Source organism: Moschus berezovskii, chromosome 6 (genome assembly GCF_049115385.1).
Source record: "Moschus berezovskii isolate FMDL1 chromosome 6, NW_MosBer_1.0, whole genome shotgun sequence".
NCBI lineage: Eukaryota > Metazoa > Chordata > Mammalia > Artiodactyla > Moschidae > Moschus > Moschus berezovskii.
In genome coordinates, this window is record NC_142465.1 from 27,173,321 (window position 1) to 27,461,678 (window position 288,358).

Below are 288,358 nucleotides of genomic sequence, written 5' to 3' on the forward strand. Positions count from 1 at the left end.
CAGATAGATACACACTCTAATGCAGAACATTATTGCACAGTAGCTATGATCTTTGTAATAATGACTGTGTTCTCAAAAAATTAAAAATAAAATTGTGATCCAGCAATTTCATTTCTGGGTATGTATTTAAAGTAATTGAAAGCAGGGACTAGGACAGATATTTCTACATTCATGTTTATAGTAGCATTATTCATGATAAACAGTAGAAGAAATCCAAGTGCTTACCCACTGATGAATGTACAAGCATGTGTGTGATGAAAAATGTATTTCATACTGTGTGGGTCATGATCAAAAATATTCAAAACCCTTGTGTTAAATTGTATGTTCATTTACAGAGATTCTAAAAAATAGAATAATTAATTAATTTGTATTAATGTATGTCTAATAGTAATCAGCAAAGCAAGAAAACATGTGGCATGCAAGTCTTAGAGTTCCTACTTTATTATGGGCCTTTTCAGAGCATATTTCTTTCCAAATTCACTTCAATACCTCCACAGTCTACTTTCACTTTTCACTTTCACACATTGGAGAAGGAAATGGCAACCCACTCCAGTGTTCTTGCCAGGAGAATCCCAGGGACGGGGGAGCCTGGTGGGCTTCCGTCTATGGGGTCACACAGAGTCGGACACGACTGAAGTGACTTAGCAGCAGCAGCAGCAGATATACACTAGACCTAAGTATCCTTGAAATCTAAGTAGGAAAGGATATGTTCAGTCAACAAATAGTAGATTTCTTTACTATTTTAATCTACTTAAGTAAGCAAAGATTTTTCTTGTCTCTCTAGCACTTTATCTCTTTTAATTAATTTATTTTAATTGCAGGCTAGTTACTTTACAATATTGTGGTGGTTTTTGCCATACATTGACATGAATCAGCCACGGGTGTACATGTGTTCCCCATCCTGAACCCACCTCTCTTGCCATCCCATCCCTCAGGGTCATCCCAGTGCACCTCTCTAGCACTTTAAATGTTCATGCTTAATTGTTGATGTGCCTATGAAAATCTTATCTTCTCAATTTCTTGATCCTTCTCAAGAGTCAAGAAGAGGCCCAGTGGGGATGGTGTTAGAGGTCAGCCCAGGATGAAGTGGACAGCCAATTGACAGCAAATGGAACTATGGACAAACACATCAACAGATCTGATTTTCTAAGAAAAGCTAGACATTTCTATTTTTATGAGAAATCTGTTATTAAATGTTGGCAATTAATTCAAAAGAATTCTAAAACTTTGAAGCAAAAATAAAATGTGTCTGCAAGCAGCCCAGTTTGTGACCTCTTCTTCCAGAAGTGTGCTAGATAAGACAACAATAACTATCCTTCAGAGCTCCCATGACTTCACCCTTTCTAACCTTCACCCCTCATTCACCCCCAAATTAACTGTTCTCTGATCTGAGTTACTAACACAATTTGTGTGTATCTTTGCCATAGTGCTCATTACATCTTATGATAATTTTGTTGCTGTTTTTGTTTGTTTTTCTACATATCCAGCTACCTTGTTAAAGATGATTGTGATTTAATGTTAAATCCTGAACTTGGTGCTTGGTGGAATTTGAGAAACTCAGTTTGAGTCTCAGCTCTGCCATGAGACAACTTTGACTGTTGACCTCTTCAGGCCATTTGACCTCTTTAGGCTCAATTTTCACATCTAAAATATGAGTTGTTAATAATAATGGATAAAATGGTGGCTGCTTTATTGAGGATAGCAATAGAGATACAGTGAGACAACTTCAGTCAAACTTTCCCACAAAGCCTCAGGAAGAAACCTTGAGCGTAGATGGATTTTTAAATTCATAATTATGATAATAAGTGAAATATTGAGTGCTTATATATTCCAAGTACTTCCAAGATGCTTTATATGGGTCCATAAGCTTCATAATAACTCCATGAGGTAAACACCATCATTATTTATATTTTACTGGTAAAGAAAATAGGACTTTGGGTAGTTGGATAGCACTTCTACTAAGCAGCAGAACTGGAACCAAAATGTCCCAGTGCAAAGCCCATGATCTTGAGAAAACCCCTAACTCACAACAGTGAAAAGTCTCAGAATGGAGTCATTCCCTCAAACTATGTGGTTTTGAAGGCAATAAAACGGAAAGGCATACACACACACTGGTGTCCTTTTGTGAAGAAAGATGCTCTTATTCATTTATGAAAAAAATCCACAGGGAGTAGCTGGACTGGGTGGATGATTGACTGTGGGGACGGGGAAATGATTTTAAGCAGATTTCTCTAAGGAGGCAATTTGAGACAAGTTTCAACAAAGCAGATGTGAAACAGGAGCTTGCTCAGGTCTCCTGGCCCCAGTCCCACCCCAGATGTGGACAGCTGACTACCGATGCTGTGCTGCCAGCAGGTGGGAATGGGGGCCAGGGGTGGCAACCACTCCAGGAAAGGTGGAGGCTGCTCAAACTTCAGAGAAGCCCTTTATGGTGGTGATAGTGAATCTTGTCATTCATCATAAAAAGGTAAATACAGGAGCCATCAGCAACAGACAAGCATCAGCTAATGAGGGTTTACATGAGTAATGCACTTCCAATCCTGTTCTCATTCGAAGCTTAATCCCTGGTGTTGCTCATGTACATTTTAACAGGTCTTAGGACTCTGAAGAAAGCTGAGCGCCGAAGAATTGATGCTTTTGAACTGTGGTGCTGGAGAAGACTCTTGAGAGTCCCTTGGACTGCAGGGAGGTCCAACCAGTCCCTCCTAAAGGAGACCAGCCCTGGGTGTTCATTGGAAGGATTGATACTAAAGCTGAAACTCCAATACTGTGGCCACCTCATGCAAAGAGTTGACTCACTGGAAAAGAGTCTGATGCTGGGAGGGATTGGGGACAGGAGGAGAAGGGGACGACAGAGAAGGAGATGGCTAGATGGCATCACCGACTGAATAGACATGAGTTTGGGTGGACTCCAGGAACTGGTGATAGACAGGGAGGCCTGGCGTGCTGTGATTCATGGGGTCGCAAAGAGTAGGACACGACTGAGCAACTGAACTGAACTGAGTGTCATTTCCAAAGGAGAGTGGGGGTAGAATATGGGAGGTGGGGGGAATCATTCTAAACATGGTTTCCTTCTCATTGCCATTTAAGTTCTTACCATTTATTTTTAAATAACTGGGCACAAGAAAAGGAAATGAAATATCCTTAGAGAACTTTGTAAATTCAGATAAACTTGTCTGGAACTTTTGACTGTTTAACTTGGGAAAAGTTGTTTTTACAATCCAGAGTGGTACCCAAATGCAGTGGCATGACTGCAGTAACCTGGGAAGGCTTTGGGCAGATGACCTAGCTGAGGGGGAGCCAGCACTTGTATCCAAGGTTTCTACTTTCTAAATATAAAAATAGTTGGGGTGGAGGAGGGGGTCCTGTAGGGACATTTTGGCCAATGCTAAAGAGATAAAAATGACAAGAGCCTAATTAAACCAAGTTGAACCAGATGAGAATAGAAAGTGGAACTTCAAGGGGTGCCAAGGCCAGGAAGAGAGAATGTCCTCAGTCACAGGGCATGAGGTCAGAGGGACACCCAGGGTGGCTCTCTAGCCAGCTTTCAATGTCCCGTGGAAAAGATGTGGGTTGTTCCAAGCCACTGAGCAGAACTACCTTCCCTAGGGAGTAGTCAGATACTTGCCCAATAGTCCATGAGGTGACCCCACCCCCTTTTTTTTTTTCCATTTCTCTAGCAGGAGTGAGCATAACAGTAGACTGACAACTTGAAACTCAGCCTGGTTGACTGGCATTATGGAGCCCATCAGACTATTCTGTAGAGGACATTCAACTCTTCATTGAGACTTCCTTGCTTCCCACTGGGTCAGTCCAATCTAGTACCCATACCCTGCAATTTCCCATGAGTAAAAAAAAAAAAAATGAAGAAAATGCGGGGGTGAGGGAGGGAAATGGGTTTTGGGACGTAAGCATTCTAACAATTAGGGGAGAGCATGGTGACTTGACTTCTTTTATTATCAAGGCAATCCTATGAGGGATGTACTATTTCGTTTGCCTACAGATTTAAAAAAAAAATTAAGGTACAGATTGGTTAAGTCGTATGCCCCACTATGAAAAAGCTTATGTGTCTCTGTAACTCAAATGTTTAAACATTATACTGTACTGACTCTCAATGAGATGACACAAGGAAAGTACTTTGACAGTAACTTCTCCTTAGAAAGTATTCACTATATTGGCTAATATTATTATTTTCCTTTTATAAACAGACATTCATATTCCAGTTAATAATTATTAATTAACTAAAAATGATTTTGAATAACAGTTTATCAAAGTATTCCCTAGGAACTTCTACTAGAGTTAGATAGTATCCATGGTAGCCATTCTCCAGGATGGCCCCCAGTGAGCCCAGAATCCTGGAGGTCACACTCTCCCAATCAGGGTTCATCTGTGTGATCAATAAACTTTGGAGAGTGATAGAATATCACTCCTGAGGCTAGGTTATAAAAGACATTGTGACTTTTGCCTTTCTCTCTCTTAGATCCCTCAAACTCATGTCCATCGAGTCGGTGATGCCATCCAGCCATCTCATTCTCTGTCGTCCCCTTCTCCTCCTGCCCCCAATCCCTCCCAGCATCAGAGTCTTTTCCAGTGAGTCAGCTCTTCACATGAGGTGGCCAAGGTATTGGAGTTTCAGCTTTAGCATCAGTCCTTCCAATGAACACCCAGGATTGATCTCCTTTAGAATGGACTGGTTGGCTCTCCTTGCAGTCCAAGGGACTCTCAAGAGTCTTCGCCAACACCACAGTTCAAAAGCATCAATTCTTCGGTACTCAGATTTCCTCACAGTCCAACTCTCACATCCATACATGACCACTGGAAAAACCTTCTACTGGCCCCCAGATTTTTGTAACCCTTCAACCATAGCCCTTGCTATATTTTGACTCTCATGTTTCCACCTCAGTGAAATGAGCTCATTTCCAGAAAATGAGCTCAAGAACAAACACTGATTGACTTTTAGATTCCCAGGGTCTAACTAATACTGTAGCTGGTAAGAATTTCAATAAGTGTATTCTATTGGACTACACAGTCTCCACTTAACTATATTATCCTTTTTCTTCAAAGTATAGACCGTATTTACTTTTCATGAATTCAGGTTGTTCTAGCTATCTAAACAACAAGGTCTGCTTTCTTTCAGCTAGTACTTGGTTATTAAAGTTAACATTAAATTTATCCTATCCAATATCTTAAACACATCTTTTTTTTATTTTTACAATGAAAAGTATGTAATATAGCACCATTCCTATGCTTTCTAGCCACTATTCCATTAGCCTGATGTTTTATTCTAGCCAAATAAAACCAGTTCTTAATTTGAATGTAAAATAAAAAAACACATTAAGAAGACTTGATTTTTCTCTGTGTCCATCCTTGATCCTACAGCTGGCTTCTCAGATACAGAGATTCTCAATGCATTTCAGTTCAATATTTTGCCACCTTTGCCTGGAAGCTCATTCTCTGCCTACCTGTAACCCTTCTTGTCTTCAGCTCTTTTCTCTTTTGGAGGAAACACTTTTGTGGCAATATGATCAGCTAACGTGCTTCCCTCCTGGCTGGTACATCATGCAATAAAAAAATTCTTACAGTTCTGAAACAAAACTTATTTCTCCCTTTTTTGCTCTGTGGATCAGTTCAGTAGCTACACTCACACTCTCATCACCCACTGCTTCTCTGAAATGTTTAAGATCTCAGCTTTCCCCTGAATCAAGCTGTTCTCAAGATTCAGTGTCAGTACAAGAAACAGAGAGAAAGAACAATAAATTGATATTTATAGAGGCTGAAAGGAAGTTAAGGAGTCTTTGATGGTTCAGAATGGGAGCCTGAAAGACCTCTGACGCCAGACAAAGGATTACACAGTCCTGAATTTGTGGCTCATAGTTGTACAGCAAGGGTGATCATAGAGAGGGAGTTGTAGAGAAGAGAGGAAGAAGCTAAGCTGGCTCTAAGGTGCCCACTTACAGTCCAGGATCCAAAGCACATTGTGTTTTAAAACCTGTTGTCCTTTTATAAACAAAAATAACTTGAGATTGTTCGGTTTCTGGAGGCTGTTCATCCCAACAGAGCATCAGAAACGTGGACTGTTTTAACTTAACTTTGAAAGCTGAGGGTGGGCACCGCCTGGTGGGAATATGATGCACGTTGACTGCAGTTGCTAGGAGGAGAGCTGCAGAGAGCTCCTCAGATCTCATCCATCTCTGTTCTTGCCTCTGGATAGGTTTGCTAGTTTTTGTGCTTGATTTGGAATTTTGAATTTTATTGACTCAGTACCAAAAGGGGTCCTACATTAAGCATCAGCAAGCCTGGCCTGATTTATCAAAGAGGAGTGTGTGTGGTATTTGAGCATCGATTCAGTGAGAAGCAGGCAGAGCATTCCCTAGCTTGCCATGTCTGACTCTGATGGGATGTCTTGAGGGATAAATGAGAAAACACATGTAATTACCTGACAATTAGCTATTACCATTCAATTCACACAAATGGAGTTTAGCAGGTGCTTGCCCCTGTGCAGATAAGGTCCTATGGAGTCACAGAGGGGCTCTCTTTGGGGAATAGGTCTGATTTGTACCATCACTGGCCCCAGTAAATTAAATAATCTCCTTAAGATACTAAACTTCTGAACTTAACACCCTAATCTTCTCATCTGAAGAAATATACATCTTCTAGGCACTTTATGAGGAGCAAGAGAATAAGGTCACCTAAAATTTTCAAACTGTTATGCAGGGCTAAGAAAAGATAATGTCATCATCCCATGCTCCTGGACTGGAAGAATTAACATGGTTAAAATGGCCATGCCACGTGGAGCAATCTGCAGATTTAAGGCAATTCCTATCAATTCATCCATGACTTTTGCCATAGAATATTACAGAACAAATAATCCTAAAATTTATATGGAACCATAAGAGGCCCAGAATTGACAAAGCAACCCTAAAGAAAAAGAACAAAGCAAGAGGCATAACCCTCCCAGCCTTCAGGAAATACTATAAAGCTACAGTAACCCAAAGTGGGAGGTTCAAGAGGGAGGGGACATATGTATACATATGGCTGATTCATGTTGATGTTTGGCAGAAAACACAATACTGTAAAGCAATAATCAATTAAACATAAGTAAACATATATTAAAAAAACAGCATGGTATTGGCACAAAAACAGATACATGGATCAATGAAACAGAATAGAGAGCTCAGAAATAAACCTACAGAACTATAGTCAATTAATCTTTGACAAAGGAAGCAAGAATATAAAATGGAAAAAAAGTCTCATCAGCAAGTGGTATTAGGAAAACTGGACAGCTGCATGTAAATCAATGAAGGTAAATACACTCTCACACCATTTACAAAAATGAACTTGAAATGGCTTAAAGACATGTCACAAGACATAAACATAAGGCATGACACTATAAAACTCCTAGAAGACAACATAGAGAAAATATTCTCTGAAACAGATCATGCTAATATTTTCTTAGCTCAGTCTCCCAAGGCAATAGAAATAAAAGCAAAAATAAACAAATGGAAAGTAATCAAATTTACAAGCTTTTGTACAGCAAAAGAAATCATAAACTAAATGAAAAAAAAAACCTACAAACTGGGAGAAAATATTTCCAAATGATGTGACTGACAAGGGCTTAATTTCCAAAATATACAAACAGCTTATACAACACAACAAAAGAAAAATAAACAACCCATTTGAAAAATGAGAAGACCTTTACACATTTCTCCAAAGAAGATATACAGTTGGCCAAGAGGCACATGATGATGCTAATTATTAGAAAAATGCTAATTGAAACTACAGTGATGTACCACCTCATACCAGTCAAAATGGCCAGCATTAAAAAGTCTACAAATAAATGCTGGAGAGGGTGTGGAGAAAAGGGAACACTCCTACATTTTGGGTGGGAAAGTAAATTGATGACTGGTGCAGCCACTACGGAAAAGAGTATTGAGGCTCCTCAAAAAGCTAAAAATAGGATTGCCATATGATCCAGCAATTCCATTCCTGGGCGTATATCTAGACAAACCTGTGATTCAACAAATATACATGCATTCCTACGTTCATAGCTGCACTATTCACAATAGCCAAGACATGGAAACAACCTAAATGTCCATCAACAGATGAATGGATAAAGAAGATGGCATACATACATGCTATGGAATATCACTCAGTCATGAGTTTCCCTGGTGGCTCAGCAGTAAAAAAAAAAATCCGCCTACACTGTAGGAGACACAGGAGTCTCAGATTCAATCCCTGAGTCAGGAAGATCCCCTGGAAGAGGGCATGGTAATCCATGCCAGTATTCTTGCTTAGAAAGTCCCAAGGACAGAGGAGCCTGGAGGGCTACAGTCCATGTGATCACAAAGAGTTGGACATGACGTGTGACTGAGCTTGCATGCACTCATTACTCAGTCATAAAAAAGAATGAATATTGCCATTTGCAGCAATGTGGATGGACCTAGAGATTATAAACTAAGTGAAATAAATCAGAAAGACAAATGCCATATGATGTCATTTATATGTAGAATCTAAAATATGACACAAATGAACTTATCCATGAAAAAGAAACAGATTCATAGACACAGAGAGCTGACTTGTGGTTGCCAAGGTAAAGGGGGCGTGGATTGGAAGTTTGGGATTAATAAATGCAAGCTCTTATATGTAGAATGGATAAACAACAAGGCCCCACTGTATAGCATGGGGAACAATATTCAACATCCTGTAATAAACCATTTTGGAAAAGAACATATATGCATATATACATATATATATATATATACATACACAAATCTGAATCACTGTGCTGTGCAGCAGAAAGTAACAGTATTGTAAAGAAAAAAAAATTTTAATGTAGTATCATCATTTGTTATATACGTAGAATAAATACTTTTAAATTTCTGATTCTGATATTAGTTGAACTTTGACTGCTATTGTATAATAGAAAGAACCCTTGAATTAGCAATTAGAAGACCTGAATTTAGATCCTGGTTCTGCAATTCTGTCATTTATTAGGTGAGCAACTTTAGGCTAGTCACTTAATCTCCCTGTTCCTTAGTTTCCTTACCAAAGAACTGGCTAACATTATCTACCTCATGAGTTTTTGCAACAAAAATGTAAGATGTTGGAGAGAAGGGAAGGATATCACATGTTGTGAACTGTAAGCATCATCCAAATATGATGACCATTAATAATGAGAGGTTAGAGACAGCTCCCCAGAATGGGCTCCTTCTGCTTCTTGAGTCCCTGTACCCTGCAGACCAGCTAGAAGCTACAACTTAGTTTCCTCTTGCCATCTTAAGGGAGCTGCCTAAAAGAGTCACGTTTGGTTTGGGTTTGGTTATTACAGAAATAATTTTAGTAAAGCCACCAATTATTGGGCACTTAATGTGTGTCTAAAACTGCACTAAGTACTTTATATGTATTATTGCAAATACTCCTTACAACTTGAAAAGTAAGAATTACTCTTTCTAGTTTGCAGCTAGGCTCAGAGAAGTCATTGCCCAGAAGCCATGCAGCTAATGACTTGAGATTTTGACCAACACCTGAGCCAACACACTTAATCACTGTTATTGTCACTGTTCTTTTCTTTTACATGTTCCTTGGAAGAAGCCTGAAGTCAATTTGGGCTGAAAATACCAAACACTGACTCCTAAACCTTCATATTAAACTGGATGGAAAATGTCTAGCACACAATTTAAATTACAATCTGCTTTCCCACCCTCACACCTCCAAAATAACTGCAGTTATAAAAAACTTGATGTAACTTAATCTCTGTTCCTCAACCTTAAGAGTTATAAAAAGTCTCAATCATAAATGACCTGAAGCCCATTTTGTTTAGTTCTAAGGTTTCTAAAATATTTGACATATAACACACACTCAGGCTTTAAAACTTTTTTCCCCACAAAAACAGCAGAGAAAAATTTTCCCAGGACCTGAGCTCAAGATATTCCTGATACCAGATGCCTCTACAAGCAGGGCTGCTGTCAGTGGGACAGAGAAGCTGCCAAGAAGCCAGACCATTTCCACTTCACATTTCGGCTGAGGCCAAGAGTGTTGTCTTTCAGCTTTTAGAAAGACCTCCCAGGGTTAGGTGGACCCAGCAATGACCATATGTTACCGTCATGGCCTGCAGGATGGAGGAAAAGAAGTAATAGCCTGTGTAAATGACCAAGATCTTATCTGAAAAAGCTGGAAACCTCTTTTTCCAAAGCAAAAACAGAAACAGTCCAACTTAATCTTTGCTTGGGAGTCTGTTCTGTTCTGTTCCTTCGCTCAGTCGTGTCCGACTCTTTGCGACCCCGTGGACTGTAGCCTACCAGGCTTCTCCGTCCATGGGATTCTCCAGGCAAGAATACTGGAGTGGGTTACCGTTTCCTTCTCCAGGGGATCTTCCCAACCCAGGGATCGAACCCGGGTCTCCTGCATTGGAGGCAGACGCTTTAACCTCTGAACCACGTCAGGGAGTCTTAATTCAATGGTCCAAGTCATGCTAATCAGCTTTTGAGGAGGACAGTGTTCTACTGCTGTGGGCCTTGAACAGCAACCTTGGTTCCACAAGTTTGGTCACTGTGTGATTATGCTTATGTTATTCAAAGTGAGTTCCAGGGAATGTTATGATAAACTTGGTAACGGCTCCCCACCAGAGAGGCACACGTATGTGCTTCATTGAAACAGTGTTGATACAGAACATTGAGAAGGGAATATGTCAAGGGAATAGGAAAGAAGAGACTGTTGAACGTTTTTTGTCTGCTCTAACAGATTTTACATTTATAGGTTTCTGTGGAAGGATAAAGAATGGCACGGGGATGAAGGGAGTGGAAAGGGAATGCCTAAAGTCATTGAAGGCCCTTAGTCCATTCATTCAACAATCATTTATGGGCTGCCCACCACACACAAGGTAAGGTGCCATGTGCTGCAGATACAAAGAGCTGATATCACTGCTGCCCTCATGGAACTTGGTATTGAGTCAAGGAGTCAACCAACAATCAAATAACTGCATGAATATATGAAAAATTGAAGTTGTGACAACTGCTAGGAAGGAGCGGTAATGGTGTTTTGAGATCAAGTATCAAAGGTGATCAGATATCAAAGGTGTGGGGCTATGGCTAAACTGACTTATCAGGGTTCTTGATAAAACTAGATTTTACAAGGAATTTCACAGATAAGCCTAGGGGAAGGTTCAGGAGACTGATTAAAGTTTGTTCAAGTAAGCAGTCTTTGTCAATATCCCTTTTGTTCAAAGAAAGAAGAGACATTCTTCTTTCCTCTGAATAATATAAGGCCATTTTCTCTTTCAGTTGCCTTTCGCTCATTAAGGACCAGATGAATCACCTCTTGGTACTTCATAGTAGAAAGTATTTCCTGGATGGTGCTAGCAATCAGACATTTAATAAAAGGAGCTTTGTGAAAAGAAAAGAAAAGAAAAAATTAGCAGCTAAGAAGTTAATTTCTGATGATAGCCAATCAGAAATTTTCAAGATTTTCAGGCTTGAGCTTGAAGCATCTTTATCAGATGTAGTGAAGATGGCAGTGGCCCTCTGATGAATTTTTCTGGTTTGCAGTTTGAATGCCTTGGGTGATGGCATCAAGTGTTTCAGTGAACTTTCTTTTCTTTTCTTTTTTGGCTTTGCGGCATGTGAGATCCTAGTTCACTCACTGAACAGGCATTGAACCCATGGCCCCTGCAGTGGAAGCAGAGTCTTAACCACTGGACTTGGGCCAGGGAAGTCCTTTCTTTTTCTTGAAGTTTATATCAAGTCATCCAGCTTCAGCTCACAGGCTTTCAGGAAAAGGGCAGTTTTAGTTTCAAATCAGAAGGGAGAAAAATTGGAAACATTTGTTTGGAGAATTGTAGCCAGATATTGGAAGAAACTAGAAGAATTCAGGATTTAGTAAGGACTAGCAAATGGAGACCGAGAAGGCAATGGCAAGCCACTCCAGTACTCTTGCCTAGAAAATCCCATGGATGGAGGAGCCTGGTAGGCTGCAGTCCATGGGGTTGCTAAGGGTCGGACACGACTGAGCGACTTCACTTTCACTTTTCACTTTCACACATTGGAGAAGGAAATGGCAACCCACTCCAGTGTTCTTGCCTGGAGAATCCCAGGGATGGGGGAGCCTGGTGGGCTGCCATCTATGGGGTCGCACAGAGTCGGACACAACTGAAGCAACTTGGCAGCAGCAGTAGCATACTGTGCAAGACAGAACCCACAAGGGTGCACTATAGTTTTCCATTGAAACAAAATTTTTCCTATAGTAACTCCCATTTCTATCAAAGATACTCAGAGTAAAACTAATTTATTTGCAAAGTACATCTTGTGTCATTATACTTTACCTGTTTGCACAAGTGCAGCAAAAACTTGCATAGGTCCTTTTTCTGAGTCTGCTTTGCTGAAACTTTTCAAAAGGAATCCCAGATTGGGCTTTCAAAAGTTTCTCAAGGCCCTGGTGGCTTAGTCAGTAAAGAATCCACCTGCAACGCAGGAGACCACCTGCAATGTGGGAGACCGTCTCAATGCAGGAGACCTGGGTTTGATCCCTGGGTCAGGAAGATACCCTGGAGAAGAGAACGGCAATCTACTCCAGCATTCTTGCCTGGGAAATCCCATGAACAGAGGAGTCTGGCAGACTGAAGTCCATGGGGTTGCAAAAGAGTCAGACACAACTTAGCAAATAAACGAAACAGTGACAGCCTGGTAATGACACAAGACTTAAAATGGCCAGGGTTAAAATTCTAATGAGAGTCCATTTGATAAGGAAAACAGTTGCTTCTGTGGCATACATTTTAACATAATAACCGGACACAAGAGTTCTGCAAATTTTTAAGAACTTCACATGACTTCTGGAATATTTATATCAAGTATTGTGTGAGCGTGCATGCTGCCTCTTCAGTTGTGTCCAACTCTATGCAACCCCATGGACTGTAGCCCGCCAGGCTCCTCTGTCCATGGTATTCTCCAGGCAAGAATACGGGAGCCAGTTGCCATGCCTTCCTCCAGCATCAAGTAATATATATACACATATAGCCTAGGAAGATTTATCATCACTTCTCTGATGATGCTTCCCACGTAATTTAAAGCATCAAATAAACCTAATTAGTGTTACATCTTTCTTTTACAAGGTGAGAGACAATCCTTTGAGATTTTCTAGGAATGCTGCCAGGAAATCTCAGTTAGTTTGACGTCAAAAAGACTCTATTTAGAATTTGATTTTGGAAAGTTGTAAAAAATGACAACAGGTTTGGACACTCAACTAAATAGGATCACAGGTCACTGTGAAACAATACTTAGCTATCCATTTAGCCAAAGTGACAATTAAAAGATTTCAAAGGCAAATAGAGAAAGTTACATAGTTATAAAAAAGAAAAAAAAACAATTCTTTTACTCTTGAGAAGATTTGGTTTTCTTGGGTAATTAAAGACCTGATGAAGACATAAAGCACAGGAAATTATTTTAAGATACAAAATCTTGATTTCCTAGGCAGATTACTTTAAATGTAACAAAAAAATTTTTATTTTACAGTTTAGTATTAAGAACAGACCAATAATCTAAGCAAACTTTGTCGTTGCAACAGAGAGAGAGAAAATCAAGTTCTAGTTTTGCATTAATGTACTATTAATATTAAGGCTAAGGTTTATTTTAAAAACCTATGTAAATAAATCCATCCAATCTTGGGCTTCCTTTGTAGCTCAGTTGATAAAGAGTCTTCCTGCAATGCAGGAGACCTGGGTTTGATCCTGGGTCAGGAAGATCCCCTGGAGAAGGAGATGGCAACCGGCTCTAGCATTCTTGCCTGGAGAATCCTATGGACAGAGAAGCCTGGCAGGCTACAGTCCATGGAGTAAGACAAGAGTTGGACATGACCTAGTGACTAAACCACCGCCAGCCTTGGCCAGCTTTGGCCACATGAGATCAAATTCATTTTCTAAGATTCCTTTTCCATAAATATTCTAAAATAAAACTTTAAATATTTATTCAGTTTTTGTCATACTCTTTCTTATTCCTAATTCTGAAAAATCAGCCATTCTACTTTAGGACAGTTACTCCTTTTCTCCCTTAAAAAAAGTGAAGTGGCTTAGTCGTGCCTGACTCTTTGCAATCCCATGGACTGCACCCTATCAGGCTCCTCCGACCATGGGATTTTCCAGGGAGGAATACTGGAGTGGGTTGCCATTTCCTTCTCCAGGGGATATTCCTGACCCAGGGATCGAACCCAAGTCTCCAGCATTGCAGGCAGACGCTTTACTATCTGAGCCACCAGGGAAGAAACACATGCTTCTTACCTCCCCTCATTAAAAACACATCTTACTTTATAGCACATACAATTTTTTTTGCCCTTTTTATTTCTAATAGATTCATTTGTACATATTTGATTACAATTTTTAACCATTAGCAACCCTAATTTTCAGTGAATACTAGGAAGCAGGCAATTGTGAACTGTCTGCCATATATTGTCATTCTGTAGCAAATTTAAGAATCTATAAATTCACAATTTTCTAGAAGGATGTCTTTTCATATCACAATATCTGATTTTCATTAACAGATGCAAGTATATTTAGCTTCTTTATACTGAATAAAAACAAGAAGCTAAAAGTTGATAGATTTAAACTCATGTTTAGCAATTAATGTCTCAATATTTTATCTGATTTGGAAATGATCTAGATATTCAATGAATTCCATCATTTAACTTATTATAGCTTTAAGGTTTCAAGTTATCAAAAAGATTTTTGCAACTATTTTTAGGCTTACATATTGTAAAGCATAATTATTGTTGAAAAGTATATTTATAAATTTTTATGCCATCTGTATTTACTTAATATACTTGTTAAAGCATAATATACTTATGCTTGATTTGATCATGAAAATTTTGTGAGACATCAAACAAAGCTAACCATCATCTTTTTTTCTTGTTAACAATTCAGGAAAGTATAAAAAAAAAATAACAGAAGTGGAAAACCTAAAGTTAAACATGATTCTTTACTTTTTCTTTTCTATTTTATTGTCATGCTTGACTTGCATCAAGTAGTTCCTTTTTATTGCACATTTTGTTCTGAGGTTGGACTTATAGTTTTATAATCTTGAATATCTAGTAGAGATGATATAAACTTGTTTGACTCATAAACCTAGGTAGGAAAAAATTATATAACCCCACTATATTTAATGCTGAAACTTCTGAAGACATACATGTTTTGTTCTTCCAACAATCTTAAGACTATTTTTATTTACCAAACAATATCCCAGATCATCTAAACTTTAAAAAAAAAAAAATTGGACTACTTTCTATATTTCTGAAAATTTTAGGAAAACTTAATTTATATAAAATTGTCTCTAAGTCAATTCAAAGAAATTCATTTTAAATACTTTATAAATTAATTTGGTAATAATATCCAGAAATAACAAATATCACATGTACATATATACAAATATATATGAATATTCAGACAAGCGCTGAGATCTTATAACTTTCATTCTAAATTTTAGTTGAGTCAGTAAAACATAGTATTACAAACTCACTGGTTTATCTCCACTTTATATTTTTGTCTGAATTATATTTCCAGAAAATGGGACAAGTTAAAGTTACGGGTCTACCAGTATCTGTGAAGGAAACTTTTAGATTTTCTTTTGCCCTGATATGTAATCTGTTGGAGACTAAGGATGAAATTTTAGGCCAGTGATCAAGAAGATAACTAGTTGCTATCTGATGTCTCCAATGAACATCTGAGTGGACAAAACATCCAGGTCTGTTTCTAAATGAACTTCTTTTCTCTTTTTAGCCTCAGGTGCTTTGGGAGGTCTCTGAGTCTCCTGAAAGTCCTTGATGGAATATAGGGAGCCTAAAATTCAAGGGAGCTGAGGGGCTGAAGTGGAAAAGGAAAAGTTAGGCAGGGTGGATGGACATAGAGATGGAGGAATCAGGGGTTTGAAAGGACTTATAAAAAGATTCAAGGGAACTGGAGGGAACAATGAATGTAGTAAAAGAAGCAGACACAATGGAAAGGCACAGGTCTTAGAGGAGCCAGTTTGGGGAGATCTCAAGTTTTCCAAAGAAGCCTATGAAGTTCCAAGTTCTCTTCAGCAGAATCATGCCAACAAGCAGACAGAGTTGGTGGAGCATGTGGTCAGCAGAGGTTCAAGAATGGGGTTTCAATTGACTGAGACATTCTCATGGGAGAAGCAGAACCCAATAGAACAGAGGAGTCTCACAGACAGCCAAGAAGAAAGACGTCCAGTCCAGAGTACCAAGGAATACTCCCCACTCTGGAAATAAAGCCAGCCAGAAGAGACTGCCAATTCAACAGGCACCTTCCAAACAGGGAAGTCTGGTGCTCTAACTCAGCTTCTTATAAACAGACACCTCGGACTCCAACCCAGCACTTTTGTATGGCTTCTAATTCAACTTCAGGAGTATCTTCCTAATCTTAAGAATCAAAATCTGTCTTTACCAGCACCAACAGATGTCTGTCTGGAGCATTGGTTTAGGAGTCAGACTCTTTAATGGATCTCTGATCAATCCATCAGGACTGAAGACAAAGCAACAAAGATCCACTCTTATGGTCCTAGATGAGAGGTTTGGGGTCCAATGATGACTCTGTTCCTAACTAAGCCATGGCACCATAACGGTTAAAGGAAAACAATTCAATGATACTTGTGAATGATAAGGCAGACTTGAATCAGGACCATCATAATAGGTATAGGGACCACTGCAATAGGATTTTGCAATGTGCGAGAGAGATTGGGCTCAGCTTTGAACACAGTGGGCAAGTGGGAATTTATAGCCAAGAAGCAGGGTGGGAGGTTTCAAATGGAAAATTATTAAGAGAAAATATTAAGAGTTAAGAGAGGTTCTGGCTAAACCCACCTAACAGGATTCTTGCTGAAGATAGGCCAAGGTGATCAGACCTCACCTGGGGGATGCTGGAGGTGATCAAATATCAAGGGTGATCAGATATTTGAGGGTGTGGTGTTTTGGTTAAACTGACTTCTCAGGATTCTTGCTAAAACTAGATTTTACAAGGAAACACACAGATGGGCTTAGGAGAAGGTTAAGGAGCCTAACCAAAGTTTGGTCAAGCAAAGAATCTTTGTCAGCTGGTTTATTTTAAAGAGGAAAAGGATACAAAAATGGAAGATGGGGAACCTCAAAGATAAAACTTCATATTTTTTTACATTTTCTAAATCTCATATTTGTCTGAACACAACACCATCCCTACCATAGTTCAGTAACAGTCTGATCCCCCAGAAAGTCATGTAACATTTTGCTCTCAGAGATTAATGTGGCCCCAGGATAGTCTCAGCCTTTGAGAGAAGTCCATGAAAGAAAGCAATCCAAAGAAAGGAGAGAAGGACCACATTGTGAGAATGCTGATAAGTCATCCTAACTTAACCTGAGTCCCCCTCCTTAATCACTTCCAGTGATTCAAGTATCCTTCACAGTTTTGTAGCTGACTAAATAAACTGATTTTAGTACTTTTCCCCTAGAATCTCATAACAGAGATTTCTCCCCCATGGCACAAAATCAAGTGAGTAAACTGTGTTATGCGGGCTTTCCCATCAGTTAGGCCTACATTCAAATCCTGACTCTAACTTAGCCTTGTGATCACAGGCTGGTCTTCTAACCACCCTCACTCTGCTTTCTGGACGTAGATTGGTAACCATTACTGTGCTTCTACTGTACAGTAGCTTCTCTGAGGATGAGATAAAATAATAGACTAAAGTGCTTAGTGGATCGCCTGTTATGCTATCACCATTTAATAAATGGGAGAAATCTGAAAAGAAGGGATACGTGAGGAGAGTTGGCAAAGTCTAGAAAGAGTGTCTAGTTCCTCAGAGACAGAAGTGCCCTGGGCTTCAGATGATGAATCGGCCAGGCCAACAGGCACACACTCTAGGTCTCAAAAGAAATTGAGAGGCCTGACAGAAAGTTGGCCTTGCATTTAGAGACAAAATGCAAAGAGCCCTGTCCCTCTCATGTTTCCTCTTCAGATGTGTGAGGTGAGTTCACCAACAAGACAGGAAAAGAATGACAAGGGCCACCCACACTGCCTGAAGAGGCCTGTGGTGCTGACATAGAATTCAAAATTCAGACTTTTGACCAGGGCAGGACATCTGCCTGAGGAACTTCTGGGAAGAGTGATGCTTAGGAAACTAGTAAGAGCTTAAATAAGTGGGAGTAAATTAGAAAACTGGGTAAAAAAGATGAAAAGAGATTTACTGCCTTCCTACAGACTGTGAGCTGAAGCCCACGAAACTGGCCTCATTACAGATGGAATCATTTCTTTTGGGAAAGCTCCTTGGCCTTGTTGAGCTTGGCCTGGTTTTCTCCAGTAAGATTTTTCTCTTTCTGGAAAAAAAAAAGCAATACAGTAAAAAGAGGGAAACTATATAGTAAGAATGCCAAAGAATGTCTGAGTGTATGAATCATGGGACAGAGAATTCCCAAATTTATCTTTTCCCAACGTTATTTTTATCAGGAAGAAAGAGATTCCTCTCTTAAGTGCCTAAATCTACAATTCCTTAAATTCCTTGCTGAAGAAGTTCTCATTTGTGTTTCATTTTCTAATGCAGAGTCACTTTGAATACCTGTTTCTGTCTCAGTCAGCTCTTTGCTCTCACACCTATGCAGCTGTGGGAAGAATTTCGACAGGCCCAGCAAACACACCAGGATATTACGCCCTATGCACTTCTGAGGAATGGAGGTTGTAAATGCAATGCAGGAGAGGGCTCGTGTTCTCCTGCCTGTGTGGCCCACGGGGTTGCAGTGGTGTACCTGAGTGGCCTGGCCTCCCGCCTTCCTGAGTGACCACGCAGGAAATGAGTAGTGGATAACTGACTCTATGCCTCTCCTGAGGGCACTGCCATCCTCAAGCATCCCATAGCACCACTGACAAACATGGCCAAACCTCCCACCAGCATTACAGGAAACAGGACTAGAAGATGGAGGCGGCTGCAAGGTTGCAAGAAAGGGAATCATACACACAAGATCAGGACTACTTGATCCGTGGAATAAAAAAAATCAACTAATAGCAGTGCTTTTCCTGGAACTCTCTTGCTTTCTCCATGATCCAGCGGATGTTGGCAATTTGATCTTTGGTGTCTCTGCCTTTTCTAATACTATGCCAAAGCCTTTGACTGTGTGGATCACAATAAACTGTGGAAAATTCTGAAAGAGATGGGAATCAGGTCAGACCACCTGACCTGCCTCTTGAGAAACCTGTATGCAGGTCAGGAAGCAACAGTTAGAACTGGACATGGAACAACAGACTGGTTCCAAATAGGAAAAGGAGTACGTCAAAGCTGTATATTGTCACCCTGCTTATTTAACTTATACACAGAGTACATCATGAGGAACGGTGGGATGGAAGAAGCACAGGCTGGAATCAAGATTGCCGGGAGAAATATCAATAACCTCAGATATGCAGATGACACCACCCTTATGGCAGAAAGTGAAAAGGAACTCAAAAGCCTCTTGATGAAAGTGAAAGAGGAGAGTGAAAAGGTTGGCTTGAAGCTCAACATTCAGAAAACTAAGATCATGGCATCTGGTCCCATCACTTCATGGGAAATAGATGGGGAAACAGTGGAAATAGTGGCAGACTTTATTTTTGGGGGCTCCAAAATCACTGTGGATGCTGATTGCAGCCATGAAATTAAAAGATGCTTACTCCTTGGAAGGAAAGTTATGACCAACCTAGATAGTCTATTAAAAAGCAGAGACATTACTATGCCAACCAAGGTCCGTCTAGTCAAGGCTATGGTTTTTCCAGTGGTCATGTATGGATGTGAGAGTTGGACTGTGTAGAAAGCTGATCGCCGAAGAATTGATGCTTTTGAACTGTGGTGCTGGAGAAGACTCTTGAGAGTCCCTCGGACTGCAAGGAGATCCAACCAGTCCATTCTAAAGGAGATCAGTCCTGGGTGTTCATTGGAAGGACTGATGCTGAAGCTGAAACTCCAATACTTTGGCCACCTCATGTGACGAGTTGACTCACTGGAAAAGACTCTGATGCTGGGAGGGATTGAGGGCAGGAGGAGAAGGGGACGACAGAGGATGAGATGGCTGGATGGCATCACCGACTTGATGGACATGAGTTTGAGTGAACTCCAGGAGTTGGTGATGGACAGGGAGGCCTGGTGTGCTGTGATTCGCAAAGAGTCAGACACGACTGAGCGACTGAAATGACTAACTGAATCGCAGTATGGGAAAATATTATATATTATATATTTCAGTACTATGCATCATCTACAGCAGGTTAAGAGATCCTACTCCTATTCATTGTACTACAATTGTATAACCTGTATAATTGTATAAGCTGTATAATTGTATAACATTGTATAGTTGTAGATAACTCATAGGTATGTAATTGATAGCCACTCCCCCTCCCCCACCACCAAGCCCCATGGAAAAAAATTTTGTATCTATTTGCAGTTCATCACCATGTTCCTTTAGCTGTTTTGACTTTTCCTTGGAAACAGCTGTTAACCTATTGAATCACATCCTCCTGGTAAACATATGTTGAAGTCCTAACCCCCCATACCTGTGAATGTGACCTTATTTGGAAATAGGGACGGTCTTCACAGATGAAATTGAGCTAAGATGAAATACTTAGGATAGGCTCAACATGTCTGTGTTCTCACAAAAAGAAGAAATTTGAACAAAGAGACAGAGACGCACTTAGAGAGAACACCAAGCAAAGGGGGAGGCAGAGAGCAGGATAATATTGGCTTGGCCAAAAAAGTCGGTTCAGGTTTTTCCATAGCATCTTTTCACGCTAAAGCTGTGAACTCCTCCTCCTCCTGCCCAGACAGCCACCATCAAAAAAGCCCAACTCCCTGGGAGCACCCGGCTTTCCTTGCTGGAGCCCAGCCTGGTTTTGTCTCTACTCACATTTTCCCCCCACCCCACCCACCCCTCCAGGCCCCTGAGACCTTTGATGTTCACGTGGCTGCCTGGCAGATAAAACCCCGCTTGTTCCCTCTCTCAGCAATAAGACCTTTGGCAATTTAGAGGGACACAGAGATAAAAGACTGGATTTTTTTCCCCTTCTTTTCATTTTCTTTTCAACAACAAATGGTGGTTTGTCTTTACGAGCCTCTCCTTCAGAACCACACCAGCATCAAAGAACAAGGAATGAGCAGAAAGCCAAGGCAGGGGAGTCCTATGCCTCTCTGCAGGGAATTCACCTGCCTCCAGGACACACAAAAGGTGGAAGGGGAGGGGAGCTGTGTATCAAGAGCACCCCACAGGGGTGATCTAAGCTCACACCCCTCCCCCCACCTCATTCCCCAAAGTTTGCTTTCTTAACATTTATGCTATGCCACTTTAAGCTTGGCAAACAGACAAGACGGGACAGGGAAGGACATGGAAAACTCAACTTGTCTCATGGATAAATTTGAGTTGACTTGACATGTTCTGGTCCAGAGGGCTTAGCATGCTGACAATGAGTAGCCTCAGTATATGGAGCACTCCATTGGGACTCACAAGTCCAATGTCTGGCCCTGCTCTCAGTTCATGTGACAACCAGCCGAGGGCAAGTGAAGGAGGAATGGGTATAGTCCACCTGCATGACAATGAAAACAATCGTTTTCCAAAACGGATGTGTATCAATATTCAACATGTAGCAACCATAGAGTCGGCGGGTCTACTTTCCCCATTTTACAATAATGGAAGCTGGAGCTTATAGAACTCAAGTCAAGGTCATGCTCTAAGGGGCAAGTCTGCACCATAGTGTGTTCTTAACCAAGAGTAACAAACTGCTTTTCATGGGAATTGTGAGTGTATTTTGAAAAATGTCAAGCCAGATCTGTTCTCCATTGAGTTGTATCTCCAAAAAGGGTATGCTGAAGTTCTAACCCCTAGTACCAATGAGTGTGGTCTTATCCAGAAATGAGGGTCTGCAGAATCAAGTTTAAATGGGATGAAGTTAAAATGTGGACATACTGGATTAGGATGGGCCCTAATCCAACAGCTAGTGTCCTTATAAGAAGAGGGAAACTTGGGGACTTCACTGGTCATCCAATGGCTAAGACTGAGCTCCCAGTGCAGGAGGCCTGGGTCTGATCCCTAGTCAGGGAACTAGATCCCACATGCTGCAACTAAGTCCCAGAGCAACCAAATAAATATTTTAAAAAGAAGAAGAGGGAGAATTTGGATACAGACTCACACAGAGGGAAGACAGCAATGTGAAGATGGAAGATGAAATTAGAGGGATGAGGCCACAAGCTAGGGAACACCAAAAATTGTCAGTAATCACTGGAAGGAAAGGTCCTCCCCTAGGGCCTTCAAGAGAACATGGCCTTGCCAACATCTTGATTTGAGACTTCTGGCCTCCAGAATGTGAGAGAAAAATTCCTATTGCTTCAAACCACCAAGTTTGTGATACTTTGTTACAGCAGCACTGTGCTTAGTTGCTCAGTCATGACCAACTCTTTGTGACCCCATGAACTGTAGCCTGCCAGGCTCCTTTGTCCACAGGGATTCTCCAGGCAAGAATAATGGAGTGGGTAGCAGTTCCCTTCTCCAGGGGATCTCCCCCACCCAGGGATCGAACCCCGGTCTCCCACATTGTGGACAGATTTCTTTACTGTGTGAGCCACCAGAGAAGCCCAAGAATACTGGAGTGGGTAGCCTCTCCCTTCTCCAGGCAATCTTCCCAACCCAGGAATCAAACGGAGGTCTCCTGCATTGCGGGCGGATACTTTACCAGCTGAGCAACCAGTAGCAGTAGGGAACTAATATAGCATCTGTCTTTATAAGTTTAGGGAGAAGAAGAAGCAAAAGAGAGTGTGTGTGTGTGTGTGCACGCATGTGCGTGCAGGGAGGGAGAAGGCAGGACAAATCTCAAACAAACAATATAGAAAGATTATCTCTAGCATATTGGCCTGGGGAATGAGGCAAGGATGTTGGCCACAAAAGAGAGAGACAGAAATTGGTGGTAAAGAAAATGAAACAAGAGAACTGGAACCAAGTCTGATGGGTCAGCTCCTTGAAAGCTGTCAAAGAAGAGTCAAAGAAGGTTCTGACACTCCCTGCCAGCAAGGGACGGGATTGAGAAAGAACAGTATGCTGCCATGGTCCCCTGGGTGAGGATAACCTTGCCCCACACCTCTGCCCAGCCTTCTACACCTAAACAGGGCTCTTACGTCAGACAGCTCTTCAGTTACTGCACTCAGGGAACACGCATTTAGCACTCACAAAGTCACTGGTGCTGAAGGGCGTAGGGGATGAGGGCCAGAGCAGCACTAAGTAGCAGGGGACTGGAAGCCTCTGGGTTTCTGCAGCCTCAATCTCTCTCCGTCTCCACAGCAGCCTAGAAAGTATGTGCCCAGACCTCCAGTCTATGGATACCTGGATGAGGGATTTACCCACCTCACTGAGCCCCTGACACCTTCCACACCCTTATAGCATAATGCTTGGGCTTTATACTGTGCTTCTTTCTTATTTATATCTACATACAGAAAGATAGGGAGAAAGAGAGAGACAGATACATAGATAACTGCATATAGATACAAACAGAGATAGAGATACCCAGAGGGCTTCCCAGGAGGAAAGTGAAAGTCACGCAGTCGCGTTCAACTTTTTGCAACCACATGGACTCTACAGTCCATGGAATTCTCCAGGCAAGAATACTGGAGTGGGTAGCCTTTCCCTTCTCCAGGAGATCTTCCAGACCCAGGGATCGAAGCTGAGTCTCCCGCATTGCAGGCAGATTCTTTACCATCTGAGCCACCAGAATAAAACAGGCAAATGACATTAACACATGATTGACAAAATAAAGGAAAACAAACAACTCCTAATCTCACAGAAAGTTGCCCTTCTTATAAGAAGAGGAATTAAAGCTCAAATTAAATGTCCACTGAGAAAATATTTCATCTCACAGATAGGCAAAAGTATGACAAGATATTATGTTGAGAGGCTGTGGGGACACAAACAGGCTCAGAGCCACTTGCAAGAGTTCAATAGACATAACCTGTAGGTTGGGCAATGTCTAACAAAATTATGAATATGTCTACCTTTGGCCACCTCATGCAACGAGTTGACTCACTGGAAAAGAGTCTGATGCTAGGAGGGATTGGGGTTAGGAGGAGACGGGGACGACAGAGAATGAGATGGCTGGATGGCATCACCGACTCGATGGACATGAGTTTGAGTGAACTCCGGGAGTTGGTGATGGACAGGGAGGCCTGGCGTGCTGTGGTTCATGGGGTCGCAAAGAGTCGGACACGACTAAGCGACTGACCTGAACTGAACCTTTGGTCCAGCATCCCATTACCAGGGGATCTGTAGGTTGTCCCATGGATACACATGCAAAGATAAAATTGGGGTATGTATGAGATGGCTGGATGGCATCACCGACTCGATGGACATGAGTTTGAGTGAACTCTGGGAGTTGGTGATGGACAGGGAGGCCTGGAGTGCTGAGATTCATGGGCTCGTAAAGAGTCAGACACGACTGAGAGATTGAACTGAACAAGCATTGTAATTGCAGTTCAAAAGCTCTTCTTTAGAGAACTGGGAAAAGAAACTGTGATGCCTGAATAAGCAAGGATCAGATAAAGGTGGTCAAAAGGTACAAACTTCTGGTTATAAAACAATTAAGGATGTAATGTATAACATGATTAGTATAACTAACACTGCTTTATGTTTTATATGAAATTTGTTAGAGTAAATTTTAAGTTCTCACAAGGGAGAATTTTTTTTACTATTTATTTTACTTTGTATCTATGTGAAACGATGGTCTCTAAATGTATTGTGGTCATCATTTCATTATGTATGAGGCTAAATCGTTATGCTATACACCTTAAACCTATACAGTGCTGAACATCAATTATATCTCAATAAAACTGGAAGAAAAAGATCTTTAGCTCAATACAAGCCTCACATGTTTATTTAAAAATCTAAACTGAATATCATAGGGGTAGAGTGCCATGCCCAATCCAGGACACATATAATTCATTAACCCCCGTAATAATCTTGTAAGATAAATACCATCACAATCCATCTTATCAGCATCTCACAGATGAGAACAGGACACTCCAGAGGTGGAGTATGTTGTTCAAGGCTGTGTAGTGCAGGAAGGTGAGGCCAGGGTAGAAACCGTAGTAGTCCGACTGCAGAGCCCACCGTCACCAGAGCTGCCTACCTAGACCCCCGCTAAATATTGTGTGGTTTATCAACTTTTTTTCTGCTTTTCATCCCTCTGTTCACACATTCATTTTTGCAGCAATCATCCATGGCCACCTAGTATACACCAGACATTGTGCTGAGTGAAGGGGATACACAGATTAAGCAGAGAGCAGTCCTCAACTTTGAGAATTTATAGTTCAGAAAGAACACACACAGGTAAACAGACAACCCATATCCAAAGAGTTCTCAACATGAGCCTAGGAGAGTGCCACCCAATCCACTTGTATACCTCTTTTGTCTTTTTTCCTCGGCTCAGGAAGTCTTCATTTGGGGCCCTGAATCTGTCACAACTGTAAAATCAACTCCACGAGGATTCTTTCAGATAGTAAAGTTACCCAAACAGACTTCTATACTAACAACTATCAGATTGGTTCTTGGGGTCTGCTCTCCTACAGCTTACAATTTTATAAATGTCCTTTCACAGTGAAACAAGAAAGAGTACTGTGTATTTTTGCTTCCTTCCACAAGAATCCAGGTTGAAATGAAAACAGAAAGGAGACTTAATCTGATAATACTTCTCACATAGAATTCAGAGGACAGAGCAGGAAAGAAGAGCCCAGAAATCTTTATCTTGTGCCCTTAAATGTCCTCTTCCTTATCACAGTCCAAAGGACTCAGGTCCCTAAAGCCATTGTGCTAAGCTAGAAAGAACAACCTACTTACATGCAGTCTTCCCTGTGATCTGTTCAGTCTCCACAGGGCAAGAGTGACTGCCTGTGTTCTGTGCCCCAAACAAAGCACGGAGACCAAAGCAAAGTCACACAGACCACCTGGAACCAGACATCTTGGAATGTGAAGTCAAATGGGTTCAAAGCTAGACTCTGCCATTTACTGAGAGGTCATCAGTATCAGCTTCCTTATCTGGAGAGTGGGATTATAAAGAAGATTCAATAAGATAATATGTGCAAAGGCTCTAGCCCAAAGCATGACCCAAATTCAAAGCCTCCTTGAGACACTCTCACAGAGTTATTCTGTCTGCCAAGTGCACCCCTATCCATCTCAGCTCCTGAGCTAATAGACAATATCCAGAGCTCTGGCCCCCTCGTCCAAGGGAACTGTACTGATTTCTACAGCCATAAACCTGGACTCCAGTGCTGCAGAGGGGCAGGCTGGCCTCTGGGACCCAAGAAGAGAAGAGCTCCAAACAGTTAGGGATTGTCCCAACTGCTGTCATAGAGGCTGGGGTTGGGGTTACACTCCAGACTGGAGACGTAGGGAAAGCCCTGGTGGCTCAGTGGTAAGGAATTCATCTGCCAATGCAGAAGACACAGGAGACGTGAGTTCGATCCCTGAGTCGGGAAGATCCCCTGGAGGAGGAAATGGCAACCCACTCCGGTATTCTTGCCTGGAAAATCCCATGGACAGAGGAGCCTGGTGGGCTCAGTCCACGGGGACACAAAGAGTCAGATACGACTGAGCACACGTGGGGATGTAGTGTGAGTGCAGGGAAACTTGGTCAAAAGGAAATGCTGCAGGTTGGAGGCAGCCTAGTGTCCTCAGAGACAGACCAAGTCCACAGCCTGACATCAACAAAACAGTAACATCCAAAACATTACTTTGGGAAAAATTCACTATTATACAAAAGGCACCCAGGAAATCACCTTGAGGGGGGTAAAACATTCTGAATTTTAGTTATTGGACTGGCCTACACTTTGGTGCAGCTTGAATTTCTTTTTTTTAATTTTTAAACACACAGAGGAAAGGAGAAACTAGGGAATGGAAGATAGGCACCCTATTCTTTCCAATACTAGAACCTCCAAAGCTCCTTATCTGTCCTGGCCCCTGAAATACCAACAAGACTTAATTTTATGTCTCTCTAGATTGGGGGTCAGAAACCCGAGTGCTTTCAGAGGTCAAGCAGATTAAATACATGAGCAACTGTGCCAGCTGCAGAACATGAAACACGAATACCCTGCGGAAGTGGAACAGCTGCTGATCAGCCCCAGTCAACTGTTACCATAGAGAAGCGAGAAGCAGAATCAGTGCTGTTGGATCAATTTTTGAAATATATATATAGAAAGATTTATTTTGAGGAATTGGCTCACACAGTTATGGGGACTGCCCAGTCCAAAATTTACGGGGCAGTACGGAAATTCAGGAAATAGTTGATGTTGCCATCTTGAGTCTGAATTCACCAGGCAGCGGTCACCTGCTTACAGATACCATGTACGTGTAGCACCAAGGTTACTCCGTCACCTCCAGACATACACAATGACAACAAGAGATTTTGTTTTCCTGGAGGCAGAAGTGGATTTACCCTCCTTGTGCATATTTCCAGTATTGCTTATTCACAATATTATATAATTATGTATGCCATTCTTCTCCAATGAACCATAGGATGTTTTTCAAAGGATTGCCCACACATCACAGACAGCAATATTTCCTTTTAGAACTTCAGATTCCTGGTCACCCAATCTACTAAATCAGAAAATTTTGCACTTTAACAAACTTCCTCTTTTTTTTTTTCTCTCTTGTGTCTGCTAACATTTGAAAACCACTGGGCAGAAATTGCTTCTCATTTTTGTTCTTCAGTGACCAACAAATTCTCCAACATCTAGTGGGAGCTTAACAAATGTGGTTGAACAAATTAATAGAGTGCCACTAGTTTATCCTTGGGTTCTCTGTGATATCTATAAAAAATCATAACATTAAACTTGATCTCTTTAGGGGCTGACCACTACTGTATAATCACCCATGTATGTGTCAGCCCCACTAGACTAGAAAATTCCTTGCATTTTTGTCACTTGTTTATTCCCAGAACTTACCAATTACTGGCATAAGTTGGTGCTCCATAAATATTTGTTGAATGAATAGACAGATGCATGAATGGACAGGTAGACAGAGCTACCTGAATACAGAATATCCACTGTGTTTTTAGGTTGTGCAAATTTTTTATTTTCTAGATGTTGAGTTTTTATACGTTTCTTATCCGTCTTTCGGTAATTTATAATTGTTGCATGTATTAAGAGTACATATAGAACTTTCTATTGCTAGATTTGAAGCATAGTTAAGAGTCTGTAACATATAATTTCTATAGCATTAACTATATCTCATTTATCCCTTTCAGAACACACACACATCTCCTTGACCTTGAATCTTCTTCAATGTGTAAGCAAAACTATAAGCGTAGGTGCTTAAACTATTACAACTGTTTTTTAAAAGATAAATTCTTCATGATCCCTTATAAACCATCCAGAAATAACACTGTGTCAAGACACTCAGGTTTAAAACAACTGCTGCAAATCATTTCACCTGAATCAAGTGTAAAGATTTTCATTTCCAGAATGATTAAATTTAGAAAGACTGACACTATCAAGTGTTGGTGAAGATATGGAGAAATTGGAACATTCATATGTGGCTAATGGGAAACTGTGTTTACCCAAGAGAAATGAAAACACTTGTCACCATATAGAGTTATACGAGAATGTTCACAGCAGATCTATTCATAATAGATCCAAATTGGAAGTGGCAGGCCCAAATGTCCTTTCTCTTAAAGGATAATAAAAGCATGATATACAATGGGATAATACTTAGCAAGGCTTCCCAGGTGACTCAGTGGGTGAAGAATCTGCCTGCCAAGCAGGTAACTTGGGTTTGATCCCTGGGTCGGGAAGATTCCCTTGAGGAGGACATGGCAGACCACTCCAGTATTCTTGCCTGGGAAATTCCAGGGACAGAGGAAGGCTGTCCAAAGGGTCACAAAGAGTCGGACACGACTGAAGCAACTGACCACACATGCACGTAATACCGAGCAATAAAAAGGAGCAGATTTCTGATACACAAAACAACATGGACACATCTCAAAATGATCAGCTGAGTGAAAGAAACCAGAAACAGAAAGTACATTCTCTATTATTACATGTATAGAAAGTTCAGAAAAGGCAGAGCTAATCTGTAGTGTTAGAAATCAGAAGAATAGTTGCCTCTGCAAGAGTATGAACCAGAAAGGACACAAAAAAATTTTCTGGTAAGAGAAATGTTCTATATCTTGATTTGGCAATGATATATTCCCAAATGAGCATATTCATTTGCCAAAATTCACAGAATTGTTCATTTAAGATCTGTGCATTTTCCTGTATTTAAAATATATCTCATTTTAATACTTGTACTTCTGTCTTGGCCAGGAATATCAAAGCATGATCTATCTTTTACGCATTGTGTTTTCACTGCTAGGACCACTTTTCAGAAACCAAAGGCTTTAAACAGCCTATGATTCCAGTAAAAGCATAAAAGGGGTGTCACCCACATCTCTGCACAGCACCCTCTTATCATTCTACAAAGGTATTCAGAACAGGCAAATGCTATCCCAACTTGTAATTTATACAAGTGCTTGGCCCCAGTATTCTTGGCTGGAGAATCCCATAGACAGAGGAGCCTGGCAGCCTACAGTCCATAGGATCACACAGAGCCGGACACAACTGAAGAGGCTTAGCACACACGCTGGCACCATTCTGACTTTTTATAGTTTATTTAAATTTCACCCTTTAGAAACGTACAGTGCAAATATTTAACAGATGAGAATCAAGATTCAGATGGGCTAATGAGTGATGTCACTGGGACTCAAACTCAGGTCCCAAGCCCACACTTTCTTCTCCCAGTGAACACACACACACACACACTTGAATCACAATTCATAGATCTTTCCCTTTTATTATGAATCTGTAAAAGCAGTTCTTCCTCTGAGATTTCAAGATAAATAAATGGAAGCTTTTCTAAAGGGCTCTAGAGTCCATGGAAAGTTTTAAATCATTGCCTGATACTTCCAACCTGGCTCTCATTCTCAAACCAATGTTTGCTTTGGAATCTAGGGACTGGAATAATCTACTGAAAGTAAATAAAGGAAGCTGCAAAACATTTGTTGGCTGAGGGCAAAGGGGATGTTTCCTTCACTTTGTTTAGGTGTTAAAATAAAATTCTCCATTATTCTTCACACTGAAGTATTGTTAGCATCTTTAGAAGGGTAGCAGACACCTTGATTGCATTTTCAAATATAAAAAACCAAAAGCAATTAGCAGAGGGAAGAGAGAAATGAGCTTTACCATCTAAAACCACTAACTGTTCTTTCTAGGCACGGGCCTTAGGATAGAATTTCGTATTGAATTTTTCATTCCATTAGTGATTTTTAACAGTGAATTTCTAGATATTCAAGTCTACACCAAAGCCTAGGTTTTTTAATTCTGATTTGTTAGAAATCCCTAAGAACCCACCAAAATATGCCATAAAAATTCAAGTGACCCTCAGGTACACAGAGTAATATTCTATAGAAACGCCTTATTAATGTCAAAATAATTCACTTTTCCTGGTAAAACATAAAACTTCTATGAAAAAGAATGATATTATTCAGGTAACAAGACTGAAACAAGGTGGGTAGCTGCTAATGTTCCTAGATAATCAACTAATTGATGAAGAAAAAAATCATTATTGATAAGCAGGTTTCTATATTTCCAGTGCTACCAGTGCTCTGAAAATCATTTTGCATGATACACAGAAAGCCCTCACATATCTGGTTAACAAAATTGAAAGCTGGTTTTCAATCTGGTTGTCGGTCCTAATCCTATTTTCCATAGGAAATGGTTTGTACTTTAAAGAGCTCAGGACAATAATTCCTTTGGAGGAAATTTAATTCTGTGCCTGGCTTATTATTATAGATACAAACTATCTTAGGTGTTAGCTCTAAGCTGAAGAATCGTATTCCTCTCTTTGGCTTTTGGAGCATGGACATAATTTTAAAAAAGAATCTCTTCTGCTCTTATAAACTTCTGACTTCCAACTAGCAGTGAATATGATTCCCAGGACTGTAAATAGTCTTATGAACCTTGCCTTTCCTAACATATTTAATTTTTCCATTTTCTTGGGTTTTGACAATAAATGTATCGTGTGTAAATATTCTTAAAATTTTGGCAAAGCTGTCATAAGAATTCAAAATACACAGTCCCTACAGGCTCTCAACAGGTGCCTTTTCACATGGTTAAAAGTGGTAGAGCAATTCCCAGGGTGTGCAGAGAGGAAAGACTTCGAACCATAGGAGTAAGGTAAAATCATCAAGAAAGAATGATAGATTTTAAAACATGTGATCTTGTTAGGCAGGCAGTTTCAAATTGAGTAATTCAAGTCAAAGTAGGTTTTTGACTTTGGTTCTCCCTAGGGAATAACACCTGCAAAGGATAACGGATATGGGGGTGGGAACTGGATACAGAAGGTTTCAATTCCAGTTCTTCCTACACTAGAAACTGGGCAACAAAAACGAATTGAAAACAGTCATAGCTAACAGTTATTGAAGCTTCAAGTGAGTCAGATACTAGTCAAAGTGCTTTATGTGTATTAACTCACTTAATTACAAGGGGTGGTCAAGTGTTTAGAAGAAAAGGTTCTGAAACCATACTGCTTGGTTTTAGAAACTCTCTCTCCCATTTGTTAGCTGGGCAAATTCCTCTTCTGTCTGATCACCATACAATAGCGTCTCCCTCATAGGCTGCTTATGAAAATCAATGATCTAATTCTAAGATGAGGCATGTAGAACAATTTTTGGTACAAAGTAGATACTCAACTAATGTTTGCCATTTTTATTCTCATTTTACAAACAGACACAAAAAGTCTGTTTGCTAAAGATGTGGCAGTTCAAGTCAAGTGAATGAATCTGTGATATCTGGTACTTATAAATACTTCATACATGACAGTCACTCCTCCTTTAGTATTCAATAGTATGATTTGCCCAAACTTAACACAGAGCTTCAACTATAGATTTCTAATAGAAAACATTTAAATAACTGTCAATTACTATCTTTCCCTTCCTCTTGCATTCTTGGTCACAAACCCAGGGCACATCAATAATTTACACAGATTGAATGAAGATCTATATTCTACAGTAACAATCAGCTTACCCATCTGTAAAATGGAAAACCCAAACTGCCCCCCAACACACACATAGCAGGACATTTTCATGGTGAATTCTTCACTGTCCAGGTTCTGGCCTACCAGCCAGGCATCTCAAAACTTAACACTGAGCATAGAACACAGCCAGCTCTTAGGGACAGACGCCCCTTAACAAAGCTCGTGGCCAAGATCCTTGTACAAAACCAGAATGTCAAACGATCAAAGAGATAAAGCACACCAAGCAAGCAGTTCAGAGACTAGACTAGCTGACAGTAATGCTCACTTCCTGTGGACCAATCTGCATGGGAAACCAGGTTGTAACTAGAACACTGCTCAGTGAGTATAAAACCAAAAAGAAGGCAGGCCCAGCCATCTCCAGAGGAATCTGAATTGAAGAGTTCGTACTGAGGTCAGGTGGGGCCAGTCCTTACCTCTGCAGATACCCTTTCCCAGACAGGGTTCCCTCTTTGTCTGAGGCTAATTAACCATTTCTGAAGGACTCTTTCAGTTCAGTTCAGTTCAGTCGCTCAGTCGTGTCCGACTCTCCGCGACCCCATGAATCACAGCACGCCAGGCCTCCCTGTCCATCACCAACTCCCGGAGTTCACTCAAACTCATGTTCATTGAGTCGGTGATGCCATCCAGCCATCTCATTCTCTGTCGCTCCCTTCTCCTCCTGCCCCCAATCCTTCCCAGCATCAGTCTTTTCCAGTGAGTCAACTTGTCACATGAGGTGGCCAAAGTATTGGAGTTTCAGCTTTAGCATCATAGCTCTGTGAATAAAAACAATGCTGTTACAAGTTTTAAGGGCCTAGAAGCCATCCCATCCTTTCAGGTAATTTACCTAGATGTGTAATCTGATTCTTTTTATGTTTGTTTCACACTTTAGCTCTCTTAGAAGAAAATCTCCTTTCCAAAATTCGAAGCTCATAGGTAGATACATCCCTATTTTTGCTAAATACCAACAGTAAGATAATCACCCCATCTAACATAAAATAATTCTCCAATAATGTAATCCCCTTTTTGAGGCAACACGTTTGTCTCCCTATAGCAGTAAGAAATGTTCCTGGAGAACACTAAGAGTCAGTTCATTCATTCACTCCTTTAACTTCTATTTACTGGGTGTCTATTATGCGCCAAGCACTGAGCAATGTGCTGTGGGTCAACAGGATGTAAAAGACATGGACTCTGCCCAGCCAGATCTCTGAGTACCGTGAAAGGAAAACTAATCATTTACTGCAGTCCCAGCAGAGAAGGTAAAATTGCAAACAGAGAAACATGCCCTGAAGGGAAAAAGCAAACAATTCTTTGAGAAAACTAATGAGCTGAAAAGGAGGGTTAAAAAGTATTCCCTAAAGAAATGAGATTTGAGTGAAACTTGGGTGGAGACGAGCAGACAACAACTGGCAGAGCAGAGAGTGACCGACAGGACTTGGGGGTCGGGGTAATCAGAAATCTTCCAGCAAACAAAAGCCCAGGTCCACACGGCTTCACAGCTGAATTCTACCAAAAATTCAGAGAAGAGCTAACACCTATTCTACTCAAACTCTTCCAGAAAATTGCTGAGGAAGGAAAACTTTCAAACTCATTCTATGAAGCCACCATCACCCTAATCCCAAAACCTGGCAAAGATCCCACAGAAAAAGAAAACTACAGGCCAATATCACTGATGAACATAGATGCAAAAATCCTTAACAAAATTCTAGCAATCAGAATCCAACAACACATTAAGAAGATCATACATCATGACCAAGTGGGCTTTATCCCAGGAATGCAAGGATTCTTCAATATCCGCAAATCAGTCAACGTAATACACCACATTAACAAACTGAAAAATAAAAACCATATGATTATCTCAATAGATGCAGAGAAAGCCTTCGACAAAATTCAACATCCATTTATGATAAAAACCCTCCAGAAAGTGGGGATAGAAGGAACATTCCTCAACATAATAAAAGCTATATATGACAAACCCACAGCAAACATTATCCTCAATGGTGAAAAAGTGAAAGCATTTCCCCTAAAGTCAGGAACAAGACAAGGGTGCCCACTCTCACCACTACTATTCAACATAGTTCTGGAAGTTTTGGTCATAGCAATCAGAGCAGAAAAAGACATAAAAGGAATCCAAATTGGAAAAGAAGAAGTAAAACTTTCACTGTTCGCCAATGACATGATCCTCTACACAGAAAACCCTAAAGACTCTACCAGAAAACTACTAGACCTAATCAATGAATACAGTAAAGTTGCAGGATATAAAATCAACACACAGAAATCCCTTGCATTCCTATACACTAACAATGAGAAAACAGAAAGAGAAATTAAGGAAACTATTCCATTCACAACTGCAACGAAAAGAATAAAAGGTTTAGGAATATATCTAGCTAAAGAAACAAAAGACCTATATATTGAAAACTATAAAACACTGGTGAAAGAAATCAGAGAGGACACTAATAGATGGAGAAATATACCGTATCCGTGGATTGGAAGAATAAATATAGTGAAAATGAGTATACTACCCAAAATAATTTATACATTCAATGCAATCCCTATCAAGCTACCAATGATATTTTTCACAGAGCTAGAACAAATAATCTCACAATTTGTATGGAAATACAAAAAACCTCAAATAGCCAAAGCAATCTTGAGGAGGAAGAATCGAACTGGGGGAATCAACCTGTCAGACTTCAGGCTCTACTACAAAGCCACAGTCATCAAGACAGTATGGTACTGACATAAAAACAGAAATATAGATCAATGGAACAAAATAGAAAGCCCAGAGATAAATCCATGCACCTATAGACACCTTATCTTTGACAAAGGAGGCAAGAATATAAAATGGAGAAAAGACAGTCTCTGCAACAAGTGGTGCTGGGAAAACTGGTCAGCCACTTGTAAAAGAATGAAACTAGAACACTCCCTAACACCATACAAAAAAATAAACACAAAATGGATTAAAGATCTAAATGTAAGACCAGAAACTATAAAACTCCTAGAGGAGAACATAGGCAAAACACTCTTCGACATAAATCACAGCAGGATCCTCCATGACCCACCTCCCAGAATACTGGAAATAAAAGCAAAAATAAACAAATGGGACCTACTTAAAATTAAAAGCTTCTGCACAGCAAACGAAACTATAAACAAGGTGAAAAGACAGCCTTCAGAATGGGAGAAAATAATCTCCAAAATATACAAGCAGCTCCTTCAGCTCAATTCCAGAAAAATAAACAACCCAATCAAAAAATGGGCCAAAGAACTAAACAGACATTTCTCCAAAGAAGACATACAGATGGCTAACAAACACATGAAAAAATGCTCAACATCCCTCAAAATCAGAGAAATGCAAATCAAAACCACAATGAGGTACCATTTCACACCAGTCAGAATGGCTGCTATCCAAAAGTCTACATGCAATAAATGCTGGAGAGGGTGTGGAGAAAAGGGAACCCTCTTACACTGTTGGTGGGAATGCAAACTAGTACAGCCACTATGGAGAACAGTGTGGAGATTCCTTAAAAAACTGGAAATAGAACTGCCATACAACCCAGCAATTGCACTCCTGGGCATACACACCAAGGAAACCAGAATTGAAAGAGACACATGTACTCCAATGTTCATCGCAGCACTGTTTATAATAGCCAGGACATGGAAGCAACCTAGATGTCCATCTGCAGATGAATGGATAAGAAAGCTTTGGTACATATACACAATGGAGTATTACACAGCCATTAAAAAGAATACATTTGAATCAGTTCTAATGAGGTGGATGAAACTGGAGACTATTATACAGAGTGAAGTAAGCCAGAAAGAAAAACACCAATACAGTATACTAACGCATATATATGGAATTTAGAAAGATGGTAACGATAACCCTGTATCAGTTCAGTTCAGTAGCTCAGTCATGTCCGACTCTTTGCAACCCCATGAATCACAGCACGCCAGGCCTCCCTGTCCATCACCAACTCCCGGAGTTTACTCAAACTCATGTCCATCAAGTTGGTGATGCCATCCAGCCATCTCATTCTCTGTCGTCCCCTTCTCCTCCCGCCCCCAATCCCTCCCAGCATCAGAGTCTTTTCCAGTGAGTCAGCTCTTCGCATGAGGTGGCCAAAGTATTGGAGTTTCAGCTTTAGCATCAGTCCTTCCAACGAACACCCAGGATTGATCTCCTCTAGACTGGTTGGATCTCCTTGCAGTCCAAGGGACTCTCAAGAGTCTTCTCCAGCACCACAGTTCAAAAGCATCAATTCTTCGGTGACCCTGTATATGAGACAGCAAAAGAGACACAGGTGCATAGAACAGTCTTTTGGACTCTGTCGGAGAGGGTGAGGGTGGGATGGTTTGGGAGAATGTCATTGAAACATGTATATTATCATATGTGAAATGAATCGCCAGTCCAGGTTCAACGCATGAGACAGGATGCTTGGTGCTGGTGCACGGGGATGACCCGGAAGGAGGATAAGGAGAGGAGGGAGGTGGGAGGGGGGTTCAAGAAGGGGAACACATGTACACCCAGGGTGGATTCATGTCAATGTATGGCAAAACCAATATAATAATGTAAAGTAATTAGCCTCCAATAAAAAAAAAAAAGAAATGAGATTTGAGTGAAAGTTGGGTGGAGACTAACAGGCAACAACTGGCAGAGCAGAGAGTGACCGAGAGGACTGGGGGGCGGGGGGACATTTCAGATGAGGGAAACTGCATTCCAAAAGCCTTGAGGCTTCCAGACAGTGAGCAGCTCACAAACGGGAGGGATCTAAAGAAGATCAGAGATACTGGAGAACAAGCACTGGCCAAACAGTCATGAGAGACGTAGGACAAGTAGGAGGGAGCTGGGCCACAGCAGACCTTGCCACACAAAATTACAGGTTTTGATCTTTATGCTGGGATGAAGAGTTTTAGGGTAAGTTGATGATTCTTGATCAGAATGGCACCTCTAAAGATCACTCTGTCCACAGACTGAAGAATAAGTTGGAGGTGGGTAAGGAGCAGGCTGGGGGATGAACTTAAGAGGTGATGATAGTCGTCCTGACCAGAGATCCTGGTTCTTTAGGCTATATTGATTAGCAGAGATGAAGAGAAAAGGACAGGACTGAGATACTGTAAAGATAAATGTCCATTAGCAGGCAATGGCTAAGAAAAAACTGTCCCACTGTATGGACGCACTACTCAGCAACGAAAAGGAATGGACAATAATAACAACACAGGAACTTGGGGATGCAGAAAAGGGTAATTTACCAGGAAGAGGCACAAGGGAACTTTGGGGGTTGAAATCTAAATTATGTTTGGTGATTATACAGGCATATAAATTGTTCAAAACTTATCAAAATATACGTTTGAGTGGTTACACTCTATCATATGTAAAATAGATCTCGATAGGGTTGATTTTTTTTTTAAAATCAGTGCAACTTAATTATTAAATGTACAGACTCTGGTACTGTACAGACATGGGTTTGAACTCTAGTTCTACTATTGATGATTGGGGCACACTGCTGCTGCTGCTGCTGCTAAGTCACTTCAGTCGTGTCCGACTCTGTGCGACCCCATAGACGGCAGCCCACCAGGCTCCCCCATCCCTGGGATTCTCCAGGCAAGAACACTGGAGTGGGTTGCCATTTCCTTCTCCAATGCATGAAAATGAAAAGTGAAAGTGAAGTCACTCAGTTGTGTCCAATTCTTAGCAACCCCATGGACTGCAGCCTACCAGGCTCCTCCGTCCATGGGATTTTCCAGGCAAGAGTACTGGAGTGGGGTGCCATTGCCTTCTCCGTGGGGCACTCTAGGAAAGTCAAAAAAATGGGAAGGGAGGGTGGCCATTCTGAGGATCAAATAACCCAGTTTAGCAGATTGCTAAACACAAAGGCAAGAAGGCCTGTCATTCAAATTTTATTCCTTGACCCAATGGGAGCACTAGATCAAGGAATGAACATTTCCTGAGGGTATCCTATGATTAGACATATGCAAGGCCCTTTACGGACATAGTCTCACTGATCCTAAGGAAAACTCTTAAGAGATGTTTATTAGAAATGTAGACATTGTCCAGGAAATAGTACTGGTGAAGGTCCTCCACAGAATGCACAGGGAGCCAAGGTCCTTGCAGTGGTGAGAGAAAGTCGCCTTAGATCCATCTCAGTGATCTGAGAGCAAACTGGAGAGTCCCCACATGGGATTTTCCAAAACGCAGCACTTAAACATAGGTAACCTGAGTGATAATTCTAGATGTCATATGGCTGAACATTAGTTACCATGCTCTGATTGCATTCATTGATAAGGTTACTGTCTTAGTCCTTTCAGGCTGTTATTACAAAATATGATGGACTAGTTAACTTATAAACAACACAAATTTATTTCTAACAACCTTTCTGGAGGCTGGAGTCTGAGATCAAGGTGCCAGCATGGTCAAGTGAGGGCCTTCTTCTGAGTTGCAGGGTTCTCACTGAATCCTCACATGGTGGCAAGGGACACGAGAGCTCTCAGACATTAATCCCAATCATGATAGGGCCACCCTCATGACCTGATCGCCTTCCAAAAGCTGCACCTCATAATACCAACCCATTCGGCTTTAGGATTTCAACCTACGAATTTGTGGGGGGGACACAAACAGTCAGACTCTAGTAGTTACCTTCCACTTATGTTAATGATACTGGTTTTCCATTATAGTGATGAATTATATTTCTTTCAGAAATAAGTTTATTTAAGCTTTTTAAAATGAGTCAAATTAAAACTATGAAGGAATTGATAGCATGAGTACCACTTCAGTTCAGTTCAGTTCAGTCGCGTCCGACTCTTTGCGACCCCATGGACCGCAGCACACCAGGCATCTATGTCCATCACCAACTCCCGGAGTTCACTCAAACTCATGCCATCCAACCATCTCATCCTCTGTTGTCCCCTTCTCCTCCCACCCTCAATCTTTCCCAGCATCAGGGTCTTTTCAAATGAGTCAGGTCTTCGCATCAGGTAGCCAAAGTATTGGAGTTTCAGCTTCACCATCAGTCCTACCAATGAACACCCAGGACTGATCTCCTTTAGGATGGATGGACTGGTTGGATCTCCTTGCAGTCCAAGGGACTCTCAAAAGTCTTCTCCAAGACTACAGTTCAAAAGCATCTATTCTTCTGACTTCAGTTTTCTTTATCAGAGAAGGCAATGGCACCCCACTCCAGTACTCTTGCTTGGAAAATCCCATGGACGGAGGAGCCTGGTAGGCTGCAGTCCATGGTGTCGCAAAGAGTTGGACACAACTGAGAGACTTCACTTTCACTTTTCACTTTCATGCATTGTAGAAGGAAATGGCAACCCACTCCATTGTTCTTGCCTGGAGAATCCCAGGGATGGGGGAGCCTGGTAGGCTGCCATCTATGGGGTCGCACAGAGTCGGACATGACTGAAGCGACTTAGCAGCAGCAGCAGCATCTGCATATCTGAGGTTATTGATATTTCTCCCGGCAATCTTGATTCCAGCTTGTGCTTCTTCCAGCCCAGCGTTCCTCATGATGTACTCTGCATATAAGTTAAATAAGCAGGATGACAATATACAGCCTTGACGTACTCCTTTTCCTATTTGGAACCAGTCTGTTGTTCCATGTCCATTTCTAACTTTTGCTTCCTGACCTGCATACAGGTTTCTCAAGAGGCAGGTCAGGTGGTCTGATATTCCCATCTCTTTCAGAATTTTCCACAGTTTACTGTGATCCACAGTCAAAGGCTTTGGCATAGTCAATAAAGCAGAAATAGATGTTTTTCTGGAACTCTCTTGCTTTCTCCATGATCCAGCAGATGTTGGCAATTTGTTCTCTGGTTCCTCTGCCTTTTCTAAATCCAGCTTGATCATCTGGAAGTTCACAGTTCATGCATTGCTGAAGCCTGTCTTGGAGAATTTTGAGCATTACTTTACTAGAATGAGGTGAGTACAACTGTGCAGTAGTTTGAGCATTCTTTGGCATTGCCCTTCTTTGGGATTGGAATGAAAACTAACCTCTTCCAGTTCTGTGGCCACTGCTGAGTTTTCCAAATTTGGATATATCAAAATTGTGAAGAGGATTTGAAATGACTGAAACTTGATAAAGGCTGGGCCAACCCAAGCAGAGAACTGCTAAGATCCCAAGATGCTAGGAAGGTGGTGTAGGGATCCAGAAGGGATTCAGGCTGGGGCTTTAACAACCTTAGACAGCCTGCTATTGTTCAGTCACTAAGTCATGTCCAACTCTTTGTAACCCATGGACTACAGCATGCCAGGCTTCCTTGTCCTTCGCCATCTCCCAGAGCTTGCTCAAACACATGTCCATTGAGTTGGTGATGCCATCCAACCATCTCAATTTCTGTCGTCCCCTTCTCCTCCTGCCTTCAATCTTTCCCAGCACCAGGGTCTTTTCCAATGAGTTGACTCTTCACATCAGGTGGTCAAAGTTTTGGAGCTTCAGCATCAGTCCTTCCAATGAATATTCAGGACTGATTTCCCTTGGGATTGACTGGTTTAATCTCCTTGCAGTCCAAGGGACTCTCAAGAGTCTTCTCCAACACCACAGTTCGAAAGCATCAATTCTTCGGCACCTCAGCCTTCTTCATGGTCCAACTCTCACATCCATACATGATTAGTAGAAAAACCATAGCTTTGACTATACAGACCTTTGTCAGCAAAGTAATGTCTTTGCTTTTTACTACCTTGTCTAGGTTGGTCATAGCTTTTCTTCCAAGGAGCAAGTGTCTTTTAATTTCATGGCTGCAGTCACCATCTGCAGTGATTTTGGAGCCCAAGAAAATAAAGTCTGTCACTGCTTCCATTATTTCCCCATCTATTGGCCATGAAGTGATGGGACAAGATGCCACAATCTACAGTTTTTGAATGTTGAGTTTTAAGACAGTTTTTTCACTCTCCCCTTTCACCTTCATTAAGAGGCTCTTTAGTTCCTCTTCACTTTCTGCCATAAAAGTGATGTCATCTGCATGTCTGAGATTATTGACATTTCTCCCAGCAATCTTGATTCCAGCCTGTGCTTCTCCAGCCTGGCATTTCGCATGATGTACTCTGCATATTAGTTAAATAAGCAGTGTGACAATATACAGCCTTGACATACTCCTTTCCGAATTTGGAACCAGTCCGTTGTTCTATGTCTGATTCTAACTGTTGCTTCTTGACCTGCATACAGGTTTCACAGGAGGCAGGTATGGTGGTCGGGTATTCCTATCTCTTTAAGAATGTTCCACAGTTTGTTGTGATCCACACAGTCAAAGGCTTTAGCATAGTCAATGTAGCAGACGTAAATGTTTTTCTGCAACTCTCTTGCTTTTTCTATGATCCAATGGATGTTGGCATTTGATTTCTGACTCCTCTACCTTTTCTAAATCCAGGTTGAACATCTGGAAATTCTCAGTTCACGTATTGTTGAAGCCTAGCTTGGAGAACTTTTAGCATTACTTTGCTAGCTTACGAAATGAGTGCAATTATGTGGTAGTTTGAACATTCTTTGGCATTGCCTTTCTTTAGGACTGGAATGAAAACACGTTTTCCAGTCCTATGGCCACTGCTGAGTTTTCCAAATTTGCTGGCATACTGAGTGCGCACTTTAACAGCATCATCTTTTAGGATTTGAAATAATTCAGTTGGAATTCCATCACCTCCACTAGCTTTGTTCATAGTGATGCTTCCTAAGGCCAAGTTGAGTTCACATTTCAAGATATCTGGCTCTCGGAGAGTGATCACACCATCGTGGTTATCTGGGTCATTAAGATCTTTTTTGTATAGTTCTTCTGTGTATTCTTGCCACCTCTTCTTAGCCTGGAAAGAGAGTTTTTATCTTGTGTCCTATTCCCACGAGTGGCTTCAAGACACCTAGGGTCAAAACTCAGGCCCTGGAGAAGGCATCAAGATGGGGAAGAGAGAGGAACACAGGGAGAGGGGAGTGGGAGGAGATAGGGAAGGAGTTGGAGCTAATGATAATCCAGAGTCTCTCAATGCCACTCAGGGCTCCAGTGCTATTATCTTTCCACTTCAGCTAGGACAGCTTTGGGGGAAAAGCCAAAACAGCTCAAAGCTTTTCTTAGAATCTCCTTTTCCTCTATAAACTAGGAAGAATCCAGTTGTAAAATGATCATTTTCAGAAACAATAGAATTAAAATAATGAAACTTCTTGTACTTTCAACTTCACTCTGTCACTGTCACAGGTGGCTTTTGAGGATGAGGCAAGAGACAATAGAGTAATTGTTCCTAGAAAAGATAGTGACGCTCTGCAAATTGAAATTCACTGCCTTTTACATCCAGCATTGTGTTTCCCAAGCAAAATCTTTGCAAAGCAGCTGGATGGCATACATGATATATTCTTCTTATAAGCCAGGACTGGTCTGATTTTTTTCCTAGTCTCATATCCAAACTAATCCTTAGGGGATTTTAAAAATGCTTACGGAATTTATTCTATGCCCTGTTTATTCCTGTTTCTCTCTGTGGTCCCAGCATGCTCCATCTTAAGATTTGGTCAAATTAACTTCTAAATAAAGCCTCTAAATTCTATTCCAATACTCTTACCACCATCACCCCCCAAAACGTACACTGTCCATGCCCAGGTTCTCTAGAGATAGTTCCTATACTCAGCTATGGAGGGAGGGGGAGGGAGAGAGTTAAATGCCTCTTTAGACTTGTAAATCAGCCTGAAGGATGGAAGGGCAGGAGTAGGGATAAGACAATAAGTGGCCAGAATTCAGTGCAATACAAAGATGGGACCCAAGAGAAAAAAGAAACAAACTACATCCTATGGGTGGAATCTTTAGGGGATAAAGAAAAAGATTATAAACTTGGGGCCTATAGGTACTTCTAGAAAAGTCTTGGTTGAAAACAAGACACTGAATGAAGGCTTGCTGATTGGATCAAACATATGAACACTATGTTCATAAACATATGAACTAGCTTAAGGTAGTTCATGAACTACCTTTACAGTGTGCATAAGCTAAGCAGCTTCACGGAAAGAGAAGATAGGGAGCTGACCATCCAGAAACTTATTCTTATCCTTTCCAGTTTCAATCAAATATGGATCAAAGGTTAGAGGTTACATCAGGGATCTTAGCCCCATGCTCCAGACCTGTGATTAGATCAATATCAGACATGGCATCTTTCCTCCTGTCTTTCACAATAAAGACCACGTAAGTTTTAGGGCTTTCTGAGATTAAAGAAGCTAAAACCCACTAACAGAAAAAGAAGTGAGAACATGATATGCAATAGCTTCCATAAGAACTGGTTAAAGTACCCTGGTTATTCATTCATTCATCCATACTGTTGTGGACGACAATCATTGTTTCAGGAAGCATCTGTTGAGAGTCTACTATCCACCTCCCAGTTAATACAGGACAGCTGCGTGGTCCTGAACTGTAGTGTAGCAGACAGGGAGAACTGGGTGAAGAGCTGGGTAGCATGAATCTGAACCCTGGCACTGACATTCAGTAACTCTGGGGAAGGGCATTCCAGGCAGAGAATAATATGTGAGCCATCCCAGAGAGACAAAAAACAGCATATAAGTTCAAGAAACTGTCAGCAGCATGATGTTCAGTAAAAGTATCAGGTAGAGAGGCAAGAGTTTAGGCTAATATGTAGCAAGTACTCAAATATTATTGAATAAATGAATGAGAAATAGGCAGGAACAGATCACACAGGACCTTAAATTCATTCCATGCTAAGGAACTTGGATTTCTTCTGTGCTTGTAGGCAATGGAGACTCACCAATAAGAAAGGACTTTACTCAGACTTAGGTTATAGTTATTAATAGATGCTGTGCTATGTGGAAAATTAATTTAGGGAGACAAGAAATGACACACACACATGAACAGTTAAAGAGTCTATGGTCCTAGGGAGGAGAAGAGAGCAAATGACTTGGAGAAATCAGAGTTTAAACAGACAGCATTTGGCTAGTAATTAGATAAGGAGTCTAAGCAGAAGAAAAACTAAATCATGGACTTTTAGGGTGACAAAGTACTTGACCAATTTATATAGAAAGTGCATGAAGAACAAGTATAGAATGGAAACTGGTAAGTTTGGCTTTGGACACATTGAGTGAAACACCCAGGGGGAAATAAACAATAGGCAACGAGTTGACTCACTGGAAAAGACTCTGATGCTGGGAAAAGTTGGGGGCGGGAGGAGAAGGGGACGACGGAGAATGAGATGGCTGGATGGCATCACCGACTCTGTGGACATGAGTTTGAGTGTACTCCGGGAGTTGGTGATGGACAGGGGGGCCTGGCGTGCTGTGATTCATGGGGTCGTGGAGAGTCGGACACGACTGAGCGACTGAACTGAACTGAACTGAACTGAACTGAACATTTACCGAGATCTTCCTGTGGGCCATGATTATTCTAAGCCCCCTATACACATGTACTCATTTAATCTTCACGACAGCCCCTGTGAGGTCTGTATAATGATTAAGGCCATTTTTTAGAGAACAAAAATAAGGCATAGAGAATTTAAATAAGTTCCCAAAGTTCCCAAACTGGTAAGTGTCAGAGTCATGCTCAAACCCAGACCATCTAGCTCTAAATGCCCCTCTCTCAATCTCTGTGCAAATATATCGACATGTAATTGCCAAACAGTGAAGGATTCCTCCCCCATCTCTTCTCATAGAAACAGAACTCAAAAAATAAATGAAAGTGATGATTTTACACACAAAATGCAAGAATTTCAACCATGAGATCATGAATGTCATTATTATTGGTGATTTAATACAGTAAAATTTCAATCTGCATTTTAATACACATCCAGTCTCCAAAGTGAGCAAGACATAGTGATATTTTTATATTCATTTGTCAAGCCATGGTTTTTTATATTATTTATTGACAGTAAATTAAACAGCATATGTTCATTTGCTAAATAGTGAAAAGTTAAACTGTTCCCTATATATATTATAGTACTATTACAGGACATATTAAGATATATTTCATTTTATATAATATTTAGTAATATACCACTAACATTGATTTAAAAAAAAAACTTCTTTGCTTTCTAGTTACTTTGCAAATATAATACATTTTTTTTTTAATTCCTAAGAGGTTTTGTGAAATTATATATTATTGTGAAATGGGTTTAACTTTAAATAGGTCAGAAACTACTGCTTGGCACCAAGATATTCCTGCCATTTAGAAATGTTTCATAACCAAGAAACCTCCATGAACAACTATAATAAGAAAAAGTCTGAGAATTTTTCCATTCCGGTGTTTGTGGTAGAGCATTCAAATATGACTGGTATACGTTACCGTGTGACTAACCACTTTAGGGACACAGCTCAGGACTTTGTGGATGTGTTCTACTGATGAACTACTGTGTTGGAGCTCAACGCCATTTTCACTTGATTTTAATCCTTCACAGGTCAAAACACAGCAGCTCTCTTTGAAAAGTCAGGTTTAACAGAATGCACATGTGACACATTCTTAGAAATGGAGGAAACACTTTTACTTCCTCTCCTGGTTACCAAAGACTCTAGAACTTACTGTAACTTCAACAGCTGCCAAAAGGAAAGTTTTTTTCTTGACCCTTGGCTGATCCTTTCTTTCACTTCCATGAATTTTCTCCCTCTTTCTGGCTATGGCTTAGGTTTTGTTCTCCTTGCGATTCAACCTTCAACAGAAAACTGAATTCAGGCAGGGTAATAGAGTGATTATAAAGCTCACTCATGACTGTTAAGCACTTGAAGTATGACTACAGTGACTGAGAAACTGTTTTTAATTGCATTTGATCTTAATTTATTTAAATATTAACTTTAATATTTATATAAAAGTTAGTTATTGATGAATTTCTGAGTATGCTTATTTCTGTTTTAATATTTTTTTAATTTATTTGGTGGCATCAAGTCTTAGTTGAGGCATGCAGGATCTTGTTCCCTGACTAAGGATTAAACCAGGCCCCTGTATTGGGAGTATAGAGTCTTAACCACTGGATCACCAGGGAAGTCCCCTGAGTATGTCTGGAACAACTTGGATATATGAATCTACTTTTCCCAACTATAAATTTTCTGAAATCTAAATGTATATCAGATATTTTCAATGTAAATTTGGTCTCCAAACTGATGTCTGTAAGTGCTAGATAGACACTGAATTTTTAAGACAATACAAAAAAAGAAAATAAAATGTCTCATTAATAATCAATTGTATTTTTAAAGGATAATATTTTGGCTATAGTGGGTTGAAATGTATATATTATTAAATATAATTTTACATTTTTCTTTTCACTTTTTCAGTGTAGCTACTAGAGCATCTTAAATTATATGTATGGCTCTCGTTTCTATCAGTGCTGGTCTACAGCAAGAGCAAAGATGTCAGACAGAACGAGCTCCCTCCGTTTGCTGGATGTATGACCTTAAGTACGATACTTGACCTCATTAAGCCTCTATTTACTCATCTGAAAACTGGAAGAAATATTATTATCTTCTGAATAGGCTGGTAGTGGGTTCTATATGAGACAATGAACAAAAAGCTTATCACAGTACCTGGCTTATAGTAAAATATTCTGTGAATGTTCACTTTTATTATTGTTGTCATTGTCATTAGTCTCTACCTATCATTCAAATACTTAGCAAAAGAGTGCTGTGCTGTGCTAAGTTGCTTCAGTTGTATCCAACTCTGTGCAACCCCATGGACTGTAGCCCTCCAGGCTATTCTGTCCATGGGATTCTACAGTCAGTACTGGAGTGGGTTGCCATTTCCTCCTCCAGGGAATCTTCCCAACCCAGGGACTGAACCTGAGTCTCTTATGTCTCCTGCATTGGCAGGCAGGTTCTTTACCACTAGCAAAACGAAAGACTACATCAAAATAAATATTGGTCACCTGTGGCTTAACTATTATCTCATGACAAGATAGTCTCATGTTCAATATACAAATGGGACCTGAAGTCAGATACAGGAGGTTTTCATCGTATTTGAGAATTTATTTTCATAAAAAATCACATCAGCAGTTGATTAAATGCTTTTATTTTAAAACAATGAAATTACTTGAAACCCAGACTTTCCTGGAAAATTCAGGGCATGAGGTTTATGCCTAAAAAATACTGCTGCACGGTGTGTCAAAGAACTCAAAATCATCAATCTTCATTCAGATTCAATTTTGATGGCTATTTATATCCACTTTTGGAGGGACGGGATTAGAAAGACTAAATAGTCTGACTATATGTTAAGGACTTTGGCTTCCAAAAAAGTGGAGAATTACTTTTCCCTATTCCTACTCATAAGTACAACTAAAAACCCTAGGTCTTATAAATAAATCAAACATAAGACTCTGAAAGGTAGAAAGAAGAAGGCAAACTTCTAGGGACGCTAGGACCCAAGATACAACATGATGGTAAATTCTCTGGCTTTCCTTATTATCTTATATATCCCAGACTTAGAGCTGGACACACAATGCCAATGGGTACAAAGAAAACTTCTAAACAACAACAGTAACACAAAAACAAACAAACAAGTCCTGCTGTCTCTAGCCAAAGGACTAGGAAAGGAGAAGTCTAGCAAGAAAGAAAACTTTTAAACAATAACCACTCTGCTCCAGCCAACACTACAGAAAAAGCTTTGAACGTATCCATTCATGGTGGCAAAGATAAAGCAGGGAGTCTGGACTGCCACCTGTGGTAATGGGGTACCTCTTCCCCCTACTAGGATGGTATTGGAGGAGGCCTAGAGGAGATGCAAGACTTTCATCACTGTCAAGCAGTAACAAGGCCACTCCAACCCCTGTGGCATCAGTAGAAATCAAACAGAGAGCTGGAATTCCCACCTACATCCAGCAGTAAGAACCCCTCTTGTCCTAAGTGTCAGTGGAAGGTGAGTGGGAAACCTCTACTTCACCAGGCATTAATAAAGAGATGACCCCCTTCCTCCAGTCAAAGTGGTGTTAGAGTATGTCACCTAAATCAGAAGGTTTAAATAAGATCCAGAATATCATAACATAATACCCCAAATATCTAGGTTTTAGTCAAAAATCATTTATCACAGTAAGATCGAGGAAAATCTCAATTTGAATTTAAAAAGACAATCAACAGATGCTAATACCAAAATGACAGATAATAGACTTAATCTGACAAATATTTTTAAACAGGCATCATTTAAAAAATGCTTCAGTGAGCAATTATGAATGTATTTGAAATAAATGAAAAAAATAGAAAGCTTCATCAAAGAAATATAAATTTTAAGGAAGAATGAAATGGAAATATTAAACTGAAAAATACAATAAGTGAAACTAAAAACTCAGTGAATGGGCTCAACAACAGAATAGAGGGGCCAAAGGCAAGAAACAGTGAACTTAAAAATAGGATAACAGAAACTAGTAAATCAGAAAAACAGAAAGAAAAAAAAAATGAATGGAGCAACAGAGACCTGTGGACTATTTAAAAAAAAAATCTAACATTCATGTCATTGGAGTCTCACAAGAAAATAAAGGGGTGGGACTGAGAAAGAATTAAATAAACAATGGCTGAATTTCTCAAATTTGGCAATAGGCATAAACCTACAGATTCAAGAAACTCAGTGAACCCAACAGGATAAACCCAAAGAAATCTCTGCCGAGATACATCAGAGTCGAACTTCTGAAAGACACACACACAAAAAATCTTGAAAAATAAGAGAAAAAACACCACCTTACCCATAGTGGGTAAAGAATTCTAATGACAGTAGATTTCTTATCAGAAATCATGGAGGTTAAAAGGAAGTAGGAATGTTTTTCAAATACTGAAGGGAATTAACTGTCAAGCCAGAATCCTGTATCCAGTGAAAATATCCTTCAGAAATAAAAAATTTAGCCATTCTCAAACTTTATTTTCTTGGGCTCCAAAATCACTGCAAATGGTGACTGCAGCCATGAAATTAAAAGATACTTGCTCCTTGGGAAAAAAAAGAAAAAACACGACAAACCTAGACAGCATATTAAAAAGCAGAGACATTACTTTGCCAACAAAGGTCTGCACAGTCAAAGCTATGGTTTTTCCAAGATGTGAAAGTTGAACCATACAGAAGGCTAAGCACCAAAGAATTGATACTTTTGAACTGTGTAGTTGGACAAGGCTCTTGAGAGTCCCTTGGACTGCAAGGAGATCAATCCAGTCAATCCTAAAGGAGATCAGTCCTGAATATTCACTGGATGGACTGATGTTGAAGCTGAAGTTCCAATACTTTGGCCACCTGATGTGAAGAGCTGACTCGTTGGAAAAGACCCTGATGCTGGGAAAGATTAAAGGCAGGAGGGAGAAGGGGATGACAGAAGACAAGATGGTTGGATGGCATCACCAACTCAATGGACATTAGTTTGAGCAAGCTCTGGAAGATGGTGAAGGACAGGAAAGCCTGGCATGCTGCAGTCCATGGGGTCTGAAAGAGACAGACACGACTGAATGACTGAACGACAAAACAAAATGAAGGAAAGTTAAGAGAATTTTTCACCATCAGATATACTTTAACAGAACAGTTAAAGGAAGTGCTCACATTATTTTCAATCACCAATGGAACATAAACAAAAATAGACCATGTTCTGGGCCATAAAATCAACCTCAAAATTTTTTAAAGAGATAAAATTATGCAGTGTGGTTTCTAACCAAAATTCAATCAACCTAGAAACCAACAACAGAAAGATAACAGGAATATCTCTAAACACTTGGAAACTAAACAACACATTTCTAAATACTTCAGGGTAATAATAAAGTCTCAAAGGAAAAAGAATTTATTTAAACTGGAGAGACTAACATGCTTACTTTCCAGAGTGAAATATCCAAAGTAATGCAGGTATAGACAGCTATGATGAACAATCATGGTGTGATATCATGACCAAAACCAATAAGCCTCTAGAAATCCTTCAACATCTGTAAAAATCTGCATTTCAAAGTCCTTCTTTTATTTTTTAAAACACTGAAAATCAAGAATCTTTTCTGTAGAAGTCTACATAAATGTATTCTTAAAAAGAATTATTAATATCAATTTCCTTCGTTATTTTTTCTTTTTTTAAATTTTAAATTAATTTATTTTAATTGGCGGCTAGTTACTTTACAATATTGTGGTGGTTTTTGCCATACAGTGACATGAATCAGCCATGGGAGTACATATGTCCCCCCATCCTGAACTCCCCTTCCTCGTCCCTCCCCACCCCATCCCTCTGCATTGTCCCAGAGCACCAACTTTGAGTGCCCTGCTTCATGCATCGAACTTGCACTGGTCACCTATTTTCAGTCCAGTTCAAATCAGTCGCTCAGTCATATATAACTCTTTGTGACCCCATGGACTACAGCACGCCAGGGTTACCTGTCCATCACCAACTCCCAGAGCTTACTTAAACTCATGTCCATCGAGTGGTGATGGCATTCAACCATCTCGTCCTCTGTCATCCCCTTCTCCTCCTGCCTTCAATCTTTCCCAGCATCAGGGCCTTTTCCAATGAGTCAGTCCTTTTCATTAGGTGGCCAAATATTGGAGTTTCAGCTTCAGCATCAGTACTTCCAATGAATATTCAGGACTGATCTCTCTTAGGATGGACTGGTTGGATCTCCTTGCAGTCCAAGAGACTCTCCAGTCTTCTCCAACACCACAGTTCAAAAGTATCAATTCTTTGGCTCTCAGCTTTCTTTATTGTCCAAATCTCACACCCATATGTGACTACTGAAGAAATCATAGCTTTGACTAGATGGACCTTTGTCGGAAAAGTAATGTCTCTGCTTTTTAATATGCTGTCTATGTTGGTCATAGCTTTTCTTCCAAGGAGCAAGTGTCTTTTAATTTCATGGTTTCAGTCATCATCTGCAGTGATTTTTAGAGCAAGAAAATAAAGTCTCTCACTGTTTCCATTGTTTCCCCATCTATTTGCCATGAAGTGATGGGACCAGATGCCATGATCTTAGTTTTCTGAATGTTGAGTTTTAAGCCAAAATTTTACTTTCCTCTTTCACTTTCATCAAGAGGCTCTTTAGTTCTTCTTCACTTTCTGCCATAAGGGTGGTGTCATCTGCATATCTGAGGCTATTGATATTTCTCCTGGCAATCTTGATCCCAGCTTGTGCTTCATCCAGCCCGGCATTTCACATGATGTACTCTGCATATAAGTTAAATAAGCAGGGTGACAATATACAGCCTTGACGTACTCTTTTCCCAATTTGGAACCAGTCTGTTGTTCTATGTCCAGTTTTAACTGTTGCTTCTTGACCTGCATACAGGTTTCATAGGATGCAGGTAAGGTAGGTGGTCTGGTAGTCCTGTCTCTTTAAGGATTTTCCACAGTTTGTTGTGATCCACACAGTCAAAGGCTTTGGCATAGTCAATAAAGCAGAAGCAGATGCTTTTCTGGAACTCTCTTACTTTTTTGATGATCCAATGGATGTTGGCAATTTGATCTCTGGTTCCTCTGCCTTTTCTAAAACCAGTTTGAACATCTGGAAGTTCATGGTTCATGTACTGTTGAAGCCTGGCTTGGAGGATTTTGAGCATTATTTCGCTAGTGTGTGAGATGAGTGCAATTGTGCGGTAGTTTGAATATTCTTTGGCATTGCCTTTCTTTGGGTCTGGAATGAAAACTAACTTTTTCCAGTCCTGTGGCTACTGCTCAGTTTTCCAAATTTGCTGGCATATTTGCTGGTCACTTATTTTACATCTAGTAATACACATGCTTCCATGTTATTCTTTCAAATCATCCCATCCTCACCTTCTCCTACATATTCCAAAAGTCTGTTCTTTACATCTGTGTCTCTTTTGCTATCTTGCATATCAGGCCATTGTTATCATCTTTCTAAATTCCATATATATGCATTAATTTACTGTATTGGTGTTTCTCTTTCTGACTTACTTCACTTTGTATAATAGACTTCAGTTTCATCTACCTCATTAGAACTGACTCAAATGTGTTCTTGTTTATAGCTGAGTAATATTCCATTGTGTATACATACCACAACTTCCTTATCCATTCATCTGCTGATAGACATCCAGGTTGGTTCCACATCCTAGCTATTGTAAACAGTGCTGCAATGAACATTGCATATGTCTCTTTCAATTCTGGTTTCCTTGGTGTGTATGCCCAGCATTGGGATTGCTGGGTCACGTGGCAGTTCTATTTCCAGTTTTTTAAGGAATCTCCACACTGTTTGCCACAGTGGCTGTATTAGTTTGCATTCCCACCAACATTGTAAGAGGGTTCCCTTTTCTCCACACCTTCTCCAGCATTTATTGTCTGTAGACTGATGGAAGCCATTCTGACCAGTGTGAGATGATACCTCATTGTGATTTTGATTTGCATTTCTCTGATAATGAATGATGTTGAGCATCTTTTCATGTGTTTGTTAGCCATCTGTATGTCTTCTTTGGAGAAATGTCTGTTTAGTTCTTTTGGCCCACTTTTTGATTGTGTTGTTATTTTTCTGGTATTGAGTTGCATGAGCTGCTTGTATATTTTGGAGATTAATTCTTTGTCAGTTTTTTCATTTGCTATTATTTTCTCCCATTCTGAAGGCTGCCTTTTCAGCTTGCTTATAGCTTCCTTCATTGTGCAAAAGCTTTCAAGTTTAACTAGGTCAATGTTTTTCAGCAATATGTGAATCGTGAACTTCCAGATGTTCAAGCAGGTTTTGGAAAAGGCAGAGGCACCAGAGATCAAATTGCCAACATCCGCTGGATCATGGAGAAAGCAAGAGAGTTCCAGAAGAGCATCTATTTCTGCTTCAATGACTATGCCAAAGCCTTTGACTGTGTGGATCACAATAAACTGTGGAAAATTCTGAAAGAGATGGGAATCCCAGACCACCTGACCTGCCTCTTGAGAAACCTGTATGCAGGTCAGGAAGCAACAGTTAGAACTGGACATAGAACAACAGACTGGTTCAAAATAGGAAAAGGAGTACGTCAAAGCTGTATATTGTCACCCTGCTTATTTAACTTACATGCAGAGTACATCATGAAGAACGCTGGGCTGGAAGAAGCACAAGCTGGAATCAAGATTGCCAGGAGAAATATCAATAACCTCAGATATGCAGATGACACTACCCTTATGGCAGAAAGTGAAGAGGAACTCAAAAGCCTCTTGATGAAAGTGAAAGAGGAGAGTGAAAATGTTGGCTTGAAGCTCAACATTCAGAAAACAAAGATCATGGCATCTGGTCCCATCACTTCATGGGAAATAGATGGGGAAACAGTGGAAACAGTGTCAGACTTTTTTGGGGGGGCTCCAAAACCACTGCAGATGCTGATTGCAGCCATGAAATTAAAAGACGCTTACTCCTTGGAAGGAAAGTTATGACCAGCCTAGATAGCATATTAAAAAGCAAAGACATTACTTTGCCAACAAAGGTCCGTCTAGTCAAGGCTATGGTTTTTCCCGTGGTCATGTATGGATGTGAGAGTTGGACTGTGAAGAAAGCTGAGCACCGTATAATTGATGCTTTTGAACTGTGGTGTTGGAGAAGACTCTTGAGAGTCCCTTGGACTGCAAGGAGGTCCAACCAGTCCATTCTAAAGGAGATCAATCCTGGGTGTTCATTGGAAGGACTGATGCTAAAGCTGAAATTCCAATACTTTGGCCACCTCATGCGACGAGTTGACTCACTGGAAAAGACTCTGATGCTAGGAGGGATTGGGGGTAGGAGGAGACGGGGATGACAGAGAATGAGGTGGCTGGATGGCATCACCGACTCGATGGACATGAGTTTGAGTGAACTCCGGGAGTTGGTGATGGACAGGGAGGCCTGGCGTGCTGTGGTTCATGGGGTCGCAGAGTCGGACACGACTGAGCGACTGAACTGAACTGAAGGTCCATTTTTAATTTGTGTTTTTATTTCCATTACTCTGGGAGGTGGGTCATAGAGGATCTTGCTGTGATTTATGTCAGAGAACATTCTAGCTATGATTTCCTCTAAGAGTTTTACAGTTTCTGGTCTTACATTTAGATCTTTAATCCATTTTGAGTTTATTTTTATATATGGTGTTAGAAAGTGTTCTAGTTTCATTCTTTTACAGGTGGTTGACCAGTTTTCCCAGCACCACTTGTTAAAAGAGATTGTCTTTTCTCTGTTGTATATTTTTGCCTCTTTTGTCAAAGACAAGGTATCCATTGGTGCATGGATTTATCTCTGGACTTTCTCTTTTGTTCCATTGACCTATATTTCTGTCTTTGTGCCAGTACCATACTTTCTTGATGACTGTAGCTTTGTAGTATAATCTGAAGTCAGGCAGATTGATTCCTCCACTTTCAAGGGAAATAAAAAAAAAAAAATTGAACTGAATGAAAATAAGAACACAACATACCACACAGCTAATTCAGGGTCTAGGGGAGGGTCTGTAGCACTAATACTAATATTAGGAAACAGGAAAAGTCTCAAATCAATGATATAAGCTCTCACCTCAAGAAATTAATAAAAGTAAAACCAAAATAAACACAAAGAAAGCAGGAAGAAGAAAATATTTTTTAAGAGAACAGAAATCAATGACATTGAAAACAGAAAATAGAAAAAAAAATCACTGGAACAAAAACCTGGTTCTCTTAAAAGATCAACTGACAAACCTCTAGCAAGACTGACAAAAAAAGAAGACACAGTTACAAATATAAGGAATAAAACAGGATTTTTACTTGGACATTACTACAATTACTGTAGACACTACAGATATCAAAAGGTTAATAAGGGAATATTACAACCACTTCTACACATATAAATTTGACAAACTAAGCAAAACAGACCAATTCTACAAAAAGTACAAACTACCATAAATTATTCAATATGAACTCAATAATTTGAGTAGTGCTGTAACTACTGACAAAATTGAATTCATAATTTTAATCTTCTTGCCCAAATGGTTTCACTGGCAAACTCAACCTAACATTTAGAAAAGAACACCAATTCTATACAATCTCTTTCAAAAAACAGAAGAGGAGAGAATATATATGTTATTTACTCGCTTAACTTGGCCTCTTGGCCCCACCACAGCTGTTTTGTTTCAGCTCTGGGACATACTGGGGAAGAATGAACCCACACTGAGTCTTCTGCCCAGGACACTTTCCAATCAAGTCCACTCCCCACTCAGACCTCAGTTTATTCAGCACACATGTTACTGCCTCAAAGCAGCCCATAGCAGAGGAGGGCTCTGTCTTATGAACTTATAGCCCCTGGTATATTTTCTCTGTGGCACTTATTGCATTTTAATTCATCATTTATAATAATGTCTAAGTCTGCCTCTCCCTCTAGTCTAGCCTAGAAAACTGTAGAGTATATGAGGGTAGGACATCAGACTTCCTTATTCTCTCTCTCTGTCTTTGGCTTGGAGCCCAGTACCTGAGATCCAGACACCATTAGATCAATAGTGAATGAATATACACTCAGGGCGCTGCAGAGAAACAGAACCTATAAGGTGTGTGTGAGTGTGTGTACATGTAGAGAAAGAGAGAGTTGTTATAAGGAACTGGCTCAGGCAATTTCCAAGATCTGTAGGTTGAGTTGGCAAACTGAGACCAGAAGCTGATGGTATGGTTCCAGTCCAAGTCTGAAGACTGGCAGGCTCAAGACCCATGAAGAGCTGATGGTTCAGTTCAAGTCTGAAGGCATGAAAAATCCAGTGTCCCAGCACTAAGGTGGGCAGGCAAGAGAAATTTTCTCTTACCTAGAGGAGGGCCAGACTTTTTGTACTAATTACACCTTCAACTGACTGGATGAGGCCCACCTAGGCTAAAAAGGACAAACTGTTTTACTCAATCTACCAATTTAAAAGTTAATCTTATCCAGAAACACTCTCACAGAAACACCCAGAATAATATTTGGCCAACTATCTGGGATTTCACTGACCCAATCAGGCTTACACATAAAATTAACCATCATATAAACAATAAATGAATATAGAAAAAAAGATTTGCTCATATAATCTATTAAATATAATAGCTTATGGTCAGAGTTTTACTTTTATCTTTTGGCTGAAAAGCATAGAGCAGCAAATTCATCAACGAATTAATAGTCATTAAGTTTTCACCTTGAATGATAATAGTATCATTAACTAAGTATTTTTCTTTGTGTCTATAATCTCTGATTCTTTCAACTCTGGCAGGTTCAAAGGTATTATGTAACATATCCAAGACCACACAGGCAGGTAACAGCAAAGCCATGACAGAAACGCAAATTTTTCTTCAGATCTCAAGCTTTTACCAACTTGAATGCTTACCATTAAGAACTCAAAACCAATAGAGTTAACCAAAATTGAGAAACAAATTGTAGCTCAGCCACTTTTTGAGCAAGTTATTTAACCTCTTCAAGCCCCACTTTCCACCATTTGTTAGAAAAAGGTAGAAGTATGCCTATTATAGGATTGCTGGAGAAATTAATGGAGCTAAGACTGTGAAGAGTGTAGTCCTGGGCACAGTTGTTTGTTGTGTTTCTTGTTCAGTCATATCCAACCCCATGGACTGTGACCTCTGTCCGTGGAATTCTCCAGGCAAAAATACTGGAGTGAATTACCATTCCCTTCTTTAGGGGATCTTCCCAACCCAAGGATGGAACCCAAGTCTCCCGTATTGCAGGCAGATTCTTTACCACTGAGCCACCAGGGAAGACCCCTGGGCACAGTCTACTGTGCTGGTAAATGTTAACTTCTAACAGCAGTTGCTCAAATTTCATTGTCTCAACTGGCATCTGCTCTTTCGGGCTTTCAGACCCTGGTGAAATTCTCCTTGAGGACTGGCTGAGCATCAGGGACAGGGCAGCTCACCAGTGTTCACGGTTTAGCTCAACTGCCACAACCTTTTCATGCCACGGTGTCTTTCCTTCCATCTTTGCTGGCCCCCAACACACTCCACACAGAGACACAGGTATACACTTTCCACCCCTCATTTAAAGAGCCCCATCTGTTTCAGGAGTCCCTGGGGCCAGGCCAGGGTCATTATCAAAGACTGGTACAAAAGTATCCTTCTTTTTTCCTTCCTCCTCCACTGAGCAGAACCTTTCAACCCAAGCAAATCAGTTCATGCAAATCGATGTCTGCAGGTTATCAGGCCCACCAGCTCACCCTACCTGCCCAAAGCATTTGAATCCAGGCTAATGCCCAACACAGACAAAATAGAATTACAGGCACAATAATAGAATTTGTCATCAGTTTCCATTCCACCGAAGTGTTTCTCTGGACCAGGTTCATATTTCGAATGTCAAGATCTGCCTGTTCTATAATTTTCCATTTTTATCTTATTAAATTCTGTTTTATTCTTTCCGTGATACTTATTTTTAAACACTAATTTGGTCAAGCAATAAAAATACTAATAAAAATGTTCTAATTATTCAAATTCCACCATTCTAATAATTTTTTTTACTTTTAGCAAAACATTGCTTCCAAACTTTGTCAGTATGTATAAGTCATATAAATAGGTATAAAAATATATACACATATACACACATATGTGAATGTACACATTTACATACATATGTATATATATTTTTATGTTATATTATAAAACATATATGTATTATATGTGCATATGTTTTATAATATAATAATGAAATAGATACAAATTCCTATTACTTTTCAGTATTTACAGTGAATTTTCACTAATTCACCATCCTGCTCATTTCCAAAAACTGCAATGTTTCTGATAAATTTACAGTCATCAAGCTCAACCTAACAAGATGTTTAAGCTGAAGACATTTTTTATCCTACTTCCCTTCTACCTTACTCATTGGTTCTCCCTGTTGGTAAAAGAAGATACTCAATATAGGAAAATTGTGTTTATTCTAAATTTGAGAAAAACAAATTGTGGAAACCTACCTACTCTTCCCTTTTGGGGAAAAATCCCAAGTTGGCTTCTTCTTGATATATATTCTGCTCTCCATACATGGCAGGACAGGTGCCACGGACTGTCCTTCCAACCATGGTGACAGATTTGCAGCGGTTATCTACACTCTCTCATCCGTTCCAAGGACAGGTAGAGACAACACTTTTGATAGGACTGGCCAGGTTAGAGTACAGGTTGAGACAAGGAAAAAACGGAAAACAAAGCCACAAATACAGAGATTGACCCTTTGACCTTTTTCATCCAGGCCCCTGGCCTCAGACTTTCCCCTTCACCACATGGCCATGCTCTGTGGTTGACAATGAGTTCAAACCTGATGACCAAAATTTCAGGGTTAACCAATAGAGCTCTCGCACTGCTATTTTGTTCCAACGGAGTTCAAAACATTTTCAATTCTTTTGTATACTGCATGCACAGAAAAATTTCTAAATGAAGTCTCTGAAAAGCAATACCTACTAATTTTTAGAATGAAAATATAAATGTATCCCTTAACAATAAACTACATGAGAAATAAAACAACAATCCTGTTGAAGGGAAAAGTTTTTCCTGCAGTGTGGGTTCCCTGGGAAACCAATTCAGAGATGGAGAATTGCCTGCAGGTAGTTCATTAGGGAATGATCTTGGCATCGACACCTGTGTGGAAACAAAAGCTGCAGACGGAGGCAGAGAGAGAAGCCGAGCTGCAGTGCGGTCGCCCCAGAGGCGTCTGTTGATTTCACAGGGAACTCTGGAGCTGGGGTCCCCCTGCAGAGACGTCCCCAAATAGAGAATTCGGGCTGGACCTTCCTACCCCCCACATCAGCCCATCCTTGAATTCTGGCTGCTCCCAGGAAAGGGGCATGACCTTAAACAAGGTGCTTCTCCTCACAAGGGTTTGGAGACCAGAAGAACACAGGTGCAAGCTGTCAGTCAAGCACAACTGCCAGCCTGCAGTCCTGAAGTGGGGTGTCTGAGCAGTGCACCGCAGTGCCTACTACAAGTGTGAATCACATACTCATTCAACTCTGACTGGGAAAATGTCACTGCAGACCTAACAGATGGGTCTACACTTTCTAAAGAAAGACCACTTCCTAAAGAAAGACTGTGCTCTTAAGAAGAAAGAAAAAAATTGATGCACTTCGGAATTTTTACCCAGAGCTAAGCCTTCATGTCACTGCCAAGACAATGCAGCATCCTATACTCAGTACAAGACTGATCCCAGTTTCTTGGCAACAAATGTACAGCAACCCAGCAGTAAATCTCATGCCGGTTACCCACTCTTCTCTCTGCCCATGCCCAGCATGGACAGTACCTTCCCAAACACCAAATGAAGCAAAGGGAAAGGCATTTCATGAAAGCAAGCCTAGTAGATTTACTCCATGCAACTTCAGTTGGTTTTCTCATGAATGCTGAGAAACAGAATGGACAGAGAAAGGAAAGTTTTACGTGGAAATCTTTATGCGAAGCAATGGTCTATCAGTGGGAATGTCCTTGGAGAAGAGCTCAAAGGTCAAACTGTTATTTTGATTGTGTAGTCATCATGGTTTGCATATGCTGGAAACCCCCTGGAAGGTTTATTTAATGAAAGAAAAGAAAGGAATCATTACGACCTGAAAGAGCTTCTGCTTCTCCTATTGAATGTTAAAAAAAAAAAGTGATCCTTCATTTAAATAAGGAAGGTCAGCCTCCTGCCCCATGACAGTGTGATCATTTAAAATAAAGTTTTTAGAAAACATATAGTATGAGCTTAGAGGGTGGGTGTTTCAGAGGAAAAGCTTGTTTCTTTGAAGCAGTTTTCAAATGTTGACAGATAAAATGTCAATCCTGGAATAGTGACCTCAGAGAAAGCCCTGTGAAAACAAGTTTTGTGTGTACTTCTGTCTGATGTGACACCTGTGCTCACACCCTAAAGAAGGTCGCTAGATGGATAAACCTGTTTTGGATGTTCTCTCGAATCCCTTGGCTTCACCCCCACCCCCCGGGTTTACTGAACCCGTGTAGAATCTGGCCATGCTTCTATGTCTAAATATTCAGAGGGGGAAATGTTTTTTTTTTTTTATTTAAAGCAGGTGAAACTCAAAAGGTAGGGGAAGTAAACCCACTTAGCAAATAGGCAAGGCGTCAAGGTCCTGCACACCTTTGTCCCTTAAATACATGTGCAGTGTTCTTGCCCTCTGGTCTGGGCTGAAAATGGCCAGGGCCTCCTGGCCCTTCCAGCTAACTGCTTCCAGAGGCCCCACCTAATCCCTTGCACATGGCCTTCCTGAGGTAAATGCACTCTGTGGCTGGGCTGTTTGTGACAAACTTAACAGTTTTCTCCTGACTTTCACTCTGATTACAGTGGTTTTTTTTATCATCGCTTCTCATCCATCTCTTGTAACAAGTGTGTCACTTACAAAGTGAAGAATTCTTTCTAAAGAGAGCAAGCATCCCACCTATTTTGCTTTCGTCAACAGAGGCATCTAAAAATGGCTTTCCCCTTGGAGGTATCAAGCTCTCAAACCTGTACTCACCTCCTTGCCCGCAGCTTCCAACCTCAACTATGCAGAGCTCACTCTGCTCAGGGCTCCACCTTGGCTATGGGCTGTCTTAGTCGTCTAGGGTTGCCATAACAAATACCACAGACTGGGTGGCTTTACCTACAGAAATGTGTTATCTCACAATTCCTGAGTCTAGACATTCCAAGATCAAGGTGTGGGCAGAACTGGTTTCTTCTGAAGCCTCTATGGTTTATAGATAGCTGCGTTCCCAAATGTCTTCACATGGTCTTCCCTCTCTACCTGTCTATAGCCAAAGTTCATCTTCTTACAAGGACACCAGTCATATTGAATTAGGACCCAGTCACATGACCTCAGAGTAGGGGGCTTCCCAGGTGGCTCAGTGGCAAAAAATCCACCTGCAATGCAGGAGACGCAGGTGCAGTCTCTGGTTTGGAAAGACTCCCTGGAGGAGGAACTGGCAACCCACTCCAGTATTCTTGCCTGGGAAATCCCACGGACAGATAGCCTGGTGGGCTACCATCCTTGAGGTCACAAAGAATCAGACACAAGTGAGCACACACACATGCATGTGACCTCATTTTACCTTAATTACCTCTTTAAATACAGTCACATCCTGAGGTCCTGAGGTTAGAACTTCAACATGGGAATTCTGCTGCTACTGCTGCTGCTGCTAAGTCGCTTCAGTCGTGTCAGACTCTGTGCGACCCCATAGACGGAAGCCCACCAGGCTCCCCCGTCCCTGGGATTCTCCAGGCAAGAACTCTGGAGTGGATTGCCGTTCAGCCCATAACAATGGCTAAACTTCAAATATATCTGAATACCCTTCTACATAAGAAGGTGGGGGGATGGGTGGAGATCATTTTACTATTTCTAAATATCTTCCAAAGTTAAAGTTTCTTGTGGGTAATTCATCTCTGCCCTTCTCTGGATGACCTTAACACAGTACTTCCCACACATGAAGGTGCAACAGTATCACCTGGAATGCTGGCTGGCTGGCTGGAGATCACACACTCCACCCCGAGTTTCTGGTTTTACAAGAGCTATGGTGGGACCTGAAATGTTACATGTTTCACAGGGTGTGCTGGGGGCCACACATGGAGGAGTGTGTGGGGCTGCAGGGCATCGAAGATGGTATCATCCTGCCTCTCCCCTCTCCCTGCAGACTTGCTGAACTGTGATGGTATTGCTTGCGCACCTGCCAGCACTCAGGTAGTCCAGAGACGGGGTGCACTGCTGCTGTCCTTATTTAAGAGAGGAGGGCGGTCTGGCTCAGGGTGGAGATGGGCTTGCTCAAGGTTGCACGTCAGCAGCAGAGGCCCCTGTTGGTCTTGCTCTCTCCACTAGTCCACAACCATCAGGATCAGAGAGAAACAGAATGAAGGACAACGGGGTTTTCCCAATCTGTAAAAATGCCACTACTAAGAATGACAATAGCTATTCTCTGCTGAGTGTTCACTGTTTTCCAGGCATGGTTGTAGGTGTTTCGCTTATATCATTTAAGTCACTCAACCACATGAAATAGGTACAATCATGCCCATTTCACAGATGCAGAGGTTAAGAAATGTACCCAAGGTCATACAACCAATAAGCAATGAAGCCTGGACACAAACCCAGATGATTCTGACTCTAAAGCTCATGTACTTGGACATTACTCTTGAATAAGGGGAATCAGCAGCCTTCTCTAAACTTCTATCACCCTGTAGTTCTCAGTAACCTGGCTCAAAACCTGGGCTTTGTGATGAGAATCAGGGTGGGCAGAGGAAAGAAAGCTGGTGGCAAAGAAAGGCAGCTGGACCTCGCTGGTAGATGACCAATGGGAACCTGGGGACACAGAGGACCTGGAAGCTTACTTACCACACATAAAGCTAACCAGGTGGGTAAGTTTAGCTCCAAATTAGTGAAGCAGGATCCCTTTGCTTCCAGGTGCTTGCTTAATATTACCAGCCCCATTCCTTGCATAAAGTATCTAGTCTGCCCTTTTCAGTAAGCTGTGTTTTTTTTTTTTAATCTACTACTCCAGTGTCTTTAAAGTTACTGGGGGATAGGGGTTTTAAGGGCTACAAAAGAGCTACATGTAAATTTCACCTGTGATGTTCTCCCTCTCTCCCTCCCCATCTGTGATACCCAAGAGCTCATGGTAAGGCTAATAGGTACCCTCAGATGTCACGGGTGGCCTCTGAGGTATAAACAGTTTATTTGGTTCCCATGACTTATCTCTTTTAGGTCATGTACGAACATTAGCTTCTACGAGCCTGTGATTCATGTACACATAGATCTCCCATATCTGCTCTCTAGATTACCCACGTCCCATCGAAGGCTTCACTTGGCACAGACAAAGCATTAATTTAAGAAGGGGAAACCTTTTCTGGCATCTCTCCAAGCCAGGAGGTGTGTTGCTGACTTATAAACGCTGCTCTAGCACCTCCTCCCAGAACTTCCATGAAGTCAGTATCATCCTCCTTTACAGAAGAGTGAGGAAGAGGGCTACCTGACCTGCCCAGGTTGCACAGCCTCTCCATGGCAGCACCAAGACACAAATGAGGGGCTTCCCCGCCCCTAGAGCGAAGTTGTTTTATCAGACACTTGCCTAAGTGACTCTAGCTCCCATCACTCTTTCAACTTCTGGGTGCTTTGGCAGTTTTAGTATATTCTGCAGTCCCTCTTCCAGGCAAAAAGGAAAGTCTTAGTCCTTAGAAACTTTTAAATACCAGGGCATCATTCATCTTCTTTCAGTTCAGCAAGTATTTATTATAAGTATTTACTTGGTGCCTCACTTTGCACTGAAATCAGTAGCTCTGGGACCTATTGTCTGCAGGAAAGAGGAAAAGCATTACAGACTGTGAAGTATGTTGCCCCAAAATTCATATGTTGAAGCTATAGCCCCCAGAGATGTGATATGATGATATCTGAAGAAGTAGCCTTATGTTTAGATGAGGTCATGATGGGATTAGTGCCTTCATAAGAAGAGGAGCTCTCTGTCCTTTTGAGAGTGCAAAAAAGAGGTTCTGTGAGCACCCAGTGAGAAGGCAGTCATCTCCAAGCCAGGAGGGGAGGCTTCACCAAGATTACATTTGCTGGTAACCTCATTTTGAACTTCCCAACTTCTTGAACCATGAGAAATGTTAGTTTGTTAAGTCACCCAATCTATAGTATTTTGCTATAGCGTCCCTTGACTAAGACCATGAGCTTAGTCACTCAGCTCTGTCCAACTCTTTGTGACCCCATGGACTGTCGCCCTCCAGGCTCCTCTGTCCATGGGGGTTCTCTAGACAAGAATACTAGAGTGGGTTGCCATGCCCTCCTCCAGGGGATCTTCCCAACCCAGGGATCAAACCAGGTCTCCTGCACTGCAGGTGAATTCTTTACCATATGAACCACCAGGGAAGCCCACCATGGGGAAATGGAAATGTTAGGCTTACAAGTGATTCACTTCCCAGGCCAGGTCCTTGGGGCAGATATGGGAGCAGCAGATGAAAGGAGTTCTGATGGACCATTTGGAAGTGTGCTGCCTCTATAGTAAATGACACTTAACTAAAGTAGCAGAGTGTGTCACTTTCTCTCAAGAACTCACACTTCTATCAGCCCTTTATCATTAAAGAGTTTTTATAGGGGCAAAACAGTTGCTGACCACCAGGAGAGGTAACCCTTGGGGAGCTCTCTCTGGGGTGGGTAGGGGCATTGATAACCCTTCTAAAATCTCTGTGATGTGTTAATTTAACACAACTAACATAGCGTTTTCTATGTTAGTTACATATTAGAAGGAAGGACTGGATCAAAATAAGGAATCAGCTGTTACATGTGATGAGTAAGATACCAGAGCCAGATTCTTGGGTTCAAATCCTACCTCCACCACATACCAGCTGTGTGTCCTTGGGAGCCGAGCCTCACCTCTATGCCCCAGCGTCCTTGAAATGAGGATCATAAATGTATCAACCTCATGGGGCTATCATGAGAATTAAATGAGTTAACACATATATGGCTTTTAAAACAACACCTGACCCATAGTTGAATCTCAGTAAATATTATATATAATATAGAAATATATATGCATACAAAGAAATTGTGTACAGAGAAACTTCAAAGTTACACAAACAGTATGAGCAAAAAGGCAGTCTTCTTTCTGTACCCGCAGCCCCTGTCTTCTGTGACACAATTCCCATGTCTGACAATTTGCATTAGGTGATGGCTTCACTGCTGGGTCACCTGAAGTGTGTTATTAACTCCTTGTGTCATGAAATAATCATTTAAATCTAGACCTTAAAAGGTAGAATGGCAAGTTTGGGAAATGAAGATGTGTTCCTCTTATTTCCTTTTGCCTTGTTCCTTATTGGAGTTCGGTACAAAGACATGTCTCTTGCCAAGCTCATATTTGTTTGTGGTGCACCAGTCCATGTGGTGGCCAGGAGGGGCAATGCCAGCTAGATCTCTGTCCTCAAGGAGCTCCTGCACTGGCAGCTGGCAGCACAATAGACAACTATGGCACGTGGTCTCTGTGTGTCCTCATAGGATCTGGGGACAGAAGCATCCCCACAGGGAAAGATAAATCAAAGTGGAGCTTCGGGTGAAATCATTCATGTCTTTGAAATGACCCTCTATATACCCTCTCCTCATATAGCACACTCAGTACCAAGCCCTTGTCTAAATACTTTACACATATTAACTCACTTTAGCTTAAGCCCATGAAAAGATTTAGTGTTCATCACAGTACCATGTAATATGGCAACTGCAAAATGTGATAAAAATATTAACATTTAATAAGTTAAAGTTAAAATAAAGAGGAACTGGGACTTCCCTGGTGGTCCAGTGGTTAAGACTCCATGCTTCCACTGCAGGGGACAAAGGTTCAATCCCTGGTTGGGAAACCAAGATCCTACATGCCATGCTGTGCCACCAAGAAAAAAAAAGATTCAAAAGGAATAATCAAGACTGCCCCCTCACCTCTCTGAAATATTTGCTTCTGCTTTTTGGCCACTGTGAAACTGGGGAGATCCCAGTTGGGCTGAGGCCATCAGATCTTATTGTCCTCCCAGGCCATTGACCCTCCCCTGAAGCCCCTCAACAAAATTGTTTGATCCAAAAAAATCAGAGAAACTGAATTCAGACCCAATACCCTCACCTAAGCTCAAAATGATGAAAAAAAGAGAAGTCATCATTTTACAAAAATGCCTCAAGTCTCACTTCACTTCTAAGGTGCCTCATGGAAGTCATGCAAACCAGGACCATTAAAAATAATAACAATTGGATTAATAGAATTTATGGAACATCGACTGTGTTCCAAAATTGCATGTGTTTATTATTTGTGCAGAACCTAATGCTTAGGAATGGACTCTGGACTCGCACTACTTGGGTATCTCAGGTATGTAATTACCACCTATGGAATGTTGAGACATTTCTTCACTTTTCACTGTCTCAGCTTCCTAATCAGTAAAATGGGGAAATAATTGTACATACCTCATAGGGTTGTTGTAGGATCAATTAAGTTAGTATATAAAGACAGAGTAGTGCATAGCACTTAGTAAAAGAAATAGAAGTGCTTGCTGTTGTTATTAAAATAGCATAACATCCTCATTGTTATTATACATTTTTACATAGATGACTTACATTTTAAGTCAACCTGTGCCAGGTGACCCACCCAGAAAATAGCAGTGTAAGAAATGAAACTTGGGTGTGTCAGATTCCAGAGCCTGGGCTCTCAATGAGCCCATGGTGACCTTTACCCCAACTTTTAGCAGAGGGAAGTCAAACACAAGCTGATGAAGGCCACTGTCTCATGATACACAGAAAGCCCATAACCAAGTCCATCGCCCTTGGCTTGCTCATTTGCAACTCTCCCTGACCTCTGCCCACTTGAAAAGCCAATCCCAAGGGAGTTTGGAGCAAAGGGGTAGGGAGGAGACCTTTTGGTTGGGATAGCCACAGAAAGCCTCACTGGTTTGAGGTGGGGCACAGTTGCTTATCACTAAGGAATCAATGCTAAAGGCTACTACAGACAAGAACCAGAGGTTTTATAATCAAACAGCCCCAGTCACTGCTGGGACCAGAGTGCACTGCAGGCTGGTCAGATTCCCCAGACAACAAACTTGACTGTCCATAAACACACCCTCCAGGAGGAAGGAAAGATAAGACAGGATGCCAGGGACAGACATTTCCTTTGGAGTCTCCTTGGACCCTGTCTCCTGTACAATGTCACGAACCTCCGTTCAGAGTTCATCAGGCACTCTATCTATCAGATCTAGTCCCTTAAATCTATTTCTTACTTCCACTGTATAATCATAAGGGATTTGATTTAGGTCATATCTGAATGGTCTAGTGGTTTGCCCTACTTTCTTCAATTTAAGTCTGAATTTGGCAATAAGGAGTTCATGATCTGAGCCACAGTCAGCTCCCGGTCTTGTTTTTGCTAACTGTATACAGTTTCTCCATCTTTGGTTGCAAAGAATACAATCAATCTGATTTCGGTGTTGACCATCTGGTGACGTCCATGTGTAGAGTCTTCTCTTGTGTTGTTGGAAGAGGGTGTTTGCTATGACCAGTTTGTTCTCTTGGCAAAACTCTATTAGCCTTTGCCCTGCTTCATTTCGTGTTCCAAGGCCAAATTTGCCTGTTATTCCAGGTGTTTCTTGACTTTCTACTTTGGCATTCCAGTCCCCTATAATGAAAAGGACATCTTTTTTGGGTGTTAGTTCTAAAAGGTCTTGTAGGTCTTCATAGAACCATTCAACTTCGGCTTCTTCAGCATTACTGGTTGGGGCATAGACTTGGATTACTGTAATATTGAATGGTTTGCTTGGAAACGAACAGAAATCATTCTGTCGTTTTTAAGATTGCATCCAAGTACTGCATTTTGGACTCTTTTGTTGACCATGATGGCTACTCCATTTCTTCTAAGGGATTCCTGCCCACAGTAGTAGATATAATGGTCATTTGAGTTAAATTCACCCATTCCAGTCCATTTTAGTTCACTGATTCCTAAAATGTCGACGTTCACTCTTGTCATCTCCTGTTTGACCACTTCCAATTTGCCTTGATTCATGGACCTAACATTCCAGGTTCCTATGCAATATTGCTCTTTACAGCATCGGACCTTGCTTCTATCACCAGTCACACCCACAACTGGGTATTTGTTTCACTTTGGCTCCATCCCGTCATTCTTTCTGGAGTTATTTCTCCACTGATCTCCAGTAGCATACTGGGCACCTACCGATCTGGGGAATTTCTCATTCAGTATCCTATCATTTTGCCTTTTGATACTGTTCATGGGGTTCTCAAGGCAAGTATACTGAAGTGGTTTGCCAATCCCTTCTCCAGTGGACCACATTCTGTCAGACCTCTCCACCATGACCCGTCCGTCTTGGGTGGCCCCACATGGCATGGCTTAGTTTCACTGAGTTAGACAGGGCTGTGGTCCATATGATCAGATCAACTGGTTTTCTGTGATTATGATTTCAGTGTGTCTGCTCTCTAATGCCCCCTCCCAATGTACTTATATGCAGAGTACATCATGAGGAACGCTGGGATAGAAGAAGCACAAGCTGGAATCAAGATTGCCGGGAGAAATATCAATAATCTCAGATATGCAGATGACACCACCCTTATGGCAGAAAGTGAAGAGGAACTCAAAGGCCTCTTGATGAGGGTGAAAGAGGAGAGTGAAAAGGTTGGCTTGAAGCTCAACATTCAGAAAACGAAGATCATGGCATCTGGTCCCATCACTTCATGGGAAATAGATGGAAAAACAGTGGAAACAGTGTCAGACTTTATTTTGGGGGGCTCCAAAATCACTGCAGATGCTGATTGCAGCCAGGAAATTAAAAGACGCTTACTCCTTGGAAGGAAAGTTATGACCAACCTAGATAGCATATTAAAAAGCAGAGACATTACTTTGCCAACCAAGGTCCGTCTAGTCAAGGCTATGGTTTTTCCCGTGGTCATGTATGGATGTGAGAGTTGGACTGTGAAGAAAGCTGATCGCCGAAGAATTGATGCTTTTGAACTGTGGTGCTGGAGAAGACTCTTGAGAGTTCCTTGGACTGCGAAGAGAGCCAACCAGTCCATTCTAAAGGAGATCGATCCTGGGTGTTCATTGGAAGGACTGATGCTAAAGCTGAAACTCCAATACTTTGGTCACCTCATGCAACGAGTTGACTCACTGGAAAAGAGTCTGATGCTAGGAGGGATTGGGGGTGGGAGGAGATGGGGACGACAGAGAATGAGATGGCTGGATGGCATCACTGACTCTGTGGACATGAGTTTGAGTGAACTCCGGGAGGTGGTGATGTACAGGGAGGCCTGGCGTGCTGTGATTCATGGGGTCGCAGAGAGTCGGACACAACTGAGCCACTGAACTGAACTTGGAGTCTCCTTAGGAGGTGAACAAGCTCGGGATGATAGATTTAGCATGTGACATTCTCCTGCCTCTCTTTGACATCTGCGTTCCCTCTCCTCTTAGAAGAGTTAATGGTGCTGATGAGCTCCTAGTGCCATCTTCCAAACATCCCTGAATCCTAGCCAATCACCAAAACAGAAGAGACACTCACATGAGATGGATTAAAATATACAGACCATGGAAGAGAACTCCCTCAGTACATTTCCTAGATGTGCAACTTTTGAATTCATGATGACTTTAGAGCTTGAGCTTCCCTTGTGGCTCAGATGGTAAAGAGCCTGCCTGCAATGCAGGAGACCTAGGTTCGATCCCTGGGTCAGGAAGATCCACTGGAGAAGGAAATGGCAACCCACTCCAGTCTTCTTACCTGAAAAATCCCATGAATGGAGGAGCCTGGTGGCTTACAGTCCATGGGGTCACAAAGAGTCGGACACGACAGACTGACTTCACTTTAGAACAGAACAAATGTCATTAGACATACCTTTATCTTGCCATTAAATATCTTTGTTGAAAAATCACAGGTTATTATGCAGGTTTATATGCTTTCAAAGGACTTCTCTGGTGGCTCAGAGAATCTGACTGCCAATGCAGGAGACACAGATTCTATCCCTGGGTTGGAAAGATCCCCTGGAGAAGGAGATGGCAGTTCACTCTAGTATTCTTCCCTGAGAAATCCCACAGAGAAAGGAACCTGGTAGGCTACAGTCAGACACGACTTAGTGACTAAACAACAACATGCTTTCAAAAGTATATTATTATAACTTTAATAAATAAATCATTTTGGGGTTAAAAATACAACTCTCTTGGAAAGGGGTGGATAGTGGATAAGAAAGAGGCCCAACATACAGAAAGAAAATAATTGATGTGTATCATCCTTTCATTAATTCTGGCAGGGTTGAGGGGAGCACGGTGGACACGCCATGGCCTTAAGCCCTGTGTTTCTGGGTTTTAATTCACTCAGAAATACCTGCATTCAAATCCTAGCTCTATCCATTTTGTGTGACCTTGGGAGGATTCCATGAACCTCCTGTCCTTATATGCAAACAAAGATAACAATATCTAGCTCTGATGGATGTTTTGAGTAGATGAGATGGTTAGTGATGAGAAGTGCTCAGTCTTATGTACGGCCCAGTCTTGGCTCAAAAACATTACCCTTCTTCCTCCTATACCCCACCTCTTCTTAAATATCCTTCAGTTCATCACCTGGACTTTTTGTTATACCCACAGCTATTTGTTCCTCTCAATTTTCATCCCTAGATCTTAGAGCAGTGATCAGCTGCTTGGTAAACATCCATTCATTCAGACTTGGCTATGCTCTAACTTATGTGATTTGTTGTGAGCTCCTGGGGACAGGAACTGTGCCAGCCAGCAAAAGGCATGGTTGTGTTACTAAGTGTAGCCATCCCATCTCGCAAGGTACACGAACACATCCATCTTAAGCAGACAGGCAGGTGCCACAAATCAACTGAATTAAGATAACAAGAATGGTAAAGTCTATGAGAAACAGAAGAGTGTCCCCTCCACTGCAGATACTCCAATTCTGCTAAAGAAAATGCATTTTTCTTTTTTTCCAAACAAAACCATCTGTCCCCAGGACCTGCACCTCTGGCCATAAATTTGCCACCATAAACAGAGCTTCCCAAGTCACACATATTTTGTTATATGTGATCTCATTTGATATTCAGCAATCCCCTGGAGAAGGGAATGGCTACCAACTCCAGTATTCTTGCCCGGGAAATCCCACGGAGAGAGGAGCCTGGTGGACTACATTCCATGGGGTCACAAAGAGTCAGACATGACTGAGCAACTAACACAACACAACAACATTTCTCTGAAGTAGCATTGTTGAGTTCACCTTACAGGCATCTGACAGAGCAAGAAACAGAGGCTCAAATACCATGATTTGTCCAAATCAACCTAGCTAACCAGTGGCTGACCAGAGATTTTAATCCATGTCTTCTAACATCAATCCAGGACTCCTGCTTCTCTTTACACCGCATGCTGTCCTTGATGTGCTGTGGTTTTTCACCCGCTTAGTTCCTCTGGGACAAAACCTAAACCTCATCAGAAGGCTAGACCTATATCAGGTTTAAAATCCCATGTCTGTCTAAAATTCTGACCCAGATGTCCCTGAAAACAGGGCTTTCTTCACAGCCAGAGGAACATGTTTTATTCAAGCTGTCCGCACCAGGAGTTAGGCAGAGAGATGCCAGGCAGAATGGTGAAAGGAATTCTGCTCCCCGATAGGAGTGAGGAAGCAGGCTCCTTGTACCAATGTGAAAAATCTTTAAAGGGATGTGAGTTTGTAAAAGGAGAAAGAAAAAAAAGGTAGAATCACAGCAGCTGGAGTAAACAAGCATCTGATTCCTCTAGGCAAGTGTTGTCCAATAGAATTAAAATTTGAGCCACACATGCAACTTCATGTTTTCTAAGTATTCACATTTAAAAAGTAAAAAGAAGCAAGAGAAATTAATTTGAGTACTACATTTAAATCAATATATCCAAAATAGCATCGCTGCAACATGTAATCAACATAAAATTATCAATGAGTTACTTTGCATTCATTTTTTTTATTGCAAAGTATTTGAAATTCCATATGTATTTTACCCATACAGCTCATCTCCTTTGCTCTAGCCACATTGCAAATGCTCAGCAGTCACATGTGGCTAGTGGCTGCCATAATAGACAGCACATACCTGAGCCAAACAAACTCCTAAGAGTCTGTATTTCTGGCGTAGTGGAAGTGAGTGACATAGTTGAAGGCCAGATCTGATAGCATTCTTCAAAACCACAGAGAGACCTTATTTCCCATCCTACTAACCCACTCTCAAGATAGGTCTTTGGGGGCCACCTTCAAACCCTGACACCAGTTGGAGGACAGCTGTATCAGTTTCCAGCCAGTTGCTCTACAAAGCCAATCAGAGCCATTGTGTTTGACAACCTGTTTTTGCCTTGCAGCAGTGTAGTCCTCAGCATGTCTCCCTTCAATACCTATTATTCTGGTTCTGTCTTCAGTGGTGCCATGACTGGCGGTGATTAGGGTAATGTGTTTTGTGTGCCCAAGTTCACAGAGCAAATTACATAGTGTGAGTGGCATGGTGATTAAGAGGCTGTATTTAAAGACTAGAATTGTTACATTTGCATGTGTCTGAATAATGAGATTGTTATCTCCACTGTATGGCAATGAGGTAGAAATTGATAGTATTATTAACTGTTTACACAGTAAGCACAATTTTCTATTCTCTCTCTCTCTCTTCAGCTGCTTTCAAAGACATCAAAACCTAGAAGAGACAACCAGAGGCCACAAACTCACCCTCCCCATGATGAGTCCCCAGCAACGTTACCAAATAGTTTTCCATAGCAAGACATTTCAACATCCTGTCAATATGTCCTCCGGCTTCCTTCCAGAAGGAGCCCAAGACCCAGTCTTGTGGTTTCATAGGAGAAAAGATTACAGTGTAGAGAGGCAGGATTTGTCCACGGTCACACAGATATAAAGAAGACCAGATTCCAACAATACCCATCCCTTCTCCAGTTCTCATCCTCTGGCGCCTGGTTGAAGCTTTGGAATAACGGAGTCTCATCTTCCAGTCTAATTACATACTGGACATTCTGATCACACACCCATTTTCCTACTAAAGAGATGGAGAAACCAACTGAAATTATACTCCGATTTCCCAAACACAAAGACCTTTGTAGCTGACTGTAGAAATAAGCCCTAACCAGCCACTGAATCAACAAACATCCAATTGTGCAGCAACAAAATAAATATATAGGGATAGAGATAGTTGTGGTGGGTTATAAAACAGGGAAAGGGGAAGCTGTGATTAAGAGTTTTGTGGCTCTGCTCCTAGCAGTGGGACATTTTCCCATCAGCCATGTAGCAGTGACAATTTTGATATCAAGAGTAAGATCAAGGTAATAATATCCAAAGGGACTCTTTTTATCAAAACATATCATCAGTGTGGCAACCCAGAAATGCATACCAGAGAGTGGTATGCAATAGGTAGGGGACAAAAATTCTCTTCAATTAAGTCCTAACACATCAGTGCTTTAGTGATGGAATAAACAACTGCAGACAGAGTGAAGGTTAACTGCAGCTGTGTAAAAGAGAAGACGGAATAAGGAGATTTGTCAAGTAAATGGTGGCATCAGCTTAATGTTTATCGTGGTTAAATAAATGCATGAACAGTTGTAATGCTGAATTCCACTAATAAATATGATGGTGGCATAGACTGGAATGGAGTGTTACCATTTATTATGTACTAAAATGAACTGTTTATGATCTATCTTAAACTTTTTGGTTCTTATTTTAGTTGCTAAGTCATGTCTGACTCTTTTTTGACCCCATGGATTGTAACCCACTACGCTCCTCTGTTCATGGGATTTCCCAGGCAAGAATACTGGAATAGGTTGCCACTTGCTTCTTCAGGGGATCTTCCCTATCCAGGGATTGAATCCATATCTCCTGTACTGGCAGGTGGATTCTTTACCACTGAGCCAGCTGGGAAGCCCATCTTAAAAACAGCCTAAAATAGCTGGAAAGGTTGATTACTTCCTTACCCCAACAGTAATCAAAGGTCTTGTCTTGAAAGTCAAAACTGAAGGCGCTATAAAGAACAAGGCAATGGAGACAGAGACTTTCCTGGTGGTCCAGTGGTTAAAACTCCATGCTTCCACTGCAGGGTATCACAGGTCCAATTCCTGGTCGGGGAGCTAAGATCCTCATGCTGCATGGTATGGCCAAAAAGAAAAAAAAGAAGAAGAAAATTGGGACATATTCAGTAGTGTATAAAAGAGGCTGTGGAAGCCTTTCAGTCTCAACTTCAACTTCACTGGGTTCAGGGAGGTCTTTCTTTGAATCCACAGTCTCAATTAACTCCCCATTATAAATTACTATACTTTTACATGCACTGTTTCACTTGGTATGTTCCTTAAAAGTAGGCCACAAGTAGGTACTCACTGTCAGTCTTCTCTGCAAAGACTAAGTAGGGCAGGTGCCTATTTGCCTGACAGCTGATTCACTGATTCAAAATGCAGAGCACCTACTGAAAAACCAAGCACCGTACCATGTGCACAAGTTACAAGTTGATTTTAGATAATCATATGTGCTCTATACAAAGTGAAGGATAATAAGATAGAGAGCAAATACATGAGAGATGGGTCAGAAGAAGTCTCTCTGAGGACATGAGATTAAGGCAACTAAACAGTGGGAGGTTCTGGGGGAGGGCACTCTGGGTAGCCAGAAAACAAATGAGATGGCTCTGAGATGGGAATAAGTCCCTATAGTTGGAACTGAGTGAGTTGAGGGTAACTCAACTTGGTGATTGGGAAGGATCACGTCCTTGGCACATAGTAAATGCTCAATAAATAGTCATAAGGACGGGTAGCATGTAATTCTTGCTGTCTTGTTTAAAAGCACAGTGATCAGCAAATAAAATTTGAGACTAGAATCTTGAAACTGAAAGAATAATGCAGCAGGTAAATAAGATGAGGTCTGGGGATTCACAGAATACAAAAGTGAGATATTCAAGGCAATCTATAATCCACTCCAAAGTGCTACAGAGGAATGTGGGGGCAAGGGAGCTAACTGCAGACTGACATCACCTGGGACAAGTTCCTGAAGGTATGAGCTAGTGTGAGCTGGACTTTGAGTCACACACAGGAATTTATTAAGTGGAAAGAACAGGAAAGGAAGGGCATCACAGGGAATTCAGTCTTATCATGTTATCCTGATGGAACTACCACAGCTATTTCTAAGCCACTAAACTACCACACAATTGCACTCATCTCACACGCTAGTAAACTCATGCTGAAAATTCTCCAAGTCAGGCTTCAACAATACGTGAACCATGAACTTCCAGGTGTTCAAGCTGGCTTTAGAAAAGGCAGAGGGGCTGCTCCTTCCTCCTCCATCCATACACCAGTCATGCTCCGGGGTCATCTCCCTCCCTAATCTTGCTTCTCTCCATCCCCTGGTCTTTCACTGCAGTTTAAGCTTTTAACCTACTTCTTTCCAATGATCCCTCAAAGTAGGGGATGAGATGAGAGAAAGAAAGACACAGTGGAAGATGGAAATGGAACAGAGGCAGCCATACACCATTTAAGTCAAGGGAGCCTAAGAAATGAGGGTCCAGCTGCAGCAGCCCCACAGATCTCCACAACCCCTTGGATTTGAGAAGCTAGCGAGCCACTTTGATACCTACTGTCCTTCACTGGATCCCTGTGGTGACTCTGCAATTACTCTGCCTGTTTACTTTTTGGGCTTCACTTTTTGTCTTTGCTGCAGTGCACAGGGTTCTCTCGTTGCGGTGCATGGGCTCCCTAGTTGCGGTGCTTGGGCTTAGTTGCCCTATGGCATGTGAGATCATAGTTCCCTGACTAGGGGTGGAACCTGTGTCCCCTGCACTGGAAAGTGAATTCTTTTTTAACCACTGGACTACCAGGGAAGTGAAAAAAAAAAAAGAAAAGGCAGAGGAACCAGAGATCAAATTGCCAACACCTGCTGGATCATCGAAAAAGCAAGAGAGTTAGAGAAAAACATCTCCTTCTGCTTTATTGACTATGCCAAAGCCTTTGACTGTGTGGATCACCACAAACTATGGAAAATCCTTAAAGAGATGGGAATACCAGACCACCTGACCTTCCTCTTGAGAAACCTGTATGCAGGTCAGGAAGCAACAGTTAGACTGGACATGGAACAACAGACTGGTTCCAAATAGGAAAAGGTGTACATCAAGGCTGTATATTGTCACCCTGCTTATTTAACTTATATGCAGAGCACATCATAAGAAACTCTGGGCTGGAGGAAGCACAAGCTGGAATCAAGATTGCCGGGAGAAATATCAATAACCTCAGATATGCAGAGGACACCACCCTTATAGCAGAAAGTGAAGAAGAAGAACTAAAGAGCCTCTTGCTGAAACTGAAAGAGGAGAGTGAAAAATTTGGCTTAAAACTCAACATTCATAAAACTAATATCATGGCATCTAGTCCCATCACTTCATGGGAAATAGATGGGGAAACAGTGGAAACAGTGGCTGACTATATTTTGGGGCTCCAAAATCACTGCAGATGGTGACTGCAGCCATGAAATTAAAAGACACTTACTCCTTGGAAGAAAAGTTATGACCAACCTAGACAACATATTAAAAAGCAGAGACATTACTTTGTCAACAAAGGTCCGTCTAGTCAAGGCTATGGTTTTTCCAGTGGTCATATATGGATGTGAGGGTTGGACTCTAAAGAAAGCTGAGCGCCAAAGAATTGATGCTTTTGAACTGTGGTGTTGGAGAAGACTCTTGAGAGTCCCTTGGACTGCAAGGAGGTCCAACCAGTCCATTCTAAAGGAGATCAGTCCTGGCTGTTCATTGGAAGGACTGATGCTAAAGCTGAAACTCCAATACTTTGGCCACCGGATGCAAAGAGCTGACTCATTTGAAAAGACCCTGATGCTGGGAAAGATTGAGGGCAGGAGGAGAAGGGGACAACAGAGGATGAGATGGTTGGATGGCATCACCGACTCTATGGACATGGATTTGGGTGGACTTCGGTAGTTGGTGATGGACAGGGAGGCCTGGCGTGCTGCGATTCATGGGGTCACAAAGAGTCGGACACAACTGAGCAACTGAACTGAACCGATGTAAGTCCATACTCTACTTTTTATACAGGCAAGAGGGATAATTTCATACATGGAATACAGAAGCTGGCATTGAAATGTCTTTACCTTAGGCTCATGTCGTCCCCTTGGAATTCATAGGCTCTACCTTGAGTGGGGAATGCCCTACATTCAGTTTATAGTGAAATTGATGACAGTTGTGAATCTGGAAGGCATGTTCTAATTCTCTCATTTTCTGGCAGTTCACTAGCTTGCTATTCTTGTTGTGGTGGTTTAGTACCTTTTTAGCACTTTGCTAATTAAACCCTTTTGGAAGTTGTCCAGGATAATCCAGCCTCATATTATAAAGTCTATAATATAGGAGTCAGAGTGCCACCACCCAACCAATAGCCTGAATCAGAAACTAGATGTCTTTACTCCACCTTTTTTTTTTCATTACCCCGACCTGGGTCTAATAAGTGAAGTCCTATCAAATCTACTTCTCAAATAATTCTCAAATCCATCTTTATGATCCTTCCTCACCACCACCACCTTATTCAGCCCCTCTCACCCCTTCTCTGATTCCAATTCTTTAAGTTCCACCACATCTCCCTTCATGCCTCTCAAATTCAAAGTTCAAGAAAACCAAGTTATATATAATTCTCCCAAAGCCCCATGCTGTTGAAAGTCTCCATGCCTTTGTACGTGCAGTTCTCTCTGCCTAGATTGTCTTTACCCTAAATGGACTCCTCTGATTTCATCCTTTAAGACTCAGCTTAAATATCATCTGTTCTCTAAAGCATTTCCTGTTTACCATTGTATTATTTAGGATTCTTCAGAGAAACAGAACCAATAAGATGTATACAGATAGAAAGAGATTTATTTTAAGAAACTGGTTTATGCAGTTATAAAAGCTGGCAAGCCCAAATTCTTCAGAGAAGGCCAGCAGACTGGAGATTCATGGAAGAGCAAATGTTACAATTCAAGCATGAAGGCCACCTGCTGCAGAATTCCCTTTTGTTTGGAGGAAGTCAGACTTTTGTCTACTCAGGCCTTCAACTGACTGGATGAGACCCACTCACACTATGGAGGGCAACCTGTTTACTCAAAAGTCCACTGATTTATACATTAATCTCATCCAAAAGTACCCTCACAGAAAGACCCAGAATAATGTTTGACCACATGTCTGGTCACCATGGCCCGGCCAAGTTGACATATAAAATTAACCATCACAATCATGAGGAAGATTAGGATTTTTCCTTCTGTGATCCTGTAACATCGCAAATAAAACTCTATTTTAGCATTTACTGCTACTGCTGCTGCTAAGTCACTTCAGTATATTGCTGCAATTATCACCTGGCACATCAAATTCCCCTCTCATGGGTACTAACCATATTCATATTCCATTCTTAATGAAGCAACAGTAAATAATCAAATCAATGACTAAGTGAATTCATTTACTGTTCTTACATTGTTAAGACAATATTGTACAAGCCCAATCCTTACAATAATCACCAGATCAGGGAATTATTTTTAGCTTCCCAGGAACGAAAATTTTAAACATAACACAAAGAAGTCATTGGCCCAATTTCCTGCTGAGAGACCACAAATCCCAAGGTTCATTTAAAACCTTTGTCTCTTGATTAACAAGGCACAAAAGATGGCCGGACTTCCTTAAGCTTTCCTGGGCAATGGATGGATGGCCATGCGGGTGACTCCAGCTGTGATCATCCCAGCTTCTGCTACCACTGACCAACAGGAAGTTCCCTACAGCAGTCTGGACTTGTATACCGCTCCATGACTCATCTGTTCATAAACGTACCAGGCTTCCGGCTCAAACCATTTGTGGCATAATGACAGTCGAAAGACCATAATTCCAAGCATGTGTCATAGAGCAATTAGAACAAATTCCTGCCATTACTTTGAAACCGAGGATTCAAGGTGTGAAGGGCAGGAACTCTTCAATAGCCAAAACAATGTAATTTCATTCTAGAACAAAGAGGGGATAGTATTTGGTAAGATGGACTTCACACTAAGGATTTTACTAATAGCTGCAATGCTGTGAGAATTTATTACAGTGTAGGCCTTATTCTAGAGTAGTTTATGTGTCTATCTTATTCCATTCTTACAATAGCTTTCTGAGTGGGTACTATTATGACCGCATTTTACAGATGAGGTGGGGCGCTGAAACACAGAGATGATGTGATGAGGTTAGGGAGCAGCTCAGTGGAGCTTCAAAACTAGACAGTCTGGCTCTAAAGCCCAGGGCTAGGGCACAATATAGGCCCCTCAGAATACCTTAGAATCACAGAAGCAGATCAAGAGTAAATAAGGGGGTTCAGGAGGGGGAACTTATGTAAACCCGGGGCAAATTCATATCAATGTATGGCAAAACCAACCAATATAATATTGTAAAATAATTTGCCTCCAATAAAAAATAAATTAATTACAAAAAAAAAAAAGAGTAAATAAGGGAACTTTCAGAATACACTCCTCTTTCTACCATATTTCACAAGGTTCCTTAGGACCTGCATGCCCACAGCCCATCTATCATTCCCACCTCACCCACCCTTCCGAGCTTTATGCTCTCACCATCTGCAGCCAAAGTGTCTTGGTTCCATCAGCATCTCTTGCCTGCAGGCACATACCTGGCATTTCCTCCACTAAGACTTTTCTCCCCTTCCTTCTCTTCACCTGACCAACTCCTAGTTCTTCTCAGGTGTCACTTTCTCTGGGGAGAGCTTTCCTGACCACCCTGCCTGAGTTGAGTGCCCTTCTCCCTTATGCTGCTAAAATCCTAATTTTCTCTATCACAGACCTTATCAGACTAAATGGCAATTACTTGTTTTAATGGCCTGTCTCTTAACTGTGGTCTCCATGTAATCATAATCAAATGCCTTGTACATATTTGACTATAGTAGACCCTTAATAAATCTTTGAGGGAAGGAGAAATATAAAAATGAATGAATTGAGTAAATGCTGATTATCAATTCTAGACAAAGCTTCTGTGGTGGCTCATTGCCGCCTGACAAACAGGAGATGTAGGTTCGAACCCTGGGTCGGATCCCTGGGAAGATACCCTGGAGAAGGAAATGGCAACCCACTCCAATATTCTTGCCTGGGAAATCCCATGGACAGAAGAGTCCGACGGACTACAGTCCACAGCGTCACAAGAGTCAGACGCAACTTAGCAACTAAACAGTAAAACAACATCACTTCTGGACAGGACACTTTTAAGACATTCTCTAAAGAACTGCTAAGATTTGATCAAAAACTGATGCCTTACTGACATCTCCCTTTAACAACCTAAGAAGCCCCTAGACTTCCACAAGTGAGAGAAGGGATTCCAAGTATTAAGCATGAATGATATGTGAGGCTTTCCTTCTCCTCTCTCTATCTCTGAACCCAAACATCTGTTGTTAGATGGCACCCGGGAGACTTTTGAAGCCAACTGAAGCCTCCTGATATTCCTCTAAGGTGAATATAATCGTCAAGAAATTTTCAAAACATTATCTGGGTGTGGTCCAGCTTCATAGGTGTAAATATGCTGTCTCTTTCATTATATTTTCACAAGTAATCTTCTGTCATCAATAAATTCTGCAAACAAGATTTTCATGATTCCTCAAGAGCACTCCCTCAATCACAGCACAATATGTCACTCCTGATGACAAATATTGAGGGAACTGTGTACATCTTGAACATAGACCCCTCTCTGTCATAGGATAGAAAGTTGAAGGTCAGAGAAATGTGCCTGAGTAATGTTAAGTTCTGGTCACAGCAAACACCCTCTTCCAACAACACAAGAGAAGACTCTACACATGGACATCACCAGATGGTCAACACCGAAATCAGATTGATTATATTCTTTGCAGCCAAAGATGGCAAAGCTCTATACAGTTAGCGAAAACAAGACCGGGAGCTGACTGTGGCTCAGATCATGAACTCCTCATTGCCAAATTCAGACTTAAACTGAAGAAAGTAGGGAAAACCACTAGACCATTCAGATATGACCTAAATCAAATCCCTTATGATTATACAGTGGAAGGAGAAATAGATTTAAGGGACTAGATCTGATAGAGTGCCTGATGAACTATGGACGGAGGTTCATGACATTGTACAGGAGACAGGTATCAAGACCATCCCCATGGAAAAGAAATGCAAAAAAGCAAAATGGCTGTCTGAGGAGGCCTTACAAATAGCTGTGAAAAGAAGGGAAGTGAAAAGCAAAGGAGAAAAGGAAAGATATAAGCATCTGAAGGGAGAGTTTCAAAGAATAGCAAGGAGAGATAAGAAGGCCTTCCTCAGCGATCAATGCAAAGAAACAGAGGAAAACAACAGAATAGGAAAGACTAGAGATCTCTTCAAGAAAATTAGAGATACCAAGGGAACATTTCATGCAAAGATGGGCTTGATAAAGGACAGAAATGGTATGGACCTAACAGAAGCAGAAGATATTAAGAAGAGATGGCAAGAATACACAGAAGAACTGTACAAAAAAGATCTTCACAACCAAGATAATCACGATGGCATGATCACTCACCTAGAGTCAGACATCTTGGAATGTGAAGTCAAGTGGGCCTTAGGAAGCATTACTATGAACAAAGCTAGTGGAGGTGATGGAATTCCAGTTGAGCTATTTCATATCCTGAAAGATGATGCTGTGAAAGTGCTGCATTCAATATGCCAGCAAATTTGGAAAACTCAGCAGTGGCCACAGGACTGGAAAAGGTCAGTTTTCATTCCAGTCCCAAAGAAAGGCAATGCCAAAGAATACTCAAACTACCGCACAATTCCACTCATCTCACACACTAGAAAAGTCATGCTCAAAATTCTCCAAGCCAGGCTTCAGCAATACGTGAACTGTGAACTTCCAGATGTTCAAGCTGGTTTTAGAAAAGGCAGAGGAACCAGAGTTCAAATTGCCAACATCCGCTGGATCATGGATAAAGCAAGAGAGTTCCAGAAGAACATCAATTTCTGCTTTATTGACTATGCCAAAGCCTTTGACTGTGTGGATCACAATAAACTGTGGAACATTCTGAAAGAGATGGGAATACCAGACCACCGGACCTGCCTGTTGAGAAACCTGTATGCAGGTCAGGAAGCAACAGTTAGAACTGGACATGGAACAACAGACTGGTTCCAAATAGGAAAAGGAGTACGTCAAGACTGTATATTGTCACCCTGCTTATTTAACTTATATGCAGAGTACATCATGAGGAATGCTGGGCTGGAAGAAGCACAAGCTGGAATCATGATTGCAGGGAGAAATATCAATAACCTCAGATATGCAGATGACACTACCCTTATGGCAGAAAGTGAAGAGGAACTCAAAAGCCTCTTGATGAAAGTGAAAGAGGAGAGTGAAAGGGTTGGCTTGAAGCTCAACATTCAGAAAACTAAGATCATGGCATCTGGTCCCATCACTTCATGGGAAATAGATGGGGAAACAGTGGAAACAGTGTCAGACTTTATTTTTTTGGGCTCCAAAATCACTGCGGATGCTGATTGCAGCCATGAAATTAAAAGACGCTTACTCCTTGGAAGGAAAGTTATGACCAGCCTAGATAGCATATTAAAAAGCAGAGACATTACTTTGCCAACCAAGGTCCGTCTAGTCCAAGGCTACGGTTTTTCCTGTGGTCATGTATGGATGTGAGAGTTGGACTGTGAAGAAAGCTGATTACCGAAGAATTGATGCTTTTGAACTGTGGTGCTGGAGAAGACTCTTGAGAGTCTCTTGGACTGCAAGGAGATCCAACCAGTCCATTCTAAAGGAGATCAATCCTGGGTGTTCATTGGAAGGACTGATGCTAAAGCTGAAACTCCAATACTTTGGCCACCTCATGTGACGAGTTGACTCACTGGAAAAGACTCTGATGCTGGGAAAGGTTGGGGGCGGGAGGAGACGGGGACGACAGAGAATGAGATGGCTGGATGGCATCACCAACTCGATGGACATGAGTTTGAGTGAACTCTGGGAGTTGGTGATGGACAGGGAGGCCTGGCGTGCTGTGATTCATGGGGTCGCGGAGAGTTGGACACGACTGAGCGACTGAACTGAACTGAACTCCCATTACCTCAGAATGTGATTTTATCTACAGAGATAGAGATAGGGCCTTTGAAGCAGTGATTAAGATAAGGCCTTGAGGGTAGGTCCTAATTCGATCTGACTGGTCCTTGTAAGAAGAGAAAATGCACATGACGACACAGGGACAAGGCGGTCAACTGCAAGCCTGGGAGAGAGGTCTCAGAAGAAACTAACTCTGACCAGACTTTGATCTTGGACTTCCATGTTCCAGAACTGTGAGAAAATAAATTTCTGTTGTTTCAGCCCAGTTTGTGGCATTTTGTTACTGCAGCCCTAGCAAACTAATACAACAAATGATTAATAAACATTAGAGCAATACTTGGAGAAGGCAATGGCAACCCACTCTAGTGTTCCTGCCTGAAGAATCCCAGGGATGGGGGAGCCGTCTATGGGGTCGCACAGAGTCGGACAGAACTGAAGTGACTCAGTAGTAGCAGCAGCAGCAGAGCAATACTAGAAGCCCAGTGCATGTATATATCTGCCATTCTTTATTAAGGATGCGTTGATTCTGCATTTTTAAAACAAATATTTTAATTTAAATAGTACCTGTATTTACTGACTTTTCAATAAGAAATAATTTTGGGATGAATACCATTAAGCCTACTTAATTTCATTGTCAATTTTCTATGGAAATCAGTTAAATTATACCCAGTTTTGTTCTATTTTAACCTTTGTTCAGATGAATCATTTTTATCGGCATGTATTTCACAACAAAGATTCATCGGTCAGTGTTTGTCAATATAAAATTTTATCAATTATAGCCTGTTATAAAATCCCTGCTATGACTATTAATTTTACCAATGTCAAATTTTCAAGGTCAAATGTTGTGGACAGTATTTGATTCTTTTGACAATTTTTTTAAATGTCAGTTTTTAAATATTTTGATTTGTAAACCATGTACATAAATTTTATTCTTTTAAGGTATATGATTTACTATTTTTTAGCGTATTCACAATGTTATTCACCCATTACTACCATCAAATTCCAGACTGTTTTCATCACTCCAAAGACACTCTCATTACCCTCTCCCTGTCCCCAGCCTTTGGTAACCAATAATCTGCTTTCTTTCTCCATGGATTACACATTCTGGACATTTCATATATAAATGAAATCATATAACATGTGACCTTTTGCATCTGGCTTCTTTCACTTACATTGTCTTTTTTTCTTTTTAATCTTCAACTTTATTTTTTTTTAATTCATTTCATTGGAGGCAAATTATCTTACATTAATATATTGGTTGGTTTTGCCATACATTGACATGAATCCATCCCGGGTGTACATGTGTTCCCTTTCTTGAACCCCCCTCCCACCTCCCTCTTCCCCATATCCTCCCTCCAGGTCATCCCCGTGAACCAGCCCCAATCATCCTGTATCATGCGTTGAACCTGGACTGGTCACTTATGATAAAATACATGCTACAATGCCGTTCTCCCCAATCATCCCACCTTCACCCTCTCCCACAGAGTTCTATATGCCTATGTCTCTTTTGCAGTCCCATATACAGGGTTCAGGTTACCATCTTTCTAAATTCCATATATATGGTTAGTATACTGTATTGATGTTTTTCTTTCTGGCTTACTTCACTCTGTATAATTGGCTCCAATTTCATCCACCTCATTAAAACTGATTCAAATGCATTCTTTTTGATGGCTGAAAAATACTCCATTGTGTATATGTACCAAAGCTTTCTTATCCATTCGTCTGCAGATGGACATCTAGGTTGCTTCCATGTCCTCGCTATTATAAACAGTGCTGCAATGAACATTGGAGTACATGTGTCTCTTTCAATTCTGGTTTCCTCGGTGTGTATGCCCAGGAGTGCGATTGCTGGATCACATGGCAGTTCTATTTTCAGTTTTTTGAGGAATCTCCACACTGTTCTCCATAGTGGCTGTACTAGTTTGCATTCCCACCAACAGTGTAAGAGGGTTCCCTTCTCTCCACACCCTCTCCAGCATTTATTGCATGTAGACTTTTGGATAGCAGCCATTCTGACTGGTGTGAAATGGTATCTCATTGTGGTTTTGATTTGCATTTCTCTGATTATGAGGGATGTTGAGCATTTTTTCATGTGTTTGTTAGCCATCTGTATGTCTTCTTTGGAGAAATGTCTGTTTAGTTCTTTGGCCCAGTTTTTGATTGGGTCACTTAGTTTTCTGGAATTGAGCTGCAGGAGCTGCTTGTATATTTTGGAGATTAATCCTTTATCAGTTGCTTCATTTGCTATTATTTTCTCCCATTCTGAAGGCTGTCTTTTCACCTTGCTTAGAGTTTCCTTTGCTGTGCAGAAGCTTTTGATTTTAATTAGGTCCCATTTGTTTATTTTTGCTTTTATTTCCAATATTCTGGGAGGTGGGTCTTGGAGGATCCTACTGTGATTTATGTCGGAGAGTGTTTTGCCTACGTTCTCCTCTAGGAGTTTTATACTATCTGGTCTAATCCATTTTGAGTTTATTTTGGTGTATGGTGTTAGGAAGTGTTCTAGTTTCATTCTTTTACAAGTGGCTGACCAGTTTTCCCAGCACCACTTGTTAAAGAGACTGTCTTTTCTCCATTTTATATTCTTGCCTCCTTTGTCAAAGATAAGGTGTCCATAGGTGCGTGGATTTATCTCTGGGCTTTCTATTTTGTTCCATTGATCTATATTTCTGTCTTTATGCCAGTACCATACTGTCTTGATGACTGTGGCTTTGTAGTAGAGCCTGAAGTCTGGCAGGTTAATTCCTCCAGTTCTATTCTTCTTCTTCAAGATTGCTTTGGCTATTCGAGGTTTTTTGTATTTCCATACAAATTGTGAGATTATTTGTTCTAGTTCTATGAAAAATACCGTTGGTAGATTGATAGGGATTGCATTGAATGTATAAATTACTTTGGGAAGTATACTCATTTTCACAATATTTATTCTTCCAATCCACGAACACGGTATATTTCTCCATCTATTAGTGTCCTCTTTGATTACTTTCACTAGTGTTTTATAGTTTTCTATGTACAAGTCTTTTGTTTCCTTAGGTAGATATATTCCTAAGTATTTAATTCTTTTCGTTGCAACAGTGAATGGAATAGTTTCCTTAATTTCTGTTTTCTCATTATTAGTGTATAGGAATGCAAGGGATTTCTGTGTGTTGATTTTATATCCTGCAACTTTACTGTATTCATTGACTAGCTCTAGTGGTTTTCTGGTAGAGTCTTTAGGGTTTTCTGTGTAGAGGATCATGTCATCAGTGAACAGTGAAAGTTTTACTTCTTCTTTTCCAATTTGGATTCCTTTTATGTCTTTTTCTGCTCTGATTGCTGTAGCCAAAACTTCCAGAACTATGTTGAATAGTAGTGGTGAGAGTGGGCACCCTTGTCTTGTTCTTGACATTAGGGGAAATGCTTTCAGTTTTTCACCATTGAGGATAATGTTTGCTGTGGGTTTGTCATATATGGCTTTTATTATGTTGAGATATGCCCCTTCTATTCCCACTTTCTGGAGAGTTTTTATCATAAATGGATGTTGAATTTTGTCGAAGGCTTTCTCTGCATCTATTGAGATAATCACATGATTTTTATTTTTCAGTTTGTTAATGTGGTGTATTACGTTGACTGATTTGCGGATATTGAAGAATCCTTGCATTCCTGGGATAAAGCCCACTTGGTCATGATGTATGATCTTCTTAATGTGTTATTGGATTCTGATTGCTAGACTTTTGTTAAGGATTTTTGCATCTATGTTCATCAGTGATATTGGCCTGTAGTTTTCTTTTTTTGTGGGATCTTTACCAGGTTTTGGGATTAGGGTGATGGTGGCCTCACAGAATGAGTTTGGAAGTTTTCCTTTCTCAGCAATTTTCTGGAAGAGTTTGAGTAGAATAGGTGTTAGCTCTTCACTAAATTTTTGGTAGAATTCAGCTGTGAAGCCGTCTGGACCTGGGCTTTTGTTTGCTGGAAGATTTCTGATTACAGCCTCTAGTTCCGTGCTTGTGATGGATGTGTTCAGATTTCCTATTTCTTCCTGGTTCAGTTTTGGCAAGGTGTACTTTTCTAGGAATTTGTCCATTTCTTCCCAGTTATTCATTTTATTGCCATATAATTGCTGATAGTATTCTCTAATAATCTTGTATTTCTCACTTACATTTTCAAGGTTCATCTATGTTGTAGTAGGTATCAGGACTTCATCTTCACTCCTTTATATAGCTAAATAATATTCCATTATTGGACACACCATATTTTATTTATCTATCAGCTGACTGACATTTAGGTAATTTTTACTTTATGGTTATTATGAATAATGTGGCTATGAGCATTCATGTACAAGAGTTTTTTACGGACATATGTTTTTTATTTTGTTGCTTATATACATACATGGATGTATACACACATACACGTAGGGGTGAAATTATTAGCTGTATGATAACTTTATACTTAACTTTTTGAGGAATTGCCTGACTGTTTTCTAAAATGGCTACACTATTTTACATTCCCACTATAATTTAAAAGAGTTCTAACCTCTAAGTTTTTAATTATCATTTGTTGTTATTGTTGTTTAGTCACTAAGTCATATCCAACTCTTTGCAACTCCATGGACTGTAGCACGCCAGGCTTCTCTGTCCTCCACTGTCTCCCAAAGTTTGCTCAAATTCATGTCCCTTGGGTCAGTGATACTAACTAACCCTACCATCCTCTGTCATCCCCTTCTCCAGCCTTCAATCTTTCCCAGCATCAGGGTCTTTTCAAATGAATCAGTTCTTCACATCAGGTGGCCAAAGTATTGGAGCTTCAGCTTCAGCATCAGTCCTTCCAATGAATGGTCAGGGTTGATTTCCTTAAGGATTGACTGGTTTCATCTCCTTGCAGTCCAAGGACTCTCAAGAGTCTTCTCCAGCACCACAGTTCAAAAGCATCAATTCTTCAGCGCTCAGTCTTCTTTACGTCTAACTCTCACATCCATACATGACTACTGGAAAAACCGTAACTTTGACGATATGGACCTTTGCTGAAAGAGTGATGTCTCTGTTTTTTAATACATTGCCCAGGTTTGTCATAGCTTTTCTTCCAGGGAGCAAGAATCTTCTAATTTTATGACTGCAGTCACTGTCTGCAGTGATTTTGGAGCCCAAGACAATGAAATATGTCACTGCTTCCACTTTTCCCCCTCTATTTGCCATGAATTGATGGGAGTGGATGCCATGATCTTAGTTTTTTTGAACATTGAATTTTAAGCCATCACCCTCATCAAGAAGCTCTTTCATTCCTCTTCACTTCTGCCATTAGAGTAGTGTGGTATGATATGGTATGGTGTGTGTGCTCAGTCATGTCTAACTGCAACCCCATGGTATGTAGCCTATCAGGCTCCTCTGTCCACGGGATTTTCCAGGCAAGACTACTGGAGTGGGCTGCCATTTCCTCATCCAGGGGATCTTGCCACCCATGGATCAAACCCATGTCTCTTGAGTCTCCTGCATTGACGGGGAAATTCTTTACCACTAGTGCTGCCTAGGAAGCCCCATTAGAATGGTATCATCTGAATATCTGAGGTTGTTGATATTTCTCCCAGCAATCTTGATTCCAGCTTGTGATTCATCCAGCCCAGCATTTCGCATGATGTACTATTATTAGCCATGTGCAATAATATGCTTTTTCAGTTTTGTTTTATGTTTATTGACACTATCACTAATATTCATTACAAATTGCATTAAAAAATATATAACTTGCGTTTATTTCTTAGCAAATTCAAGGATATCATCTACTCCAAGATATTTCTGTTGTCTTTGTGGCAGGGGTCTTAAAACTAAAACCCATGGGCCAAATCCAGCCTTGGGCCAGTTTTGGTAGGACACACATGCTAAGAATGCTTTCTAAATTTATAAAAATAGTTGAAAAATGTTAAAAGAAAAGTACTATTTTGAGATACAAATAAATTTTACAAAATCCAAATTTCACTGACTAGAAATAAAGTTCTGTTGGAACACTGCCCTGCTCATTCATTACGCATCACCTACGGCAGCTCTCACACCACAACAGCAGAGTTGAGTAGTTGTGACAGAGACGGCCTGGTCTACAGAGCCTCAAATTTCTACTATCTGACCCATTACAGAAAACAGCCAATTGTATTGTCAATCCAATTCATCTTTATTTTTCAGATCACATGTTGTGATGGATAGCAACTAAATAGCTGGCAAAGACAAAGCATATGGCAGCTACCCCAAGTGTGGGCCTTAGACAACTGCCAGTTGGTGAACTGTCATGATTCATAATGAGATAATTGAGAGTAAGCCTTAGAAATGTACAGAAAATTGATTGAGCAATTTTTTTGTCTTTGAGTCAAATACTTAAAAAACAAGCTGTGTAATTTGTATGTGCTTGGGGTCTTTTAAATTTTGCTTTGATAGTTATTAATTATTTTTGTACTTTATTAAAATATCAGTCCACAACATACTGGAAAACTTGAAGAGGAAAAAAAAAAACTGGCCTTTAACACAAATAGCACTCAAATAGAGAACCAATAACCTTAGAAAAACAAAGGAGTGAATCTCCTAGGACATGAACCTCCTGAGAGCAGGGCTTTCATCTGCTTTGTGCACCTGTATGTCCCAGCACCTGGACAGAGACTGGCACAGTGTAACAGGTACTCAACAAATACTCGACGAATATGCAAATCCAATCCAATCCACTTCCTAACTCCGATATCACTGCCAAGGATTATTGTTTTCTAGGTTTGTTTTGTTTTTAATTTGCTCTCAGAGGCAGTATTTACATCACAGAGTCTGGAACCAGGCTGGGGTTGAAAACCCAACTTTTCCTTTTACTAGCCAGGCTATCTGAGGCAAGTGCTCAACCTCTCTGTAATTCTTCATCTTTCAAATGGGGATAATGATAGTGTCTATAGAGTTATTAGAATAGTCATCTGAGTTTATATATATACACATACATATATATATATTAATTATTTAGAAGTATAGTGGTTCATATGGTAAAGAATCTACTCATGCTGTGGGAGACCTGGGCTCAATCCCTGGATCAGGAAGATCCCCTGGAGAAGGGAATGGGTGCCCACTCCAGCATTCTTGCTTGGAGAATCTCATGGATGGAAAAACCTGGTGGGCTACAGTCCATGGAGTTGCAAAAGAGTCAGACACGACTGAGCAACTAACACTTTCACACTTGTGCCTAGCACACAGGAAGAACTCAGTAAATATTAGCTATTATTATTACTATACATACATAGGAAGTGTATATGCATGAAGTGGTCAAAAAATTTCCTTCTTTCAGCTGCCCAAAATGGCATACAACATATTTCATCTTTATAAATAAACGCATTTTATATTCCTGCCAAATGCAAGATCCCTAGTTTTTTAAAGACAATCTCTTTAGGTTAAGGTCATCAGACACTTTTGGCAAATACTATTTTTCATGAATGGTAAAACATTCCTCATAAATTTGCTTCAGTTCAGTTCAGTTCAGTTCAGTCACTCAGTCGTGTCCGACTCTCCGCGACCCCATGAATCACAGCACGCCAGGCTTCCTTGTCCATCACCAACTCCCGGAGTTCACTCAAACTCATGTCCATCGAGTCGGTGATGCCATCCAGCCATCTCATTCTCTGTCGTCCCCTTCTCCTCCCACCCCCAACCTTTCCCAGCATCAGAGTCTTTTCCAGTGAGTCAACTCTTCGCATGAGGTGGCCAAAGTATTGGAGTTTCAGCTTTAGCATCAGTCCTTCCAATGAACACCCAGGATTGATCTCCTTTAGAATGGACTGGTTGGATCTCCTTGCAGTCCAAGGGACTCTCAAGAGTCTTCTCCAACACCACAGTTCAAAAGCATCAATTCTTCGGTGATCAGCTTTCTTCACAGTCCAACTCTCACATCCATACATGGCCACGGGAAAAACCATAGCCTTGACTAGACGGACCTTTGTTGGCAAAGTAATGTCTCTGCTTTTTAATATACTATCAAGGTTGGTCACAACTTTCCTTCCAAGGAGTAAGCGTCTTTTAATTTCATGGCTGCAATCAGCATCCGCAGTGATTTTGGAGCCCAAAAAAATAAAGTCTGACACTGTTTCCACTGTTTTTCCATCTATTTCCCATGAAGTAATGGGACCAGATGCCGTGATCTTCGTTTTCTGAATGTTGAGCTTCAAGCCAACCCTTTCACTCTCCTCTTTCACTTTCATCAAGAGGCTTTTGAGTTCCTCTTCACTTTCTGCCATAAGGGTAGTGTCATCTGCATATCTGAGGTTATTGATATTTCTCCCAGCAATCTTGATTCCAGCCTGTGCTTCTTCCAGCCCAGCGTTCCTCATGATGTACTCTGCATGTAAGTTAAATAAGCAGGGTGACAATATACAGCTTTGACGTACTCCTTTTCCTATTTGGAACCAGTCTATTGTTCCATATCCAGTCTAACTGTTGCTTCCTGACCTGCATACAGGTTTCTCAAGAGGCAGGTCAGGTGGTCTGGTATTCCCATCTCTTTCAGAATTTTCCACAGTTTATTGTGATCCACACAGTCAAAGGCTTTGGCATAGTCAATGAAGCAGAAATAGATGTTTTTCTGGAACTCTCTTGCTTTCTCCATGATCCAGCGGATGTTGGCTATTTGATCTCTGGTGCCTCTGCCTTTTCTAAAACCTGCGTGACCATCTGGGAGTTCACGGTTCACCTATTGCTGAAGCCTGGCTTGGAGAATTTTGAGCATGACTTTACTAGCGTGGGAGATGAGTGCAATTGTGCGATAGTTTGAGCATTCATTGGCATTCCCTTTCTTTGGGATTGGAATGAAGACTGACCTTTTCCAGTCCTGTGGCCATTGCTGAGTTTTCCAAATTTGCTGGCATAATGAGTGCAGCACTTTCACAGCATCATCTTTCAAGATTTGAAATAGCTCAACTGGAATTCCATCACCACCACTAGCTTTGTTCGTAGTGATGCTCTCTAAGGCCCACTTGACTTCACATTCCAAGATGTCTGGCTCTAGGTCAGTGATCACGTTATCGTGACTATCTTGGTCATGAAGATCTTTTTTGTACAGTTCTTCTGTGATGAAGAAGATGAACAGGAGATGGCAAGAGTGAACATAGACATTCTAGGAATCAGTGAATTAAAATGGTCTGGAATGGGTGAATTTAACTCAGATGACCATTGTATCTACTACTGTGGGCAGGAATCCCTTAGAAGAAATGGAGTAGCCGTCATGGTCAACAAAAGAGTCTGAAATGCAGTACTTGGATGCAATCTTAAAAACGACAGAATGATTTCTGTTCGTTTCCAAGGCAAACCATTCAATATTACAGTAATCCAAGCCTATGCCCCAACCAGTAATGCTGACGAAGCCGAAGTTGAACAGTTCTATGAAGACCTACAAGACCTTTTAGAACTAACACCCAAAAAAGATGTCCTTTTCATTATAGGGGACTGGAATGCAAAAGTAGGAAGTCAAGAAACACCTGGAGTAACAGGCAAATTTGGCCTTGGAGCACGGAATGAAGCAGGGCAAAGGCTAATAGAGTTTTGTCAAGAGAATGCACTGGTCATAGCAAACACCCTCTTCCAACAACACAAGAGAAGACTCTACACATGGACATCACCAGATGGTCAACACCGAAATCAGACTGATTATATTCTTTGCAGCCAAAGATGGCAAATCTCTATACAGTTAGCAAAAACACGACCAGGAGCTGACTGTGGCTCAGATCATGAACTCCTTATTGCCAAATTCAGACTGAAATTGAAGAAAGTAGGGAAAACCACTAGACCATTCAGGTATGACCTAAATCAAATCCCTTATGATTATACAGTGGAAGTGAGAAATAGATTTAAGGGACTAGATCTGATAGATAGAGCGCCTGATGAACTCTGGACGGAGGTTCGTGACATTGTAAAGGAGACAGGGACCAAGACCATCCCCATGGAAAAGAAATGCAAAAAAGCAAAACGGCTGTCTGAGGAGGCCTTACAAATAGCTGTGAAAAAAAGAGAAGCGAAAAGCAAAGGAGAAAAAGAAAGATATAAGCATCTGAATGCCGAGTTCCAAAGAATAGCAAGGAGAGATAAGAAAGCCTTCCTCAGTGATCAATGCAAAGAAATAGAGGAAAACAACAGAATAGGAAAAACAAGAGATCTCTTCAAGAAAATTAGAGATTCCAAGGGAACATTTCATGCAAAGATGGGCTTGATAAAGGACAGAAATGAATGAGTTACAGTGAATGAATGAATGAGGGACCAAGACAAGGATGCTCTTTCTTATGATGTGGGCTCTTATTCGAGCTGATCTCATTCCCCTCAACACAAAGGGATAGAGGAAGATTTCAAAATTACCTTATCTCAAACTTCAATAATCAAGTTGTTTCCCAAGATCCAAAGCAGAGTTATGTATCATGCTGTCATACACACCATCTGCAGCATTACTGATATCAAACTATAAGTGTTGTTGAAGGAAGAGATCTGTTTTTTCTTTGTTTCCTTTGCATGTGTGTGCTCAGTCTCATCCAAATCTTTGCGACCCCTTGGACTATAGCCCGCCAGACTCCTCTGTCCATGGGATTTCCCTGGCAAGAATATTGTGGAGTGGGTTGCCATTTCCTACTCCAGTGAATCCTTCTGACCCAGGGATCAAACCACGTCTCTTGCATCCCCTGCCTTGGCAGGCAGATTCTTAACCATCGTGCCAGCTTTGTTTCCTTTAGACAATTTTAAATCATCTTCTTTTTCTGAAAGCAAAGCTTCCAGTTGTCTATATCATTTCTCTCCTAATTTTCCCCATGCCATTAGGGTCCTCCATTTTGTAACATTAAAAGATTTCATCTATCTTAGTGACAATAGTGTTGTCTGGATCAGCAAGCCTCATTGACCTGAGTCATACTAAAGGCTCAGGTTCAGAATATAAATCCCAGCCACGACTGGGGTTTATACAGAAGTCAGTTCAGTTCACTTCAGTTCAGTCACATCCAACTCTTTGCAACCCCGTGGACTGCAGCATGCCAGGCCTCCCTCTCCATCACCAACTCCTGGAGTCCACTCAAACTCATGTTCATTGAGTCGGTGATGCTATCCAGCCAACTAATTCTCTGTCACCCCCTTCTCCTCCTGCCTTCAATCTTTCCCAGCATCAGGGTCTTTTCAAATGAGTTAGTTCTTCACATCAGGTGACCAAAGTATTGGAGTTTCAGCTTCAGCATCAATCCTTCCAGTGTATATTCAGGACTGATTTCCTTTAGGATGGACTGGTTGGATCACCTTGCAGTCCAAGGGACTCTTAAAAGTCTTCTCCAATACCACAGTTCGAAAGCATCAATTTTTCGGCGCTAGGGAACAACTAAACCAATGTCACTAGCCAGCTGTTTTTACTGCCCATTGTGGACACGAGTGCTAACCCTCCCATGGACCTGAAAGAAAAGATGTCAAGAAAGTAATTTGAATGTCTCTCTGCCTATGTCTCACTCATCTTGTTTACTTACAGAGTGTTCGTGATGACTAACATTTTAGACTCATAGGTATTAATGCTATAAAGGGTAGCAGAGATAGTCTAATCCAGGGGTTGCAAATTCAAAGCTCTATAGGGACCAGATGGGTTATTTAATTGGAAAAAAAGATAATGAGGTGGAGCCTGGGGAGAACGACAAAGAATAGGCTCATCTAAAGAAAAGAGCAGATACTCAGCTCAACCTGGCTGTTGCCAACTGATGTCCAAGGCCCAAAATCATGATCTTCTGGATCTTCCCCCCAAAAAAAAGATGACTTCAAATTTTCATGAGCTATCTCTCAAAAATATTTTTTTGTGTAGCCAGTCTACAAAATTTCTATCATTTTGCAAAATTAAAACAGTACACATTAAACAACTTAACATTACCTATTTCTCCCAGCCCCTGGCAACCACCATTCCATTATGCTTTCTGTCTCTATGAATGTAACTACTCTAAGTATTTCATATATATGGATTCATACAGTGTTTTCATTTTGTAAGTGACTTATTTCACCTAGCATAATGTCCTCCAGGCTCATCCCTGTTGTATCATATGTCAGAATTTCTTTATTTTCAAGGATGGATAATATTCTACATTTGTGTATAACTCATTTTTAAGTCCATTTATCTGTCATTGGCACTTGGGTTGACCTTTGACTAGTCAGTGAACATGGGTATTAACTATTTCTTCAAGACTTTACTTTTAGTTCTTTTGGGTATATGTATACTCAGAAATGGATTTACTACATCAAATTGTAGCTCTATTTTTAATTTTTAAGGACCCACTTTTTTTAATAGCAGTTGTACCATTTTACATTACTACCCATAGTGCACAAGGGTTCCAATTTCTCCATATCTTCACCAACACTTGTTATTTTCTGTTCTTTATACAGAAAGATATACCTAGTGGGTATGAAGGAGTATCTCATCATTGTGGTTTTGACTTTCATCTCTCTAATAACTAGTGGTCTTGAGCATCTTTTCATATGCTTGTTGGCCATCTGTATGTCTTCCTTCTGGAGGAGGACATGGCAACCCACTCCAGTATTCTTGCCTTCTTTAGAGAAATGTTTACTCAAGTCCTTTGCCCATTTTTCAATCAGATTGTTTTATTGTTGTTGAGTCAATTGTTAAATGGTAGACACTAATTCAAATTTTGTAAACATAAAAAAGCTACTATATAGACAAAATACACAGTTTCAAGCAAAATATGGCCTAGAGACCTGATATGCATCCAACACCCTCATCCTTCAACAAGCCTGCGGCTGCATGTGGCTATCTGGTATCTGAGACAGAACTAGACCTGAGGTCCTTTTAACTCAGACCTTTAGGACATTTCTTAGAACACTCACCAGAGCCAGGACGTCTGAGAGTAAGAGGTTCCCACCTGCCAAAATTCGTGCCTGGCCTTGGTGATTTATGGGAGACAGTGCAAAAGACAATAACTCACAATGTTCTCCCCCAACTAAAAAAAATAGATAAATGTGAGATAATGGATATGTTAATTAACTAAATTGGGAGGAATTCTTTTATAATGTATACGTACATCAAATTATCACAATGAACACTTTCAATATCTTACTTTTTATCAGTTAAATCTCACTAAAGTTGGACAATGAAAAAGCAATAACTCAAGGCAGAGTCAGGCTGAAAGAACCTTTTTCTGCTCATTGTCACCTCCTCCCTTCTCTAGAGGTAGCAACAGGGGCTGGAAAATCCATTCATTCATAGTTAACAATGGACAAAGGGAAGCCTGTCTGCTGCGTTAGTCATTGATTGAATGTCTCTAACTTCTAGCTACTCTCTTGCTCTCTACCCCAGAAGTGACTTCTCTTTGATGCTATTTCTAAACTGGAATGTGACCCTCTATCTGGGCAGGGCTGAGGGCATGTGGGGGATATGACTAGATATTAGAATCGCAATTCTGCTTGAGTCTGACATGTGGATTCCCGAGAACCCATGGCAATGAGAACTTGGAAAAGGCTGTCACAAAAGAGGGAGGTAAAAAAGAGCATTCTTAAGAAATGGCAAAGATGTGAATATGTCCCACTTAGGAAAATGTTTGGCTTTTCTTTTTCTGGGATGGACTCACAATAAAACTTGTTGGTTATGGAAGGATGGAGTTTTTCAGCCCCTAACTTACTGTGTGTCCTGAGACAAAATCCTATATCTCTTTGCACTTGTATTTTCATAATATTGGAGAGAAGTGACATAGCTGCAGGATTTTTGTCATGCTAATTGCAGCATTTAGTCATACAACAGGACATAAATTACATATCCATGCCATCCTGCCTTGCCTAGTGTCACCTGCTCTACTAGCCCCTTGATTAATTTTAACTGCCTTTGGTGGATCAGGAATTGAGAGTTTGAGTAGTTAGGCTGTAGCAGCTGTAATAAACCAAGAGACCTTATTCAAACTCATGTATTCCTAGAGACCAGCTTGAACTTGCTGGTCATCTGGACCAAACCACCAGTCAACAGCTCCAAGCTTTGTGTTAGATGTTAAAGTAGAATTTCTACTTGCCATTTCCCTTGTGGCGAGGGGTTGGGATGGTGCAGAGGAAAATTCTGAAAAAGCATTTGGGGGATCCTCCAATGAAACTGCTCACTATACCAATAGCCTGCTCAGCTCCTCTGTGGAATTCTCCAGCCAAGAATACTGGAATGGGTAGCCTTTCCCTTTCCTAGGGGATCTTTCTGACCAGGGATCGAATCTGGGTGTCCTGAATTGCAGGCAGATTCTTTATCATCTGAGCCACCAGGGAAACACCAATAGCCTGCTATCAGTTGTATTACCATGCTCTAGGGTTGAGTATTAATGATTTCCTGGCCCAACCATGATTCAAGCCAGTCTGAATGATTCCTTTTTCTTTGCCAGGGTTGGAGCTGGCTTGCTCAGTTGCCAGCTTCCTTAGCCATCCACTGTCCTCCCTGGAATAAGCGCAAGAGTATGTTTGACAAGTGGTTGCCAAAGCCAGTAAATGGTCCAATGTGGAGCAACTTATTAGAAAGGTGTGCCCAAGTTTGTAAGTGTCTTACATTGCTGATATGTTATCAGGATTCAGTCAGAATTTAGATTTTATTATAATCTCCTCCATCAGGACAAAAGCCATGGCTCATTCATCTTTGTATTCCCAGCACAGAGCACAGGGCCTGGCCCCTAGTTAACTCCTAATCATCATGCAGTTCATTTACTTATTCAAATGCTAATTGAGCACCCAAGGTGTACTGAAAACCCGCTCCCAGGAACAGGGCCGGAAAGACAAGTTAGGCCTCTGCTTGAAGCACGGTTACAAGCTAGAGGAGCTTCACCTCCTGCAGGAAGCTTTTCTTTCCCTGCTGTCTGAAGACTCAGTGCTAATCCAAAAGACAGCACTTCCTGCAGGGAACTGTAATTACGTGTATCCACTTCTTGAATACAGGACAATGAATTATTCATCTTTGTAACCACAGTGCCTAAAACAGAGCTTGGTACTCAGAAGGTGCTCCAGAGAGGTTGGTAACCACTGAACCCATGCTTCCCCTCCAATTTCAACTAAGAGACTCATGGCCTGGAATATGTAATGTCGTTCTCTTGGTTTGTCCCTTGTGCCAACCAGCTGCTCAGTAACTTCCCACTTACTGACCTGACTACCACATATTATTTATACTGTATCCCAATATCGCGCAATAGTAGGCAGACCATAAATAGTTGTTGGTCGTTTAACAAATAAGTTGAACTATAAATAAAATAAAAGATGCTGAGATATATAAATGATATGCAATTATACATATAATGATAGCTCTGAAGAGTGATATAAGATTATTCTGACATCTGTGGTCTGTTGTTGGAGTAATGGTGGTGGTACTCCTAACTTACAGCAAAACACTACCAGAGATATACTGAAGTCTATCAATAGTTGAACCGTTTACATGCAGTGAAAATACTTCAATCCATCTTTATTTGACCAACTCATTGGATTGATGTAAATCTCCATTTCTTCTCTAAAACACACTGAAAGTGTACAGCCAGAAGAGTCTTCATTTGCCTGTCTGCTTCTGCTCCCACCAACTCAGCTGTATGATTTCAAAGACTCAGTTGACTTTGTTCCCACTAACATTTATGTCCATTGTAATTGCTATTATAATTTTCAGTTTAATTTAATATTCTAGAAGCTGATAAAATAGGAATACAAAACAAGAGTTGTTACTTTATAGAAATGAACTTGAATGTAGTAGGAAAAGTTTAAGGTAAATCATTAAAAATATTTTCAGTTTAGGGCTGAGATAGTAAACACTAAAAGTTTGAGGGGAGAAAAATCTACTAAGATTCTACATTCAAAACTGGAAAATATGCCTAATACTTTATGGAAAGAGTTTGTGCAAAAAAAAAAAAGGCAACATAGAACCTGGATCAACCAACGCATGCTGAAAGAAAACCTTAGTTTTGAGGCCTAAACCAATACTAGACAAATGAATCTACCTTATATGTTGTGAGTTGTATAAAAACATTTAAAGCTTATGGGTATTGTGTTCTTTATGATTATAAACGTTTACAGTTTTACTTTAATTTACTGTTTTCTGGTCTACAGATCTGGAGAGATTTTCTACCGTATGTTGGGTCATTCAAAAGCTCCATCTGAAAATAGTAACTCACCAGGAACATCTCTATAACCCCATCTTCCTGGCCTCATGCCTGAATGACTAGAGTAATATAGGATGGTTCTGGCCATATTTCCATCTTACCATTTTCTCTAATACCCTGATCAAGATAGAGGAATCTAACCAACTGTAAAGCATTTAGAAGTCTGCTTCCACATCTCTCTAAAAGGATTTTATTTTCCCTCTAACTTTATATTGAAAACAAGAAACCATTTTCCTGAACAGAAGCTGTCTCTAGAGAAAAAGAAAATGGGTAACTGGTGAATTCTGCCTTCTGAGAGCAGGTGTTTTTCACATCTGCTGCAGCTGCTAAGTCACTTCAGTCATGTCCGACTCTGTGCGACCCCATAGACGGCAGCCCACCAGGCTCCGCCCTCCCTGGGATTCTCCAGGCAAGAACACTGGAGTGGGTTGCCATTTTCTTCTCCAATGCATGAAAGTGAAAAGTGAAAGTGAAGTCACTCAGTCGTGTCTGACTCTTAGCGACCCCATGGACTGCAGCCTACCAGGCTCCTCCACCCATGGGATTTTCTAGGCAAGAGTACTGCAGTGGGTTGTCATTGCCTTCTCTGTTTCACATCTAATCTTCTGTAATTTTCACAGATACCCCAGGAGTTTGAGCTCATTGGCCTCATTTTACAGATGAGGAAACCAAGGTTCTGACAGGCTAAGCAAGGTCACCCAACCAGTACTAGAGAAGTGTCAGGTGATCCACCATGAGTCAGTATACTTCCCAAGCCATCAAATTACCTCTGATGACTTGCCCCAGATTTTTTTTTAATTAATTAATTTTTTATTGGAGGCAAATTATTTTACAATATTATATTGGTTGGTTTTGCCATACATTGACATGAATTCGCCCTGGGTTTACATAAGTTCCCCCTCCTGAACCCCCCTCCCACCTCCCTCCTCCCTTTATCCTCCCTCTGGGTCATCCCCGCATGCCAGCCCCGAGCATCCTATAACATGCATTGACCCTGAACTAGTGATTCATTTCACATATGACAACATACGTGTTTCAATGCCATTCTCCCAAATCATCAATGCCCCAGATTTGACATCCCATTTTTTCTTTTTCCAGAAATAAAACAGTATTGGGGTTATGTGTTATATTTCTTCCCCCAAAGCTCCAGCCACTTTAAGGGAATTTTTTGGTTTCATTATTGGTATGTGTCCAAGCTGAGCATCTCCCTTGCCCTGCCCTCCTCCACCCTGGCTGGGGCTGCCATGGCCCTATGAAAAGTATTGTGCTATGCTATGTTATATTCCAGCTCTTCTAGAAATTCTTCAGGCTACCTCCACCCATCCAGTTTCACCTCTCTTTCTCTGCTATGAGTTGAATTCTGTTCCCTCAAAAGCTACTGAAATCCTATGAATGTGACCTTGTTTGAAAATACATTGCGGTGATCAGGTTTAAATGAAGTCACTTGTTGTTGTTTAGTTGCTAAGTCATGTCCGACTCTTGCAACACCTTGGACTGTAACCCACCAGGTTCCTCTGTCCATGGGATTTTCCAGCAAGAATACTGGAGTGGGTTACAATTTCCTTCTCTAGGGGATCTTCCCAACCCAGGGATAAAACCTGTATCTCCTATATTAGCAGGCAGATTCTTTATCACTGAGTCACCTGGGAAGCCCAAATTAAGTTGTTAGTAAAAGTTGCTCAGTCATGTCCAACTCTTTGTGACCCCATGGACTGTAGTCCATGGGATTCTCCAGGCCAGAATATTGCAGTGGGCAGCCTTTCTCTTCTCCAAGTGATCTTCCCGACATAGGAATAGAACCGAGGTCTGCTGCATTGCAGGTAGATTCTTTACCAATTGAGATATCAGGGAAGTCCAAGGTCATTAGTTCAGTTCAGTTCAGTTCAGTCGCTTAGTTGTGTCCGACTCTTTGTGACCCCATGAACCACAGCACGCCAGGCCTCCCTGTCCATCAACTCCCAGAGTTCACTCAAACTCATGTCCATCGAGTCGGTGATGCCATCCACCCATCTCATTCTCTGTCGTCCCCGTCTCCTCCTACCCCCAATCCCTCCCAGCATCAGACCCTTTTCCAGTGAGTCAACTCGACGCATGAGGTGGCCAAAGTATTGCAGTTTCAGCTTTAGCATCAGTCCTTCCAATGAACACCCAGGATTGATCTCCTTTAGAATGGACTGGTTGGATCTCCTTGCAGTCCAAGGGACTCTCAAGAGTCTTCTCCAGCACCACAGTTCAAAAGCATCAATTCTTCAGCGATCAGCTTTCTTCACAGTCCAACTCTCACATCCATACATGACCATGGGAAAAACCATAGCCTTGACTAGACGGACCTTGGTTGGCAAAGTAATGTCTCTGCTTTTTAATATGCTATCTAGGTTGGTCATAACTTTCCTTCCAAGGAGTAAGCGTCTTTTAATTTCATGGCTGCAATCAGCATCCGCAGTGATTTTGGAGCCCCCAAAAATAAAGTCTGACACTGTTTCCACTGTTTCCCCATCTATTTCCCATGAAGTGATGGGACCAGATGCCATGATATTTGTTTTCTGAATGTTGAGCTTCAAGCCAACCTTTTCACTCTCCTCTTTCACTTTCATCAAGAGGCCTTTGAGTTCCTCTTCACTTTCTGCCATTAGGGTAGGCCCTAATCCAATACGACTGATGTCCTTATGAAAAAGGGAAATCAGAACACAAACACAGAGAGAAGACAATGTGAAAACACAGGGAGGATGCCATCCATAAGCCACAGAGAATCTGAGGATACCAGAAGCTAAGACAGAGACTTGGAACTTTTCTTCCTCATGATCTTCAAAAGAAACCAATTCTGCCAACCTCTAGAACTGTGAGACAATAAATTTTTATTTAAGCTACTCAGTGTCATTGCAGACCCAAGCTTCTGATACATTCTCTCTCGTATTTTTCTCTCTCTGTCTCTCTCTCCCCAACTTTCCCTGATCTGGTTTTCATGGATTCCCAGGGCCAGGGTTTGGTTTGCCTCACAGATAGGGCCTCCCAGTCTCTCCATCTTGCAGAACAGTCCCCCAGGGACACCTGTTCCTCCCCACCAATGATGCAAGCTCTCAGCACACCAAGGTCAAACCCAGGCCCCTAGTTGGGAAGGAAATTCCAAGGGAAGGGAGACTGGAGAGCAGCAGAACAGTCACCTGTTTTTTTCATTTTGATATGTTTGTCAACTAAGTAATATTATAAATGCAAGGCAGACACCACTGCAAATGCCCTTTTCTCAAACAGGTTAGAAACTTGTTATCCTAGCTGTTCCTTGATGACCTAATATCTTCTATTTTGTGTCCTCCTTTATTATTACATGGTCAAGCTCCAACAAAGCCTTTCCCTGAAATTACCAGGAAAACCACAAAATTAATTGAAAGCTGAAAAGCAGTCATTGAGTTTCTATCACAGAACTCTTTGGTGTCACCCTGACCGAGTCTCTCAGACATTCTAACCGAAGTTGGGAATAAGACGTTAATCATTGTCACCACAATGCATCACACTGGGTTTAGTACTCAATCATTTTTCATTTGGAAGATGCCTGAAGGTGGGTGGTGTTAATGCATGTTTTAAACACATCAGAAATTCCCATCCTTAGCTGTAGTCTATTCAGTTAACAAATATTAATCAAGTACCTACAAAGTGGCAGGCACTGTTTTAGGCACAGTGGCAAACAAGATAAAGCCCCTGCTCTCCTAGAGTTTATTATATTTAATGTCAGAGATAGGCAGTAAACAAAAATATATAAAACTGGATCTCGGGTTATAATAGTTCTGAGAAAAATAAAGCTGCAATTATTTGCTCAATATCAGTCTTCACTTTAGGTTATAACTTTCATGCTGACAGTGGCCATGTCTGTCTCAATGCTAGTTCACAGTATGCATTTGATAAGTGTTATTGAATGGGTGAATGTGGATGGATGGCTAGATGGAACTCAACATACATTTTGGACTCTTAAGAAGCCATGTATATCCTACATTGAAAATTCACTGGTTCAAATATACATTTTGTGAGCGTCCATTGTGTGCCAGAAATAGACTAGACACTGAAAATGAATGTGGATAAGGTAAAATCCTCTCCTCCAGGGAGCTCACACGTTTCTTTCTTTTTTTTTTCCAATATGTTACACATTTCTTTAGACATCTTAAAAGAAAAATAAGGACCTTGTCATGGACACATACATGTGGTACTCTGTGCTTCTTTGAAGGAGGTGGGGGAGAATCAAAGGGGAAGGTGGTACAAGAAAGGGGTCCCAAAGGAAGGGAAACTTGGACTGAACCTGGAATATACTGCAAGGTCCAGGAAAAGCATTCTGGGCAGAGGGACCAGCATGGGCAGAAGCTGGAGACAGAAAAGTCTAGGGACACCAAGGTCATCTTCTGTTAAAACAGGAACACAGGGAGAAATGATGGAGATGAGGCTAGAAAATGAATCAGGAGTCGAATGTTGATCACCTCCTCTCCATATGTCAGCTCTTTCATTGCGGAAATCATGATGAATTTATCAGACAGGTGCTAAAGGTCAGCAGAGCTAAAGGATTAGGGACACTGAAGTAGTTACATGAGTAGTTGCCTAGAAACCTTGTTTGGCACAAAAGCATCTCTTTTTTTCCCTCCCGTTTCTTTGTTTCCACGCTGGGCTATCAGATTCTGCGTCTTCCTGGATCAAAACTGCAGATCATCCTCTGGGCAGGCGTGGTGAGGCCACTGGAGTGGTCATTTGTCTGACTGCAGGCATAATAAGCCTGGATGGAAATCTACTCTGTTCCCCACATGCTGCACCTCGCTGCCCCAAACCTGCTCTGCTGGTTTAGGCTGGCCTCCTCCTGAAAGGAGAAATGTGTAGACGCCGGTGGGGGAGGAGTGCTCTGTAGGTCTTGTGGAGCTGCCTGCAGAGAAACGCAACCTATCCTAAGGTCAGGCTGCTTTTTACCTTATGTTCACAGAGGGAAAGGGCATCCTCGTGGTTCTATGTACTTGAGAATTCCCGAACTTAATGGTGCCCCACCAGGTATAATTATGTTTGTTTTATCCAATCTATAAGAAATATGTACATCCTGCAGAAAGCAAGAAAATTAGAGGAAATACAAAGGCTAAAGCTAAAATTACAGTAAATCATTAGAGCTGCTGTTAATGTTTTGGAGTATTTCCTTGTAGTCTTTGTTTTTATGAACACACATACACATCAAATTAATTTGTGTGTGTGTTAAGTCATCAGGCTCAGCTGGGTAAGGAGGTCTGAGTTCAATCCCTGGGTTGGGAAGATCCCCTAGAGAAAGGAAAGGCTACCTACTCCAGTATTCTGGCTTGGAGAATCCCATGGTCTGTATAGTCCAAGGGGTCACAAAGAGTTGAACACAACTGAACGACTTTCACTTTCACTTCACCAAGTCACTCCAGTCATGGCCGACTCTTTGCAACCCTATAGACTGTAGCCTGCCAGGCTCCTCTGTCCATGGGAGGAAAGGCAAGAATACTGGAGTAGGTTGTCATGCCCTCCTCCAGGAGATCTTCCTGAGCCAGGGATCAAACCTGCATCTCTTACATCTCCTAAATTTTGCAGGAGGGTTCTTTACCACTACTGCCACCTAGGAAGCCCCTTTGTATTAAAAAATACCATTTGAACGATATTCTGTGTCTTTGGTGACACCATGATACATGCCATTCCCACTACATTCTTCCAACATGTGCACGTTACCGTACTATACCAAGGAAAGATTTTTTAAAAATGATTAAATCTCTGCCTTACAGAATTCAGCTTGACCACTCTGACATCTTTACCTTAAGGTTGTTTCCGGAAGCCTTTCCTGACTATCTTGTTTACATTTGTAACCCCCTTCTTCCTCTACTTCTTTTCATAGCAGATAGCCATTTCATCTACTGTATATCTTACTTATTTGTCTTATCTCATCCCACAGAACAAAACTGTGGCAAAGCATTTATTCATTCAGTATTCAGCAAACACCTCCAGGTGTCTAGAACTGTGATAAGCACAGAATGGAGTCCACAACAAAAAAGGAGCTTACAATTGAATTAGAAACATCAGTTAGGCAAAGAAATAAAGCAGGCTGTAATTTTAAAATACTAAACTAAATGAGGCAGGGCAAAGTGGATGTGCTCTGGAAGAAGTCAAGAGAACAGGCTGTGAAGTGAGAGCAAAAACTGATAAGAAGTAGATGAGGTTTAAAGGCAGGTTTGAACTTGAGGGAGGAACTTACGGTAGAAACATTTGGCTCACTCTGTAAACAGTGCAAACTTCTGAGCTGGAGGGCAGCATGATGAAAATGGTTTATAAAAATGACTAGTGGACAAAGAGCAAAAAAACACAAGATGAGAGGACAGATGAAAGGCAGTAGGACCTGAGACGGGGAGGGACTAAAAGCAGGTGATAAATGAGAAAGGGTGGAGGGCAACATTGCAGAGGCATAGCTAAGAACTCCCAGGTAAAATGCATCAGCCTCCAACCAGGCAGTTCTCAAAATAAAATGTCAAAATCATCCTCCATTACACAGGACGTCGCTAGTCGGCTACAGGAGAATCTGAGGTTGGCTGCCTGAATGCGGAGGAGGGGGTGGGAGATAAAGACAGCTGGGATATTCTATGCAAAGTTAAGTCAATTTAAAGAGCCCACAAATAAGAAGACGGGGTGGGGGGGGGGTAATGTGAATCGCTATTTTAGATAAATCCCATATGGGTTGTGCTCTTAATTTACTTAAGGCAGATGGCTGGACCTGTGACTGCTTAATTTATTACTGTGCTGCCATTCAGAGCCAGTGCCTTCCTTAGGTCCCTAAGCAACTCTGATGGGAAATGTCAAATTGCATGAAATTTCCTGATTAGACCATGTGACCCAAGCACATCCCACTGAAAATGATTTGAATACTCAAAATTGCTTACCCTAGACCCCAGCTGCCAGTTCTGTCCCCATGGCAGACAGATGGGTGGGCCTCCCTCACTTTGCAGGCAGTGTGGTGGGAGTTCTAGGAATAAGATAGACCAAAATAAAGAGTGGGAGAGGATTTGGAAGAAAGCTTGGGAATCTGCTATTTCAGATTCTCTTTCATGGTACTGTGTACATCCCTAAGTTCTCTATAAGGGAAGAAAAGTAGCAAAGTTTTTAAAGAGAGGCATTTAAACTTCTCTGGCAATTAAGCAGCCTCTGAGTCAGCAAGCTCATCTAATAACCTGAGTAATATTTGTGACAACATCAGAGGATTGAAAAAGTATGGGCAGAATCAAGAGCTAGGCTGGTTTATGATCTGAAGCAGAAAGCACAATGATATAACAAAAGCAACAGTTAACATTTAAGTCACTATGTGCCAGGCCCTGAAGGAATTATTATTACCCGTCTTGCACAGATGAGAAAATTGAGGATTCCTAGAGGATTAAGTTAGGTCACAGAGCCAGAGAGTGGCACGGTTACAGACCAGCGCCATGGATCTGTCAGAATGTAAGAAAGTGGTTGATGAGAAAAGGTGAAGAGCTACAAGCTGCAAATGCCAGAATCTGAGCATGCCAGGTGCCTCCCTGTGGCATTTCTTCTGAACAGAGGACAGAGATAAGGCTGATAGAAGTGACTGCTTCATGAAGAAGGGATCATTTGCCAAAGGCAATGCGGTATCCTACCATGGATCTTGAAACAGAAGAAGGACGTGTCTGAAATATGAAAAAGCCTGGGGTTTAGTTAATTGTCGTGTTCAAATGTTGGCTTCTTTGTGGTGACAAATAAGTGAGATGCAGGTAAGGGACACAGGGGAATGCTCCGTGACATCTTGCAACTTTCCTATAAATTTGAAATTATCCTAAAATTAAAGGGTTATTTTAAATTTTTTTTTAGAAAGAAAAAAGTACTGGTGACAGGTTCACAAATAGTCTTCAGAACAGTATCATTTAAAATGGAAATGGCCAGGGCAGCACTGCATTTCTGTGGCTGGTTGTATTTCTCAGCAGACAAGATTATTACTAATGACAATCACAATGACTAATACTATTGAGCAGTCATCACTCCAGCCTCCATCCAAAGGATGTCACACACATGCCTGCATGTCATCTTCAAGACAATGCTTATAAATTAAGTAGGTGCTATTATTATCCCAATCTACAGGTGAGAAAAACACTTAGGATAGTGCCCGGAAATTCTGGTAGGCACTATTTTTTATTATTTTTAAATTATAGAAGCTAAGAAACCAGGTCAGCTTGTGAGCAACAGAGTAACTCTAAGTGTGTTAGTCGCTCAGTCATGTCCTACTCTTTGTGATCCCCTGGACTGTGGCCCACCAGGCTCCTCTGTCCATGGAATTCTCCAGGTGAGACTACTAGAGTGGGTTGCCATTCCCAGATTCTTTACTGTCTGAGCCATCAGGGAAGTTCACTCAAACCAAACCCTAAAAGGTTTCCATTTACTAACTCTATGACTTAGGCAAGTTTGAAAATCAAACCAAAGCTAATACAGGGGAGTGAAATTTAAAGTTTGTTGAGAGTTGCATCATATCAACTTAAGTTTACAAAACAGTTAATGGCTTATTAAGTATCTCAAAATCAATGAGTTGAATTTAATTAAATGACTTGAAGATACCCGGGCTGTGTAGTGCTTTCATTGAGGTCAATAAAAGGGAGCTAAAAATTACCTTTCTCAAGAATCTTGAAATAAGAACCAAGTAAGGGCAAGCAGAGACAATAAGGAGATGGTCAGCCCCTGGGATCAATGGGACCCATTAGGAAAAGAGTTTCCAGATCTCCCTTGGAGGGTCAAATGACCACAGCTCACTGGACCAGGCAGATTCCCCTAGTGAGAAGCTTTCCTTGCGAGGGGAAGCTGGAAGAGCAAATTGGGAAGACAGCATTCCGATGATTGACATGAAAATGACTGGGGGGAGAAGGTGGAACGCTGGTCAGCAGCCCTTGCTCATCCACATTCGGTTCAACCCCACACCCCTTCATTTAGCATTTGCTTAGTTTTGGGGATGATGTTAAGCTCTGGGAAGCATGCAAAGGTGAAAAAAATATAACAGTGCCTATCCTCCTGAGTTTACACCTAGCAGTGTGTTTCACCAGAAGAAAACCCAGCAACCATGTGGCACAGGGAATACCCTGAGTTTGAATCTTGACTCCACTCCTCACCCTGTGCCTTGCCCGAGTTGTAGGCTCTCTTTGGACCTTCATAAGAATAATGGCGACTAATATTTGTCTGGGAAGATTGTTGTACGGATGGAAAATGAAGTGTCTATAACAAATGTTTGACATAGAAAGTGAAGAGGAGTCCATGATAAATCCATGTTGCTTTCCTTTACTTACCCCCAGCAAGAAACAGAAATCTCTTACTTACACCCTCAGTCTCCCACATCTTCATTTCAAACTAGACCTTGACCAAACTAGCAAAAGGGAGGTCACAGCAGAAAAGTTAAGAAGCAAATTTTTGCCTTCAGAAACTACAGAAGCCGAGTCCAAAGAGTATAAAGACAACTTGGCATGTATAAAGTAAAAAGACAACTTTCAGGATGGACATTAGGGGGACTTCCCTGGTATTCCAGTGGCTAAGGTTTGATGCTCCCAATGCAGGGAGCCCAAGTTCAATCCCTGGTCAGGAACTAGATCTCACAAGCCGCAAAGAAGAGTTCACGTGCCTCAACTAAAGATCGCAAGCGCCACAACTAAGAGCAAGTGCAGCCAAATAAATAAACACGCTTTTTAAAGAAGAAGAATGGACTTTAGAACCTGACCACATTTTGTTATCCACCTGCCCCCAACCAAGGGAAAAAGATGGCAGTGCTGAAAAACAGAGCACAGTTGTTGACAGAAAGCTGCTTAGAACCTGAAAAAGGAGATGCCCTTTTCTAATCCATCAGCCCAGATCTGCAGCCACTTCTAATTTGCACAGGAAATTAGGCCAGCAGCAGCTTTGTCCTTCCCCACCCCTGTGCTTAAAATGTGACACTGTTGCACTTCTAGCCCCAAACAGTTTGCTGCTGCTGCTGCTAAGTCACTTCAGTCGTGTCCGACTCTGTGTGACCCCATAGACGGAAGCCCACCAGGCTCCCCCGTCCCTGGGATTCTCCAGGCAAGAACACTGGAGTGGGTTGCCATTTCGAAAACAACAAAATCCTAAGCCTGTAGTCATGTAAGTTATTCATTTATTCAACAAGTATTTACTCAGCCCCTACTGTGCACTCTGGAATATTTTCCACGCCTTGCATCCCCTGGGCTGCCTTTAATCTCTGTTCCACCCCAATGTGCCCTGCAAGCCTCTAGTCTACAATCTATTTACTGTTTCTTAGCCAGCATCCGCCTCCTGACAAGCAGGTCTGCCATCCTTTTCTTCCAGACTAGAACATTCTTCTATACTTCCCTGTCCCCTAGGCTTTACCTCTTTCTTCATGGCTTAATTCGAAGCCCTTCATTCTTTCAGGGCTCAGTTCCTCTCGCTTCCTTTCCCCCATTTCCCATATTCTATCACTAATATCTGATCTCAACTCCTCACACAACAGCCTCTAGAGAGAAGAAAGGAGGCTGAAAGAAAGTAATTCATTTGCTGTGGTTGCCCAATTCATGAATAGTCCAATTCAACAAATTGTGTACAAACGGTAATGGTAATGATAATACCATTATAATACTCACTTGAAACTGAGATGAGGGATAGGTCACAGTTATTGATAGAGGACAAGGCTAAGGATTGACCATGGGAGTGAGTGCCATGAGGTGGGGTTGGGGCAGGGTCATGGGAGGAGAGAATTCCCCCCTGGCCTCCCCCCCAAGAAAACAAGAATAGATTTGAAAAAATAACCCATGAGGTTAAAACAACCATCAGAAAGTGTGACAGGAGTAACGTGGAAAAGTGGGATCTGGAGCTATCCGCTTAAGGAATGAAGACGTCTGTGTGAAGAAGGACATGGTAAAGACAACAAAGTGGGAAACAGGCTGATGACTTGAGAGTGAGAGCTAGTGAGGAGAGCTGAGGATGGGGTTGGAAAGCGGTCTGGAAATAGTCGTGAGAATACCTCTGGTCTTAATCTGTTTAGGCTACTATCACAAAACTGCCAGAGCTTGGGTGGCTTATAACAAAATTTATCTCTCACAGTTCTGGAGTCTGAAAGTCCAAGATCCAGGAGTCAGTAGATTTGGTGTCAGGTGAGAACTAGCTTCCTGGTTCATGGATGGCTATAGTCTCCTGTGTCCTCTTAAGGTGGAAGGGACAGAGGGAGCTCTCTGGGGTCTCTTTTATAAGGGCACTAATCTCATCCATAAGGGCTCCACCCTCATGACTTAATGACCTCTCAAAGCCCCTAATACCATCACACTGGGGGTCACATTCAGTCCACAGTATGTACCCTGCTTGTAGGCCCAAGTGAAAAGGAGCAGGACCCTGTGGTCCTCCCCTGTCAAGGTCTTCCACCTGCCTTTTGTCTGTGGAAAAACTTCAGTCAAAGAATAAGTTTAATCAGAGAAATGAGAAAATGCAGAAGCAAAGAAAAATAGTCCAACAAGACTAAATAATAATAGTTTAGTCAGTAAGCAAAGTCAAGGACCTTTAGTTCCTTCTCAGGGGCTATAGATAATATTCTGAGCCATATCCTTCCTGTGAGCTGTCTTATAGATACTGAAACTCCAACCAGGCGGAAGAAGTTAGCTACACAATGACCAGACTGTGTTGTACTTAGTTGTTCAAACGTGTCTGGCTCTTTGAAGCTCCATGGACTGCAGCCAGCCAGGCTCCTCTGTCAATGGGGATTCTCCAGGCAAGAAAACGAGTGGGTTGCCTTGCCTCCTCCAGGGAATCTTCCCAACTCAGGGATCAAACCCAGGTCTCCTGCATTGCAGGCAGATTCCTTACTGACTGAGTTACCAGGGAAGCCCAAGAACACTGGAGCGGGGTAGGCTACCCCTTCTCCAGGGGATCTTCCTGATTCAGGAATTAAACTGGGGTCTCCTGCATTGCAGGTGGATTCTTCACCAGCTGAGCTACCAGGGAAGAAGATCAGATTGTAGCCATGACATAAACTGCCACAATTCCGAGAAATGGCCTCAAAGAAATGGAAACAAACTGACCTTGGAACTGAAGATTAACTGTACGTAAAACAATCAAGGTCAGACCACCAATGACCAATTTCAAGAGGACTGTCAGAGCTGACTGTGCTGTTTCTGCATGTAGCCCCTTCCCTCTTGCCCACTGATTGTCAGTGGGGAGAGTCAACCTTTGGACAGGGGCTTCCCTCCTCTACCCAGCTGCCAGCATCCACAGTAAAGCAAGCTCTCCTTTCCACCAACTTTGCCTCTTTATTAGTTTGTGAGTGGTGAGTAGCCAGACCTCACTTTTAGTTACAAAAGGAGTGTTGGAGAGAAAACAGCCAACACCTGCAAAAGAACCAGTGTCCTGGGGAGAACCAGATCTCCAGTGTAGCAAGAAGGTGAAGAGAATATTCAGAGAAGTGAGGTGTAGAGGGGATGTTATGAGGCTACTGTGGAAGGGTTTCAAAAGTTGAGGAGGACTGAGATATAGAGTCAGAAGAGGGACAATGAGGCCATGTGGAGATCAGAGTCCGAAGGATGAGAGATGACTTGGGAGATTAGGGCTGACATAAATGGAGAGGAAGGCAAGGTGGATGAGTGCGGGACCCCAGGCCTGATAGTAGTGGCACAGCTGTGGGTGGTGGGAGCCAGAGGGTGAGGGTTGGCCTGGACCACTCAGAGTTCTTGCCCACTGCAAATTTACAATCTGTTGGAGGAAACCCACATAAAGTGACAGAACAGTGCACCCCGGATTACCTTTGGGATTCAAAAACTATGGAAGTCTATAGGAAGGTCACCCAACTCAAATAAGGAGAGCCAAGGGAAACTGAGGGGGCGGGTAGGGAGGGAAAGAGAGAGAGAATAGAAATAGAACTCCATAAAATTACTGACACTACCAGAAAATAATTGAGATACTTCTCCTACAGCAATGAATCTTTCTACTACACATGATCTTAGCCAAAAGGCCAAGTAGATATGAAGTGAGTCTTTGTACAAATGAACCATAAACTAAAGAAGTTGTGCAATACTTTATATTCACATTATTTGAATAGGCTTTGATGTTGCCAGAGTGAAATTTATTACCTTTGGCTAGAGAACTTTTCAAGATTTACACAGCAAAGGGTGAGTATAATATTATCTTTAATATAAGTTGTAAAATTCTAAATAGATATAAATTATAGATTTTCTGAACGTAAAAAAATAGAAAACGTTTTAAAAGCTAAGAGTTTAATACATCCCTCTCTATTACTTGAAATGTCTAAAATTATCTCTGGAATTTAGGGTGATGGTTATAGGGAATCAAATTGATGGAAACTTCCTCAACTCCCCAATCTACATTAGCTGTCCTCTTTCTATGTCAACATTTGTTGAGTGCTTAAATGTACCTTATGTAATCCTCATAACAACCTGAAAGATAATAATTTCCATTCTTATTACAAGAAGTGCGATGCTTAGAAGGATAAAATAACCTGCCATGTCCAACAGCTAGTAGCTAAAGTAAATTCACAACTGTCTGTTAAAACCACTGCCTCTTCCCTTACACTATAATGCAGTAACATTTTCATGATTTTTTAATTGCAAAAAGCTATTCATGTTGTCCACACTAGTCAGTGATCCACTAACCACTTTCAGAAGTCTCAAGGAAAAATACTATTGATTAGATCCAAGAAGCTTTTTATATGACTGTTAATACATAAGGCAGAATAAAATATAATGGCAAGAATCTCCCTCTCAGGAACTCTGCAGATCACAAGTTAGTTTAGTGAAGTGAATCTGGTTGTGTTCAGTAGAAGGAACACACTGGAGATAGGCTGACAAGGCTGGCCAGCAAGAAAACCCTAATGGGAACACTCATAACACCATATCTAGAGAGCTGGTGTTGCAAATAGACTTAGTCTACAAAGCATTCTCATAAAAAAAACAAACAAATAAAGATGGTATCTGTTGGCCCATAAAGATGGATTGCTAGCCTAATGTAGAACATTTACTCATCCTAAAATAAACCCATGAGATTATGTTTTATAAAGACAAAAAGTTTCAATCAGGGGTGACTGGAGACAGTGATGTATCAATCTTCATCAGCATCTATCAAGTTCAGACAAAATATTTGCAAAACCCTAATTCATGTCAGATGATAAACTCCAGGGTTTTATGCAACACAGCTTAAACAATTAAAATTATGCTTTACTATCCTTTGCATGGCTGTTCTGTTATTTAAATAATTCCTTCTATGGGAGCATTTAATTAGTTTCTATTTTTCTCCAATGTATACAATGTTATAATCAATGCCCTTTTATATACATTTTGGCATAACTCTTTATTTCTTTAGGATAAATTCCTAGAAATCTGGGTCAAACCACAGACACAGTTTTGAAGCTTTTGATAGGTATTGCCAAAATGTCCTCTAAATATTCAAATATACAGTGTTCAGATTTCTAGCTCAATGAAAGTTTCTATGATTCTTCTAAGGAAGACATTAGATCCAGAATCATGGGTTTGAGCCGTCTTTACTCTTAGCTGTGTCACCTGAGTCAAATTACTCAATTCTACTGTTTCTCTTTCTTGATCTATAAATTGGTTGTGTGTGTGTGTGCGCGTGTGTGTGTGCGCGCTCAGTTGTATCCAACTCTTTGCGACCCCACGGACTCTAGCCCGCCAGACTTTTCTACCCATGGAATTTTCCAGGCAAGAATACTAGAGCAGGTTGCCATCTCCTCTTCCAGGGGACTTCCCCCACCCAAGGACTGAATCTGAACCTCTTGCATCCCTGTACTGGCATGCAGATTCTCTATCACTGGGCCACCTAGGAAGTACACCTGAGAAACTTGGTCATAATATCAGCATTCAACTCATAGAGTTCTTTTATTGTTGTTGCTCAGTTGCTAAGTCATGTCCGACTCTTTGCAACTCCGTGGACTGCAGCATGCCAGGCTCCGCTGTTCTCACTATCTCCTGGAGTTTGTTCAAATTCATATCCATTGAGTCAACCACACTATCTAACCACCTCATCCTCTGCTGCCCTCTTCTCCTTTTGCTTCACTCTTTCCCAGCATCAGTATCTTTTCCAGTGAGTAAGCTCTTTGAATCAGGTGCCAAAGTACTGAAGCTTCAGCTTCAGTCCTTCCAATGAATAATAAGGGTTGATTTCCTTTAGGAATGCCTGGTTTGATCTCCTTGCAGTCCAAGGGACTCTCAAGAGTCTTCTCCAGCACCATAGTTCAAAAGAATCAATTCTTTGGCATTCAGCCTTCTTTATGGTCCAACTCTCACAGCCAAATATGACTACTAGAAAAGCCATAGCTTTGATGATATGGACCCCTTTGAAAGCAAAGTCTTCGCTATCTAGGTTTGTCATAGCTTTCCTTCCAAGCAGCATGCATCTTGTAATTTCAAGAATTAAATAAATCAATGTCTGTAAAGCTCTTAGAACTAGACCTAGTAAGAAGCCTTGCATAAGTGATCGCTATTATAATTACCCTTGGTTCTTATATTTTTCGACTTCAAAAACAATTTTTAAAAAAGAATTGAGGGAAGATGAGTTTGCCTTTTTTCACTTTTCCCAAATTAAAATATTTTTTTAAAACCCAGTACATAAGCAGCACTTCATAGAAAAGATTATATTTTAATAACACTAAAATTTAGAAAGAACACAATGTCAGAATAAATGACTTTTTTCTTATATGACTTCCCTGGTGGCTCAGAGGTTAAAGCGTCTGCCCCCAATGTGGGAGACCCGGGTTCGATCCCTGGGTCAGGAAGATCCCCTGGAGAAGGAAATGGTAACCCACTCCAGTATTCTTGCCTGGAGAATCCCATGGACAGAGAAGCCTGGTAGGCTACAATCCATGGGGTTGCAAAGAGTCGGACACGACTGAGCGACTTCACTTTCACTTTCTTATATTTAACTTTAAGATAATATTTTTATATTATACTTGTTTTTCTCATTTCTCCATGGAGCAGTGAATACATTATTTGTTAACTGTGTTTGAGAACCACTGGACAGCCATATTTTCCAAAACCCCTACATTTCTATTTTTTTACTAATTCATAGTTAAAGGTTTTAAACTTTAAAAAAAAAAAGAATCATAGGATTTAAACAGCAGCTTTTGTGAACTATGCAAATAGAAGATAAGAGAATCATAAGGTCAGCTTTCTGACTTTGCAAGATGCAAATAATAGAGAAAAAAAAATTATTTTTATATGGTTCTAAGAGAAAATAAAGGTGAAGCTAAAACCCATTTTTTTGGCCATGAAGCTTGACACCGCTACTTCTATTCTGAGAGGAATCCCTATAAAGTTCTTGACGTAGAAATGAAATTTCTGAGCATCTAAGAGCCACATCATTTGTGAAAGATACAGACCTTGAATTATCTCTAAGCAAGACCTAGAAAGGAACACAGAATTCTTAGGGAAACCACATGAACTAATGGCAGCAAAGACATTAACCACCGATCTCTCCATCCGTAATTGTCTCCATCTTGAAAACAATTTGTTTGGGATGAAGGATGCTATTGCAAGATTTGTCAATCAGCTTTCCAAGTCACTCGCTAATTGTCAGGTACATATTTACCAAAGAACTAACAGTAACAACTAGCAATGATGAGCACACACTAGGTGTCTTGCAGAGTTCCTGGCCTCCTCTCCTTTTATCATCACAGCTATTCTCTGCAACACAGCAATATTGTTCTCATTTCTATTTTAAAGGTGGTGGAACTGAAACTTGGAAGACAGAAACTTGGCTCAAAGTTTACATAGGTGGAACCAGATCACAAACCAATACAGCTAACTCCAAGGTCTTACTCTTAACCATTGTGCCACACTACCGTTCTAGATCCTATTTTATTGTTTTTAAATCTTAAGGGGAAATACAATAATACTTCCTCATCTCACAAGAAGATAAAACATGCACCAGTCATAAATGAGTATCCTGGAAATGACGTGAACTACAGGAAATCTTTCATCACAGGCTAGGCTCCCTACTTTGTTACCCTTGGCAGATCCCAGCCTTGGCGTTCTCAGTCCTCTCATTTTGAAATGAGTGATGTCTAAACAAACAAGGAATTCACAGGGGCAAACGATTCTACCAATTTTTTCTTTCCTTAAATTCAAAGTTGGCTCCTAGTTAACAATTTAGATGGGGGATAGTGTAGGAAAGGAAGAAGATGCTAAGATTCTTAAGTATTATTTTAGGAGATTGGCAATCACTTCTTTTATTAATTATACAGCTAGTAAGGCCATCAGTTCAGTTCAGTTCAGTTCAGTCGCTCAGTTGTGTCCGACTCTTTGCGACCCCATGAATCACAGCACACCAGGCCTCCCTGTCCATTACCAACTCCCGGAGTTCACTCAAACTCATGTCCACCGAGTCGGTGATGCCATCCAGCCATCTCATTCTCTGTCGTCCCCTTCTCTTCCTGTCCCCAATCCCTCCCAGCATCAGGGTCTTTCCCAATGAGTCAACTCTTCGCATGAGGTGGCCAAAGTATTGGAGTTTCAACTTTAGCATCAGTCCTTCCAATGAACACCCAGGCCATTAGACCCAATTAAAAAACGGACAGAAAAACCTAGAAAGACATTTCTCCAAAGAAGACATAGATGGCCAATAGGCACATGAAAAGATGCTCAACATCGCTAATTATTCAGTTCAGTTCAGTTTTAGAGAAATGCAAATCAAAACTACAATGAGGTACTGCCTCACACCAGTCAGAATGGCCATCATTAAAAAATCTACAAATAACAAATTCTGGAGAGGGTGTTGAGAAAAGGGATCTGTCCTACATTGTTGGGAATGTAGGCACTATAAAAAACAGTATGAAGATTCCTCAAAAATCTAAAAATAGAGTTTCCATATGCTCCAACAATTCCACTCCTGAACATATATCCAGACAAAACTATAATTCAAAAAGATACATGCACTTCAATGTTCACAGCAGCACTATTTACAATAACCAAGACATGGAAGCTCTAAATGTTTATTGAAAGATGAGTGGATAAAGAAGATGTGAGATATATATATATAATGGAATACTACTCAGCCATAAAAAAGAATGAAATAATGCCATTTACAGCAACATGAATGGACACAGAGATTACCATACTAAGTGAAATAAGAAAGAGAAAGACAAATACCATATATCACTTATGTGTGGAATCTAAAATATGACACAAATGAACATATCTATGAAACAGAAACAGACGCACAAACATAGAGACTTGTGATTTCCAAGGGGGATGGAGAGTGACGGGAGGGTGGATGGGTAGTTTGGGACTAGCAGATGCAAACTATTATATATATAACAGATAAACAACAAGGTCCTACCATATAGCACAGGATATATTCAATATGCTATAACAAACCATAATGGAAAGAAATTTTTAATTTTAACTAAAAAATAGTAAGGTCATCAGAATGACAGGCGCACATGAAGAAGAAATTTAATTATGAATTATGATACTGACAGTCAAGGACTGTGAAGCCTCTAAGATTATGCCCTGCAAATTAACCTGTAAGCCTGCCATGGATTCATGAATGATGGTACAAACCATGATACTCCTGAGTAAGACACTAAAGAATTTACTACTCAGACCAATACCACTAACCAAAGCATCGGCACACTCTTGCAGTGGTTCCCAGAGTCCCAGAGTTCCCTCAGGATGACAGGAAAGGGGTCAGATAACATCCGCACAAGCACTGGTTTGCATGACAAGAGAGGAACCCTGAATCTTTCATACCTTTCATTACATGCGTGTGCTCTGTCGTGTTAGACTCTTTTGCGACCCCATGGACTGTAGCCCGCCAGGCTCCTCTGTCCATGGGATTTCCCAGGCAAGAATACTGGAGTGGGTTGCCATTACCTTCTCCAGGGGACCTTTCTGACACAGGGATTGAACTCGTGTCTCCTGCATCTCCTGCAATGCAGGCAGATTCTTTACCTCTTGAGTCATTGGGGCTTAGAGAATCTTTCATAACTGACAGCAAATAAACCTGTTCCTTTGCTGCAGGAAGTAGTACTTCTATTTTCCAAGGCCATTTACTATACAAATATCTTTGAAAAGAGGGGCTAGAACCAGTACAATCAATGCCTTGGCTCACAAGACATGCAGAAATGTGAGATCCATGTGAAACTATCACCCAACAACAACCATTCTGCTTGTTACAAAAGTACACGTTTGAAGGCTGTATCTTGTTTAGACTCACAGATTTTCTAAGTGCTGCAGCACCCAGAAATTATTTGCAAGGCTCTTGAACTATTCCTTTTTGAAAAGGTCTGTTTGGCCACTATACTTGTAATTTCTGCAGATCCTAATGACTCAATGGATTCTAGAAATAAAATGTTCATACAAATGCAGTGTGGAAACTGACCCAGAGCATTCCAAGTTAACATGCTGTAAATGTACAGTGTAGGTGGTCATACCAAGAAGACTGTTGTATACAATTTTCAATAGCAAAATGATCTCAATAAACAGTGATAAGGCTCTTTTTTGGCCCCATGGTGGCTTGTGGGATCTTAGTTCCCTGACCAGAGATTGAACCTGTGCCCCCTGCACAGGAAGCGTGGCGTCTTAACTACTGGTCTGCCAGGAAAGTCCCCATGAGGCTTTTTTTTAAAGTATGATTCTTAAAGTCCAGATTGGGTCATACTGAATCCCCATCTACTCATTATCTCTTGTGAAAGATCAACTAAAAAGAAAGGAGTATCCTCTCTTAAGACCAGTTTTCTTACAAGAATCCAAAATTTTGAGCTATGATATATATTGCCTCAGTTCAGTTCAGTTCAGTTCAGTCGCTCAGTCGTGTCCGACTCTCCGCGACCCCATGAATCACAGCACGCCAGGCCTCCCTGTCCATCACCAACTCCCGGAGTACACTCAAACTCATGTCCACAGAATCGGTGACGCCATCCAGCCATCTCATTCTCCGTCGTCCCCTTCTCCTCCCGCCCCCAACCTTTCCCAGCATTAGAGTCTTTTCCAGTGAGTCAACTCGTCGCATGAGGTGGCCAAAGTATTGGAGTTTCAGCTTTAGCATCAGTCCCTCCAATGAACATCCAGGATTGATCTCCTTTAGAATGGACTGGTTGGATCTCCTTGCAGTCCAAGGGACTCTCAAGAGTCTTCTCCAACACCACAGTTCAAAAGCATCGATTCTTCGGCGATCAGCCTTCTTCACAGTCCAACTCTCACATCCATACATGACCACGGGAAAAACCATTGCCTTGACTAGACGGACCTCTACCCTTTATATTAACCAGAAATTAGACCTGCATTTTACAATCATTACGCATAATTCTGAATAAGAACACTATACACAGATTGTTCCCTTAGCATAGACCAAAGTATCACAGACCAATCTCATAGATGAGATTGCACATATTTGCCCAAGTGAATAAAATAAATATTCTTTTCTTTTATTGTATCAAGAGTCTCATTTATTTATTCAAGTCATACCGCACAGCATGCAGGATCTTATTCACCAACCAGGGATCAAACTCACATCCCCTGCACTGGCAATACAGAGTCTTAACTACTCGACTGCCAGGGAAGCCCCAATAATGATGATTCTTAATTTCACTCAAGTCAAACTAAATTTTGGGCAAAATACATTCATGTTAAAATGACATGGAGGGGCAGACGGTGGTTGTCAGTGTCGGGCCATGGGGTGAGAGAGGTGAAGGTGGTCAAAGGGTGTAAAATTTCAGTCATAAGATAAATATATACATTACATTGGGATATAATGTACAGCATGGTGACTATAGTTAACAACACTGTTTTGCACATTTGAACATTGCTAAGAGAATGGCCCTGGTGGCTCAGAGGTTAATGCGTCTGCCTCCAATGCGGAAGACCCGGGTTCAATCCCTGGGTCGGGAAGATCCCCTGGAGAAGGAAATGGTAACCCACTCCAGTATTCTTGCCTGGAGAATCCCATGGACGGAGAAGCCTGGTTAGGCTACAGTCCACGGGGTTGCAAAGAGTCGGACACGACTGAGCGACAGAACGGAACGGAAGAGAGTGGATCTTAAAAGTTCTCCTTACAAGATAAAAATTATAACTGTTACTATGGTAATCATTTTGCTATACACATATATCAAATCATTATGTTGTACACCTAAAGTTAACATAGTTATATGTTATATGTCAATTATATCTCAGCTTTTAAAAAAGAAAGAAATAGAATGTATAATGGTAATAATATACCAAAGCCTATCAGTCTCACTGGCAATTTTTCAGATTTACCACAATCCAGTAAAGGGCCTCACACATAGTTGATGCAGATAGTTGTCAAATGAGGGAAAACTAAGATCATGGCATCTGGTCCCATCATTTCATGGCAAATAGATGGGGAAACAGTGGAAACAGTGTCAGACTATTTTTTTGGGCTCCAAAACCACTGCGGATGCTGATTGCAGCCATGAAATTAAAAGACGCTTACTCCTTGGAAGGAAAGTTATGACCAACCTAGACAGCATATTAAAAAGCAGAGACATTACTTTGCCAACCAAGGTCCATCTAGTCAAGGCTATGGTTTTTCCAGTGGTCATGTATGGATGTGAGAGTTGGACTGTGAAGAAAGCTGATCGCCAAAGAACTGATGCTTTTGAACTGTGGTGCTGGAGAAGACTCTTGAGAGTCCCTTGGACTTCAAGGAGATCCAACCAGTCCATTCTAAAGGAGATCAGTCCTGGGTGTTCATTGGAAGGACTGATGTGCTAAAGCTGAAACTGCAATACTTTGGCCACCTCATGCAAAGAGTTGACTCACTGGAAAAAGACTCTGATGCTGGGAGGGATTGGGGGCAGGAGGAGAAGGGGACGACAGAGAATGAGATGGCTGGATGGCATCACCGACTCGATGGACATGACTTTGAGTGAACTCTGGGAGTTGGTGATGGACAGGGAGGCCTGGTGTGCCGTGATTCATGGGGTCACAAAGAGTCGGACACAACTGAGCGACTGAACTGAACTGAACTGATTGATATAAATGAATAAGCACTCTTCTCTGTCATTTATACCTTACTTGCTTATTCCATTTCTTCCTAAGGAATATTGGTTTCTTTTCCTCTCACCCATCAATAATATCCTCACCCATAAAACTGCACTAGTTCCTTCTTCCCAATGGCTCACATGATTCTGAGTCTCATAGAACCACCTTCCAATAATTAAAAGCTTAATATAATGAGGTTCAGAGCTCTATATTCAGAACATTCCTTGTAAGTATTTCTTTTGCCTGCCATAACTCTAGATAGCAGGCCTGAATTACAAAAATTAAAACCACCAATGAAGCTTGAAGGCAAACCATTCTGTTCCTCATATACATAGGTTTATAGCTGAACTCCATGCAAGGCATTTTCATTGTCATTTCTCTAAATCTTTTGAATGTTGCTCTAAGACTTATACTTTCCCATTTATTCCCACATGCCAATGCCCCACATCATTCATAAAATGAAACAGTAGCAAAGATTTGCTGCTTCAAAATAAGGACATACTGACTTTTCCTCAAATTCATTTTACCCAGGTATAAATACCGAAATACTGACAAAAAAACATGGAAAAATGTGCCGTGATATAGAATTGCATCTCAAATATTGTTTTTTGATGATGTTTGTCTGGCAGAGTCCTATATATCTGTGTTTCTGTAGTTGTGGATACACAGCCCTACAAAATGTGAAATAGAATTGTCTCCTAATTTCAATAAGGCCTACTTTGGCAAATGGTCAGAAATAAACCCAAAACGTGACTGAAAGACAATTTTTTGATGTTTTAAGAAATGCAACATTCAATGGAATCAGAGGTTGGTCTCAAAAGAGATGTCATTCTCCAAGTCTCATAAAACACAAACACACACAACCTGGAGAATACGTACCAAGAGCTAAGCTCTAAAATTAAAGAATCTGTAGAAAATACAATGATCCACCTGAAAATATTGCTTCAGTATTTCAGTATTCAAAAGTTTTCATTCTCTCTTTTATGCGAAATTCAATTACACAGAAAGAAAACAAATGGAGTAAACAATGAAAATGGCATATGGGATTTTTTTTCAATTACTATAAACTACTCTAAAACAAAAAGACCATTTATGTAGCAATTGCATCTAATGATGTGCATTTTTCTCCTGTCAGACTACCCTCGATTTTAAAAATACCTTCTTTGGAGCCTCAAAACACTAAATCCATTCATTAACTCCTTTATAACAACAAATTATTTCTCTCCATAAATGCAAACAGTAATAATCTTACTCTAATCTTGACATCTCTGTCAAAAAAAAAAACACTTATTAAGACTTTGACATTTTACTAAGAAAGACTCAGTGAGGTATTTACATCTTTCTAGAAATATTTCAAGGAACCCACTGTGACCATTCTAAAACAGTAAAAAGGGAAAGTATGAATCTCATTGCTTTAACTTAATGTATTGCTTTAGAATAAGAAAAAAGAAGCTACTCTTATGTACAAATGCAACACTGATAAAAACAAAGCATGCATCTATAAGATTAATCTTCTAGAAAATTAAAATATTAAAATTCTTCTTTAGATTCTACACTTAAATGACAATATTTAAGAGATGACTCAAGAACAATTAAAATTTTGCTCCAAAAGATGAAAAAAACTAATCTAACACATTTATATAGAAACTCTATATAACTCTCTCCATATAAATGTATATAACTATATATTTTATGTGTATAGAATACATGCAACTGTAATGATATATTTATATAACTATACAATATATAGGTAACTATATACTTACACAAGTATAGATAATATATAAGTATATATTCATAAAAGTATTTATATATATTATACTTAAAAATTAAATATATATAAGGGTTCAATCCCTGGGTTGGGAAGACCCCCTGGGGAAGGGAATACTCACTCCAGTATTCTGCCGTGGAGAATTCCATGGACTTTCCATGGGGTCCCAAAGAGTCAGACACAACTGAGCAACTTTCACTTTTACTTTCAAGAATATATATATGTATATATATTCACTGTCTAACTTATGTCATTTGAGCTTGAACTGGTAAGGTATACAAAACACTTACCATAGATGCCCTACTCTCCACCAAAATTTTTCATTATTTTAATAGGAAACATTCCTTTGAGCCAAAAATAACTAAAATATCAATGACAAGCTAGTGGTGACATTTGAAACTCTTCTGCCACATGGAAAGCAGGCTCTAGCACCCACCTTCTCCCACACCTCAAAACAGTACTACGTACCTGCAAAAGTTTTGGAGTTCCACCCATATACACCAGAAGTGGGACAGTCAGATAACAGATGTCACCACCTGCCAGTCCTCCTCCTGGAGATGATACAGTGTGGTGCAAACAGCAATGGGCTCTGGAGGCCACAAACCTGGAATCCAATCCTTTCGCTAATGTTGAGTCTTGGACTGTTAGTTCAGTTCAGTCACATAGTTGTGTCTGACTCTTTGCAACCCCATGAGCCACAGCACACCGGCCTGGAATTTACCCAAACTCATGCCCATCGAGTCAGTGACGCCATCCAGCCATCTCATCCTCTGTCATTCCCTTCTCCTCCTCCCCTCAATCCTTCCGAGCATCAGGGTCTTTTCTTTTCATGAGGTGGCCAAAGTATTGGAGTTTCAGCTTCAACATCAGTCCTTCCAATGAACACCCAGGACTGATCTCCTTTGGATGGACTGGTTGGATCTCCCTGCAGTCCAAGGGACTCTCAAGAGTCTTCTCCAACACCACACTTCAAAAGCATCAATTCTTCGATAATCAGCTTTCTTCACAGTCCAACTCTCACATCCATACATGACTACTGGAAAAACCATAGCCTTGACTAGACGGACCTTGGTTGGCAAAGTAATGTCTCTGCTTTTTAATACGCTATCAAGGTTGGTCATAACTTTCCTTCCAAGGAGTAAGCATCTTTTAATTTCATGGTTGCAATCAGCCTCCCCAGTGATTTTGGAGCCCAAAAAAATAAAGTCTGACACTGTTTCCCCATCTATTTGGCACGAAGTGATGGGACCAGATGCCATGATCTTAGTTTTCTGAATGTTGAGCTTTAAGCCAACTTTTTCACTCTCCTCTTTCATTTTCATCAAGAGGCTTTTTAGTTCCTCTTCACTTTCTGCCATAAGGGTGGTGTCATCTGCATATCAGGTTACTGATATTTCTCCCGGCAATCTTGATTCTAGCTTGTGCTTCCTCCAGCCCAGCGTTTCTCTTGATGTACTCTGCATGTAAATTAAATAAGCAGGGTGACAATATACAGCTTTGACGTACTCCTTTTCCTATTTGGAACCAGTCTGTTGTTCCATGTCAAGTTCTAACTGTTGCTTCCTGACCTGCATACAGGTTTCTCAAGAGACACGTCAGGTGGTCTAGTATTCCCATCTCTTTCATAATTTTCCACAGTTTTATTGTGATTCACACAGTCAAATGCCTTGGCCTAATCAATGAAGCAGAAATAGATGTTTTTCTGGAACTGTCTTGCTTTTTTGATGATCCAGTGGATGTCGGCAATTTGATCTCTGGTTCCTCTGCCTTTTCTAAAACCTGCTTGAACATCTGGAAGTTCACAGTTCACATATTGCTGAAGCCTGGCTTGCAGAATTTTGAGCATGAGTTTACTAGCATGTGAGATGAGTGCAATTGTGAGGTAGTTTGAGCATTCTTTGGCATTGCCTTTCTTTGGGATTAGAATGAAAACTGACTTTTTCTAGTCCTGTGGCCACTGCTGAGTTTTCTAAATTTGCTGGCATAATGAGTGCAGCACTTTCTCAGCATCATCTTTCAGGATCTGAAATAGCTCAACTGGAATTTCATCACCTCCACAAACTTTGTTCGTAGTGACGCTTTCTAAGGCCCACTTGACTTCACATTCCAGGATGTGTGGATCTAGGTGAGTGATCACACCATCATGATTATCTTGGTCGTGAAGATCTTTTTTGTACAGTTCTTCTGTGTATTCTTGCCACCTCTTCTTAATATCTTCTGCTTCCATTAGGTCCATACCATTTCTGTCCTTTATCGAGCCCATCTTTGCATGAAAGATTCCCTTGGTATCTCTAATTTTCTTGAAGAGATCTCTAGTCTTCCCCATTCTATTGTTTTCATCTATTTCTATGTATTGATCGCTGAGGAAGGCTTTCTTATCTCTCCTTGCTATTCTTTGGAACTCTGCATTCAAATGGGAATATCTTTCATTTTCTCTTTTGTTTTTCACTTCTCTTCTTTCACAGCTATTTGTAAGGCCTCCTCAGACAGCCATCTTGCTTTTCCATGGGGATGGTCTTAATCCCTGTCACCTGTACAAACCTCCGTCCATAGTTCATCAGGCACTCTGTCTATCAGATCTAGTCCCTTAAATCTTTTTCTCACTTCCACTGTATAATCATAAGGGATTACTAGTTGCCTTCTATCTCTGTGAGCTTCAGCTGTCCTCATCTGTAAAATGAGGAAAATAAAACCAGACTTCAGGGTTGTAGTAAAGGTAACACATACAAAGTTTCAGGCAGAGTTACAGGACAGAGAACGGTAGGCATGTGGGAACCCTCCTGATGGGGTAAGTAAGACATTTTCCAAAGTCTGAAGCAACAAAAGTAAGTATTTGTGAGATCTCCAAACACTTTGTCTTGGGCTAATCCTGAACACAATTATTAAGGGTGGAAATTATTTTCTTTCATGCATTCACTCACCTGTTAGGTCCACAATTACTGCGCTTCTTATCTATGCTAGTAAGGCTAACGCTAACTCTAATATTTACATATAGATAGATATATATATATACCCATCAGTTCAGTTCAGTTGCTCAGTTGTGTCCGACTCTTTGCGACCCCATGAATCACAGCATGCCAGGCCTCCCTGTCCATCACCAACTCCCAGGGTTCACTCAAACTCATGTCCATAGAGTCGGTGATGCCATCCACCCATCTCATTCTCTGTCGTCCCCTTCTCCTCCTGCCCCCAATCCTTCCCAGCATCAAAGTCTTTTCCAGTGAGTCAACTCTTCGCATGAGGTGGCCAAAGTATTGGAGTTTCAGCTTTAGCATCAATCCTTCCAATGAACACCCAGGATTGATCTCCTTTAGAATGGACTGGTTGGATCTCTTTGCAGTCCAAGGGACTCTCAAGTCTTCTCCAGCACCACAGTTCAAAAGCATCAATTCTTCGGCGATCAGCTTTCTTCACAGTCCAATTCTCACATCCATACATGACCACGGGAAAAACTATAGCCTTGACTAGACGGACCTTGGCTGGCAAAGTAATGTCTCTGCTTTTTAATATGCTATCTAGGTTGGTCATAACTTTCCTTCCAAGGAGTAAGCGTCTTTTAATTTCATGGCTGCAATCAGCATCTGCAGTGGTTTTGGAGCCCAGAAAAATAAAGTCTGACACTGTTTCCACTGTTTCCCCATCTATTTCCCATGAAGTGATGGGACCAGATGCCATGATCTTTGTTTTCTGAATGTTGAGCTTCAAGCCAACCTTTTCACTCTCCTCTTTCACTTTCATCAAGAGGCTTTTGAGTTCCTCTTCACTTTCTGCCATAAGGGTGGTGTCATCTGCATATCTGAGGTTATTGATATTTCTCCCAGCTGGTCTCAAATTGAACATCCCTGCATTGCCTCTCGGAGAAGGCAATGGCAAGCCACTCCAGTACTCTTGCCTAGAAAATCCCATGGATGGAGGAGCCTGGTAGGCTGCAGTCCGTGGGGTCGCTAAGGGTCGGACACGACTGAGCAACTTCACTTTCACACATTGGAGAAGGAAATGGCAACCCACTCCAGTGTTCCTGCCTGGAGAATCCCAGGGACAGGGGAGCCTGGTGGGCTGCCGTCAGTGGGGTCACACAGAGTCAGACACGACTGAAGTGACGCAGCAGCAGCAGCATTGCCTCTACCCTGCTACTTCCTTTGCAAAGCCATCTCAGTGAATGAAACTCCAATCTACCGCTTCATCAGAGAAAGAACCTAGAAGCCATTTTAGACTTCCTCCCTCATCTTCCACACCTGATCAGTTACCAAGTCCTATAGATTCTATCTTCTAAATAATCTTTCTGACCAGCCTTTCCTTCCAGTTTGTGCCACCAACTGTCACAAAACTTGTTCTCTACTGTATGCAATTAAATTACAAATTGGATCATGCCATTGTCCTAGTCCATCATCTCCATCATCTACCTGGAGGCTTCTTGAGACAATGCCTTCTGCTGCTGCTGCTGCTGCTGCGGCTAAGTCACTTCAGTCATGTCCGACTCTGTGTGACCCCATAGAGAGCAGCCCACCAGGCTCCTCACTGCCAGGTATTTAAATGTGCAAAGTCAGTGATATGATATAGCCAAGCAGGAGTCAGTATGGACCTGGAAAACACCTATCCCACTTAGAGGCATTCAAGCCTAAAACTATTTTACAACAGCTGCACTGGCCCAGTAAAACTCTTTCTGAGGTCATTTTGATACTCCTGTCTATTCAACAGAATCCAAATTCCTTAAATTCCCTGCATTTAGCTCTGTGAGGTAGCTAGCATCTGCTTCTTTAGCCTTGTCTTCAGCTATTCTCAGCAAGTAGCTTTCATTTTCCTGAAGATCCTTTTTCACACAGCAGTGCCCTTGAACATGGTCTTCCCTTAGCCTGGGCCCCTCTTCTTTCCCTATCTTGGCTGGAAACTCTCATTTTAAGACCTCTGCTGCTGGCCTTCTGGATTCCTAGGGAGAGTAGTACTCTGGACATACATCTGTTATTGTTCTTCTTTCTCAACTTACAAATATTTATTTTTCTTCCCTACTAGACAGTACTTAGGGGACCTGTCTAAAATTGCACAAATTATATGCTACAAAACAAACAGCAAAGGCAAAATCTTCTAGAGACAGTTTTCCTCCACAATATTTTAAAGGTTGAAAAAATATTGTTTGAATATCACAGAACACTTTTATTTATTTGGTGTTAATTTTGAGTATGTTTAGAGAGTTAATGGAGAATTTAAGGGGCTTCTGAATATGCACTACTCTATGACTTTAGACAGTCTGTGCCCACAAAACTTTATTGAATATGATATTGCAACAATCTCCTTCTTAAACTTACTATTTTGTACTGGGGTATAGCCTATTAACAATGTTGTGATTGTTTCCGGTGGACAGCAAAGGGACTCAGTCATACCATATACACGTATCCATTCTCCCCCGAACTCCCCTCCCATGCAGACTGCCACATAACATTAGATACTGCAAAAATCTTATGCCAGAAAAGCTGCTTTAGGCCTTGATCAGTCTCACAAAATGTTAACAGGATAATATTAATTATTATTGTGAATTTTTAGTGTTCAAAAGAAAGAGAGGAAGAAAGAAACTGTTACAAGTTCCAGTGCCTTTTAAAAAGTCACTTGAAGAAATAAAAGGGAACTCAACTCCACTCCCACAACTGGGTCACAAGCTCCATTGGCAGAAGTAGTTGAGTGCTCAGTCACATGAAATAGTTCTATTTCTCAGAACTTGTCCAAAGGGACCTCTCCTGCCTGCAGAGATAGAAGTAAGGAAAAAAGAATCTTTCCTGTACCTTTAAGTTTGACCTGCTTCATTTTTTCCCCTCCCTTCCTGCCCATTGATTTAAGTCATTGGAGAGATATGGAAATAAAATGTGAAGTTGGAAAGGAAAGATAGTGAAGGATGAAGCGGGGGGCAGTAATGGGGTCTTTCGAGGTATCCATGCCTGCAGTGGCTGAGGTTAAATGGAGTCTATCACAAAGTTACAGCAACCTCACCACTTCCTACCTTGCACATAACAGATTGAGCTCTAGCACTGACTTAAAGGTGAATGGTCTGGAGTGAACTCATTCATTCATTGTTCACCAAATCATCCCAGAATTCTTTAATAATTATTGTCAAGATTATACATGCTTTTATTCTTATTAACCAATCTGAAAGTGATTAAGATTTGGCTGGGAAAAAAATACAAAGGCATTCTATTCTAATATAAAACGAACACACTAATGAAAGAAAATTGGGACAATATAGAAAAGTATGCAGGAAAAAAATTCACCTATACTCAAGGATATATATACAATTATGACTGTATTGTATGTACTTCTTACACTTGAACTTTGTTACAAGCTCTTGCCTTGTTTTTAGAAACTACTTAGTTACATAGTAAATTCTGAATTGGATATTGTAATTTACATAACCATTTCTCTATTACTAGACATTTGTTTTTTTCAAAGATTCTGGAATAGCAATATGGATTTAACCCTTTTAAAAGCTCTCAATAGCATCAATGAGTAAACAAGAATGTCTCCAAGACAGTGTGCGCAGCAGTAGGAGAAAGATTTAGAAAGTTTTTAGCCATCGCTTTCATTTACCCAAGAAAAACAGGTACAATATCATGAATTACAGACAAAAGCAGGAAATACTCTGAAAATTCCTCAAGAAAAATGTACTTAAGTCTTTATTGACTTGAAGTTCCCACCTCTAGCAAGGCTTTGGGGGAAGAGAAGAAGGTTGAACAAGGAGTACAGATAAATGAGAAGTGGTGTAAAGATATGAAGTTGGGAAAAAGAAAACACAGGCTCTTAAGTGACACCCTGGAGAGTTTTTCTCCCATTGCTGCCTTGGATGGTGACTAGACTATCTGATAAGCTTGCCACAAATCCTTAGGTGGAACCCTTTCTTAAAGAACTTTAACAACCATTTGTTGACAGTCATCTCCTTTCTACCCTAAGTTTCTTTTCTCCAAATCATTCATCTTTTCCCACGCTCTTTATACTTTACCAGCAACAGAGTATGGGGCAGATGTTGTTTCACAGAATGCATGTGGCTGGAATCACCACTGTGGGAAAGAATGCTTTGAAAGTAACAGAGAATTTAGAGTCTCCCTAAACAGAATTTTCCTGGACTTTTGTGGCAGTCTGGGGGAAACATGCGACTATTGTTATACTTTCATTTGGTTTTCACTTAAATCAAATTTTTTCTTAGATAGTTATCTTAAGGGACTTCCCTGGGAGTCCAGTGGTTAAGAATCCGCCTGCCAATGCAGGGGATGTGGATACAATCCCTGGTTGGGGGACTAAGACCCCACATGCTGCAGAGCCTGTGCACCACATCTAGAAAGAAGACTACACACCGCGATGAAAGGCCCGCCTGCCACAGCTATGACCCAGAGCAACCACAGATAAATAAGTATTTTTTCTTAAAATTTTGAACTCATTCTGTTTCGCCAAAAGTGTTTTTAATTATTATCACAGTTTGTCCTCATGAAACTCTGAGAGATGGGTGGGCAGGTATTAATACCTCCACTTCAGAAAGAAAACAATTCAAGATAATAAAGGCACTGCCATCAGAACCCAGAGAGCTTGTCTTTCAGCCCAGTGTGCTGTTCCCTATAGACTGTCACAGTGGCTTTGGCAAACGGCATTGTTAGAAAACCTATGGACAAATGGCTTGTGCTTCTGTGATCAGGCATCTCACAACAGTTTTGTACTACAATTTCAAACCTAACTTATAAACCCTGAGAATTTTCCTCAAGTACATATTGATGTATTCTGTCTTAAAATCTCCCTGTGCACCTGTGCTACATTGGTTCAGTTGTGTCCAACTCTGCGCAACCCTATGGACTGTAGCCCGCCCGGCTCCTCTGTTCGCAGGATTCTCCAGGCAAGAATACTGGAGTGGGTTGCCATGCCCTCCTCCTGGGACTTTTGCCCACCCAGGAATCAAACTTGCATCTCTTATGTCTCCTGCATTGGCAGGAGGTTCTTTACCACTAGCGCCACCTGGGAAGCCCCAAACCTCCCCTCAGTTCAGTTCAGTTCAGTCGCTTAGTCGTGTCCGACTCTTTGCGACCCCATGAATCACAGCATGCCAGGCCTCCCTGTCCATCACCAACTCCCGAAGTTCACTCAAACTCATGTCCATAGAGTTGGTGATGCCATCCAGCCATCTCATTCTCTGTCGTCCCCTTCTCCTCCTGCCCCCAATCCTTCCCAGCATCAGAGTCTTTTCCAGTGAGTCAACTCGTTGCATGAGGTGGCCAAAGTATTGCAGTTTCAGTTTTAGCATCAGTCCTTCCAATGAACACCCAGGATTGATCTCCTTTAGAATGGACTGGTTGGATCTCCTTGCGGTACAAGGGACTCTCAAGAGTCTTCTCCAACACCACAGTTCAAAAGCATCGATTCTTCGGCGATCAGCTTTCTTCACAGTCCAACTCTCACATCCACACATGACCACTGGAAAAACCATAGCTTTGACCAGACGGACCTTGGTTGGCAAAGTAATGTCTCTGCTTTTCAATATACTATCTAGGTTGGTCATAACTTTCCTTCCAAGGAGTAAGCGTCTTTTAATTTCATGGCTGCAATCAGCTTCCGCAGTGATTTTGGAGCCCAAAAAAGTAAAGTCTGACATTGTTTCCACTGTTTCCCCATCTATTTCCCAAGAAGTGATGGGACCAGATGCCATGATCTTTGTTTTCTGAATGTTGAGCTTCAAGCGAACCTTTTCACTCTCCTCTTTCACTTTCATCAAGAGGCTTTTAAGTTCCTCTTCACTTTCTGCCATAGGGTGGTGTCATCTGCATATCTGAGGTTATTGATATTTCTCCCAGCAATCTTGATTCCAGCTTGTGCTTCTTCCAGCCCAGCGTTCCTCATGATGTACTCTGCATATAAGTTAAATAAGCAGGGTGACAATATACAGCTTTGACGTACTCCTTTTCCTATTTGGAACCAGTCTGTTGTTCCATGTCCAGTTCTGACTGTTGCTTCCTGACCTGCATACAGGTTTCTCAAGAGGCAGGCCAGTTGGTCTGGTATTCCCATCTAGTTAATTCAAATGTGAATTTTTAAAATTTCTTATCTAATTAACCCACATATAAGTGGAAACCAAAGATAATTTTATCATTAATTTTTCCAAAAAGTTAAAAGAGATAAAGACAAATCTTCACATATAGTACCATATTTGAAAAACTATGGTTGAGATTTAAATGGTAAGCAAAACTATGAAATGCAAGTGTGTCTCTTAAATGCAGAAAAATGATATTACCTGATTCTGTCAAATAAAGTAGAACAATACTTTTTTTCGATGATTAGATATAATAAATGATTAGATATATAAAATTTTCATATAGATATGAAAAATTCATCAATAGAAAATGCATCTGTGTATGGATTTTGCCTTTTAAACTAATGTGACTTGATAAAAAACTGGAATACGGAAGACCCCTAAAGAATATAAAACTGAAATAGAAGATGTCTTCAAAACACAATACTTTAATGTATTACTAATTTTCTTTTCAAAAATGAAAGGAAACTGATAATGAAAGCTACCTTCACTAGAGATAGGGGTAATTTGTGTATGCATGTGTGTGTTATTGTCAAAGAGCAATTTTCAAGAGCCCTCAGTTAGCCTCTGAATATGGTTGTAATTTAGCACTTGAATTAAATGCTGTACTTTATATGGAAATACTACTTTGTACTGTTTCATGTTTCCTGAAAAGACTGCAAGTGTCTTCAGGTTAAGAACTCGGTCTTCTATTTCTTTCGTATCCTCCACAAAAGTGCCTGCCACATTGTCTGTATTGAACTTAAAGAAATAAATTCATCCAGTGTTCCATGAGAACCAGTCCAACTAACCATCCAATCTTTGAAATAAGTTATTCTCGTTCTCTAAGCTATAAAACCCAAACCAAATGTTATCATTATTATTTTGTGAAACATCTTGACCCTACAGTAATCTGCATTTGTATAATATGGTTTCAAGCATGATATGATGGTGATGGTGACTTTTCTGTGGTCACTCCCTGAAGGTTTTAAAGCCTCAGACATATTTGTAAATGTAATGAAGGTGGTAAGGCAGTAACTGAAAGCAGGGAGCCCAACATCATTGACTCTCTCGTAAGCTGTTCACAGCATGTGGAGAGACCTCTGAGGAGGAGAGTTGGAATGATCACATAGTTATCTGGGAGCTCAGCCACATTAACTCATATGGACCTTTAAGTATTACTGGAAAAATTCTTGTCTTACCCAAATCTAAAATCAATTCCTTTCATGTAACAGGTATTTACTAAAACTGTCTTTGCTGTGTTCTATCTGGTTCTAGACAATTTCTGTCCCTACAATCTGAATTTTGATTTACAAACTTATGAGCAACTCGTGACTGTAATATCTTATTATTGAACCCCACATCTGGACTGACAGTGTCACTTGATTCCAATACTTAGACTCTAGCTTCCTAATAAAAAATTCAGACTCCTTTTGCCCTTGTCTGGGACTTATAGATGGGTCTGCTTCAGGTAGTGGTCCTTAATCTTTTTGAGGGGTTCCCTGAAAAATGTATGAAAACTGTGAACTCATCTCCTCTAAAAAAGATATATATGTTCACAAACACACAGAGGTTTGCATACAATTTCAAGAGGTTCATGATCCTTTAGAGGTTCCTTATAAGGAACGTCCACTGGTAGGTAGTAACCTACAGTGCAAAAGAAAAAAACCAAACCCTATAAAAACAATGCACATCTGTATAATCTAGGATTGGTTTTTATATCTATCAGTGAATAACTTCCTTTCGACTTATAGCTATAAGGGAGAAAGAGATAAACTCAGCCAAGCAGAACCAAATTAATGAGCTTATATGGATCTGACCTACAAGTTTCTAAACAGCCAGAAAAGGTCAAAGACCTCCTGTTTTAATCACTACAAACAGATACAATTAACCTTCACTGGAGTTTGATAAAGGCTAGTTCTTATCTTTATGACTTCCAAGATTTTCCTCCCAAAAAAGTCACCAACGTGATATATGTATGTTGTAGAAATGTTGGAAAGTGAGGAAAAGCATAAATAAGAATTTTTTCAATCCCTCACAATCCCAGCAATAAAGATACCCACTTGTCAATATTTTAGTGTACTAATTTTCAGTCTTTTTTATTTATATTTGTTAGACTTTCACAACCTCCTTCCTTCAAATTCTCCTTCACTTTTATATAAGAACCTGTTGTTCATTCAAAGACTTAGTTCAACCTTCAGGCATATACAAAACTTCCAGGTGGCCTAGGACTTGTCCCAGGCCTGCACACTTTTGAGCTCTGAGTGCAAATTCACCTTCCAGTTATCTTTATCTAAACAAAGCATGGTCTCTAGCTGAAGGTTAGGCATCCATAAGAGACTGCTATTGTGTCTTCTGTTTATTAGCTCTGCATCAATGTATGTCACTATGATGATAATTACAGTTCTGGAATCCTGAGTTCAACTCTTGTTTCCACTGTCATCTTCCAGTTTTGTGAACCAGATAAATTACTTAACTCATCTGTACTTCAATATTCTCATCTGTGAATGAGTACCTGGAAAGTATGTAGAACAGACTGTCACCAGGAAGCATTCAGCGGATGCTAGCTATCATTGCTGTCATTTATATATTGTTGTTGTTTCCATTCCTCCATGATGCTTTCTTTCTGTGTTGTGTTAGTCCTGCTGTCACTTTTGATCAAAGAGGTAAAGACTCCCCTTTTTAAACATGATCACAGCCCCCAAAGTAACAATAACTATTTAATATCATAAAATATTGTGTTCACATTTCCTAATTGTCTTTTAAATGTCTTTTGTTGTCTGAATCTAGAGCAAAACAAGATCTGTACATTGCAACTGATTAACATGGGTTCTCTTATGAGCAGACACCCTTTTCTTGCCTTTATTCCCAAATAAAAATGTAAAATTGTTGTATAGCAAAAACAACCTCTTTCATGCAGAAGTTCAAAATGCTGTCCTGGAGGAGTCAGTGAAAATGTCAAGTCATTGCCTTTGCCGAGGAGATAAGCACTTGGTGTATACCTTTCTCTGAGAGATAAAGAAGGAAAGGAGGAAGTGTGCTTCCCAGTAAACTTTTTTATTAGCCACAGAGAACTGCATTACAAACATGATGCTCATGAAGCAAAGTGCTCTACAGTAAGCAGGAACTGAGGAAATAGAAAAGGGATTGTAAATCTGGAAACCATTCCTTTATTTCAGTGAAAGAGAAGATTCTAAATGGTCAAAACAAACAGTCTACTTTTAAAGTTCTGCAAATGGGGGTAGGATTGATGAATCCTATTTAGGATTTTTAATCCTAAAGCTTGAACCTATTAAGGCTTTTCCATTTTCAAAATTTCTCACTCCATTCTAGTCTGTCTTTGATAAAAGAAAAAAAAATCACTTTAGGTGACAGGAAATTAATCCAAGAGTTCCACTTTCATTGTTAAGACTGTCTCTTCCAGATTCCACCTTAAACAAAGCTCCCTTTTCATTTTAAAACAGAAAGAAACTCCAGTGTTAGAACACAACATACACAAAATAATTATCATGTAATAGAAGCAAGATAAGCACATAGTAATATAGTGCAGGGGTTAAGAACCTGGACTGCAAAGACAGAACACTGCCCTCTGTTTCTTTCCCGGGAAAATAAATAGAAACTGCTTCATTGAAGAGCTGCTACTGGGGTCACTTATATGAGATCATGAGAAGCACCCAGCACTGGCTAACACTCAGTAAAGACTGGCTGTTATTATGATGAGAAAGACTCAGGAAGGGATCTTTTGTCACGACTGGTTTTATCACAGAAGGAGTTCACTTCATGGTAACATTGTGAGTCAGTTACCACAGAAGGCAGCAAGCTCCCTGCACAGACATTGTTAAAAGAACCCAGGTCAAAGAAGTATTCTATACAGGCAGTGTTAAACTGTTTCCCTCTCTGGGGTTCCAAACATTTGAAAATAGTACAAAAAAAAGGTTCTGTGTATAATAAGTTCTAGGTAAGACAATAAATACTGCCGTATGTGAACTAAACAGCGATTAACTTGAAATTGGACTCTGATCCCAAAGGGAACCAGCCAGAGTAGCCCAGTCCGAACTGGCCCTGAGGAGGAAAAACAAGCTTGCATCTATCTCAACTATGATCTGGCTAGATATGATCTAAGCTTTGAACAGTGCCTTTCAGGTGGATAATACACATCAGACCACACTAAGGAGGGAGCTTTGAGCTGGGATGTGAGGAACCGACACAGGGAAGTGAAGACCTAACATGTGATTCAGCCTTTCTCTACTCTCTCATTTCAGTCACACAAGTTTCCTTTTCTGTTAGGTTTCTCTCAAATAATTGCAATAATGTATTAAGTTAATCAGTTAACAAAAAGGGGTGGTAGTTGGTATTCATAGTATCAAAGCATTCATTTTCAATGATTTGTTGCAGAATTCCTTATAAATAAAGTTCCCTCCCTCATAATGCAAAAACCCACAGCCCTTCCCAAGGCCCTCTCCATTACTACTCAAATCCCTGAGGAAAGGCGGGGAGAAAGAGATCTTCAATGAAAATTTCCTTATTAATACCTTAATCTTATGTTTCTTTAAATGCTTTCTAGTTGTAAATGACTTTTAGATCCACAGTTGTAGCTTAGTTAAGCTTTGTACAAGATAGTATAAATACTACACATCTGAGAGGTGAGGAAAAGCTACCTGTGGTAGTTAGGCACGTGTGAGACTTGAACTCAAGATGTTTTCAACCAAGTCCTACAGTCTGGAGCCAGAAGCATGCAACCCTGTGCTCACACTCACTAGTTTTGTGCTGCTGCCTTTCCTGCCTTTGGTGAGCTGGTTCCGTGCATCTTCCTCTTTCCTCCCCAGTTAATTCTGATTGCTGTTTCACCTCACATAATTACTACATAGGAAGGACTTGAGGGAACCAACATTCACCTAACCAGCATTTATTGAATGCCAGCTAGAAGCCAGACCTTTGAAGAGTTTTAAGCAGAGAGAAACTTAGTCTTCCTTGTCACTTAAAAAGACTACAGTGAGATTAATCACTTTATCAATTTGAACCAATGATCTAAAAATAATATTTGCATGTTAGCTGTACTGGGGTCCCTAGCTAGCTGTGCTCTGTCCCTGTTTGTAAATCTGGAAATAACCTTCAAGTGGCTTCTCTAAGAAAGTTAAGGCCTAGAAAATGTCTCCGCACAGCCTTGATAAGGTTACCAATTGTTCCTTAGTAATACCTAAGTCATTGTACAATCTTTCACCAGCTAGGTTCTGAGGGCAAGAAGATGAGTTATACGCAGTTCTTAAACTAAAAGAGGTCAAGGCCTAGAAAAACAAGACTAACGCCCACTCTGAGCTCTCCAAAGCTGTCCCCCTCCTCTGAATGTTCAATCCTCATAGTTCCCTGGGCCAGAAGGGGAACCCACCTCCCCGAACTCGTCTGCAGGCACACTAGTCTTTTTCTTTCATTTCTGAGGACTCTCCTCATCCCCTCCCTCTCTCTTCTTTGCGTAGTCCCAGTTCCCTCCGCCTTGAAAATGCTCCCGGTCTACTTCGCTCCTCCTCCTCCTTCAGCCTCAGCTCTTGTCCTGCTGCTTTTTCTGACTTGCAGATCTGGTCAAATCTCCCCATAAAACCCTCTACCACCTGAGACCTTGTCACATTTTTCGTTTTACACGTATTTGGGTGATTGCTTAGTATTTGTCTGCTCTCAGGCGCCTACGCTCCGGGCAGGGCAGGGGCTGGTTTGAGATGCCAGGGCCTGGCACTCAGGAGGCCCTCCAGCAATGAAAACTTAACTGTCAGATGGGGCTGGACCTAGGCGGCCCAGGCCCTGTGGAGGTGACAGGATGGAGCGGGGTGAGGGGCTCCCCTGGGCGTCCTTACCATTAAGGTAGGTCTCCTGGCTCCTATCCTGGAGCTTGTGTGAAAACACAGAAATCGTTTGTCCCAAGTGCCCGAAAGACTGAGCGCCCCTAGATAGCAAACATTCCATTCAATTTGGTGATGGCGGCCCCAACACCTGGCCATGTCTGTTACTTAGCATGAGATACACTCAGAAGATATTAGACGTAGCCAGCATTGATGAGTGCATTCTGGAGGGTGGGATAAAACGGGAGCCGTTACTCAGGGCTTCTAACAAACGTCTATGCTTGAGTTGACTATTGAAAGAATACAAGCGACGCTGCCCCCAACCAAACGTTAAAAAATAAAAAGGAAATGTGCTTTCTCCCTTCCCCTGGAAAACAAAAACAGTAAAACGTCTTCATCAACGTCTTCACCTTTCCAGGTCTCACTGGTCCGCCCCGCACTTGACGGGCGCTCTCTGGACGTCTACAGTCACTACAGAGGCTGCCAGCGCAACGAGGCCTCCAGGCGTTTTCTGACCAGGAGCGATTTTGCCGAGGAGGTATGTGGTTAGGCCCCACTCGTGGAAAGGCTGTTTAAGGTTCTCGCAGGTAACATTACGGGACTTATAAACACGGGGGCAGACGTCTTTGCTTCTTTCCATTCGCTTGCACCTACCTAGCAGCCCTGGTCTCCCGCGCTGGGGCGGAGCGCCAGCCCGCCCGCCCCGCCGAAATCCAGCCGCCAGAAGCCCGAGGCCCCGCCCCCGGCGCCGCTCCCTCGCCGCAACGGTTCCCGACGCGCAGGCGCGCAGGGCGGGGCGCCGAGGGGGCGGGGCGTGCGCGGCCCCTTAAATACGGCGAAGGGGGCGGTGCGAAGCTGCCGAGGCGCCGCTGCCCAGTCGGCACCAGTTCCTGCAACTGTCTCCTCGTGGCGGGAGCCGGGAGCCTCGCTTTCTCCGGCAGCGAGGGCGGCAGCAGGAGGGAGCGGAGGCGAGCGTGCGGCGGGCTCCATGGAGAGCTGCGGACGCCCGGGCAGAGGCGGCGCTTCCACCCCGGCACCCGGGCTCCAGTGACCGACGCTCGCGCTCTGCCCCGCGTCGGAGCGGTCGTCTGCTCCGGGACTGACCCGGCCTCGCTGCCCTTCCCCGCGCAGCCTCCTCGCTTCCCTGCGCCCCGACTCGCCCTCGACCCCACTGCCCGGCGGGGTGGCGGCGGCCGGGGTAGCAGCGGCAGCAAGAACCCGCCTCTATGATGAAGTTCAAGCCCAATCAGACGCGGACCTATGACCGCGAGGGCTTCAAGAAGCGGGCGGCGTGCCTCTGCTTCCGGAGCGAGCAGGAGGACGAGGTGAGGGCGGCCGGCGCGCTTGGTCCCCTCCGCTAGGGCGCCGGGGCGGGGTTGGTGTGGGAGCCCGGGCTGGCCGGGATGGGAGGTCTTTGCCCTTGCCCTTCCCTTTCTCCATCCCCTTCCCACCAGACCCTCCGTCTAGCCTCAGGGCTGGAAGGGATTAGCCCCCTCCCTTCTTCCCTCCCGCCCGCCCTCCCTCCTTCCTTCCTTTCTCTGGGTTGATTGTGGAAACAAAGGGGCTCGCCCAGCCCTGCGCTCTCCCACCGGGTCGTGGTTAGGACGGGAGGCCGAGACGCCTCCTGGCCCCCTGGAGGGTCCCAGGCTGTCTTGGTCCCGCCTAGCAGGAGTCACCACTTTAACCTGCAAATGGAGCGTAAAACCAGATAAAACCTTGAGTGCTAACAGAGGGTAGAAATGGCGTGAATGTTGCAGCCCCAGCCCTTCTGCCTCTTGTTATATTTTCTTCTCCCCTGAAATAGCAGTTTTCGGCTTCAGATGAATGTAGGCATGATTATGGAATATCCAGACAGTCCCCGTGCTTTAAAATAAAAACCCATTCGGTCTGGTTCTATCAGTTCCACGTTTTAGTGGATCCTTTAGTTTACAGGCACTTGGCGTATTTATACTGGATGAAAAGAAAAATCCTCCTCTTTTAAAGTTTTCTGACTATAGAATGATGGGTAGTGAAAAACGTGGAATCGCCAGAAGGGAGAAGATGGACTAGAGATGGGCAAAGTTGCCATTTTCAGACGGTAATCTCTGCCTCTGCATATTTATCCGAGCTTCTTTGCTATGTTTGGCTTGACATCTGGAGAGAAGCAGTCTTTCTTGTTCTAAGAGGAAGCAGCAGCCTTCTGTTAATTCACTCATCAGCATTGGGTTGATAGTAAGGCCCGTGAGGTCTTCCTGGAGAACAGTTTATACTTACTTCTGTTTCGCTTATTTAATTTAAACATGGTTCATTAGTTATATTTTGCGTGGAGCAATAGTAGTAGTCGATTGTTAGCTGATGAAAATCTTTTAGCATTGCCACTTCTAAATGGTTAGACAGGAAAAGCATTGACATTCTGAGTTCTGCTTCCATATCCAATTATGTCCAATAAAATATTAAGCTAAAGCTGGAGGCAGGAATTTAATGGCTTCCTTATTGCTAGTCCCTGTAGTTAGGATGAGTGTGACATAGTGTACTCTCAGTGGCTTATATTGTTATGCTAACAAAAATCAAAGTACCTCAGAATGGTGCTCTTCAAACTCTTGTCTTTATTTTTTGAAAAGAAACCAAGCCTTTTAGTGCTGATCCCGAGTTCACTTGGGGGTCTCTATTGGAATTTTAAACTTAAATTGAAGAGAAATTGATGTTTTTGAGCTGGGCCTGTTTAAGAGAGCCAGAAAGTAGAGAATGGCTTTTAGCATTTACAAAGTCAATGGGCTTTTTAAGTGCATTCTGTTAAAAAGATTAGAAGGTCCTTGAGGGAAGGACCATGTTAGCACAAAGCAAACTTTAAATATAAAATAATATACTTGCCAGAAGTGATCAAGAATCTTATCTGATTGCCTCACTATTGTGTAGTTATTTTCTTAGTTGAGTGCTTACTAGATGCTGGGCATTGCCTGAAGACTTCTAAGTTTGTTATATTTAATCCTCTTACTGCAGGTTTATAGGTGAGGAGACAGTTGCAGAGCAGAAGTACTTTGCCCAAATGACGTAATTAAGAAATGGTAGAGTCGGAATTCAGCATCTGGTCCCTGCTGATGCTGGGCTCTGAGCACAGGACTAGGCCCAGAGCACTTGGGTGCACAAGATTTGCTGAATGAGTGAGATCGTCCGAGGCTGAGTTTGGAAGACTTTTTAAAGTAGTGACTTTGAAGTCTTGCCATAATGTGAATGTGGAATTCAGGCTTTGTAAAAATGAAGGTTCCCAGGGGAAAATATGGGAAATGGGAGGAAATTGAAATGGTCTGTACTGTGTGAATGGTAAAGCAAGAGTCTGAGGAGAGCATCAGAAGTTGATCATAGTAGATAAATGAGTTAGTTTTCTGCTTTGAAATTGTTTCTGCTGTAACAAATGCTAGATTCCTAACCTCTAGTGGAATCAAGATACCAGTGCCATTATAAAATAAAGAGCAAGATTTAAAGAATTTATTAGATAAGCTTATTACGTAAAACTTTGTAAATCTGATAACCCGGAGGTTGCGAAACCAAGTCAGTTTGTTAGAGAATATGCTCTGAAGGAAGGCTCTGGAATTCTTTAAATAATGCACAGCCAACTTTAACGTCTGGTTTAGATCTTCAGGATCTTCGTTTCTGTAGTTGTGTTTATAGAGTGTAAAGTGAAATAAAATAGTAATTGCTTTTTGACCCTCAAGCTATGCAGTGTTCCAGTCTGGCTCTCTACTTAAGGGGTTCTAAGCAGGCTTTAAAACAGGTTTCTGTAGGACAGAAGGGTGTTCTCACAGCAGTTTTTATTCTTTGGGGTGTGGTTTTATGTATTTTCCCATTGCATCTCTTTCTTCCCTGCGAGGTAGGTAATAACCATTAGCATTTGTAAAGGAAGAAATTAGGCAATGGAAGTAACTTGTCTCAAGGTCACAGAAGCTGGCAGATCATTTTGAGTCCAGGTCCTTTATTTCTATATCTCTTGTTCATTTGATCCTCTCCAATTAGTTATTTCTATGGGGAACCACCCTTACTTTTGATAGTTGGGCTTCCAGTCAAAGCAACAAATAAGTATTCCATAGAGGAGCTGGGATCTCTGCCTTTGCGGTGAAAGTGGACAGTACATTCACAAAAGGGAACCTGAAATGGATTCCATTGAACGTATTTGCATATGTGATGGTTGGAACCAGGCTGCAAGATGAAAAGTGTCAGCTCCTAAGGAACATATGCTCTGTATAGCAGGAGGTTAGACAAATGACTGATATAAAAAGAAAAAAGTAATATCCCACTCTTTGCAACCCCATGGACTATAGCCCTCCAGGCTCCACAAAAAAATTCTCCAGGCAAGAGTACTGGAGTGGGATGCTGCTATTCCCTTTTCCAGGGGATCTTCCAGACCCAGGGACCGAACCCGGGTCTCCTGCATTGCACGCAGACTCGTTACCCTCTGACCCATCAGCGAAGCCCATAAAAGGCAGTAAAGTGCTGGTAAAGTACTATCTGGTGCTAAGAACCCACCTGCCAGTGCAGGAGACAAAAGAGACATGGATTAGATCCCTGGGTCAGGAAGATCCACTGGGGTAGAAAAGGGCAAAATTAGTGTTCGAGTATTCTTGTATTACTGCTGCTGCTGCGTCACTTCAGTCATGTCCGACTCTGTGTGACCCCATAGACAGAAGCCCACCAGGCTCCCCCCTCCCTGGGATTCTCCAAGCAAGAACACTGGAGTGGGTTGCCATTTCCTTCTCCAATGTGTGAAAGTGAAAAGTGAAAGTGAAGTCGCTCAGTCGTGTCCGATCCTTAGCGACCCCACGGACTGCAGCCTACCAGGCTCCTCCATCCATGGGATTTTCTAGGCAAGAGTACTGGAGTGGCTTGCCATTGCCTTCTCCAGTACTCTAGTATTCTTGCCTGGAGAATCCCATGAACAGAGGCACCAAGAGCACTGCAGTCCACAGGGTCGCAAAGAGTCAGACATGACTGAGCGACTTAGCATGCAGGCAAAAGTACCATCAGGTGCTCCAGAGTTAAGATCCAGCATGAGTCATTTGGAGTTGGATTTCAGTGAGTGGGTAAGGAAGGACCAAACATAAACAGAGCAAGACTTGGGGCTGTGGTCTAATTGAACTGTAGCTTAGGAGAGCAGAGAACAAATAGTGGCTGAAAACCGAAAAGCACCTTCAGTGTAAGATTACGGAGCTGCTTGCTGTATTTCCGTTTTAGATGTATTCAAGTTTGGGGATGATCTGGCAGCAAAATAGGATAGAATTCTAAAGAGAGAAACAGAAATGACTTGATCCTGGGTGGAATCCAGGCACAGTTGCAAGTGAGAAACATACAGTCTTAAGAACTTTCATTTGGACTTTTTGCTGTAATTGGCTTGTAAGCTCGCCAGTAGTCTTGAAACCTGTGGAACTCTAAACCGGAGCTCTAATAAACAAAAACTAAGCCTTCCCTGTAGCTCAGATGGTAAAGAATCTGTCTGCAATGCAGGAGACCCGGTTTCCATCCTCGAGTCAGGAAGATCCCCTAGAGAAGGGAATGGTAAATGACTCTGGTATTCTTCCTTGGAAAATCCCGTGGACAGAGGAACCTGACAGGCTATAGTCCATGGGGTTGCAAAGAGTTGGACACGACTGAGCAAATAACACTTCTACTAAGAAGTATTATGGCTTCTCTCTACTAGTACTTTAACCCCTAGAAGCAATAAGCCTTTTCAGACATGTATCCAGGGGCTCTTCGTAAGAGCGTTGAGTCCTTGAAGGTTCTTACTTCAAATGGAAACCACTTTCATCAGAATTAACTATCCAAAGGTGGCCTTTTCTGACTGCTGGGAGATGTCACCAGCCTCCTTCATCTGTGCCTGCAGCTTTCCTAGACCTAAAGAAGGGCTGCTTAGCCTACCCAATCAGCCACTTCAAGGGAAAGCCCTCATGTACAATTTGCATCCATTTTTATTCTTATGGGTTTTGGTGTATCACCACGGCTTTCTCCAATTTTGTGAAAGCTTATCCCATCACTTCAGAACATTAACATGCTGGGAGAAAAAAGTCATGGTCAACCCAGCTTACCATTATCTACCAATCCATATAGTCTGGATTAAATACATTTTCACAGAATGTGTCTTTATTTCTGAACTTACAGCACTCTGCCTCTGTAGCCCAAAAAGTAGTACTGGTTTGCTGAGTAACAGAACTTGGTAGTGGTTAGTGGATATATTAACTATTATTGTAACTTACTACCTTTTAAAATGTATATGTGCGTAGTGGGTGTTCCTAATATACCGCTGCCCTAATTTTGGCCAAATGCCTATAAAACTGTTAAGTACAGTAGAGATTTAACCATTCATGTTATTCTTGTTTGTGATAATGTGGGAAAGAAAGACCAACAACCCCAAAACAACTTCTAAATATACAGTTACAATTTGCAAAATAAAATTCTTTATTCTTATATTCAGAGATCACTTAAGGGGTTCTCTGAATAGCTTTGTTTTTTCTGAAAAAGATGTGGTAATTTATAATGACTACTTGTTCACTTCCCTGGTGGCTCAGATGGTAAAGAATCCGTCTGCAGTGTGGGAGACTGAGTTCCATCCCTGCGTTGGGAAGATCCCCTGGAAAAGGGAATGGCTACCACTCCAGTATCCTGGTCTAGAGAATTCCATGGACAGAGGAGCCTGGTATGCTAGAGTCCATGGGGTCGCAATGAGTCAGACAGGGCTGAGCAACTTTCACTTGTTCCTGGAGGCAGGCTGTGACCAAGAGCCATTGTAAGGGTAAAAGCTGAACCACGAAGGGCAATTTGGGGCCCCTTGGTGTAGGGAACCAGCAGTCCCATGTACCTCCCGCCTCTGAGGGCATGGCTGTATTATGTAGACATCGAACAGCATATCCTAGATTATACGCTTTTACATATCCCTCATTGAGAAGGATTTGGGTGACATAGAGTAATATTATAGAATATCATTGGAATATTACTCCAATTCACAGGCAAATCTTTGTCCAGCAAGATTCAGGGCTAGTTCCAAGTTGACTATCACTATACTATTGCTACTAAAAGTGAGAAATACCTCTATTCCAAATCTTGAAACATTGGGTATCTAAGAAAAACACGTATGAAAAATGACTTCTCAACAATGCCAAGTGAAGAGTATTTTATTCTAATAACTGACCAATACATGAAAAGAGGGATAAGATCTGATAGTGTGTAGGAGAAATGCTGATATGAAGGTGGCCAGGTTGACTTGGGGAAGAAGTGTCTTCACTTTTTACCACTCTAATGCCATTGGCGTTGGGGTTTGAGTGTGATTCAATCTAATTCTGCAACTTGGTGGGTTGACTAGCCTCCTTTTTATCAATCTTTCTTTTGGTCTCAGCTCTGGCTTATCTGGAAAGTTAAGTGTCTACTTTCGTCTTTGTCATCTTGTCGGACACACAAAATCTAATAGGTCTAGAAAAGTTGAAAGATAATTTAAAACCTATGAATGATCATGTATGGACCTGCCAGCTGTTAGTGTATGCTCTTATTGAAAGAGTTTTTGTAACCTATCTTTTGTTACCTCAGTAATACCATTTATTTTAAAGCTTTGGTCATTTCTTTCATAAATAACAGTAATATTGGGGTTGGAAGGAAAGCTATGACAAACCTAGACACCATATTAAAAAGCAGAGGCATCACTTTGCCAACAAAGGTCCATATAGTTAAAGCTATGCTTTTTCTGGTAGTCATGTACAAATGTGAAATTCAGACCATAAAGAAGGCTGAGTGGCAAAGAATTGATGCTTTCAAATTGTGGTTCTGGAGAAGATCCTGGAGAGTCTCTTGGACTGCAGGGAGATGAAACCAGTCAATCCTAAAGCAAATCAACGCTGAATACTCATTAGAAGAACTGATGCTGAAGCTCCAATACTTTGTCCACCTGATGTGAAGAGCTGACTCATTGGAAAAGACTCTGATAATGGGAAAAATTGAAAGCAAAATGAGAAGGGGGCAGCAGAGTATGAGACGGTCAGATAGTATCGTTGACTCAATGGACATGAATTTGAGCAAATTGGGAGAGAGTGGAGGACAGTGGAGCCTGGTATTCTGCAGTCCCTGGGGTTGCAAAGAGTCAGACATGATTTAGCAACTGAACAACAACAAATACTGGCCAAAAAAATTTTGTTTGGATTTTTGCGTACCATCTTATGGAGAAATCTGATTGAACTTTTTTCCCAACCTAATACATAAATATATTCACTCACATATATATTTTTAGTGGCAAATATCAAAAGATTACGTCATAGCAGCTGCACACCTTTTGTCTCGCACGCCTTGTCCCCACTCACTCTCACTTCCATACTGTTTCAACTTCCAGCAGATCTCACCACTTTCTCTCAGATTTTGCATCACAGACATCTAAGAGCCAACCTAGGACTGTGAAGCCAGTAAAATTATGGATGCTTTTTAGTTGTCTGAGAGTAGAAAGAAGTCTGAAAAGGTTAATGCAGCTATAGAATTTTTAAATTGTGATAAGCATTATTTTGAGACAAAAGTATGGATAGAGGTAGATTGAGAACCCTTCTCTCTAGAAATTTTTGTTTTAGTAACACCTTCCTTAGAGCATTAGTTTGCATGCTAAAGCTGCATTGTAGATCTGGTACACTGGGGATGTTACAGAATGTTAAGATGGCTTTGCAGGAATTGAGAGGGAGATCTTGAATAATAAATACTCTGGTGTGGGTTTAGATTCTTCCAGTCAGTAGTAGGGGTTTTAACTGTCCTTGTCTCTGCTTATACTGTTCAGATTTCTTTTCTTAATCTCACCCACCGCCTTCCCCTACCACATAGCCTTGACCCCATCTGAACTCCCAGGTACTCAGGATGAGTAGGCAAGTACTTAATAACATACCAGTTTCCAAATCTGTACCATCACCAAAGGCTCATTATCAGATCTCTTAAGCTAGTTGTTTAGATACTGATCATCTAAACATTTGGACGCTATACCTTAGGTATTACTCATTTTAAATTGATCATTTTTGGAAAGATACATTTGGAGTTAATGACTTGATAAAATTTAATCACTTTGGAATGTCAAGGGACTCTTGTAGCACAATTTCTTGGTTTCTCGGCTAAATCATTTGGAAGAGAAGTTCAGTCATATGACAGTGATATCCTGTAGATAAAGATTTGGTTTTAAATCGGAAGCTTAAGTGTAGTTCAAAAACTGACACAGACTGTACTAATGGTTTTTCAACATTATTAACCTTATGCAATTTAGTTCTTGAAGACTGTTGTGGTCAAATAGGAACATATTAGTCATTGACCTAGATACATGACACTGAATTTCATTTTTTTCAGAACTCAAACATTATGAATATCAATGGTTTTGAAACTCCCTGTTTACTCAGTGAAGATGTACTTTTCTGGTGGCTAGTTCCCTGCACCGCCCTGTCCCATTATGAAGATGATCAAAGAGGTGGCTTTTAGAGCATAGAATTAGGCAGTAAGAATTTTATCCAGATACTAGAAACCAGTTTATCCCTAACTCATGCCTAGGAACCAGGAAAAGAAGCTTCCAGCTCAGTGGTCAGAACTGGTGGTTACCATTTACTTTTTCAATGATACAGGATATAAACACTTTTGTATCGTAAACATTTTTTGTTTTAACTTAAAAACATATTTGTGTGGAGATTCCTCAGAAAACTGGAAAAAGAACTGCCATATGATCCAGCGATCGCACTCCTGGGCATACACACCGAGGAAACCAGAATTGAAAGAGACACATGTACTCCAATGTTCATTGCAGCACTGTTTATAATAGCCAGGACATGGAAGCAACCTAAATGTCCATCTGCAGATGAATGGATAAGAAAGCTTTGGTACATATACACAATGGAGTATTTCTCAGCCATCAAAAAGAATGCATTTGAATCAGTTTTAATGAGGTGGATGAAATTGGAGCCAATTATACAGAGTGAAGTAAGCCAGAAAGAAGAACATCAATACCGTATATTAACGCATATATATGGAATTTAGAAAAATGGTAACCTGAACCCTGTATAAGAGACTGCAAAAGAGACATAGGCATTTAGAACAGTCTTTGGGACTCTGTGGGAGAGGGTGAAGGTGGAATGATTGGAGAGAATGGAATTGTAGCATGTATATTATCATAAGTGACCAGTCCAGGTTCGACGCATAAATTTTCCTCTGTTCATTTCTTTGCATTTGTGCTTTTTTAATAAAATTCTTTTTTAGATATAAAAAAAATTAAAAAAAAAGGCATTAAAGTAATAGAGTTGTCAAAAAAAAAAAACATATTCATTTGCCAGTCTTGATATAGGGTCAAAAGCCTTTGAATACCATAGACAATTGGCAAGGATACTTTTTGAATAAAATCCAAAGGTAAAATCTGATTTGCAGTTCATTTTGTATAAAGTAGGATTTTAACTTTCTAGATTTTAAAAATTTACTTCTTCCGGTCTTTTTTTTTTTTTTAAGTAGTCATAGCCATTCTTAATTTGATAGTAATTTTTAACAACCCATCTTTAATGAATTTTTGCAGAGCCTTTTTGATAACTACTTCCTGCCCTCATTTTATCATTAACGTTCAGTGATTACAAAAACAAGTGCAACTGGCAAAATTGGGAACAAGCTTGTCTTGACAGATGAATCCAACTCAGTTGGTGGGAAAGTAGAAGATCCAACTGTAATGGCCAACGGTACTCACTGTAGTGAGTAGTGAGGCCAAGTATGCTTGGCCTACTCACGTAGGCTAGGATCTGAGGTATGTTATACTCCCCAACACTCAACAGTCTTGCCAGGATAATTACTTCTTTTTGCAGAGGAGGACACTGTACCTAAGAAAGGTTAAATGTAAGGCTTACATTTCACTTTACCAAAATTGCTGTATTTGGACTTGGCGGTGCCCTCAATGTCAGCCATTAGTACTTTGGGTGCTCAGTCATGTCTGATTTCTTTGTGACTCCGTGGGCCGTAGCCCACCAGGCTCCTCTGGCCATGGGATTTTCCCAACAAGACCACTGGAGTGGATTGCCATTTCCTCCTCTAGGGGATCTTCCTGACCCAGAGATCGAACCTGCGTCTCCTGCATTGGCAGGTGGATTCTTTACCAGTGAGCCACCTGGGAAATGCCATCAGTACTTGAGCTAAGGCTTTGTCAATTGTTAATTTACAGTGCTTTCTCTGGACTTGCCTCTGTTCTGCCTGTTATATACCTGGAGGAGCGATGTAGTAAAGTCCTGTCCAGATCAGAATTGAGAGAAAAGGTGCTCAGGTCTCTTGAGCGTTAGTTGGTCCACCACTGTGTGGTGATGATAATGTCTATAGGTTGAGACGTGCTGCCGCTTTTCAAATTGAGGGGAGTTATGTGCACTTGAAGTTGTTCCCTCATCTCCCAACCCAGCTTTGTTGAGGTTTGGGGGAAAGGTGGGACTTGATAAAATGCTGTCAGCCTGGAAGTTTCCATTTGGGCAGATTGGGTTCTGGAGCTTATTCTTGTAGGTGAATCCTAGGCTGGCTATAAATTTCCTGAGGGCCAGCACTTTATCTGGCAGTAGGGAGAAAGCTGGGAAGACAGTTGGCACAGTGTCAGAAAACCAGAATCTGCACTGAGGATCAAGCTTTGCTCTCAGCTGATTAATTTCTGGAGAGAACTGTGCTTTTGCTTGAAGGCAATATACTAAGGTAATTTTGCAGACATTTCTGTTCAAGTTGGTCAAGAAGCCTGCCTGTTACTTTCATAAACATCATTTGGTTATTTATCAAAATCTTTCCCCACCCCCCTCCTCTCAACTTGGGTGAATTCCAACCTAACCTAGTGCACAAATTTTTACTTATAGGATGGATGTTTACTTCTTGTTTCAGATACTGTTAAACAGTGAACTGGCAGGATACTACTCTGTGTTAATACAGTGTATGGGGTTTTTTGTTTTATAAGTGTGTGCACATTTCAAGCTTAATGCTGTTCTTGACCTGGATTTGCAGAGTTTCCTATAAAGGTCAAACAGTATTTTAGGCTTTGTGGGCCATACAGTTTCTATTGAAACTGCCCAACTCTGCTGCTGTAGCTTGAACAAATAAATGTCAGTGTCCGTAGTACTTCTGGGGCTGGGGTTCACGGTTATGGTCGGGCTTGCAGGTGCTGTTGGTGAGCAGCAGTCGGTATCCAGACCAATGGATTGTCCCAGGAGGAGGAATGGAGCCTGAGGAAGAGCCTGATGGCGCTGCTGTGAGGGAGGTTTATGAAGAGGTAAGATGGAGAGTGGTACATTCTGGGTAAGGTTCACAAACAAGGCAGTTTGCTAAGCACACCGCGCAAGAGGCGTGAGGACAGGCAGGTCACACTGCACTGTTCAAATCAATGTGGAAATCCCCCAGAGCTGAATACCACACAGTTATATAACAGTCTCATCAGTGATCAATATATAACGTGGTGGCCTTGCCCCAAAGCAAGGTTAGTGTTAACTGAGCAAAAATACAGAGAAAAAATTCATCATGTGCTACAATTCAGTTTCAGACATATATATATAGGAAGCCAGTTGCTTTTATTTTACTGGCTTTGTCTTAAAGTTCAGTAAAATGAGGGCCCACACATGCACAGAAGCATACTTGGCCTGCTTGTCTTCTCACAGCTGAGAGGAGATGGAACTTGCTTTTACTCAGGAGCAAAACAGCAGAGATCAAGTGCTATAAAAACTTCTTGAACAGCAGTTAGAGCATAATGAGGCATGAGTGATAAGGCTCTCATTGGGTGTTGGTGTGTTATTGGAAAGGTTCTCTAGAGACGGGTCTTACGGGATAAGCATTCTCAGAGAAAGCACGTGCCAGTCTGTTAGTTTTCATTCTGGGTTTGTGGCACACACTGAAGTTCCAGTCTGTCACAGTATCAGGTAAAAGGAACAGGACTGTGCAGTGGAAGGGTAACACAGAGAAAATAACTTGCATATAAATTTTGTTACGTAAAAATTTTACATTTTGTCCTTTTTTAATAGGCTGGAGTAAAAGGAAAATTGGGCAGACTCCTGGGCATATTTGAGGTGAGTTACAAAAGTAATCCTCATCTTACTGATAGAATTAATGACTTCTTCCTTCCTAACAGGCCAGATAATCTGGCAGCAGCCTGAACTAGATATTCCTCTGAAGCTACCATTAGGCAAGGAAGCCATAAGGATTTAGGAGGGAGGGAAGTAGAAGCTGCTTGACTTTCATATACCATTACTACAATATTCTCAGTATCACCTAAGGGCTTAGGTCTCTCATAGATACTGCCTGGAAATGAACCCTTTGCCTTCAGCATGTAACACTGGATGATATGCCTAATGACTTTATCCTGAAAGGACACCATGATGATGCAAAACTCAGATGCACAGACTAGATACTAGAAGCATAGAAGTCTCTTCTATAATTTGTTATTACTGAAGGCAGAATGGAATTTGTGGAGAGGAAATCTGAAAGTGACAGGTATTCCATGGAAGGTGGGGAGAAATGAGATCAGGTCATGAGACCCAAGCTGTTCTCAGATGTATTTTCATACAAGATTCAGACCTAGATACATGGTATATCAGACACATTGTGATTTTTTTTCAAGATACCCTCTGTTAGCTTAGTCCTGCTGATAGGAATATAAATACAGTCCTTAAAGACTTTATCTTTTAGCCTTTTTCAGAAATCAGAAAAAATTCTGATTGTACAGCACTTGGTAGAATTGATGACTCCCAGAATACAGTAACTGTTAAGAGTAAAGTTCATAAGGTACTATTCAAAATTTTCCAGAATTTACCACTTGCTTTACCCAGTTAAATAGCACCATCTCCTGGTTAAACTGAAAAACACTGAGTTTTCTGTAACTGAGTAACCATCGTACACATAATAGTGCATATGTGAATATGCTGACAAGACTTTTAAAGAAAACTTCTCATGTTTGTGTAACATGGGAAGGTAACAGTAATAAGCGCTTTACAAATACTATTTAGATTTCATAGAATCTGAACAGAAAATGGTCATCAGTGTACCTTTCCCTTTAGAAAAATATAAGGAAAAATTAGAATGTGCCTGCCTAGTCACCATGGTGATTTTGATTACTTTGTGAACATAGCAAATAAGTGTATTGATTTTCCAGGCATAGAGTTAAGATGACAGATCCTTAAACATAATGTTTTAAGTGAGAGAGGCCTCTATTTTATTCCTGTTCTCTTTCATTCCCAAAGACATAAGATACTGAATGAGTGAATTACTCGGGTGATTTCTGGTAAAAAAAAAATTAGGGCAGTTGTCTGACATCTTAAGACTATAGCAAACAAGGTTACCTTTAACCAAGGTGAAGGCGAGCCACTTCCTTTAAGGCCAGCTTGTGTTTTATTTTGAACCTAGACACAAGGCTAGGTGGCAGTTTTAATAGGAGTAAAAACTGAGTTGGAGCATATAGGACATGGCATTCTAGAAATGGACTATCCTCATACTAGTTTCAACTTTTGCTATGCATAGTTCACCAGGAAGCTTCTACATACTTAGGCCTCCTCTCAGACTAACTGCATCAGTCTTTTAAAAAAAAAAATAAACAACCTGCGTCCTGGGTGATGAAATAGATAGTCACGGTTGAGAGGCCCTGGTCTAGATTAGTAGGTCTGTTCATGTTTTGTCTTACATAAATTCACTGTGGTGCTGAGGATTGTATGACTGAGTATACTTGCCTGTGTTGGCAAGTAAAGTAAATGTATACTGCACTGAATTCTTCACTCGAAAACGTGTACATGACTAGCTCTTGTAGATTAAAATGCTTTTCTTTTTATATTCAAGCAGAACCAAGACCGAAAGCACAGAACATACGTTTATGTTCTTACTGTCACTGAAATATTAGAAGACTGGGAAGATTCTGTTAATATAGGTAAATTCCCTTTCGTTTTGCTATCTGAATTCTTTAAATTCATACTACATAGGTATACTCAGTTGCATCTTATTTTTTGGTTGCTTTTTAGAGAAGATCAATTATAACTCAAAGATAACTCAATTTGAGCTATCTTATGTAAGTTAACTTCATTTATTTTTATTTATTTATTTATTTATTTTTATTTCATTCGGTGTTTTTTAGGAAGGAAGAGAGAGTGGTTCAAAGTAGAAGATGCCATCAAAGTTCTCCAGTGCCATAAGCCTGTACATGCAGAGTATCTGGAAAAACTAAAGCTGGGCTGTTCTCCCACCAATGGAAACTCGACAGTCCCTTCCCTTCCAGACAGTAACACCTTGTTTGTCACTGCTGCACAGACATCTGGGCTGCCGTCTAGTGTAAGATAGAGAGAATTGGGAAGACCGCTTCCACCCTGTGCAGTCTTGTGAGCCAGAGGCGTCTTTATTATCCTTGACAAACATCTGAATGATGCTTGCAAACTGTCTGAATTTGCCATGCAGGATTTTCAAACAATTTGCATGTTTTTCAGATGCTTTCAAATCTTTAAAAAAAAAAAAAAGTGTAAAATATTTTAATAAGCCAAAGCCATGTGGACTTTTTTTTAGATGCCTTAACTGTACCCCCTTACTCCAGTCCACCCACCCACCTTGTTATTTTGGTTGGCATTTTCACAGCGTTTTGTTTTTCAGTGTTTGTCCATTTTGCTATCAGTCTGTGGGTTTTGTCACATCAACTTATTTGTGGGTATGTTTTCCCCCTTCAAATTGTTTTCTCATTTACAAAGAACACACACAAAATCATTTTCACATATTCAACAAATCCTTCTGTTGTGGGAATTTATGACAATAATTCTTGATATTAAAGCACTCAACCCAAAAACTTGTTTCATAGGATCACAATTTTAATTCATAGATCCCAGATTTGGACCGTTTTTTCTATATGACCCTATTTTCAGGAATTTGTCAACTTGTCTCAATTTTCACAAGTGGTATTACATCACTAGTTACCTGATATGGCCAATTCCCGTAAAGGGACTCGACAGTCACTTTAAGACAAAGTTTATAGAGCTAGTGACTGTTAAACAGGCACTAGAAACAAATTGCATGCAGTAGATAACATCTTATCATGAAAACTGTGCTCCTAGGATTTGAGTTAGCATGCTCCATGGCATCCCTTTATCCACAATATCTCTTCACACAGAATACATGAGAACTATACATCCCTCAGTGTAAACTAATTTTAAAAACATTTTGTTTTCTAATTTAGTGACATCAGTTAAACTTGGCTGGTAAAGGCCAGTCGGTGCTGACTGCCTCACAGTTGAGTGAAATGGCCTCCTTGTTCAGCTGTTACAGACCTAGATTGTTAAGGCACCTTAGAACATCTCATCTTTTATAGCTGGCCAGTAGGTATGATATAACTGAATACTGGGGCTCTGGAACATACCTGGACTAAGAATTTGTCTTACACTTGTCCTTATATTCATTTAAATCCAAGAATCCCATCTAACAGAAACACATGAATACCTTGTCTGTACTTTGCTGATCAAGTGAGAAATGAGGTGGGGCAAAGTGAAAGATGACTCCATGTGTAGACATTAGCTATTTGTAAACATCATAACTGGTGAATATAAAGTAGAAAGTAAGCATAGTTACACACTTGTTCTCGACTAAATTGTCAACCTTTAAAACATAGTTGCTGCTAAAAGTACTGTTACACTTAAGGAAAATTGGTGCCACTGTTTTGAAAATGAGATCTTGGGCCGTAAATGCAGCTGAACTAAATATAAATATTAGTTCACAAATGAATGCTGTCAAAGGAATGAGTAAAGTAAAAAAACTTAACCAATGACATTTCATCCTAAATTACGTAATGTGATCAAACATGATCATCCAGAAGTTTTATATTTTTCTTTGTACAGAGGTTTATGTATTCTGGGTGTTTTTTTTTTTCTTTTAAAGGAAACATTTTAAATCCCACAGATTGACACTTTGTAGTTTTTTCTCAGTAATCTCTGAAGTTTCTTTAAATTATATACTTAACACAGCAGAGAGAACTGGATTGTTTTTGTATATAAGACCGTGTCCACCTGAAATGTCAGAAGTACTGGGGGAGGGGGGCTGGGTATCTTGTATATGATATTATTAGAGGTAATAATGCATGAACTTATTTTATAAACTCTTGGACTATGTATTTGACATGTAAAATATGTACAGTATTAATGTCAGCCATTTCTTAAAAGTGAGCCTATAAATATTGTTGTATAATTTTCTTTGGTCAGAAACATTTGGAGTAAGTAGTGCCACTGGGTCAGGATTTTCTTCAGTGCTGTTCAGCAGACCACCTGTCTCTAGCCTGTGCAACTAGGAGAAATTTGGATAATGCATCAAAATACTTCAGTTGTCACACTTCACTATTCTTTTGGAACCCAGCCTAGCAAAATTTCCTAGAGGAAAGGCCCCAAGTAGATACATTTCTGTTAAGAGAAAAAGCCAACTTTTGCAGACTCAAGAGCTGAACCTACTGTAGATATCAAAGTGTCTACTATCTCAGCTCTCCAAAGTTTAGTGTTGGGACTGTCACTTGTGCTTTCTGTGGGGTAGCAGGATAAATTTGGGCAGCTAAAATTTTCAGTTCAGTGTGCCTCCTAATTTAAAAAGTTTAAAAAGTAACTTGTAGACACAAAGCAACTGGCTTGCATGTTTGTTGCTGGGTTGTTGGTGGTTTCGGTTTTTTTTTTGTAAACTGGTGAAATTTTTCAGCCAGGCATATGCCATTTAATTTTCTGTCGATCACACAGAACTGAAGGGGGGAAATGATTGTTGTATACACTTTGCTTTGCATGGTCTCATTTGAGATAATTGGTGTAAGAATCTTGACTTTTTTTATATTTGGAAACATCAAATAAAAAATGGAAATGAATTTTTTTTAATACAGCTTAGCACTGTCAAAGTGAAAACTTGTCTGGTGTTCCACAGTAACAGCTTTACTTACTGTCTTCCTGTTTATGGCCATATAATTTTCTGCTAGTCGTTTATTTATACACTTCCTTTTTATGATTCTTACTAGTAGAATTAACTAATGTAAAAGGAAGGGTTCACCAGTAAGGTGTTGCCATTACTCTCCCACTATACGTTTTCCATCTTATACAGGACATCAGTCATGCCACTGTGGTTGTCTTATTTATTGCTATTCTCCTTTCCTAATGCAGTTTATGTTATAATTGTTTATTTTCAAAGGGCTGAGTACTTTGGTGTAATATGTTGCAGATATTTTCTATACTATGGTCACGTTAATTATTATAGCTGTTTCAAAAAGGTGACTGGTGAGGCCATTTACCCAAAATAATTGTTTACGTTAAGATGAACTTTAGAATCCTCACATAAAAGTTCTACTCAGATCTCATTTGGTTTTGATGAAGATTGTTAAATTGGAAGAAAAGAGAAAGCTTGGCATTTTCTAATGTCTTCACAGTGGAATACAAAAATCTTCTACAGATCTCTTACATAGAACTAGTTAAACATTAGTTGAGTTTATTAAAGTATGATTTGTGACAGATGTTACAGCTGGAATATTGTAGCTGATTGTCCTTAAATGAAGTTTCCATCCAATACAGTACCTTTTTTCATAAATTCTTAATGTAACATTCACTGTTAGCTGCACAATGGTCAGCATTTGCTTTATGCCCAGTGTTAGTGCAACAGCATAGAAAAGTTTCTACCCTCAAGGAGCTTATATTCTAGTGAGGCTTCAGTTCAGTTGCTCAGTCGTGTCCGACTCTCCGCGACCCCATGAATCACAGCACGCCAGGCCTCCCTGTCCATCACCAACTCCCAGAGTTCACTCAAACTCATGTCCACAGAGTCGGTGATGCCATCCAGCCATCTCATTCTCAGTCGTCCCCTTCTCCTCCCGCCCGCAACCTTTCCCAGCATAGAGATGAGTTATTAATACATCAGAAAATGTCCTTGAAGATGTAAGCGCTATTTTTTAAGACATGTACCATCTTCAAAATCAAAATCTTTATTTGAGAATGTGATCCCCATCAAATACTTTCATACATTTTATATGGAACTGTAGGACAAAACTCAGGTTGAAAAGTGATCTCATCCCTGGGCTGCTCCTCTCCTTACTTTTAGTCCCTTCCTTGCGGCTCAGCTGGTGAAGAATCCGCCTACAATATGGAAGACCTGGGTTTGATCCCTGAGTCGGCAAGATCCCCTGGAGAAGGGAAAGGCAACCCACTCCAGTATTCTGTAATTCCATGGACTGAAGTGTCCATGGGTTTGCAAAGAGTCAGACACAACTGAGCAACTTTCACTTTTACTTGACTGGTTCCCTTGGCTAAATTCGAGCAGTAAGAAAGATGGGAAGGCCCCTAAGTGCTATCTTGGCACTGCATTATGGCAAAGACCCTAATTTGCTCAGAAACTAATCATATTTCTCTACTTTGATGTGATTTCAACTGATTATGATCCTAAAAGTTACTCTTCCCAATATGTGGAATACTACCCTCTGGACATGACGTTCAGTTCAGTTCAGTCGCTCAGTCGTGTCCAATTCTTTGCGACCTTATGAATCGCAGCACGCTGGTTCTAAACACTAGTGCCAGACATAATAGTACTGTCAGTCTTCCTGCTTTTCTCAATTTTTACTCAAATTCATTCCATAGTCAGTGAAATAAAAAATACTTTATTTGGCTATTATTGTATAGTAAGAGGTATGTGTAATTAAACATACCTTTTGACCAAGTGTACTACACCAGGAATCGAATCTCTAGGCATGTGGACACAGATGTACCTACCAAGGTAAGGCAACCAAACTGGTGAGGCATGGAAATAAAATGCCCAGGCCCAAAGGCGTAATGGTTAACGAGTAATGTGTCCACATGGTGGCATATTATACAGACATAAAAAACAGTATTCAGGTTAAGGATGCCAGAATAGACTGGTATGGCAATGTAGTACCACTATTTAATTTTTAAATGCAGGCTTCCCTGGTGGCTCAGTGGTAAAGAATCCACCTGCCAGTGCAGGAGACACAGGTTCGATCCCTGATCCAGGAATTTCCCCACATGCCATGGAGCAGCTAAGCACATGTACTGTCATTGAGCCTGTGTCTTTAGAGCCCACGAGCTGTAACTTCTGAAGCCCACGTGCCCTAAAGACTATGCTCAGCAACACAAAAAGCCACCACAATGATGGCCCATGCTCTCCCCAATTAGAAAGTCTGCGCAGCAACAAAGGCCTGACACAGCCAAAATTTAAAAAAAAAAATGCATATAACTCTTTCACCTACTTCTGGGAACCTAGTCAACAAAAATGCTTCAAGTTGCACAATCAAAATATGGTCAAAGGTGTGTACTGCATTATTTATAAAACTCGCATCAACTTAAATGTACAAATTGGGTGGGGTTAAGTTATGGTCATCTAATTGATAGCAAAGAAATGTGCTGCCAAAGATGGAGTTCCTTTCAGTAATCGCTAATTGAAAAACACTACACAGAATTTCCTGTTAAAGGTCACTTTTAAAGAAGCCTGTACAGATTTTCTTTAAAAATCAAATCCTGTATAATTTTGAACATTCTGAGTTCAATGTTCATTCCTGTGAACATTGAGAAATTTGGTATGAAAATTACCACAAATGAAAAAAACAGGGCTTGAGAAATGCCCAATCTGTATAACTTGTCAAAGTATATGTTAATATCAAAACAGAAAAATGAAACCTGCACAAATCATTCCTGTTACTGGAGTAACAGTTAACATATCACTTTTTAAAGGCTTCCCAGATGGAGCTAGTGGTGAAGAACCTGCCTGCCAGTGCAGACCTAAGAGATGCAGGTTCAATCCCTGGGTTGGGAAGATCCCCTGGTGGAAGAAATGGCAAACCACCCAGTATTCTTGCCTGGAGAATCCCTATGGACAGAGGAGCCTGGTGAGCTACAGTCCATGGGGTCGCAAAGAACTTAACATGCACATATCACTTTTTAAAAGTTGGGGGCAGACATATCTTGCTTATAACACAAGAGCAAGTAACCAGCCACTATCAAGTAGGTAGGGGTTAACTCAGCCTGGTACACGTGTACTCAGTCATGTCTGACTTTGTGACCCTATGGACTAGCTCGCCAGGCTCCTTTGTCCATGGGATTTTCCAGGCAAGAAACAAGAATACTGGAGTGGGTTGCCATTTCCTTCTACAGGCCAAATGGAGACCCCAGCCTGTTTTTGTATATTCCACAAACTTGGAATGCTTTTCACATTTTCAGTAGTTGGATAAAAAATACTCTGTGACGTGAAAACAAAAGTTTTGTCAGAGCAGAGCAGAGCATGCCCATTTGTTTATAATCGTCTACGGATGTCTTCTCACCACACTGGCAGAGCTGAGTAACCGAGACAGACCCATGGCCTGGAAAGCCCCAAATATTTACTGTTTCAGAATGAAAAGACAGGGATTGCAACCATTTGGTCCTACTCCTTTGGTTACTCACAGTTCTAATACTTCCTGCCAAAACATAAGGAGAACACCACCAACTTGAAATCTGGTGCAACTAACCTATCACGTCTAAGCTGCTTGACAGATCTAAGTCTTGAGAAGTCTACTCTTAGAACATAAACCAGAATACTTTGTAAACTTGCTAGATTATAATGAAACTTACAGAGCTATTGGAATTTACTAATGACACGCATTTTGGGGGGCTCCAAAATCACTGCGGATGCTGATTGCAGCCATGAAATTAAAAGACGCTTACTCCTTGGAAGGAAAGTTTTGACCAACCTAGACAGCATATTAAAAAGCAGAGACATTACTTTGCCAACAAAGGTCCGTCTAGTCAAGGCTATTGTCTTTCCAGTGGTCATGTATGGATGTGAGCTGGACTGGGAAGAAAGCTGATTGCCGAAGAATTAATGCTTTTGAACTGTGGTGCTGGAGAAGACTCTTGAGAGTCCCTTGGACTGCAAGATCGATCCTGGGTGTTCATTGGAAGGACTGATGCTAAAGCTGAAACTCCAATACTTTGGCCACCTCATGCGACGAGTTGACTCACTGGAAAAGACTCTGATGCTGGGAAGGATTGGGGGCGGGAGGAGAAGGGGACGACAGAGAATGAGATGGCTGGATGGCATCACCGACTCGGTGGACGTGAGTTTGAGTGAACTCCGGGAGTTGGTGATGGACAGGGAGGCCTGATGTGCTGTGATTCATGGGGTCGCAAAGAGTCGGTCACGACTGAGCAACTGAACTGAATGACACGCAAATTCATGAAGTGTTCCATTTTTATGAGATGGTTGGATGGCATAATCGACTCAATGGACATGAGTCTGAGCAGACTACAGGAGATAGCGAGGGACAGGGAAGCCTGGCGTGCCCAGGGTCCATGGGGTCGCAAAGAGTTAGATATGACTGAGAGATTGAACCACAACAATCTAGATCATGAACTATTTATTTCAATAGGAGTCACATGGTGGGTGAGTATGGATCAGGAATATATAAAATGGAAACACACTAGTTATTCCACAATAGGGAACCTGAGCTTATCAAGTCTCTCATATTTCTAAAGCTTTTTTGTCCCACAGGTAAAAGTGACGAGCAAAAAAAGGTTAAAGCTCCTTAAAGAGCACCATGAAATAAACTTTTACAAGATCATGGGGTTCAGTTGTTGCTCTGCTACAAGAGACAGTAAGGTCTAAATATCCAGGCACTTACCATATGCTTCTCCAACCAATCAGAAACTGCATTAAGTCCACAGAGGCTCAGCTTGGTTATCACCAAGTCTGCATTCATACACTTGAAATGCTGGCACATATCAAATTAAATCAGCTAACAGGTAGCAAAGATGAACTTGCCAGGAGGAGGAAGGACCCAGACTCTTGAGGTGGAGTTCTATACTTAACAAGGAAAATTTTAGTCCAACTCCCAGTTTTGCAGCCAATGGGGAACTTGTCCAATTTGTAACATAAAGATGTAGCAAAACCAACTCTTGGAACAAATCCTCCCGATTTCCAACCTCAATGATAAAAAAAATGGAAATTAATGCAGGGGGTGGAAGATATAGTTAAGGAAACAAAGTATCATCAGTCTGGGTGGTGGTGTACAGATTTTTATTCTTATTATTCCAAGTTATTACATTTAACATGTTTTGTTTTTGTGATCATTAAGTCATTTAAAAATAACCCCTTAATATCATTTCTTAAACTAAGCGCATGCTGCACAGTTATATGAAATGTTGCCCCCAGTCCCAAATTACATTATTCCAATGAAATTACATTTTTTATAATAGACTTGAATTAGCTGCCCTATAATCATGGAGTTTTACCTTTTTCTTTTGGCCAGCTTTTGTAGATAAGGCTGTATTTTTAAACCTTTGCAACTGCAACTAACAAAAAGTTGATGTGGCTAGAGTTAAGTAGCCAATTCCTATTATTCCCAAACCATTAAGTTCCATTTAGCTAAAACTGTGTTAATGTTTTACAGGATTTCCCACCCCATACTCTCCTTTACTAGTGCTAAACCATAGCACCTATGGCTTTTTTAGGTATTGTGTTTATTTTTAAATTCTTCTGAAATTTTGTATTAAAGTATGTTCTTGGTCTATAGCAGGGTTTAAGTTATACATATCTCAAATCTACGATCTCATTAGGCAGCTTCTGAGAGGACCAACAATAACTAGCGTGGAAGTAAATCACAGCAAAGGAGACAACAAAATTTAAAAATCACATGAAAAACATACGGCTCCTATCAACCCCTCCAGATTTCAGAAAAGCTTTTGAATGGGCAGAGTTGATGTTCAAGAAGCCGTTTATCAACATACTCAGATTCTTTTCTTCTCCCAGGGCTCTGCACAAGCTGGTCCCCGGCCTGGAGGTACTGAATCCAGAAGAGCAGTCCCTGCCAAGCGCTTACTTCCCCTCTCCATCAGAGCTGCCACTGCTGTTTGTCCATGTGCCCCACCGCATCCCCCATTAGATGAGGTCCACGAGGGAACATCCTATGCCAGTCCCATTCACCTAATCACCCTGACAAGTAGTAGTGCATCCATAAGCTAAGGAGTTACAAAGTCAAAGGGAAAAGGATTACAGAGAGTAGCAGGTAGGCTGGTAGGGGATGCTAACCAGCCTGAGAATCACTTAGAAGAATGACAAGCTCATCTTAGGAAGGCTGCTATACTCAGCTCCTCCCAGCAGGGGCCTTGCATAAGGCAGGTCACGTCTTCCTGTTGTCAGAACTTCAGATCATTCAAGTTACCAGAATTCTAGATTCTCATGCGACTCTCCCAATTTTTCTAAAATGTCAGCACTGAACTCAAAATGTTTTAACCAACCATGCCATGTGGGCCAAGAAAAACAGGCCCCAAAGCCAGATGTGGCTACCAGTTTTCAAACTCTTATCTTGGCCTCTCCCAGAGCCCCTTAAATTCTAAGAAAGCCCAGCCAACACACTGGCTCTTGTTTCATCCCATTGGTTGGGGAAGCAAGTATTATCAAAACAATGGGGGCTCTTATCAAAATTACACAGGAAAAAACCATGTTGCTGTGAAATTAGGAATTCACGTATTTGTACTTCTGTAACAAAAACTCACGCTTCAGAGTCCTATTTTAGATACATTTTTATGGATCAATAGATTTAAATCTGGAATTTTATAACTTACAAATCACTATGTCATACTAGCTAGCATCTGAGCAATGCCACCTGCAATAAATAAAACTGATCTCTATTTAACTGCTCGCAGAGTGTTCACTCATTTTGGCCCCAGAATGAGATTCAGTTCCCTTAGTTGTAAGACAAAAAGAGATCAACAATTGTTATAAATGACAAGTGCTGTTAAGCTTTTAAATTTACAATATTTGGGTTATGAACAATTTTACCCTGAATTAAACTAATATTTGTTTCCAAACAACGCATTTACTGAAGGATACCAGTTACCAGTCATCAAAAACTTTTGTATGTTGAAAATGTAATTTTAATAGATATTCTTTATCTTACATAGGAGCACAATAAAATACACCACATTCTGAAGAAACTCCAGAAGGTACGAGAATAAGAGTGGGGAAAATTCAGATGGGCTACAATATCCATTACCTTTAACTGCAAGAGACAAAGGTTCCAACCCACAGGTTAACATTTACATACTTATGACTGACTACATTAATGTCTTAAAATAACAAGACTTAGGAATTAGATATGGAAAGGTGGGAAAGAACAGCTTTGTGGGGGGGAAGAACTCTGTCAATGCAGATAATTGCTGATTATCAAATTAAAGAATAAAAGGAGCTCCCACAGCAAATATTCCAGGGATGACAGTAAGAATCATTAACTGAGGATCTGATGCCCTCCAAGGGAGAAACCTTTCTGATGACGCTTATGCAAGCTGACTGCTTGAGATATGCTCAGCAGGTCTGCAAGAAAGACTGATAACCCCAAATGATTACCAGATTGCTGTTTTCTAATAACAGTGGTCACACACGAAGTTTTGAGACAAGAACTAACAGCAAGGTCATAACCCAGATGCCAGACACAACTGTGGCACAAGTAAAAGTTCCAAACAAAGTCAGTCACTGGTGTGGCTGTGCTGTGACTCTCCTGAACAGTAATTTCCAAACACTGTGGCAAGACACTGATGACTGCCTAACTAATCAGACAATGTACACACGTTTATTTCAAATTTCTAGGAGGTTAAAAAAAAATGTCACATACTGATGTTTTAGGCATGCTCAGGGCCAGCTTATAAATACTTCATTCAGTGATATATCTTAACACAAATCTGCATCAGTGAAAAGAAATTGGCAAAATCTACCTATCGTCATTCAATTTGTCAGATGGTGAAGATCAAAATAGAATGTTCCATCAGTTTTAATTTTTAAATACGATTGTCACATTGGGAAAATGAAATAAACACAGTAAAAGAAACTGTACAAAGGCAAAGTAGAATAACAAAAAATATTTTACTAAAACATAAGATTTACAGAAGTTTCCAGACAAGCCATACAAAATGGTCACAAGCTTTTTCTTGAAGGAAAGATTCTATACTTGACAGCAAGGTCACAATGTTATTAGTGAGGGCTGTGATGTCTGTTTAATGTTCCCATTTTGGTTCGAACAATCAAGCTTGTCCATCTACAGCGTCTAAATAAAGTTAGACTTGGCTAGAGAGCATATTCTAAAGAACTGGTTAGCTGCTTTTAACCAATGCAATTAGATCACCATAAAAAGGGGGAAAGGAGTCCATAAAATTAAAATAAAACTACCTTCCCCCCCACCAAAAAAAAAAAATAATAATAATAAAATAAAGAATAACACCCACACCCCTGCAGCTAACCCTGACAACTACCTTCATTCACAGTGCTTTATACTTAAAACCATGATGGGGAAAATGAATAAAAGCAGAGCGGGGCCACTGCTTTTAAACGTTTCGCAACAATCCAGATGATACTTCTAGCCTCTGCTCATGCTTTACAACAGTGAATCAGGACAAGACAGATTTGCTAATGTGCATTTAATCACCAAAGGATTGAAGATGTCTGGGTTTTTATTCTGTAATGTTTCTAAGACTGTGTCCATTAAATGCAAACAAAAAAGGAAGAAGTCTTGGCAGAACAGGAGAAGTGATGCACACTTGACGATCGAATCGATTTAAATATTATTCATGGCATATAGCCTAGTCCATGCTCTAGCTGTGGACAAAAACAAACATGTGATTATTACTTAAGTTCAATATGTTCCTTTCCAAACTCTATACAAAGTAAACAAACAGAATTAAGTTAATTATGAAAACAGCATGCTATAATTTCTTAAATTCATGTAACTTTCTATAATCTAGGTCAGGGCAGAAAGACTGTCTATACATCTAATTACCAAAACACTACAATGGAATTCAAAAGTTCTACAAAATTCTAAAAGATGAAAAGTCTCCTTCCTTTCTCATATGATGCTCCTCATTAATTGTTAAAATTTGTAGCAAGCAGCTTATTGCTTTCAAACTCCCTAACTATAAATGGACACATAGTTTAATTTAATCAAACAGATTGCAAAAACAGCTCAAGGAAGTTTAAAGGTCTAGCACTATCTTTACATATTGCTAAATGAATAGCAGGCACTCAGACATTTGTTAAATCGTGTGTAGTTTATACAACAGTCCAAGATCTCCCAACTACTGCTCCTCTTTAAATCTGGGAGTCATGCAGTGGACCACAAGATGGAGTCTGAAAATCTTTTGTTAAGAGGTTATTCACATACTATAAGAGCTATCTGATCTTCTCCTTTTAACGAATCTTTTCTTTTTCTGGTTAAGACTAAAAGTTTTTGAAAAGGTGATACATAGGAATTCCCTGGCAGTTCAGTGGTTAGGACTTGACACTTTCACTGCCATAGCCTGGGTTCGATCTCTGAATTGGGACCTAAGACCCCTCAAGCAGAGCAAGACACAACTCAAAAAAAAAACAAACCAAAATTGTGGTACAGGTTGTTTTTTAAGGAGGAAGTGGTGTGAAGGAGAATGAATATTAAATACCTGTTTCTATGGCTTGGGCTTCATTGGTCTTCCATTGCTCCGCTACATCATTTGCTAATGGATCATCTGGATTGGGAGCACTTAACAAAGCCTGGATCGATAGCAGAACTGTGCGGATCTGCAGCGCTGGGGACCACTTATCTACAAAGGCAACAGGCCCAGGATGACCATGCATGAAAACAACAGCCCCAGAACTGCTGCGTTTCCCTCCCATACTTCTGTGGTCTTCATATAAGGTAAGATTATAATACTCAGATTCTCAAAACGGAATGTTTAAGAGAAAAAAGCAAAAAATCTTAACAGCATATGATGATAAAGATAACACTTACCTTTCAAAATATCTAAACATATTCTTCCCAACTTGTCTACATTAGGATGATAAATTTTGGTCATGAAACGTACTTTAGGGGCTGCCATTGGGTATTCTTCTGGAAGGAATAGTTCAAGTTTAAAAGTCCCTCCCTCAAAGGGGGAATCCTGAGGGCCGGCAATGACCACATGAAAATAACGGGCGTTGCTCTCATCTGGTTCTGCTTTAATGCCGGGAACTGGTTCTGCCAGCAAACGCTGGGTTTCCTACAACAGAAAAACAGAACACATTTGTGAAACAAATACCATTTTGCTAAACACCTAAATAAAAATTAGAGAAATTTATTTCTTGGAATTGGATATAAAAGAACCTCTCCAATCTCTCAAAGGGTTTCTATTTACCTTATAAAATGTAAATTTCAAAGAAAATAACATAAATCATCATAAGCAGCTGGAAGCAACCACCAGCAAATACTGATGACATCATGTACAACTGCAGCTACAAATGTCTACAAATATGTGGAGAATAAAATTAGACTAATGAAATTGATCTCATACTCATGGGAAAGAAAAGGGAAAAAAAAGAAAATAACAATAGGATTACTACATAGGTAAGGTAACCTGCTCTGTTTAAACTTAACCAAAACCAAGCTGTTTAAAAAGCAAAACTAATTTTAAAGTCACTGAAAATCTCCCCTCTGAAAAATCTAATGGAACAAAGGAAGTACAAGTGCCGAGGCACTTAAACAGGGCTGGAGGTTGGCGAGTCTCCAAGCTGATTAGTCTCTAAAATAAAAAATGAACCAACCTACTGCTCCCCCAACAGTATCACTAGTTCTCTTTCCATCCTTCTCCCTCTAATTAACTGAACATTCTTGCTCCTGTCAACCCCAGTTTCTCCATCCACATCTTCACTTCTGAATGACAACTCTGTTCCGTATTACAGGAGAAAACAGAAACCCCTCCTGAAGGTCTCCCTGCAGCACCTGCACATCAACCTGCATCTGTGGGCCAAGAGCTCTGCACCTTTTCTTCTGTTACTAAGGGTGAAAGGACTGTCACTCTGGCGAAGACCACCCTCTTTAGATCTTATCTCCTCGCCTCCTCAAGGACATTGTTCTAGCAGCGCCTTCCTCTCTTGAAATACAGTTTCCCCTCTACTGGATTTTCCCCAAACTGTACAAACCTACTGTAATTTCTCAAAAAAAGAAAAGAGGGGGAAGGAAAGGACCCTGGCTTGACTTGACGCCCCCCACCCTCGTCCCCGGCCCCCACTGCTGCCCCAGTGCTTTACTCCTCTCTGAAAGTCATCTAAAGTTGGCTGCACGTCTCCAACCTTCCTCCTCTGCTCTGGTCTTGAACACAACTCTCGAAGCAGGCTTTAGCTGCCAGCTTGCTTGTTGTGGTCATCACTGATTCCCACATGGTTAAATCAAATGGCGAACGTTTAATCTTCATCTTAACTGACTTAAAAAGCACCATCTTACCCAGCTGGTTTGTGCTCTCCCTGCAAGGCTTTATCCAGCTTCCCGCAGTCACTCTCTCCTGGCTTTCTTCCTAGATGCACAGTATCAACCTCATGCCAACACTACACTACAGAAGGGCACCAGAGCTCTGTCAGAGGTCTTCTACTCTGCCTACACACTTCCACAGTGATCTCATCTAGTCTGATGAATTTAAATAATCAATCCACTCCATATAGGCTGAAGCCTCCCAAAATGCGTATCTGCAGAGATTTCTCCTGGAATCATGCTCCTATTCATAACCCTGTGCTCGACACCTACTCTTCAACCTCTAGTTAACCATCCCAAACTTTAGCATGACCTTCCCCACCCTTAACCTGCTCCTCCTCAGAGCATTCCTTGAGTCAATCAGAAATCCATCCTTCCAACTGATCCAATTCTTCCCTCTTGCCTCACACCCATCCAATCTGATCAGCAAATCTTGTTGCTTAAACTTCAGAATCTACCCATGACTGGACACTGCTATACTTCTGATCATCACTCCATTGCTAGATTTCTGATCCAATCCACCACCATCTTTTATCCAGCAGGCTGCAACAGCCAACTAACTTATTCTGCCTGCTTCTACCTAGTCTGTATTCCACAGACCTTTTAAAAGTCAAAATCCTTACAACCTCCCCACCCAAAAGAATACATTTATTCCACCTACCTCTTAGACATCTTCAGCTATGCTTCCCAACCCTCACCGCCCTCCTCATCTACTTTGTTAAAGCAAGACTAGCTGCTTTGTGTTTCTTCAACCTGCCATGCATATGCCTCCCTCAGGGGCTTTGCATTCTTTTTCCCCTAAATGGAATGGCAAACCACTTCAGTATTCTTGCATTGAGAACCCCATGAACAGAATGAAAAGGCAAAAAGATAGGAGGACACTGAAAGATGAACTCCCCAGGTCAGTAGGTGCCCAATATGGTTCTGGAGATCAGTGGAGAAGTAACTCCAGAGAGAATGAAGGGATGCAGCCAAGGCAAAAACAACACCCAGTTATGGATGTGACTGGTGATAGAAGCAAAGTCTGATGCTTAAAGATCAATACTGCATAGGAACCTGGAATGTTAGGTCCATGAATCAAGGCAAATTGGAAGTGGTCAAACAGGAGATGGCAAGAGTGAACGTCGACATTCTAGAAATCAGCGAACTAAAACAGACTGGAATGGGTGAATTTAACTCAGATGACAATTATATCTATTACTGTGGGCAAGAATCCCTTAGAAGAAATGGAGTAGCCATTATAGTCAACAGAAGAGTCTGAAATGCAGTACTTAGATGCAATCTCAAAAACAACAGAATGATCTCTGTTTGTTTCCAAGGCAAACTATTCAGTATAACGGTAATCCAAGTCTACGCAGTGACCAGTAATGCTGAAGAAGCTGAAGTTGAATGGTTCTATGAAGACCTACAAGACTTTCTAGAACTAACACCCAAAAGATGTCCTTTTCATTATAGGGAACTGGAATGAAAAAGTAGGAAGTCAAGAAACACCTGGAGTAACAGGCAATTTGGCTTAGAGTACAGAATGAAGCAGGGCAAAGGCTAATAGAGTTTTGCCAAGAGAAAGCACTGGTCATAGCAAACACCCTCTTCCAACAACACAAGAGAAAACTCTACACATGGACATCACCAGATGGTCAACACCAAAATCAGACTGATTATATACTTTGCAGCCAAATATGGAGAAGTTCTATACAGGCAGCAAAAACAAGACCAGGAGCTAGCTGACTGTGGCTCAGATCATAAACTCCTTATTGCCAAATTCAGACTTAAACTGAAGAAAGTAGGGAAAACCACTAGACCATTCAGGTATGACCTAAATCAAATCCCTTATGATTATACAGTGGAAGTGAGAAATAGATTTAACGGACTAGATCTGATAGAGTGCCTGATGAACTATGGATGGAGGTTCGTGACACTGTACAGGAGACAGGGATCAAGACCATCCCCATGGAAAAGAAATGCAAAAAAGCAAAATGGCTGTCTGAGGAGGCCTTACATATATACCTGTGAAAAGAAGAGAAGTGAAAAGCAAAGGAGAAAAGGAAAGATATACCCATTTGAATGCAGAGTTTCAAAGACTAGCAAGGAAAGATAAGAAAGCCTTCCTCAGTGATCAGGGCAAAAAATAGAGGAAAACAATAGAATGTGAAAGACTAGAGATCTCCTCAAGAAAATCAGAGATACCAAGGGAATACTTCATGCAAAGATGGGCAGAATAAAGGACAGAAATGGTATGGACCTAACAGAAGCAGAAGATATTAAGAGGTGACAAGAATACACAGAAGAACTATACAAAAAAGATCTTCACAACCCAGATAATCACAATGAACTCACCTAGAGCCAGACATCCTGGAATGTGAAGTCAAGTAGGCCTTAGGAAGCATCACTACGAACAAAGCTAGTGGAGGTGATGGAATTTCAATTGAGCTATTTCAAATCCTAAAAGATGATGCTGTGCAAGTACTGCACTCAATATGCCAGCAAATTTGGAAAACTCAGCAGTGGTCACAGGACTGGAAAAGGTCAGTTTTCATTCCAATCCCAAGGAAAGGCAATGCCAAAGAATGCTCAAACTATCGCACAATTGCACGCATCTCACACACTAGTAAAGTAATGCTCAAAGTTCTCCAAGCCAGGGTTCAGCAATATGTGAACCATGAAATTCCAGATGTTCAAGCTGGTTTTAGAAAAGGCAGAGGAACCAGAGATCAATTGCCAACATCCACTGGATCATCGAAAAAGCAAGAGAGTTCCAGAAAAACATCAATTTCTGCTTTATTGACTATGCCAAAGCCTTTGACTGTGTGGATCATCACAAACTGTGGAAAATTCTGAAAGAGATGGGCATACCAGACCACCTGACCTGCCTCTTGAGAAATCTGTATGCAGGTCAGGAAGCAACAGTTAGAACTGGACAGGGAACAACAGACTGGTTCCAAATAGGAAAAGGAGTATGTCAAGGCTGTATATTGTCACCCTGCTTATTTAATTTATATGCAGAGTACATCATGAGAAATGCTGGGCTGGAGGAAGCACAAGCTGGAATCAGGATTGCCGGGAGAAATATCAATAACCTCAGATATGCAGATGACACCACCCTTATGGCAGAAAGCGAAGAAGAACTAAAAAGCCTCTTGATGAAAGTGAAAGAGGAGAGTGAAAAAGTTGGCTTAAAGCTCAATCAACATTCAGAAAACAATGGCATCTGGTCCTATCACTTCATGGCAAATAGATGGGCAACAATGGAAACAGTGACAGACACTATTTTGGGGGGTTCCAAAATCACTGCAGATGGTGACCGCAGCCATAAAATTAAAAGACGCTTACTCCCTGGAAGAAAAGTTATGACCAACCTAGACAACATATTAAAAAGCAGAGACACTACTTTACGAACAAAGGTCCATCTAGTCAAAGCTATGGTTTTTCCAGTAGTCATGTATGAATGTGAGATTTGGACTATAAAGAAAGCTGAGCGCCGAAGAATTGATGCTTTAAACTGTGATGTTGGAGAAGACTCTTGAGAGTCCCTTGGACTGCAAGAAGATCCAACCAGTCTATCCTAAAGGAAATCAGTCCTGAATATTCATTGGAAGGATTGATGTTGAAGCTGAAACTCCAATACTTTGGCCACCTGACGGGGAGAACTGACTCATTGTAAAAGACCCTGATGCTGAGAAAGATTGAAGGTGGGAGGGGAAGGGGACGACAGAGGATGAGATGGATGGATGGCATTTCCGACTCAATGGACATGACTTTCGGTAAACTCCAGGAGTTGATGATAGACAGGGAGGCCTGGTGTGCTGCAGCCCATGGAGTTGCAGAGTCAGAGACGACTGAGCAACTGAACTGAACTCCACTAAGTGTCTGTAGAGTTCTCCCTCAGATCCCAAGATCTCCATTCAAATGTGCTTTTTCAGTGAAGCCTCCATAATTGAATCTGCAAACCCCTTTCCATACTAAACCCACACCCTCCCTCTAGCCCTGCTCCTTCTCACCCCCTACATAGTTTATCTCTAGGGCTCTCACTTATTTTGTTCGGAAGGGGGGATCTGTGTTTGTTGCATTTACTGCTGAATCCTCAGCATTTGGAACAGTGAGCAGTACTACAGATGTTCCATAAACACTTGCTGAATCATGAATCTATTTAATGATACAAAGAATGAGGAATAAACTATTAGAAATTCCATCTTTAACATTAAAGCGGTTTTTATTCAAAGACGGTTACACACAGCACAAGAAAAAGAATCCACTCAGGGGCAAGGAGAAATAATCTATATTTTATAAATATTTACTCAGAAAAATGTTAATATTCAATACACAAACTGACAATAGTACGTACAGTTTCATGTTAGTTCATTATTGACCAGAGGATTTTTGCAGAAACTAACACCTGTGACTGGCGATTTTTCTCTTGGCTGGCCAAAAATTAATTATTTTACTAACACTATGCAGGTTATTACATTCAATAGTTACAACTGACACAGCTGAAAAGTCTTATAATTTTCATGAAATTTCTTCAGTTCACTCTTCGATATAAGCAAAGGAGCTCACTCCAGCAATGTGAGTTTCATTTTCACTTTTTGTATCAGAATCAATCACTAAGATTTTCTTTTTGTTGGTCTAATATTCATATCGTCTTAATCAGAACTATATTCTGAAGAATGATCATCTTCTGAGACATTAGTATACATGTCGCTTGGCTGACATGAGAAACATCTGAATAAAATTCACTAGAAAATTCTTCACTCAAAATTTTGTGATGCATCATTTTTGAAGATTTTATGTTTATAAAATATACACAAGGTTGGAACAAAAACCTAACAGAATAAAATGTGAATGATAACGACCAGAAGTTGTATAATGAACTCCTGATCAAGTTTAAGCTCTAACAACTTCCCATGGTAATGTTAATTGTATCACTCTGTAAAAACATATTGATGTATCTCCAGTCAATTATTCATTAGGCAATGGCAAGCCACTCCAGTACTCTTGCCTGGAAAATCCCATGGACGGAGGAGCCTGGTAGGCTGCAGTCCATGGGGTCGCTACAAGTCAGACATGACTGAGCGACTTCACTTTCACTTTTCACTTTCATACATTGGAGAAGGAAATGGCAACCCACTCCAGTGTTCTTGCCTGGAGAATCCCAGGGATGGGGGAGCCTGGTGGGCTGCCGTCTATGGGGTCACACAGAGTCGGACACGACTGAAGTGACTTAGCAGCAGCAGCAGTACATTTTCAGGGCTTTCCTGGTGGCTCAGTGGTAAAGAATCTGCCTGCCAATGAAGGAGATACAGAGTTCAGTCCCTGGGTTGGGAAGATCCTTGGAGAAGGGAATGGCTTCAGTAGCCTTGCCTGCAGAATCCCATGGACAGAAGAGCCTGGCCAGCTACAATCCAGGGGTCGCAGAAAGTCAGACACGATTGAGCAACTGAGCGCACAATACATTTGCAACATTTTGAATATGTATGTGTAGTCAAAAACACTTAGAACACTGCGTTATTTAAACTGCTAGATACGAAAAACAATGAATGAGAATACTATACTGCTTTCACTTAACAAAAATTACACACCTTACACTACTTCATTCTACAGCCTGCAATACACATACTAGAAAAGATTTCTCTGTCAGTACAGTTATATACTGAAATAGTCATAAGATTCAGGAATAAAATCAAATTCCTTTCCAAAATGTGTTAAACTCATAGCCATTTAGAGTAATGCAACTCAAGATTAGCTTGCTTGATTTTAATCATGCCAATGCCAGGGCAAATAAAAAACAAATGCTATAAACTACTTTCAGCAAAATATTCTTTAGATTCAAACAAAGTAAAACATTTTTGGAGCATTAAAAATCTCAAGAAGCAATAAAGAAGCCTCCCATCTTAGGAAGTCTTCCAAAATGTAACTAGAACAGGAGTCTGCTCTTCACTTTTACGAGAAAAAGTAAAGATATTAGGATGAATATTTGGCATAAAGGAATGAGAAAAGTGGATGGTAAAATTCCTTGAATCTTGACTCCTCACCTCCATCTGCCTTTTGTTTTATCCCAATTCTTCATATTTTTAGAACGTCATCAAGAGAGAGATTGGGGGAAAAATGCTGGGGTCCAAGAGTCCCAAAACACCACTCCCTGGTTACACAAAATAGTAGCAGCTCTATTCAAAGCTATAAAAAGCTGCCAGAAAAGCCTCCAAGATCACATCTCAAAATAGGTTCAAACTCACTCAGTACAATTGTCACAGGCAGATGGAGCATTCACTTCCTCAACTTCAGTTCACCATCAAAACCAGACACTCCTTCTTAAGAACATATATATTAAATGTATCATGTGACCTGATCATGTAACAGATTTAATCGGAATACATTCTAGAATAAGCTCTTGGGTATGCAAAACTTTTTGAAATAGTTTTTATGTGTTCTCAAGTTCTAATGGATTTTGATATAATGAATACACATGCATAATTATTTGACTACACAGCACTGATTTCCCAAACCCACAGCATAAATTACAGAGGAAAAGAAGAATAAAACCCAAACCAAATGGAACAACTCTCCCCCACAGAAACTGTTGATTTTTTTTTCCCTAAAAAGGCAAAAACTGGGTAGGAACTAAAATCCTTCGTGCTACTACTCACACACTTGAGACACATCCTAGTTTTATACTATCCTTTGCAGAAAGACAGTGAAGTATTCTTCAAGTCTTAGAAATAACAGGTTCAAATTATTACTGCCTCACTTAACTACATTTCTGAAGAAGAAATTTACACTATTCTGAGCTTCAGCTTCCTCAGCTATATAGTTAACATTACCTCTTATGTAGAATTGCTATGAGATAACATTGTAAAAGGACTTGACAAATGAAGTCACATAAGAAGGCCAGTCCATACTAACCAATTCAAAAATAATAAAGGGTAAGAACAAAGCACAGAAACAAGTCTCAAGATTTATTAAATAACAATATTCATTTTTAAAGAAAACAGAGTAACTTTAAGTTGCATTTTGTGATCCCATCTGTTTAAAAGCAATCCTGGGACTGAATCTCAACTATAACTCAGGTTAGGCCACGCAAAATAGAAAGCAATGTAGACTATGTTTAGAAAACTGGTTGCTAAAAAATAAAAAGGGAAGTACATAAAAGCAGAATATGAATTTAAGTGGCAACAAGATTAGGTCTCAAGGAAAACATCTCATTTTACCGAAGGCATACAGCACTTCACGCTACAAATACTTTCAAAGAAATTAACATCAAATTGATCTGATTATCAATAGCTCTATTGGGACTCAAAGAGCTAATCCCAAAGTTACAGCACTGTAAATAATAACACTAAACTCCATTAATTAGGGCTTCTCCTGTTTTTAGATTCAATAATAATGTGTGTACACTTCCCTGGTGGCTCAGCTGGAAAAGAATCTGCCTGCAATGCGGGAAACCTGGGTTCGATCCCTGGATTGGGAAGATTCCCTGGAGAAAGTAATAGCTACCCACTCCAGTACTCTGACCTGGAGAATTCCATGGACAGAGGAGCCTGGCAGGCTACAGTCCATGGGGTTGCAGAGCTGTACACAACCGAGCAACTTTCACTTCACTATGAAATAGTATAAGGTTTCACACGTTCTATGGCAATGAATTATGTACGGTAAAATTTTAGATAACAGTGTTTTTAGAAAGAGTGATAATCCGCGTGTGTGAAAAGTTGCCCCATTTATTAACCATTTATATATACACCTCCTAATGGCTCAGACGGTAAAGAATCTGCCTGCAATGCGGGAGATCCGGGGTTCAATCCCTGAGTTGGGAAGATCCCCTGGAGAAGGGAATGGCTACCCACTCCAGTATTCTTGCCTGGAGAACCCAATGGACAGAAGAGCCTGGCGGGCTACAGTCCATGGGGTTGCAAAGAGTCCGACACAACTGAGAGACTAACACACTTTGCATATAAACCCCCAACATGTTATACCTACAGCAATTAGATTTTCCCTATTTAGAATATTCTCTGAAACACAAAACTGCAATTGTGAATCTTCTAACTCATCTAAGATCTGAGTATACTAAATAACTCATCAATTTCTTATCATAAGTCATAAAATGAGAAATGCCTCAATGATGCCTACTCTCTCTACTGCAACCTGTCACTATATCTTTAAGTGACTCTAAAATATTAACAGGGAATTCTTTTGGAAGATTATCAATAAAGCAAAGATCAATTTTTCATTATAAACACAACTGTAAATTACTTGAGGGCATTTGCAAGTTTATCCTTGACATTTAAGTGGGCATTTAAAAAACATAACCAACATTTTTGAGTATTAAGCCCCTAACATCTTATCCATGAGCCCTATGATTTTTACCACATGATTTTGCTTACTAACACAATAAATTTTAGAAACACATATGTCTCATTATAGAAGTAACCATATGTATTCTAGCTGCCTTAGGAACAAAACTAAAGTTGTGCTCCACTTGCTCACTGTATTACTTCCGTACGAATCATAATGCCAGGCAGAGGTATACCACGATAAAAATGTGTCAGGGAATGCTTTTCTCCACAGCAGTGCTGCTGACAAGAACTATACTGTGAGCCACATGTGCCATCACAAATTTCCTAGTAGCCACATTAAAGAGTAATGTGGTAAAAAGAAAAAGATAATTTTAATGTTTTATTTAACCCAATATATTCAAAATAGCATTTCAACATACAACCAATGTAAAACTTACTGACATAGTTTATAATCTTTTTCATAACTTAGTCATCAAAATCCAGTGTATGATTTATACTTACAGCACATATCAATTTGAACTAGCCACCTTTCAACTACAATCTGCACATGAAGCTAGTAGCTACCATGTAGGACAGTGAAACAGAAGACAATCCTGTTATATATAATAATTTTATTTACACATCATAAAGAATAACTTACTCTATCTCATATAATGAGTAAAATTTGGTAGAGAAACTTTAAAGGATCCCTGTGTGTGCTCAGTCGGCCAGTTGTGTCCGACTCTTTATGACCTCATGGACTGTAGCCCACCAGGATCCTCTGTCCATGGGGATTTTCCAAGCAAGAACACTGGAGTGGGTTCCCATACCCTCCTCCAGGGGATCTTCCCAACCCAGGGATCGAACCCAGGTCTCCCACATTGCAGGTGGAGTCTTTACTGTCTGAGCCACTAGCGAAGCCCTATTTTCCCCTCAGAAAATTCTTCACAAACAAGTAATGTCAGGGTAATTCCTTGGTGATGCAGTGGTTAACACTGGGTGCTTTTACTCCAAAGGGCAGAGGTTCAATGCCTGGTCAGGGAACTAGGATCCCACAAGCCAGAGGGCACAGACAAAAAAAAAAAAAAGAAAAGAGTAAAGTCACAACATCTGAATCACTAGAGACAGGAATGTGTGTTACTGTTTATTACAGTCATAAGACTGTTATTTCAAAATGATGACTTATAGCAATTAAAAAACACTGCATGGAGAAAAACTGATTCAAATTCATGATGAAACAGGTTAATCAGTGAGAAATAATTTTAATTTTTATGGCTCACACTACCCCCTAGTGGATATAAGACGTAATCTACTTTCAATTCCTTTTCCTTGATAAATGAAAAATCTGATGATCATAAAAATTAATCATGTTATCCTAACTCACCGTTTTTTAAAAACAGCTTATTCTAAACTTAGATGAGAATGATGATTCTCAAGGCACACCCTCCTCTTCCTCCTTTTTCTCCCTTTTTCTACTCCCACATACTTATTTTTAGGTGGTATATTCAGAAAAGGAAAAATGGAGGTAACTGTTTCAAAGGCTCTGGATACTAAGGACTAAATCTTAGATTTTAGACCAAGGTATCACACTTTATTGAAAAACTTTATTTCCCGTCAGACTGCTAAATAACTGTAAGAACCTACTCCTACATTCTACTTGGACTAATACCCAAGAGATAGGATGGGATGAGCTGCACAAGAAATCTGTTTTAATTTTTCTCCTCTACCCAAGACCAGATTGATACTGTGGTGTTAAGTTCAGTGAAAAGAAATGGAGACTTAGGAGCCAAAGAAGGACTTTTCAAAGGCTTAGTATATCTGATCAACTTATTCCTCAGGTCTGAATTAGTCTGGAAGCATCTCCCCTGTACTCCCAGTTTCCTGTGCATTAATTACCTCCACTCCTCTTATTATAACTAGTACAATAATTTGGTTAATTTGTTGGACCCTACACTATTTGTAGATGGGCATTCCAGCTAGCAAATGGTAGTTTTAAGTGCTAAATACAGGTTTCTTCCAGGAATAAAAGCAAGCACACTCAGGTTCCACACAGAGCTGATGAGAAGGATTACCATACCTGCTGTTAGTAACTTCCACCCCAAGAACAGCATGTACGATTTATTCTAATCACTGACAGTGGACAAAAATCTGAAAATTCTTACTAACAAACTGTGCAGCCGACAAGGAAAACTGTGAGGCTGAATTCCTTGATTTCCTTGTCTACTATCCCCCAGCTCTTCTGCCCCACTGAACACATGAGGATCTGCTGCAGTCTGTTTCTTATACTCCCCCATCACCAGTCAGTAAATTCCATCAAGTCAGGGACTCTATGCAATCATCAAGCAAAGTTCCCTGATTCACAGAGAATATAAAAGTTCAAGTAATAAAAACAAACTAGATCAAATACTGATGTTTGAAATGTATCATTAACTCATTTAATCCTCAGACCCACTCTACACATGAGGAAAATGATGAACTAAGAGTGACCACTTACAGGGACTTCCCTGGTGGTCCAGTGGCTAAAAGAGATCCCCAAGTAGGGGTCCTGGGGTTCATTCTCTGCTCAGATCACATATCTGTTCGATCATGCACACAGCAACAGAGATTTCCCTCTCTGCAACTAAGACCTGGAACAGCCAAAATAAAATTAAAAAAGAAAAAGAGTGACCATTACAGTATAACAACAGTAAATCTCAAATGCTGCCAGGACAACAAAATAGCACAGAAGTTAAGAAAAGGCTTCACAGTCATGTAGAAATATTTCATGAAAAAGGTAAATTAAACCATGTCACCTTTATTTTTCTCTTGGGACTGTCAACTGAAAAAGTGTATCAGTTCAGTTCAGTTCAGTCGCTCAGTCGTGTCCGACTCTTAGCGACCCCATGAACCACAACACGAAAGGCCTCCCTGTCCATCACCAACTCCCGGAGTTCACTCAAACTCATGTCCATCAAGTCGGTGATGCCATCCAGCCACCTCATTCTCTGTCGTCCCCGTCTCCTCCTACCCCCAATCGCTCCCAGCATCAGAGTCTTTTCCAGTGAGTCAACTCGTCGCATGAGGTGACCAAAGTATTGGAGTTTCAGCTTTAGCATAAGTCCCTCCAATGAACACCCAGGATTGATCTCCTCCAGAATGGACTGGTTGGATCTCCTTGCAGGACAAGGGACTCTCAAGAGTCTTCTCCAACACCACAGTTCAAAAGCATCAACTCTTCGGCGATCAGCTTTCTTCACAGTCCAACTCTCACATCCATACATGACCATGGGAAAAACCATAGCCTTGACTAGACGGACCTTGGTTGGCAAAGTAATGTCTCTGCTCTTTAATATGCTATCTAGGCTGGTCATAACTTTCCTTCCAAGGAGTAAGCGTCTTTTAATTTCATGGCTGCAATCAGCATCTGCAGTGATTGTGGAGCCCAAAAAAATAAAGTCTGACACTGTTTCCACTGTTTCCCCATCTATTTCCCAAGAAGTGACAGGACAAGATGCCATGATCTTTGTTTTCTGAATGTTGAGCTTCAAGCCAACCTTTTCACTCTCCTCTTTCACTTTCATCAAGAGGCCTTTGAGTTCCTCTTCACTTTCTGCCATAGGGTGGTATCATCTGCATATCTGAAGTTATTGATATTTCTCCCAGCAATCTTGATTCCAGCTTGTGCTTCTTCCAGCCCAGCGTGCCTCATGATGTACTCTGCATAGAAGTTAAATAAGCAGGGTGACAATATACAACCTTGACATACTCCTTTTCCTATTTGGAACCAGTCTGTTGTTCCATGTCCAGTTCTAACTGTTGCTTCCTGACCTGCATACAGGTTTCTCAAGAGACAGGTCAGGTGGTCTGGGATTCCCATCTCTTTCAGAATTTTCCACAGTTTATTGTGATCCACACAGTCAAAGGTCTTGGCATAGTCAATGAAACAGAAATAGATGGTTTTTTGGAACTCTTGCTTTCTCCATAATCCAGTGGATGCTGGCAATTTGATCTCTGGTGCCTCTGCCTTTTCTAAAACCTGCTTGAATATCTGGAAGTTCACGATTCACATATTTGCTGAAGCCTAGCTTGGAGAATTTTGAGCATGACTTTACTAGCGTATGAGATGAGTGCAATTGTGCGGGAGTTCGAGCATTCTTTGGCATTACCTTTCTTTGGGATTGGAATGAAGATAGTCTTATTAAAATGAAGAAGGTAGAAAAAAATCTGCAATATTTGATTTAAAAATTGGCATATATCATTTTGGCTTCCCTGATAGCTCAGTTGGTAAAGAATCCGCCTGCAAGGCAGGAGAGCCCAGTTCAATTCCTAGGTTGGGAAGATCTGCTGGAAAAGAGATAGGCTACCCACTCCAGTATTCTTGGACTTCCCTGGTGACTCAGCTGGTAAAGAATCCTCCTGCAATATGGGAGACTGGGTTCGATCCCTGGGTTGGGAAGATCCCCTGGAGAAGGGAAAGGCATACATAATTTTGACCTCAAACTATCTGTTATATGGGTAAGCCATTTTAGCTCTCATATTGCACAAATCATTGTGCTCTGAAATGTTCTTGTGACTCTGAAATACAAACTTACTAACAAATATATTTTCTTATTTTGCTTATAGTATTACTGTATCAACTAACTCTGAGTAAGAGTGTCCATTGCCCCCTCACACCCCAGGAATTTATTTCAACATGAGTATAAAGCATACACTGTTCTTGACTTAAAATTTCGTAAAGTATACATAAAAGTCAGTCTTTTAAAGATGCATTTTAGAATGGGAATGTCAAGGTCTTGGAGTAGGTACAGGTTTGAGTTAGAGACACTATATGAACAACAGGACTAGATCAGGGCATATTTTTTCTTGGCTATTTCTATATTTACACTTTAAATGTTTTCTGGAAACTCTCATCTCCATCCTTTTTTTCCCCTTCATTTTTTCCATAAGATTTGTAAATGTTGACATCACAGTTAAAGACAGTATCAAGTTAAAGACAGTATCAACTACTCCTTCATATAACACTCATGAAATTCTTGGTGGTAAAAATATCCTTTGAATACCCAGCACTGTAATTAGACATGAGTAGATTCATAGAAGCTATTTCTCCATTTCTCCTGATTTCTTATTTGATGGATGCCGTAAAACTTCATGGCCTGAACTGACAGTAGCACAAAAAATAAAAATAAGCCTTTAATGATTTGAATAACATAACTGTCTTAATTAATTCTGTCTTTGGAATGGTATCTTAGAACTCCGAATGAAGGGAGGACTGAATAACAGTAAAACTTCATCACTGGGATTGCTATTTTGCCAAGGTGGTTAAGGCACTGTTAATAAACTTATGTTAAAAAAAAAAAAAACTTGCATATTTAAGATTCTGTGAGGGGACGTGTAAGGATGTCTTCTGAATTCATCCTGAACAGAAATAAGGAAAATTTCTGAATGCCTGTTCCTGTATGGTGAACTAATTATGAGTGATGCTACACGAGCAAAAACCAGTGAACTTGTAACATTTTTAAAAATTCAGCTAAGTTAAAAATGATCTAGACTATGGGTTTCTTTCTTCAAGCTTTAACTCACTGTTTGAAGTTGGAAATTCATTTTAAGGCCCATATGTTTAAGTTTAGCCATTTATCTATAAATTGGTCCACTATTAAGCAATGATAAAAATTCCCCATTTGTTCATACCTTCCCCTCCTCCTCCTTACTGCAATGTTCAGATTGAGAGCTTGAGAAGAATACAAAAATTTGAAGTAACTGTTATAGTAAAAAAAAAATTATCTATGGTCACACATAGGACTGCCTGGCATCATAAGGCAAAAGGAGATTCACAGAAGACATTCGTCATTCCTTTAGCCGACAGCAATGTCTTTCCTTTACCCAACAGCTAGAACACCCATATATTTGGAGATTGCACTCCCCAACCTTCATAGATCCTCACCTCCCTCAACAGAAGCTTTAGTCTTATTTCCTAACTCTCTTGCAACCCAGCATGTGAGACCAAGTCTCATTCAAAACCTGTGCTTCAAAAACTAAGATACGAAATAAGGATCCCTTCTGGAATGAACAGCAGGAGTTACCCACAGATAGCCAAGTGTAGCATTAGCAATCACACTGCAGTGTGTGATGCATGCAATGTCCACAGTGAAGTCAGTCATGTGAGTATGAGCCTTGTTCCTAGCTGCCTCTCTCTTTGGCGCTCCTGAAGACCGTGTTAGATATATCATAACTCAGTAAATACTACTGCGGATTAAAACAGCCAAAGCTGGCTTCCACTGCTTGCTAAAAATAATATCTGTATTAGAAAAGAAAGTGAAGGTTAGGAGCTAATGCCCTGGGGGGAATGAAGAGGTTAAGCAGCAGCTATCTATTTTCAATTAAAGGCGGTCAGAGGAGGAGAGCACTGAAGCTGGCTAATCTCTATCAAAGAACTTCTACCAAGTTTAAGAGCCTTTAAGTGAAGTGAAGTGAAAGTCACTCAGTCGTGTCCGACTCTTTGTGACCCCATAGACTATACAGTCCATGGAATTCTCTAGGCCAGAATACTGGAGTCGGTAGCCTTTCCCTTTTCCAGGGGATCTTCCCAACCCAGGGATCGAACCCAGGTCTCCCACATTGCAGGCAGATTCTTTACCAGCTGAGCCACCAGGGAAGCCCAAGAGCCTTTAAAGAGGGAGCTAACTTCAACTAGGCAGGGAAGGGGAAAATACTTTAGAGCTAAGAATCTGAATTTAATTCCAGTTCAAATTGTATACAACCATACAAATTCATTTACCTCCTCCACCTACTAAAACATGGTCCCTTAGGCATTTCAAAGGTTCTCTCTAGCACTAAACTCGGCTGAACATTTTATTATTGGAATGGGTTAAATCTTACTGCTGTATGCTTCCTTCTACTGGAAGTTCCCTTCTGTAATACTCTTTTAAGCTTGCAATCACTGTTCAATACTCAATATTTCATCTTTCCTGTCGAGAAAAGGGGTATTATGCATATAGTATTATATCCCCAGCATCTATGCCAATGCTTAAATATATAAATAAGGAAGAAATTTGTTGCTTATGGTACCTGCTTTCCCCCAAGATTATCTCACTTGCTCATTAAAAGAAAAAAAAAAAAGAAGAAATCTACTTAAAATTGCCATACTCCTAATAACCAAAATCTGGTTAATATTCCAGCACATATTTGTTCTGATAAAGGCAAAAGTCCTTAGAAACGGTTTAATACATTTACACTTTTTCATTTATTATGTCACTGCATGGTGCTTTCCTGGTTGCTTTATAGATAATCAGTGCTCTTTGCAAACCAAATGACATAAACAGGCACTTCTGGCTGGCCTACCAGCTAGCAGCTAAACCTCTACAAATACTATACATCACCCATTCAATCCTTTCCCTTGATTGCTAGTTACTTCGGGTTTCAAACATGGCAATCACAGGAAAATTCAAGTGCTAAAAGCTTGAGGATTCTACTAATAGGAAAGGCCTCTGTTGATACCAACAGACAAGAAGACAGATGGAGGCAGAGCAGCTGAAATTTTCAGTGAGGCAAACAAAAACAAGTTACAGTTGCTCCAGATTTGCCCTCTCAATCCAACTGTCTCACTGACACAGTTTTGTCTGAAATCCAAACCATCAGAAAGGAAAAATTAAGTTTTTTTCACACTGTGCATGTATCTGTATGATAAATGAGGAAACAATCAGATATTAAGAGTTCTGCCTCCTCTGAATAAGCATCCTTTAACAAGTTGTGCCACACTGCACAACTCCAAGAATGTGCCACTCAGTCTGCATGAGTGGCACCCCGTGAAGTTATCCAGCTCAAGATCCTAAATACTTTGAGTTAAAGAATAAAACTTCAGTTTAGCATCTGTAAAAATAGTTCAGTACTGTCTAACACAGGCAAAATTAACTCTTCTTCTCTCTCTATATATATATATATAAAATTCTAATAAAATTAAAATATATGATTATCCCAAACATCCCATTTTCCTACCAACTGTTGACAAATGAACATTTGTTCTACTTTAAAAATCTATGCCCAACTTCAGAGAGCTATGTTTAATATCATCTATTTTGTTGAACATGAAATGACAATCATAGCTTTCCCACACAAAAGATGTTCATTCTTTTTAGACTTACAGAGAGGCAGTATCTTGGCAAAATCAGAAAACAGTAATCTGCAATATTAAATAAGGCTCAGAATTACATTAGGCTCTGTTTTCTGCACTCTAACCCTCCCCACCACCCTAGACCAAGATTAGTATATTGAAGCAGATAAAGAAGCAGAGAGGTCAAGTGAGGATGTCCAAGCCAGTATCTGGCAGGGTGAGAGATCAAGCGCAGAGCCTGGCCCCAGACTCTATACTACCACACGTCTTCACAAAGACAAAATCCTTTTGCTCCTGAGAATTAGGAAGTAGATCTAAGCCATAAAACATTATTCTGCCCACAAAGCAGCATTCCTACCATTTTGAAAGTTAATTGTCATGTAACAGGTAAGCAACTGACTAAATGCTACTTAATATTGCTGCAAAGCAGGGGTGCGCATCCTACAGAAGGGCATACCTTACACCCTTTGCCACCCTACTGTCAGTCTCCAAACTACACCAGTTCCTACAGGTCAAGGCCCAGGTTTATAGGCTTCCCAGGTGAAGCTAGTGGTAAAGAACCTGCCTGCCAATGCAGGAGACACAGGAGACGCAGGTTCAATCCCTACGTCGGTAAGATTCCCTGGAGGAGGGCATGGCAGCCCACTCCAGTATTCTTGCCTGGAGAATCCCTTGGACAGAGAAGCCCGGTCGGCTACGGTCCATGGGGTCACAAAAAGTCGGACATGACTGAAGCGACTGAGCATGCATGCACTAAGGTTTACAGTCCCAAGGCTGGGCACCACAGTGTCTCATATTCCAAATGAATGAACAGATCTAACTTTCAAAAATAGTAGGCTCAAGGCTTTAACGAGCCAGACAGTGGCTGTACAGGGCTGGAGTACGCAGAAAAAAAAGACTGCTTAAAACTTCAAACCCGACCTTTACACACTATCTCAAACTTCTGCTGAAAAGTTCTGGCCTCGATACCTTCTGTACAGGTTGTGCACTTAAAAGGACCAAACACTAAGCACCGGAAGCAGCAGGCTTAAGTTTCTCTTGTCCCTTTAGCAACCATGAGGCTCCAATAGTTATGTTCCTCAACTTTAGTAATAATAATTTGCTCAATACTAACTGGCTGACATATTAAAGATTCCTTCCTCTACCTCGAGATTTTTGGCAGAATTTGAAATAAAACTGCTCAAGAAACCAACATGAAGTTACAGATTATCAATTTGGTTTTAAGTTAAATAATCTTAAGAGATCCAACTGGAATATAACTCAGTACATATCATTTTTTTTATTCTGTGATTTCAGATGGTTATTTTGTCCTGTGCTATTTAGCCAGAGGAGAAAATGACCACAACAACTCAGATTTCAATATAACTGAAATAGGCACAAATTTACACACTAAGGCAGCAGTATTATTTGACAGAGCACCTGTGTACAGTATACTGGGTCAAATTCATCCACTTCATCCAGACAGCCTGAGTCTCTAAGACAATGCGATCACACATTTAAAGAATGAGGGCCTGCTGGCAACGGGAGCTAATACATTATGTAGAAATACATCTGAACCAAAAAAAATGTTACAAAATCATAAAATAACTGATTTAAATTGTCCAAGTAAACAAGGACTTCTTTGAGAAAAGGAATTCGCTGACTGGGACACAGAGGTCGTAGATACTTTTCAAGGAGTATCCCTTTGCTGAATTTTGTAACATGTGCAAGTACTACTTATCAAAAACAAGAAAACTAAACAAAATCACCTAAAGAAACTGAATGTGCATTTTTAATAACCCTATTTTCAAAGTAATAATGTCTCATCAAGACAATCCTTAATTAAACTTCAGAACAAAGATTAAATCACAGCAAAGCCTATGGGGGAAAAGATGCTGTAAATCTAATAGTGTAAAAAAATATTCCTTCTATATAAACTGAAAACACACTTCAAAACAGTATGATCTTTTAATTAAGTGTTCTGCTGGGTGATGGAATGTTCTAAATCTTAACTTAGGTGGTGGTTTCATAGCTGTACACATTTGTCAAAACTCAATCTATACACTTAAAATGAGTGCATGTAACTGTATGCAAATTTAAAGTTGATTTAAAAGAAAAAAGTATAGTATGTGTCATGAGCTTACTGAGGGAAGGAAACGGGTCTTAATTTAGGGAAACAGGGTCCTTTATTCTAAGCCTGAATGAGTAATTGCTAGGATTTGGGGGCAGGAGCGACACAATTTGACCAGACACGAGAGAATCTAAGCAGTGGAGCAATGCAAGAGAAATGAGAAAAGAGGGGAAAACCAAGAGCCAACAAGGTGGGCACACCATTTGCTGCTAAACTCCCAACTCAATAAACATCACTAAACATGAAAATGCTCGCAACTAAAAGACCTTGTCTGGGTTATAGCATGTAACGATGCCAGAACCACATACACAAAAGGAAACCTCAAACCTTAAACTACTAAGAAATGGCCAAACTTGGGGCAGGACATTGAACTTTCAGAGCCTAAAGAACTGGATAGCTAGATGCATTTAGTTAGAACTCTAAGGTGCAGGAATTGACAACTGGATTAATCCTTAAAATTGACCTGGATGTTCACATTCTATACAGTTTCATTTAATCCTAAGAAATGTGCACAGAAACTTATCAAGTGGCAGAACACAGACCAAAAGGCCGCTCTATAGTCAAGAGCCCTTTTCACACATCACAGTTAAGACTCTGGAATCCTCAGCATCCAGCAGAGCTTCACACCTCTGCATTCACGTTAGGTGAATAAACATGTCTCTTAATTTGCTCTGGTAGTATACGAAGCAGTGTCCTTAAGGCTGATGAAGGGTCATCAAGGACAGGCAACCTTGTCTCCCTTGGCATACTCTCTCTCTCTAATCCCCACTTGAAGGCATGCAGTTCTGTCTTTCCTGATAATTGAGGGCTGATTAAACAAAGTGGGGGATTTAATGATATGGAACAAAGGCATTTCTCTACAGTACATAATGCTTTAAAAAAAAAAAAAAAAGACAATCAAAAGAAATACACATACATTTTAAAAACCTGTATAAATTCCTAACTCTGTAGGACTCAAGTCAAGCCAAATATTGCCACATCTCAGGGGATTCCTGCTCTTCCCTATCAAGGGCTGGACCAGAAAGTCAGACAGTTTCTGTCTTTAAAACCTCTACACTGGGAAATTTATATCTGTGCCAGATTAAATATCTTTCAACTGAAATAAATTCTATACTTATGATTCTGGGGTTGGGACTTTGCAAACCATATTTTTGCTCTTCCAGGGGCTCGCTGTTAACACAGGTGGGTGCTAAAGCTGCAGGAAAGGACTTGCCTCTTCCAGGCTTCTAGTCCACCTGAAGAGCCTCGAAGCGTCACCCAATATCCCAGCAGCACATTCATCTATCTGCAGTTTACTCCACACATTAAGAACCAGTTTGGGGTTTTATTTTGTGGAAATATGAAACATTTATTTTAGATATCAGACAAGAACAGAGCTAAGTAATCTAATTTTACTGCAGCATTATAAAAACCATCCCTTCACCACAGTGTAAGATTTAAATGCATGTGCACGAGGACACGTGACATAAAATGTAACAAGACGGCTGCTGCCCTGCCAAGCATTTCCAGTCCCTTCCCAGGTCCTACTGCAATACTGGTGGTCCCAAGAGTTACAGAAGCAAATCATTTAAGATAGTAACAACAAAGCAATTAAAAAGACTAATCAAAATGCCACAGTAAGGCCAACTCAAACATTATCTATTTAAATGTTGTATTAGCCTCCCACTAACAAATCTTTATTTCACTCAAACTTGGAACAATAAATCTTCCATACTGATGTATCTTCCTTGCCTAATTAATTCAAAGGAAAAAAATCAAAATGATTAGCAAAGGAAAATGTAGGGGTTAATACACCTTTTAAATTTTAAATATTTTTAAGGTTTAAAAATTGCTTCAAGTTTTTAATTTCTAGTCGGAAAACATTATCTGAATGAATACCCTAATGGCAAACCGCTGTAAAATGTTTTCAGCTGCATTTGGGGCAAAGGGGAAGGGATTATCTTCAAAGCACCCCAGCTTTCTTCATGAGAAGGTCAGAGGTACACTGGTTTTTATTACTGCAACATCCATTAAGTGATCTAAGTTACTTTTCCTCCAGCAGGGGCTTTATGTCAGAAGGGCATTATGCTTGACCTCCAAATTTGGCTGACAATTTACTGATGAGATTCATAACCTTTGGGTTGCTCTGATATTTTGACATATTTGCCGGGTTCTGGGTCACATCCTGGAAGGTCACCACAACTTCTGGATCCTGGCTGCAAGGACCTTTGGATCTCTAAGAATTTCATTGAGCCTAGGCTTTCCCAGCATTCCAGGCATGCCCCCTCCCATTCCAGGCATTTCTCCAGGAAAATTACCAGGCATTCCCCCAGGAAAGCCACCTGGAAAACAGCCATACTGAGAACTTGATTGTCGTCTGGCTTCTTCCTCCCTCTGGGCTCTCTCATGTTCTTCCCGAGCCTTCTTAACTCTTTCTACTCTTTCTTTGATCTTGGGCTCTTCACGTTTTCGCTCATACTTTCTCCGATGTTCTGCAATTTTCTGGGCCCTTGGTTGAACTTTCTTCAGCACTGCACTAGCATCTTCATCATAATCCAGCTTACAGGCAAGGGCAAGATCACGGGCAGCTTCTTCCCAATAGCCCAGAAGTCTGTGTGCTTTCCCCTCCCACTTGTATGGCTGAGCTGAATCAGGATTTATTTCAATAGCTGTCACAGTCTCAGATGGCAGCATTTGACCTCTGTAATTTGATGAAGACGTTGGCTCTCTTGGCATACAGAATTGCCAAACGAGGATTTAGCCTGATGGCATCTGTGAACAAGTCAATGGTTTCTGCAGTTCACCATCATTTAGGGCATCAATGGCAGCCACTTTTTTATCATTTGCCTGATCCAGCATCTCAGTTATGTCTACATTTTCATCTCTCATTACTTGAGAGACATCAGCTTCCGGTTCAATCACCTTCATTGTCAATATCTAGATCCCTTTCCTCACTTGATGGGTTTGTCTTTTTGTTTTCCTCCGCCTTCTTAGTATCTTTTTTCTTCCTTGGCATTTTCTTCCGATTTAGTTTTATGAGCAGCAAGCAGGTAGTATTTTGCCCCCCATGCTCTCCACCTACTTTCTCAGGATGCGCATTTTCTCAGTGTGCAGACGCTCAGGTCCTGCTTACACATTTTCACGAAAGCTCGAAGCTCGCTCACTTTGCGCAGGTCCATGGTCTAGAGGCGGCTGGCGCCGCGAAGGCTGCGGCCCGATTCCAGGCCCGGGCACTACTTCACCGTGACCACGTAAAGCTGCCGTGAGGCAGAACAGACTAGAACCTCCCCGGGCGCTGACTCCGCCTGCCCAACAATTTCATGACCCCGGGTCCTTCGCCTGTTCATTCCTACTCCCTCTACCACTGCCCTGCGCACTGCTTAGAAACGTCTAGAAATGTGGCTGTTCCTGCTGCTGCCTGCCTCTCCATACACGCATTCTTATATTAACTCAGAACCGGTGCTCTAGAGGGACCATCCTCCTATCCGGTGCTTTCAAGGAGGCAGGAGCTGTTAGCCTCTGCAGGGAGTCTTTTAGAATAGAATATTCTCTTGAGTGTGGCCATTAAATAGAACACGATCCCTGACATCCGGGCGAGAGAACCAGTCTGACTGTCAGAGCATCCCCTTGGAACACCCATCAGAGGGCTAGACTCTCTTCAGAGTTCTGGATCCCAGCTGGGGGTCCTTCTCTCAGTGGCTAAATTTTAGTAACTTCAACTTCTTTGTTTTTGACCCCAGACTTAGGAGAATGACAAGGAGTTTATAACTAAAAGGTGTGATGATGATGATGATGATGATAGTAAATAAGTCATGTCCAACTCTTGCGACTCCATGGACTACAGCCCACCGGGCTCCTCTGTCCATGGAATTCTCCAGGCAAGAACACTGGAGTGGCTTGTCATTCCCTTCTCCAACTAAAAGGTGTATCAGAGCTAAAAACAGAAAATATACCTTTAATTTGCTCTAGCACAGTGTGTGCTTCCTATAGCTGCTTCATCCACAGTACCTTGAAGGTCTCTTTTCATCCGTTAGTCACCCAAGTAATAACCTGACATGTGTGACAGCTCGCAGGTGTTCACAGGACTGCCAGAGGAATGGATTAGCCCAGCCTGCATACTGCCTAGTACCGCTCCACCCCTCTGACCCTCCACACTCAGCGAGACACAAAGGACAGCTAAGCAGCAGGAGGGCAGCTGTGCCAGTTAAGGAAATGCCAAGTCTAAAGCTGCCCACACAAGCACCTCAGTCCCCAGGTGTCTGGGAGCCCTTCCACTTGACACTGGTGGAAGTCACAGTGCCCATATCCAATAAGTAGAAAACAATCAAACTCAGGATTCAAAGGTAATTTATTGGTATCAAAGTGAGTTTCACAGCAGTCAGGACCCACCCTTCCTCACCTTTCAAAGCAGAGGACCTCAGCTAGACGCTCTTTAGAAAACAATCTGATAATACACTCAAAGTAAGCCACACCCAAGTGTGAATGACCCAAACAGAATTTCACAATCATGAGAGAACTCCCAATGACTATACAACCAGCTTCTCCCCAGCCAGGTAACCTCCAGTACCCTGATGAAAGATTTAGGGTCCAGCAATTCTGTACACAGCTTGCTAATACTTTGAGGTAACAATTTCACACATTTGGACGTCAAAAATAATCTAAAGAAAAAAGCATGCTGCACACATCAATATTAAGGAAGGTGATTTTCCTGCCAGAGGATACAAATATCCCATCTCAATCTTTCTCACTTTCACTATAAATCATTTTCAGCAGATGTGAGAACAATAAGACTCTTGATACTGAGCAAAATGGCCAACATTTCTGTAGTTCACAATCACATTTTTTCCAAGACATCTGTTTTCTAACATAAGTTGTATGATTAACTCTATAATATAAATGACAGAATAAACAGTATGATAATGTAAAACACCTACAATTTTATAATTATAATGTGAATCTTTGGACTTGGATTGCAACATGTATCTGGGGCTATAAAAGACACAATCTTTGGGACTTGCTGATAGTCCAGTGGTTGAGACTACATGCCTCCACCACTGGGGGTGTGGGTTACAACCCTGGTTGGGGAAATAATCCCACATGCCGCGCGGAGAGGCCCAAAAATTAAATAAATAAACAATAAATTGTGTGGGGGGGGACACAATCTTTTCATAAAAATGAATGTTAGTGTGTTTATATATTAAAATCAAATATTTTAATTAAAGCATTCTAACTATACATGCCAGCTAACAGCAAAATGAAATAGCTGGTATGTACCAAGCAGAAAAAATTATCTCAAATATTTGTTTTAACCTGCCATAAACAACAGAGATACCTGTCAACAATCAGTATAAGGAACACAGTTGATACGCAGCATACTAATACTCCTAATGTTTAAAATATTAACATACATTCCAGTCGTGTCCGACTCTGTGTGACCCCACAGACGGAAGCCCACCAGGCTCCCCCGTCCCTGGGATTCTCCAGGCAAGAACACTGGAGTGGGTTGCCATTTCCTTCTCCAATGTGTGAAAAGTGAAAGTGAAGTCACTCAGTCGAGTCTGACCCTTAGCGACCCCACGGACTGCAGCCTACCAGGCTCCTCCATCCATGGGATTTTCTAGGCAAGAGTACTGGAGTGGCTTGCCATTGCCTTCTCCGTTTAGTCTGATTACAGAGAACAAATTAAAGTATATTTTCACCAATTGTAAAAAAGAAAGAAATCTTGCCATTTGTAACAACGTGGATGAACCCAGGGATACAGTGCTAAATGTGATAAGCCAGACACAGAAAGGCATGGTGTCACTTATGTGCAGAATCTTAAAAAAATTTTATTTAAAGTAAAACTGGTAACAGATTAGAAAGGTGGTTATCGGAGTCTGAGAGGAGGAGGGAAAGAGAAGATATGATCCAAGGATACAAACTTTCAGAAGATAAATAAGTTCTGGTGACCTAATGTACAACAGCTGACTATAGTTAATACACTGTATACTTGAAATTTGCTAATAAGTATTCTGACCACCAGAACAAAAACAACAAAGGTAAGGACAGATGTTAGCTTGTGGTAATCATGTCACAATGTATACATACATCAAAACATCACCTCATACACTTTAAATATTTACAATTTTTGTCAAAAATTTTAATTTCTCAAATTAAAAAAAAATTTTTTTTTAATTTTTTCACTTGATGACTCAGTTAACAATAGGACATTTGTTTCCTAGAGTGCCTTTATAGGATTCTAGAAAATAAAGCAAATGACTTCAACTTTATGCCTGGTTTTCTTTTCACGTAGAAAATAGTATGCTAGTTTCTAAACCACAATATACGTGATGCTGGGAATATAACCAAGATGACACTATTCTCTAAGAAGAGAGGGAAAAAACAACCCAAACTCAACCAACACAGAATCCTGGGTAGTAACACTTCATATGAGAGATGTTCTCTTGGGAGAAGGAACAAGATGGCGGAGCAATAGGACGGCGAGACCACTCTCTCCCCCACAAATTCATCAAAAGAACATTTGAACGCGGAGTAAAGTCCACAAAACAACTTCTGAATGCTGGCAGAGGACATCAGGCACCCAGAAAAGCAGCCCATTGTCTTCGAAAGGAGGTAGGAAAAAACATAAAAGATAAAAAGCGAGACAAAAGAAGGACGGAGCTCCGTCCCGGGAAGGGAGGCTTTAAAAAGAGATGTTCTCTTGCCAACGTGGCATAATTCAAAAGTTAGAAAATACATCATTTTAACTTCTAAACACCATCAGTATCAGAAGTTGTACAGGAGAGGGGAGACAAGGAAGGAAATGCCATTGAACTAAGAAGAAAAGACCAAGTTGTGAAAAAGCCTTACCTGCCAAGTCAAGGAATGTGAACTCGCGCCTAAGCTCGCCGTGCTCACAGTGGGTGTTTTTAGAGTCACGTGGCAAGGTGGAAACGGAGAGTGAGAGCACGAGCACGCACACGTGTGTGAGTGAAGACAGGTGAGTTCTCTGATTAATGCAAAACACGCACAGGAGTGGGGACGAGCCCACACAGAGAGACAACTGGGAGGATGAGAAACAGGAATAGCTTAGGAGAAGCAGAGGGATTTCGAGGTTCAATCCATTGGCTTAGTAACAAATTGAATGTCTAAGGGGTGGGGAGAGAAGTAAATGGCAGGCAACTCAGTTACTGTTAACGTAATTAACAAAGAAACACTGGAGTACTGATGCAAGGGAGGGGAGGCAGCAAAATGAACACATTCCACTGTAAAATAAAAACTGATTTTAAAATGTCTTCAAGACATCTAGGTAGACTTGGGAGGCGATTGGAGAGACCTGAAACCCAGGACAAAGACCTTCTTATTAATTATACTGGAAAGCTATATAAAATTTCAGAATACTGCTACTACTCAGCAGTTGTGCCTTTTTTTTTTTTTTTTGAGAATTGCTTAAGGGCTAATTTATGGAGAAGGCAATGGCAACCCACTCCAGTGTTCTTGCCTGGAGACTCCCAGGGACGGCGGAGCCTGGTGGGCTGCCGTCTATGGGGTCGCACAGAGTCGGACACGACTGAAGCGACTTAGCAGCAGCAAGGGCTAATTTATAAAAGCCAAAAAGGAAAATCAGTTCCAAGATTTAAATGATCATAGCTTCTTCTCAATGAAAAGTTTTAAAAAAGGAATCAGATATAATGGAGGCCCAGAGAAACTGATTCGGTCAAGGTCACATAATTTCTTAATCCTTGAAACAAATAAAAGTCAATGCTTGTTTCTACTCATTATTTACCAGAAATGGCTCAAATTTCTCAGTATCCAGCGATAAAAGCCAATCTTTTTTTTTTTTTTTTTCTGGCTTCGCTGCTAGGCTTACAGGATCTTAATTCCCTGACCAAGGGCTGAATCCACGCCCAGCAGTGAAAGTGCTAAGTCCTAACCCCTGGACCACCACTGAATTCCCTAAATTCAGTCTTTAAAATAAAAATGTACTGCCCATTGACAATTTAAAAAAAATAATAATGGCTCATAAGGCTAAAGGAATTTCTTAAATTTTCTAGAGCAATGCAGATTTCAAATGTGATTAGTTTTATGAAACCAACAGATTTAAAACTTCTGATTTGCTTCATTCAACATTTAATTTCTTTAAAGTATTTATTTAGAAAAATGTCAGCCAAAAAAAAAAGGTTTTAAGGGAATGAAGTGTTGATACATACTACAATATGGATTAACCTTGAAAACATGCTCAGACACCAAAGCCATATTATGTGATTCCATGTATATGAAATGCCCAGAATAGGTGAATACATAGAGACAGAAAGTGTCTAAGTGGCGGCCAGGGGTTGAGGGAGTAAGGAGAGAGAAGAACTGCTGAAGATGGAGGGTTTCTTTTTTCAGGTGATGAAAAAGTTCTGTAATTAGATAGTGTTGATAGCTGCACAACTTTGTGAATATGTTAAAAACACAGAATTATACACTTTAAGAGTGAATTTTATGATATGTGATTTGTACATCAAAAAATGGAAGCATTTGGTTTTCCTTTCATATTCAGTAAGTTTTCATATTCATATTCATTTTTATCTATAAAGTGGAGATCAGAATAGCAAAAGAAAGTAAAGGGGAAATAATTATCCATATTACTTGGTTATTTTTAGTATGTAACATTCTGTATTACTATATTAATTGGGTTTTTAGTGAATGACTATAAATCCATGAACTACACTTCTAAATGAAAAAAACTTCAAATTAAAAGACTGCATATGAAGTGTCTGTGGGCCAGGCGAGTAAGTGCTGACTCACGTTACGGTTTTAGCACTGCTCAAGTGTCTTCCTAGAGTTTGGTACGTCTAACCTGGAATAAAATTCTTCTCCCCACACCCCACTTTTCTTTCAAAATTCAGCTCAAATGTCACCCCCCTAAAAAGCTCTTTCCTTATACCAATCTGGAGGAGTTTCCCCACCCAGAATGTCACATCTTCAATGTCCTCACTGATGCCTTTGTTTTCTATATATGAGAAGGTAGCTTACATGTGATTTTAATTCCACCGCATTCTACCTATCTTCGCACTGAGGCCAAGCACATACAAGGCCACTGTTTCTGCAAGGTACACCCTACAAAATCATCTGGAGGTCTTAAGGCAAGACCTAACAAAAAAACAAGCTGGGGCTGACAACTGTTTAATTTATAAATGCCCAAATAGTTCTGGTGCACAACCATAAACTAACTGCTCAGATTATAAACAAGTCTTCACAGAAAATATCGTCTAGTTCCTACCACTCAATACATCAGCAACCCGCCCAGTTAAAGGGGGAAAAGATTCTGATAAGAAATAGACAACGTTTGGCCAAGTGTTCAGATTTCCAATCACAGTCAGTGGCAGGAACCTGAATTGAGATTGCAGCACTTTTAGTTTAACCCTTATCTGAACCACAATAAAGACAGGGTAGATAGTACTTCACAGGGGGTGGGAGGGGCGGCGGTTATTACCTAATGGGGAGAGCTCTTTTATAACTAAAGGTAAAAGACTTCAAAAGCTTTATAGCTGTGAATCATTGTGCCATCCACTATGAAAAGAAATGAATTCTTTAAAGCCAAAGCAAGAATAACAGTATGTGCAAGTATAGGGGGAATTTTACTGGAAAGTACTTTTCCTTCGTCTCTCTGAGGCAGTGAGGAAATTAAGTAGGTACATACCCTCCCTTGAGTGGAAAACACAAAATTCAATTTAATATGTAAATGAGTGTAAGATACTCTATTTTTCGGCTTACTGAATGAAAAAAATCTTGTTTAAAACTCACATTGGAGTGGTTATGGTCTGAGGCAGTGATATCTCAAATGTATTTTCCTATCTGCTCTTTTAGTTCTTTCTCACTGGAACTCCAAACGTCCCCAGATCCAGGGACCCAGCAGAGTAGGAGAGGACCCTGCTGCCCCAGAAGAGGCACTCCAACTTGAGGCAAACTACAGTACTAAACAGGACTCAGGCAAAAGCTTCTAAACTACAATAAGGCACTACCCACCACCCATACTGGCTTTCTGCAATATATTACGCATTCTCTCTCTCACCTTCCAGTATTCGTATTTACTATTCCCTATGTCCACTCTCTCCCTCCTTCTCTTCAAGTTTAAAATTACTCAACAGATACCTTTCCTCTGACTATGGTATACCCCAGGTTTTCCTTCTTTCATAACAAACCTCACAGTAATTTCTTGTTTTACAACTCTGTTTCACCAGACAGGGAAACCTGTCTTGTTTACCTGATTTAGTGAATACATACTATGCATTCAATAAATGTCCATTTAATTGAACTGAAACATGTTTTATGAATGGATACTAAAAAGGCAGACAAATCACAATGTTATAGAAGACTGAAATTTGGCCTTGGGCTCTGTCTAGCTTACTACAGCCACTTTTGCCACTGTCCAATGGTAAGGGGTATCCCTAATTTTCTTGAAGAGATCTCTAGTACATCCCACTCTATTGTTTTCATCTGTTTGTTTGTACTGTTCACTTAAGAAGGCTTTCTTACCTCTCCTTGCTGTTCTTTGGAACTCAGCATTCAGATGGGTGTATCTTTCCTTTTCTCTTTCGCCGTTCACTTCTCTTCTCAGCTATTTGTAAGGCCTCCTCAGACAACCATTCTGCCTTTTTACATTTCGTTTTCTTGGGGATGGTTTTGATCACCGCCTCCTGTACAACATTACGAACCTCCATCCACAGTTCTTCAGGTACTCTATCAGATCTAATCCCTTGAATCTATTTGTCACTTCCAGTGTATAAGGGATCTGATTTAGATCACACTTGAATGGCCAAGCGGTTTTCCCTACTTTCTCCAATTTAACTCTGAATTTTGCATTATGAAGCTCAAGCTGGACTCCAGATTGCCAGAAGAAATATCAATGACCTCAGATATGCTGATGACACCACTCTAATGGCAGAAATAATGGTAGAAAGCAAAGAGGAACTAAAGAGCCTCTTGATGAAGGTGAAAGAGCTGGCTTAAAACCCAACATTCAAAAAACTAAGATTATAGCATACGGTCCCATCACCTTATGGCAAACAGATGGGGAAAAGATGGAAACAGTGACAGAGTTTACTTTCCTGGGCTCCAAAAATTACTGCATATGGTGACCACAGCCATGAAATTAAAAGACGCTTGCTCCTTAGAAGAAAAGCTATGACAAACCTAGACAGCATATTAAAAAGTAGAGGCATTCCTTTGCCAACGTAAACAAAGATCCATATAATCAAAAATGTGATTTTTCCAGTAGTCACATATGGATATGAGAGCTGGGACCATAAAGAAGGCTGAGTGAAAAGAATTGACGCTTTCCAACTGTGGTGCTGGAGAGACCCTTTAGAGTCCCTTGGACAGGAAGGAGATCAAACCAGTTAATCGAAAGGAAATCAACCTGAATATTCATTAGGACTGAAGCTGAAGCTCCAATACTTTGGCCAGCTTCTTGGAAAAGACCCTGATGCTGGGAAAGATTGAGGGCAGAAGGGGGAAAGAGAGGATGAGATGGGTGGATGGCATCATTGACTCAATGGACCCGAGTCTAAGAAAACTCGAGGAGATAGTGAAGGAAAGGGAAGCCTGGCATGCTGCAATCCATGGGGTTGCAAAGAGTCAGACATGACAGAGCAACTGAACAACACAGTGACTGAACAATAGGGTAAGTGGGTAAAGGGGATGGTAATCCCAATGACCCTTAAAGGTCACTAAAAATACACTGACTTTACAGCAATAACATTTTCCTTAGTATAAACTATAAAGAAATCTTAGAAAGCTATGAAGAAATAAAAAGTACCCATAGTCTCAAGACACAGAGATAACATTTATTGCCTTTCTTTCCAGTATTTTTATAGACTATAGAGCCTTCAATTACTGGATTGTAAGACTCTTAAAAACAAAACACGATTAGCCCAAAACAGACCAAACCTCTGATACTGGCATATTGTGATAGCAATGAAAACTAATGCTATCCCATACTAAGTCGCTTCAGTCATGTCTGACTCTGCGACCCTATGGACTGTAACCCGCCAGGCTCCTCTGCTCATGGGATTTCCCAGACAAGAATACTATTAAAGGAGTTTGAAAATATGAAGACAAAATAGTCAATTAAAAAAAAAAAAGGCAAAATATGTCAACATTATATTCTGAAATCAGTACCTAAATGTACTTCAAATTATAGCCAAATCCTACTTATTCAGAAACATCTGAGTTACAGGCCAACTCTAAATTACAAAAATGTCTGTTCCTAAATATCCTCAGGGGGATTTTACAATAGCTATATTCAGAATTTTAACAAACATACAACACCCTGAATGGTGTGTAGCTCTTGAAAAACTAGATAATGAAGAATTCTTTCTGTAGATTCCCAGTTCCCCAGTTCTTCCAACCACACGTTTAATAGTTTCTGTCACCAGAAATGCCAGGGCCACAGATCTCACTCTTAGACTATGGTGATCCTACATCCTACGTAATCTACAAATCAGAGATGACTATTTAACATTAAAAAGACCAAAAACAAAAAGCTTCATTTGGGAAGCATTTTAAAAAGCTGCTAAGATTTTAACTGAAGTTAACTGAATCCCTATTTTTCATCTCCTAATTTGTAAATCCACACTGATGTCCTATATTACATTTGCAAAGAAAATAAACCAAAAAGAAATCTTTAATATGGGGTGTGTGTGTGTGTGGAGAATCCTTATTTCTTAATGTGACACTGCTACATACAATATGCCTTTCAGATCTATTTTGGTTTTAGCAAGTAAGATCATGTAACATTAAGCATCCACATCGGAACCGTGTTGACTAGAACTGTAACGCCCAAAGCCCCTGTTGAATGCCATCCTCATTTCCTTGGTTCTGCTATTAATTCCTACAATGTGTATGCATCCATAACTCAAACTCAAATGTATGTTCCAGAATCCATACTACTTAAATCCAAGGCAGGGAAGCTATTTTCTTCTTAAATCCACTTACACACAGGTAAAACAAATCACTATAGACAGCACACGGAAAAAAGTAAAAATACTAACTTGCCAGCCAAGAATCTTAGTCATCCAATTTCTTTGGCCTACAGTCTCCTCATCAAAGAAGTAGAAGGATAATGTTCTCTACTGTATATAGCTGGAAGTCATCACAAGTGTGGAAAAAACTCAGAACCTCTAACAAAGCAAATGAGAAATATTTCTGATACAATTATTTAGAATGCTGGATACTCAGGAAGTTCTAAATAATATGACAAAACTCAATTTCTATTGTGTGAGAGTTGATCAATCTGGGCTGACCAAAGTACATGACAAAGAGGAGCTTAAAAAAACTCAACTGACTGCTATTTTTAACCTACTTTCAATTATGCCTACATTCCATAATCAAAACATTAGGTAGTATATTAAACAATATCCATACAGCCTGAAAGTTTAATCACTACCGAAAGTAGTTCAGGGACTCTAACCTGGAATCCATGGAGACCGAGGGATTTCACAAATAAGCTTGTCAGGAACCTGAATCCCCAGAAGTCATATGCAAAAAATACAGCTGACTGTACTAGGAAGAAGCGCAGAGGATTCTTAAATTGGGACAACAACCAAAAGAGCTAAAAACCACACTGTTTCTACTCATATTCTTACTATATGGGGTTATCTGCTTCCTAAAAATGCTTTCACTACAATTTATAACAAGTGCATCTTCAGATCATGGTAAGTTTTTCATGCCTTTTTTTTTCTTAAATGGAAAAAAAACATTATCAGCCAAAGATTTTCAGGGCTTAAAAATGGGGTTGGTTTTCTGAATTACTTTTCTTACTAAAAACTACCTTATGTATAAAATACATATCAAATGATATTAAAATATGTATCACTTTTAGTGACAAAAAATCCTATTTTAAAAAAAATTATTAAAATAAAAAACAGAACTCAAGACTCAGTACAACATCAGATTATGTTTTTAAGAACTTGAAATTAAACTCACGAAACAGAAAAATAAATTGTAGGAAAAACTGATGAAACTCTAATCTCAGAAGGTTGGTTTACTAGGTTTTAATTAAATAAGTCAACTCCTTGAGTAAGATAGTAACTGTTTGCTTAGGCTATATTTTATTGATTTCATAATTAATTATGAGAAGAAAATTAAAGGAATGTCACTCTGTCAATGTAACATGTAAAACAAATAAATTTGTTTTTAACCAAGCCGCAACTACAGATCTCTTATCTATTCCCAAAATAACTCTGGTTCTTTATGACAGATAGATTAAGGAGGACCTTTTATTTTAGGGCGCTTTCACCCTATGTGACTTTAAGCTTTAATTGCTCAGTCATTTTTATATAGACTAAAAGACGTTTAGCCCAGGAAAAAAGAGGAAAGAAAAGGAAATTCTATAATTCAAGCTAAGCACATAACTGCCAAGATTTAGTGTAACTCATATATTTGCAAAATATCACTGTGTAAGACTATAGCAAAATACAGGAACAATCTAGAAATTATCAATATGCAATTAGTAAAATTAAGGTCGAACCACAAGGTTTCACAAAGCAGTCCTTTCAAAAAAACTAGTCACCTCAAAGATATATTTAGGGGCAAAGGGAGGAATTAAAGTATAGTATTTACTTCATGTGTGTGTGCTAAGTCGCTTCTGTTGTGTCAGACTCTTCAATCCTATTGTACGTAGCCTGCCAGGCTCCTCTGTCCATGGAATTCTCCAGGCAAGAATACTGAAGTGGGTTGTCATGACCTCCTCTTGCATTGGCAGGTGGCTTCTTTACCAATAGCGCCACCTGGAAAGACCATTTATTTGGGGAGGAGGGGAACAGGCCAAACATATACAAAGTCTCTCTGGTCTTTCAGGAAAAACATACAATAAAAGTTGTGGTTGTCTGGGGTGGGGAACTAGAATGCTGAATAACAGATGAGTCTTAATCTTCCTCTAAATATCCTTCAAAACTTTTCAAAGGTGCTCTATGTACTTCCTAGTCAACAAAAGACTGACTTTGATTTTAATGAATCTTATGGCTCAGTTGTTTTGAATATTAATCCATCATGTCATCAAAGTATAATGTAGATGACAACTGTGGATACAGAGTTAAAATTTTTAACTCTTAATGGATCGATGGACATGAGTTTGAGTGAACTCCAGGAGTTGGTGATGGACAGGGAGGCCTGGCGTGCTGTGATTCATGGGGTCGCAAAGAGTCGGACACGACTGAGCAACTGAACTGAACTGATGGGTAGAATTAGAAACTTTCAGCTCAGACATCAATTCAGATAGAATCTACTAGGCAGTAACAATAAATTATATAGAATAACTCTCCTAAAGTTTTCTTCCAAAGAGATTGAATAGCATTCATTCAATCAGTATTTCAAAGTCTAGGCATTAGATTTGTAGATTATGTGTTCGAGGTATCTGAGCAAAATCCTGCCTTCGTGGAGTTTCATGGAGAGTAGAGACAAAGAGTAAATAATAAAACTTTGTGTCATTATGAGAGGGAAATAGGGGATAAAGAGCAATTATGGGGGAGGAGGGAGGACCGTGTTTTAGGTAAGCCTTTCGGAGGACAGGCCATGTAAGTCAAGAACTGAGTAATACAGCAAAGTAAGCACTGTGATAAACAGAAGGAAAGCCCTGTGACTGAACATGCAGAGCCTCTTACTGTTCAGGGTACAGCAAAGCAGCAGGATGGCTGCAATGGGGCGACCCAAGGAGAGAAATGCGGGATGTAGTCTCAGGGGAGGTAGATCCCAGATGCATGGAGACCCTTGTAGCTAGGAGGAAACAAAGTCAAGATTTTAAATGCAATGAAAAACCTTTGTGGAGTTCTGAGTGGGAGAATGACTAGATTTATACTTTTAAAAGTATGGTTTTTCCAGTGGTCATGTATGGATGTGAGAGTTGAACTGTGAAGAAAGCTGATCGCCGAAGAATTGATGCTTTTCAACTGTGGTGCTGGAGAAGACTCTTGAGAGTCCCTTGGACTGCAAGGAGATCCAACCAGTCCATTCTAAAGGAGATCAGTCCTCGGGGTTCACTGGAAGGACTGATGCTAAAGCTGAAACTCCAATACTTTGGCCACCTCATGCGACTAGTTGACTCACTGGAAAAGACTCTGATGCTGGGAAGGATTGGGGGCGGGAGGAGAAGGGGACGACAGAGAATGAGATGGCTGGATGGCATCACCGACTCGATGGACATGAGTTTGAGTGAACTCTGGGAGTTGGTGACAGACAGGAAGGCCTGGCGTGCTGTGATTCATGGGGTCGCAGGGGGTCAGACACGACTGAGCGACTGAACTGAACACTAGCTGCTGTTTAAAAGATCAATACAGTAGGCCAGGCAACAAATGATGGAACTGAATAGTGGTTTCAGAGAGACAGGGAAAAGTATCTGATTCAGGGGTGGGTGGGTGCGTGTGTGTGTGTGTGTTAGTCACTCAGTCATGTCCAACTCTTTGCAATCCCATGGACTGTAGCCCACCAGGCTCCTCCATCCATGGGATTTTCCAGGCAAGAATACTGGAGTGGGTCGCCATTTCCTTCTCCAGTGGATCTTCCCAACCCAGGAATCAAACCCAGGTCTCCCACATTGCAGACAGACTCTTCACTGTCTGATATTTGAAAAATAGAGCCTACAGAATTTGCTGCCGGATTAGAAATGGGAATTTGACTGCAATGGCAACTGGGTGAAGAGTAATTTTAAAAATCATCTTTATGTGTATAGTTACAGTTGTTAAGGTACTTTTACATGTATTATGTCATTTCACAATAACAAGAGGCAAGGGAAGGTCACACTGGGTCAAGATCCTAATTCTGCCTTCTCTGCCAGCTTTGAAAAGCCCTAGGAAAAGTCCTTTGAATGGGTTTCTAGGCCATAGAACAGGATCGTTCACCTCACAAGATATCTGCAGGTACCAAGTGGTTGAAGTCTTTTTCAAATGTAAATAATGGATCTTTTGAGGCAGAAAGCATCACACCAGCCAATGAGAGACACTATGTTCCCATCGTTCAGTGCTACCCCACTGCCACCACCATTATATTCCACATAGAAACTTGTGTTGCAGTTGACAGAAAACAGGCAAACTTCTTAATTCTGATATAAAAAATAAACGTGTTCACCAATTATGGAAAAGCCTACATAATACAAGCATGGGCACTAGGGAAAAAAATTGTATAATCTTTCAATCCATCCTAGAAACTGGAGAAAACAGTTTCTTTTGCTATAAATGGCATTGAAGTAAAATCACCTCTTACAAGACAAAATCCAAACCAAGGAAACTTTCACTAGAGATGTTATCACCAAGACCTCAACTTATTGCTTCAAGTCCCACAGAATTTATTTTTCCCATCCGAGGCTTTCATATTATTGCAGAATATATCCAGCCTTAAGCAAAAATGGAAAAATATATCTAAGTCTTTAGTTCATTATGTATTTTTGAGAGTTATCTTGAATGTCAATGTGTACTGAGTCGATAAACTGAATAACAGCAAATAAAAATCCAATGATATTTGGTGTATAACCCTATCCTCCATTCCTCATATTCTACGGGGGCCTCAATAAACATGACCATTGAGGCCATGCGATTTTATTACAACTAAAACCACACCGTAAGTACCCTCCAAAGCACACAGCCATTAAACTGCCTTGGACAGAGTTGAAAACAAATCTTTAATACAAAGAATGAAGGTCTGTTTTATGCAACACTACGAAGGGTCATATCATTCAGACTCCAGAGCACAATGACAGTCTGTTCTACTTCTGTACTTTCTAGTAAGACTTTCTACCTTACAAAACACGTCGTATTTCTCTAAATCAAGAACCTTTAGGTCAGAGACACCCCATCTCAGATATATTTCACTGCAACTGCAGAAAAACTACACAATACATCATCCTTCAACAGGTCTATCACTTCACTTAGCTTGCATATTCCCCCAAACTTTAACGACAAGTTAGGTTAAATACACCTTTACCAGGTTATAGCAAACAAATGTTTTTGCAATTTAGGCACCTGAACTCGCATAGTGAGCAACACAGAGGTTCAACTAATTTCCTTCATTAAAAATGACCAAAAATTCTCAAGGTTTTGTCTTCGTGGATTTCAAGGAACATTTAACATCTGAGCATTTGATGTTTCTGTAAAGAACTTACAAAACCAAGATGAATTTTCTATGGTTCCATTCGTACTTGTCAAAGTATACAGTCATAAGAAACCAAAAAACGACTTTAATAAAATTCAGGAAATCCAGAGGCAAAATACTTCACAAGGCCCCCCTTACCTCTCTCCCCCAATTCCCGCCCAGTCTCGCGTTAAAACTATTTCCTCTAAACAGAAACAGCTCTAGAAGAGTTTGCCAAGCAGAGTAAAATCACTTCGCTGAGATAACGAACGGAAACGCATTTAAAGCAGAGGAGATCGCGGAAGCGAGGGCGGCGGGGCGCGGAGCCCCCACGTCCCCGGACGCCAGAAGCAAGGGGCGAGCATGTGCCGGCCGCTGCAGGACGCGCGGCCCTCCCGGAGCCGCCTCCTGAGGCACAGGGCCCCGCCCGGCCTCACCCTCCCGGTTCATTCATTCTGAACCTGCGGCTACCGCACCCCTGCCCTCCCGCCCCGGCCGAGACGGGGCTCCGAGGCCGAGCGACCGCGGCGGGCCGCAACCCCTGCCCGGGGTCCGGGCCCCGCCGCGATTCCCGCGCGCCCGCGGCCTCTGCTCTGGGGTGGTCCGAGAGGCCGCGGAGGCCCGCGCCCAAAACCAGAGCCCCGCAACACCGCAGCCCCACCCTCCGCCGAGGCGCCGGCCAGGCCTTCCCCGCTCGCGGGGCGGCCTCCTGGGGGCCCCGCATCGCCGCCACCCGGCTGCCCCACTGCGGCCGGAAGTCTCCCCGGCGCCCCCTCCCCAACACCCGACTTCCCTCGCCGCCGCATCCAAACCCTCTCCGCGCTGCCTCGGGCCTCCGACCGCGGGCCGCAGGCCGGAGAAAGCGAGAGGCCGCGCCGCCCGGCCTGCCGACAGGGCAAGAGCGGAGCCGGGAGGCCCAGGCGGTTACCTTGATAATCCTGCGGGGCAGCCCGGCCATCTTGTCAGATCCCGAGTTCGGCCTCTGCTCTCGTCTCCGGCTCCGCTCGCCTCACGCACGAGTGGAAGTCCCAGCTCCACTTCCGGGGGACGTTGCCGCGCCCGCCGCCGCCGCCGCCGCCGCCAAGGCCCCTCGGGAAATGTAGTTCCTGCTCGGGCGCGGGCGGGCTTCCCTCGGACCGGGCCCCCTCCCCCGCGTTCCCCGCCCCAGCCCGGGCCTGGGGGTGGCGGAAGTGACGCGCCGCGGCGGGGCAGGGACTTGGGGGAGGCGGCGCGGGCCGCGCGGAGCTCCGGCGCCCGTGGCCGAACCTGCCGCGCGCTGGGGGCACCGAGTGGTCCGCGCCCCGCAGGCCTCTTATCCGCGGCCACGCCCGCGCCGCTGGGCGACGTAACAGAGGCCTGGCCGCCGACGTAACCCGTTCATCCGTTCGTTGGCTCCTTCAGCGTTGCTGCCCTGCGCGCGGTCTGGGCTGGCGGTGGGCAGAAGATAGGTCAAACTGATCCCGGGCTCCTTCCTCAAAGGGAAGCGAGACACCGAAACTCCCAAGTAGGGTCTCGAAAGTTTTCCAGTAAAACTCTAGCCAGAATTTCGGTGCCTAAATTTCGCATAAGTCGAGCAATTATACGCCCCTTAGTCCTAGAAAAGCTAAAAGAAAAGGATTTGGAGAGAGTTGGGGGCGGGGAAGAATGGTTTCTGAATGCCTGGTCCTAGCGGTTGACTTGCCGATTGGATCGCTGGAGGAATGACCTAGGGGAGGATTAGAGAGTAATCCCTAAAAGAAGGATTACCCTTAGAGTGCCGGGGTGCTAAAGGAGGATTAAAGTGAGGGTACCGGAAAATTGGATTGTTGGGGAACCATTTCGTAACACCCTAATGATTGATTGCTTGCTCTGAGATGGACTTTTTGTGGTATTATTTTACTTTCTCATCATAGCAACCTTAAGGTGCTTCCTCCACTTTACAGATGAGGCTCAGAGACATTCACTTTTCCCAAGGTTGTGTGCGAAGTCTTGTTCCGAGGCAGATCTGCCAAAACGTGGACCCCTTAACTACTTAGCTACGGAGTTTACTAGCCCAGTATCACAGAGAGCAGACGGTGACTAAAAAAGTGTCCGGTGCTGTGTTAGTGGGTGAGGATACAGAGGCTGACCCTGCCTTCCAAGAATTTAAGAATACAGTGGAGAATAGAGACAAGTCAACAATGATAATTTAGTGAATTAAGGGCGATAGTAGAGGTTCCTTCAAGATGTTATTTGAACACAGAGAGGCATTAATTGCTTGAGAAGTCAGAGAAGGCTCCTCAAAGGAGACGGCATCCTTAAGGATGAAGAAGAATGTAACTCACTTGGTCAGAACATGCCAGGTCTAGAAAGCCTGTGAATTGCATTGAGCTATAGGAAAAAAATTAGTGCATTAAAGAATGGAGAACATGAATGAAAGAAGCCTAGTAAGAATAATAAGAGAAAATATCATTAGCGTGATGCTAAATGATTACATGGACTATCTCATTTAATAAAAGTGTATAAGGTAGGCTGTCTTATTACTGTTGTTTTTTAGATGAGAAACCAAGCCTCAAGGCAGTAATGAGAACTTTGAATAGCTAGAACTCTGAAATGAGTAGTTCTGTCATTAGAAGAATTTGGGAAAGTAAATGACATTAGACAGAGATACTGGCAGAATATTTCAGAGAAGTCCAGGAAGCCACCTTGATAGGAAGAAAGGAAGAGTAAATATGGGATTAGAAGGGTTCTAGTCCAGTTATCTAGTGCATAAAAATTCAGCTTCAATTTAGTGCTGAAAAGGACAATAATCATTTATTTAGTTCTTGAATCTGCAGTTTGGGCAGGGCTTGGCAGGGAAGACACATCTCTCTACATGCTGTGTCAGCTTGGGTAGCTTGACTGAACCAGAAGCACTTTCAGGGTGGCTCACATAGCAGGCAAGTTGGTACGAGCTGTTAGTCCTGCTCCAAGTGGGCCTCTCCCTGGAACAACCTTGGCTTCTGCCTGGTGGCTGGGTTCCAAGAAGGAATGTTCTAGCAGGCAGAAGTGGAAGCTGAATCACCTCTTTTTTTGACCTAGCCTTGGAAATCAGGTAGCATCAGTCCCGCCATAATCTATTGGTTGACTTCTTTTCGTAAAAACCCACCCAGTTTGAAAACTAGGGGACATGGCCCCCGCCTCTTGAAAGAAGAGTGGCAAAATTCTAGAAACTAGCAGGGTATACATATGATAGAAAATACGATTGTGCCAACTTTGAGAAACACAAACTGCCACAGATAGATTTGTCACAAGGTGTTTACAAGCCACCTGCCTTAGAATCATCCACAACGCTGGTTAAAATAGCATTCCTGGAGCCCTTTTCCAGAGATGCTAATTTTCTAGGTCAGTGCTGAGCCTGGAACTCTGCATGTAAACATCATGGGTAATGTTGATAGATTCTAAAATTTGAGAATAAAAGAGTTTGAACAAACAACAGAAATGTTCCAGTGCCTTCTTTTGGCTATTCTGTATCAGAATGGATAATGAGAATCATGGAGGTTAAGACGAGGGCACTGAAGCCCCACCTAGATTTCAAAATAATTTGCTTAACTTGTCTCATCTTTTCTTCGCCTATAAAGTGTACTTCATGTGCTTATTGTGAAAGTTCAATGACACACAAATATACATACTAAGTACTTAGAACCCTTCATAACATGTAGGGCTATTATTTTTGTAATCTTGATGAGGAAACCAGATTTTTTGTAAAGCACTTTAGCAGCTAGTTCTTTTGTATTTTTGGCTGTACTGGGTCTTCATTGCTGCATGCAGCCTTTCTCTAGTTGCGTTGCCTTGGCTTCTCATTGCCACAGCCTCTCGTTGTTTTGACGCAGGTTCTAGACACAGGCTCAGTATTTGTGACTCACCGACTTGGTTGCCCAGCAGCACATGGGATATCAGTTCTCAAACCGGGGGTCAAACCTGTGTCCAGATTCCTAACCACTGAACCACCAGGGTAGCCTAAGAAACCAGATTTTTAAAAACTTGACAGTATAGCTTGTTTGGCCAAGGTCGGTTTGATGGCATGAAATTCTCTTAGATAAATATTATATATATAATATATTCCCCAGTGGCTCAGCAGTAAAGAATCTGCCTGCAATGCAAGAGACACTCCCTGGGTCTGAAAGATTCCTTGGAGAGGGCACGGCAAATGGCAACCCCCTCCAGTATTCTTGCCTGGAGAATCCCATGGACAGAGGAGCATGGTGGGCTACAGTCCATAGGGTCACAAAGAGTTGAACATGACTGAAGCTTCTTAGCGTGCACTCATATATATATACATAAATGTCTTTACCCTTTTTTTTCCCTTTGAGAACAGCTCACACTATACTCATCTGGAATATAAAATCCAAACTTCTGATTTATGTAAGTCCTGTAGAACAGGATATATTTTAGAAGGACAGGTTGCCACAGGGCTGAGATGCAGTGTTTATTCTCAGGTTAGAAAACTGGTTAAGAATCTTACTATATCCATAAAATACAGAAAAAATAAAATAAGGATATCCACAAAACAGCCGGAGAACAGTAGTAAAACAGACCTTTACTCTTATGATGGACAGGGAAGCCTGGCATGCTGCAGTCCATGGGGTCGCAAAGAGTTGGACACGACTGGGTGACTGAACTGAACTAAACGGAACCTTTGGATTTTGAATGTGTTACCTATTTAAAACATAAAATAATCCAATTCACTAATTTCAAGAGTCTAAAAGCTGTTCAAAGTTCTTTACATGCTGTCCAAGAATGATATCTCAGGGACTTCCCAGGTGGTTCAGTGGTTGAGAAGCTGCCTTGCAATGCAGGGGACACAGGTTCCATCCCTGGTTGCAGAACTAAGATCCTACATGCCAAGGAGCAGCTAAGCCCATGCGCCGCAACTAGTGAGCCCCTGAGCCACAACTAGAGAGACTTGTGTGCTGCAGCGAAATATCCCACGTGATGCAACAAATATCTCTCATGCTGCAACTAAGACCTGATATAGCCAAATAAATATATACATAAAAAAAGAATGATATACAACTAAAGAAAAAAGAGAAAAAATAATTTTTAAAAAAGAGAAAGAATGATACCATGTACTCAGAATTCAAAAGATGCCAGTCCATGGTAATGAATAAATAAGAGCAACCAATTAGCTTCACTAAACTGAACAGCGCTAGGCAGAATGCTTAGCTAGTTAATCTTTTTTTGGCTCTTCATCAGACGCCCTTCTTGTCCAGGTTTTTTTTTTATTTTTTCCAGGCTCTGCTCCTTTCAGAACTCAAACTCCAAGGGCCTTTGCACTATAATACAGGAAAGAGGGCCCAAGAATGCTGTATTGGAGAATTTCGAGGACTCCTATGCAAATCTTACTCCTCAAAATACTATTTTAGTGCTTCCTGTTCCTTCCCCACCCACTCCCACAGATATTTCAGAGGTTCACTGCGTGCCTGCTAAGTCAGTCACGTCTGACTCTTTGTGACCCATGGACTAGCTCACCGGGTTCCTCTGTCCATGGAATTTTCCGGGCAAGAATACTGAAGTGGGTTGCCATAATAGCAGAAGCACATGTACTACTTACCCTGCAGGTAATATCTTAGGACATTTATTCCTGAGCTCCTCAGAGTCATGGATCTTCTCTATCTTGGGCATCTCTGGATCCCTGGGACCTCGCTCAGCACTGGGTCTGCATCAGACCTCCCAAAAAGAACTGGTCAAGGAAATTAATCCATGAGTTCAGGCTGAAGATAAGCACCTGTTTGAGAACGGCTGCCTAAATTCCTCATCCATAAGTGATTGCTTACAGAAAACACAGGATGTTGATGTTCAACCCTAAACTTTTCAAGTTGACTTCCTGGAGGACAACAGAGTTGTTTTTTTTTTCTTTCACAAACTGTCTCATGCTTTTTAAAGACAGAGTAGATCAGTTTGGAAAATGATAGATCGATCACCTTTAATAGAGGTCCTGTTTCCATTATGAGCAATAGTCTTCATGCAGAAGTATTTGTTGGCAATACACTTTTTGTTTCTTAATGAATAAGAAAACTGTTTCATGGGCGATCAAGACAGAAGTATCTGTGAGAAGAGGGTTCATGAACACTGACTCAGGGAGGAAGTGGGTGGGGGAGGAAGAAAAGGCTGCACACTGATTTTAGAAAAGAAAAGAAAAAACCCTGTTGCTTCATACTTGTGACTTCAACATAAATAGCTGAGGACTTACAAAGTGTTAGCCCACACAGTGCCAGCCTGTGAGAAGAAACCGAGCGAGGTCACCCAGGGTCATAGGAGCCCTAGCTCAAGGTGGAAAGACTCTGGAAAGATGAGACCTAAGAAGATCAGGGTAATAAGACTGGCCTTTTTCCACCACCTGATGCTTTACCAAGCATTTTTGAACGGTATCTTACCCACAGGAAGCTTTAAGTGCATGCGCCCCTGGAGACATTAGCCCCTCGTTAATTCTGGATGAAGGAGGGTATTCCTCTCTTTGGGCCAGTTCCCAGTGGAAACACGATTCCAGAGAATGGTGACTCAAGGGTTGGTCAGAAGCCTGACTGGAACAGGAGCTGTGAAAGCAAGGCTTTTCCCCGGGCTTCTGTGTGTCACTCTTCCAGGTTCCCCAGAGAACAGCTGCCCACGGTGACCCCACCTGTGAGCACTCACTCAACCCACCCAGGCTAAGCTGGTTCCCCACAGCTTCTCCCCCAGTGTGCCCCGCCCACGTTTCTGGCAAAACACTCCTATCACCTTCCTCCACCCATCACTGATCCCTCTCCAGTCCTACTGATCTCTCAGATGTTTCTCACTTGTGTCTCTCTCGTTCTGCAGAAAACTGTCAACCTGCTTCCAGCATGATTAGCAGTGTTTTGAAAACTTTGTTTTGCTTTCCAGTACAGTGATTACAGTGATTTGGGCTGTAATATACTCTTGAGCTGGAGAGGGCAATGGCAACCCCACTCCAGTATTCTTGCCTGGAAAATCCCATGGGCGGAGGAGCCTGGTGGCCTGCAGTCCATGGGGGCGCGAAGAGTCGGACACGACTGAGCGACTTCACTTTTCACTTTCATGCATTGGAGAAGGAAATGGCAACCCACTCCAGTGTCTCGCCTGGAGAATCCCAGGGATGGGGTCGCACAGAGTCGGACACGACTGAAATGATTTAGCAGCAGCAGCAGCAGGAACTGTTTGTTTTTTTTGGTTTTATTTTTTATGAGCAAAATAGAGAACTTGCCTGGCAGTCCAGTGTTAGTTAAGCCTCTGTGCTTCCACTGAGATGGTATGTGTTCAATCCCTGGTTGGGGCACTAAGATCCCACATGCCCAGGGTTCCTGGGTGCAGGCATAGAAAGAAAGTGACTCCAACTAACAGATAAGGAATTTATTGGGAGGACATCTGGTAGTTCATATGGTCACAGGGAAGGCTGAAGACCAGGCTCAAAATACAAAGGGTATGGACATTCTGGAGCTGCACAAGTACAGGAACCTGGGGACTCACTCACCAGTTTCCTGTTGGGTGCTTCTCCCGTGCCCTCCTCCATGTGTGGTGCTCCTGAGTCCAGAGCTTCTCAGGTTCAGATTCCCATTTCTGACCAGGGTGGGCTGATGTGTATGGGAGACTTGCATCTAATTGTACCCTATACTGACTTTCAAATATTATCAGTTTTCAGCCCTTTCCTCACTGCCTCTTCCTGAATACAAGGTGACACCAATTGTTTGAGACTTGGTACAACCTGCAGGCTTATCTTCGGCTAAATCACGTGCCATTCTTGCATCTCTTGCCATTCATCTCTGCTCTCATCCTTGTTTGAGTATAATTTTGGAAAGTCGAGGACAAAAACATCTTTATACCAATAAGAGCATTTTTGGTGTCTTTGAAGTAGCTTTCCTGCACAAGGGGATTATCCATAGATTAGTTTAAGTAGCATTGTTTTAATTAGCATTCAATTTACTGAAGTGAGAGTGAAGTCTAGTTTTTCCTTAAGTTCAATTTACAAATTTTATTATTCTGCTTATTAGACTAGCAACTAAAATAAAACTCTTTTAAGGGAGATTTCCATAAAAGAAAATTAAATACGTACGTTCATTTGAACATTTTAAGTTGCACCTGTAAATTTAACATACTCAATTTTCTTGTCCAGCCCTTCAATTTTCTGATAGGTAAACATTCCCAAACATCTAAATAATTCTTATAAATGAAAAACAATTTAAATACAGTGAGTCATCTATTAAGTATCCTAACATTGCTTCCAAACAATATAATTATTTCACACTTTTCAACACAGAATCATAAGCCTAGATCAGTCACCTAATGACAAGTTCAAATTGGAATCACGATTTACAGAAAACACAAGAGACTTGGGAACAAGTTAAAGTTTGCTCCAAGATGTACTCACCAAAACCCAGATTGTGGGAATCTCTACCAGACAAACACCTTGTTTCTTTACCAAAGAAGTGCAAGGAAAAAGGAGAAAGACAAATGGGGAAGGAACTCTTAAATGAAAGGGACTTACAACCTGATATTAAGCAATTGAAAAGTGTGGATCTAATTTGGATCTGATTCAAACAAGCAAACTCAATAGAAAATATGACATTCATGAGCCATTTGGAAAGTTGCATGTTGAACCCACCTGCCAATGCAGGATACAGAAGAGATGTGGGTTCGATCCCTGGAGGTAGGGAAGATCCCCTGGAGGAGGGCATGGCAATCCACTCCAGTATTCTTGCCTGGAGAACCTCATGGACAGAGGAGCCTGGCAGGCTACAGTCCATAGGGTCACAAAGAGTTGGACATGACTGAAGTGACTTAGTAAACACGTGCACTGAGATATTTATAGATGAAATAATAGGCTACTTGAGATTTCTAATTTTGTATGTGTTTGAAATTTTCTGTAATAAAAAGTTTTTTTAAATTAGAATCAAAGCTAATCTATTAGGCCACAATGCAAATTTAATAGTCCAAATTCTCATATATTCTAAATACTTCAACAAAAACAGAGAAGATACATGTTTGTGAATGCATTATGTTCTCGACCCTAACTGGAATATAATACTACATGGTGGGTTTGATTCATTTATTTAATTATTTATTTTTGGTTGTGCTGGGTCTTCGTTTCATGGGCTTTCTCTGGTTGCAATGAGCGGGGACTCCTTTCCATTGCAGTACACGGGCTTCTCGTTGCAATGACCCCTCTTATGGAGCACCGGCTCTAGGGCATGCAGGCTTAGAACCTGCAGTGCTTGGGTTTAGTTGCTCAGTGGCATGTGGGATCCTCCCAGACCAGGGATCGAACCCTTGTCCCCTGCATTGGTAGGCAGAATCCTATCCACTGTACCACCAGGGAAATCCATAGGTGTGTTTGATTTATGTCATCATTTCTACACTTCATTCCAAATTCTCTGAGGAGCTAAAAGTCACTTAAAAACTGAAGGAAACAAGTAACGCCCAAGTACCTTGGGGTAACCTACACAAGCAATTTGAGACACCCTCTAGGCTGATTGTGAGGGTGAGGTCTGGAAGTGCAGTCTTCCAGGATCTTCTTCTGCACGACCTGGAAGGAGAAACAGAGTCCCCTCTTTTGGTTGCCACCCATACCCTCCAAATGGAGTGTTACCTGAATTCATGTTACACATATTACCTAATTTATCAGTGTGATGTGAGCCTCCAATCTCCTACCCAAGTTGTTTCACTTATTTATCAACATATTCAATGAAGGTATTACTGCTCAAAGCTATTCAGAATTCTTCTCCTATTCCATTAAAACTGGAGGATCATACTGTTTATTTTTAAATAACATCCAATTGGATTACCAATCTCTGGCTTTACAGTCAGAGCACCAAAAACATGCCAAGGACACTTACTCTGACATGGTACCAAGAAATTCCCTTTCGTTCTTCCAAATCCACCCTTCACCTCATCCACTCTGTTCTCTTGGAAGTTAACCTGATTAGACGACATTGCATGGAGGGGGTTCTTTCACCTCTGGTTTCTGTTTGGTTTCGACCAATGACAAGCCCTTGCAGGAGATTGGAGAGGGAAAGGATAGGGAAGTCAGGGTAATTATTACCCTGGATTGTTCCTGGAAAGTTCATATCAGGCTGGCGATGCCCTTCAACAGCTGATTGCTCTCCTCCAGGTAGCCAACTACAGGATTCTCTCCTGGAGTCTAGGAACTGCTCTCCCTGTTTATTTCTTCTGATCTGGAAGGAACAGCCAATAGTACCAAGCCCGGGTTATACTACTACTGCTCCATGTGATTCCACTCAGACCTCCTTAAAGAATTCCTCTGTAAACTTGGAATGACACAGGCTGAGTATGTCATTTGCTTCCCTGGTGGCTCAGAGGTTAAAGCGTCTGCCTCCAATGCGGGAGACCCGGGTTCGATCCCTGGGTCGGGAAGATCCCCTGGAGAAGGAAATGGTAACCCACTCCAGTATTCTTGCCTGGAGAATCCCATGGACGGAGAAGCCTGGTAGGCTACAGTCCACGGGGTCGCAAAGAGTTGGACACGACTGAGTGATGGAACGGAACGGAGACAAGGTGATATACCAACTTAAAGCTAGAAATCATTATTGTCCATTTTAAACTAAGTCCTTTTTTAAATTTTAGTTACATTCATTGGATTATTCCTGACAGTCAAAAGGGAAGGATTACATTTCAATGTCTAAGAAGTAGGTAATCTCTTTAGGTAAGATATTCATAAAAATTTATTACACAAGTATGTATTAAGCACCTACAAGGTAAAATTATTGCTAGTATTGATTGAGTGTTTTACTATGTGTCAGGTACTTTGCAAAGCATTTGGGAAGACCCAAAGGCACATTTGCTTACTTCTCATTGTTATTGTTCAGTTGCTCAGTTGTGTTAGACTCTTTTCGACCCCATAGACTGCAGCACGTCAGGTTTCCCTGTCCTTCACCATCTCCCGGAGCTTGTTCAAACTCATGTTCATTGAGCCAGTGATGCCATACAACCATCTAGTCCTCTGTCAAGCCCTTCTCCTCCTGCCTTAAATCTTTCCCAGCATCAGGGTTTTTTCCAATGAGTCAGCTCTTAGCATCAGGTGGCCAAAGTATTGGAGTTTCAGCCTCAGCATCAGTCCTTCCAATGATTATTCAGGACTGATTTCCTTTAGGATGGACTGGTTTGATCTCCTTGCAGTCCAATGGACTCTCAAGAGTCTTCTCCAACACCACAGTTTGAAAGTATCAGTTATTTGGTGCTCTGTCTTCTTTATGGTCCAACTCTCACATCCATACATGACTACTGGAAAAACCATAGCTTCGACTAGACAGACCTTTGTCGGCAAAGTAATGCCTCTGCTTTTCAATATGCTGTCTAGGTTTGTCATAGCTTTTCTTCCAAGGAGCAAGCATCTTTTAATTTTATGGCTGCAGTCACCATCCACAATGATTTTGGAGCTCAAGAAAATAAAGTCTGTCACTGTTTACATTGTTTCCCCATCTATTTGCTATGAAGTGATGAGACGAGATGCCATGATCTTAGATTTTTGAATGTTGAGTTTAAGCCAGCTTTTTCACTCTCCTCTTTCACTCTCCTCTTTCACTTTCATCAAGAGGCTCTTCAGTTCTTCTTCACTTTCTGCCATAAGGGTGGTGTCATCTACATATCTGAGGTTATTGATATTTCTCCCGGCAGTCTTGATTCCAGCTTGTGCTTCATCCAGCTGGCAATCTTGATTCCAGCTTGTGCTTCATCCAGCTGGACATTTCTCATGATGTACTCTGCATATAAATTAAATAAGCAGGGTGACAATACACAGCCTTGAAGTACTCCTTTCCAAATTTGGAACCAGTCTGTTGTTCCATGTCAGGTTCTAACTGTTGCTTCTTGACCTGTGTACAGATTTCTCGGGAGGCAGGTAAGGTGGTTTGGTATTCCCATCTCTTGAAGAATTTTCCACAGTTTGTTGTGAGCCACAGTCAAAGATCATAGCCAATGAAGTAGAAGTAGATGTTTTTCTGGAATTCTCTTGCTTTTCAATGATGCAAAGGATTTTGGCAATTTGACCTCTGGTTTCTCTGCCCTTTCTAAATTCAGTTTGTACATCTGGAAGTTCTCAGTTCATGTACTGTTAAAGACTAGCTTGAAGGGTTTTGAACATTACCTTACCAGCATTTGAAATAAGCGCAATTCTATGGTAGTTTGAACATTCTTAGGCATTGTCTTTCTTTGGGATTGGAGTGAAAACTGACAATTTCCAGGCCTGTGGCCACTGCCAAATTTTCCAAATTTTCTGGCATATTGAGTGCAGCACTTTCACAGCATCATCTTTCAGGATCTTAAATAGCTCAGCTGGAATTCCATCACCTCCACTAGCTTTGTTCATACAAAGTGATGCTTCCTAAGGCCCACTTGACTGTGCGCTCCAGGATGTCTGGCTCTAGGTGAGTGATCACACCATCATGGTTGTCTGGGTCATGAAGATCTTTTTTGTATAGTTCTTCTGTGTATTCTTGTCACCTCTTCTTAATATCTTCTGCTTCTGTTGGGTCCATACATCTCATTGGCCAGCACTTAAGTCACATGACCACACCTATGTTTGAAAGGGAGGCTGGGAAATGTAGATTTTTAAATTCACAGTAGATGTATACTCAGTCAAAGATTAGGGGTTCTATTAATACGGAGGAAAGGGAGAAAAAGCTATTGGGGAATAACAGTTTCCAGTGTAAATTTCTTATGGTTTCTGGCAGGATTATTTGTCAATGCTATTAAATGTATGTAATTTATCTTAACAAGGCAAGGAAACACTTCTTAAGGAGAATACTCATTGTGTACTAGAAAAACAGGGTCTTATGTTTTGGTTAAGTTCAAATATATGTGTTCTTTCAGAAAGTTCTTTTTATATATTACCTACCAAGAGTGAAATATTTCTTAAAAATATAAAATAGATCTGTCTTTGTCACCAGCTTCATCACTTTTGTTAGCACTCTGTATTCTAGTCACATTGAGCTTATTTTTGTTTCTTGAAAGGATCTTGTACTGCTCCCTACCTTAAGGCCCTTACTCAAGGCTGTTCTTTCTTGTATTCTTCATCTTCACGACTTCTACCCTTCCTTCACATTTCTGCTTACATTTATATCCACAGGGGAAACTTTTCTAACCGTAAGAGACTAGTCAGACACCAATATGCTTATAACCAATAGTTATATGTTTCACAGCATTTTTTCTGAGGCACTCAAGACAATGATAATAAATTGCTAATACAATTATACATTTACTATCTGTGGTCTCCACTTGATGTGTAATCTCTCAATACATAGACTGTTATTCAGGTGTTTGGTACATCTAATAAGTACTCAGTAAATGTTTGTAGAATGAATGAGTGCAGTAGAATAAGCTTAAAATTTAGGAGTTGCATAAAAGCAACTAATAATGAAAAAACTTTATACTGTGAGAATCTTTGATCATCTAAATAAGTCCTGATGATCTCCAGGAGGCTTTCAGTTTGAAACTGACAATATTTAAGGTATTTGTAGGAAAGATTTTCATGATACACAGTTAAGGGGAATAAAGGTATATTAGAAAAGATAGGCTATTGTGCATGTATGTGTGTTTATTGATATATGTATTAATATATTAACAGTAATAAAAGAAAACCTAAACATAATGTGTTTGTTTGAAAGAGAGGGAGACTGAAGAAGAATCAGGCTGGCAGGTTCATATCTCAGCTCCATCACTGGCCACAGGACTTTAAAATAGTAAACATAATGTGTCTAATAACTGTTAGCTGCTATAAAGGAGATCAATCCTGGGTGTTCATTGGAAGGACTGATGCTAAAGCTGAAACTTCAATACTTTGGCCACCTCATGCGACAAGTTGACTTACTGGAAAAGACTCTGATTCTGGGAAGGATTGTGGGTGGGAGGAGACGGGGATGACAGAGAATGAGATGGCTGGATGGCATCACCGACTCAATGGACATGAGTTTGAGTGAACTCCGGGAGTTGGTGATGGACAGGGAGGCCTGGCGTGCTGTGGTTCGTGGGGTCGCAAAGAGTCGGACCCGACTAAGCGACTGAACTGAACTGAACTGAACTATCATAGTCCAGATACACAAAGAGACAAAAAGCGACAGATTATACATCAAAATGTTAGCATGTTGGAAACTACAGTGTTAAAATCGCTGACACTGACCTCTACATTCATGAAACTCCTCCTGACACACTCTCAGACTGTGCCCACTTGGTTTTCACACTGCCTCTCTCCTGCTGCTTCTGAGAGGCCCTTGCTGGCTGTCCTCCTCCACCGGACCGGACCGCCAAATGTTGGAATTTCCTGGCTGGGTTCTGGGTACTTTTTTTTTTTTTACACTCACTCCCTACGTGCACAGGCCCATGGCTGGTTTCTTTTCTGGCCTCAGCTTTGTGAACCTGTCTTCACACCACTGAGCCTCCCTGTTGGTCAGTGGTTCCCACTCGACTCACAGCCATCGAGACGTGTCCTGTGGAATCGTCTTTGATCCGTCTCTCTTCAGCTCTGCACAGTGAATGTTTGACAAGTCCAGTGATCGTTCCTTCCAATCTGTTTCTCCTCGCTGTCTTCGCCTACAGCATAGTCCAGAAAGACATTATAGTGTGACCTTTTCTTCCCTCTAAGATACAAGGCAAGGTTCAGGATTCTGCACATGCCTTCCTCCCATAATAAATAACCAGTACCATTCTCATAGTTTTGGGCTTTTAGGTTGAAGGGTTTCCCCGCTTCCCCATTTCAAACGTTAAATCCAACGCCACTACTCCTTCAGTGCTTCTCTGAAATGTCTCTTTCCTTAGGAAACCTAACTCATTCGAGGACGGATCTCAAGTTGCTTCGATTATTAGTATAAACTTAAAAAAATAGTGTTTGTTACATGGGAAATAGATGGGGAATCAGTGGAAACAGTGTTAGACTTTATTTTGGGGGGCTCCAAAATCACTGCAGATGCTGATTGCAGCCATGAAATTAAAAGACGCTTACTCCTTGGAAGGAAAGTTATGACCAACCTAGATAGCATATTAAAAAGCAGAGACATTACTTTGCCAACCAAGGTCCATCTAGTCAAGGCTATGGTTTTTCCAGTGGTCATGTATGGATGTGAGCGTTGGACTGTGAAGAAAGCTGATCGTCGAAGAATTGATGCTTTTGAACTGTGGTGTTGGAGAAGACTCTTGAGAGTCCCTTGGACTGCAAGGAGACCCAACCAGTCCATTCTAAAGGAGATCAATCCTGGGTGTTCATTGGAAGGACTGATGCTGAAGCTGAAACTCCAATACTTTGGCCACCTCATGCGACGAGTTGACTCACTGGAAAAGACTCTGATGCTAGGAGGGATTGTGGGTGGGAGGAGACGGGGATGACAGAGAATGAGATGGCTGGATGGAATCACCGACTCGATGGACATGAGTCTGAGTGAACTCCGGGAGTTGGTGATGGACAGGGAGGCCTGGCGTGCTGTGATTCATGGGGTCGCAGAGAGTCGGACGCGACTGAGCGACTGAACTGAACTTAAAGATATGCGTGGGGAGGAGTGCATTTGTTAAAGGAGATAGTGCTAGTAAAGGTGCTGGCCAACTGCTGCAACTAAACCTGGGAGCAGGTTGGATGAATCCCGGCCCCGCACCCCACGCTGCCGCGCACCCCCCACCCCGGCACTTGGGCTCCTTCCGGCGGAGACTACATTTCCCAGAGTGCCCCGCGGGCCAGGAAGGCGCGTGGAGTTGTGCCGCCTGGGTCCGGGACTGAGGCAAGATGGCGGGTTCGCGGTGAGCGGCCGTCCAGGTAACCGCTGCCCTCTTCCTTTCCCGTCTATGGCTCCCTGGAAGCTCGGCGGGCCCAGAACGCTTATTGGCAAGTGTCGAGGTCCCCTACCTCCTATCCTGCGGCAGGATAAAGCCTCTGGCATTACCAGACTCTGTCTGGCAGAATGGCCGGCGTGTGTCCTCGCGCTGCCTCTGGGAGCTGCGCTCCAGGTGAAAGGTGCTAGTTCTGGTAGCCTGTGTCTCAAACCTCCGTCCCTCTCAGGCTCCCTGCAACCCTGTATTTCTTCAGGGTTGAATTCCAGGCCAAGGGGTATACCCCCTGAATTCTCTCTTTGAGGTAAATAATCTGATCCCTGGGTTTCAGACAGAATGTCGTTTAAAATGTTCTGTTCCTCAGTTCGTGGTCAGAAGATACTGGTTTGTGTTTCATCCATACCACCTATTAAGCAGCAGTAAAGTCTGCGGACAAACCATTTGACTTCTTTGAGCCTAGGTTCTTAATTTTTAAAGTGGAGATGCCTACTTCTGCACTTGTGAAAGAGCATATAAGGTATAGAAAAATGGGTTGTAAACTATAGAAAGGAACTCAGGGATGTCAGTGCTAAAGTACTGACAGTGCAAGGAGTCAGCTGCATAGTTTAGCAACTAAGACTGATAAAATACGATTTTATCCCTGTGCGGGGCTGGGGGTGTGGGGAATGGTCATCGAATAGTCAGTTGAAAACGAGTGATGTATGTCATTTATTCACAGCAGCCTGGAGTTGTTTTCCCCGATTTTACCGTGGAAGGAACTGAGAGGATTGCTTAATGACTTGCCCAATCTTTCCCAGTTTGACTCTGAAGCTCTTGGAAGCAATTTATTTAAATTTTGTACTTTAATTTCTTCATGAGTCAAAATAAAGATACTTCTCATGATTAATATGAGAGTAAAATGAATGGTAGTGAAAGCACCTTGATAAGGTAGAAATCTCATACATATATAAGAGGGTGGAAATTTTATTTGGGGCTTTGGGATAGGATGTTTATGTGTGTTTCTCTTCAGTCAATATTTAATAAGCCATCGCTGGGTCTTCTTGTTTTAATATTTCATTTAATCAGAAACAGAATACCATTTTAAGAGATGTAATAAGGTCTTGTGTATGGTACCTGGGAAGTTGAGCACAGATGCATTAGCTTTATGAAAGGAGACTGCTCTGTATAGCATGTGTGATTGACTGTTTCTAAGAGTAATTACACATTGGCTGTGCACTCATTGAATGGAAATAACTCTACCAGGTGTTGAGAAGTTTGCATGTGAGAGGAGTAGTAATGCACGTAGTTCTGGGATTTCTGATGCTGTTGCTCTTTGTCCTGTATTGCCTGGAAACAGAAAGTTGTTTAAAAAGTTTTGTGTTAGTGTCTATAGTTTTAGGTAGTGATCCTATTTTGTGGCGTTCAGTGTGTTGTGTTGCTTCAGTTTATCATAGGTAGCACTGATTTTTCTTTCTCTCTCAAGCAGGGGTGAAGATTGTTATATCTAGAAGCAGATTTTAAAAGCAGTTTCGCTTCAGATCATCTTTATAGCACCTGATAAGCATTTTTATTCACCATGGCATTAGCAGCAGTAAAATGGGCAGTATCAAGCAGAACTATCTTGAAACATTTATTTCCAATTCAAAGTAAGTTGGGTTTTTTTTTTTAATGTTTAAGAGATTTTAAACTTTTTCAAATATTATCATAATATGTGTTCACTGAAGAAAATTTACAGTGTTTGGGTATTGTATATGCTTGCTTTTGTATAGGAGGCATATATATTCCACCTATTGTATGATGTGAAAAGATCCTTGTATAGAAAAGGGTGTATGTCAGACAGTATCTATTTTATGATCTAATTTGTGCATTTGAAAGTATATGTATATAGACATTTGACCCGTATATGTATATAGACATTTATAAATGAAAAGTAAAAGATGTGACCAAGTAAGTTATCTTTGTAGACCACAAGTGGGATTTAACTGAGGCCAAGTGAAGACTAATAAAGAGGAACTTTTTCTGGTTTGAATTACTTATGTTTTCACATACCGCTTTTTTAAAAAGTACTCATTTACTTATTTATTTGGCTGTGCTGGGTCTTTGTTGCTGCTCAGGCTTTTTCTCTAGTTGCAGAGACCGGGGGCTACTGTTTGTTCAGTGCTTCTTATTGAGGTGGCTTTTCTTGCTGTGGAGCAAGGGTTCTAGGGCACTCGGGCTTCAGTAGTTGTGGCTCCTGGGCTCTAGAACACCGGCTCAATAGTTGTGGCGCTGGTGTTTAGTTGCTCCCTGGCAGGTGGGGTCTTCCCTGACCAGGGATTGAACCCATGTCTCCTGTATTGGCAGGCAAATTCTTATCACTGAGCCACCATGGAAGTCCTCACATACTACTTTTTCGGCAGTTCTTAAAATTAGCAAAAAAGGGCCAAATGTACAATTACATCTTACAAAGATGATTATTGTTAATATTTTGGTGTATTCTTTTTGTATTTTTTCTACATAATTTTTTAAATTAATTTCTTCTTTTTCTGAAGAAACATAGTGTAATATTTTCTTCAAAGCCTAGTAATACATGTTTGATAGTCAAAACATTGACCTATATAAAAATAAACAGGCAATTAAAATCTCATTTCCTGACCAACCTTCTTTTCTCTTCCCTTTTCCTCTGTTTGTGAACTGCATTCTCCCATTTCTAAAGCAGACATGGTTGGAATGCTACAGTAGGTTTTCTTCTTCATGTTTAGCGAGTCAGCCAACATTTTTACTCATCTCTGCCCAATCTTAATCTCTTTGTTTAAGTTTGCTGTTGACTACCATTTGTAATTGAACATTTCTATTGAGTTAAGAGAAAAAGAATTATTTGAAGACTAAGAGGTAAAAAACTATATAAGTAAAGGTATAATTAAACAGAGGAGGAGATTGCCAAGAGGCTTTAGATATACACTAAAATCAGTGAAAACAAAACTGCAGTCAGCCCTTGATAACCTGGGAGCATTTTTTGTTGTTGTTGAGAACTTGGGGAGAGAGCTCTGCTTCAATTAGTCTCTCTTTTGCCCTGACAGGAACTCAGCCCCAGGGCTGATGGGAAATCAGGCCTAATCAATTTTTACTCAGTCCATGTCCTGAAACAGCAGTTTGTCCTCACTCAGGTTAATCTGAAAACCAGTTAATCTGCCCCTGGCAAAGTTAAAAATGTCTATGTAGACTTCACCAGTTGGGCTATCCCAGAAAATTACTCCATCATCACTCAGTCATCCTAATAATCGTTGACTGCCTAACCTCTTGCATCCTGAAGCCCCTTATTCTACACAGTTTGTATTATTACTGGTGAAGGTAAAATATTATTATTACTGTTGCTATTGATATTTTATACAAAAGGGAAGGATGTTAAGATTAGAGGCGAAGCAAACGGTTATTGGAAAATTCAGTGAGCACAAATAAAAAGGTGTTCCTATTCTACAAAAGGAACATTTAAAAACCTTCTGAAATATATAGTCAGTGTGGAAATTTTACAACTTTTAAGCACCTTAAGTCTTTTGATGTTTACAACTTTGAATTTTACAGTAATTTACTTATCATGTGGTGGTATTCTCTTTTTGAAGATGAAGGAGCATGAGTTCTCTGGCCCTCAGAAACTCAACCAAGTTGCATATCTGATAAATTAGGGCTGAGATCAAAACTGTGTCTTCTCAATATACTTTCTGCTATACTGTCTTTGTTGAAGTAATTTAAGATAATTTAGCATTTGAAAATGAATGGGACTATCAGCTTTTACAGATCATATCATAATGCAATTAAACTGTGTGTGTGTGCATAAATATATACATAAAACAGGAAAAGTCCTTGAGTTGTGGAGAACTGACTCATGGGAGATTCTTTTTGGTATATTGAGTTGCTTTGGATTGATTGATGTTAACTTTGGCATCAGTCCTAACTTCTGATATTTAACCATATCTAGAATTTTTCTCTTGCTAAAATGTCAAATAAGTTTTTTAAGTATTAATTATACAAAAATTAACATTTCAGAGGCAGTTTATCAATCTCTTCTTTTTTATTAAGCGTGATAGGGGATACAGTAATAAGCAGGATGTTCATTTAAGAATTTATTTAGACTCGTAGTTAAAATAGACAACCGTGGAAACTCCCTGGAATAGAAGGTAGAATGTGGTATGTGTCATGAGGGTACAAACAAATGCCTGTGTAAGTGCAGTAGAAACTTTGCAGTTTCTGTTGAACTGAGAGTCTTGTTGTCTTGCGTTTTCCCTCTTGCCTACATAAAAATGGTAAATTCTCTCTGTCCTTCCTCTGCCACCCAACCCTGTTTCTTTCAGCAAGCATGTAGATCACTTAGCTGGTTTGTATTCAGAGAACACAAATGACTTTTAATACTAATCCATACATAGTTAAGAAGATCCCCAACAGTGTCAAACAAGAAAATAAAATACGTGTAAATGATTTTTACATTACCCTCTGATTTGTCTTAATGAATACGCCTCTGTATTAGCACAGATAATGAAAATTAATAAATCTTTTGAAAGATGAGGTTATATTTCTAATTCTTTGTATTTTTGTTATCGTTACATCAATGGAATTGTGGGGTTAGCATTTTGCTGAAGAATCTTTTACGGTCTAGTGAGTTTTGTTAAGGTACTTTTTAATGTATTGGAGTAAGGATTTATATTTAGAACTCTAAGTATCTACAATCCTTGAGGAAGGGAGAGGTATACAAAGATGGAAAATACAACTTTGTTTAGACATCTTTGATACATGTAAATAACTGGTACATTAAAAAAAAAAAAAAGACCGCAAAGATGATATAGCAATGTTGTATGGAGTGTTGGTTGTGGAACATGCAAAATAGATAGCTCTTCTGTGATGGGGGTTGTCGGGCAGGGAGAACTAATTTCATGGAAGAGTAGCATTTGACTTTTGAAAGAGGAGTAGTATTTGAACCAAGTTGGGATGGCATTCCATACTGAGGAGCAACAGACTAGTTGAGAGAAGTTGATCTTTCTCTACAGAGGATTTATTCAGAATTTTTTTTTAACCATACTGAACTACATTTTTCCTTTATATTTAAAAGAATTATCATTTCTCTGAATGTAGAGAAACCTTTTACAAGCCATTAAAAAAATATGGCTTTTGAATTTGCAGGTATTCTTAAAAAAGGAAATGTCAGCATTTTGATTAAGAAAAGTTGATTTTGAACAGTTTATTTTGTATTTTGTCACTTAAACATTCCCCTTTTATGGACTGTGCACTCCAGTTGCACTAAAGTTTTTATTTATTTGACTGTGCTCCCTGACTTGTAGGATCTTAATTCCCTGACTAGGGATCAAACCCAGACCACTGAGTCCTAAATTCTGGACTTCCAGTGAATTCCCAACACTAAAGCTTTATGTTCTTTCTTTCCTCTGATAGTTGGCACTTTTTATTACTTCTCTAAGGAACGCTGTACTCATCCACTAGTAACTCCAATTTACTGCTTCATCCTTCAGAACACCCTAAAGATCATCTCCACTGGAAAAGTGTTCTTGAGCCTGTACTCCTGTTTTGTAACATGTCGGTGTGCCCCTTCTACTCCCAGTTCTTCTGTGCTAACAGGGCTTATCTTTGTATTGGGGTTGTTTGTTTACGTGTCCCTCTCACTGGATTTGAACCTTTTTTGAGGGCAGGATCTTAACTTGCTGAATCCTTAGCTCCAAGTACAGCACTGTTTCATAGTGAATATAGTGAATATTGGTTGAATGGGTATAACTAACTTTACATTTGTGTGAGAACATATGGTCAAATGAACTAAATCCATTTTACTGTTTGGGGTTTTTGCAGATGGAGCCTTATATTGTGTTGGTCACAAATCTACGTATTCTTCTCTTCCAGATGACTATAATTGGTATGTATTGAAATCCAATTGGAAAAAAAAATGAGTCTCTTAGCTCTATCCGAAATGATTGTTTTATTTCTTGTTTTGGTATTTTCTGCTTTCTTTTCTGATTATTCTTTCTTTAATTTTGTTTTTAAAAAATATTTCAGTGATCTTATTTACCCAGTGTCTGGACTTACAAATGTTTTAAATAAAAATTATTTATCATTGTGTTTCAGTAAATATTTCATTTGTTCTAAGACATGTGCTGATAGAAATGCTGTCTTTTCTTCCTGAAGCATTTAGTTTTTTTGAAAAGTTAATTACTTTCATGATTTTCTCTTAAAGTTCATATCTATTAGCTTAAACAATTATTTATCTTATCTCTTGTTGATATTGAATAATCCTCAATTGCAAATATTTAATTTAACCACAAATTATTTGGTACTTATTCAGTTCTAGTCAGTACGCTAAGAACTAAGAATAGCATATGAATGGAATGTTGTCCTTTATAGCAGAGTCCTGTGTCCAGAAGCTACAACATTTTTTTTAAGTTACTTTTTAAAAAAAGTAATTTTATTTAATTATTCATTTTTGGCTATGCTGGGTCTTTGTTGATTTGCCTGGGCATTCTCTAGTTGCAGTGAGCAGGGGCTACTCTTCATTGCTGTGTGCCGGCTTCTCATCTTGGTGGCTTCTCTTGTGGATCACGGGCTCTAGGCCTGGGGGATTCAGTAGTTGGAGCTACGGGGCTCTAGAGCATGTGGGCTTCCGTAGTTGTGGGGCAGCGGGCTTAGTTGCTTCATGGTATGTGGGATCTTCTCGGACCAAGGATCAAACCCCTGTCACCTGCATTGGCAGGCAGATTTTTTTTTATCACTGAAGAGGCAGGAAAGCCCCATGAAGTTGTTTTATTGTGAATTTTAGTAAAAATATATTTTCTTATCTCTTGACAGCAGTTTTAATTGTAAATTTAGTAAGTATTAGGATAGTGATACAATAAGACTAGACAATAGGTGGCACTTTTTGAACCTGAAAAGATTGAATCTTACATGTTTTGCATTATGCCAAGGGCGCTTAGAGAAATGCTGATCTAGAAAAAGTGCTCAGCTGCAATCTTTATGATTGAAAATTCGGGTGGTCCTTTACCTGGAAGATTATATATCTTGCTGCTCTTCAGCTTTAATAACTCAAGTAATCTTACAGCTTTTTGAAGGTTGCTTTTAGATAAGGAAAGGAAGTTCTGTTAATAGTGATGAGTGAACATGAAGATCTCTTCCAAAGGTTTGGAGAGCAAACTAACAAAACAAGTAATTTGAAGGATAATAGATAAAATCATGGGTAATGGGTTTGTTGTGGTAATTAAGTTGACATATTTTATGGGGTGATCTGAATTGTCTCCTGTGATATGGGTACCTCCTTTGCCAGTCCAGTGACAAGGCATTTATTCTTCAGGGATTGGTGATTAACAGATTAGAGCTGTAATACTCATTTTGCCTTGAATACAGTATAATCTGTCTCTGAAACGTTCGTTCTTCTTTTTTTTTAAGCAAAGTAGAGCTTGCTCTGACATCTGATGCCAGGACAATAGTATGCTATCACCCTTCTGTGGACATTCCATATGAACACACAAAAGTATGTATAAGCAAATCCCTTATGATTTTTAATTTGCTGTTGAAAATACACTTCTTTGCAGTGTCCAAAGAGAAAGGAATTGTTTTATTTTCTTTATTTGGTGTTGATTGTCTTTTGGCTTTTTTATTTTACTGTTTTGATTTTTCTCTTCTTTTCCTCTTTCTCTAAAGAGCTTTTTCAGTACACAAAGTGAACCATTTAAACACAATTATGGCATCAATTTTCTTGCCTAAATTTGGCAGATTTCTGACTAGGGATCAAACACACTTAGTATAAATTTTAAAAACATGTTGTCCCATGCTACTGTACATTGCAGTCTAATAAATTATGAAAAGTTTGTATTTTAGAGTGCTGTTTCATAACTTTTATATTGTGTTGGTTCTGATCATCCTTTTAATGTTTGGTGAATTTCTTCCTTTTTATGGTTAGTTTTTTCTAATGGGCCAACATGGGTATAATTTTAAGTGGCCTAGTTTAATTAACGTTTTCTATATTTCTTCAAAAGCGAAGCACTAGGTAAAGGAGGCTTTGTTTTTACTTTAATACAATTTATTTAACTTGACCCAAGTCTTTATTTATTATTTTATGTATGAATTGCTTTATCTTTTTTCTTTAAGCCTTCTTCTTCTATATTTGGTAATGTTTGATTTACTTTTTGAGGAAAAAATACTTAAGTAATTCATCACATGATGCATATAGTGGTAGCTGTTTTTAAAAATCATCATTAAGGCCAGAGTACTTATTTGATAGAACAAATTAATGTTAGTTTGCTATTTTGTATTCTCTTTTTAATTTCATCATTTTATCTGCCTACTTTGTATTCTAGCTAGATATCATAGGCAGTAATTTTGTACCTTTTCTGTTTGATTTCTTTGAACAGTTTAGAAAACAGGTATAAGTCACTGACTTTTGGACTGTAACCTCTGGCTCATACTGTATTGTGTCTTCTCCCATTTTTATTTTGTATTATTTTTCTGGTTATGTGCTTTATTCCTGTGTTAGCAGTTTATACTAAAAAGTCCAAGATTGTGTGGTCTTTTCTCACTATCCAGACTCTCATCTCCATATAGCTCTTCACATTCCTGAATCTGATACTTTTCCTATCTGTCCCAACTCTTAAAACTTCTACATTCTATTAAAACTTGCTATCATTATAAAGTCTCTCAGAACCTTAACTTCTAGAATGTTGCCTTCACTTTCTGACTCTTAACAGAAACGTGGCTGTACCCTGGCCCCATTGCTTCCCTAGCACTCTTAAGTAGTTATGTTTTCTCTCCTAAACCCTTTTATTACCGAGCCTAGAGATAGAATAGGTGTCCCTGTGGTTCTTCACTGTCATATCCAGATCATCTTTCCTCCTCCCTAACGGTTTCTAGCTTTGTGGTTTGGATCATTAGACCATGCTATCTACTTATCTTTTTGTTTTGCTGTCATGCTGCAGTTCACTTCTCATCCTCCCTTCCCCATCCCTCTGTTCTTCCTTGAAGATTTTAAATGTACTTTCACACTCACCAACTCTGTTTGTATCCTAATTCTTTGTTATTTCAGTGTCCGTGTATATGATCTGTCTACTGCCCCAGCCTCTGACTTCTTGCTCTTTTTTTGCTACAGCGGCCCCCACTCCCATGGTTGTTCCCTGCTGCTGTGCTGTGCTGAGTCGCTCAGTGGTGTCCGACTCTTTGTGACCCCGTGGACTGTAGCCTGCCAGGTCCTCGTCCATGGGGATTCTCCAGGCAAGAATACTAGAGCGGGTTGGCTGTTCTCTTCTCCAAAGGGTCTTCCCAACCCAGGGATCGGACCCAGATCTCCCGTATTACAGGTGGATTCTTTATCATCTAAGCTTCCAGGGAAGCCCATGGTAGTTTTCTAGAGAGGTTTTAATCACAAATAATTCTTCCTCCCAATCTAGATGTTTAAGAATTCCCTTAGTGTGCTACCAACTCCTCCTAGTTTCCCAGCTGCAAGAATTATTCATTCCCTCATTAAGACCTCCATCAATTGATGGAGCCATGTTCTTGCAGTCCTTCGCACATCTCATACGTCCTCCTTACCTGGGGTCGATTCCATGGTCGTCGTCATCGCTCCCTCGCATGCATGCCCGTGTCTCTGTTTCTTTTTTTGTTGCCCTTCCTTTGCTGGATCAGTTGTCTCCTCTCTGGTTTCCTCAGTATCTCTCTCTCTAGTCTAGGAGATCACTCCTGTGAGTTCACACATAGTCCCTCTACACAGTGGATTCTCTGCTGTTCTTTAGATACTTAGGAAGCTCCTGCCTCAGGGCCCATGTAGTTACTGCTTCCTCTGCCTGAATGCTTTCCCCCCAGAAATCCTGTAGTTTATTCCCTCTCCTTGAGATCTTTCCTTATTTGTTACCTAGAGAGACCTTCCTTGGCCACTGCATTTAAAGTAGTACCCCTGCCCCTGGAGTCCCTGTTGTCCTTCTTTGCTTTGCTTTTCTCAGTAGTGTTTATCATTTCTGGCACAATGGATGTTTCCTGCTATTCTGTGTGTCTCCCTTCATTAAAATGTAAGCTCCATGAGGACAGGGCCTTGTCTATTTTGTTCTGTTTTTTGCTATATCATCAGCACCTGGAAAACCTTTGTACTTGGTTGGTTCACAATAAATATTTGTTGATTAACTAAATAAATTGGGTCCTCTCCATGATTTTCTGTGTTAAAGCTAAGATACGAATTTGTAGAAGCTTGGAAATTTTTTGTTTCTCAAGTAATTACAGATTGGACTTTATTTACAATAGGAAACATTCTTGAAAATACGTTGTTAAAATATGTTCTTTTTAAATCTAGATTTACAAATTTCACAAAGATAGTATATAGCACTAAATAACTGTATTTAAACATGACTTAACATTTAGATTTGATTTTCTTTTCTCAAGGAAGTAGCTGCAACTCTGTTCTGTGCTGTGCTTAGTTGCTCAGTTGTGTCCAACTCTTTGTGACCCCAAGGACTAACTGTAGCCTGCTGGGCTCCTCTGTCCATGGGGATTCTCTCGGCAAAAATACTGAAGTGGGTTGCCATGCCCTTTCTCCAGGGGCTTTTCCCAACCCAGGAATCAAACTGGGGTCTCCTGCATTGCAGGCGGATTCTTTAACATCTGAGCTACCAGGGAAGCCCAGCTGCAACTCTAGTGGACCCTTTAATTCTCTAGGCCCTAGAAAGCATATTGCATACAAAGATCCTGGTCATATGTAGAAATACCTATTGACTCTGACTTTAAGAAAATTAAAATGATTTATATCCTTGGTTTTCTGGTAATTTGCATTTGCATCTAATGTCAGTTATATTCCAGATATCCAGGTAAAAAAGATCCTTCTTTCTGTTTCGGCCAGGTATAAGTTTTATTAAAACTAAAAATGTTTTTCTAGGATTTCTAGTTTAGGAAAATAAAGATTTTAAACCAGGGACAAAAAAATAATGATTTGGGAAAATAAAGTAAAAAGTATTAGGCAATTCTTGTTAGTGGTTGATTTAGTGGAAAATTTCAAAAGTCAAATTTTAAAAATTCTTAAGAAAAACAAGGAAAACTCAAGATGACAGTTCTAAATTTTTTTTAAAGTTGACATACAATTTAGTTTTTCCTTTTTACTGAAATATTCATGTACCCTTTCTTTGAAATTTGATCAGAGAGATCAAGTGCAACCTAAAAGTCAGTTCTGAGTCTGTGGAGGCTTTTGGTTTAGACTCCAAGGAAGCCATAAATTCTAATGTCTTTTTTCTGTGTGCCTGGGAAAGAAAATGTTTCTAATTATACAAAACAGAGAGAATTTGTGATATATTAGAATTGAGCCTGTTTTGGAATAGGAAGAGAGACAATGAACATTTATTAACTTAAAAATAGCTGATAATATTTAAAATATTTGATCTTTAGTAACAAGTATAGTAACCTAAGAGGCTTCTCAGATGGTTCAGTGGTAAAGAATCCACCTGCTAAGCCGGAGACTCAGCTTTATCCCTAGTTTGGGAAGATCTCTCTGAAGAAGGGAATGGTAATTCATTCCAGTATTGCCTGGGGAATCCTATGGACTGAGGAGCCTGGCAGGCTACAATCCATGGGGTTACAACAAGTCAGGAATGACTTAGCAACTAAAAACAATAACAGCACAATAACCTAAAGGAGAAAAAAACTATAGGCTCTAATCGAGCATTTGCTGGTATCCTTTAGAGCCTAATAGTAACTTGCAAAGACATATTTCACTCTGTGTGTAAGAGATGATCTTATAAAATTACTTTAAATGTTTAAGGAACACTTCTTCTTTTTTTTTTTTTAAATACCATTTTTTCCTGTTTGAGGCCTTAAAAGAAATATTAATAGCTTGTTCAGTCACTCAGTTGTGTCTGACTCTTTGCAACCCCGTGAACTGCAGCATGCCAGGCTTCCCTGTCCTTTACTATCTCCTGGAGTTTGCTTAGTTCCATATCCATTGAGTCAGTAATGCTGTCTAACCATATCATCCTCTGCCGCCGTCTTCTCCTTCTGCCTTTAATCTTTCCCAGCATCAAGGTCTTTTCCAATGAGTCAGTTCTTTGAGTCGGGTGACCAAAGTATTGGAGCTTCAGCTTCCGCATCAGTCCTTCCGATGAATACTCAGGGTTGATTTCCTTGCAGTCCAAGGGATTCTCAGGAGTCTTCTCCAGCATCACAGTTTGAAAGCATCAGTTCTTTGGCTCTTAGACTTCTTTATGGTCCCAACTCTCACATCAAACCTATATTAAGTAGGTAATTACTCCTCAGATTTTACAGAAAGGAAATTAAGAGCTTAAATAGCTTCCAAAGTCACAGAGTTAGTAGTTATTGACCAAAGCCCAAATTCTTAACCTCTTCATTATACTTTCTCCTTATTCCCTCCCACACTAAGGAAGTGGTTCCTTATTTCTACTTAGTCAAATTGTTGTACTTAGTGCTCAGTGGTTAAGTTATGTCTGACATTTTGCAACCCCATGAACTATGGGCTGCCTTGCTCCTCTGTCCATGGGATTTAATACTGGAGTGGGTTGTCATTTCCTTCTCCAGAGGATTTTCTTGACCCAGGGATTGAACTTGCGTCTCCCACATTTCAGACAGATTCTTTACCACTGAGCCATGAAAACTGAAACTATGAAAGCTTTTTATAATCTTAATTTCTCAGGGTCCCTTTTTTAAGATGACCTGTTTATTGTGTATTTTTACCTACTTTGCTTTACTTGTAATGTTTTTATTCCTTCTAAAACTCATTCTGCACTCTATGACAAGGCTCTGACTTGGCTCCTGTTCTATTTTTCACTAATATCTTTGTTATTTTGCATTTCTGTAGTACTTAGTTGAGCCACCATCATGTACTTACAGATTGCCTTTTAAAGTGGCTTTATTTTTTCATGTACGTAAGCTAAATAAATATGAATATATGCTCTAACATTTAATACAGTGGTAGAATGTAGTAGTTGTCATTAATAGTGTATGAATGTAAGAAGACGTCTGTGTTTGAATTGTTTCATTTGTAAATTCAAGGTTTCATTGTGTTGTGATACATATATAAGGTATTTGTAAAGCTTATATATGTTTTCAGTTCATTCGCTTAGTCGTGTCCGACTCTTTGTGACCCCATGGACTGCAGCACGCCAGGCTTCCTTGTCCATCACCAACTCCTGAGCTTGCTCAAACTCATGTCCATCAAGTCGGTGATGCCATCCAACCATCTCATCCTCTGTCGTCCCCTTCTCCTCCTGCCTTCAATCCCTCCCAGCATCAGGGTCTTTTCAGATGAGTCAGTTCTTCACATCAGGTGGCCAAAGTACTGGAGTTTCAGCTTCAGCATCAGTCCTTCCAATGAATATTCAGGACTGATTTCCTTTAGGATGGACTGGTTAGATCACCTTGCGGTCCAAGGGACTCTCAAGAGTCTCCAACACCACATTTCAAAAGCATCAATTCTTCGGCGCTCAGCTTTCTTTATAGTCCAACTCTCACATCCATGCATGACTACTGGAAAAACCATAGCTTTGACTAGATGGACGTTTGTCATCAAAGTAATGTCTCTGCTTTTCAATATACTGTCTAGGTTGGTCATGGCTTTTTTTCCAAGGAGCAAGCGTCTTTTATATATGTTATATATAAATATATATATATATGTTTTATATATATATAACATACATATATGTTATTTTATATGTATATTTTTTATAAAGCTAATATAATGTTACAATCTTGTGTTACATGTCATATCACTTAATATTTAAAATATAGGTAAGCTGACTTTCCAAGGCACTGATTTTTAAGAGCTTTAGTCAGCCACTGTTGCTGATGGGTATATGCTATTTTACTAGTGTTGGGAAGAAATGAGAGTTTTTTTTTTAGTAATTAACGTCTTTGGGGAGAAAAACTACTCAAATTATCATAAAGCATCATTTAATGCCAGTGCAATCACCTAAAATGAAAATATTGAAAATTTTTCCTGTTTCTTTTGGATATAAGAAATATCGTTTTCAATTAAAGGTTTTTCATTGTATCTTACTTTAATGTTAGAGACTGTAGACACTGTAATTTTTTTTTTTTTTTGCCTGAGCCATGTGATATGTGGGATCTCAGCTCCCTGACCAGGGATCAAACTCAGGCCCCCTGCAGTGGAAGCATCGAATTTTAACCACTGGACCATCAGGGAAGTCCTGAGACTATAAACTTTGAAGTTAAAAAGTAAAATGGGCACAATTTATAGTTTTGAGAAATAGAGACTAAAGTAATAATACTTTATTATTGGGGGAAGATAAATTTAATAACTTTATTATTGGAAAGGAAACCCAGAACTTGATGTGAGAAGAAAAATATTTCTGGGGACTTCCCTGATGGTCCAGTGGTTAGGGCTCTGTGCTTCCACTGCGGAGGGCACAGCTTCAATCCCTAGTTGGGGAACTAAGATCCCACATGCCATGCCTGGTGCAGCCAAAACTAAATTCTGATATGCTAACGGATAGTGCAACTCAGTGAAGCTGTTCTGGTGACTTATCTACCCACCTTGAGATACTGTGGTGGTAATTATTTTACCGTCAACTCAATCAGATGCTGGCTGACATTCCTACATGTTGATGTTCCCTGCTGTTTATTTTGTAGCCTATCCCTCGGCCAGATCCAGTGCATAACAATGAAGAAACACATGATCTAGTACTGAAAACCAGATTAGAAGAAAACAGTGAACACTTAGAGCAAGGACCCATGATAGAACAACTCAGTAAAATGTTCTTTACTACTAAGCACCGCTGGTATCCTCGTGGACAGTAAGTACTTTCTTTTCTTTATCTCTCACTGAACCCTAAAGAAATAACACAGCTTTCTTTCTGTTCACAGCCTTCTGAGGTTGCACTTTGCCTGAAGGAGTTAACACCCAGTGTGTTCACCTACTGAATTGTGCTTTTAAATCGACATAAAGTGTAGCTAAAATGAAAGTGTACTTCTTTTCTCCCTTTATTTTAGTGGGAGAGTTTAATCAAAGCTTTCAGGGAATCTTGCAGGGGTTCTTAAAAATTTTTTTCTATTTTGTGATATAGTCATTTAAAGTATTGTTTTTATTCGTTGTCCTTAGGATATTTCTAACTAGATATTTGTGCAAAGTTTTAAATTCATTATAACAAAGCACAGCTCTTCTTTTCCACTCAAAAAAGCCCCTCTCTCCCTTAATAATCTTTCTGTAATAAAATGATATTTCTTCATCAGTTTCCAAGGGAAAAAAATATGATTTTTTTTCTTTTTGCCATTGTAGTGTCTATTTTAAGTTAAAACAATATTTGTTTTTAATTTATTGAAGCATAATTGGCCTCAGTTCAGTCGCTCAGTCGTGTCCAACTCTTTGCGGCCCTTGAACACCCAGGACTGATCTCCTTTACAATGTTATATTAGTTTGAGGTGTACCTCAAACTAGTGATTCAGTATTTTTATAGATTTTACCCCATTTAAAATTAATACAAAGTAATGGCTATATTTTCCTGTGCTGTGAAGTATATCCTTGTTGCTTGTTTATTTTATACATAGTAATTTGTGTTTCTCACACTTCTTCCTTGCGCCTCTCCCTTCTCTCCACTGGTTACCACTAGTTTGTTCTCTCTGTGAGTCAGTTTCTATTTTGTTATATGTGTGTGTGTGCTAAGTCACTTCAGTCGTGACCAGCTCTTTGCAACCCCATGAACTGTAGCCCGCCAGGCTCCTCTGTCCTCCAGGAGATTCTCCAGGCAAGAATACTGGAGTGGGTTGCCATGCCCTCCTCCAGGGAATCTTCCTGACCCAGGGATTGAACCTGCATCTGTCTCCTTCATTGGCAGCTGGGTTCTTTACCACTAGCGCCTCCTGGGAAGCCCATTTTGTTATATACATTTGTTTTATTTTTTAGATTCCACATATAAGTGATAATATAGAGTATTTGTCTTTCTCTGTCTGATTTATTTAACTAAACATAATACTGGAAATTTCCTGGTTGTCCAGTGGTTAGGACTCCATGCTTTCATTGCCGAGGACATGGATTCAATCCCTGATTGGGAACTGAGATCCCACAAGCTGCTGTGTGTAGCAAATAAATATATTACATCTTCTTTATTCATTTATCTCTTGGCTACCATAGTATCTTTCAATTCCTTCACCCATTTTATGTCCCCTTCCTTGGTTTCTCTTTCTTATTCAGTACGCACTTAGTTTATACATGCAGTTTCTATGTTTTCCCCTCTTTGTAAGTTACATTATAGGAAAACAGGTTAGCAAGCCATTTATATAGCCCCATATCTCAGTCACTGCTGTATGCTAAGATTTCTTTCTATGATTCATACCATTGCTCATGTTTTTCTTTTATTTCTTTCCCATCATCGAGATATTTTAGTTGAAGCCCCACCTTAAAATTTTTTTTATAGTGGCTTTCAGTACTTATTTTCTGCATGTTTCATATTGCTGCAGTTTTCTTGTGGTCTTTTGTTCATAACCAAATTGCTGAAGTTAAAAAAGTGTGTTGATTTGTAATTTGAAGAGGAAAGAGTGAAGACAAGAAGACCATTAGGGAGTCTTAAAACATGTAATCTTCAGAGTTTCTATCTAGTACCCCACCTATGTTTAATCTTATTACTGCTAATTAGCTTTGACTGCTAATTAATTTAATCTCCTGGTATGTCTTCTCCCTTCAGGATTACTAGGCACTTTCAGTTCTAAGCAGACTTTAATTAGATGCAGTTGATTATCCCAGTATCTCTCCTAATAAAGAGTTCAACAGAAAAACTCCAGATGCTAGCTTATGTAAGAAAAGTTTTACCTGTAGGCATTGCCATTGTGATGCATCATCTTTCACAATTTTAATGTGTGATTACTGATACTTAACATATTTATTTGGTGTATATATATATAGATAGTTTGGATTAATGGGAGCCATTTTCAAGTGTTGGTTTCTAGATGTTAGAGAACATTTCTTAAATAGAAGGTGGGATTTACAAGGATATTTTGCTAAATATTTCAGTTGTACAGTTATAACAGTTAAAAGAAAGGGACCCATTATGAATTTACTACTTGGGGCTATATAACATCTTTTTAAATAAGTTGTTGAAAGGTATAAAGTACTTGTTTTAAAAATATTTTAAAACAATTCAGAAGTATTTAAAGTATAAAATAAAACTCTTCTTTATACCTACAAATGCTGTATTTCCCGTAGATGAACACTGTTAAACTCTCCCTATATGAATAACCCTATCTCATATTATACCCAGTTCTGTGCTTTTTGAACTCCAATAAAGTAGAACCTTTTCTGAGAGTATAACTGTGTTAAAGAGGCTGCTGCTGCTGCTGCTAAGTCACTTCAGTTGTGTCCGACTTTGTGCGACCCCATAGACGGCAGCCCACCAGGCTCCGCCATCCCTGGGATTCTCCAGGCAAGAACACTGGAGTGGGTTGCCATTTCCTTCTCCAATGTGTGAAAGTGAAAAGTGAAAGTGAAGTCGCTCAGTCGTGTCTGACTAGTAGCGACCCCATGGACTGTAGCCCACCAGGCTCCTCTGTCCATGGGATTTTCTAGGCAAGAGTACTGGAGTGGGGTGCCATTGCCTTCTCCGTTAAAGAGGCTGGACTAACTTAAATCATCTTGTTTCTGCTACTTGCTAGCTAGTTATTCAATCTTGTTATCTGTTGAAGAAAATAGAAATAACAATGCTTAATTTGCTTGGTGGTTTTGAGATAAAATACAATCAAACACCTGGCATACAGTATATGTATGTAGTAGTGTGATAATGATAATTAATATTGTCTCATTGTCTCCGACTCACAGTTTTTCTGTTACTCTTTTTGAAGCATCTTTCTTTTTTTTGACTATGCCATGCAGCTTGTAGGATCTCAGTTCCCTAACCAGGGACTGAACCCAGGCCAGGGCAGTGAAAGCACCAGATCTGACGACTAGACCACCAAAGAACTCCCTGAAGCATCTTTTCTTAAATAGGCTCTTTTGAGGTGTAGTTTACATACTTCAAGTTTACCGGTTTTAAGTTTACAACTTTGTGATTTTTGACAAATGTTTTAAGTGAAATATTCACTAGTTTATGTAAATGTATACATTGTAACAAATGTATACTGCTAGTCGTAAAGAACCCACCTGCTTGTAGGAGATGTTAAGAGACAAGAGTTGGGTTTCTGGGTGGGGAAGATCCCCTGGAGAAGCAAATGGCAATCCACTCCCAATATTCTTGCCTGGAGAATTCCTTGGACGAACAGCCTGATGGGCTACAATCCACAGGGTTGTATAGGGTCGCACAGGGTTGTACTTACAACAGTTAATATGATGCTGATCAGACCACTAATGACTAATTTCAAGATAACTGTCAGAGTTGACTGTACTGTTTTCTGCATGAAGCCCCGTCCCTCTGTCTATAAAAGCCCTTGCCCACCAACTGTCAGTCGGGGGAGTCAGCCTTTGAACAGACAGCAGTACCTACTCACCCTGGGAGCAGCACCCTAATCACCCTCCAAAATAAAGCAAACTTTCCTTTCCACCAACCTTGCCTCCTTACTAGCTTTTGAGATGTGAGTGGCTGAACACGCATTTCGGATAACAGTTATACAACTGTCTTGTGTAGTTATGACATGCTGTACATGCTCAGTATAATATTTAGCATATCACTATTGTTATTCTGTTGTTATTATTACAACTGTTATTTAGTCTCGTTGGACTGTCTTCCTTTGTTTCTACATTTTCTCACTTCTCTGATTAAACTTACTTGTTGGCTAAAGTTTTTCCACAGACAAAAAGCAAGCTGAGGATATGCGCGGAGGGCGGTCAAGGGCCATAAGGTCCTGCTTTGTTTCATAATCACTACCACGATCATAATATAGACTGTTTTCATAACTCCAGAAAGTTCTCTTATGCCTTTTTGCAGTCTGATCCCTCCCTATAATCCTCACCCTTGGCAATTACTTGTCTGCTTTTTATTACTTTCTAGAATTTCATATAAATGGGATTATACAGTACATAACATTCCGTGTCTGACTTATTTCACTACGTACAGTGCTTTTGAGATTCATCCATATTGTTGTGTATAGCAATAGTTTGTCCTTTTTTATTTCTGAATAATATTTCCTTGTACAGATAGACCATAGTTTGTTTATCTGTTAACCAGTTGGACATTTTGGGTTCTTTCCAGTATTTTGGCCGTTTTATTTTTAAAATTAATTTGGGCTGTGCTGCGTCTTCAACACTGCCCGGGCTTTTCTCTAGTTGTGGCAAGTGGAGGTGACTCTCTGGGTGCGGTGCACGGCTTCTCATTGCGTTAGTTTCTCTTGTTGCAGAGCATGGGCTCTGGAGCATGCGAACTTCAGTAGTTGTGGCACAGGGGCTCAGTAGTTGCAGCTCCTGGACTCCAGAGCACAGGCTCAGCGTTGTGAGCATGGGCTTAGTTGCTGCCATAGTATGTGGGATCTTCCTGGATTGGGGATCAAACCTGTGGCCCCTGCATTAGCGGGAGGATTCTTATCCACTGCATCACAAGGGAAGTCCTATTTAAGTTTTAAAAAATTTTATTGGAGTATAGTTGACTTACAGTGTTAGTTCCAGGTGTACAGCAGAGTGAATTTGTGTGTGTGTGTGTATCTCCATTCTTTTTCAGGTTCTTTTCCTGTATAGGTTATTACAGAATATTGAGTAGAGTTTCCTGTGCTCTACAGTGGGTCCTTGTTAATTATCTATTTTGTATATAGTAGTGTATATGTGTTAATCTCAGTCTTCTAATTTATCATTTCTTTCCACCTTTCTCCTTTGGTAACCCTAAGTTTGATCTCAAGGTCTGTGAGTCTGTTTGTTTTGTAAATTAATTCATTTGTATCATTTTGTTGTTGTTGGATTCCACATGTCAGTGACACCATATGATACTTATCTTTCTCTGTCTGACTTAGCATGGTAATCTATTGGTCCATTCATGTTGCTGCAAATGGCATTATTTCATTCTTTTTTTATTGCTGGGTAAAATCCCATTGTATTATATATATGTACCACATCTTCTTTATCTGTTCCTCTGTTGATGGACATTTAGGTCGCTTCTGTGTCTTGACTATTATAAATACACTGCAGTGAACATTGGGATGCATGCATCTTTTTGAATTATGGTTTTCCCTGAATATATACTCAGGAATAGGATTGCTGGATCATATGGTAGTTTTGTTTTTAGTTCTTAAAGGAACGTTCATACTGTTCTCCATAATGGTTGTACCAATTTACCTTCCCACCAACAGTATAGGAGAGTTTCCTTTTCTTCATACCCTCTCCAGCATTTATTGTTTGCAGACTTCTTGGTAATGGCCATTCTGACCGGTGTGACATGATGCCTCATGGTAGTTTTTTGTTTGTTTTTAATTAATTTACTTTTTAATATTTTGACTACACTGGGTCTTTGTTGTGGCATGTGGGCTTTTTGTTGTGGTTTGAAGGCTTTCTTTAATTGAACTACATAGGCTTCTCTTATTGTGGAGCATAGGCTTAGTTGCTCCTCTCCCCGACCAGGGATCAAACCCCTGTCCCTTGTATCCAAAAGTGGATTCTTAGCCACTGGACCATTGGGTAAGTCCCCCTTATAGTTTTGATTTGCATTTCTCTAATAATTAGTAGTGTTGAGCATCTTTTCATGAGCTTTTTGGCAGTCTGTCTGTCTTTGGAGAAATGTCTGTTTAGATCTTCTGCCCCGCCTGTTTTTCTTCTTTTTTTGGCTGCACCATGAGGCATGCCATATCTTAGTTCCCCAACCAGGAATGGAACCTTGCCCCTTGTATTGAGAGCATGGAGTTTTAACCCATTGGACCACCAGAAAAGTCCCTGCCCATTTACTGATTGGGTTCTTTATTCTTTTGATATTGAACAGCATGAACTGTCTATATTTTGGAAATGAATCCTTTGTTAGTTGCATTATTTGCAAATATTTTCTCCCATTCTGTGGGTTGTCTCTTCATTTTGTTTATAGTTCTGTTTGCTGTGCAAAATTTTTTATAAAGTTTGAAGGTTTTTATTTTTTTTTTTTGTCTGTGCCAAGTGCAGCATATTAAATCTTAATTCCCTGATCAGGGGTTGAACTGGTGAATCAGAAGCATGAACTTAACCATTGGACCACCACAGAAGTCCCCAAAAGTGGGCTTTTTAAATGAAATATAGTTGTATTTTGTTTTTTTATCCAGTCTGACTTTTGATTTTAGTATCAAGCCATCCTAAGTGCTTTTTCTTTTGATTTTCAGTACTTGCACTCTTCTTCTGCCATTTGCCCTTAGCCTACTTTTTTCATGAAATTTGATTATAGTCACTTTGAATAGCTACCACCTCTAAATTATTTTAACTATAATTTATTAGATACCCATTAATGTTATATTTGTGGGTAATTTTTTGGTTTCATCTTTTGCTGTCATTCTGTCTTCATCAGGAATGCAACTTCTGTTTTGTAGTTTCCCAGAAGACCTCTAATACAGTATCTTTAATACAGTGTGTATGTACTAAGTCACTCTTTGATGGGATATTATCTTACCTAATTATCTTTCCAGTTTCTTGAAGGTGTTGTTTTTCTTTGAAGCTGTACTTTATAGTAGTCTTTGGGTTGGTCCACTGGTAAATTTTCCTATGATTCTTGGAAGTTTTATTTTCAGAATTGAGCTGTTAAGTCACGAGAATTCATTTAATTTCCATTTTATCTAGGTAGGTCACCTGTGCATTAAGATGTTCTTTATTGTCAGATTCTGAATCAAGGTCAGCAAAGGCTTTATGATCCCAGGGTGTTGCCTACCTTATTCAATCCTGAGCCTACTTGCATTTAGTTATTGACCTCACCCACAGTGGGGTGGACTGGAAGCATAAGTAGTATGACTGTACAGAATTGATGCTGAGATAGTCCAGTAGATAATAAACACTGGGGCTTAGGTTATCTCACATATGGAGATCCACTGTTAGAATTGTTACCACTAAATTTATGAACTGGATATTAGTGTTAGTCGCTCAGTCATGCCTGATTCTTTGCAACCCCATGGACTTCAGCTCACCAGGCTCCTCTGTCCATGAGATTTTTCAGGCAAGGATACTGGAGTAGGTTGCCATTTCCTTCTCCAGGGGATCTTCCCAACCCAGGGATTGAAGCCAGTCTCCTGGCTTCTTTACCGACTGAGCTACAAGGGAAGCCCTTTGCCTAATTCCGATGATCTTGTTTACTTTAGGTTGGCAATTCAAAGAGTCCTGTTCGAGTTGGGCTTTATACTGAGACTGGGTATAGAACTGTTTGAATTTTCAGGGTGAGAATGAGCGATGAGAAAATTCAGGCCGTGGGTTTGGGATTAAATTGAACTTTTGGTTCCCTCCCCTCTGCCTTTTGCCCATTTTTATAGGCAGTTGTGCAAAGATTGATTTTTAAAAAATATAGCGTATGTAACCATGAGGTTCTTGCTACTTCCTATTTGATGATATTATAGATGATGAAAACAAATTACCCTAGCTAAATCACTACATTATAATTTACCTGATGTAATGGGTCTTGAATATATTCTGTGAAAGGTACTCCTTCTACAAATCAATTTCTTTGTACTCCCTATAGTAGTTTGCATTAGATAGCTCTTCTGTATACAGGTGTTGAGGACCTGATTGTGAGTCAGTTTGCTCTTCTCTGCAGCCCCTGAGGTGTCTCCTGTTGGCCTTTAATGTCGCCAGTACTCAAGATGCAGGACATATCAGTGCCCTAAGTTGCCAGCATCTGTGTCCAAGCTCTTCTTCCTGTCTTCAGTCTTCCTCAGTTGGCATGAAAAAAATAAAAGTTAGTGGAGCATTCCTTCCATTATGGTTCTTTGCAGAGCACATCATTTTAGCAATATTGCAGAGTTCCTAGTGGTTCTATTTGAGTTTCCTGTTATTTTTCTTGTTAATTCAACCTTACTGTTTGCTGAAACTCTTTTTTATATTTTTTACATATCCAGAGTTCATATACTATTAATATCTTGGTTTCTCTTTCTGATTCCTTTTCATTTCCCTTATGTCTAAATTTTGGAGTTCCCCAAGGATCAGTCCTTGGTTCTATCATCTTTTCTGTCCATTCCCTAAGACAGTGATCTCATCCAGTCTTATGGGTTTAAATACCATCTACATTGGCTCCCAGATCTATCTCTTCCTGTCCCTTGACCTCCAGACCTATATTTCCTACTTGACTTGTTTAATGGACATCCTTAACTTTATGTGAAGACTCTTGAGAGTCCCTTGGATTGCAAGGAGATCCAACCAGTCCATTCTAAAGGAGATCAATCCTGGGTGTTCATTGGAAGGACTGATGCTAAAGCTGAAACTGCAGTACTTTGGCCACCTCATGCGATGAGTTGACTCACTGGAAAAGACTGATGCTAGGAAAGGTTGGGGGTGGGAGGAGAAGGGGACGACAGAGAATGAGATGGATGGCATCACCGACTCTGTGGACGTGAGTCTGAGTGAACTCCGGGAGTTGGTGATGGACAGGGAGGCCTGGCGTGCTGTGATTCATGGGGTCGCGGAGAGTCCGCGGAGAGTCCGCGACTGAGCGACTGAACTGAACTGAACTGAACCGAGCTTCTGATGGTCTCTCACAAACCAGCTTCTCCTGCAGTTTTCCCTGTCTCAGTTAATGCCAGTTCCATTCTTCTAGCTGCTTGGGCCAGAACTTGGTGCCATCATTCTTAACTTTTCTATTTGTCTCACCCCCAGCATCTGGTCTATCAGCGGATCCTGGTGCCTCCATCTCCACAATGTCTCAGTTTGGCTGTTTCTCACCATTCCCTCTGCCGTCAGCCCATCTGTGCCATTATCTTTTGCCTGGTTCATAGACGAAGCTTTCTAAGTGGTCTGTCTACTTCAGCCTTTGCTTTCCTGCAGTCTGTTCTGAGCACACAGCCAGAATTCTGTCTGTTATTACAATTTTTCTATTGAAAAACCGCCAGCAGCTTTGCATCTCACTCAGAAAACCACAGGCCTTACCTGTTACCTGCAAGAATTTCCGCGGTCTTGCCCTCCATTGCCTTCCTGCTCTCACTTCAGTCGTCTCGCCCACCCTCAGGCCGCTCCAGCCTCACGGCCTCTCTACTGTTCTTCAGCCCTTCCTGCCACCTCAGGCCCGTTACTGTCGCTGGTCTGCAGCCACTCAGTCGTGTCTGACTCTTTGCAGCCCGTGGACTGCAGCACGCCAGGCTTCCCTGTCCTTCACCGTCTCCTGGAGCTTGCTCAAACTCACGTCCATTGAGCTGGTGATGCCTTCCAGCCATCTCGTTCTCTGTCATCCCCTTCTTTCTGCCCTCTATCTTTCCCAGCATCAGAGTCTTTTCCAATGAGTTGGCTCTTCACATCATGTAACCAGAGTACTGGAGCTTGAGTTTCAGCTTCACCGTCAGTTCTTCCAATTCAGGGTTGATTTCCTTTAAGATTGACTGGTTCGATCTCCTTGCAGTCCAAGGGACTCTCAAGAATCTTCCCAGCACCACAGTTCAAAAGCATCAGTTCTGCAGTCCTCAGCCTTCTTTATGGTCCAACTCTCACATCCATATGTGATTACTGGAAAAACTATACCTTTGACTATACAGACCTTTGTTGACAAAGTAATGTCTGCTCTTTAATACGCTGTCTAGGTTTTCTTCCAGGGAGCAAGCATCTTTTAATTTCATGGTTGCAGTCACTGTCCACAGTGATTTTCGAGCCCAAGAAAATAGTCTGTCACTGTTTCCATTGTTTCCCCATCTATTTGCCATGAAGTGATGGGACCAGATGCCATGATATTTGTTTTCTGAATGTTGGGCTTTAAGCCAACTTTTTCACTCTCCTCTTTCACTTTCATCAAGAGGCTCTTTAGTTCTTCGCTTTCTGCCATAAAGGTGGTGTCATCTGCATATCTGAGGTTATTGATATTTCTCCTGACAATCTTGATTCCAGCTTGTGCTTCCTCCAGCCCAGTGTTTCTCATGATGTACTCTGCACGTATGTTAAATAAGCAGGGTGATAATATACAGCCTTGACGTACTCCTTTTCCTATTTGGAACCAGTCTGTTGTTCCATGTCCAGTTCTAACTGTTGCTTCCTGACCTGCATACAGGTTTCTCAAGAGGCAGGTCAGGTGGTCTGGTATTCCCATCTCTTTCAGAGTTTTCCAGTTTATTGTCATCCACACAGTCAAAGGCTCTGACATAGTCAATAAAGCAGAAATAGATGTTTTCCTGGAACTCGCTTGCTTTTGCGATGATCCAGATTATTGATATCTGAGGTTGTTGATATTTCTCCCGGCAGTCTTCATTCCAGTTTGTGATTCATCCAGCCTGGCATTTCGCAGGATGCACTCTGCATATAAGTTAAATAAGCAGGGTGACAATATACAGCCTTGATGTACTCCTTTCCCAGTTCTGAACCAGTTTGTTGTTCCATGTCTGGCTCTAACCCTTGCTTCTTGACCTGCATGTATGTTTCACAGGAGGCAGATAAGGTGGTCTGGACCATCTCTTTAAGAATTTTCCACTTTGTTGTGATCCACACAGTCAAAAGCTTTAGTATAGTCAATGAAGTAGAAGTAGGTGTTTTTCTGGAATTCTGTTGCTTTTTCTATAATCCAGTGGATGTTGACAGTTTGACCTTTGATTCCTCTGCCTTTTCTAAATCTGCCTTGTACATCTGAAAGTTCTCAGTTCACATACTGTTGAAGACTAGCTTGAAGGATTTCGAGCATTACCTTGCTTGCATGTGAAATGAGTGCAATTGTATGGTAGCATGAACATTCTTAGGCATTGCCCTTCTTTGGGACTTGAAAAACTGACCTGTTCCAGTCCTGTGGCCACTGCTGAGTTTTCCAAATTTGTTAGCATATTGAATGCAAAACTTGAACAGCATCATCTTTTAGGATTTGAAATAGCTCAGATGGAATTCCATCACCTCTTCTTTGGAGTTTTTATCACTGAAGCCTTCCTTGGCCAACTTGTTTATCTTATTTTTCTGTCTAATACACTGGAAGGTAAGCTTCATGAGGGTGGGGATTTTGTCATTCATGTTTTGTGTACCACAGAAACTTTAGCGCCTAAAAATGATGCCTGCTATATAGTAGATGCTCCACATATTTAAAAACAAATGAATAAGTGAATGATTCTGATTTTCATAATATCTCTTAAAAAAGGAAATAGGTAACATAACTCCACCAAATATAAAGTTATGTTGAGAAAAAGGATGGAAGGATTGAAAGAAGTCTGGATTGAAAGTAAGAAGGATATGGAACATAATTCTAAATTTCTGAAATATAAAGCAGTTCCATAAATATATGAGTAGCAATACCTCTTTAAAGAGCGACTTGAGGGATTTCCCTGGTGGCCTGGTGGTTAAGAATCCTGCTTCCAGTGCAGGCGATGCAGGTTCAATCCCAGGTCTGGGAATGAAGATCCCACATGCCATGAGTAAAGCCCATGTGCCACAACTGAGACCCAATGCAGCTAATTAAATAAATATTTTAAAAAATAAATAAAGAGCGACTTGAATATTTCCCCATGGAGTCAACAAAAATTAATTCCCACCATCAGTAGGAAACATTGAACATCCAGCTGCATTGGAAACCAGGGGGTGTCCTGGACTAAGAACTGTGGACAGATCTTTCAGATATCACTGAGTCATTGTGTAATTTAAGATTGGTAACAATACGTTTTGGCTTGCCAGGAACTCAGTTTAACTGTTTTGTTAATTATTAATAGAGCAGGTTTTTTTTCTTTAAATGATCCCAGTTTAGATGAAAAGTCATAAGAGCACCTTAAAATTCAGGTGTTTGTTTCCTAGTGTTGACGCTCATGCTTCATAAAAAGTCTGTAAATGCTATTTGACATTTATTGAGCATATTTTAGAATTTGACTTTGTTAGGTTCAGGGCTATCAAGGTCTCATAGTGTTTTCGGGTCTTAAGCATCTTGAGTAGTGAAAATGTTTGAGCATTGTAAGCTGAATCACACTTGTGAAGGACAGTGCTTAGATTTTTAGAACCACAGACTTCATTGAGAATCCAACGAAACCTATTAATCCATTTCCCAGGAAAATAAATACATGTTCAAAATTTTAATAAATATTTTCAGGAAGTTTGTAATTTCCCAAACCCCTCCTCTGTGTCTCACAACTTTTACAGAACATCTTTCAGGAATACAGTTGCACTAGTAAAACCTTGATTATATGGCACATAACTGGAGCCCTTAAGAAAACCATAATCTTCCCAATGCCAATGTAAATATATGTAGACATGTTTAGGTAAGTGAGAATATGCTGTATGTGTTATCTTGCAACTTAGTGTTCCGTGTCAGTATATATAGATATACTTCATTTATTTAACTTAATTTCTATATTTTGCAGTTTATCTAAAAGCAGTATATAGGAAAGTTGCCTGTATGAAACCTTTAAGATAAGCAAAAAAATACTTAAGCTTAATCACAACAACTGAAGGATATAAGATACATGCCTTGTCACTCATTGGTATAGATATCTTTACATTGAATTTCCACACTAGCAAAAAAGTTAAAAATTAGCTCAGATCAATTTGCCACAGTCTCGCCTTAAGGGAATTTTTGAAGAGAACTCATCACTGAAAGCACGTGTACTCTGTGCAGAAATTTTCTTGACTCAGTAAAGAAAGAGTTCTTTCCTGAAAAAAGAATTGAAAAGAGAGATTGAAAACAGAGTTCTCCATGGTGAAAACTCAGTCACCATTAACAGTGCCTTTTATTTCTCTTTCATTCTATACATAAGTTTTAATAGTTTGCCTATTTTTACATGGTTTTAATCATACTGTATATATAAATTTGAATCCTTTTCTCATCCCTTTCCCCTTTAACATTTAATATTATATATTTAATATTTTCATATTAAGATAGTTAATATTTTAACTACTTACTGCTTTAGGATAGATTTCCAGAGAGGAATTATTAGATCAAAAGTTATGATTAATAAAAAAATTTTTTGATAGTGCCACACTGGTTTTCAAATGTTATACTGATACATACTTTAAGCAGTTGGGTCTGATATTGCTTAGATCACCATACTTATACTTGGATTGTGCATTATAATTTAAAAATTGTGATTGTAAAAACAAGGGAAAAGATTTCTCACTTTTAATTTGTAATTTTTCCATTTTTTGTGATATTGCACATTTTCCATATACATACTACTAATTATATTTTATTGTTTATTAAAACATGATTTTGCAGCTCAAGAGGCTTCCATTTAGAGCTGATCATCCCCTTTTAAATAAAACTTCAATAGCGTGTATTCTTCATATTCACAATGTGGTGTTTCTTTGCTCCAAATACAGTCATTAGATTTAAGTTAAGGAACAGTCATCTAGATTACCATATTGAAACTACCTCAAGATGTGAAAAAAGACTTTCCAAATGCTTAATTAATAGAATAACAATTTTCACAACAAATTTCACATTTGAGATTTCTATCAGGAATAGTTAACTTTTATTAAAATAATCATATCTTAAATGTTTTCTTCTTTTCAAGGTATCATAGACGTCGTAGGAAACTGAATCCTCCAAAAGACAGATGATATCGATGTTTTCAGGAATCGAAGAGGAATGTTACCCTGGATCTCATTTGCCTTTTGAGAAGATACAATTGGGTGTATTCATTAGTATGTTATATAGTAAAATAATAATAAAACATCTTTTCATATATTAGTATGTGTATTTCTTTATATATAGTAAGTAATTCTGAATTTGACAATCTGAATTTTAAAAAGCCTATTTTATAGTATTTTCCTGTTAAGTTATTTAAGTCTAGTATTTATTTTTATGTGCCTAGTATGATTAAAGTACTTTTATCAACCAAATACTGTTAGTAGTATAAATATGATTAATAAAAATGTGTGTGGTTCTTCTGAAGATTTTAAATTGCTTTTGCAAAGAAACTCATGCTGTTCACATAGAAAAAGATGTTATAATGTTTCCTTTCTTGTGGCTCTAGGGGATAATTAGTTACATTTTAGTCAGTTTCTACTATCTGCTAGGTCCTTTGTTTACAATATTATTAAATTCTCAAAATAATCCTCTGAAGAAACAGCATCTTCCCCATTTTACAGATAAGGCTGAGTGACTTGAACTCTGCCTACCTAGCAAGTGGCAGAGCCAGGATCCACACTGTCAGGTTCCAGAGCTTTTTAACAATGCATCACTATGACAAGAGGTGTTTTTCACCCAAGAATTTTTACTTTCCTAGAAAGAATATATTATTCATTTTGACATTTTTTATGGCTGTCTCAAAAATTCTGCTTGCTTCAGAACACATGCAACTCTGATTAGAACATTAATATTACTAAACTAAACTGGTGTTATAAGAGTCAGTTCTGTTCAGTCACTCAGTTGTGTCCGACTCTTTGTAACCCCATGGGCTGCAGCACGCCAGGCTTCCCTGTCTGTCACCAACTCCTGGAGCTTGCTCAGACTCATGTCCATCGAATCGGTGATGCCATCCAGCCATCTCATTCTCTGTCGTCCCCGTCTCCTGCCTTCAGTCTTTCCCAGCATCAGAATCTTTTCCAGTGAGTCAGTTCTTTGCATCACGTGGTCAAAGTATTGGAGTTTCAGCTTCAGCATCAGTCCTTCCAATGAATATTCAGGACTGATGTCCTCTAGGATGGACTGGTTGGATCTCCTTGCAGTTCAAGGGACCCTCGAGTCTTTTCCAACACCACATTTCAAAAGCATCAATTCTTTGATGCTCAGCTTTTTTTATGGTCCAATTCTCACATCCACACATGACTTACTAGACAAACCATAGCCTTGACTAGACAGACCTTTGTTGGCAAAGTAATGTCTCTGCTTTTTAATGTGTTATCTAGGTTGGTCATAACTTTCCTTCCAAGGAGTAAGCAGCTTTTAATTTCATGGCTGCAGTCACCATCTGCAGTGATTTTGGAGCCCAAGAAAATAAAGTCTGTCACTGTTTCCATTGTTTCCCTGTCTATCTGCCATGAAGTGATGGGACTGGATGCCATGATCTTAGTTGTTTGAATGTTGACCTTTAAGCCAACTTTTTCACTCTCCTCTTTCACTTTCATTAGGAGGCACTTTAGTTCTTCGCTTTGTGCTATAAGGGTGGTGTCATCTGCGTGTCTGAGGTTATTGATATTTCTACCAGCAATCTTGATTCCAGCTTGTGCTTCAGCCCAGCATTTCTCATGATGTACTCTGCATATAAGTTAAATAAGCAGGGTGACAATGCACAGCCTTGATGTACTCATTTCCTGATTGGAACCAGTCTGTTGTTCCGTGTCCAGCTCTGTCGCTTCCTGACCTGCATACAGGTTTCTCAGGAGGCAGGTAAGGTGGTCTGGTATTCCCCTCTCTTGAAGAATTTTCCATAGTTTGTTGTGATACACACAAAGGCTTTGGCATAGTCAATAAAGCAGAAGTAGATGTTTTTCTGAAACTGTCTTGCCTTTTCTATGATCCCACGGATGTTGGCAATTTGATCTCTGATTTTTCTGCAATTTGATCTTTGGTTCCTCTTATAAGAATGTTAATAGTTTATTCTGTTGATTATCATTGCTGCTGCTGCTGCTAAGTCACTTCAGTCGTGTCCGACTCTGTGTGACCCCACAGACGGAAGCTCACCAGGCTCCCCGTCCCTGGGGTTCTCCAGGCAAGAACACTGGAGTGGGTTGCCATTTCCTTCTCCAATGTGTGAAAGTGAAAAGGGAAAGTGAAGTCGCTCAGTCGTGTCCGACCCTTAGCGACCCCATAGACTGCAGCCTACCAAGCTCCTCCGTCCATGGGATTTTCTAGGCAAGAGTACTGGAGTGGCTTGCCATTGCCTTCTCCCTACCAGCTTATATATGGTCAGCATTGCTGCCTCTGTGATTTCTCCTTAGGAAGTGAAGAGTCTTTTAAGAAGAAGGAAAGTTACTTTATTCAAACTTGTGCGATATTTGTGATATTTTAAAATTGGATGTGAAAAATGATTTCACATTCTATTGCTTAATCTAGTTCTTTTCATAAAGGAAGGTGAAGGTTCAAGTGTTCAGTAAAATGTAGGAGTAATAGGAAAGTATAAAGGAAATAATATGTTACTCATTTGGTGGGAAAAGCAAAGGAAAGACATCAATAGAATTTGATAATCTGGAATATTAACCACTTATATTTGGTGATAGGTCTTCAAAAATAGTTGTTTCAGGTTGTTACATCCAAAATATTACAAAGATTGAGATATGCCATGTTATAAAAGTAGTAATAAAAACTAAAATTTTCTTCTAAATGCAAGGATCTACTAAATAGAGATTGTTTGGTTGTGAGATGTCCGAAGTGCACATATACATGTGAGTGCTTTGGAGAATTAGTTATATTTGTGCTGGAAGTATCATTGTAGTTAACACTGTAGTTCCTGGAATTCTGGTCTTCATGAGTTGCTGAGTAAGTACATATTTCATCACCACCTTCACCTCCACTCAGCTTCTCCCATTTTCCACCTCAGAGGTGTAACCTATTATCTGCCATCACTAACATTTCATGGAAGATTTGTTTGTTTTTTCAGAAATTTAAAAAATATGTAAGGTCTGATGATTCTTTAAATGGAATAAACTTAGCTTCATGAAAATACTACTACCTAGTCCTTGTTCTCGATTTCCTTCCATTGGTGAGGTGGATTGATGTTGGGGCTCCCCTGGTGGCTCAGATGGCAAAGAGTCCACCTGCAAGGCAGGAGACCTGGATTCGAGCCTTGGGTGGGAATGATCCCCTGGAGAAGGGAATGGATTGTTGTTCAGTTCAGTTCAGTTCAGTTCAATCGCTCAGTCGTGTCCGACTCTCCGCGACCCCATGAATCACAGAACGCCAGGCCTCCCTGTCCATCACCAACTCCCGGAGTTCACTCAGACTCACATCCACAGAGTCGGTGATGCCATCCAGCCATCTCATTCTCTGTCGTCCCCTTCTCCTTCCGCCCCCAACCTTTCCCAGCATCAGAGTCTTTTCCAGTGAGTCAACTCGCCGCATGAGGTGGCCAAAGTATTGCAGTTTCAGCTTCAGCATCAGTCCCTCCAATGAACATCCAGGATTGATCTCCTTTAGAATGGACTGGTTGGATCTCCTTGCAGTATAAGGGACTCTCAAGAGTCTTCTCCAACACCACAGTTCAAAAGCATTGATTCTTCGGCGATCAGCTTTCTTCACAGTCCAACTCTCACATCCATACATGACCACGGGGAAAACCATTGCCTTGACTAGACGGACCTTGGTTGGCAAAGTAATGTCTCTGCTTTTTAATATACTATCAAGATTGTTGTTAACATACTTCAAATTGATAAAAAGCATGGTCTGTGAAACCACCAGAGGGCACTCTCCTATAGGGTTCGGTTTGAGCACTCCTCACCCAAAGGGCAGTGACTTGATATACTTAATTTAGCAGATACTATTTGGGTATTCGATAGGTAAGAATGATAAACAGAGTAAGTAACGGCAGTGAAATTAAGTAAAGCCATTATTCATTCTGTTGATCTAGTCATTTATTGTACCCCTACTACTATGAAGAGGTATTTTGCCGGGCCAGTAACAAAAAATGGACCCTTCTTAAGGAGCATAGTATCTACTTAACTAGTATCTACTGAGCTACTTAGTTTTTCTAATGATGTTGCTTTTTAACCATGAATATAATGTATCATTATTTTTTAAATTCTTCTTCTTCTTAAGTCACTTCAGTCGTGTCCGACTCTGTGACCCCATAGACGGCAACCCACCAGGCTCCCCATCCCTGGGATTCTCCCAGCAAGAACACTGGAGTGGGTTGCCATTTCCTTCTCCATGAATATAATGTATCATTATTTTTTAAATTAGAGACCAAATAAAGAGAAAATAAAATTATCTATAATTGTCCCATCTAAAGATAACACTAACATTTTTGCTACCTTTCTTCCCTGGGCTATTTTGTTACATATTTCCAAAAATAATTGTATTTGTTATGCATATTGTTTTATAACTTGCTTTTTCACTTAGTATCATGCATTTTTTTTCTGTATCAGTACTCTCATTTAATAGATGCATATTATTTTATAAACTGTAATGTAATACTTTAATTAACTCCATACCATTAGATGTGGGCTTTCCCTGTGGTGCTAATGGTAAGGAACCTGCCTGCCAATGCAGGAGACCTAAGAGACGCAGGTTCGATCCCTGGGTTGGGAAGATCCCCTGGACAGAGGAGCCTGGGTGGCTACAGTCCATAGGATCGCACAGAGTCAGACACTACTGAATAGACTTAGCGTGCACGCATGCCATTAGACATAATCATTATTTCCATTTGTTCCCTATTATAAAGAGTGCTGTTAATGCATCCTGGTGAATAGTTTTTTTTAAGAAGACTATTTCTTTTTTAAAAAATTTTTATTGTAATATGGTTGAGTGCAGTGTGTCAGTTTCAACTGTGCAGCAAAATGAATCAGTTATATCAAATTCTTTTCTTACACTGGTTATTACAGAATATTGAGTAGAGTTCCCTGTGTTATATAGTAGGTCTTTGTTATCTATTTCATGTATAGTAGTATGTTTCACTTTCACACATTGGAGAAGGAAATGGCAACCCACTCCAGTGTTCTTGCCTGGAAAATCCCAGGGACGGGGGAGCCTGGTGGGCTTCCGTCTATGGGGTCACACAGAGTCGGACACGACTGACGTGACTTAGCAGCAGCAGCAGCAGCAGCAGTATGTATATGTTAATCCCATTCTCCTGATTTATCACTTCCCCCACATTTCTTCTTTGATAACCTTAAGTCTAATTTCAAGATCTGTGAGGGAATTCCCTGGTGGTCCAGTGGTTTAGAATTCACCTTCCAGTGCTGAGGGTGCGAGTTAGATTCCTTCTTCAGGGAGCTAAGATTCCAGAGACTGCATGGCCAGAAAACCAGAAAATAACACAGAAGCAATATTGTAACAAATTCAATAAAGACTTTAAAAATGGTCCACATCAAAAGAAAAAAAAAAATCCGTGAGTTTGTTTCTGTTTTGTAAGTTAGTTCATTTGTATCATTTTTGACATTAGATTCCACATATAAGTGATACCATATGATACCTACCTTTGTCTGACTTCACTTAGTATGAATATCTAGGTCCACCCATGTTGCTGCTGATGGTATTATCGCATTCTTTTTCATGACTGACTAAAATTCCACTGTATGTACCACATCTTTATCTGTTCCTCTGGCGATGAACATTTAGGTTGCTTCCATGTCCTGGTTATTGTAAATAGTGTGCAGTGGTGTCTTGTTTTAATTTGTATTTCTCTGATTCTCTGATGACATAGAATGTGGAGCATGTTTTTATCTGCTTCTTTGCCATCTGTATGTGTTTGGTGAAGCATCCGTTAAGGTCTTTGACCCTTTTTTTTTTTTTATAGCTTTATTGAGTTAGAATTCGTATACCATACAATTCACCCATTTAAAGTATATAATTAGATAGTTTTTAGTATATTCATAGAGTTCTGTAGCCATCACCACAATGTTAAAGCGTTTTGGGCCCATTTTTAATTGGGTTATTTTCGTATTGTTGAGTTTTAAGAGTTCTTTGTTTATTTTGGATAATAGTCCTTTATCAGATGTGTCTTTTGAAAATATTTTCTCCCAGTTTATGGCTTATCTTTTCATCCTCTTGACAGTGTCTTTTCAAAAAGCAGACATTTTTAATTGAAGTGAAGGCTAGCTTATCAATTCTTTTATGAATCGTGTCTTTGGTGTTGTATCTAAAAAAGTCATCACCAAACCCAAGATCATCTAGATTTTCTCCTATGTTATCTTCTAAATGTTTTATAGTTTTGCTTTTAATGTTTAGATCTGTAATCCATTTTGAACTAATTTTTGGAAAAGGTGGAAAGTTAATGTTTAGATTTTTTTTTTTTTGCATGTGGATGTCTAGCTGTTCTAGTACTATTTGTTAAAAAGGCATTCTATGCTCACTTTTGTTGCTTTCACTCCTCTGTCAAAGGTCAGTTGACTCCTGTACAGGTCTATTTCTGGACTCTGTTTCACTGACCTGTTTGTTCACTCACCAATACTACATTGTCTTGATGATTGTAGCTCTATAATAAGTGTTAAAATCAGATGGTCGTCAGTCCTCTGACTTCTTCAATGCTGATGGATTACATTAACTGATTTCTGAGTGTTGAAGCAGTCTTACACACCTGGGACAAATCCCTTTTTGTCATGGCGCATAATTCTTTTTAGGCTTTTTTTGGATTTGATTTGGTAATATTTTGTTGACGATTTTGCAGAAGATTTTAACCAAAGGATTTTGTAAATGGAATTTGGGTTGGAAGTATCTGAAACTCCGGAGATTGTGTAGAGTTTTGAGAATTTTTGTATCTGTGTGTTTGTTTTTTTTTCTCCTGGGGATAAGTTCTGTGGTTTTTCAGCAATTAAAGGCTCTGTCATATTATGCCCTAGTTCTTCCGTGCCTGCAGCTAAGCACATAATAACATTAGTACTGGAATGATATCGATATGCAACAAAGAGTAGTTTCCACATATTCTCAGAAGCAACCTTAATTAGATTCAAGCCTTTTTAAGAAAAGAAGAAAGCAAGACATCATGTTCCTTCATTTCGGATGGGAGAATTCCATCAAAGAATATTTTTTCAGTTTCAGATGTGTATTCAGAAATGAGTCAACTTGGATATCAGTGTATAAACACAAGAAGTTAGCAAACCATTTCTTTTGCTGAAGGCATAGATAAATATTTCCACTGCTTATAGTCAAAAGGAATGATTTCTCAGATTTTTTTTTCCACCAAAGTTCAAAATTATTTGCTAATATTTTTACCAAAATAATTTGCAAATATTCCAATGCTAAAGAAATACTTTCCTAGTTACAGCTCAGCTGTTAGCCCCCTACTGATTTCTAATGTAATGTTAAACCTTCTGAAATTAAGACTTCAATTCACGGGCAAGAAGTGTGTTTTCTAATTCTACCAAAAGGCATCCCCTTAGATGTAGTAGCATCACTAAAATCACCTCACATTTATTTATTATCTTCCTGCAGGAAGCCCAATTTCAGCAAGTTTTATTAAGAACCTATAGAATTCAAGCCACTGTGGACTCAGAGATGAGATCTCATTCCTGACTGATACAATATCTTCCCCAGACCCTCTTTTCTTTCCCCTCTATCGAAATTCACCTCTTCCTCCTCCATAACCCAGTTCAGTTTAGCCGCTCAGTCACGTCCGACTCTGCGACCCCATGGACTGCAGCACGCCAGGCCTCCCTGTCCAACACCAACTCCCGGAGTTTACTCAAACTCATGTCCATTGAGTCGGTGGTGCCACCCAATCGTCTCATCCTCTGTTGTCCCCTTCTCCCACCTTCAATCTTTCCTAGCATCAAGGTATTTTCTAATGAGTCAGTTCTTCCCATCAGGTGGCCAAAGTATGAGAGTTTCAACTTCAGCGTCAGTCCTTCCAATGAATATTCAGGACTGATTTCCTTTAGGATGGACTGGTTGGCTCTCCTTGCTATCTATAACCCAAAGCGCATGTAATTACTACTATACTATCACTTCAGTTTGTCTTGAATTAGAGCAAAATTTGTGGTCAGTTGTTGAGGCCCTTTAATGGACCGGAACCTGGTGGTCTGGAGTCGACCGATAAGAAAGTAAAGGAGAGAGAAAGAGGCTGCTATTCCTTGGTTTACGCAGAAAGCCAATAAAGCCCCTGGCACGGGGCTTGCTCTGTTCACGAAGGCCTCAGGCGCCCTCTCGATGGCACAGAGCGCCTTCTCGAGAGGGTCTTAGAAGCCCTGGCAGGGAAGTGAACCCAGAGAGCCTCTAAGCTCCAGGAATTAGCCTGAAAGAGAGAGGGAGAGAGAGAGAAAGCTAGACACGGGGACCAGAGCTCTGATGGAGCAAAGGCATTTTAATCAATTTGGTGTGGGCATATATACTGCAGTTATTCTCAGCAAAGATAAAGATTAAAATTCCAGACTTACAAAACATAGACGATCCATATTAAAGAGAGAGCGTCGTAAATAATCACTTTTACCATATGGTTCATAAAAAGGAAGAGGGTACTGATCACCGTATAGAAAAACTAACAAAGGAAATGCCTGGATTCCTCAGGCCCCGGGAGAGGCTTGCCTCTCCTCTTAATTCCTGAATATTCAGGAATTAATAAGGAACAGAGAATTCCTGACAGATCCAAAACAGCACACAGGAAGCCTCCTGTTCAATGCTTCCTGACGGTCAGTAGCACAGGGTGATCATTTGAATGCTCCCTTGGCCTTTTCCATCATTGCCATCCAGATATAATTGCCATCAGTGCACTCCTAGGAGACAGAATAATAGATCTGAAAGACTCCGAAAAGATGATTTGGGGGCACAGACTTTACATATATGGGTTCAGATTTACCAAGACTAATTGGCTTGCCCAAGATTACATATCATGGCAGAATGTTATGCCATGGCATTGGTTATGCCAACCAATGTCTTCTTTAAGCATTAAGGATATTTTTTTATTTTTATTTTTGGCTGTGCCAAGTGGCATGCAGGATCTTAGCTCCCCAACTAGGAACTGAACCTATGCCCCCTGCAGTAGACACACAGAGTCTTAACCACTGAACCCCCAAGGAAGTCCCAAGGATATTTTAATATGTATATAGGTATATACATACTGATGAAATTTGCCTCCAGTTGCAGATGTGCCCAGTGATATACTAGTAAAGATTTAACAACTGGATTCCATGGTGTAAATACTCTTATCATGGCTGATTTAATCTACCAATGGTTTAGCAACTGGCTCACAACATTTCTGAAAATTTAATAATTGAATTTCAAAGGTTGGTATGAACCAGTCCTAGCATTCCACTGGCTATGCCCTTGAAATCATCCATTTACTATTAAAGCATTAGATTATTTCTTCACTCATTCTAGTTGTCTATTCAGGGACACTTTACATTGTTTTCTGGTTAATATTTCCAGGGAGAAATAAATTATTCTTTACATGTCAGCCTCAACTTTCACTTTCAGTTTAAGGACTTAAAGACTTTTAAAAAGTTATTTTTGTTTATTTTTGGCTGTGCTATGTCTTTGTTGCCGTGCTCAGGCTTTCTCTAGTTGTGGTGGGTGTGGGCTACTCTTTGTTGGGATGCGCGGGCTTCTCGCTGCAGTGGCTTATTCCGTTGCTGAGCATGGGCTCTCTAGGCGAGTGGACTTCAGTGGTTGTCGCTTGCGGGCTCTAGAGCTCAGGCTCAGCATTTGTGGCACACAGGCTTAGCTGCCCCCGTGGCATGTGGCCTCTTCCCAACCAGGGATGGAACCCTTGTCCCTGTGTTGGCAGACAGATTCTTAACCCTCACACCACCAGGGGAGTCCAAGGATTTAATAACTTTTTGATAAATGTCTAAAATGACTTGATCTGTCTTTTAAGAGAGCTTGAGATGAGTCCTAGAGTATCTGTTATTTATCGGCTAAGTTACAAACTGACACAAAACTCACTGGCTTAAAACAACCATCCTTTATTTTAGTTAACAGTTCTTCTGGGTGTTCTTCTGGTGTAGGCTGGGCTTATTCATTCAAGGTCATTAATTGGGTTAATGAGGCTGGCTGGTCTTAGATGGCATCATCCGTGTGTCACGGGGATTGAATGTCTATCAGCTAGGGCAATATGAGGACCTACGTTTCTCATTATCCAGCAAGCCAGGCCTGGCTTGGTCACAAGGCTTCATGGTCTCACGGGTACAGGACTGGAAGCTGTAAAGTCTTTTAAGTCCAAGCCTTTGAATTGGCTTGATATCACTTCCACCAGCCCATCCCAGGTTCCAGGAGTGGGGAAAGAGACTCTACGTTTTGAAAGAAGTAGCAAATAAAGTCGGAGAAGGCAATGGCAAGCCACTCCAGTACTCTTGCCTGAAAAATCCCATGGATGGAGCAGCCTGGTAGGCTGCAGTCCGTGGGGTCGCTATGGGTCGGACACGACTGAGCGACTTCACTTTCACTTTTCACTTTCACACATTGGAGAAGGAAATGGCAACCCACTCCAGTGTTCTTGCCTGGAGAATCCCAGGGACGGGGGAGCCTGGTGGGCTTCCGTCTATGGGGTCACACAGAGTCGGACACGACTGAAGTGACTTAGCAGTAGCAGTAGCAGCAGCAAATAAAGTGGCCATTCTGTCACAGCAGGAATCACTAATCTTAACTGATTTACATTTGGGTTTAGATTGTCATGTGTCTGTAGGACAGAGCCGAATGCTGAACGTATGCTTGGCTGTCAGTAATAAGTTTTTACAAATTTAACATTTATTTATTTTTGGCTGTGCTGGATCTTCGTTGCTGTGTGAGTTTTTCTCTAGTTGTGGTGAGTGGAGGAGGCTCCTGTCTAGTTTTGGTGCAAGCTTCTCATTGCAGTGGCTTCTCTTGTTGCAGAGCACAGCTTTAGAGTGCCCGAGCTTCAGTTGTTGCAGCCACTGCTCAGTTGTGGCTCCCAGGCTCTAGAGCACAGGCTCAAAAATTGTGCATGGGTTTAGCTGACTCTTCCCGGATCAGGGATCAAACTTGTGTCTCCCGCATTGACAGCTGGGCTCATCATCACTGAGCCACCAGGGAAGCCCCACAGTAAGAAATTAACTGAAGTTTTTTTTCCTGATGTCCAAAAGAAATTCATAACTTTTATTTACAAACCAGCTTTACTGGAATGATCCCTCATTGATATGCTCATTAACTGATATTTCCTTATCAATTAGAACATTTATTTTAATACTGTCTATTTTCTACACACACTGGTTAGCTAAGGAGAGGGTGGAGGTGGGAAAGAGTTAAACAGTAAGGCGGTATGGTCTGCTTAACAATTGGAAGCTGAAATAAGACGTTAGGTAATCAATTGATAAATTGTGTACTGTCATTCAAGCTCAGGAAAAGAAGCACTCACTGGGGATTAGATTTGTGGGGAAGACTGCTTCTTGGAGAACCACTTTTTCAATCCACCTTATTGAGGTATAGTTTACATACAACAAAATGCACATATTTAACATACAGTATTTGTCTTCATTTGCCTGACTAATTTTACTAAGTATAATAACCTCCATGTCCATGCATGCTGTTGCAAATGGCAAAATTTTGGTTTTTTTTATGACTGAGTAGTATTTCATTGTTTTATAACAACATAAATGTTGTTATTCTTTTTCCATTCATCTGTTCTGCACACTTGAGTTTCTTCCATACCTTGGTTGTTGTAAATAATGCTACTGTGAACATTGGGTGCATGTATCTTTTCCACTGAGTGCATTGTTTCTTCGGGTGCATACCCAGGAGTGGAATTGCTGGATCATATGTATGCAGGTCAGGAAGCAACAGTTAGAACTGGACATGGAACAACAGACTGGTTCCAAATAGGAAAAGGAGTACGTCAAGGTTGTATATTGTCACCCTGCTTATATAACTTCTATGCAGAGTACATCATGAGGAACGCTGGGCTAGAGGAAGCACAAGCTGGAATCCAGATTGCCGGGAGAAATATAAATAACCTCAGATATGCAGATGACACCACCCTATGGCAGAAAGTGAAGAGGAACTCAAAAGCCTCTTGATGAAAGTGAAAGAGGAGAGTGAAAAAGTTGGCTTGAAGCTCAACATTCAGAAAACTAAGATCATGGCATCTGGTCCCATCACTTCATGGGAAATAGATGGGGAAACAGTGGAAACAGTGTCAGACTTTAATTTTCTGGGCTCCAAAATCACTGCGGAAGCTGATTGCAGCCATGAAATTAAAAGACACTTACTCCTTGGAAGGAAAGTTATGACCAACCTCAGTTCAGTTCAGTTCAGCCGCTCAGGCGTGTCCGACTCTTTGCGACCCCATGAATCACAGCACGCCAGGCCTCCCTGTCCATCACCAACACCCGGAGTTCACTCAAACTCATGTCCATTGAGTCGGTGATGCCATCCAGTCATCTCATTCTCTGTCGTCCCCTTCTCCTCCCTCCCCCAATCCTTCCCAGTATCAGAGTCTTTTCCAGTGAGTCAACTCGTCTCATGAGGTGGCCAAAATATTGGAGTTTCAGCTTCAACATCAGTCCTTCCAAGGAACACCCAGGACTGATCTCCTTTAGGATGGACTGGTTGGATCTCCTTGCAGTCCAAGGGACTCTCAAGAGTCTTCTCCAGCACCACAGTTCAAAAGCATCAATTAGCATATTAAAAAACAGAGACATTACTTTGCCAACCAAGGTCCGTCTAGTCAAGGCTATGGTTTTTCCAGTGGCTATGTATGGATGTGAGAGTTGGACTGTGAAGTAAGCTGATCGCCAAATGATGCTTTTGTACTGTGGTGCTGGAGAAGACCCTTGAGAGTCCCTTGGACTGCAAGGAGATCCAACCAGTCCATTCTAAAGGAGATCAATCCTGGGTGTTCATTGGAAGGACTGATGCTAAAGCTGAAACTCCAATACTTTGGCCACCTCATGCGAAGAGTTGACTCACTGGAAAAGACTCTGATGCTGTGAGGGATTAGGGGCAGGAGGAGAAGGGGATGACAGAGAATGAGATGGCTGGATGGCATCACCGACTCAATGGGGGTGGGTTTGAGTGAACTCCGGGAGTTGGTGATGGACAGGGAGGCCTGGCGTGCTGTGATTCATGGGGTCGCAGAGAGTCGGACACGACTGAGCGACTGAACTGAACTGATGATAGTTCTCAGTTTTATTTTTTTTATTTTATTTTTTTTTAGTTCTCAGTTTTAGATTTTTAAGGAGTCTCCATAGTGTTTACCATAGTGGCTGCACCAATTTACCTTCCCATCAATAATGCACAGGAGTTCTCTTTCTTTCCTCTATGATCTCACCAACATTTATTTGTGGTCTTTTGTGTGTGTGTGTGTGGTCTGTTTGATGATAGCCATTCTAACGGGTGTGAGGTGATATCTCACTGTGGTTTTGATTTGCATTTCTCTGGTGATGAGCAGTGTTGAGCATCTTTACAGCTGCCTCTTGGTCATCTGTATGTCTTCTTTGAAAAAATGTCTGTTGAGGTCTTCTGCCCATTTTTAAAACTGAATTTTTTATTTTGTATGAGCAGTTTATATATTTTGGGTGTTAATCCCTTACTGATCATATCATTTGCAACTATTTTCTTCCATTCAGTAGGTTGTCTTTTCATTTTGATTTCCTTGGTTTTGCAAAAGCTTTTAAGTTTGATTAAGTCACATTATGTATATTTCTGTTTCTATTTATTTATTGCCTTAGGAGACAGATCCAAAAAAGATTGCTGTGCTTTATGTCAAAGAGTGTACTGCTGATGTTTTCTTCTAGGAGTTTTATGATTTCTGGTTTTATGATTTGATCTTTAATCTATTTTGAGTTTGTTTCTGTATGGTATAAGAAAACGTTCTGATTTAATTCTTTTACCTGTAGCTGTCCATTTTTCCCAGCACCACTCATTGAGGAGGTTGTCTTTTCCCCACTGTACAGTCTCACCTCCTTCGTTACAGATTAATTGACCATAAATGTGCAAGTTTATTTCTGAGCTCTGTTCTGGTTCATGTGTCTAGTTATGTGCATCTTTTGCTGACTGTGGCTTTGTTGTATAGTCTGAGGTCAGGGGGCATGATTCCTCCAGCTCTGTTCTTTCTCTGGATTGCTTTGGCGAGATTGAGAACATTTCCATCATCCCTCAAAATTAACTCTTGCCCCTTTTGCTGTCTCTCCTCCCCGACTCCCAGCATTAGACAATCAAAGATAAGTCCAAATAATTCTCTTGTTTAGCCTCATTGCTGACAATCATAACATCAGAAAGATTACAGTGTCAGTGAATGTGGTTTGAATTTTTGAGTAGGAATACAATTAGATGAATAGCTGCAATGATAAGAAAACTTTCTGAAGTAGTTACTTAAATTAAGGAGCTTGACCCAGAATTTAAGTCAACATACCACTTCCTTTCAGAAAGTCTTAGTATAAAAAGTTCATCAGCTAAATTGAACAGTGTGTTTAGTGACTTAGGAAATATTATAAATTATATAAAGGCTAATGCAATAAATTTGAAATTATTCTTTTTATTATGTGACAATTAGAAAACATTATAAACAAGTATGATTACATGCTGAGATATGGTTATCTAGGGGGGAATTCTGTTGAATATATTTGAATATTTAGCTCCACTTCAAGAAACCAGCTTTGTTCCAACTTTTTAGATAGAAATTGGCCATCCAGAGTTATTAACTTGTTTTGTATCTTCAAAATTGGTCTACTCAAAGCAGGAATGCAAGATGTTTTTCAGTGGAAGATAAAGTCAAAGGGCAAAAACAAAAGGTAGAGGCCGGGAAGAACAGGGTTTCTACAGACTGTGATTACATGTTCCATAATTTAACAATTGTCAGTGGAAGAGGTGATTATCTTGATGCTGCACATCTGCAAACAGTTTTCATCAAACTATTATTAATTTGATAGAATGCTTTGAATTTTATCTTCCATTAAAAGAAAGTCCAGACAGTAAATTCATATATATGGATTCCAATTATTTCATCAAAAGATGATTTCGATTTAATTATAGACATATATTGTTCTAATTGGCAACTAATGAAGAACTAAAAACAAACTTTGAAATTTCAGGATCACTCCCTTCATTTTGTACAAAAGTTAAAAACGAACAGTTTGAGCATGCGGAAATTATCTTAAAACTTCTTTTTTCCATTTCTATCATCACCCCTTTGTAAGCTCAGTTCTTTCTTAGGAATGATATTAAAATATCTCATAGAAGTATTTTAGATGTACATCATTTCCTGAAATTAGCATTGTCATCAGTCCAACCTGGATTCAATAACAAGAAAGAAACATGGTATTTTAAAATATTAAAACTTTAAAATAGTAATATGCAGGGGGTTTATTCAAAGTATACATGTATTCGGCTAATCTAGAAAATCGCTAATTCACTCATAATGTTCTTCAGTTAGAATTGAAGAACAACAAAATGTTAAGAGTTATAGAAATTTGGTTCCCACGAGGCTCTCATGGTAAAGAACCCACCTGTCAATGCAGGAAACATGAGATGTGGTTTTAAACCCTGGGTCAGGAAGATCCCCTAGAGGAGGGCATGGCAACCCACCCCAGGATTCTTGCCTGGAGAATTCCATGGACAGAGGAGCCTGGCAGGCTATAGTCCAGGAGGTTCACAAAAGAGTCAGGCCCAACTGAGCAACTAACACTTTAACTTTCATAGAAATTTTTTATATTAATCCTAAATGTACATGTTCAGGTTTGTTCTAACTCTATTTACTAAAATTAAATGTTATGTTCATTGGATTAGGCAATAAAAAATTAAGTTTGTACTTTTCATTATTTTCTTTTCATTCTACTAATTTAGTTTTATTATAATTTACAAAAGTATTAGATCATAATTGATTCTGAAAAACTACACCTTTATCACAGATGGTGTAACAACTTCTGTTTTACAGCATTCTTCCAGACAGTTATTCAGTTTTGGCTTAAACCTTTCTAGTAACCTGGAGTTCCAGGAAGCTAACTCCATTATTGGACAGTTCTCATTATTAGAAAGTGTTTCCTTATACTGAGTGGAAATCAATCTTCCTATGACTTGTAATCCTCAGGATTGACCTTGCCCCAGAACTGTACAAAATATATTTAGTCCCTCTTACATATGACAGCTCTTCGGATATTTGAAAACACTTGTCAAATTCCTATGTTTTTTTAAGCTCCACTTTTTCTGTTTATCTGTATGACATGGTTTCCAGAAGCTCCCCATCTTAGTTGCCCTCTTCTGGACATATTTTTTTAAATGATGTCTCTTAAAATGTATTGCCCAGAATGGAACTGAACATCATCTTCTTGTTCTGGACAATATACTTCTGCTAATGGTGTCAATAATACATTGGTTTTTAGCAGTCATGTCACTGTATTGATTTGTATTGAGTCATAACTTCTTAAGAGGTAGTCAGTAAGTGAAAATGGTCTCCAAATTCAGATGATTCTTGTATAAAAATAAATTCTTCCACCCTTCCTAATTCCTCTTAGGGAGAAAAGAAAAAAAAGTTTTATTTCATTGCTAACCTCCATGATTTTTAATTTTACCATTTAAGTGTTAGCAGTATGGCTGATAACGTAACCAATGAAGATTTTAAGCAGGGAAGGTATTTTTAGAAACTTCGCTCTGGCTAACTGGGGGGAGGGTAGAGGATGGACCAGAACAGGAGCAGGATGAAATCTGGGGTGACTGATGTAGTAATGCAGATGACAAATGACAATGGCCTGGATTAGAGGAGCAGAAAAGAAGATGGAGAGAAGGGGACAGAGTCTAGTGTATGTAGGAAGTAAAATTAACGGGACTTGGTAGGTAATTTACATGTGAATGACAGTAATGAGTGAGAAAGAAGGGAGAAAAGCAGCTGTTGACATCCTGACGCTGACCTGGCATTCAGAGTCAGGTCATGTTATTTTCTGTTGGCATAAGAATCTCACTGAATACCAGCATCCGACAAGATTATTCAGTGGCCATAACAGCATGAGACAAAACAACTCTGCCTGATAATTTTGTGGAAGCACAGATGAAAACAGGGTCACTATGCCATTCACAAAATACAAAACACTCTGCCCCTCTCTCTGAAATGAACGATAGCTACTTCTTTACCAATTTTAGTGTTATAGTTGCTCTGGTGTCCTTCCTGCACATAAGATGTGTTGAGTTCCCAATAGTAAAATGCTGCTTCTTTCAAATGGCGGCCAATCTAGAGCAGACCTCTGCTTCTTCAGTCCTCTCTCAAATCACTCAACCAAATCCCAAATTCCTTCATAGTTTTCTTCAAACACTCTCCTTCTGAGTCCCAGGGCTCCCTAGGCTGTGTATCTTCCTTCACTGCAAAGAGTAATTAACTCAGCTTGTCCAACTAGAGATGTGTTCCTGTTGGTCTCTGCCTGAAAGACACTGACATTCAGAATAATCCTAACATGTACATACTGCTGTATTTAAAATGAATAACCAACGAGTGTCTATTGTACAGCACATGGAACTCTGCTCAGTGTTATGTGGCAGCCTGGATGGAAGGGGGCTTTGGGAGAGAATGGCTACACATATATGTACGGCTGAGTCCCTTCTCTGTTCACCTGAAGCGTCACAACAGTGTTAATTGGCCATGTTGTGTGTTAGTTGCTCAGTCGTGTCCAACTCTTTGCGATCCCATGGAGTGTAGCTTGCTAGGCTCCTCTGTTCAAGAAATTCTCCAGGCAAGAATATTGGATTGGGTAACCATTCCCTTCTCCAGGGGATCCTCCTGACCCAGGGATTGAACCCCGGTCTCCTGCATTGCAAGTGGATTCTTTACCATCTGAGCCATCAGGGAAGCCCATTAATTGGCTGTATACCCCAAAACAAAATAGAAAGTTTTTTTAAGAAAGAATAACCACAGAATTTCTTGCTTCAAGAGTCAGATGTTGGTAGTACTAGAAACAGAATAAAGAATACTAGATGCTGTTGCTGCTGCTGCTAAGTCGCCTCAGTCGTGTCCGACTCTGTGCGACCCCATAGACGGCAGCCCACCAGGTTCCCCGTCCCTGGGATTCTCCAGGCAAGAACACTGGAGAGGGTTGCTATTTCCTTCTCTAATGCAGGAAAGTGTAAAGTGAAAGTGAAGCTGCTCAGCCATGTCCGACTCTTAGCGACCCCATGGACTGCAGCCTACTAGGCTCCTCTGTCCATGGGATTTTCCAGGCAACAGTAATGGAGTGGGGTGCCATTGCCTTCTCTGAATACTAGATGACATGATGAAAATGTCTTTAATTTTTAATAGGTTATCTTTGCAATATCAGAGAATTAAACTAAGTGGAGATATCCAGGATGGATTCTGGAACTTTAACAAAGTCTCTGTGCTAAATCTCTCTCTTCTCTCTACCCATGTATAAATACACTTAAAAGTATATATTTGGGAGCCATTGTTTCTATAACAACTGAAGTTACGGGATTAGCTGAGATCCTCCAGGGAGGGAATAGAATGAGAAGACAGCTGAGGACAGAACCCCAAGGAACACCTGTTTGATGACTGGGCAGAAACTGAGATGCCAGGAAATACTCTTAGAGGGAGCTAGCATTGAGAAGGTGACCAGAAGTTAGAGGAGGTTTCAAGAGGGAGGATGAGATCAGTAGTTTTATATATGGCTAAGAATTCAAGTAAGATAAGGAGCCCGTCAAACTGTTTGACTTTTCCCGTTATTTTTGAGCATCTCTTTATTTGCTGGTACAATAATATATTTCAGGCTCATCATCTACTTCCCTCGTCTAGATTTGGAATCAGCCATTTATAAGGACTCTTGTATCGATACTTAGAAACCAAGATTTCGTGTCCCACTCCTTTTAAAAAGCATGTCTGAGAAGGGCTATGTCGTGTCATGTAGAATAGAAGGACAAAGAGGGGGAAATTTGGCTTAGGTAAAGATGAGCAAAGCAGAGGTCTAGCTATTAGAACTGAAACTTAAGGTCAAAAGCAGGTGAAAGTTGAATAGAACTCCAAGCGCTCCCTAAAGTTAGGATTCATTTCAGGAAATCTGGGCAGAGGTCTGACTTTCATCAGGCATTGCATGATCTCAACAGGGCAGGAAGGTCATCTGTGAAGGGTGGGCAGTGAGCAAAGCCGAACAATTGCCTGTGAAATGTTCGGGTTATCTACCTGTGCCAAGCATTTTATCTTGGTGTGTGGGCTTTAGCATTGCAGTTGTAACCCTCTCCTTGTTAAAGTGATAATTATGTTTATAAAGAATACTTCATTATTTTTAAATTCTTTATTATTCTTTATTATTAATGAAAGAATTGGATGTTTGATGTGAACATCTCTGGCTTTGTTGACCTAGCATTCCGATCCTCTTTCTTCTGGAAAATGCCTATTTTTCTAACACAAACATCTTGTAGGGAGTCCCAACTCCTGGCCTTAGTGAATTAGACTGGAGATGATTAATCATATCAAGTAGGGTTGGTCAAAATATAATGCTTTGGTCCTGAGTAAGCAGATAACCTACACCAGACCAATGAGAGTCCTTCTTCAGGATTTGAAAAACTGGCAGTGGACAAAGAGGCTTACTCCCTTGCTAAGACAAATTGAGAAGTGACTTCCCTGATAGCTCAGTTGGTAAAGAATCCACCTGCAATGCAGGAGACCCTGGTTTGGTTCCTGGGTTGGGAAGATTCCCTGGAAGAGGAATAGGCTACCCGTTCCAGTATTCCTGGCTTCCCTTGTGGTGCAGCTGGTAAAAAATTGAGAAAACATTCAATTTGTTTTTGGCATAATTCCTGGGGGAAAAGCCAGAGTAAGAGAAACAGAGATAAGGGATTAAAGGAAAAGACTCTGGGTGGAGTTTGAATCCCTGATTCCTTATCTGCGAGGCACAAGAGTGTCCTTGTCATCTCAGAACTAGCTGAGCCTTCCAACACAGATTCTTTTTCACCTAAGCTAGTTTGACTTGGGTTTCAGTCACTTTTTATCCAAAGAGAGAGAACTCACTCATACAGTGACTTCAAGTAACTGATTTTGATTAATATTGTCAAAAGCTAACTTCATTTATATTCCCAACAGTTAACTTCAGGGACTTCCCTGGTGGTCCAGTGGTTAAGAATCTGCCCTGCAAGGCAGGAGACATGGGTCTGATCCCTGGTTGGGGAACTAAGATCCCACCAACCATGGAGTAAGTAAGCCCACCCACCACAGCTAGAGACCGTGCGCCGCAACCAGGACCCAACGTAGCCAAATAAATAAATGGATAAATATTTTTTAAAAAGTTAACTTCATTTTGATAAATATCTCAAACATCCCACTGAAAATGGTAAGAAATAAAATGACCATAAATCGCTGTTGTACTTTTCCTAATAAAAGCAGCAGTTAAAAAAAAAATTTTTTTTTTGTATCTAGGCAGTGTTCTAAAGATCTCTGTCTTGTTAGTAACCTTAGTTTAAATTGTATTTCCACTCCCACCTCCCCCGTCACACTGTTGCACTGAATGTATATTATCTTGCCACTATAAAAATTTTTTTTGAAAACAACAAGAAATAAATCAGTTTTGTAAGAGAAAGTACATATACTCTCTTATCTTTCTTTCCCTTAGTTACAAACAACTTCCCAAGTGCCTACTCAAGCTTACACTTTCTCTGATGAAGAGTTATTTTAACAGGTTTTACTGTATTGGAGAAGGAAATGGCAACCCACTCCAGTGTTCTTGCCTGGAGAATCCCAGGGACGGGGGAGCCTGGTGGGCTGCCGTCTATGGAGTCGCACAGAGTCGGACACGACTGAGGCGACTTAGCAGCAGCAACAGCAGCACTGTATGTTTACTCTTTTAGTTTTTCTAGTTCTTAAGGCTAAGTGAAACCCCAAACTTTGTGTTCACTCAGACATTTGCTGAGTTTAGAAACAGCTACCCAAGCTGGTTAATAGTTGTATTCTTTAAAAAGAATCTAATCACCCAGAGCCATCAATGGCAGTGCTAACCAGTGCATTCCATAATTTTTCTTTGCCTACCTCTCATTGCAGAATCAGTCTCCAGTTTTCTTCTGGGTAATTTACTCTTTTCCCACTCTCAGTCGATGAGGTCTCAATGGCATTCTGATCCCTACATCGAGTGGAGTCATGACCCAGGCCCCAGACAGACCGCACTTGTGTTCCTGAGTGGGTACCTGACCTAAACCAGTGCAATTCAAGGACGTTTCAAGCCTTTTATGAATGCTACCAGCAGATATACATATTTTTCTCTCCTCTGGTTATGAACTTAAGGGGCTGTGAGGTTGGCATTCCTGCAGTTATTTTATTAGCAGGTGGGGGTTGTCTATCTGAGAACAGAGCTGACCCAAAAGATAGGAAACTGAGAGATGGAGAAAGAAAAACCAGGTCCTAGTTACTTGAACCAAAACCTACCTTTTGCTTAAGCCCATTTGAATGGCTCTTCCTGTTACCAAGAGTTAGCTGATATAGCAATGATCATGTAAAAGTCACTTGAATAGGAGTGCAAATTGGATAAATACATACAAATCTGAAATTTCAAAAAGCAAGAGCTGAAAACTCAGTATCTATTGACCATGACAGCCTTTCCTTTAGGCTTACCAAAATTGCCTAGAAAAGAGAGTGAAGCAAAAAAACCAGGTTCTGAGTATTCTGAAAAATCCAAACAATTGCTTGGAATATCTCAGAGTCTGAGATATTTAATCTAGTCCCTTAACAATGCATTACAATGAGGACAGCTGCTCTGAGTTGTGACCATGAGACACCGGGAGGTCATAGGTATCAGAGAAAAGTTCATAGGGTCATAGAATTTTAGGTTACTACTGTTGAGTAATGAAGGGAAATGAACTCATGCCATTTCCAACAATACAGAGGTGAGCCTTGAACAACATGGTTTGAACTGCATGGGTCCGCTTATACATGGGTTTTTTTCAATGGTAAATACTTCATTACTACACCACCCCTGGCTAGTTGCATCTGGGGATGCAGAACTGTTGATTTGAGGAACTGCATATACAGAGGACCAGGGTATACATAGGGCCAATTATTTATCTTATGCAGATTTTAAACTCTATAAAGGCTCATGGTGGGTACCCCTAACCCCTATGTTGTTCAAAGGTCAACCGTAGATCTTTAAATATCTGAAAATTTAAATATCTGAAAACAATAGTTTTCCAATCCCATCTACTGACAAAGGCTCTATGATACAAGGAGATTATACCGGGGCTGGGCCTTCTTAGGTCTTGGGGAATGGAGGAGCTTAACAAACACCCCCTACCTCTTTTCTCCATCCTATAATTCATATGTGGGGTAAATTGTCTATTTTTTAAAGTAAACTTTGAGGAATGACATATTTTGATTTAAATTATTTGGGAAAAAGCATGTGAAATAGAGAACAAGAGAAATTTGTAGTTAACAGACTTTCATTTGGGTCTTCTCCCTGTCCATACCTGTGTCAGCTGTTAGCTGAAAGCCCCATGAGGGCGCAGGCCAGATCTGCCTTAATTCACTGACGAACACACAGTGCCAAGCGTGTTTAACAGGTGCTCAATACCTTTGTTGTTGTTAAATAAATTAATATATGGATTTTGCATGGGTCCCTTAACTTTTCTTATGTTAGTTAGGCTAACTGGGAAACAAGCACCAAAACATCAGTTATTTCTCATTCCTGTCATAGTTCATTTGAATCAGTGAATGGGGGAAAATATCTCTGCTCCACAGAGTCATTCAGAGACCCAGGATCCTTCCAGTGGATGGCTTCACTGTCCCCTGGGGCTGTGAACTCCTCTGCTGGATCCTGTACATCTGGACACCCGGCAAAGAAGTGAGAATGTGAAGAAAGGATTGTACGGTAGGTTACCTTACCCCTCCAGCTGCAAGAGAGGTGGCAACAGGTATGCAGTGATAGAGTCGGACACGACTGAGCGACTGAACTGAACTGAACTGAACCCTAGAAGAAGAGGAGAAACCTGTGCACTGATAGGAGTTAACTTTTTCTGCTTTACTCTCTGAGCCCCAACTTCTGAAAAGAAGAATGAATAATTTGCCATCACTTTATGGGGATTTAAGGAGGTAATCGATGTGGAAGTACTGGGTAAGTATTAATCAAATGTTAGTTATGAATGTTCCTGGGTAGTTTAGTCCCTTTACTCCCGCATTCCATGAGTGAAATGTTTAGGCTGAAGTGCACTCCAAGAATCCTTTCCAGCTGTAACTTAGCTTCTGTGGTTCTTCTAAACCTTCAGCAAGCAAGGGCCTTTCTGACTTTGAGGTGGTGCCTGCAATAAGACATTTAGGATCCTACAACCCAATCCACCTGCCCCCCAACCCTCTTTCATTGCTATATCACTGCCCATGTTCTTTTAGAGACATAACCTGACTCAGTCTTATTTTAATTCTATTCATTTCAACCTTGGGTAAAAGATGATTTTTGCCTTTATATTACACCAGTCACTTCCCGCCTGTTAGATACTTAATTTCAGAAGAAAATTATAGATGGGGGAAGAGAACCCAAGGAAGTATTTGACAGATTTGAAATATTAAAAACAAACATGATTACTTTAATCCTGTCTTGAAAGGTTTTATGTCATAGAATTGGTTCGATCTATTGCCTTTGTCTGTGGTTTCTCTAGTTTCTTATCTCAGTTTCCCAGCGTTTTTCTCCAGCTAAGTTCTCTTTGTGATTCATTGACAGCTGTTTAGCACAACTCCTAGAGGAGGTCAGCAAAGACCAAGTCTGAATTCTTCTAAGGGAAGAATATGCATTGATGATATGCACTGATGCTCAGGGGTATTCTGGATTCTAGGTAATTTGAATTAAACAGAGGAAATGATCTACCACTTCCATTCAGGCCTCTTCTTATCTTTCTCCAAACCACAGCCAGGTGCTTTTTTCACATTGCAAATCTGATGTCATTCCTGTGCTTAAACACATTAGTATATGTATTGTACATGAGAAAAAAACTTTGAAATATATTATTACAAATAATACAGCGCACAGATCTTCAGTACAGTTTGAGGAGTTTTTATAATTGGATATGCTTGTGAAAGCACTATCCCAAACAAAGTGTAGGACATTTTTATCACCTCAGAAAGTTCTCTTGCTCCCCTTTTCCAGTGATTCCCTCCCCTGCCCAGCCCCCACACCCAGAGGTGACCACTTTCTTATTTTTATCACCATAGATTAGTTTTGCCCATTTTCGGATTCATACAAATATAAATACACAATATGGACAGGATGTGCCTGGCTCTTTTTACTCAAAGTAATCTGAGTAGCATTCTGTGCTGTGTGTTCATTCCTTTCAATTGACTATGAATATGCTGCAGTCTATTTATTTATTTATTCTCTTGTTGATGGACATTTGGATTGTTTCCAGTTTTAGGCTATTTTAAGGCAACTATGAGTATTCAGGTTAAGTCTTCTGAGGAAGTTTCCATTTCTCTTAGGTAAATAGCTAAGAGTGGAATCATCAAGTAATAGGGGCTTAACAATCTAAAGACTCATTTAATGGTACTGATGAACCTCTTTGCAGGGCAGGAATAGAGACGCAGCCGGAGGGAATGGCCTTGTGGACACAGAGGGGAAAGAAGAGGGTGGGTTGACTTGAGAGAGCAGCACTGACACATATTCACTACCCTGTGTACATAGATGACTAGCCGGAAGCAGCTGTACAACACAGGGAGCTCGGCTGGGCGCTCTGTGACCTAGAGGGCTGGGACGGGGCTGGGGGAGTGTCGCAGGGAGGCTCAAGAGGGAGGGGATCCATGTACACTTACAGCTGATTCACATTGTTATACAGCAGAAACCAACACAATATTGTAAAGCAATTATCCTCCAATTGAAAATAAATTTAAAAAATAATAAAGACCCATTCAAGATGAAAACCAAAACCCTGCAGGCCCTCGATCACATCTCTGGAGTCATCCTGCAAACTACCCCTTCTCTTCACTCTCTGACTGCAGCCCCCTGCCTGATACACACTTTCGTCCCGCTTTTTCCAGCTTACCTTTCAGATCTAAACTCCAGCAACAACTGCTTGCCTTCCCCCTTTAAGGGAAATCCCCTGCCACAAACAAGCATTCACAGATCTATGTTCTTGATGCCCCGCCCACACCAAGACTGGTCTTATATTCACGGGCATGAGTACAGCTGCCCCTCCAACAGCTGGAGGCTTAGGGGTGCTGACCCTCTGCACAGCGGAAAAGGCATGTATTACTTTCAGTCGACCCTCCCTGTCTGCAGGTCAGCATCAGCAGATTCAACCAACCCTGCTGGTGGTATACTGTAGTGTTTGAAGGAAAAACACACAAAAAATCTGCATACAAGTGGACCTGCGTAGTTCAAACCCGTGTTGTTCAAGGATCAACAGTATTTGGTTGGTGTTTGCTTCTCATTCAGCAGCAAGATCCATGCGAGCAGGTTATTTGTCTGTTTCACCCACACAGTGCCTGGTCTAGAAGTTGGTGATGGACAGGGAGGCCTGGCGTGCTGTGGTTCATGGGGTCGCAAAGAGTTGGACACGACTGAGCGACTGAACTGAACTAAACTGAACTGAAGCATGTATGGATGTGAGAGTTGGACTGTGAAGAAAGCTGATCACCGAAGAATTGATGCTTTTGAACTGTGGTGCTGGAGAAGACTCTTGAGAGTCCCTTGGACTGCAAGGAGATCCAACCAGTCCATTCTAAAGGAGATCAATCCTGGGTGTTCATTGGAAGGACTGATGCTAAAGCTGAAACTGCAATACTTTGGCCACCTCATGCGACGAGTTGACTCACTGGAAAAGACTCTGATGCTAGGAGGGATTGGGGGTGGGAGGAGACGGGGACGACAGAGAATGAGATGGCTGGATGGCATCACCGACTCGATGGACATGAGTTTGGGTGAACTCCGGGAGCTGGTGATGGACAGAGAGGCCTGGCATGCTGTGATTCATGGGGTCGCAAAGAATCGGACACGATTGAGTGACTGAACTGAACTGAAGCATTCAGTAACTCACTGCTGCATGAATGAATGATGGTGCTGTCCCTCACCCACCACAGGTTCTATCATCACCTTTGGTAAAGCCTCCTTTGGTCATCCAGAGATGAAACTCTTTGTTCTTGTCATGGATTTCCTCATAGCCTGGACTCAGCTGGAGGGAAAAAGACCAGGCAATCGTTCGCTCAGGCTGCCTGGCTCCCAGGTAAGAGAAAATCTTGACTTTCAATCTCAATAGTCGAGTCTTAAGCAGAACATTATATAAACAAAATTCCCACTAAAGGGCTTTTGATCCAAATAAGACAATGAAGCAACACATTAGCGAACATTCCGTCTTCAATGAGATCAAAGAGGACTTGCTCCTGGTTTTCTTTGTCTCCCCTAGTGTTTCTTCTTGATGTTGAAGTACTGGGGGTTTTCTTGGAAAGCAGGCATTCTTCGTAGTAAAGAGGCAGGGAATGAAGTTGTTCCAGAAGAAAAATTAGAGATTAAAATGCTATGCAATGAAATTTGCTTATATTTTGAAAAGTGCCTTGGTAAGGCATTTTTACAGGTTGACTTTTCAGAGCAGAAGTGCTGACTAGGTGGGAAGGCTCCTTTCCTCTTGTGTGAGCAAGGTTAATTAGAGAGATGCTCAGCTTTACATCCTCTCTCCTCCTCAAACCCCTCAATAGGTAGAGGAATGAAGATGATTACTAGAGCCTTACATACCTTTGCGTGACTCCATATTTCTCTTGGAAGGGATGATTTCCCCTCTGGGTTGATTTCTTGTTTGCCCAGAGTGATAATCATGAGCAGAGGAGTGTGGATACTCTTTCTTTTCTAAGTGTTTTAACCTTTGCATAAAGAATGCAAAACTGTGACCCTAGAGGATGAGTTTAGTACAGAAAGTACTATATAAGAAAATAACTGGAATTTTATAACCACCAGATTACTTTTATTGCCACCAGGAAATGAAATTATTTTAGGAATCAGCAAACTTCTATAGAAGGAATGGAATCTGCTCTCCTGTCTTTAAGTAGAGATGGGTAATTCTGCCTTTGAGGAAGATTTGAGGAAGCCAAAGGTGATAGTATGCATCAGCAAGCTTACTAGAATGTTTATTAAGAAAGTTTAGATTGTTCATACCTTTTGATCTAGTAATTCCTTTGCTAGATATCTGTCCTGAAGAGTTACTCTTTAGATATAGACAAGAGTCTATTGTAAGGAAGGTCACTGCTACACTATTTACAACAGGGAGAAATTGGAAACGGCTTGAATGTTTAACAAAAAGAGAATGGCTAAATAAATTCTGGAGTCTGCTTATCATAAATATTGTGATTTTTAAATATTTGCAAAATCAACTTAATAAGAGAGAAAAAATTATCCTAGTGAAAGAAGAATATGACCTGAGATGTAGGTACTCTGTAAATATTTGTTCAATTAATACATGGATAGATTACTTTTATAACCAGAAAAAAATGATTTGAAAGTCTGCCAGAGAAATGGAGGTCAACATTAAAAAAAAAATAGACAGGGTTAACACTTTTGGAAAGGCATTTTGCAGAGGTAAAGGAAATATGGGGCTTCCCTGGTGGCTCAGAGGTTAAAGTGTCTGCCTCCAATGCGGGAGACCCGGGTTCGATCCCTGGGTGGGGAAGATCCCCTGGAGAAGGAAATGGTAACCCACTCCAGTATTCTTGCCTGGAGAATCCCATGGACAGAGAAGCCTGGTAGGCTACAGTCCATGGGGTCGCAAAGAGTCAGACACGACTGAGCGACTTCACTTCACTCACTTTAAGAAAATGAAAGCAACTCTTCCACCCCAGCCCCTAGCCCCCAAGAAACCAACAAAAACTTGACCTTGAATGTAGGCCAGAAGAAAGATGTCTCCCAGGACATTTTAGATGGAAACAGTGCATTTGCAATGACTGGGGGTGGGAGGTGCTTTCCTCTAAAAGGAGAATTCGTTAACATAATAGTCCTTGAGCACTTTTTTTGGTGTATGTGCTGAAAATTTTCCTGAGATGTTGGCTTGAGAGACTTTTCTAATTCAAGAGTTTTGTTCCCCCACTGTTTTATTAGGTGGAGAGCTGGAAATATTTCTGCCTCATCAAACAGCCTCAATTCCAGAGGGACACCCAGACAGAACATCTGCTTTGTAAGCCTGTTTCCTCCTCTTGCCCTCTAAAGTTGAGACTGGCAGCTGTGGGCATTCTTGGAAGTGTTTGCCTCGAACATTTGGGCTCATTTTTAAGAACTGGCTCACTGCCAATCTGCACTTCAGCTTCTGATATTTAAACAAGAGAGGCAACTGCACCAGATTCAGAAGAGAGAGTATGTGTGTGGGAGGGAGCAGGGCAGAGAGGCACAGAAAGAAAGCTGACAGAGGTGAGGGTTGGAAATCTTACTCTGCGCCAAGGGCTGCACTTCGGTGGAATTAGGGGTCCACCTACAACAGAAATGTTTCAAAAGGAAGATCAGGACAGAACCGTGAAGGTCCAAAGTCACCCCTAAGGATGCATGGGTTCTGAAGCGATCCACTGGGCTTCACTGGGTGGGAAGACCCAGCTTTGGGAGGTGGAGGGAGGTTTTGGAATTTTGGAAACCCTCTTTAAGAATACAACTGTAGGATACAAATACTGTAACAAGAAGACACAACAGTTTTACAGACACTAAATGCCACTGTGTGTATCCGCAAGCCAACTTTCCTTCAGCCAGATCCCCAAACACCCAAGGCCTCGCCAAAGCTCCCTGACCCGTGGTAGACTGGGATGGGAGGAATGTCAGAGAACAAAGAGAGAGGTCTCACTTGATTGTGGCTAAAATGTCTTAACATCACAAATTTAATGAAAACACATTGTGAGCACATTGTTGGACTTTTCTTGGGCCCCTAACAGGGGAGGGACTTTGAAACTCAAGCTTCATTAACTTTGAGATGACTCCACCTCTGACCATCTCCCACCCTGAGCATTTTTCTGCTGATTACTTCAGACTGAAGTCAGAGGCAGCCAATGGGATGAGTGGGACGCAGAAATTATTGAAAAGTGAGGGACTCATCCGCAGAAGGCAATGGCACCCCACTCCAGTTCTCTTGTTTGGAAAATCCCATGGACGGAGGAGCCTGGTGGGCTGCAGTCCACGGGGTCGCTAGGTGTCGGACACAACTGAGCGACTTCACTTTCACTTTTCACTTTCATGCATTGGAGAAGGAAATGGCAACCCACTCCAGTGTTCTTGCCTGGAGAATCCCAGGGATGGGGGAGCCTGGTGGGCTGCCCTCTATGAGGTTGCATAGAGTTGGACACGACTGAAGCGACTTAGCAGTAGCAGCAGAGGGGCTCATCACATACATTTTAAAAAATATTTTTATTTGGCTAAGTCGGGTCTTAGTTGCTGGAATTTTTCGTTGTGGTGCACGGCCTCTGGGGTGGGATCTGCATACAACAGTTTCAGCTTCTCAGTGGTCCCAAGGTTGTGGAGCTTTGGGAAACAAGGTCTGCTCATGTATGAGAAGAGAAGCAATATTTTTTTAAAAAAACAACTGCCTCATAGTGTTCGTTTTTGGGAAATGATACATGATTTTGTTTTTTAAAAAGTGCAAACCAAATCAATTATTGAATTAATTTAATCCATGTAAAATACTTGAAAGAATGCCTGACACATAGTATGCCCCTAATAAATGTTACCAAAATAACCTGAAATTTAAAATCCCATGGACGGGGGGGCCTGGTGGGCTGCAGTCCATGGGGTCGCTGAGAGTCGGACATGACTGAGCGACTTCACTTTTACTTTTCACTTCCATGCACTGGAGAAGGAAATGGCAACCCACTCCAGTGTTCTTGCCTGGAGAATCCCAGAGATGGGGGAGGCTGGTGGGCTGCTGTCTATGGGGTCGCACAGAGTTGGACACAACTGAAGTGACTTAGCAGCCACTGAGAGTCCCTTATACTGCAAAGAGATCCAACCAGTCCATTCTAAAGGAGATCAATCCTGGATGTTCATTGGAGGGACTGATGCTAAAGCTGAAACTGCAATACTTTGGCCACCTCATGCGACGAGTTGACTCACTGGAAAAGACTCTGATGCTGGGAAAGGTTGGGGGCGGGAGGAGAAGGGGACGACGGAGAATGAGATGGCTGGATGGCATCACCGACTCTGTGGACATGAGTTTGAATGTACTCCAGGAGTTGGTGATGGACAGGGAGGCCTGGCGTGCTGTGGTTCATGGGGTCGCGGAGAGTCGGACACGACTGAGCGACTGAACTGAACTGAACTCAGAGATAACTACTCTTAAGATTCTGTTAAACGTTCTTTCCAGGAAATATAGCAATTTACGTCTTCAGTTGTATACAAATGAGACCAAACTCTACATGATGTTCTGAAACAAAATAAAACTCAGTCTCTATATACACACATCCCATCAGTTCTCTTTCTCCAGAGAAGCCTAATACCGTTTGTTTGGTTGCCCAACTCAGATGTCTATTGATTTTCTGTATTTCTTTTCTGTTTACTTTTCCTTTCTTTCTTTCTCTCTCTTTCTCCCCTTCTCTCTTTCTTTCTCTTCCTTTCATCCTAAAAATTATCTCCTAGCTCTGTGTGTGGTCTGGGTCTTTTTTAGCCGTTATGCTTATGTCTGACATAAGGCAATGCCCTAGGGCTCCCCCACAGTGAGGGGACCTAACCTATAATCCCTGGGTTTTTTGGAAGTGAGGAGACTTTCTGACTAGGGACTTGCAGATTATAGAAACAATTAGGTCTCAAATAAAGCGAACGAATTGAGAATGCTGCTTAGTTATGGGAACTTACTTTAAAAACCAGTTCCTCCTTCATTTATCAGTTAGCAGCTGAATGTAGAATTTCCTGTTCTTCCCCACCCCGCACTCCTTGTAGTGGCTGATGTCATCATCACCACCTAAAAGAACGATTTTTCTACAGTGATGGAGGTTCTGTGATGTCACTGGGATTACAAAAGCTGGCAAGGAAATCTGTTATCAACTCTTATCACCGGAAATTACAAAGGAAATTAGTCGTAAGCTTTCTAAGAAAGGATTGTTCAGTGAAACTTTTTTTTCTTAATTTATTATGCAGAGAAAGTCTTTCTTCTGTCTACAGAGAGAATGCCCTCCAACTTCAAGAAACTAAATAAATAGGGTTGGTGTAAGAGATAGAGCTCTTGATTGGCTAAGTATCTGTGCCAAAGTGGTAGCTATCTTCAGACTGCATAGTTTGGTGACTGTGCTATTTTTCAAGCAATCAGATCTGGGCTGAGGAAGCTTTGAAATTTCCTACCTTCTGTATCTTAGATCAGATCGCCTAAGCAGGATCCCCTGCCTCCCTTCCCCAGTCCCAGCCCTTAAAATGGAAGCAGGATGTATTTGTTTCCATGTGGCTGCTGTAACAAATTACCACAAACTTAAAGCTTAAAACAACAGAAATTAATTTTCTTACAATTTTGGAGGTCAGACGTTCAAAATCAAGGTGTCAGGAGGGTCAGTTTGGAAATCACATCTCAACGACATGAAGTAGGGAGGGGCCATGGCTGCCATTCGGGGTCATACTGTTACCAGAAGGAAGAGAAAACATGCCTTCCAGGCAGCCTCCAACACCAGACCCAGTGAACAGGCAGACAGGCAGGGAGCGCAGTTCAGCCAGGGTGAGCTGTGGCCCGGCTGGGGAGGCGCCTGAGCGGTGATGCCCGCCTATTAAATTTGACAGCGGGTACATCATGTTTAACTTCAGTGAGCACGTTTTCTATGGCATGTGGGGCTGGAAGACGACTGAAAGAAGAATCTTGAAGAGTGAATGCGAGTCGAGGAAAGCTGAGAGGAGGTGGCCAGAAGCCAAAGAAAACAGGGTCTTTAGCATTGCAGACAGTTTCGCTGGTGCAACCTTTCGGGGCCTAAGGCAATGTCCTGGAGCAGAGGCTGTCTAAGGCTGGTACCCAATGCAGCATCGGGCATCCAGAAACTTACTAGGGAAGCAAGGGACCTACCCAAGACTTCACTGAATCAAAAAATCACAAGCTGGAGCCCTGAAATCTGTGTTTAACAAGCTCCCAAATGATTCTGATGTAGGCTAAAATCTGAGAACTAGGCCTGCGGGGCTGGAGAAGCAAGCTTTGATAGAGCTGGTGGTGCCATCTGTATCAGGGAGGCATCTGCGCATGCTGGGAACATGTTGAGTCCAGCTGGGCTTGCTGGAAGCAGAGTCTAGTCTGGGGGTGGGGTGAGGTATTGAGCCTAAGGGCATGAATTTCTGTGAAGCAAGCAAATGAGGAAAAGCACTGATTCCTTCCCAGGACAGGGTCCCTGCTGCTTGAGTATGAAATACACCTGTTTTGATCTTTCAAGCGGATCAGCAATTTGACATCTTTCCACTCCTCTGAGCAACACAGCAGTGAGCAGATCTCTTGAAGGACGAGTCTGGTGTTGGCTCAAGCTGTCACAGAGTGGCATTTCTCACACTATTTGCAGAGCCCCTGGGAAATGTTAACCAGAAACTCAGTCTGCTCTTTGACTTCAGGTTTTATGGTTGAAAACCTTTCTAAAATGGATCTTTTTGTCACTTGGGAGGCTAGGATTATAGCCAAAGTAGCAAAGTTGTGAAAGATTTATTATCTTTACAAAGCCGAGTGGCTTTAAGATGGACTCTCTAATCGTGGCGCTCTAACTCACTTGTGTTCCGGTTTACTTTCTTGGGAAGAAAAGATCGAGATGAAGGGAGTTCCTGCTGGGTGCTGGGGCTTGCCTGTGACCGTCAACATACGTGATCTATGATGAGTGTCTGCATCAGTTTTCCCTTTAATGACTATAATGAAAGTCATCTGTCCAGCAGCAGAGAGCAAGAAGGATGGCACAAGGTAAACTGCAGGAGAGCAGGCTGGTTAGTTCTTGGTTTTCTCTCTAACACTTAGAATTATAACTGTGCCCATTAAACATATGGAAAGAAAAAAAGAACATGGTAATTGCAACAGATTTTTGGATCATTTTGGAACCTACAGGTCTCAGGGCCGCTAATCTGAGTATTAATTCTCACCACATGGAACCATAAATACAGCTCGTGTATTGGCTACCTAATTTGTGGGAGCCAGTGCACACTGAAAAGATAGAGTCCCTTGGTCAAACATTATTAAGAACTTCAAAATAAAGCAAAGCGTTATACCAAATGTGGGGTCTTTCTGGGTGTAAGGTCCTATGCTCCTGCACAAACCCCATGAAATCAGATCTATAGGTAGGAGGCAGGGTGAAATCTTAACTGGTAACATATATATATATATATATATATTTTTTTTTTTTCAGAAATCCTTGAAATGACCTATAAAATTTTGTGTAGTTATTTTCTCCTTTTCTATGAAAGAAACAGACAATATCAAGATGGAGGATGTCTATGAGAGGATTGCTCAGTCTCTCAGTTGTGTCTGACTCTGCAGCCCCACAGACTGTAGCCCACCAGGCTCCTCTGCCCATGGAATTTTCCAGTCAAGAATACTGAAGTGGGTTGCCATTTCCTACTCCAGGGGATCTTCGACATTCAGGGATTGAACCAGTCTCTCTTGCATCTCCTGTATTGGCAGGTGTACTTCTTATCACTAGCGCCACCTGGGAAGCCCCTATGATAGGATTCAGTTCATTTCAGTCGCTCAGTCGTGTCTGACTCTCCACGACCGCATGAATCACAGCACGCCAGGCCTCCCTGTCCATCACCAACTCCCGGAGTTCACTCAAACTCATGTCCACAGAGTCGGTGATGCCATCCAGCCATCTCATTCTCTGTCGTCCCCTTCTCCTCCTGCCCCCAAACTTTCCCAGCATCAGAGTCTTTTCCAGTGAGTCAACTCGTTGCATGAGGTGGCCAAAGTATTGGTTTCAGCTTTAGCATCAGTCCTTCCAATGAACACCCAGGATTGATCTCCTTTAGAATGGATTGGTTGGATCTCCCTGCAGTCCAAGGGACTCTCAAGAGTCTTCTCCAGCACCACAGTTCAAAAGCATCAATTCTTCGGCGATCAGCTTTCTTCACAGTCCAACTCTCACATCCATACATGACCACGGGAAAAACCATAGCCTTGACTAGACGGACCTTGGTTGGCAAAGTAATGTCTCTGCTTTTTAATATATTATCAAGGTTGGTCATAACTTTCCTTCCAAGGAGTAAGCGTCTTTTAATTTCCTGGTGGCAATCAGCATCTGCAGTGATTTGGGAGCCCAAAAAATAAAATCTGACACTGTTTCCACTGTTTTTCCATCTATTTCCCATGAAGTGATGGGACGAGATGCCATGATCTGTGTTTTCTAATGTTGAGCTTCAAGCCAACCTTTTCACTCTCCTCTTTCACTTTCACCAAGAGGCTTTTGAGTTCCTCTTCACTTTCTGCCATAAAGGTAGTGTCATCTGCATATTTGAGGTTATTGATATTTCTCCCAGCAATTTTGATTCCATCTTGTGCTTCTTCCAGCCCAGCGTTCCTCATGATGTACTCTGCATAGAAGTTAAATAAGCAAGGTGACAATATACAGCCTTGACGTACTCCTTTTCCTATTTGGAACCAGTCTGTTGTTCCATGTACAGTTCTGACTGTTGCTTCCTGACCTGCATACAGGTTTCTCAAGAGGCAGGTCAGGTGGTCTGGGATTCCCATCTCTTTCAGAATTTTCCACAGTTTATTGTGATCCACACAGTCAAAGGCTTTGGCATAGTCAATGAAGCAGAAATAGATGTTTTTCTGGAACTCTCTTGCTTTCTCCATGATCCAGCGGATGTTGGCAATTTGATCTCTGGTGCCTCTGTCTTTTCTAAAACCTGCTTGAACATCTGGAAGTTCACGGTTCACATATTGCTGAAGCCTGGCTTGGAGAATTTTGAGCATGAGTTTACTAGCGTGTGAGATGAGTGCAATTGTGCGGTAGTTTGAGCATTCTTTGGCATTGCCTTTCTTTGGGATTGGAATGAAGACTGACCTCTTCCAGTCCTGTGGCCACTGCTGCGTTTTCCAAATTTGCTGGCATATTGAGTGCAGCACTTTCACAGCATCATCTTTCAAGATTTGAAATAGCTCAACTGGAATTCCATCACCTCCACTAGCTTTGTTCGTAGTGATGCTTTCTAAGGCCCACTTGACTTCACATTCCAAGATGTCTGGCTCTAGGTCAGGGATCACGTTATCGTGACTATCTTGGTCGTGAAGATCTTTTTTGTACAGTTCTTCTGTGTATTCTTGCCACCTCTTCTTAATATCTTCTGCTTCTGTTAGGTCCATACGATTTCTGTCCTTTATCGAGCCCATCTTTGCATGAAATGTTCCCTTGGAATCTCTAATCTTCTTGAAGAGATCTCTTGTTTTTCCTATTCTGTTGTTTTCCTCTATTTCTTTGCATTGATCGCTGAGAAAGGCTTTCTTATCTCTCCTTGCTATTCTTTGGAACTCTGCATTCAGATGCTTATATCTTTCCTTTTCTCCTTTGCTTTTCACTTCTCTTCTTTTCACAGCTATTTGTAAGGCCTCATCAGACAGCCATTTTGCTTTTTTGCATTTCTTTTCCATGGGGATGGTCTCGGTCCCTGCCTCCTGTACAATGTCACGAACCTCCGTCCAGAGTTCATCAGGCACTCTATCTATCAGATCTAGTCCCTTAAATCTATTTCTCACTTCCACTGTATAATCATAAGGGATTTGATTTAGGTCATATCTGAATGGTCTAGTGGTTTTCCCTACTTTCTTCAATTTCAGTCTGAATTTGGCAATAAGGAGTTCATGATCTGAGCCATAGTCAGCTCCTGGTCTTGTTTTTGCTAACTGTATAGAGCTTCTCCATCTTTGGCTGCAAAGAAAATAATCAATCTGATTTCGGTGTTGACCATCTGGTGATGTCCATGTGTAGAGTCTTCTCTTGTGCTGTTGGATGAGGGTGTTTGCTGTGACCAGTGCGTTCTCCTGACAAGTGATAAGACGATTCTCCCAATTCTCTTCCTCCTTGGAACACACCTAGTCTGTGTCATGTTGCTCGACAGTGCCCCCTGCTGGAGAAACCAGAGTGCATTTCCTTACCTACTGATGTGGGACTTGGCATGTGACTCTTTTGGGGCAATGGGATGTTAGTGGTCATGACCTAAGCAGAGACCTTAAATGTGCTCCTGTAGTTTGGCTTGGTGTCCTTTATAATGAGAAGAATGGTCCCTGGTTGCTGCTGGTCCAAGGATAATGAGAGAAATGTGGTGTAGACCTGATTCCCTTCCGTAAAGCAAAGCAGAGCTGCCCCTGCTGCCCCACAGATCAATGAGGAAGAAGAAATGCTTTTGGTAAGTCACTGAGACTTTGGAGTCTTTCGTTAACACAGCATTCAGATAGCAAAATCCTGACTAATAATGTGTCTTTCAGGTGAACCCTAGCAAACAGATATTTTACTGAATTAAAAAAAAAAAATCTTTGCGGATGTTGAGAATGACAAAGGAGAGGCTAGAGAAAGCAAATCAATGTTGAACAATGACGTACCATCCTGATGCTCAGCTCAAGCCAGTGAGTAATAAACCTGGGACCACACAGTGCTAGGCTGGGTGTCACTGAAGAACTCTTACTCAGTTGTCTCTGTTTTTTAGAGAGTACTTGCATACTTGCTCTGTAGCTCCCTGAATCAGCAGCAGGAGGAAGAGGCTTCATTTTTAGGAATGCTAGTCTGGTGTTTTGGAGAAGGAAATGGCCACCCACTCCAGTACTCTTGCCTAGAGAATTCCGTGGACAGAGAAGCCTGGTGGGCTGCTGTCCATGGGGTCACACAGAGTCGGACACGACTGAAGCGACTTAGCAGCAGCAGCAGCAGACTGGTGTTTTGCAAAGGTGGACACAGCTGCTACCCACTCATGGACTTCAGCAGCAGGGCGGAACCTCTGGATGTGTAACAGCCCAAACAGGAAAGGCTCCCGCCAGTCAGGGAGAGTCCCCGCCCCCGGCCCATCTTCAGAGCAGGTGAGCAGTGATCAGCTCATCAGAAGTGGGATGTGGGGGTGGGAGCTGTTTACCAAGAAATCCAGTAAAAGTCCCAAGCCTACGCTTTGAGCCAGGGTTGTTGGGTTGGATAAACCCAGAAACTTTTGAACCAAGAGTGAAAAGGAGAGTTTCACTGTGGCAGAGAGGATAATGCTCTCAACACTACTCCAAAGAGGTCTATATCCTTGTCCGAGGAGACTGTGAATAGGTTACATGGCAGAGAGAAATGAAGGTTGCCAAGTGGTTGACGCTAAACTAGGGAGAGTATCCAGGTAAACCCAATATAATCATCAGCTCCTTAAAAGTGGAAGACGAGGCAGAAGACGGACAACCAGAGAGACAGTAGCATGAGAAAGGCTTGGCCTGATGCTGCTGGCTTTCAAGATGGAGGAAGAAGGCTATGCACATAGAACACGGATAGTCTCTAGAAAATGGAAAAGGTGGAGAAATGCAGTCTCCCGGAGGGCCTCAAGGAGGAATGCAGCCTACTGCTACCTTGACTTTAGCTCATAGGGACCTATTTTTGATTTCCGACCTCCAGAAGTAAGTTAGATAATTCAGTTCAGTTGCTCAGTCATGTCCGACTCTCCACGACCCCATGAATCACAGCACGCCAGGCCTCCCTGTCCATCACCAACTCCCAGAGTCCAACCAAATCCGTGTCCATTGAGTCGGTGATGCCATCCAGCCATCTCATCCTCTGTCGTCCCCTTATCCTCCTGCCCTCAATCTTTCCCACCATCAGGGTCTTTTCAAATGAGTCAACTCTTCGCATGAGGTGTCCAAAGTATTGGAGTTTCAGCTTCAACATCAGTCCTTCCAGTGAACACCCAGGACTGATCTCCTTTAGGATGGACTGGTTGGATCTCCTTGCAGTCCAAGGGACTCTCAAGAGTCTTCCCCAACATCACACTTCAAAAGCATCAATTCTTCAGTGCTCAGCTTTCTTTGTAGTTCAACTCTCACATCCATACATGACCAATGGAAAAAACATAGCCTTGACTAGACAGACCTTCATTGACAAAGTGATGTCTCTGCTTTTTAATACGCTGTCTAGGTTGGTCATAACTTTCCTGCCAAGGAGTAAGCGTCTTTTAATTTCACGACTGCAATCACCATCTGCAGTGATTTTGGAGCCCAGAAAAATAAAGTTAGCCACTGTTTCCACGGTTTCCCCATCTATTTGCCATGAAGTGATGGGACTGGATGCCATGATCTTAGTTTTCTGAATGTTGGGCTTTAAGCCAGCTTTTTCACTCTCCTCTTTCACCTTCATCAAGAGGCTCTAAAGAGTCTTCACTTTAGTGAACTGTTCCTCTTCACTTTCTGCCACAAGGGTGGTGTCATCTGCATATCTGAGGTTATTGATTTCTCCCAGCAATCTTGATTCCAGCTTGTGCTTCCTCCAGCCTAGTGTTTCTCATGATGTACTCTGCATATAAGATAATTACATTTGTATTATTTCAAGCCACTACATTTATGGTAATTTGTTACAGCAATGATAGAAAACTGATACATTCCCCAACAGGAAACTTCTAGGGCTGCAGTCCCCAACCTCTTTGGCCCCAGGAATTTGTTTTGTGGAAGATAATTTTTCCACGGACAGGGGGTGGGTGGTTGGATTCGGGATGATCCAAGCACATTACATTCATTGTGCATTTAATTGCTGTTACTGTTACAATTACATCAGCTCCACCTCGGATCTTTGGGCATTAGATTACAGAGGTTAGAAGCTCCTGTTCTAGAGCACTCTAACTAAAAGGAGGGGAAATACTGGGCAAGCAGACAGATCAACCAGAACATATGTGAGCTCTAGAGTGGGTCTCTGGGCTCTCTTGTTCTATGACTCCCTGGATCTTTTTCCAGGGGAGACAGAATATATTTTACAAAGTTTTGTTGGTAGTAGCATGCATGTGTCCAAAAAGCCATAGCTCATACCTCCTGCCGGCAAGAGCAGAAGAGCCTTTGCATGTCTCTCTGAAGGCATTTATGACAAACCTGGTTCCTTCACCTGTCTGCTGAGTAACCTTAGGCAAGTTAACCTCTACGTGCCTCAGCAAAAGAGGATGATAAATATGCACCTGATGGAGTTTTTGTGAGATTTAATAATGTTAATACGTAAAATTAATGATTGTGACTGGCATGGAGTGAAGGCTCAATAAATGTTAATGGTTGCTGTTATAACTAATACTAGTAGGCAGTATGTACATGATCAGTATCCTTGGACCTGGAGCCAGACTGCCGAGGGTCAGCACCAGCTCCATCACTTACAGCATCTATGCTTGGGCAGGTTATTTAACATCTATGAGGTCTATGATCAGTATCCTTGGATCTGGAGCCAGACTGCCGAGGGTCAGTGCCAGCTCCATCACTTACAGCATCTATGCTTGGGCAGGTTATTTAACACTATGAGGTCTAGTTTTTTCATGTGTAAAATGGGGTATTAAAGGGATTCATAGTTGTGATGTGTGTTTACTTGCTCAGTTGTGTCCGACTCTTTGTGACCCCATGGACTGTAGCCCACCAGGCTCCTCTGCTCACGGAATTTTCCAGTCAAGGATACTGGAGTGGGTTGCCGTTTCCTGCTGCAGAGTATCCTCCTGACCCGAGGATTGAACCCACGTCTCTTACATTGGCAGGCAGATTCTTTTAGCACTGTGTCAGCTGGGAAGCCCCATAGTGGTGATGGGGGATAATCAATTAATCCATGTGAAGTCCAGAAACAATGTCTGATAATCCAGTAAAGGCCATGTGCCATCATCACTCCTATGGGACCGCCATCATGGTGGATGATTAGCAACTAAGCAACCCGCACCGTGAACTCAGTAGCGTCTCATGCGATCACCCAGACCTTTTAGGGTAGGAAGAACCTTGGTTCCCAGACTGTAGGGGTCACAGAGAGCAGCACCATCTTTCTTCTTATCAGGAAATCAGATCATAGTAACACTGGGTAGGACACATGTGAAAGGAAAGTGGAAAAAACCACCATAAGGAAAGACTCCTAAAAGGGATAAGGAGAGCCTACCTGCTTCTTTTTTTTCTCAATACTCTGCAATCATGCAGGGTTGCACCCGCCTGTTGCTTTCGATTCAATGGTTTAACACTTTGTAACATAGTAAGAACATTAGGTTAAGGAAACCTGCATTTTCCTATTCAGAGCAGTCCTCTCCACAATACCAAGAATTCCCACTTTGGTAGATAATGACAAGAAATACAACAGCCCGTTAGTAAACAGGCAAATCATTTCATGGCAATATCTGATTTAATCAAAACATTCTGGTTTTTCCCTCATCTGAACCCACACAACGAATGAACCAATCCAATTGGAAAAAAATATTTGCTTTATCTTTACCACATTTATTTACTCTTAGGGACTGTTTAACTTCATCTGGCAGAGAAGCTGGAAAGAGCAAAAATACTCAAAGCACTAAACAGCCTTCTCTATCTCTGGCACCAGACGGGAATGACCTGGACGTATTTCCACAGGGACCTGTTTTTGAGCCATTTCTTGAAATCCTTTGTCCTCCTCTTCACCGGGGAGAATTAAACTGTTCTTGTGCCAAGTTTGGTGAGGGGAGGCTAGGGTGCAGCATGGGAACTGGAGGAAATAAGTCAGTCATTTAACAATCCTGCCCATCCATGCAAATGATTTCAAAATACGAAATACTAATTTCCAAAAAATTTACTGACAATTTATTATGCAAAATATTGGGTAGGTGTTATAGGAAGGCAAAGATAAATTAGATATGGATCAAATCTCAAGGAACTCTCAGTCAAATAAGTCACATAAAAGACACAAAGATACCTGTGGGGAGTAGAAAGCTACGGGTGTGTTTTTGGTTGGATTTCTGGACGTAGCTAGAGCAGGGTTTGTGTGCTTTAATGAGAGAGGGATGAGGGGTGAAAACTCTGAGGCTGTGAGTGGAGGAGACCAGGAGAGAAGCTAGGGAAAGAGACGGGCGTCTTGAGTCTGATCCATGAGGAGCTCTGAAGGACGACTAATGCCTATGGCGTAATAAAAACGCCTATAGCTGGTCTTTGTCCCTGATTTTGGAGCACAGAGCTCCTACAACCTTTAGAAGTTATCTTTTGGTGCTAATGAGATGATCCTGTGGAGACACCAGATAGCTTCAGGATGGGAGCTGGTCACCAGAAAAACCAAGGATATGATTAGAGGGTTAGAACTGTCAGTCCCACTTCCCAGCCTCTGGGGAGGGCAGAGAGGCTGGAGATTGAGGTCAGCTCCCCAGAGGCCAATGATTCAATCACTCATGCCTACATAATGAAATCTTCGTAAAACTCGAGAGTTGCTTTTTTTCTTTATTGAAATATAATTGATTTACAATGTTGTGTTAATTTCCGCTATACAGTGAAGTGATTCAGTTACGTGTTCTTGTCCTTTATGGTTTAATCAGAGAATATTGATTACAGCTCCCTGTATTATACGGTAGGACTTTTTTGTTTGTTCATTAGCAACCCCAACCTCCTACTCCATCTCTCCC

At 40.8% G+C, this 288,358-nt stretch overlaps 3 protein-coding genes, 1 long non-coding RNA gene and 1 pseudogene across 11 annotated transcripts; 2 read left to right on the top strand and 3 right to left on the bottom strand.

Annotated features, from left to right (window-relative positions):
* Positions 1 to 32,717: 32,717 nt before the first annotated feature.
* On the bottom strand, positions 32,718 to 137,763 carry LOC129536450 (uncharacterized). Its single transcript, XR_008681813.2, has 4 exons — positions 137,687 to 137,763; positions 122,639 to 124,840; positions 73,211 to 73,377; positions 32,718 to 32,810 (listed from the first exon to the last, which is right to left on the bottom strand). It is a non-coding gene; the product is annotated as an uncharacterized LOC129536450 (long non-coding RNA).
* Positions 137,764 to 137,892: 129 nt separating this feature from the next.
* NUDT4 (nudix hydrolase 4) lies at positions 137,893 to 161,623 on the top strand. Of its 2 annotated transcripts, XM_055394058.2 has the most exons (6): positions 137,893 to 138,357; positions 149,154 to 149,264; positions 150,007 to 150,051; positions 151,814 to 151,898; positions 152,103 to 152,296; positions 160,751 to 161,623. In XM_055394058.2, the coding sequence occupies exons 1-6, from the start codon at positions 138,259 to 138,261 to the stop codon at positions 160,961 to 160,963; spliced, it is 747 nt and encodes a 248-aa protein (XP_055250033.1). In that variant the 5' UTR covers positions 137,893 to 138,258; the 3' UTR covers positions 160,964 to 161,623. The 2 variants fall into 2 exon arrangements, with proteins under 2 accessions (XP_055250033.1, XP_088692980.1); XM_088836854.1 differs by lacking the exon at positions 160,751 to 161,623 and having other exon boundaries at positions 152,103 to 154,841.
* Positions 161,624 to 161,854: 231 nt separating this feature from the next.
* Positions 161,855 to 203,856, bottom strand: UBE2N (ubiquitin conjugating enzyme E2 N). Its single transcript, XM_055394059.2, has 4 exons — positions 203,699 to 203,856; positions 164,754 to 165,000; positions 164,425 to 164,565; positions 161,855 to 163,588 (listed from the first exon to the last, which is right to left on the bottom strand). The coding sequence occupies exons 1-4, from the start codon at positions 203,726 to 203,728 to the stop codon at positions 163,548 to 163,550; spliced, it is 459 nt and encodes a 152-aa protein (XP_055250034.1). The 5' UTR covers positions 203,729 to 203,856; the 3' UTR covers positions 161,855 to 163,547.
* On the bottom strand, positions 166,021 to 189,069 carry LOC129535587 (hsc70-interacting protein pseudogene; annotated as a pseudogene).
* A 14,513-nt stretch (positions 203,857 to 218,369) lies between the features above and the next one.
* MRPL42 (mitochondrial ribosomal protein L42) lies at positions 218,370 to 247,148 on the top strand. 7 transcript variants are annotated; one of them, XM_055395713.1, is made up of 6 exons: positions 218,370 to 218,512; positions 219,992 to 220,151; positions 224,332 to 224,395; positions 225,916 to 226,000; positions 233,098 to 233,261; positions 246,976 to 247,148. In XM_055395713.1, the coding sequence occupies exons 2-6, from the start codon at positions 220,082 to 220,084 to the stop codon at positions 247,019 to 247,021; spliced, it is 429 nt and encodes a 142-aa protein (XP_055251688.1). In that variant the 5' UTR covers positions 218,370 to 218,512; positions 219,992 to 220,081; the 3' UTR covers positions 247,022 to 247,148. The 7 variants fall into 7 exon arrangements, with proteins under 7 accessions (XP_055251688.1, XP_055251691.1, XP_055251690.1 ...); XM_055395716.2 differs by having other exon boundaries at positions 218,437 to 218,512; positions 219,989 to 220,151; XM_055395715.2 differs by having other exon boundaries at positions 218,471 to 218,581.
* Positions 247,149 to 288,358: the final 41,210 nt, after the last annotated feature.

Bases quoted from the DNA above. Each gene is read 5' to 3' on its own strand.
- NUDT4 (XM_055394058.2), top strand. From the start codon at position 138,259: ATGATGAAGTTCAAGCCCAATCAGACGCGGACCTATGACCGCGAGGGC. The intron at 150,052-151,813 runs GTGAGTTACAAA...ATATTCAAGCAG, and splicing joins GACTCCTGGGCATATTTGAG to AACCAAGACCGAAAGCACAG. The intron at 151,899-152,102 runs GTAAATTCCCTT...GGTGTTTTTTAG, and splicing joins GGAAGATTCTGTTAATATAG to GAAGGAAGAGAGAGTGGTTC.
- UBE2N (XM_055394059.2), bottom strand. From the start codon at position 203,728: ATGGCCGGGCTGCCCCGCAGGATTATCAAG. The intron at 165,001-203,698 runs GTAACCGCCTGG...TTTCTGTTGTAG, and splicing joins TGCCCCGCAGGATTATCAAG to GAAACCCAGCGTTTGCTGGC. The intron at 164,566-164,753 runs GTAAGTGTTATC...TTGCCTTTGTAG, and splicing joins ATGTTTAGATATTTTGAAAG to ATAAGTGGTCCCCAGCGCTG.
- MRPL42 (XM_055395713.1), top strand. From the start codon at position 220,082: ATGGCATTAGCAGCAGTAAAATGGGCAGTATCAAGCAGAACTATCTTG. The intron at 220,152-224,331 runs GTAAGTTGGGTT...GGGTTTTTGCAG, and splicing joins ACATTTATTTCCAATTCAAA to ATGGAGCCTTATATTGTGTT. The intron at 233,262-246,975 runs GTAAGTACTTTC...CTTCTTTTCAAG, and splicing joins CGCTGGTATCCTCGTGGACA to GTATCATAGACGTCGTAGGA.